Source organism: Thermobia domestica, chromosome 18, assembly GCF_964235325.1.
Source record: "Thermobia domestica chromosome 18, izTheDome1.hap1.1, whole genome shotgun sequence".
NCBI lineage: Eukaryota > Metazoa > Arthropoda > Insecta > Zygentoma > Lepismatidae > Thermobia > Thermobia domestica.
This window is the reverse complement of record NC_137471.1, coordinates 125,149,016-125,437,373: the sequence shown is the minus strand read 5'-3', so window position 1 is coordinate 125,437,373 and position 288,358 is coordinate 125,149,016. Positions and strand designations below refer to the sequence as shown.

Below are 288,358 nucleotides of genomic sequence, written 5' to 3'. Positions count from 1 at the left end.
TTGCCAGATTCAAAATAAGCATCAAAGATCGGTAACCAATTTCTATCAATATTGCCAGTATCCAGATTTAAAGTAGGTTTATATTTATGAATAAAGAATGATTCTTTAATCTCCTGTTGTTTCTTTCTTTTTGCTGAACCTATTATATTGACCTGTTTTAATATTATGTGCATGTTTTTTTTAAATAAATATACGTTGCTTTAAGTGAATATAAAATATGTTGTGAAAAGCGGTCTTGACGATAAACAACAGTTATCATCATTTGTAAGTGCTAATGCCATTTCACTTGCATCCACAGACGTTGTTGATATGTATCCGTCCATACCACTGGAACTCACTATCAATAGTACACGATCTTGGTTATTACAAAACGGTGTATCTGCCTATGAAATTCATTTTTTATTACAATTACTTGAGATCTGTTTAACAACCAATGTATTCCAATTTGAAAATCATTACTTTTCTCAAAATGATGGCTTAGCCATGGGTAACACACTATCCCCGATATTCTTTAATACTGTTTTAAAGCAGATTAAAACTTCTATTTTACAGCAGGATAAATTTAAGTACATTAGATATTACCGTTATGCCGATGACATTTTACTACTTCGTGACGAAAATACACTTTTTCAAATATTTGAACAAGCTAACAATCAGGATCCTAGGCTGACGTTCACCCTCGAACGTGAATATTGATAACTCTTTCATTTTTAGACTTACTGAATACCCGATCACACAATAAATTTGTAAAAAAGTATATCGAAAACCTAATGCAGGTACTACTTACATACATCAAAAGTCAGCTCATCCGCCAGTGTACAAGGCCAATATTTGGAATAATTTCTTTCGCAGGGCATTATTAATTTGTGATCGTCCACAAAATACATTGTTATACAAAATAGGAACCCCCCCCCAAAAAAAACTTAGAATTTGCGTACTTTATGAAAGTGGTTTAACCAAACAAGTAGATCGGTGCAAATTCCTAAAAGGGTTGTTCTCAAAGAAACAAAAAACATGGATAGGGATGCCTTACTTTCCACAATTATCGACAAAAATTGAACGTATTCTTGCAAAGCATAACATCTCTGCTTCTGTATCCCCCCGAAAAGTCTACAAAAACATCTCACAGGATTTTAAAATTGTTTTGTTGATCCACTCATTTACATTTACCGCGCTCAATGCTAATGTGACTCCTCATATATAGGCCAAACGATACGCAATATTAATATTCGTATTAAACAACATATTAGACAATCAAAAAAGGCACAAGAAGAGGGGATATCGGGATTAGCGCTTCATTTAAAACAACATATACATAATATAAAACAGGTTAATGTAATAGGTCCGGCAAAAACAAAGAAACAACGGGAGATTAAAGAATCTTTATTTCTAAATATAAACCTCCTTTAAATCTAGATACTGGCAACATTGATAGAATTTGGTTACCTACCTTTGATGCATATTTTGAATCTGGCAATAGTGACATAACATAGACACCATGCTTCCTTCAATTAAGTTCACTCTTTTTGTACTTTGCTCTGCTCGTGACATTCTTTATGTTATATTTATTTAGTGGTATGTATTCCTTATTTTACACCTTTTATCTCCTGCCCGTTATTATCCATGTTATCTTGCCACTGAAGACGGAACCAGCTTAACGTTCCGAAACGTATGAAAAATATTTAGGGTTTCCAAGGGAAGAAGCATTGGTAAGTAGCCAATTTTTTTGTTAAATATATAAACTGTTTAATAAATAATAAATATAATAAATATATATTCATAAAGGACCTGATCCGTAATATCTGCTCATTACTGTACAAAGCATAGCGGTCTATGTTCATAGATAACCTAACTGTAGAAATATATATTTTAAGATGATACAAATATATCGAGCATTTGTATACAAAGATAGAAGTATGATTTCTGTGTACTTACATATTCAGTTTCTGCTACATAACGTAATAATACCTCGTTAAGAAAAAAAAATATTACAAAGTTTATAAAGATAGATATATACATTTGATTTGATTTGAGTTCAGCCTATAATATATGTTTGGTAGACAATCTAGACACAGACTGAATGAGGTAATTGTAGGAAAGCGATGATTTTCAACGCAAAATTCTCATTTTTGCGGAAGCTCTATACCCGTTTTCAACAGCTACGAGATGCTTTAGGTCAAATTTCAAAGATATAATGAAAACTTTTTACAAATTCTTTTTTTTATTGGAGGACATGAAAATTCTATTAGGAAATTCCAATGACCATTTCCATTTTTTTTTTTTTTTTTTTTTATAAAGAAATCTTCAACTGTCCCAGGTACGTAGCAGGCGTTGCGCGGGGAGAATAGGTTTATATTTCAAAGTAATATTTGAGATTCGTTTTTACTATAATGTTTATTTTATTACTAAATGTTTTATATGATACTCTCGTCCTTTTCTCCGCGCCCCAGTGTTGCCAATGATTTTTTCGTAAATATATATATATATATATACAGAGTGAGTCAAAAGTCCTTGGACACCTGCATAAGTTTGAAAATCGACGGGAAAAGTAAAAAGTGATGATGGGAACAGAGGTTTGATGAGGGGCCGCAACTTTTGGAATGTATGTCATTCTGGCCGCCATCTTGAAATCCGTCATTTTGGATTCGTCAATTTTTTTTAAATGGGAAGGGGTGTATGACACATCACGTAACACTAGCTTGGTGTATTTTTTTTTTTTTTTTTACCTTGTATAGTTTACAAGTTATTAATGTTCAAAGGTGGAAAATTACCTTGATACTGACCCAGTTCTCTCTTTGTTCCAGGTGATCTAAAATGGGTCTGACACGTGAACAGAAGATCGAAATCATCCTTATATCAGGGGAACGCAGCTACCGAACAATAGCAGCTGACTGCAACAGAGGCACCCAGACAGAGAACCGGTATCGCACAGCATGGTGGCTCACGTGATCGCCAAATTCCGGGAGATGGGCTCTGTTCAAGATAGGGTACGTAGTGGGCGAACAAAGACTGCCACCAATGACGAAACTGCAACGGCGGTTGTTACGTCGTTTGTGAAAAGTCCTAAACGAAGTACCCGTCGTGTGTCCCTAGCATATGCAATAAGCCGTTGTCCGGATATTGCACGCCAATCAGTGGCATCCTTACAAGCTGCACATGCAACATAAACTGAACGTGAATGACCCTGATCGCCGGTTGAAGTTCTGCATGTGGGATACTGAACAACACGAACTGAATCCTGCGTTTGCCAAAGGCATACTGTTCAGCGACAAGACGTATTTCACTTTGAACGAGGAAGTTAATCGACATAATTGTTGATACTGGTGTGACGCAAATCCGAACTGGGTTGACCCGAGTCGAGAACATAGGCCAGCGAAGGTGATGATGTGGTGTGGCATATGGGACACCCGCATCATTGGGTCATTTTTCATTTGCAACACCTTAACTGCACCAAAGTATCTGATGCTGCTGCAGGACCTTGTGTTCCCTGCCACACTGAACGCTGACGGTATTTTCCCATCTTATTTTCAGCACGATGGAGCCCCTCCACACTATGGACTTTGTGTCCGTGAATGGTTGAATGAACAACTGCCAGGGAAGTGGATTGGTAGCCGTGGTCCCGTGGAGTGGCCGCCCAGATCCCCTGACTTAACGTCCCTTGATTTTTATCTATTGGGACATCTTAAACAGATAGTGTATGCTGAGACAATCCGTGATTTGAGACACCTGGAGGAACGCATCCAACAAGCCTATGACCAAATTTCAGGAGACATTCTCCTCCGTGTGCTGTCAGAGTGGTTGCGGCGTCTACAGTTGTGCATTACACGGGATGGACAACACGTAGAACATGTGTTGTAGTATTCAGTATTAAGGTAATTTTCCACCTTTGAACATTAATAAATTCTAAACTGTACAAGATAGAAAAAACAAATTACACCACTAAATTCCTGAGCTCAAGCTAGTGTTATTTGATGTGTCATACACCCCTTTCCCATTTAAAAAAATTGACTTGAATCCAAAATGGCGGGTTTCAAGATGGCGGCCATGAATGACATACACTCCAAAAGTTGCGGCCCCTCATCAAACCTCTGTTCCCATCGTCAGGTGTCCAAGGACTTTTGACTCACCCTGTATGTATATATATATATATAAATATTGCACATTCTTGTTTTATAAATATCTGGATTTTTGTTCTATTGATTCGGTGTATTATTTGATGCTTATACATGAAACAAAAAGCCACACAATCATTTGTAAACACATCTTGTTTCAGTTAACTATTTTCTATGAGCGATTACACTGTGATATATATATATATATATATATATTGTGTACAGAAACGAAGTATATGTACACCGTGTGAATACAGAATATTTTACTGGAATATGTATTCTGATGTGAAGTTCTTTAAAGAAATCACATATGATCATGTAAATTTTGTTGTTATCAACTACCAGTTTGTAAAATAGAAATAATGGAATGTAAGTTACCTATCAAAAATATATGCAAAATTTATAAATTCTGTTTGAGTTTTATTTATTTGCTTTATGTATTAACACCACTAACCCGGACATGTCCTTTTTTCGGGCTTTAAAAATGTCCCGGCAAGTTCTAGAAAAAAGAGCAATGTTCTCTTTTGGGGATTACAGACAACCGCTTGAACCTAAAAGCCATCTCAGTTTAATAAAGCAGAAGAATATGATTGATTGACTGATTTCATTTTGTATTTTAATAGGGTTGAGGGGACTTACTTTCTTAATAATATTGAACTTGGACAACTTTATTTACAAATTTACACATAAAAATAACAGAAAATATTCTAATTTGACCCTAATATGAAGTCGTTTGCCTATGCTATAGTTTAAAAATAAAAAATTATGACAAAGATGATAATACACAACGCAAAAAGTTAGTGTGTTTAAATGAAACGTGATGGAATATTACAAATCTAAATTGTAAGTGAAAGGTATATAATAGACGTTGACCTGAAACATTATATTAATATTTCCGTAATCGGTATTGTAAAAGTTTTTTTTTTTTTTTGTATTTTTTATTCCATTAAGACGCTCCTCGAGTAATAAATAAGTATATATTTGTGAAATCTAATTTAAAAAAATGTCTTCTTTTTTACCGGACAAGTAGTGACACGAGTTCCAAAAACCGCACAGTGCGAATGAGGGGGAAGTGACTTGCGAAAATAAGAATTCCGCTATATGAAAGAGAAATTACACATTAGCAAAGATATTGTCTCATTGACGTTAAAGTATTCATTAGCATTATTTAATTAACAGTTGAATTGAACAAATCGTTAATAGCCTTATTTATTCGATTAACTAGCAATACTTAAGAAGGGAGGCAAGCATATTTCAATTTTATTCATTTTACTCTGCTATGTCTCACGGCCAGGGCCGGCTCTACCATATGTGCAACACATGCATTTGCACGGGGCGGTAAGTTTCGAGGGGCGGCAAAATCTGTTATAACCAGGGCCCGGATTTTGTTGACAAGTCAACTTTTTTCTGTTACGCATAAAACAAGGCAAATTGTAATAAAAACGTTATCCATCCACTCTAGGTTCTAAAAATATATATTTTTAGGGTCAACTTTTGGTCACTTTTTGCCGTTTTGAAATTCCAGGTCATTTTTTAATATTTTAAGGTAACTTTTAGGTCACTTATTGTCCTTTTATTTTTTCTTCTACATAAGGAAATCTTTAAATGAACATGGTTTGGAGTTGTGGAAAAGACGAAGTTGAATAATCTCTTTTCTTGCTTCGTGACTATTGGGGGTGAAAAAACTGCATTCTTAACAAGCTAATGAAAACTAAACTGTAACTGGTTAACGAAAGGTGGGGGTTGATAGGTGTTCAAACAGATAGTTTTGGGTTGTTGACCACAAAGGATGTGATCACATGAATAACTAAAACTGAATTAGAAGGCGTACAAAGATTTTAAACAGAGTTTTTATCTATTATTCTCATGTAGTCTACACTTGCGAACTTTTATTATTTAAGAGTGCTTCCTAGTTTCAACTCGGGAGTGAATTGATGCATTCAATACTTACAATGCCGTACAATGGACTGATCAACGGACATAAATGATCAATAGACTGCAACTAACTGAAACAATACTTTTTGAATATGAGTGACAAACGTTAATTAAAATCCAATGGATATGTAAAAATGTCAATGTTTTACGAAATAAACATTTAAGAAAACGCAAGTTTTAGGTCATTTTTGTGAATTTTAGGGGCATTTTACAGGAACTTTAGTGTCATTTTATAGGTCACTTTCTAGAAAATTTTAGGTCAACAAGATCCGGGCCCTGGTTGTAACTATATTATTTAAAACAAATAAATATTTCTTGTTGGAAACAGACTTCATGATGATGGTAGTTAAATTTATTAAGCTGACCTTATGTTTGAATATGACATTCATAAATCATGTTTAGGTCGAATTAGTTTAAGGTCACATAATCAAACAAATCCTTTCATGAAATACTTGATTGCTGTCAAATACAAGAACTCTATTTTCGAACAATAGCGAGCATTTATTCCATTTAGTTAGTTATCACAGTTTTGATATGAAAACTAGTCTTGTCATTGTCACAAACAAGTTTCTTGTCATTGAAAGTGGAAACTTAAAAAAAAAAAAAAAAAAAAAAAAAAAAAAAAAAAACAGATGTAGAAGGAAAATCAAGAAATAAAGATAAAACAGCTAGTTGGAATGGAATTTCGAACTGACGTATTGGGATTGAAGCTCGATATTGAATTCTATAAAAACATGGTTACCATCTTTCCTCTGCAGGTGTGTTTGCTTTATCTTTCATTAACATAATAGATTATTATTTCAAGAAATAGAACAGACTCAACGAGGTTGCATTTGCAGTGTTTACGCCTTTCTGAGTGCTAGTACTTTTTCTCTTCCCTTCGTTGCTCATGATGGGGTTGGATACTTAAAATCATGTCTATTAAGATTTATTCTTCTAGAGGACGGGGGCAGAAAATGATACCATTGCACGGGCCTGAAAATTGCCTAGAGACGGCTTTGCTTATGGCTCAATATTTATTATTTGTCTTTATGCTCATGTATGGATCTATCACGTATTAAATGTTTTTTTTACGCGAATCGAAAATCTAGGCATAGGGATTCAATTTTTATTCTTTTGATTTTGGGTACCCGGAGGAGTCATTTCTTAACGATTTTTTAAAAATATTAAACATTAACGTGTCTGATAAAGGCAATAACACATTGCCGAATCTGTAATGCTAGTAATTATTAAAAGTGAGTTAAGGTAAACATTAAATACATACTCACCATATTCTTGTTAATTGCTAGATAACAATTAATAACAATGAATCATTTTTTTTCATCTTTATGCATTCATAAAGTATTATATCTACAATACATATATAAATAGATGATTAGATAGTAATGTATGAAAGCGTAGGCGGCTCTTTCCATACACATAGGACACATTAAAAATATCTATATTTTAGAATAATAACAGAAGTCATAAAGGCATCTATTTGTTAATTTTATTTTATTGATTAATTTATTTATTTATTTTTCAGACGACAAGTTCACATCTAGAATTAATCTCTCTCTCTCTTTCTCTGTAGTCAAGTTTCATCAATTCTCGTCAATATTAAAAAAAAAAAAAAAAAAAAGTGTGAGCTAATATAACATATATTCTGTGACTGCATTTGTGTTTACTTACGTAAGTGAGTGGAGGCGCACGTGACCTAAGAATAGAACCGCGCTTGTACTTTAACATTTATTGTAGCACCCTAAATTCTTTATAGTCGTTACATACTTTCCTAACACAAGAAATTACTCACATTTTTTAAAATTCAAAGTGGAAATGAGAATCAAGTGGTGTGGTTTTATCCAGTTGGAGATTTTCCATGATTTTTCTTTAGACCAATGAGATAAATGCCGTCTCATTATAATGTTTACAGTTTAAAATAGCTCTGGTTACATCAGTTTATTTGGAAGCTTGCCAAGAGACTAATATTCATGCTTTATTTTTCTGTGAAAATTTCATAATATCAAATGTTGTTTTAATAAAATATTTAGTTAAGAAAAGGAACAAAGTTTGTCTTTTTTTTCTCGACAGAAATCAATTACTTCATAACATAGAACGTTAAATATTTATTTATGACATATGAACAGAATCGTTTTAACTGTGTTTGAGAAAATTGTCCAAAAGCTCACTCCCATTTTAGTACTTACAACATATTGATTGCCTCTGTATTTTGTGTGTGTGTGTTATATAAAAGTGCTTATACTATAGGATTAATTAACAAACTATATATTTCAGTATTGGTTCGTGGTCACCAGAAGCAGTGGTTACAGTATCAAAGGTATGTGCTTACGCGCGAGTGTTCCCCTTCCCCAGCGTTCGTGAGTCTTACCCAAATATAGACGGGAACTCATGCAGATATCTGACACTTGTAAATTTTTAGGGTTAAAATTAGACTGTAAGCTAACATGGGACGATCACGTGAATGATTTGTTGAGGAAACTAAGCGCGAAAATATATCTTATACGTAAAGTTAGTAAGATTCTAACTACAGAAACATTGAAAACAATTTATTTCGGATTGATTCAGTCAATTCTATCGTATGGAATCATTTTCTGGGGTAATACCTGTTATGCGAAGAAAGTATTTACAATGCAGAAGAAAATGTTACGAATAATGTTATCAGTTCCGTTTCATACACCAAGTAGAACACTGTTTCAGAAACTTAAAATATTACCATTGCCGTGTATATACATTCTCGAAACAACATCATTCATACATATGAATAAAAGAAACTTTCAACTCAATTCGGACCTACACCAATACAACACAAGAACAACCAATCATATTCATATACAAAATTTCCGTCTAACAAGAACTCAAAATTCGTTACACCACATAGGAATAAAACTTTATAATAAATTACCAGATCGTATCAAACGAATGCCAAGCTTGCAGTTTAAAAGACACCTCAAGTTACTGTTACTTAAACATCTTTTCTATGGTTTAGATGAATATCTTCAGTGTGATCTTTCTTTGTAATATAAATATTACGATTTATTTGAATTTTGAAATATATAAAATAAGGTACAATTTATATTTTCTCTAAAAATACACTTTTAGTTTTATTGTTAAGTATATATTTTGTATTATTATTATATATATTGTATTATTATATATTATATTTTTAAATAACTGTATTATTAATTGTAGCGTTTCTCTTGTAATTATTATTATTATTAATTGTAATAGTAACTGTATCTCTTGACGAAGCCATGAACGCTAAGTTCTTACGGCGGAAAATGAAATAAATAAATAAATAAATAAATAAATAAATAAATAATATTCAGAAAATGTGAAAAGGAAAGACTTCGAGCTCTATTTATATATTCATTGATTTAAGTACATTCTCTAATATTAATTTAATATATACAGTGTGTCTATAAAGTTGCGAAACTCAAAGTTAGATTACGTATATCTTTTGAATGAAGAAAGGTAAAGACATGAGACTTGAAACAAATGTAAGTGTGTTCTATGTAGATATTTTCGAGATCATGACCAATGTTGGAGTTTGTAACTTTTTTATGTAGTGATGAAAGGAAGTACCGAAATAGTAAAAAAAAAAAATTACAAAATGAACAAAATCAATATTCAATTGCAGAAAACTGATTTTCTGTGGATGAATCCCTGTGTATATGTGCAGTATGCATCAATATTTATTCATTGGTGCGAAAATGTGACAAAGTTGATGCAGTATTGCCATGCAAAGATAATCAATGTCCGTAAAATGTGTGTTTTTGGCAGAAACGCAACCCCTGGCAACACTGTTGTCATAAAAATACTGCAACTGGTGTGTTTTATGTTGATTAGTGATAAGCAATGAGAATTTGCACATAATTGATAACTTAAGTTTTTATTCAAAAATTTGCGATAAAGGAAAATATTCACCTGGCAGTTGGCATAAAAACTCAGGTTATCAATTATGTGTAAATTCTCATTGCTTATTACTAATTAACATAAAATACACCTGTTGTAGTAATTTTATGACAACAGTGTTGCCAGGGGTTGAGTTTCTGCCAAAAAACACACATTTTACAGACTTGCATTAAATAGTCTTTTTGCATGGCAACACTGCATCAACTTTGTCTCATTTACGTACCGATGAATAAATGTTGATGTATACAGCACATATACACAGGGATTTACCCACAGGAAATCATTTTGTTGCAATTGAATATCGATTTTCTTCATATTGTACATTTTCCTATTTTACACTTTCGGTACTTTCTTTCGTTACTACATAAAAACGTTACAAACTCCAACATTGGTCATGATCTCGAAAATATCTACATAGAATACTCTTACATTTGTTTCAAGTCTCATGTCTTTACCTTTCTTGATTCAAAAGATATACGCAATCAAACTTTGGATTGCGCAACTTTACGGCCACACTGTATATAGACTATTTTCTTTTTTATCAAACAAAATCAATAACTACTGTCATTGTGCATTTATACACTGTTTATGTACTAAACTTCTATACCAATGTTATTGAACAAGAAATAAATAGAATATATATAGCATGTACTGTAAGGCATGGATAATGGTGTTACGAAAAAAAATACATATACTCATATACGCAGTTAAACAAAATTATTTAAATAAATAAACCACATACAGAGTCCGCCAGAAAAATGCATACACTGTTTAAGAAAAAGACCTATATATCATATTTCTTAATTACATTTAATTATTATTCAATGCTGCAGCTACAGCAGTTAATGTATCAATGGAGACCGATACATATGCGTCTGTAATCTTCTAGCGAAGGTTCTCGAGAGTGCGCGGCTTACTTCGATACACTTCATCTTTCAGAGTTAGCCACAAGAAGAAATCCACTGGCGCTGCACTTCGATGGCATTCCCAAACCTTTGAAAAAAAAAAAAAAACTTTAAAATTTACTTACCTTGTTTGAACATCAATAGTGTTCCTGGCATTTTTTTTATCTCACTAAGCGTGCTGACAGTACTGACATCTGTTAAGCGAAGCACTGTACTACAAAATTAACTGAAAACAATTGACAATGCTGACATCTGTTGGGCGAAAAACCATACTACAACATACTTAAATTTCGGAACAATTATCAATGCCAGTATCCTGATACAGAATGACAAAAAGCATATGTTTTTTTTCTGGCGGAATCTCTATTATTTACAATGAAAGTTCATTCTTAATTCTCTTCTAGTTGCAAATTTTTCTATTACGTTCTGCTTGAAAAATCTTGAATGCTGCCCACCAAAGTCTCTCTACTTTCTTTAAGGTAGAGAAACATCTCTCTCTTCCAACAATCGGCATTTTGTTAGCATTTTTTATATGAATATAAGGAACAGAAGTCCAATTTCCAGTAACCATGTACTCTACTGTAAAAAAAATATGAAATCTTAAGATTTTTACCTTCGAAAATCAAAAATAAACTAGGAATGCAATGGATATACCCGATTGCAATGAAATGAGCTGAGCGAGCTTAAACTACGTAATCAGGAAGCGTTTTTCGGTGATTATTCCTCGATGGTACATCGGATTTTTGATTTCGACCTATGTTGTCACTCAGCACGACATACTCTATCAGCGTGCTAAGTTTGGTTGAGATCGGCCAAACGGTCTAGGAGTAAGCGTTTTTCGGTGATTATTCCTCGATGGTACATCGGATTTTTTATTTCGACCTATGTTGTCACTCAGCACGACATACTCTATCAGCGTGCTAAGTTTGGTTGAGATTGGCCAAACGGTCTAGGAGGAAGCGTTTTTCGGTGATTATTCCTCGATGGTACATCGGATTTTTGATTTCGACCTATGTTGTCACTCAGCACGACATACTCTATCAGCGTGCTAAGTTTGGTTGAGATTGGCCAAACGGTCTAGGAGTAAGCGTTTTTCGGTGATTATTCCTCGATGGTACATCGGATTTTTGATTTCGACCTATGTTGTCACTCAGCACGACATACTCTATCAGCGTGCTAAGTTTGGTTGAGATCGGCCAAACGGTCTAGGAGGAGTTCGCGGACAACCAAACGGCTAACCCGAGTATAAGAGCTTCGCTTCGCTCAGCTCAATTAACTGAAGGCAACGTTTGCGTTCGTGCTGTTCTTTTAACCATTTATGAATGTCCTGACAAATGTATTTTCATCAGAAGTAACAACACTATGTAGGATTCATTTATGGTTTTCACCACACACAAAGAATTGCACACCAATACAAGATGATCTTGAGCATGTATGGGCATCTCACGTGACATATATGATTCAAACTTTTTTCACATTCACGATTGGTGAATGGTGGTGCTATAAGGAACGTTTCAATTCTTTATGATTGTTAGAATGGTTATGGTTGTTTTTAGTTTAAGGCTAAAGGAGATAGATAATTATTGGAAATGGATGATTGTGAGATTATTTTTTGTGGTCTCTCACCGGAAATCGAAGGAGGGACCAGTGGCACACGCGCTAGCCATTAGACTAGCAGTAGAACTTTTTCTCTGTCGCGACATCATTTAATGAATATTAATATTTAGAATGATTTGTCGGTTTTCAATGAAGGGGGAATCGCCGTGAATTGGAAAACTATTGACTTTGATGCTGAAAGTACACTGAATATAGGATTTTTTTTGTGAGTGGTAGGAGTATATTTCGTGATGGGGAAAAAGAACGAACCGCGATTGCAAGCACCATATATTTCTGCTACTATCAACGTTCATTTTATTTGATTTGATTTATTATGCATTTTGTACATTTTATTGCATGTATGTTTGAGTCTTCCTGATTTCACTTTTTAACTATAACGATATTTTAAATCGGAGAATCTGCTGAAAATAAGATTAAGGAATTGATTGAGCACTAAAAATGAAATGAAATGAAATCTTTAAGTTTTACTTCCCACGGTTATGCCCGCTAGGCTAAAGATGATGATGATGATGACAAATGAATGAAATAGTGGAATGATGAAAGTGGCAGGAAATGGGAAAACTCCGAGAAAACCCACGCACACGTTCTTTGTCTATCACAAAGCTCACTTGGCGCGAGCTGGGATCGAACCAAGGACCCCATGGACCAGAGGTGAACGCTCTACCATTGAGTCACCGCAAAATGTAGACTTCTGTACATAGTAAAATTATTATTCTTTCACTGTCACAAATTATTTCCGAGATTATAAGTTACTTGGAATCCCTGGTTCGATTCCAGCTCGCGTCAAGTGGGCTTTTGTGATGGACACACACTGTGTATATGAGTTTTCTCGGGGTTCCTGTTTCCTCTCACTTTCTTCATTCCACAATTTCATTCATTCTCAGCATCTTCTTTATCATACATGGTATAACCATGGTATGTAAAACTGAAAAATTTATTGAAATGCCAATCTTCCGTTTCTTCAATGCATTATGAATTTACCATTTAATAAAATTCTTCATATGGACACATTTAAACTAGCTATCAGCTCAAACAATCTGTAGAATGACATTTTATTAGTACCTCATTGCTTTTTCTTCATTTTATCATTATTTCTCTCTGCTTTACTTTTTATTATCGTAAAGCAGTAAAATAAATAAATAAATAAATAAATAATAGATTATGATTATTATTTGTCTTTTCTGCCGAAAGTGTGATCCAAAATTTATCAAATGCCAAGCAAATTTAAATTTGTTTAGCTGTTTGGAGCGCAAAAAACAAAAAATATGAAAAGAGCTGATATATATATTTTTTAATACTAAAGATATTTTTAAGCATTAAAGTAGTGTATCAGTAAAAAATAAACCTTTGCTCTTGAGCGCAAGACAGTATTGGTGCATTTCTAAAAAAAAAAAAAAAAAAAAAAAAAAAAAAAAAAAAAAAAAAAAAAAAACTGAAAGAGAGAGAGAGATCTACATTTCCAGTTGCAGCGAACGTTGCCACTGGAACCAGTAAAATTGAGCGTATGGCAGCGAGCTCCTATCTCTTAATATGAGGACGTGGATTTATTCTTGCATCGCTGCTATCCTCCCGTATTGCCCTCTTCCAGTTGCTCCTTCGTCCGCAACTGTAGTAGTTACGAATTTCTCCGCTTGGCAGCGCTTGACACATTTAACAGAGTGAGATATAGACGCTTGGAAGAGAGAAGTTATTCACAAAACAGAAACTCGCAAAGCACAAATACATGCCTGGTGGTAGCAGGGGTGGATCCAGGCTGAATGTTTAGGGGATGGCGGTCGTTCGAAGTCAATAGATTTTATTTTACATTTATAATACAAAGATGAAAATTCTTGTTTTTTTAAAAAATAAAAAATATACTGTTCTTGGGGGGGGGGGGCATCAAGTCTCAAAGAAGAAAATGTCTTACCACTGGTCTAATTTCTAGCTCTGCGCCTTTCGTGCGCATAATCCCGTGTTCGATTTCTGGCGGAGAACATAAAAAATTAATCTCAAATCACTCACTTTCAATACTCATCTGTCTTCTTTAGAGTAAATTGCTGGAATGTTAAACTATTATTATTATTATTTTCATTTTCGAAGGTAAAAAAATCTGAGATTCCACGTTTGTTTATAGTAGAACAGCAGACAAAAATACCTAGTTACTGAAAGGGACTTTTTGTCCCTTATATTCATACAAAGAGATCTCGTTAAAAGCCTGCAGTGACTTGGATTTAGAAGTAAATGCAGAGAAAACTAAATACAAAGAAGTGTGTCGGGACTGTAATACCACAAATAATGGGTGCGTTAAAATATTAAATAATACTTTTGATAAAGTCAATAGTTTCAAATATCTGGGATCAATATTAACAGACGAAAATCATATTCACGAAAAAATTAAATGTCGATTAAAAACAGGGAATTCGTGTTATATTCAGTTCAAAATCTCTTGTCGTCGCGAATTCTGTTGAGGAATTTGAAGCTTAAAATATATAAAACGATAATCATGCCTGTTGTTCTGTATGGTTGTGAAACATGGTCGCTTACTCTGAGACTGAAAGTATTTGAGAACAAGATCCTAAGGCAAATATTCGGAGGACCCAAGAGGAACGGAAATGGGGAATGGCGAAAACTTCATAACGAGGAACTACATAATTTATACGGTTTACCAAACATTGTTAGGGTCATCAAGTCTAGGATGCTTAAAGGGACAGGTCATGTAGAAACAGTTTGAAAGTCTTGACTGAAAAACCAAACGGAAGATGACCATTAGGAAGACCTAGGCGCAGATGGGAGGACAATATTAAGATGGATCTCACAGAGATAGGAATACAAAGTAGAAACTGAACCCAGTTGGGTAAGGGTAGAAGTCAATGGATGGCTTTTGTGAACGCGGATTGAACCTCCGGGTTCCATAGGCCATAGAGTTAGTTAGTTAGTAATATTCATACAAAGAAATGCTTAAAAGGACTTCCCTTTTCATATTTCCTGAATAATTTTTGAATAAGACTCAAGAATGCTGGGGGAGTGGAACACTTGCTCGTAACTACATACCTTTGATATTGCAACATTGCAACCGGTGCTTCTACAGACCACGAACCGCTACTACTGATATATATATATATATATATATATATATATATATATATATATATATATATATATATATATATAATCCCCAGACACTTCCCTGAAATTAAAATGATAATTGTGAATACCTTCTTCAAGAAAAAGGATTTAGGATTTAGATTTCTGGGCTTTCGGCGTCTAATGCCATTTAGCCCTTCACGTTTTGAGGGATGACGTTCCTCGGCGAGCACACAATCCGGGGAAAAGAAAGGAAGAATGGATTGGGGGAGGAGGGAAACGGCCTGGGACCTATAAGTTAGGTACCACCACGGCATTTGAATTTGCCTGGTGTGAATGAGGAAAACCCAGGAAAACCTCATTCAGGGTGGTTGGCCTGAAAAAAGCTTTTACACGTTTTCGACCGAGTGCACCCACCATTCTTCAAGAAAGTCCCACAGAAAATGGACATAGAGATACTTAAGTGAAAGAAAGAACCGAAATTGATTATTATGTCAAACGAGATATGTACGATCATCCTGCAATGTTCTGAACAGAATCAATACAGGAAGTGGCCAAAAATGGTAAGGCGTAGACTGCAACTGAAGATTGAACTGGAAAAAGGAATCATGTAGGACATGTAAAAAGGAAGGCTACCTCCTCCTAGGTACGAAAGTACGACTTATGATACCTCTTTATACAAGGTAGTGTGACGAAATCGAGTAATACTGGTGTGATGGATTAAAGTATTGTCCAAAATAAATGGTCGTTGATATATAAACTGATAAAGAAGTGAAAAAGTATTCCGAATATTTTCCCTGCTTTAAAGAAAAGCATTTTAGTGTTATTATATTAACTTAGTAATATTAACAGAGCACTCGCACTTTAGCAGCTTCTTGATTCGACTGGCTGCTGTCAATGTTGCATCAAAGTTTGGTCGAATACTGAATGAATTATCTAATGTATGTCACACCTTTAGTTCTGAAACTGCCTACTCATAAGAAAGTGTCTTAAGAGATATTCAGTCAGGAAATAGTCTGGTTAAAAAAAAAAAAAAAAGAAAGAAAGAAAGAAAGAAAGAAAGAAAGAAAGAGCACATTACGCTCCGCTTTGTGTATTTAATTATTGTGTAGTAGCATCAATTACCCGCTTCGCTGGGTTAATTAAGAGAAAATAGTAATATGCTTCGTTAGTCAGTCACTTTTTACTATTACTAACGCGCTCCTTGATATTGGTCATTCTCGATGATTTTTATATATCCCCCCTCCTCCCCATGTTAAGGGCCACGGCATCGGAAGCGTCATTGTTCATCTCAGCGGCCCCGAGACGTATGAATTCGACCCTGATATTGGTCATTTTGATGTTATATCCCTCCCCTCCCACAATTCTTGCGGGGTTGAATTTGGATTTAAATGCCATCAGAAGTGTCATTGTTCCTCTCAACGACCTCAAAAACTATAGATTCGACACTAATATCAGTCATTTCCGATCATTTGTAAATGTCTTTCCCCTCCTTTAAGTTACATCGTCAAAGTGATATGACAAAAATCATCTCATGTTCGAACTTCATATAGGTTAAAAATTTGATCGAGATTGGTTCGGTGGTTCAAGAGTGAAGTCGCATAGACAGTCACTTTCATTTATATATATATACAGTGCGTTCCACGAATAACACTAAGGTCCACCTCCTGAAGAAACCAAGGCAGATAGAAACATGAAACCTTTTGGAACCTTCAAGGGACATAAAAGGCAACATTATGCTGGGAAGGTGAATCCCCCACAAGGGGGGCTAAAGGGAGTTACTGGGGGTAACTCAAAAATTTTAAATAGCAACCCCCATCGTGTGGTACCTCGTTTGAAAGGTAATCACGAGTAAAGACCACTTTGAAAATTGCAAGTCGCTAGCATGTCCGTAGCCAACATGGCGGCCATCCGTAAAGGACGGTCGAAGTGCGTTCAACGAATAACACTAAAGCTCGTCTCCAGAAGAAACGAAGGCAGATAGAAACATGAAACCTTTTGGAACCTTCAAGGAACTTAAAAGGCAACATTATGCTGAGAAGGAGAATCCCCCAGAAGGGGGGCTAAAGGGGGTTACTTGGGGTAACTCAAAAATTTTAAATAGCAACCCCCATCGTGTGGTACCTCGTTTGAAAGGTATCACGTGTATTGACCTGTTCTGGAAAGTGCATGTTGATTGCATGTCCGTAGCCAACATGGCTGCCATCCGTAAACTATGATCGAAGAAACATTGCAAACCTGTAAGCAGAGAGTAACATAGTATGATTTGGAACATATCTCATTAATGCAGGAGATGCTCGAAGTGTGCACCGCCCACTTCCTGGCAGTAATGTAAACGTTGGACGAACTCCTCTCGAACACGGGTAAAAGTCATTACCGGTATAGAATGACAGGCATCAACTATGCGTTGGCGCAACTCCGCAATGCTGTTCGGCTGCGTGCGGAACACTATAGTCTTCAAATAACCCCAGAGGAAAAAGTCGGATGGAGCAAGGTCTGGCGAACGGGCCGCGACTACCAATCCATCGTCGCGGAAACTCAGTATCTAAATAGTCGCGTACAAGGCGGTGAAAATGGGCAGGACAGCCGTCATGCTGAAAAACGGGCGGAATCTCTCCAAATTCTTGCGGATTCTCTTCCATTGCCTCGACAATCAACGGTGCAATAAAGTCTTGCAGCAGCGCCAGGTACTTCTCACCCGTTAATATTTCATCGATGAAGAGGGGCCCGATTCTTTATGTGATTACCTAAGATACCCGCCCAGACATTCAGCGACTCTGGGTGTTGAGTGTTGCCTTCACGAAATACATGAGGGTTTGTGTCACACCAATATCGGCAGTTATGCCTGTTGACCTTGCCATTCAAGTAGAACGTACTCTCATCTCTGAAACACACGTTTGTCAGCACAATGGTCCCACGTGCCAATGCCTCACACATCTGCTCACAAAACTCGATACGCATATCGGGATCAAGTTCACTTAACTCCTGGACCATATGTAGTTTGTATGGATGGAAGGTATATTTTTTTAAGATTCTGTATGTCGTTGTGCGTGACACACCACACGTTTGAGCCACAGTTGTTATGGACTGTTGAGGATGCACATTCAGCTTCGCCAACACTTGTATCTGCGTTTCTTCCGTAGCAACACAAGGGTTTCGAGGCTTTGGGACAATAGTCACACTGCCTGTCGTGAAGAATTTGATTAATAAATGGCGTACAGAAGAAACACTAATTGGGTTGTGCACATTTTGTTCATTGAACAACCGTGCTGTTGCACTGTACGAACGATTCGTAGCACCAAAGAGTAACACAATTTCAATTCTCTGTTCAAGAGACCACATTATGTATGCAATGTAGGATGGTCAAACGCACCAACGCAAACACACGTCTACGTCCTTCAGACCTACTGTTCCGGGTTGTAATGTAGTGCACTGTTGGTCGGAAAAGCACATCTGATAGTGGTGCACGAGTAAACAGAGTAGCTTTGCTAAAGTACGTGCGTCCAACACCAAAGCGCCACCACGGGCAACTCGTCGTCATGAACTACATCTCCTCGTCCGTAAGAGTAGCAGTTCAACAGTAGCGCAATGGTAAAGTGTTGGTTCAGTACACGTGCGGTCCGGGGTTCGAGCCTCGGAGAGTTCAGATTTTTCAATAATATTATGGTACTCTCTTTTCTATCGGTTTCAGTTCAATTTGCATGTTTTGTATTTGCAATACTGTTATAGTGTTAGTTGTGTGGTATGTGTATTGTGCATTCGTTCCGAACTAGACCTACGTTAGACTTTAGAGTTTGTTGTGGACACAGTCTGGTCTCTATACGCGATTACTTTTCCAGCGAGGTACCACACGATGGGGGTTGCTATTCAAAATTTTTGAGTTACCCCCAGTAACCCCCTTTAGCCCCCCTTCTGGGGGATTCTCCTTCTCAGCATAATGTTGCCTTTTAAGTTCCTTGAAGGTTCCAAAAGGTTTCGTGTTTCTATCTGCCTTCGTTTCTTCTGGAGACGAGCTTTAGTGTTATTCGTTGAACGCACTTCGACCGTCCTTTACGGATGGCCGCCATGTTGGCTACGGACATGCTAGCGACTTGCAATTTTCAAAGTGGTCTTTACTCGTGATTACCTTTCAAACGAGGTACCACACGATGGGGGTTGCTATTTAAAATTTTTGAGTTACCCCCAGTAACTCCCTTTAGCCCCCCTTGTGGGGGATTCACCTTCCCAGCATAATGTTGCCTTTTATGTCCCTTGAAGGTTCCAAAAGGTTTCATGTTTCTATCTGCCTTGGTTTCTTCAGGAGGTGGACCTTAGTGTTATTCGTGGAACGCACTGTATATATATATATATATATATCCGCCTCCCTCTCTCCCTCCCCTACGTTGCACCGTCAAAGTTAAATGATAAAAATTATCCTAAGCCCGAACGTCATCTATGTTGAAAATTTGATCGAGATCGGTTAGGTGGTTCAAGAGTTTTTAAGTTTTATTTATTTTTATATATCTGTCCCCTTCCCTCCCCCTCCTCTAAGGTCTACCGTCAAAGTGATACGATAAAAACCACCCCAGGTCCGAACTTCATCCATATTGAAAATTTGATTAAGATTGGTCCTGTGGTTAAAACATGATGAAGTCACAAAGACAGTCACTTTTATTTTTATTCTGTTGTATATATCTCTCCCCTCCCCTTCGTTGCACTGTAAAAGTGAAATCAAGAAAACATCCCAGGCCTGAACCTTATCTATGTTGAAAGTTTGATCGAGATTGGTCGGGTGGTTCAAGAGATATTAAGTTTTATTTATTTTATAATTTCTCCCCTCCCCTAAGTTCTACAGTTAAAGTGATATGAATAATACTGTACTTGCATTAATATTCACTGCATAAGCTGCTGTACTTTTCATTTCACTATGAATTTTGAATCTACAGTTGCTATCCTGTTATATCTTCCTGTGTCGAAGTCCTGGAAAATTGGTAATTTGTCCTGGAAACGTACTTTTTTTTTTTTTTTTTTTTTTGAAAGACAGTGGGAATTTTGAGAGTCACATACACCACTGTCTGGTATCCCTGTGCTCAAGGTCACTTCGAGTATTTCAATGGGAAATCATGGTTTCAGATACACTGTTGAGGAACGGTTAATAGTATATGTGAGGATGCACGAACGACCACACATGAGGCACAAAAATTGACAGGTAATGACTGCGTTTAGCGATCGCTTTAAAAAGGACCTATTTCGTAAAGCAACCCTGCTTGATTGAAAGAAACTGGGAAAGCCTTTCGAAAGATGATTGACTATATGTCAAAGAGAGCATGAAGACACATCCATGTGTACAGCACGATGAAGTGCATAAAGATGCACTGAAAACATAGTTCGTGTACGCAAGTACTCACTAAATAAATAAACTAAACTACGTATGTACTAAATAAAAAAATAAACTAAAATTTTACAGACATTGTTATCTGTAATAGGGATGGCTAGAACCGGTTCCTGGTGGAACCGGTTTTCGGGTCTGAACGGATCCGGTTCTAGAAGATCCGGTTCCGGAACCGGTTCTTCGGATCCATCTGGAACCGGTTCTTCGGGTCCAGGTCTAGAACCGGTTCTTCGGATCCAGGTCTAGAACCGGTTCTTCGGATCCAGGTCTGGAACCGGTTCTTCGGATCCAGGTCTGAAACCGGTTCTGAAAACAGAACCTGTTCCTCGTGGAACCGGTTCCGCCGGAACTAAAACTTTGTGACCATCCCTGCGCTAAACCCGAGCTGCTGGCAAGCTGTGAACAGTATGCTAGATAAAATGGTGGAAGCGACAGGCAGGCGACCAGGCGGCGGCAGCTTGTCTCATTTGGCTAAATAAACTGGGTAACTGGCAAACTCATTGGCTAAACAGGCAAACTGGCCAACTCATTTGGCTAAACACCCACTGGTAGACCAATTTTTTTTTTTCTGGGGGCACAAGCGGGTCTGGGCGGGGAAGGCACAAGCGTATGGTCCTCTTTGCATTATTTTTGAAGGTGAACTTAGTGCCTCCTTTACGGGTCTTTGGGGGCTTTCGGATCCAGGTCTGGAACCAGTTCCTAAGATCCGGTTCTGGAACCGGGTTTTGAGATCCAGATCTGGAACCGGTTCCTAAGATCCGGTTCTGGAACTGGGTTTTCAGATCCAGATCTGGAACCGGGTTTTCGGATCCAGATCTGGAACCGGTTCCTGAGATCCGGTTCTGGAACCGGGTTTTCGGATCCAGGTCCGGAACCGGTTCCAGAACCGGTTCTGAAAACCGGATATCCGAGAACCGGTTCCTCGCGGAACCGGTTCCGCCGGAACCGGAACTTTGTGGCCATCCCTAATCTGTAATACTCAAACCTAAGGATACGGCAACTTCTCGGTTATCCTATTCTTCTATTATTTTATTTATTTATTAAAACTGTATACTGTTTTCAAAATGTGTAGGTGTTCTTTCGGAAATTGCTTAGATCAGAACTATTCTATTTTGTTTTTATTTCAACATAAGTTCCCATGGTTACTACATCTTACTCGTGATTACTTTACTCATTTGCTTTAAGTATCTTTTTTTATGGCTTTGTTTAAATCTAGTCTCTCCGGAGAGCATCTAACTTTGTTTGCATAGGAAAACACTTTCTTTTATTATTTTTATTTTTTATTTTATTTTATTTATTTATTTATTTTTGCCTTCACTCTTTCCATCGAACATTCGGTCTAAAACTTTATGAATAAAAAATGGAGCAGATATCTTAAAAATAATCAGTTTCACTAAAGTGGTCTGGAAGAATGAAGTATTTAATTACTGTGCTATGTATCTAACCATTCATTGTTATTAGGATATACTTTACAAATAGGCAATAACATAGCCGACTTGAAAGGTGTGCTAGGAATGGAATTTCTGCTTGTTAACGCTCCGGTCTTTTCGCGTGGATCGGATCAAACAAACAGGATTATTGAGACTCGAATTACCGACACTTTGTTGTATTTATCAATTAATCACATTTACTGTATTTATATAAATGAACCCCAATATTATTTTTTCTTGAATTTACTTTGATTCCCTCAAACATAAGAATTACAAAAGAATTTGAGAATAATAATACCTCAGGAGGTTCATAAAATCCGTAAGTTTTGAACAAACATAGAAACTATACAATGTTGTTCAAAATGTTATTTTGTTATAACAACAATAAGAATGTTATTGGTTGCATGCAAAACATATAACAAGTATCGAGAGACCGCAGTGGCTCAGTGGTAGAGCGCTTACCTCTGACGAGTGGAGTCCGTGGTTCTCCAAGTGAGCTTTGTGGTGGACAAACAGTGTGTGCGTGTATTTTTCTGGCGTTCTCCCGTTTCTTCCCATATTCGTCATTCCACCGTTATCATGCATCTCATCATCATCACCTTCCTTACACAGTGCTTAATTGTGAGACGTTAAACAAAAAAAAAAAAAAAAAAGAATTTCCATCAGATTTATGAATACTCCACAAAAACGAATCTGTTTGTTCGATGAGGCCGTCTTTCATACACTCGGAAAATTTAACGAACACTGTACGAACCTAAGATTCCGAGAATTCCCAAGAATCACGTAAAGTACTAAGGTAAATGATTTTGGTTGAATGGATTATTATATTTTAACACCCCGTTTAAGCACTGAGGCTGTATGAAGTGGGATCTACTACTTGTTCAGAGCTATTACTCGGGCTACTCCACTAGAACGAACCCGGGACTAAATATGTGATCTGGTATCGTGCATCATCATGTTACAGATAGTTACTAAAATAATGGAAACTCCATAACTAAATACATAACAAAATCTGGTATTCCGGATTCCAGAAAGAAAATTTCCGGAATTGGCCATCCCTGGTCAAGAGCATTCTGTTACTTTCGTTTCTTTTTGTTTGTTTACAAGTTCACTTCCATAAAATATTTATTTTTGTTCATTTATCTCAATGTTTTGACTAGAGAAATAGGCTTTCATACAAAGATACATAGGTAGTTTTACTTTTTATCCTCGGATCTTATCACACAACAAATCTGTGTAGGGTAATGAGAGAAAAAAACATGTATTTCTATGATAAAACTATCGATAAAGTAGAGTGATAGAAAACACTTAGGGAACATTTGTAGCCCCACATCTTGTGTACCAATCTCGCCCAACTGAACATCATGTGCACGAAAATCTGTCAAACGGAAATATGTTGTCGAAGGTTCGCTTATTTCAACTTACATTACATATAAAGGAACCAGCTTTTATGCAAGGTATATGTTCTTTTAGCAGTGCAGTATATTTTAGATACAGAAGCAAACAAACACAAAAGTGAAAACTTAATTTTGTTCATAGAAATTAAACAATTCCACACCAATAGAAACTAACATCGCCATCAGCCATCAATTGTGCCTTAAGACATTCCTTTGTCAGCAATATTACCAGCATTGAAACTGTCGTCTAGATACCTTTCTACCGTGGGAAAATATCAAAGCTATACTAATGTGCTCCGTGTACTAATGCTCCCATCTTCCCTAAAGGTAATGCAACGTTGTATTGTACTAATGAATGACATGTATCTTTTCGAACGCACTATATAACACCAACGTGTGTGGAATATTGCGAGCCAGAAGCAAAGCATTTAAAAGGTCATTGTTAACTTTTACTAACAATCAATTATACTATATGCATACAGACATAAATTGAATACCGGTTTGATGCACTGTGCACAGTTTCAAAATAATTATATCGGGTCCATACTTAAGTATGTAGCTACAGTAAAAATTATCTATAAAAATCCAAATAGTGCTGCAAACAGCGACAAACTATTTCAACGAACGATCGTAGTCTTCGTCAGTGTAGATTGAAAACGAAAACATAGCTGCTGAACATTTCACATTATGCAGTTGCTGCTAACTCAAATATGATGGAAAACTACATAAGACCAAATGCATGAGTTCTTGAATACTATATATAGATGAAATGGATGCATTTTGAATTCTTTGAACTGAAAAAAAAAGACCATGTAATCAAATTTACAATTGTTCAAAGAATAGTCACATAAGAAGGAAACAACAGTTACAAAATTGTTCTTCCTGTTTTTGTTCAATATTATCTATATGAAATGGTGATAAGTCAGACGTTTCTAATGATTTTTGTTTGAGTTGTAGCCAAGTTCATAATGTAAAGTGTTCAGTAGCTTAACGTTTTTTTTTTTTTTTAATTTACATTGCCAAAGAAAACAGCAACGCGTTGAAAATGTTTGACACTGTCTACAGTATTACAGGATGCTTATATGTGACGTGATTTTTTTTTCTTTAAAGCAAATAATACACATGTTGAGACTTGATGAATAATGATACACTTGTAATTAAATACATCAGTCATTTTCAATCAATCTGTCTTCAGTTATCGTAGAGGAAGAAAGAGAACCGATTACTGAAGAAGGTCTGAATAAAATGAGGTTATGTATTTCGTTAATTTTGTTTCTCTCAGGACCAGCCTAATTTTAGCTTCCAAATCTCTAATTTTAGATGATTCAACGAGTACAGCTCTTAAAATATCTGATCCCGGATTACCTATTATATACAGCCTGCCAAAAATACATAAGTTTCTATTAGGCTTATTATGTCGGGTCAACGTCATCTCTCTGTAAATTGGTTAAATGGCTTGTGAATGAGTTTAAGTGTTTTAATATTCCCCTTACTTATTGCGTAAAAAATAGTTTCGAGGTTAAACAACAAATATGTAATTTAATTAATGCAAATAACATTACAATGGTATCAATTGAAGTAATTGACATGTATCTGTCCATTCCTTTGCAATTAGTTTTTTAATCAGTTACTAACATCTTGTAAGGTAAAAACAGTATTCCAGAAGTGAATGAAATTCTTAATCTTCTTGAATGTTCCCTTAAATACAATATTTTCTTATTTAAAGGTAATGTATATTATTAAGTTAAAGATTTGGCTATGGGAAACCCCTTATCACCATTGTTAGCTAATCTAGTGCTCAGAGGCGTCATTTAGGGGGGCAGGTGGGGGCAATTGCCCCCCTAAGAGTTTGAGGAATACATATACTTTAATCGATTGTCTACTAATATACTAGTACAAAACGTCAAAGTCTTATGTCGATGGTGCTCTTGTCCCCTTCAAGCGAAGTCAGAAATGATGCCCCTGCTAGTGCTTCATATGGTTGAAAGTAGAATTTTGAGGAAATGAACACTTTGTACAGTTCGATATTATAGATATGTTGACGATGTGCTTTTCTTGTACAAGGACAATTCACAACTGGATTACCTATTAAAAGAATTAAATAATATTCATAGGAATTTGAGATTCACTGTTGAGAAAGAAAAGGACGGCAGTCTTATGTACCTAGACCTTAATATAAGAAGCCATAACAACTCATTACCAGTGTCCACCACAAACCAATAGCAGATACACAGTACGTTCGTTATAAATCTGCACATTCAGCAGGTACCAAAGCAAGCACTTGGAACAATTTGTTTTTACGTGCAATACGCCTTACTTCCTTAAAAACAGATTTACAGACAGAGATTGAATACTTAATATAAGTGAGTAATTTGAATGGGTACCCAGCTTCATTATTAAATAATTGATATAATCAGGTTAAAAGGAATTTAAGTTCCGATAAACCTGAAACCGACACAAAGGATACAAAATGGATTGAACTAAAACTTACCTATTTTTTCCAGATTGACAACTGCATTAAATAGAATCTGTACACAATACGGTTTCCGTACAGCCTTAAAACTCCGCAAAACTTTAGAAAAGAACATCACACAATTTAAGAGTTATTACGCGGATCCCAATAAAAAATCGGGTATTTACGACATAAAATTCAGTTGCCAAGAGAGTTATAGACGCAAAACGAAAGGAAATTTGAAAGTCTGAGTAAAGGAACACATTAGAGGTTCCAAAGTGAATAATCCGGTGTTTGGTTTATCAAAACATTTAAAAGAAACGCAACACGGGGTAGAAGATTCAAAAATTTTATTTGGAGCTAGAAATTAAGTAGAGAGACTAGTTTCTGAAAATTTATTTATTCATTTACAAACACCAAAAATAAATCTACATAAGGGATGATTGAGTGACGAATGGGAGGCGGTAATTACAAAATTTTCCACAGCATTGGCATGACAATAAAAATAACAACATGAATTGGTAACCTTCCAACAAGGAACAGGAAAGGCGCATAAATTGACTCCGCCATTTTTTTAGTTTACATCAACTAACCTCATCTGGAGATCGCTGACGCACTTGACAACGTGTTTTCGGACAACACAGCTCTGCCCTTGGTAAGTCCATTCCTTTTTATTCCTTGATGTTTCTATTCTTTATCTTCCTGTTTTTAACCTCTGTGACCAAGACTCCAGGAAAGAGTCGAAAGCTTGAAACTATAAAACTTCAGAAATTACAGAACTCTGTAAGTAGAATGATAGAATTCCTGAGCGTCGTTTTGTAATGTCTTTATATATACGTTTTCATTTTATGTTTTTTTTATTTACAAACTCATGTTTCAAAAGCGAGCTCTCCATTATTTTAATTCCTTTTATAGAATTTTTGTGAACTTCTTTTATTGTCTTTTGAATTATGTTAAAGGAACTGAAAATTAGAAACAAAACATTCAGAATGTAAATAACGATTTAAAAGCTCTACTGATTTTTTAATTCATTTGAAGACAGTGACAGGAATATGAATAGTTAGTGATTGTGATAATACCATCTGTAGGTGATAGAAATGAATATATTTGTCCAGTTTAGACGTTTAGATACAAATGTAAACAAACAACTGAGCAGAGCTGTGTCTGTGTCTGAGTGAAATTATCATGAACAAGTAACTTGAATAGTTATATGCTAGAAGTTGAATTTAGTAAATTGCTGAAATTTATTTTCCTTCACTAAATACTATTCCTGTGATTCAATCTTAGTTTTAGTACTGTATATAGCATATAGAAATTTTAAAAAATCAAGACTTTACTCAGATTACATGCAATTTGTTACACTAAGGACACAAGTAAAAACTAGTATTGAAATAGCTTTTCGTGATTATAATAACGCAATGGAAGAGCAAAGTGTAAGGGAGCCTAGGAAATTTTGCAACTATATTAATAAGAAAAAAAATTCAAACAAATCAATCTATACTTGAATATGACAAAGAAAAAATTGTTGACAATGAATTGAAATGCGAAGTTTTTGCTAAGCACTTTGAATCAGTATATAATTCTGAACCACCTAATATTAAACTATCGGATATTTTTCTGAATGATGTTTCTTCGATTGTAGATACAATGTTACTGGATAGGATCACTGAAACAGAAGTAATCGAAGCTATTAACAAAATGAAGGGTAAAAGGTCAATTAGTTATGATGGTATACCATCTTACATTTTTATAGGTTGTAAGTAATTTCTTGTTAAGCCATTGACCTATGTATTTAATCTGTCTATTACTCAGTTTATTTTCCTACAAAATTTAAAATATCAGCGGTAGCTCCAGTTCCCAAAATATTTCTTCTCCAGCTAAAATATTTGAAACAACAATTTGTAATCACCTGTTTAATCACATTCCACGATATCTCTCTGATTCACAATATGGTTTTAGACATAACAGATCAACAGTAACAAATTTGTTAATTTAAGTCAAGCAATTATTGAAGCTCTTAACGTAAGATCTCAAATTGATGTAGTGTATACAGATTTTAAGCAAGCCTTTGATTTGATTAATCATGAGATACTTCTTAAAAATATTAAAAGATTTGGTATTTCAAATGAATTAATCCGACTATTTAAGTCATATTTAAGCAACAGAACCCAAACATATAACAATTGTAAATCTAAACAATATTCTGTATATTCTGGAGTACTTCAAAGATCGAATTTAGATCCTTTACTGATTTTAATTATGGTAAACGATTTACCTGAAGAGTTCCAATATTCTTCATGTCCAATTTTTGCTGATGATACTAAGTAATACAAACAAATTTCTACAAGAAATGATTGTGAAAAATTACAGAGAGATCTGGTGAGGTTGAGTGAATGGTGTGAAAGAAATAAATTTGAACTCAATAATTCAAAATGCAATGTTGTAACGTTTTCGATAACCAAGAAACCTGTTATATTTAAATATATTATAGGAAATTAAGTACTGAAAAGGAAATAAATTGTCAGGAATCTGGAAGTATGGTTTGATGCAAATCTAAAGTTTACATGTCACATGACTATCAAAACAAATGAGGCGTTTAAAATGTTTGGATTTATTAAACGATCGTGTTGTCATTTTAAAAACATAAAAAAACAATATTAACATTACATAACTCTTCTGTTAGAACAAAGTTAAATTAGAGTATACTTCTATAATTTGGGAACCATTCTACCAAAAACCAAAGCAACAAATAGAAAAGGTACAAAAGAAAATGTTAAAATATATTAGTTATAAAATTGATAATATACCAACTCATTTTGCATCTTATAATATACTTCTCAGGAGGTTTCAGCTTTTGCTACTGGAGGATAGAAGGTTTATTCAATGTGTATTGTACTTGCAATGATAACCAAGAGGATAATATGTCTTTCGTAGGTAAATTATCATTCTATTGCTCTCGTCAAAATCTGAGATTCAGACAAATGATTTATATGCCTGATAACAAAACGAATTTAGCTAAAAACTCTCCGTTGTATAAGATATGTGATAGAGGTAATAAAATACATTCTATGGGTCTGGATATATTTCAATTGAAATTCTCAATATTTAAACAAAAATGCGTACAAATGTTACTTAATAAAGTGTAAAGATTGTTATTATTATATCTTGTAGAGATGAGTCGTTCGTGAATGATTCGATCCAAAAGATCGAATCTTTTAGGTGAACGAAATGAATGAATCTCAAAAAGGAACTGATTGATTTGGCTGAATCGTTCGGAGTTGAAAGTGTTGGACTCGGTAAGGAATGAAAAGATCGAGTTTTCACAAGCAATAGAATGGAATGAGAGCAACAGAAATTTTCGCGCATGCGTATAAAGCAGAAGAAAGCATAGGGAATGGTACTCATTTCCTGTGTGGTTTCCTCCGGTAAACCTTTGTCCAGTGTCCTTTTGCAAACTCCGTCCGGACATTTTTCTAGCTAATGGATGGGTCGAGGCTCCAGGGGTAGCGGATGTCGCAAAATATCACTACACTGATGTATCATGCCCGATGAATGAAACATTCCGCATTGTTCTGTTTTTAACACCTTTTGTTTCATTCACTTTCTCGAAAAAATACTTCCAAGATACGAGTAAAATGATCGGTCGTAATGACCAGTATTGTCTTGTCGCTTTTACATAAAAATAAACAGTAAGTTTAATTCTTCTCCTAATATTATATATATATACCGTAGTGGGAGTGGCATTTACTGCTCCGCTCTCAAACTCTTGTATGTTTCTGATCCGATCTTAAATAGTATATCTTGTGCTTAAACCTTGCTCCATTCGGATGAAAATCACAAATCAAATTTCAATTTGAAATCGACTTACATTCAATAGACTGTCTACAATTTGAGATCGACTTAGTTATCAATACACTCCCAAAAATTGATTCAATACAACCATACGAACTTTGAGTATGAGTGAATATTTAGTCAGTACAAGGTTGAGTTAGGACCATCGTTAGCTTCTTAATTCTAGGGATGTCGGATGGATTTTAAAAATATAATCACTAAAATACATATTTGCTTATTCCTTTCCCTTACGAAGATATTTTCAGACCTATTCCATGCACAATTTCTTGTGATCCAGTGTTAGCGTAATGCACGCGTCAAATTGAAGAGAGGCTGTGTTGAAGCAATAGCTTATTATAACATTTATTAAATATTCTTGTCTTAGTTTCCTTACATATTGTATATTTGTAAAAAAAAAATCACCCCGACGTCCTTGTTAACGACGCCCGTGGTTGGGTGAGTTGGATACAAGTCGCTGGGATTCTCCTCACCCCACAAAATTAATACCGAGATGGTCCTCCAAATATTGGCTGGGGCTGCCTCCTTTCATATTTTCTCTTGCTTCATAAAATTAAACAATCACAAGAGACGGCATTTCAGAGGCGTTATTTAGGGGGAGTAGGAGAGGGCAATTGACCCTCCCCCAAGAGTTTGAGGGATACATATACTTTAATCGATTGTCTACTAATATACTAGAAAAAAACGTGAAAGTTTTATGTCGGTGGTGCTCTTGCCCCCTTCAAGCTAAGCCTGAAATGACGCCGCTATTGCATTTACAGTATGATGTAATTAGTATGGTAAGAAAGAAACAAATATCAGCTAGGATTAATACGTATACCTTCTCTTCTATTGTTGTGAATACATTGTTTCCCAATTAGGCTAGTAGTTAGCGTTCTTGTTTTGTAATCAGGATGTCCTGGGTTCGAATCCGGAGGCCGGCCATCCTGACTGAGACTTTCCAGGGTTTTCCTCAGTTTCACCAAGCAAATGCCGGGATGGTACCTTAATCTACAGACCGTGGTCGTCTTCTTTCTGCTTCCTATCTCAATGTTGTTATCCCTGCTGATCGCTCGTGCAAAATGACCTGAGGCTATATCTGGTAGTTTTATAACCGCCACCAGGTTATAGAAGTATTTTTTGTGGACGCCCTGTATATTTCGTGAAGACAGTGATTATTATTTTCGATTTATACTTTATTCTGCAACGCATATAAGTTCTTTCTTTGGTGGGAATTGCTTCTTTCCCACACAATTGGACAAAGAAGTCTTTCATCGTTTTTTCATATATATATTTAAAACATTGCTTTTGCTGAGAACATTTCAGTTAGTGACTAACCATTTCAGTGTTTCTCCCTGACTCATTATATACACAGTATATATTCTATAGTTATTGGGAACTGAATTAAGTGCTTTCGTTAATCGTTTATGGAAACATTACAATAGATTAGAGAAATACGGGCTGACCAGATGTCCCAGTAGCCAAAGTGGCACCAGCCTCACAATTTTCGTAGCCTGTTATCTGTACTTTCTCACGCCAGTGTTATCGCCGTGTCTAGCGCATTATGGGCAGTTGACTAAAATTAACAGAAATTGTTTTCTATATTCTGTTTGTATGTGCATACAGGTGAGTAACTGAGTGATTTTTGAAATGAACTGCCAACACTTTTCTGTTGACCATTGCAACCCGTAGCTTGAGCTTGGATGCTCAGGGAGTTCGACTCCGGTGTTGTACGCAACCACCACGCCCGTTGCGTTGGTTAAGTTTTGTGAAGGGGCACAAGCTATTTAGCCGGTGAAGGACCGATTTCTTACGGCTAGCCCCAACTAGTGAAATCCCAGGTCCGCTGACCTTGTGCGTTTAAAAAGTTATATACGCGCCCACCAATATCAGTATTCCACTGTGGAGATCTTCTTTTCGTTACTTTACTGAAGATTCACCTTTACGCTGCAGGACTGTTCAGCGTAACAACTGGATTCATCGTGGGACGATCCAGACAACTTTTCCCCAGTGCTACCCCCCAAGTGTGTTAAGGGTGTGAGAGAAGAATTTGTAGTGATATCTCAATCGTAATCATATATATATATATAAAGGGCTATATTTCCCGAAAAGGGCAAAGCGTAATTTCAGCGGCAAAATTTATTAGTGTCCAGTGTTGTATCCATTCCTCTTCACTATTTCTTTTTCAAAATAGTGTTCTAATAAATAAGTATAGTGTCAATTAATCAAGTGTGTTTTCGTTGTTTGTATGAGTGATGTTTGTGTGCGTTATTTTCTGGATGACCGTCTGATCGTCCGTGAGGTTTCCGAGACGAGACATCCGAACCTCTCGGCGCCTAATGCTCATCTAATTATTGAGACCGACGAGCTTTTTGGGAAACAGTTTGTAACCTTTCTTGGAGAGGTCTTCGTCATCCTGTCCAGGTAAGTTAAAGTATCAGGAGTATACTTATTGGTAATGCCACGAGCCAAGGACAGCGAACAGAACTACAGGCGGTTACAAATAAATGGACGCCCGAACAGCGACTTGAAACCCTGCCGGTTACAAAAAAATGGCGCCCGAACAGGGACCCGAATCGAGACCGTTGGTGCTCGAATATACATATAAGATTAATATTTTAATATATCATTTCTCTTTCAGCTTAGTACCAGGAATTAAAAAAAAATCTTTTAGGATCCCTTCCCACTTTCGAAATTCTTAAATATGCTATTACATGTTATTTACAATTAATGTTTGATTTTCTTCTAGAAAAAAAAAGAAGAATGTATCCAGATGCGCAGGATCAGAAAATTTTAGTTGTTATTTATATATATAGTTATACGTTTATAATTAAAATTTAGTATGTAATCACATACGTAGGGAGATTGCATTTATCCAAAAGCAATTTGAACTAGTGGCGCAGTTCCGTATTCCTAGCCAGTGGGAAGATGATTTGGCGTTATAATATATATTTTTATTGTGTTCTAAAATTTAAAAAAAAATATTTTTAGAATCCCTTCCCACCTTCCAAATTTTTAAACATGTTATCATACGTATGACTCACAATTAGTTTGATTTCCTTTTAAGAAAAGTAGAATGTATAGATAAGAAAATTTTTAGTTGTTAATTATATATACTGTACACTTGTATATTTGTCATTGAAACTTAGTATGTAATCTCATGCGTAGAATATGGAATTTTACACTTATAATCAATGCTAAATTTCTTTTCAGTGTTAATCTTAGGTTTTCGTTTTCATTTTGAAGTGTTTACTGTAATTTTATTGAACCTCATTTACGTCATTTACCCGATTTTGACTTATTTGAATTTCCAGGATGTGACATGATATATTTCGTTCGAAGAGAAAAGTTTAGAACGGAAAGTAGGCTAAGCCTTAAACAAGTGATAACAGACATTTCCTTGTTGGTAATAGAATGTGCAGGAATGTCATGTGAATAGTATAATTCTCCGAACGAAAGCAGTAATCTTTTTATTTTAGAAGGAACTATATGAACAGATATTCTGATGGTGAACGGTCGTTTTTCCCATCATATTAATATATATGCGGAAATATGTTTAACTTCTATATTTTCTTGTAATTTCTAATTAACATTTTTTTCGTCTTCTCTAGACCACTGAACGACCGTAGGGAAACTTCTTCGGGTAGGATATTTTAGGGGGATAAATATTTTTTTAGGGAGGCAATATTTCCTGGAATTGCAGATCTGTTGCAAAAATGGATGTGGCTAATCCATTGGATATTCCATAGCTAACTGTATTTTCGCCATCAATCGCAAAATATAGTTTTCATTTCCCTTCTTCCTTTATGGTATCCGTAACTAAGTATGCGTATTCTTAGGTTAAATATTTTGAGTATATTTTATTGTCTAGTAATATTCTAGTGAATGTTTTAATGTTTATGAATCGTAACTATATTGTGTACTTGTATGCTAATACGTTGTAATATTTTTCATATTAATTTTCAAAAAGTTATATTTTAGTCACAGTATGTCCCAAAATTATTTGGATTTTTTTTAGTAAAAATGGTTTTTGGTATGGAGGATTTTTTAAATCAACATGGCCAAAGGTTTTGGAATATAAATCTTTAGGTTTCAGCCATAACAAACAGTATGGAGGATTTCCTTCAGAATTCAACATGGCCAAAGGTTTTGGAATACAAATCTTTAGGTTTCAGCCATACTGCCAATGACGGATGATTTTCATCAAAAATCGACATGGCCCATTATTTATGAGGTTTCAGTCGTCTTTGAAATATTGATATAGATCCCGAAAAATAAACTTATTTTCTTTCCAACAGCATGAAGCCAAAACGATTTTTTAAAATTATTTTGTTAATTATTTCATATGCTCTATGACTTTGAATTTTAATGTGTCAATAAGAACATTTTGAATATTTTGTAGCGAAGATGCCTAAGAAAGTTTAACTGTCGTGAAATTATATAACCGTTTTGTAGGGAATTTAATCTTGATGTTTTAGACTGACCAGAAAGTTGTAATGTCGTTGACTATATTCTTGTTTGTATCTCATGTTTTTCTTTTCACAGGTCTCATGTATTTTGTCTTTCAGAGACATATTTTACGATGCTACGAGAGCATTTGTATTTTGTGTGTTTACACATTTTTTCTAGGTGGAAGACGTATGTTATGTTCCAGGGAACATACGCGTATTTTACTGAATATAAATGTTTATATTTCAGTTATGTATAGAAACATTTTGTAAGTGCCTATGGTCGCAGGCCCTTCCTCGTTTCTAGTTTTGCCTCGCAGGTGTCGATGGCATATTGTGTGTATAAGTACGTGTAGTATTACACATTTTTCCCACCTATGCTTTTGGTCAATTCATGGTGTAATGACCATTTATTTTCAGGAATGTTTGGACTAGTGAGTCAACTTCCTTGATTCAGACCTTCGAAAAACTTGGATCAATATTGAATAGTTTTCAACACTTTATTAATAAATTTTTTGCAGATAATACCCATCTATTCTGGTAACCCTACAATGTTTACATTTATGGAAGTGAACAACCATTATTCTAGGCCTAAGCTAATAATAACTTTGTTACAGAACGAAACCATTTGTTGTAATGAGCATTATTGAATTAAACTCTCGATTTTCACGACGAGCAGATGGCATTTGATCTTATGGCGTGCCAAATTTTCTTCATACATGTCAACGAAATCACGATCTTTTCTTTGATATGCAGAATCATGCTTATTTCTTGGAATTACTATGAACGTCAATTTTGACACTTAAGTTTATTTTTTTTTTATTTTTGAAAAACGATTTTTCGTCCTTTTCTGCCAAACAACACGAGGCACAGTTAAAAAAAAGGGACATACAGGTGAAAATCTTATTTTGTTTACATATTGTCAGTTTAACATGTCTTTACATTTCCATTCATTTTACTTTTTCAATGATTTTCATATTTTTCAAATATATTAGAGTGATATCGAAACTTTAACAATAATTTTAATATTTTAGTACCTTTAACATGTTTTGCTATTTGCTTATTCATTCACATTTTGATATTTTAAATACAGATATCAGTATATTTACTAATTTTTATTGAGATATTTGATAATTCTTCAAGTCGATGTTTTCATGAATAGTTATCGTGTGTGTATATTTATTTCATATTACACAAAATAAAGTGATCGAAACGGAACACTTAAACATTTTATGAAAAGAATTTATTAGTGTTTAAAAAAAAGCATTTAAATAGCCCTATAACGTATTTACTTCATATTATATCAAATAAAGTGATCGAAACGGAACACTTAAACGTTTTACGAAAAGTATTTGTGTGTTTTTTTTTAAGTAAGAATTTTAATAGCCCTATAAACGCTTTCTGCGAACTTAAAAAAAAAATTATCATACAGGTGTTATAACCCTACTTCGTTTCTCACACCAGTGTTAAAAAAAAATCTCCCCTTCTCCCCTCATCAACTCATCGTTGGAGAATCATGGAGGATTGGAGGATACTCACACAGGAAGACAGCATGGTTTCAACATGTGAAGAAACGGAAGATAAGGAAACCCAACTGCACCAATTGTTCAAGAGGATCTTATTACTTCATGGAACACTGGGATTGGACATTGCTTATGCAGGAACCTCATCATGTTGTAGTGAGTGAACAAGTTCTTTAACTATTTTAAATAGCCCTTTTTTCAGGTGAAAAACCATTAAACGTTAATGCACGTAAGTCTCACACCATATGACAGTGTTGCCAACTAACTTATTTTAAATTTTCAGGTGAAAAACTTAATTTTATTCATACTTCGTCAAACGGCCAAGGGTTCTCAATCTGTCTACGTGTGCACTTAACAGGTCGTTCCCTTCCGGACCCCAAATCTATAACCGCCACCAGGTTATAGAAGTATTTTTTGTGGACGTCCTGTATATTTCGTGAAGACAGTGATTATTATTTTCGATTTATACTTTATTCTGCAACGCATATAAGTTCTTTCTTTGGTGGGAATTGCTTCTTTCCCACACAATTGGACAAAGAAGTCTTTCATCGTTTTTTCATATATATATTTAAAACATTGCTTTTGCTGAGAACATTTCAGTTAGTGACTAACCATTTCAGTGTTTCTCCCTGACTCATTATATACACAGTATATATTCTATAGTTATTGGGAACTGAATTAAGTGCTTTCGTTAATCGTTTATGGAAACATTACAATAGATTAGAGAAATACGGGCTGACCAGATGTCCCAGTAGCCAAAGTGGCACCAGCCTCACAATTTTCGTAGCCTGTTATCTGTACTTTCTCACGCCAGTGTTATCGCCGTGTCTAGTGCATTATGGGCAGTTGACTAAAATTAACAGAAATTGTTTTCTATATTCTGTTTGTATGTGCATACAGGTGAGTAACTGAGTGATTTTTGAAATGAACTGCCAACACTTTTCTGTTGACCATTGCAACCCGTAGCTTGAGCTTGGATGCTCAGGGAGTTCGACTCCGGTGTTGTACGCAACCACCACGCCCGTTGCGTTGGTTAAGTTTTGTGAAGGGGCACAAGCTATTTAGCCGGTGAAGGACCGATTTCTTACGGCTAGCCCCAACTAGTGAAATCCCAGGTCCGCTGACCTTGTGCGTTTAAAAAGTTATATACGCGCCCACCAATATCAGTATTCCACTGTGGAGATCTTCTTTTCGTTACTTTACTGAAGATTCACCTTTACGCTGCAGGACTGTTCAGCGTAACAACTGGATTCATCGTGGGACGATCCAGACAACTTTTCCCCAGTGCTACCCCCCAAGTGTGTTAAGGGTGTGAGAGAAGAATTTGTAGTGATATCTCAATCGTAATCATATATATATATAAAGGGCTATATTTCCCGAAAAGGGCAAAGCGTAATTTCAGCGGCAAAATTTATTAGTGTCCAGTGTTGTATCCATTCCTCTTCACTATTTCTTTTTCAAAATAGTGTTCTAATAAATAAGTATAGTGTCAATTAATCAAGTGTGTTTTCGTTGTTTGTATGAGTGATGTTTGTGTGCGTTATGGTCTGGATGACCGTCTGATCGTCCGTGAGGTTTCCGAGACGAGACATCCGAACCTCTCGGCGCCTAATGCTCATCTAATTATTGAGACCGACGAGCTTTTTGGGAAACAGTTTGTAACCTTTCTTGGAGAGGTCTTCGTCATCCTGTCCAGGTAAGTTAAAGTATCAGGAGTATACTTATTGGTAATGCCACGAGCCAAGGACAGCGAACAGAACTACAGGCGGTTACAAATAAATGGACGCCCGAACAGCGACTTGAAACCCTGCCGGTTACAGTTTAGTAATAAATAAGTAAAAATAAATAAATAAAATCCTGATAAAGACAAAATTTGTACCATTATCAGTGTGCAACTAGTAAAATTCGTGTAACTGAAAAAGTAGTTTTCTTTCTTTTCTTTTTCTTTATAAAAAAGAAGTTTAGGGCTAAATCCCGCTGCATTTGTTCCGAAAGAAAAAAAAATAGCACAGCAGTTTCTTTCTAAAATGACCTCAGAAAAGAACTGGATTGATTTGGTTGGATCGAGATTGGTTGTGTGGAAGGCGATACGCGAACCGATTCTCAGAAGGGGATCCTGATGGTGGAAAATGGTGAATGACAAAAAGAACTTTGTGCGTGTTTTCCGACTGAAAGAACGTGAAACATGAGTAGAGTATACAGTGTGACCCCCATTCAGCCCGAGATTGTCTCCTTCTCATCTCTCAAACATCAAGAACATATTTGTTTCTCATCGTTTCTTAGTTTCGCGCGAAGCCAAAATTAAGAAAGAATAGGGGGATGGGGATGTTAGGGGTTTGCGGACGAGAAATATAAACGTCTCTTTCTCCCCCTTTCACACACGCATAAACACATACAAAAACTATTGAAAACTATTTGTGTGTGTTTTATGGTTGAACAGCCCGAAGAAGCACGACTATTTCCGAGACAAACCGATGCGCGGAATGGAATTGCAATGAGAATGAGATTGAGATGGGTGAACGAAGGAAGCAAACTACAGAAGTCGATCAGGAATGAAATGATGGAAAAGATTCGTTCTTTTTAATCAATCTTTCAGATGAATGGAACGAAAGGAACTGAATCCGAGAAAAGAACGAAATTTCCCATCATTAATATCTTGTACTTATTAACTGTAAGTGAACAAAATATGAGTAATGGTTATTTGTTGGAATTACTTCACATGTAGCACATTCTGCACCATTATAAAATTAACAATTCGTACTTTGTAATTGCCTTCGGGTGTTAAGTACAAATAAATAAATATTATTATTATTATTATTATTATTATTATTATTATTATTATTATTATTATTATTATTATTATTATTATTAACGCTAAACATAAATGAATTAAATATATGCATGGTACGAGGGTGATTCAGAAAGTAATGCCTCCTTCATTTATGTTTGACAGCACCTATAGAGCCTATACAGCACATTATGTTTGACAGCAGCATTTATTTATTTATTTTTTACGAGAAGCGTCCAATAAGTCATCTACCTAGACAGGAAGGGGGAGGAAGAGCATAATGACGTCCAGATCACTATTGCGCAATTTGAGGTCAATCGGAGCAGTACAATGACCGGAAGTAGAGTGTTTGTGTTACGCCGCGTAGTGAATCTTCGTGTGGCATGGTTCAGGCTGCCATTGCTGACTCTGGTTTTCAAGTGTTGAATCATCCTCCTTACAGTCCGGATATGACCCCTAGTGACTATTTTCTCTTCTGATGTCCAACAGGCTGTTTCCTAGTGGTCTGGCAATGACAAAGATTTTTTCTCTCTCTCTCTCTGGGATTTCTTTGCTGCCCACGAACTGGCGACGATGCTTAGACCTCCATGAGGACTACAACTAAAAACAGTGATGACCAGGTGAGCCTATCTGCATTCCATCCTGTCTAGGCAGATAACTTATTAGACGCCCCTCGTAGTATACTAGCATATTATTTCTTTAAAAGCATGTGTTTCTCAAACTAAGAAGGAAGAAATCGCCTCCTGCCCTCCTCAAATGACGCCCTTGTTTCCAATCATACTTGATTCATCTTTATTATAATTGAAGATAAGAATTATTATAGTAGCCGTTAAGTATATAGCACATAATGAGCGTAAATTCTTATTGTTTACTGCTTAGCAATAAGCAGATTGAAGTACATATTAATCGTATGGTAACTCCCATGTATTATTACCCCAGTTATATGAGATGTAACAAAAGAATGATACGTTTCTTTAGCAAACGAAACTATGATGAGTTTCCTAAGCAATGAATCAAAAATGTGTACGTAAAATAGGGATTGTTGGCATAAGAGATAGATTGGTACTTTGATTTTATCCGTTAAACTAAATCTTATAAACAAAGAATGTGTAAATATGTGTTGGTGCGAAGTGTTAATAAAGGAAGGATCTAAGAAAGAAAAAATAACATATTTTATCATATAACTTCAATAGTAAATAAAATTAACAACTTAAATCTCCATCAGATTCTAAAGATCAAGACGAAACTTTTCAACACCAACAGCTAAGATTTCAATTAAAAGATATTGACGATATAGATGAATGATCTACGCCAAGGAAGAAGAAACCTCAAGAGAGACCGAAATGAATGAACAAACGATTTTATTTCTTCACATTGGGTGACAAGAGCGCTGGCAATCGAAGGACGTCCTAGAAAAGAGAACTTAACTATCAAGGAGATTCTGTGTATTCTGGGCTCCAAAAAGGAATGGTGAAGGATACGTTCTATTATTCTTTCTCGTAATTTCATAATTTCTTTTTGAAAATCATACTGAGTTAGCCTAAATTATTCATCAGGGTGTCTACTAAAGCTCCAAAATGAAATTTCGTGACTTTTAAGTGATCTTCTCTTCACAAAACAATAACATTTCGTAACATTCTTACGACCGAATTTGGGTGCGAATTAGGCCGAATTTTCATGCATGCGAGATAAGTGAGCTTTGCTTGCGATTTGATAGCATCTAAAGGCGACTATAGACATTTCTGATGGTGAATTTTGACGTTTTAAAGAACAAAATTCTTCAGTCTGTACTTATATTTGTACAATTTTTAAAAAAATCGTGACCCAAAAGCTAAATTTCGTGACTTTTCCTTGACTTTCATGATCGTTTTCTGATTTCGTGACATTCGTGACCGACAGACACCCTGTTCATGAGGTTTCAATCATCCCCCCCCCCACCACCAGGTCGCCAAATCTCACGCCATGTGATTTCTTCCTGTGAGGTTATGATAAGGGAAAAAAATATCTAGCCTCAATGCCAACAACACTGCATGAACTACAGGACTGCTGCTCTGACGAACACAGGCGGAAACATGTTAGTGAACGTATGAAGGAACTAGACTACCGTTTTGATGTGTGCCGGATGACCAAGGGCGCACATATTAAACAGTTTTAGAATGTACCAGAAACTTGATGAGTGTATGTATCATTTCATGAATAACCCGTCTTTGTACGTCGTATACTTGTAAACAAACAGTGGTTTGAAACCCGATGAAACATTTAGGCTAACCCTGTATTTAAAAAAAGAAAATGTAATGTAATGAAATCTTTTAGTTTAACGTTATAGGATTATGTCCATTAGGCTAAGGGAGATGGTGATTAAGGCAAGTGGATGATAATGGAATTGGTAGAATGAGAATGTAAGAGGAAACGAGAAAACTCACAGACACGATGTTGTCCACCACAAACTTATTTGGCTGGAGCTCGGACTAGGGACCCCCAGGGGCCTTTACCTCTGGAGCGCTCTACCACTGAGCAACTGTGCCTCCATAGAGAATAATGAGAATGAATATTTAAGTGTGCTTATAAAGTCATTGTCAATATATAAAAGTGAAATCGTCATTGTATTCCTTTTTTTTGCAACAAACGACTGTATCATTTGAAACCTGATACGTGAATTTTTGAACATAACATGTGGATCGACATGAAGTTTTGTAATTTCACTTTGACTGAAATACATATCCTAAGGAGAGAAATTGTTTGTCAAGAATATAGCATCGTACAAACCCCTCAGCTAGAGAGATGAAACTCGGTATATAAACTCGTCATTACAAGTAAGCGAACACGTGCTTCAGTGTTTTCGAAAATTCCTCTTCTAAACGATAAAAAGGAGAATTTCTATAATATTCTACGAGAGCTGGAAAGAAATAAGTGGCAACACTGTTTTATCCTCGCGCAGGAACTTTTGTTCGAGCTGCTGTTAGCAACACATGTAGATGGTGGGTGGAGCTATACAACTCGGGTGGCATGTGTTGAATGTAGGTTGTCAAATCACACCGCTCTAAAAGTGCTGTTTTTCCAACGTAGAACAACGTGAATGGATAAAGTTCAAAGTTGCTCGTAGATAAAACGCCAGGGAATGTCACTCTGTACTACGTACAGCATGTGGTAATTACACTGCCTCATCTCACTGTGGCGTGTTGCAGTGTTTCGCGGAGTACGTGATAATGTGGAGGTCGACAGCCGAGTCATTGAATCGATTCAATCTTTGTTGCATATGGGCAGGAGGTGGACTGCCAGGGAATTGGCTAACGAGGTAGGAACATCCCACACTACAATGTTGAATATGTTGCACAATGTCCTTGGTTGCCGAAAAATCGCATTCCGGTGGGTGCCGCACCACCTTACAGACGTTCTAAAATGGCACACATACGCCCTCACCGATGATAATTTGGCAAGTTACAGGCCGGAAGGTCGCGTGTTTCTGGACAGGATCATCATACTTGACGAAACATGGGCGTGCTCTTATGAGCCAGAACTGTATGCCATACCACCTGTGGTTTTTCTGTAATGAGGACATACCGTCTCTGGTTTTTCAGTGATCAAGACAATAACTAAATAGTCGGTATGTTGAATCAAAATCATAATAAAACATACCGCCTCTGCTATTTTTCCACTTCAAACACTGGCGCCACCCATCATTTTCCCGACCCAAGAAGCTGCATTAGGAACCGGGAAATATGAAGATGATGCTGATAGTGGCATATGATGTACGTGGTATCATATTACGGCATACAGTTCCTCCGAATCAACTGTAAATGCAAGGTACTACCGCAGGTATCTGGAAAATCATCTTCGTCCTGCACTACGCAGGAAATAGCCCAACTTGATAAGGGACCCACCCATTGTTTTGCATCACAACGCAGTTGCTGTGAGGAATCTCTTTGCACAATGGGGGATGTGAGGTTCTAGAGCACCACCCCAATTCACCGGACATGAGTTCATGTGACTTTCATCTGTTCCCTAAGATGAAAGAACCACTGCGAGGAATGCGTTTTCGCACCAGAGGGCGCTCTCTTGAAGACATCCACAAAGAGGGCACATGCTGCAAAGGATTACGTTGAGGTCCTGTAGAAGTCTGATGATTGTACGAGGGCAAGTCAAGAAAGACTTGGACTGATTTTTTTCCCGGCAGTTCTGTTAACGCTAGAGCTTCATAGTTTAGCATACAAGTAGGGTGGGTCTTGCTGTGCATATATATAAAATGTTGTTAAGGAATCATTGCATGTTTGGTAACCACGACTTTTTATTGCAGGTGATGTTCTGCGCCGCCTCTAGAAGTCGCCTGTAGAAGAAATGGAGTCATTACGAGATGAACAATTTGCAGCTATACGGTTCTGCTATCGCCTGGGGAAAAGTGCAACAGAAACTCTAGGAATGTTGAGAGCAGCCTACAAAGATGACGCTCTGCCACGAAGTACCATGTTCTGGTGGTTCAAAGAGTTTAAAGAGGGCCGAATGACAATCACGAAAGCTGGTGGACCAGGTGTATCAGCGTCAGCTGTTACTGAGGTGAACATTAACACGGCAGCAGTCATTGTTAGAGAAGATCGCCGCATCACTATCGACGATCTGGCAGCCGCACTACGCATATCTCATGGCAGTGCCTTCAAAATTTTGCATGACCACCTCCACATGAGCCGACTGTGTGCGCGATGGATTCCGCGACTCCTGACACCAGAGCAGAAGGCCGTTCGAGTGGAGACTTGCAGGGAGCTGTTGCAAAGGTTTGAGGATGGTGGAGACGCCTACCGCACCGTGCGACTTTTTTCTATTCCCTGCCCTAAAATCCAGACTGCGTGGACGCCGCTTCTCCGATAATTCCGAGGTTCTGAAGGCATCGGAGGCGGTTTTGAAGGACCTCTCAAAGAATGGCCTGCGACACGTGTTTGAGGACTGGAAGACTCGAATGAAAAAGTGCATTCAAATGGGCGGGGACTACTTTGAAAAGGATCATGTGCCTGTTGCTGAGTAATAATAAATTGCCTAGAAAAAAATCAATCCAAGTCTTTCTTGACTAGCCCTCGTACAATACAAGGTTCACGAAAGATTTCTATGTAGCCACTTTAAGGTGGTCCATAAATATAAATTTTCAGATCGGGCTAGTCTCACCCCCCTAAAATGGTTCCATATGGGCCTAAAATTAAGCCAGGAGAAAAATTAGCTTCATTGAATAATATTAAATGGTGCCCCAAGCGACCTAAAATTTTGAATCCGATTACAGTACATAGTACACTATATGGAAAATATCTGCAATAAACTCATATAGTTTAGAAACGGCTAAAGGTAATGCGAAGATACCCTGGATAATAGAAATAGAGGAAGAAACATACCTAATTTTGTATAGTACTGTAATCGGTATAGTACGATATAGAGGTCATCTTGAAGTCCGCCATCTTGAACTCAGGTCAAAATTTTTAAATAGAAAGAGGGCCATGTGACATATCGTTTTGAGGTATCGTTTTACCAGAAGCACAAATCTGGCACTATTTTAAAGATAGCTTTAATCTTGTCAGAATTATTACCTGTGAAAAGATTTCTCCTTTTCAGAGGTAATAATTCTTACACGAGAGTTTGGCGTGAAAAGAAAGAAAGGGATATACACGGCTTCAAAAGAAAGATGATTTGTTTGAACTTTATACACTAAAAGACATGGAGCAGTTCAAGTAATGCAGAGAAAAACCCAGTTGCGAATGTTAGAGAAAATGTAAATACGGATGCGTGTGTGCCCGGACTGTCCAAGAGATGTAAAAGGGGGAGAAACTAATTTTATTACTCAAAGATTGGTGTTGCTCTTAATCAATAAAAGGTCACTGATAGCGCAGCAATACATATTCTGACAGCGACGGCAGAAGCATTAGGCCATAATGTAGAGGAACTAGCAATAAATGGATCTTCCATTCACCGATGCTAAGAGAAAACCCATAGCGAAGTCGCACAGAACCACGAGAAACAATTTCAGAGTGCATCAAGTGCGTTAGTTGCACATTGAAACGGAAAACTACTGCCGAATTTGACTGCCATAGAGACTGCCGACAGGTTGTCAATAATTATTACAGGAGATGGTCATGAGAGGCTAATTGGTGTTCGTCATCAAGAGAAGAACATATTGCTTCTGCTATAGTACATTCGCTTGAAGAATGGAACTTGGTAAAGTTTGTACAGTCAGTTTATTGTGACACTACTCCCTGCAATATGGGTCATGTTAACGGTGCTTGCATTCTGCTAGAGCAGTAGCTCCAAAATAACCTTCTATACCTTCCTTGTAGACACCATATTTATGAATTAGTTTTAAAATGTGTATTTGATAAGTGTTGTGTTTTGTTTGCATTAGGACCGGACGTTCTTCTATTGAAGTGTTTTCAGAACGAATGGTCTAGAATAGATTGCACTAACTTTATTCCAGGAATTGATGATGATGTAAGGAACAATATTTCCAATGTAAGAAATGAAGTGTTGAATTTTGCTATCAAACTTGTAGAAGCAGAACACATGCAGAGAAGATTACAGGGAATTTTTAGAACTGACCATCATATTCTTGGGTGGCATACCTCCTTGAGGAGTTTTCTTTCGTTTGCCTGGAGCAATTCACCATGTAAGGTGGATGGGAAAAAGCAAGCTACTATTTAAAATATTTCTCTTTCGCCAACAATTTCGTTTAACGAAGCAAATAGAAACGGGTCTTCGGAGAGTATGCACTTTCTGATCTGACTATATGTTCACAGTTGGCTTAAATGTGATCAAACATGCCATTCACCATTACAAGATCTACAATTTTTGAAAGATTTGTACAGTTAAAGACAAATAGATGCTGAATTATCTGAAGTGGCTCTTTCTAAATTTTCACGCCAGCTCTGGTACTTGACGAAGGAACACGTAGCATAGTTTTTTTTTTTTATGATGGAGTTACCATAATGGAAAAACAAAAATTGATTGAAAGAATTAAAACTATAAGGGGAAACCGTGAAGCAGCAAAGAGGCTTGACGCAAGAGACGATACCATAAAAATTCTTGTGAAAAGAGAAATCAGTGCTTTTGTTACAACAAACACACAAATTTTCTTCGAGAGATTTAAAATTGTTGTTGTTGTTAGATATCCAGTATAAAATGGCATCTGAGCTGTATCTGGTGATTATTAAATAAATAAATAAATATAAAAATACCCAAAGGGTTTTTTGAATGTGATCCGACTTCATCACCAAATAACAATGACTATCTTCAAGGAAAGACAATAGTTAAATTCATCCACGTAACAAACGGTGCAGCAGAAAGGGGAGTGTAACTAATAGAAGATTACAACAACGTTCTTACGAAAAATGAGGAGCAGAAACAGTTTCTTTTGCAGATAGTGAAGACCCACAGACAATCTTTTCCTGTATGCGACAAAGTGAACTATGTAGCAAATAAGATTCATAACTTACCAGAAAGATACTACATAAATAAGAGATATTTCAATTTCTTCTAAGTTATAATTTTTCTTTTTCCTCATAATAGTCTATGAATCATCTTGATGGAAAAACTTATTTGTAGTTCAAAGCGAAACAAGGAATTTGTTTCAGTTTATGTAAAAGACTTTCAAAATTCTTACAAATCTGTGTTCCATAACTACAATAAAATAACATTACATGAAGCATTTTGTTTTTCACACGTAATAACTCTTGCATGAATATAGGTAACTTGAAAATAATACCAGATTTGTGCATCTGCTGAAATGCTACCTCAAAAAGATATGTCACATGACCCTCTTCCTATTTAAAAATTTTGACTTGAATTCAATATGGCGGACTTCAAGATGGCCGCCATGACAACGCTATACAAGATTAGGTTGTTCTCTTCCTCTAGTTCCATTATCCAAGATACAGTATCTTTCCATTCCCTTGGGCCGTTTCTAAATTACAAGTGTTTATTCCAGCTTTTCCCTATATACTATGTATTATAAACGCATTCAAAATTTTATGGGGCACCATTTTAAATTATTCAAAGGATCTAATTTTTCTCCTGGGTTAATTTGGTTCCATATGGAACTATTTTAAAGGGCGAGTCCAAAGATTCCTAAATTTACTTTTCCCCATATAAATTTGGACCACTCTAAGCCACTTATTCCTTTCCAGCCCTCGTAATTTCCTATCTTGAATTTATAAAAATCTTGCTTAACGATTTACGTGAATTGGGTAAATCCATCGGTTTGGATTGTGAGAAAACGATTAGACTCATTCTTGTTATAAAATGTTATTTTTGACAATTGTGTTGAAGGTTTACATAACTTCAGTGAAATCAAACTTGCTTTAACAAGTATCATAAAAACCAAGAAAAGTTTGTAGTTACCTTTCAAATATTTTCAATAAATCTTATTTTTCCAGTGTGATGAACGAACATTTCGCTAATTCACTGTAACATACAGTGCAGCCTACTTTTAACAAATTTCAAGGGATTAACACAATGAGTTCTTTATATCCGAACTTCGTTATAAACAAACTCATGTATTTTTCCGAATTATGGAAAACACAAAGGATTAGATAATAAGCAAATGCTTTTAAGGAAGCATATACAGCAGTATAACATTACATCTGAAGATAATTTAATTAATTGGGTTGTTATCTAGCCTATCGTATATATTGCAGTTCTTCCTACCTGTTCAAGCACGCTTAAAGAAGTCTGTAATTTTCTTCTGAACAGTGTCTGCTGCCGCTGTTCATAGCACCACCACTTCTTCTTCATCAAATGCCCGAAATGCATTGTCTGGCAACGTGTTTCTGTATTCGAAAAGATAGCGTTGCAAGTTTTCCAAACTTTGGATCTATTCTTTAGAACTCACTTGTTGTTGTTTCACATTTTCTACTTTTGCCTCATCATCGGAATCTGCTTCATCTTCCTTCGTAGCCTCCCTCACGCTTTCTACTATTGACTTATCAACATTGGGATCCTCAGTTACAAGCGACGTACTCGACAAACGTGATTCCCTGTGTCGCTGCTTCTTGAAATTAACTTCAAGATTCAGGATCAACAGCCTCTTCCACCGCATTTGTAGCAATGACATTAGGTTCATCACGAAGATTTGGGTGGCGCCAATTTGTAACGACCTGTGGCTTCAACTATGCCATGCCGCTGCGAGCATTTAGATTGCCACATGCAGAGAGATGCTAGTTTCCCTCTCAAGGTGGGTGTTAATTAACATCTTTTCAAGCACTCTCTTGTGGCAATGGTATCTCAAGGCATTTATGATGCCTTGGTCCAAAGGTGCATCTTTAAAATGCAAGGAGGAAGGAAAAGAAGGGTTGTAGAATTGAGAGTTGCAACCGTATTGTTGTGGTGCAATTGTCCAAAAGCAGCAGTACTTTCTTCCCGCATTTTCCAGCTTCCTATTGAAGTCCAGAAACCACTCAGCAAATATTTCCTTCGTCATCGACGCTTTCTTGTTGTCATTATACTTAACAGGAGGATAATTAACTCCCTTAACAAAGGGCGCATTTTTACATTTTTCTACAACAAGTAACTTTTGGAAGTCTGACCCGTCACTGTTACAGCACAACAACGCAGTAATGCGAATGCGAACTTTACTGTTTGTTCTGCCTTCACACTTGTCTCCTCTAACACTGTCTTTTACGGCAAAAGCTGGTGGAAAAAAAAAAACATTTCGACATTTCGTTCACATTATAAATGTCACAGATTTTCTTTGTGTTTAATTTTTCTGTGATGATCCTCCGAACAATTTTCCTGTTCAATTCAATCAGTTCAACTATTGCTTCGGTCATTTTTGACCACCCCACATATTCTGTTGATGTTTGTATCAGTAACTGAAGACCGTGATCTGTCTGAAAGATCATTGCCTTGAAAATTTTCCTTTCTTTCAGAGAAACGTTTACACCACTGAAAGACTTGTACTATGTACATATAAATGTCATCGCACGCTCCGATCAGCATTTGGAATATCTTACGTTAGTTGGCAACCTTTTAACTATCACAAAAAACTACATGTTAATCCTTTGTTTCATTTTCACACTAGCCATTTTCCGACACAGCATGGTTATACATGTTGACGGAGTGACACCCTGTTCGGAACTACCAAAGTCAGATGAGATACAGATGAAGGGAAATAATGGTGCTTTAATATAACATTAACCGATTTAGTGCATCTGCTTTCGATCATAAAATACAAATTTAGTACTATTGTGTATGTCACACTTAGTATAATGAATTACTTACTAGAAAATAGTGGAAACATGTTCCCAACACTGAAATCTACATTAGAGACTTTCGCTAACTTACTTCATCATATGGGGAAGAAGTTGGAAGGAAAGAAAGACATAAAGAACAGATAAATAGCTAAGAGGTATTCAGATGAACGCCATATTAAAATACAAGATCATGTGATAGTGTTACTGTGTAGGATGCAGTTTGGTGAAGGAAAATAATGGGACGAGTAGTGCAGGAGAGCAAAGGAATAATAAAAGATGATTAAAAAAATGCATGATAAAAGAAAAGGATTTAAAGTTGAAAATTATGGAAAACAATAAAGAAAGTTATGAAAATATAAAATGAAATATGAAAACGAAAGGTGATATCTTTTTATTTTTTGATTATTCTTATTCTTAATTAATGTTAGTTATCTATATATTAAAAAGTACGAGATATGATATACAACACTTCGCGTCATATTTACACTGCCACATTATAAAAATAATAGCTTGTTGGCAATCTAGAGGATCTGAGCTTTACAAATTTACATTTTATTTTTTATTTGCCAAAGATGAATGAGCATTACAATTCTTGATTCTATGACCGAAGAATATGTGCAAAGCTTGGAAAGTTATTGAATATTTCTCTTACACTTCTTCCTCGATCGTTGATGATGAGATTAAATTATGTCTATGCGGTGGGCAGATACAGCTAATTCCTTAATTTCTACACACCACTCATCATTGGAATTTTATTATATATATTACTAGTCTCAGAATATGGTTATGTCCAAATGCAATCATTCAAAATAACAAGAAACATTAAGTTGCGATTTTAAATGTAGTGGGATCTTTTGTATAAATTTCCAAAACACATTTCTTTTCAACTTAAGTCTATTAACTAATTCCATTTTCTAAAATTTTTGTCACTATTCTGAAACATTCACAACGAATAATAATGATCATTTTGTCTCTCCTTGACAATTTTTTTATTTTGATTACTTGGAGTACTGAACCCACAGTTTACTGTAAGATCAGAATCCTTTGAGCTTCCATTGGGAATCGAATCCGGATCTCTCACACCAAAGAAGAGATTGCTGTTAAGCTAAGCAAAAGTTTTAGTACTAATATTGTGTACAACCAACCTTCTAGTTTTGAAGCAGGCAATAGATGATCTGATTGTGAATGACTTATTACTGGGGGTATAGTGTAATTCTCAGGTAAATTGGTCGTCTGTGAGATTGTAAGATCATATTTAGCTAATAAGTCCAATATAGATATTATTGAAAGATTAAACAACCGATTATATTAAGACACCATATCCTCTATAGATGTGAATTCAATAACGGACAAAACGTGAAAAAATGACCGATTGAACAGCGACTCGAACCCAGGACCTCCGGCATACCGTGCCGATACGTTAACCACTACGCCACCCAGTGCACTTCCCAGAACACCCACTCACTCTCGAGATCTGTGCTCTCCACTCAGACCACATGGGTTATACCACAGCCCCCTGCTGATTGGACAATCTCTGTGTCCATATATTGAGCACCTATGAAATCACAACTGTCATAGGTTCGAGTCCCGGTCCAGTAAGTCACTTTTTCACTCTTTGTCCATTAATAAGTGCAACATAGACTAAAAATTTCTATTTCACGGGAAAGGAACAGTCTCAATAGAGACAATGGGTTTCAGTTCAGCCCCATCTGGTCGGCCCTTTTCAGGAACAAAAACTGACATTCAACAAAGCCTTTCTCGTAGCCACAACAACAGCCAAACAGGAGGAGCCAGCATCCCTCAGCCAATCACAAGCCCCCATTCATAGCTCTGCCCCTAAATAGTCATTATACGTATATAAATGTTCACGTCCCCGGTCTCTTCATTACAATCCCTGAAGACGAATGTGATGTCTGCATTCGAAACGTCGGATGTCAATATCTTCACTTGGATGATAGCCCGAGAAGAATTACTAAAATCACTGTTCTGACAGTTTACGATTGTTATAACACGCTCATTTTTCATCAATAGTAACAATACAATACAGAGAGTTGTTCCTTGTACTGAGTGAACTGCGCACCTCCAGACGGCGATCCTTGTTGGTTGGTATCAACTCACATGTTGTCCGTGAGTTCCACTTTTCAACTTCCCGATTCTGCCGAGACATCGAACGACAATGGTACGTCGTATGACTAATTCATCTGTAATTGCAAGATTATTCATCTGAGGGTCCACACCCTATCAGCCAATGGCCATGGGGCTCATTTCTCAAAGTTGTGTCACCGGCGCAAAATTTCACAAACCAATGGCATTAATTCACCACCCCTTGCTCAAATGCACTGTTGATGTTTCTTCAAGGTTTAAATGTTTAGAATGTCCAATTGGAACTTGTAAAGGAAAAGCACTCTTAATTATGTGTTTTCCATGGTGCACTTCCCTCATCAACAACACACTCCCTCCTGAGTGACTGGGTGCCTCAGCCTGTTTTCTGAACATGTACAAAATTTGGGATCTCGATTCATTTATTCAACGCGTTACATAAAGTGGTTTCCCACCAGCAGCAAAATCACACATTTTAGCCACACCAAATAACGTTTTATTTCATTTCGCTTGAAATTTGAAAGGACTTTTTAGTATGAGTATTCGAATCAGTAGCGTCTTCTCTGGGTGTGCAAGTCGTGTGTTAACGCCCAACGAAAAATGAAGAAAAGAGTATTTTAGTTTAAATAAACGGATCGTCAGAACTTGGGATTTTTTATTTTCAACAAGACAGAATCAACTGTTAAAGTGCAAAAGAACATGGAAGTGCTGTGCGGTCTCCGTCATGTTTTGAGGAGTCAACTCTGCGAGTAAGTCGTTGGCAACTCTTTGGCTGAATTTTCACTGTTTTAGAAAACTCCTATTGCGCATGCGCTTCGTGTTTCTTGCCTCGTCCTTGTGTGATAGAAGGCGTTGGTTAGGAAATCAACGTCTTGAATTTTCTGCCTCTCTCAAGCGTTGCCAAATCTGTAAATTTATTTGTGGATGTACAGATATTTTATAGCAATACGCAAAATATTTTTGGGGGAGAGGAGGTATGACCTACGCACTTTTTTTTATTGCTAAACATATCATTCAATTCGAAAGTTAATGGTGCAATCGAGTTCTTCCTAAAATACATGTAAGGAGTACTTTGAAAAGAAATTTTTTTTTTCTCGATCCAAGTTGTGTTCGAAGTGTCAGTTGATGCAAAGAAAAAAAAAAGCCTGGACGTTAAGCTACAGAACGGTTTTCCATTTTGCCTTTTTATTTCCCTAATTTTCATTTACTTTGTCGTTAGTGGGTCATCCACAAGACTTACGGTTTCGGGCTCCTATTATTGTTTCTAAAGCAGTAATCTAGAGTTTTCTACGCAAAGAAAGACAACTTGAGCTGAAATTCACGTAATTGTAAGTAAATAATTGCTTGTTTTTGATTTTCAGTTTCATATTTTGAGGATATATTTATTTATACTATAATTATTATAATTAAATGTATTTCTTACGTAATAACATCCTCCTTGCTTCCTTTTTATAATTTCCAGACTAAATTGTTAGAAGTAAATTGCTATTATAGGATGGCGTAACTAGGACATTATGCGGTGACGATCATGGTTCCTTACTTTCGAAAATTGCGAGAACTTCCAGGTACAGACTATATTCAGGAAATCGATGGGTGGGCAAAGTATAGTCATTATTAAATACTCGTATGCTTAATGCGAATGCCACTAAAATAGTTATGCGTAAATTGAAGTAAATTTATCACAATATTTTCGATCACTATAAAAATATGGGTGGGTTTATCTTTACTCCTGGGGAGAGGGGATTTTCCCCTTTAGTATCGCCTATGATTGTGAGGGTTAATATATTTTTCGTTTCTTGCCAACGTCCTAACATCCACGTCAGGAGACGCTACTGACTCGAATCACAAAATAAATCGTTTTTCTAACAACAGCTTCTTCTTTCAATCAGACCCAGATCTTGAATCCTGCGAACTACGCGTTCGCAGGAGGCGCCAGTTGAAGAGGGCGCCAAACTGGAAAAGGAAGTTTGTGTTTCAAATGTAATATTTATTAGAAAAAAATGTTGTGATGAAAAATTTTCCAAATATTTTCAAATAAATATTGTACAGACTGAGGTACAAATAAAATACATCAAAAGAACAATAAAGTATAATCTCTGTGTAATTGGTTGTAAAACACTCCTTTACAATTGAAATGGACTTGTACATCAACTGGCGCAAGTTATGCTAGTTTGAGGGAAATTTCCCACAGTCCAGATAGATTTAGGAAAGACTTTTTAAAGAGGAAAAAAAAGAGATTTTACGAATATGAGATAAAATGTAGGGAAATTTAGTTTTCAATAGATGTTATATTAAGCATTACGACAGTACGACTAAAGACAGCGACATTCTTTCCACAGTCCCACCTTATGCGCAAAATACAAATGTAGCAGACTCTTCATTCCTCTCCCAACAATCCTTCCACAACCTTGCTAGAGAATATGTCTTTGAAATGGGAATAGTTCAACAAACAAAAGGAAATCAATTGCACGTGTTGCTTATGGATTGGGTGGCATTATCACAGTAGAAGAAATGTCTTCAAGGATGGTCCGTCTTGCCATAAACAGTGTTTCCGCATAGTGCTTCAGTTCAATGACCACAGTTAAGGGTTGAAAAAGGTTAGCGTGAATGAAATGCACATTATCGAAATTCAGGCGATTAGACTTTTGTTGCCCTTCGTCCAAGAACGGGGGCGAATACTAAGAAAAGACGGGCAGTACAAATGGAACTTTTGATCATTTCTGAGGGAAATTTTAAGTTCCTAATATCACTGGCTCACAATCGCTGTCCACTGCTTAATGGTCACTTTCTTAACATCTATTAGTCCATTTATCATTCGTCAACATTTTCATTTCTCTTTTGAGTCTTCTTATTTACCTAAATGATGTGTGCTTTTACTTTTCAATAGTATTTTGTTTTTCATGTAATAATAATGGCCGACGATAACAAAAAGTGGAGCATTTAATCTACGCAACTTGAAAGAAGATAAGAGGCAAGCGAAGGCTCTAAAAAAGTTTCTTTCGACTTCTGAACAAAATTTCGAAGGTGATAATCATAGAAGTGTTGAGGTGGGGGAGTTGTCAATACCAGTTACTGTTAACGAAGCATCTACAAGTCGACACACTTTTGAAACTGTAAATGTATTTTGCTTGATTACAGTAATTTAATTGTTAAATTAAAATGGAATACGTACGGCCTCTTCCGTTTCGGCCTGAGTTAAATTTAATGTATTCAGTGGCGTACGAAAGGGGGGCCGTCTCCCCATAGGGTTCCGACAATGAACTTTGGTAATTTGATATCCGTAGTTTTTTTTTTTTTTTTTTGAAAGAAACAAAAATTGCCTTTCATGTATTCTATTTAAAAACAAAATGTGTCACTAAACAGTTCCTAGACAAGCTGTGTTCATCAAGGTCGTCTTTATTCTTTAAAAATGTTTGCATTTTGAGGAAAAAACGAGTGTTACAGGAATCCTTGCTGTTCAAAGAAAAGGAAGGAAAGAGATTCGCCTATATGCATATGGTGACCTTGAAGTTATTGTTCTACTGTTTGATATAGCAATGATCTAAGTTGTCACGTGTCTTATTTGACCCAAAACCTTTCCAGTCTGAGCCAGGCAATACTGAAAAGAGTCAGTTCTTTTCTGACCATAAAAACAAAATTTAAAAAAAAAAAAAAAAAACTTTACTTTAGTTGAAGGGTTAAGAGGGAATGGACATGCTTGAACCCAAGAAATCCTTGATGTCGATATAAATAAATAAATAAATAAAAACACGTGATCTGTAATCGTCTACTTTGAATCATTCACCACTGTTTCCGATAGGATTAACTATAACAAATACATACATACATACATATATATATATGTGGGTTTAATACCTTTCACTTCCAGTGAAAGCAGCGATCAATGGAAAGATAGAAAGTAGGGTTAAAAATAAAGATTATCCTTTGTTGTTTTCTTTTCATTCAGATGAAAAATATTTGAGGAAAAATTGTTAACAGGAGAGGGTGGAAAACAATAGTAAAGACTTGTAACGTGTGGTTATGTCACAACAACCTCTGATGTTTCAACAGTTATAGTATAAAGGTAAACAAGGAATTTCTGTCGCTTTTTGTGGAGGTTTGTGTTACATTGGCCCTCACACCGTCAGTTGAAGATAAGGAGAAGGTCAGTTGTTGGTGTGGGTATATCCAACATACTACCTGGTAGTCGCGGTTCAGTTACACCGTGAACGTGCGTAAGGACAGAGTGAACATGGAACCTCCACAGAGCGTCATATAGGCTTGTATACTGTACGAGTTCAAACTGAGGTCAAACGCCTCTTCAGCGGGGCGGAAGATATGTCAGGCCTTTGGTGTAGGGTGGAGCGTTTTGCACTTTTGTTGAAAGTTCGATGACGGCTAGTGCGTAAAAGGTACCATTAGTGGCACCGGCCTTACTGATTTTTATTTATTTATTTATTTATTTTTTTTTTGGACAAGCCCTTACCCTGTCCCAACGGACTTAAAGTTTTTTAAGTGCTTGGTTAGGCAACACGCACAACACTAATGACAAAAAAAGCTACTTGTGGTCGTTTTTAGAGTTACCTGATGGCTATAATACAATTATTTTATTAAAAGAAGCTTGTAACAATGCCAATAAATAATTTTAAAATGTTTATGAGTCAAAGTACAGCCATATTAGCTCAGTAGTTGGAATTAATGTCCAGATTTTGTTTGGAATGCCACGTTAACGATGATTATAGGCATAGCTCTTAATATAACACGATTTGTTTTTGGCAACTCTTCGCTTGTTATGTACATCGACAGTAAATGCCATCTAGCGGCAGGCTACACAACTTCATGGTTGTTTACCTTGGCCACGCTCTTCGAGCGTCATCGCAACGTCCGGCTCCGTCCAGAAGATTCGCACACCTCCCGCTCGCCTCGTTGGCTCCAGAACCTACGACCACGTTTCTAGAATATTCTCGCTCGAAGTTCGGCGGTGGTATAAATATTGCGTACTTCGGCCAACCAATCCAACAGGCCAGTTTATTGCAGCTTAATCTTTAACGGTTTTAGTTCGCTACTGTTTCTGTTAAGACAAAAGAGTTTGTGCATTGTACCTAAATTTACAGTCTTCTTAGTGCGATACGATTCAGAGACATTTTGTATAGTTTGGTTTCCAAGTTCGGAAGCAATGGAAAGCAAGATGAAGAAAAAGCCTCATAGCAGACAAACGCGGGAAAGTGTGAAACGAGGCTTATTTGGCACTCCAAGTGAAATGAGTGAAGTGCAGTTACCCACGTACGCTGACGTTATGCGATATTATCATTGGTTTCGAAGTGGTTTAAGTGGTGACGAAAGCGTAACTAAATTACCAGTGTCTGACATTTGTAAACTAGTTGGACAAAGAGTTGTACATATTTGGCGTAAAGCAAGCATTCCTGTGGTTTCAGAAAAGAGAGTTTTTGACATGCTGAAAACATTTTATAATAAGTGTCGCACCAAGGAAAAACATTTTATAATAAGTGTCGCACAAGGACAAGAAGCAACACTTCGTGCAGGTTTTGTTGCACACGCGGAAAAGTCTCTTTTTGATATTGCGTCTTGCAAATGTAAAACCGCCGAAGATTGCAACTGTGAGAGGACACGCAAGATTCCAAAACGAGAATTCAAGTTTCCTTTGGACCAGAGAACATCACGGAAAATGAGCATTGGTAACATTGACGTCCGAACAAGTAAATCTGTGTCAAAGATGTTTTTTCCGTAAAGTGAGCAGATTTAAGGGGCAGACAACCAAGAAAGACGCTGGAAGTGTTGAGGCAAGTCCATCAACTAGTGGGATTAGGTTAAGCACAGGTCAAAGATACTGGCGTCGTCAGGGAAATCCAGCGAAGCTGTTGAATCGGGAAGCACGTAGGGATCTGACTTCGAGGCGCGACCAAGAAGGAAACATAGCCTAACGCGTCTGTCTTCAAAATACAGCGGAGACAGCGTTTAGAACTGGAGCTTCAGACAGACAGGTTGCTTTGATCGCTTCTGCCGTACTTCAGGACGCGAGACTCATAACACCAGAGGACAAAAATCTTGTTGTTGACAGATCTAAGGTACGAAGAGGAAAAGATAAACTGGGCGAGAATATCCAGAAAGAAAAGGCTCACCTAGGCCGGGCGACTACGAGTATCTACCTCGACGGAAAAAATGATGCAACTCTTGTGCAAGAAAAAATTAACGGCAAACTACGAAGACGAGAGGTTACAGAAAAGCATATCACAGTTCTATCGGAGACCGGTTCAGAATACTTGGGTCATGCCACACCTAAGACAGGATATTGCCGACTCTATATTGAAGCTTTTAGAGAAGAACCAGTACGACGTGTCAAGTCTTGAGGCATCGGCAGTGATGATGAAGCCACGAACACAGGATGGGATAACGGCGTAATAAGTCAGATACAAAGATCCCTAGGAAAGGAACTGCAACATCTCATTTGCCTTCTTCATACCAACGAGTTGCCATTTCGACACCTGGTTACCGAATTGGATGGTGGGACGACCGGACCCAACGATTTTTCCGGCCCCATCGGAAAGAAATTAAAGGATTGTGAACGTTCATCGATCGTCTCCTTTACACCCATTCCCGTTGAATGGGTGTCTGAAATGGAAACACCAGATGGTTTAAGCAGCGACCAGAATTATCTCTTCGAAATTTGTAAGACTGTTGCTACAGGAATGTGTAGACCGATCTAGCAAACAGAAAACCAGGACCATTATCACATTCACGATGGCTTACATTGGCCTATAGGATGCTTCGCCACTACATCAGTACTGATAAACCTAATTCAAGTTTGTGTCAACTTTGACAGTACATTGTTAAAGTATACGCTCCCGTCTGGTTTACAACACGGCGAAATCCTTCGTGCGAAATGGGCGCCATGCATCTGTTTAGCATAGTTAAGCTATCATGTTTTCTGCCAGAAAATCTACAACACATAGTTCATTCTGTTCTACAAACAAACGGATACTATGCTCATCATGAAAACCTGCTGACAGCGATGACAGCAGATGAAAATCAGCATATTCGAACGTTAGGCTGGACAAGGATAAAAAAAGTGCCGCAGCCACAAGACTCCGAGATCATGCCGCCCACGTGACTTCATTGTTCCGAAATCAAACTTTACAGCTGAAAATTACTACGACATGATTAATTGACTTAATGTCTAACAGAGCCGCCAATCACACGAAACAACGGATCAGCAGCTTGAAAAAAACATCCGAACTTCAGCTACTCTAACAACAACATTCCCTTGCCATAGTCAAGCTGTGGAACGCACACTGAAGCTGGTGTCCGAGGCAGCGTCGAAAAAGTGCGGAAGAGATATCTACGTTAGAGCCAAACTGAAGTCTAGAACAAGACTGCCCCGCTTCGAGACCAAGAAGAACTATGTGACCAAAGGTCAAATTTCAACGTATGCCTACAGGGTGGGTGGGTGGTCAGAACTCGATGTGCAACCAACTCCCCGTGGTGAGTTCTGGGTTATTTTGCATACAGAGCAAAATAAGCGAAGAGTTGCATAAAGAAAATCGTGTTATATCAAGGGCTATGCCTATAATCATCGTTAACGTGGCATTCCAAACAAAATCTGGACATTAATTCCAACAACTGAGCTAATATGGCTGTACTTTGACTCATAAACATTTTAAAATTATTTACTGGCATTGCTACAAGCTTCTTTTAATAAAATAATAGTATCATAGCCATCAGGTAACTCTAAAAACGACCACAAGTAGCTTCTCTGTCATTTGTGTTGTGCGTGTTGCCTAACCAGACACTTAAAAAACTTTAAGTCCGTTGGGTTAGGGTAAGGGGTTGTCCAAAAAATAAAAAAAAAAAAAAAAAAAAATCAGTAAGGTCGGTGCCACTAATGGCTCCTTTTCCGCACTAGCCGTCATCGAATTTCCAACAAAAGTGCAAAACGCTCCACCCTACTTTGGTAAGGGTGTCGTGACTACGCGGACAGTGCAGCGGTGATTTAACAAGTTTAAGGACGGTGACGAAATACTCGAAGACGCACCACGTACTGGAAGACAAACACGTGTACAAAATGAAGATCTTCAGACAGCAACTGAGGTGAACAGTGACTAGACATGTGAGGAACTGGAACTACAATTCCATCTGAGTGGAGAAACCATTCGGTAGCACCTCCATCAACTTGGGAAGCAATACAAGTTGAATCGATGGATCCCACATGATTTGACTCCGGGCCAGAAGGCAATGCGTGCCGATATCTGTGTTTCTTTGCTATCTCCTCTAAGGAAGGAGCCTTTTCTGGACAGGGTGTTGGCATGCGATGAGAAGTGGGTCCTGTACGAAGATCCGCGACGCCGTCATCATTGGTAGCATTCCATGAACTGGTTCCAAAACAGCCAAAACCAGTACTGCACAAGAAGATCCTGTTGTGTGTTTGGTAATCTGCTCGCTGCCTCGTGCATCAGGACTTGCTACCAGCTGGTCAGACCATCAATGCAACTGTGTAGTGCCAGCAGTTGAGCCATGTTCAAGAAAAACTCAAAATCTGGAACCAGCACTTCTGAATCACAAAAGGACCCTACTGTTACAAGAAAACGCAAAACCCAACGTGGTTAGGATGATCCAGGACACTATTCTAATCCTGGACCGGAAACATTATTGTATCCACCATACTTCCCGGGCAATGCACCGTCCGATTATCACCTATTCCATTCCTTGGAAATCACCTTACAGAACGCCAGTTCAATTCCCTGGAAGAGGTGCAAAATGCACTTGATACCTTCTTCGCTTCACGACCCACCAAGTTCTACTGCGATGGAATCCATAGCCTTTCAGAACGTTGGCAGAAAAAAAAAAAGCGGAGGAAAATCTAAACGAGATATTAATTTAGAAAAAGACTCGAAAAACGTCTTAGAAAAGTGGCTAGGGACAAAAACAACAGTAATGGTGTTAATTTTGGCGAAGAAAATGTCCAAAAACAGCAATCAAGAAACAACGAACAAATATCTAAAGTAGCTGGCACTTCAGAGAAAGATTTATTATTATTATTATTATTATTATTATTATTATTATTATTATTATTATTATTATTATTATTAACTAAACTGGCTCAACAAACGCATTGTGTGTATATATATATATATATATATATATATATATATATGCACAAACACTAAGGCCCCCTAACAAAAATCCTAGCTACGCTACTGAATGTATTTCAAAATTTGTTCGAATACAGTTAATAAATATGGTTTTAATGAAGCATAAGAGCATATCTCTGCCAAAATCAAAACTATTAATGTTAGACTTGAAGCTCATGAATTTTATTCTCTTTCGACTTTTATGTTTCGATTGTACACCTACTTGTGAAAATACATCTTAGGTATACATCTTAGTTGTCTTATGCTTATTTAATTAAAAAAATGCTATTAATTTTTAAAATTGGACCTTTGTTTAGCATTCATCCACAATCAATTAGTTATAATTTCGCCATTTTTCGTTAATATTCACAGCGAGATTGCAGATATTGAAGAAATTTGCAATTGTAATTTGAAGAATTTTGGTCCATTATAACTTTCTACTCTTTTATAATTATTTATCTGAGGGCGCCGAAATATTGTTTGTTTACACTTAAGAAATATCAGGAACCGGCCCTGCTTTCAATAGGATGCATATTTACTATTCATTAAAAAGTACTTACCCGAAAAGCATGTAAAATTATTTAATTTTGTACATTTCGGGGAAAAACCTATTGCTTTCCTCTGTACAGATCTTTACTGTGAATTGTCTGATTTGTTATTCTGAAACAGAACGACTGCCAACTTTGTATCTTGAAACTATTTTATAAATTTAGTACTTTTATCTTCAAAGCGTTTCATACACACTGTCATATGGGCAAAATGCAACCAAAATTATCCAAACATCCGTATATTGTTCATCGAACTTTTTCTTTGTATGCCAAAGCCATAATTTTGATAATACAATGAAAAATATATATAAGTGTATAAATGGCTTGCATATAGTGTACTCTGTTGTTCTAAATGTATATTTTTATAAAATAAATATTAGATTATTCAAAATTTTCTAAATAGTTTATTACAAAAATACAAAAACATGATAGGAACCACCGTCCTGAAAGACAGACAAAATTACAACAAAGAGCCTCGACTGCAATGTGTTAACTGTATTGTTTCGGCGTACCATGATACCTTTCTCAGTAGATCTCTGCAACTCACGAACAATTTATCTGACTTGTTAGAATTTTACTTTGCAATATTTCGTGTGCACGAAAAAAAAATCAAATAAAAAAAATTAAAAAGTACAAAAAACTTGTTAATGTCATCGTGTAAATTTCTTGGACTAAAATCACCTTTCAAAAGTGTTGTTGCTGCGAAAAGCTTCTTTCAATTGTCTGTATTGCGAGGTTTCCTTGTTGATTATTGAAGTTTTGGGTAGTAACTAATTTTAACAGTTTTGATTTGTGTTACTAAACCTATTTGTGGATTCTGAGGAGTGTGTTTGGCCTACGAAGTGCCTAATATAGATAATTTTGTCTTTCACTTCACTACTTCATGTGAATATTAAACCTCATTTGAATAATAAACATTATTACTTTTATATTGAAACCACATTGAAAGTTTGCGTTGTCTATATTCGAACTTCAGTTCCTTATTCTGATGAAAAGTGATTCGTATACAATTCTTTTAATGTAAGATGACGATCTATGTAACACCTTTGAACTATCCATTATTGTGTCTAAATACGGACGTTTCGAGATATCTGTCACAGCAGTATCTTAATTTCATGCGTCTCTAATGAGTTCTTTAACTCAGTTTCTGTGTTTCTTTTGGTCATTCTAATATAGTATTCCGAACATTGACAATTTGCTTGATATACTCCTGAATGAGTCAATTTATTTAAAAAAAAAAAAAAAAAAAAAAAAAACTTTTCAAAAATTACCGAGAACTTTATGCAAAAATGTTGTTGCAGAATCGAGACTCATCACTGAACATGATCCTATCATTCATGAGGATTCCATGCTACTCGAGTGCGACATCACTCCATACACTGTCGTTTATGCACTGGTGTTATTGGAAAACTACGCAGGGAAGATAAGGTGTTCTACAGAGTTTATTATTTTCTTTGAATGGCAGGCGTGACAGGGTTACGTAATGCTCCACACACAATGCAACGATTCTCCCGTGTTGTGATCCATGGTGATCGACCAGAACCTTCAAGTCATGCTTGTTGCTTTCATGCATCCACTGGGTCCAACATCAAACCTAAGTGACATCAGAATGTTCCACATGTCTTTCAATCGCACGAAACGCCCAACCAGACTCGTGGCGGCGGCGCAATTCGAACGCTGTCAAATGCTGGTAATGCTGTCTAATGCGGCGACAAGGTATTATGTGTTTCTCGACCTTCTTGCCTCTCATGCTTCACAACTGACTGACACGACCAGGGCTGAATTCCTTACTGCTGCATTATTACCCTCTGGTGCTCATTCGTGTTGTCCCTGATCTTTGAATCTCCAATCATCTGCACATCCTCCATAGCGTTACACATCTACTGAATCACAGTTGAATTGGACGATTCCTTCCTGGTGATTTTTTTTCCTTCTAGTAGTAAGGCAAACCTCCAAAACTTTACAATTTCCCTTATTCCTAAATCGTTGAAATGGATTGATTTTGAGCCATTTTTGAGTGCATTCGATAGCAAGAGTGACCGGAGTGGAATTATACATGTTCACGACTACACACTAATACACTATACGCAAACCATTTATAGACTTATATATATTTTTCATTGTATTATCAAAATTATGGCTTTTGCATAGAAAGAAAAAGTTCGATGAACAATAAACGGATGTTTGGATGATTTTGGTTCCATTTAGCCCATATGACAGTGTGTGAAATGCTTTGAAGGTAAAAGTACTAAATTTATAAAATAATTTCAAGATACAAAGTTGTCAATCATTCCATTTCAGAATAACAAATCAGACAATTCACAGGAAAGATTTGTACTGAGGAAGGCAATAGCTTTTTTTTTTTTTTTTTCCGAAATGTACACAATTAAATAATTTTAGGTGCTTTCCGGGTAAGTACTTTTTAATGAATAGTAAATATGCATCCTATTGAAAGTAGAAGGTGTTGTTAGAAAAACGATTTACTTTGTGATTCGAATACTCATACTAAAAAGTCCTTCCAAATTTCAGGCACATTGCAACAAAACATTATTTGGTGTGACTAGAATATCTGATTTTCCGTCAAATGGGAAACCACTTTATGTAACGCGTTGAATAAATGAATTGAGATCCCATTTTCAACCACTGACATTGACTAATGAGCAAATTTCTGTTTTAACATCAATTGACTGCGTGTTTAAAAATATAATTAGATAACCACTTCACTTCTCTATAAATGGAAGATATAAAGTTCCTTTCAGAAACTATGAATCATAGAGGACACCTTCTTTCAGCCCCTTTCGGTAAACCAAAGATTAGTAGCAGAAACGGAGGATTCGTTTTTAGACTCTTCGCCAGTTTTTCATCTATGACGTACGATTCATCCAATAAGTTATTGACTTTCTGTGAAACTTCATTCAAAGAATTGGAACTAAAATGATGTAGTTGTTAATTTTAGTTCTTAACTTTTGTGTAATCCTATCTGTCTAAATTAGTAAACATAACTTCTTTATCTGATTTTATGTACCAGTATTCGCTTGTGTCCAACCAATCTCTTAAAATCTGAAATTTTAAGTTTCTTAATTTTGACTGATGATGTTGATGCTCTTTTTTTGTTGGGAAATTTCGTATAACCTGCCTACAATCTGTCGACTTACGAAATAGTGCAAAACAAAATTCTGAGAAATAAGTTGAATTACACGCGAGTTGGCTAGACTGCTGAGGAAGGTGCCAGGGAACACCGAAACAATAAAGTTGATAGTAAATTACTTTATTGTGATTTGTATTATTATTAACATGATTATTGCTTGGTTGATTGGAGTTGAATGACTTTTCAACATCGAGGCTGCGTGAGACATTTTTTGCTGTTTAAAGTAGGATTCGAACCACTGCTGAGTTTATATCCGAGGCAACTGACCCCAGAAGATATCACACCCACAATATACACGATTGTTATTTGAACATATGCTAGTCTTTGATCTGATTCCAATTCACTTTTCGCCCCAGAAAATGACTAATAAGGCAAGACATGAAAAACAACTTCTAAAAATTTATCTGGTTTGTTGGTAAAGACTACCCTTTAATACAGCTATTCTGAAGATTGTGCTTATACCGAAATGAATAGTCGTTTTGCGTGTGTCCTTTGAAAACAGACCATTTACTTGGCAGCACTTAGTTTTACAGGGAAAACATTTTTTGACCTCTAGAGGAAGCCCACATTATTTAATATATATCTACAAGAGATAGTGAAAGAGAGCCTACATAATGAAGACGGCATTTCAGTAGAAGGTAGAATGATTAGGTGTATACAGTTTGCAATGATATGGCGCTGGTTGCAGAATATGAAAAGGAACATCAATAAGGTGTTAGAAAACTTGAGGAAGGCTGTGAAGAATAAATATTAGAAAGACAAAAACCATGGTGATTGGAACAAAGGGGTCGGTATCAAATATAGAAGTAGGAGGGGAGAAAATAGAACAGGTGACTAGTTCTTGATACCTGGGTAGTATTATTAGTAATTATATGAAATGTGAACGTGAAATAAAAGCAAGGATAGGAATGGTGAAAGAGGCCTTTAGAAGGAAGAAAATACTATTTTGTGGGACCTTGAGTAAAGAGTTGAGAAAAAGACTCATAAAGTGGTAAGTGAGTTGTATTGTATTTTATTGTATGGGGCAGAAACATGAACATTACGCAAAAATGATGAAAAACGACTGGAAGCTTTCGAAATGCGGGTGTGAAGAAGAATGGAGCGAATTAGTGGGTTGAGCAGGAAACGAATGAGAGGGTGTTAGAATGATAGAGGAGAAAAGAACAATTTTAGATATTATTAAGAAGAGGAGAAGAAACTGGTTGGAACATTGGATAAGAAGGAACTGTATCATGAGGGACGTGCTAGAGGGTATGGTGACAGGAAAGAGAGGGAGGAATGAAGAAGACTATAATTAATGGACGATATCAAAAGAGGAAAAATTGTACGTTAAGAAGACGAGGTTAGCGGAAGACCGTGGAGCATGGAAGCTTCTCAGTTGCAACAAGTGACCTGATAATGGCAGAATACCCATGATGATGATGATGATGCGGAGGAGGAGGAAGAAAGCATTCATCTGCACACTTTATTTCTCCTATCAATTCATCTCACTATTTTTTATTAACAATTTAACAGCATCAATGTCCTAATATAAGTGTTCATAGCTCTTGAAGCATGTGCAGTAGCGGTTTCTAGCATAACGCGAAGGAGCAATGAATCCCGCGAAATTATTGAAATTGTTCCATCGTTCATTTTAATATTCACTGCATCTCACCAAGCACCTCAGAGATATGCCTTCCAGCTTACAATTCGTCTTGGAAACACATCATATCAAGCTGAGGAGTCCATTCGATAATGTATCTCTACTCTCATTCTAGTACCAGTTCACTCAATTTTCACTTTCTGAAAGAGAAAGAAGACTCGACATGGAGAAGTGGCAAGAGATGAAGCTATCTGTCTGCAGTATCAGAATGGTTTATATAGAAACAGCAGCGCAATATATATATATATTCATTTTTATTTCTGAAAGGTAAGAGAAGTAATTCTTTTACTGAAATGAGCGAATGTTTTATCTTAGTATGAGAGGTATGCTTATTAAATGTCAATCCTTTTCTCTTTTTGTAGTTTCTTCAGCTCATTTTTAATTTTTGTATTGTATCTGGTGCCTCATTTAATATTAGCTGAAAGCAAATGTTCCAGTATACCAGGTGGAATATAATAACAGTTACAAAAGTATACGTCTACCTTAAAACTCGAAATTCTATATTCACAACTATGTATATAACAGAATAACAGAATTCTTGTTATCTACAAGGTCTGTATGATAAGTAATGAGACTCGCCGCGCCGCGGCGCGCGTGTCGCTGGAGCGGGTTTGTCGGTGATGGAGGATGTAGGGGGGGGTCCGAGCAAAGCAACGCACCGCGCGTCAGTTGGCTCCGAGCCTTAGTGGAGCGCGGACAAGCCTTGGACAAAGCCCTTGTGAACATTCTTGTCACGGCGGAAAATCAACAAACATGGAGGGTTCCATCGAACAGCGTTATGCGATCAAATTTTGCGTTCGCCTGGGGAAAACGGCTACTCAGACGCTTTCTCTCATCACGGAGGCCTACAAAGAGGAAGCCCTATCCAAAGCCCAGGTGTTTCGTTGGCACAGTGCGTTCCGGAACGGCCGGGAAAGCGTTGAGGATCTGGAGAGGGCTGGACGCCCGACAACAGTGACTACGGACGAAACTGTGGCAAAAGTGAGGGATCTCCTGAACTCAGACCGTCGATTATCGTTGAGATTGATTGCTGATGAACTCGATATGAACCACACAACAGTGCACAAGATTGTGACGGAACAATTGGGAATGAGAAAAATCTGTGCGAAACTGGTGCCGCGAGTGTTGACTGACGAACAAAAGCAACGACGTGTTGATTGTTGTCAGGAACTGTTGAACCTCATGAACAGTGACCCTAACTTTGAAGATGACGTCATAATAGGTGACGAGTCGTGGGTGTTCCAGTACGACCCTGAAACGAAACGTCAAAGCGCGGAGTGGCACACTCCTGCGTCCCCGCGCCCCAAGAAGGCCAGAATGTCGAAGTCAAAGGTGAAAACAATGTTGATTGTTTTTTTTTGACAATGTGGGGGTGGTCCACAAGGAGTTTGTACCCCAAGGACAAGCCGTCAACGCCGCCTTCTACAAACAAGTCCTTGAGAGACTGCACAGGAGCGTCAAGCGGAAAAGACCGGCGATCGCTAGCCGGTGGAAGTTGCATCACGACAATGCCCCTGCCCACACCGCCTTCTTAGTGACCTCCTTTTTGACCCGGATTGGGGTGGAAGTCCTTCCACAACCACCCTACAGCCCAGATGTGAGCCCGGCCGACTTTTTCCTCTTCCCGAAGCTGAAGCCACGCTTGAAAGGAACCCGTTTTGCAGACGTCACAGCCATCCAAGCAGCCGTGACCACATTTCTAAAGGACATGCCGGCTGCTGACTTCCAGGGGGCGTTTGCAGCGTGGAAACATCGATTGCAGAAGTGCATCGACGCAAGAGGAGAGTACTTCGAAAGCTTTTAAGTCCCTGTACAGATCAGATCAATAAAACAATGTTTCCAGACCTGGTCTCATTACTTATCATACAAACCCTGTAGAGTTTCAAGTTTAGTCTACGCTTGACACTTATAAAAGAATCAATATTGTTACCTGTGTGGCGCGTCAAGGAGTATTATTTTTCTACAGTATTTCATTAATTCACTGTTTGCTTATTCATGTAGTCCTACTCTCTGAATTACATCTTGAACTGCTTCTTAGTTCATGTTTTTCTTATTGTATTCCGAAAAAACGATAACTTCAGCACTTAAGGTCAAAACTGAATAGATTAGTATGCCTTTTATAGCTTTTCTGAAAGTTGAAAAACTGAACACAGAACAATTTATGATGACTATATAGTGTTTATCATTTTTTTAAAAACAATAGTATTTCTATATCTATAAACATCGAACTAAATGGATGTTTCGTCAAGTGTAGTGATTCGAATGAAATGTCACTGCAAAAACAGTAGGTATAAGATTTTATTGTTTGCTATAATTCATCTAACTCCATTACTTAACTGACTTATTTAATGTACAGTCCGCAGCAAGAAACCTGCAACATGAGCATGTAAGTTTACTCTGAAACTATGCCTAACAGCCCTGGAAATCAACATAACGTCTAAGTGGCACGAATCACGCCAGGAGGAACCTCGGCGTCCTCCCCTACACACTTATTTTGGAGCAAAAGACTTCGTTGTTTCACAATAAACTTACATGCTCATGTTGCAGGTTTTTTGCTGCGGATTGTACATACTCCCTGACGCTACAGCCCGGTAGCCTAGTGTAGACACTGGTGTATTCATCGATATGCCTCTATTTTTTTCTATTGCTGATTCTTTCATTCCATCCTCTCACTTTCGTGATTTTCAAGTCTATTATATCATCCAACCAACTCAGTTTGCGTCTTCCTCTTTTCTTTCCATTATACAGAATCCCTTTATATATTCCTTTTGGCATTGGCGTCACCCAGTCATCCAATTCTCTGAATCTTTATATGCCTCACAATATCCTCTCTTTTTATTAATATATCAAACTCCTGATTCCATCTTATGCACCAGATTTCATCTTGCTTTACAGATCTATATATTTTCCTTAGCACGTTCCTCTAGAATGTTCTCAAGCTCATTTCGTCTTTCCTCGTCTCGGCCCCATAGGTCACCATAGGTCTCACGAGTCTTTTGTAAATCAGTACTTTTACTGTTTTAGAAACTAATTTACTTCTCCGGAGACTGAGACTTGCATAATAAGCTTTGCTTCCGACTTGTGTTCTATACTGCATATACAAGTATAAATATATCGAACCTATTGCTTTTAATTTATCCCATTTTTTGTCTACATCACCTTTATCTAAGTTTAATTAGAATCCTTGGTTACGATGAATTATTATTTTTTTTTCTATAAAGGTTTACGTCTTTTTATAAACAAAGAAATTTTGTGCAAAATGTTGGTTTGTTTTATAGAATGCTTAGTTTCATTTAGCCGTTTTGACAGTTCTAAAACCGCCTGAATCTTACTTTAGAGTTTTTAACAGGACGAATGGCTCAGGGGCTGAGCCAATAGTTTAAACCTCCATCGTTCCGCTACTAATTAACCTAGAGAGATGATTTAGGCGTCTATCTCTTCAGGAAGGATGAACTTTTCTACGGTGTGCATTTCGTTCACATTGGGGTCCAGCAGCGGAAGGGTCCACATACAATCTACTTACCAATATAGTTTGAATAATTTCAAAAAGAAAATTCTTAGCAATGAGAAACACAAATTATTTAGATACTTTTTGGTACCTAGGTTGATGGTGTTTTGATCATCTACAAAGATAAGGAAACCTCAGACCTAATCAAAGAATTCAAGAGCATTCACACACAGAAGAAAAGTCAGAAAACAGCATTAATTTTCTGAACATCCACATTTACAGGAAGCACAACAAATTCTGCACTTCCGTCTACGAAAAAAAAATCTCAGTTTTTTTATTTTAACTATTGGTACATTTGCACTCCATGAAAGCGAATACTTGAAAAAAATTCTTGTTAAGAGCCTTCAGGTATTCTACAGAAGAAACAGTACTCAATAAAAACATAGAAATACTGTTTGATCAAGCAAGAAAAATAAAAAAGTTCAGCATGTGAATATTATTATTATTATTATTATTATTATTATTATTATTATTATTATTATTAATAATAATAATAATAATAATAAAAACAGAAAAGTTGACAAAAAATGGGTTTCTTATATCCTTCTGGTCAGGCATTTCTGAAAGGTTAAAGAAAATAGGCAATACTTTTGGAATTAATTTCTCGTAAAATCTGGTACCACTTTTGAAAGTTTCTCATCAACATACAAAAATCATTTTACCGATGAATTGGCTTCAGAGATCTACAATATTTTGTGCGGATGTAATGCAGGGTTCCCACAAAAAGTGAAGATCGATTTCCCTGACATTCCCTGATACAAATTCTTGTATTCCCTGACATAAATTCTTGAATATAAATGGGAAGATATGAGGTAAGTTCTATCATACACTTTTCTAACGACCTCCTCCATCTCCATACCCGTCCAACACACTCCTTTAATTACAAATTCCATATTTGTTATGTTCAATATGAGTAATTGTTATTTACACAAAATTTACCATGTAAGTATACAAAGTGGCCCAAAAGCAGGTATACAGACTTGCATCGATCAAGTATGACGATTTAATTGATTAAGTTAATGAATTTTATTTGCTTCGATTTGCTTAAGCTATAAGTGAAAATAAATTAAGAAAAAATAATGAAGAAACTAAGTTAATCTGTATGCATGAAAATAAGTAAATAATATAAAATCCCATGATTCAATGACTACAGGACTGTATATCTACTTTTGGGCCACCCTGTGTAATAATATATGTATGTACAGTATCACATACCTTGACATTGTAAATTAAAACTTTTTTGCTTGAAAAAACAATAACAAGCAACATAACATGCAGTCAAGAATATATTGCCAACGCTCCCTGACAGTTATTACTATCAGTCCTAAAATGAAATGAAATGAAATCTTTTAAGTTTTACGTTCTACGGTTAAAGGAGACGGTGATGATGAGAAATGAATGAAATGGTGGAGTGAAGGGAGTGGCAATAAACGGGAGAACTTCCGAGAAAACCCACGCACACGGTGTTTGTCCACCACCAAGTGCTGGGATCGAACCAAAAGCCCCATGAACCAGAGATGAACGCTCTACCACTAAGCCCACTATCAGTCCTAATATTGACAACTCTGAGACATATTAATCCTCACATTTACACTTTTTAAACAGAATTTTGTTTTGCTTTCAGTTCTTGAATTTGTTCTACGAGAGCATCTTGTTCTTGTTTATAACATAATTTCATTTGTTTCTTCTTTGCTTCCAATTTCTTAACTTCGTCACTTAGTTTTTCTTTTTTCACCTTCGACTTTACTTTCCTCTGCACTTCTGATTCGTTTTCTGTTTAAGGTACTCATCATAAGCATCTCCGAGCTGAACGAATTGAGAGAAGCATTCTTCGATCAACACGAACAGATTCTACACCTCCATAGTACATAATTGCATCAGTTACCAGCCTCTATGCTACCAGAGAATCTTCGATTTGGTTTTCTATAGTAAGTGTCTTATTGACTAAGAACCCGTCCTCTACAGCGACAATGCCGTCGGATGAAATTAAACATTTTCACAGCATTCCACAAATCAGAATATTCTTGTTTCTTGGACATTACCTTTGCAAAGAAGTCATCTAACCTGATGCTGCTCACCTTCTCTTCGTATTCTCTGAAGTCACGAGACCTCTGAATTTCAGTACAGAAAGACATAAATTGACACTTTGAAATAAATTGACATATTTTTGTAAGCATAGAGAATTGACGTAAAATACACAATTATTAAGGGTAATCAAATATCAAAATTAGAGTCACTGAATACTTTGCACAATTAAAGAAAACAAGGTTTTCAATAGGAAATATAGGAGGGTGATTCAGCATGATTCATTTCTAGTGACAGTAGAGACTTATACATAATGTTCATCATACTTTAAACTAATATTCACAAAGTTTCAAGAATTTACAGGCTGATGATTAGTAAGAAGTGTAGTCACATTTGAAGAAATGGAAAAATCAGAGGTCCGAGCAATGATAAAGTATTCACTCAAGAAAAATCTAACACCGAAGGATATCCATGCAGATATGGTGGAAACTCTTGGAGACTCTACTCCTACAAATGACATAGTAAGACATGGTGCCGTGAATTTAAATGTAGTCCTCAGACCTGTAACGGTGCCCACACCAGAAATGATTACAATAGTGCATGACGTGATTTTAGCAGACCAGTGAGTGACTGTCCGCCATATAGCTGAGATGTGGCATCTCAACTTGCAGTGGGCATTCCATTCTACATAAACATTTGTTAATGAAAAAGATCTCTGCACGTTGTGTCCAGCGAATGCTGACGGCCGACGGAAAGAGGACATATTGTGTTCAAGTCAGAACCTGTTACGGACAATAAAGGCTGACAAGCCAAAGTTTCTGAAGAGATTTGTTACAATGGATGGAACGTGGGTTCACCACTTCGATCCCGAATGTAAACGCCAAAGTATTCAACGGAAACACCCCAATTCTCCACTACCAAAGAAATTCAAGGTTCGACCATCAAAGGGAAAAGTCATGGCATCTGTTTTCTGGGATGCAGCAGAAGGAATTCTTTTAATAGATTATCTTCACTAGGGAAAGATGATCACAGGTGTTCATTTTGCAAACTTAATTACATACTGCCATCGAAGAAAAACGCCACGGAATGTTGGCTCATGGTGTGTTGTTCCATTGCCACAACGCTCCTGCCCATACCTCTCAAGTTGCAGTGGCTGCAATTCATGCAGCAAGGTTTGAAATTGTCCCTCATGACCCTTATTCTCCAGATTTGGCCTCCTGTGACTTCCATCTGTTCCCGAACATGAAGAAACATTTTCATGGAAAATATTTTGCCAGTGATTCATAGGTTATGGATATTGTGAATAAATGGTTGCAGGACCAATCAAAAGATTTATTTTTTCCGCTGGAACTGGAGCACTGGAAAGTCGATTGGAAAAGTGTGTTTATGTTGCAGGGGACTATGTTGAAAAATAACTGTGGTTTAGTAATCCTACAGGGGTTCCTTGTCAGAGGCGGAGCATGTTGAACCAATCTAGTAAAAGTAAGGATCGGTTATACAATGATAAAAATGGTGCTGATAACGTTCCCTGAGAAAAAGAAAATATTCAATTAAAGTAATATACACAGAGGCACAAGGTGAGCCACTTTTCTTATCAAATAGATTACTTTGTTTTCCTTGCCTCAAGAGACAAACAGACGGAATAGTCTAGAACGTAACATCAAAATGACGATATTATTTTTTAATGGCTGAATTAAACTGTAATTTTAGCTTAAGGAGCTAAAATTCAAAACTCTACAGGGTTCCTACTGATCTGGAGAAATCTATTTCCGCGACCTTTGACAGGAAGTTCCCTGACTTTCATGACAGTTTCATGACAGTTGTCGGATAACGTTGACATATAAATAAGGAATAAATAACGGTGAATATTTATATATGAGAATATTTATTCTATAGAGACAAATAATAATCAATTGCTCACATGTACATTCCACTTACCACGCATAAAAATCAGAGCAACGTCCCATACTGTGATCATTAGTATCTACCCATAAACGTCTGACAATCAAGTACTCTGAAGATACGATACTTCTCATACATTCATAATTTCCCTGACTTTCCCTGATTTCCAATCTTTTCCCCTGACTTCCCTGACCACTAGGAACTCTGGTCTAATTCTTTAGTAAGTTTTACATATAAATCTATCTACCTATCTATCATAAGTATAAGTTGATTTCACAGATTACAATGTCCTGGGTTCGAATTTCGACTGGAGCATTCATATTTTTAATATAAGTTACAATAGTGGAAAGCCCCGCGAAACATGAGGTAATCTGTAGGTAAAAGCTACTTAAGACGAGCATACCTTTAATAATATTAAACATTAACATTGTCATTTATCTTGAATGCATAGTTTTCTTTATATGCAACTTACTATCCGTTATCACACTATTTTGTAGGCATCGTCATGCTAGTATAAGGACGAAACATGGCTGAGTATTTAAAATAACTACGCAGTCAACGTAAATAACAATTTTATTATGCATATTTTAATTTTTTATACCTTTACTGATTTTAGATTAAACTTACACAGTCTCAGTCCTCTTCGTAAAATTTGACTCCAGGTGCCGTTGAATCTTCCTCCAGGTGAAGTTGGCCGTACATTTTCCCTCCTGCTTTTGCAACCGGGCTGGGGACCGGCTTAGGCGAGTTAAAAATGTACTGCAGCCACCTCTGCAGTTTTCCTTAAAAATAAAACATACATTAACTAAACACTAAATAAAATAGAAGTCACAAAAGAATATTATATATATTTCATTTATATGTATTTTTTATTCATAGTTTATGTGTTTGTTTGTTTGTGTTTCGACTCTTAAGTTGTTTTCGGTGCATGTAGTTTCATGTTCGATTTCCAGTTGAAATGTATTCTCTATTCTGTAGCACATAACTAGACTAAATCTTGCAAAATGAATTCAGATTAAAGGACATTAACTATTCATTCCTGTTAACGAATTGGTTTCATTGATTAATACTAAAAAAGTGAAACATTAATAGGATACAAGATCGGAAACCTTAATAATAATTCATTAATTCATGCTCTCAATGCTAGTACCGTACAACCGATCATATTCTTTTGTAACATCTATTTACCTTATAGACATAATGTATTACATACTACGTATTATGTAATAATAATAATAATAATAATAATAATAATAATAATAATAATAATAATAATAATAATAATAATAAGAAGAAGAAGAAGAAGAAGAAGAAGAAGAAGAGGAAGAAATAAGAACTGAACTGAAAACTCTAAGACGACAACCGCGGAGATTTTTTAGATTTAAAATTATGAAATATAACAGAGGTTTTCAATATATACACAGAGATCGACGTATATTTTTAAGATTCTTTTCCTTACTTGGGAAATTCAACTTCAAATAAAGGTAAAAAAAATATCGTATCCTTGCTTACATTTATTGTGTCTAATTATTTGAAAGCAAGAGGCAAGCGTATGGCTAGATGGAGAGAAAATCGAAGACGTTAAGACGTTCTCCTATTTAGGAAGTATATAATCCTCAAATGGAAGAAATGAAAAAGAGGTAAATTCCAGAAAAGCGCGGGCTAAACAAACATTCAATATAAAAAGAGGACTGCTAACATCAAGAAATATGTCGTTCAACGTTCGAAAACGATTTATTGAGACTCTGGTATGGAGCGTGACGCTTTTACGAACCAGAGACGTGAACATTGGAAAAAATCGAAATATCCAAGTTGGAAGCATTTAAAATGTGATGTTGGCGCAGAATGCTGCGAATATCACGGACCGAAAGGAAAAGGAATTAAGGCATACTAAAGGAAGCTAATGAAGGACGACAGATCTTGAAGATAATAGGAATAAAAATAAACAAAATGCTTGGCCATCTTATTCGGCACTCCGATTGGATCACTGTGTTGATAACGGGAAAGGCAGAAGGAAAACCAGGAAGAGGAAGAGCAGGGATAGACTAAGATGCTCTTACGAAGAAGGCACTTTATCAAAGTATAAAACAGCTCTCCCAGGGAGAGAAAGGCTTTAAAATTTGCATGTTGCCCAATTATCTATGACTGAGGACAGAAAGAAGAATTATTTGAAGCACATATTGGAACCAATCACCAATCCTCAATCGTTTATTAGACATCTTCACTGGCTAGTGGCTAGAGCGCACGCCTTTGGTACACGTGATCTCGGGTTCGATTCTCCGTGGAAGAGCTTTGAAATTTGAGCGTTTTACGGAAATTTGTATTGCACCTTTAACTACAGGTCTACATCACATATAGCCCTGGTGGTGAAAATGGATGCTGAACCAAGAAATCAACTGTTTATTAACTCGGAAATTACTAGAAAATGTGAGTTATAGTTTTGCCTCGGATCACAAAGAACCTAGATAATAGCTATTTATTATTATAATTATTATTAAATTTAATCTATTACCAGATTAAACATTTCTCTTCTTTTTCCTATACACTAAATAAATGCTATGATAATAACTTCCTTCTTCTTCGGTCCTGGAAAAGCCACAAAACACAAACATGAAATAAGAATAACAAAAAGATCCAAGCAAAATAACGCTTAAGAAAACGTTTGGTAAGAATTTTGGCTAAACTACTAGTTTTAAATATAGTTTTAATCCAGTCTTTTAACTATAGTACCTTAATAACTATTTCATAAGTAGTGAGCTGTTGCACAAGTAATGCAGGATTTGGGGTACCTCAATTTAAAACATGACTGTCATCCTAGTGATGTTATCTATATATACCGTGTTATAAATCATTCAACAGCTTGTGTGTTACTTATTTTAGATATACACCTCGTAGAAAGTATGGATTGTGTTTCCGTTTTGTGTATTGAAACCATTTCTGTCGACGAATTTAAACTTCACTGTAGCGTGCATAAATAACTGAGCAGCATGTCAGCTCTGTCATTAGTATTTCAGGCTGAAGCTAAAGTAAGTCCCGAACATCGATTTATTGCTGATTACAAATTAAAGGACATCCAGACACGGGGAGAAATTGTACGAGATTTCCGTCGCACGGCATTGGAGAAATTATGAAATGTGTGAAAGATGGACACATTCGTAGCACAAGAATGTACAAAGAATTGAACAAATTGGTACTTTTAATTAAGAAAAAAAAGGAAGATTGGAGGCTTTCTAAATATAGCTGTGAAGAAGAGTAGAGAAATTTACCTAGGTTGAATGGGAAACGAATAAGAAAGTATTAGAAATAGTGGACGAGAAAAGTACAATTTAGAGGAAGAGAAACTGCTTTGAGCATTAGCTGAGAAGGCATTATATCATGAAGGACATGATAGGAGCTAAGGTGAAGTGGAAAAAGGAGAGCGAAAGAGCCTACAGCTGATGGACGGTATTAAAAAAGAAAATTAATATATAAAGACTAAGAGATTAGCTGAACAACGTGATGCATGGAAGCTTCTTTGTTGCAGCAAACTACCTGCAATAATATCAGAATATCTTTGATTATGAAATAAAATGAATGAAATGATATCTTTTAGTTTTACGTCCCACGGATATGCCGGTGAGGCTAAAGGAGACTGTGATGAGAGAAATGAATGGAATGGTGGAATGAAGAGTGGGAGGAAATGGGAGAATTGCACACGGGTTTGTCCACCATAAAGTTCACTTGGCGTGAGCTAGGATCGAACCAGGGACCCCTTGCACCAGAGGTGAACGCTCTACCACTGAATCTATAATAACGATGGTAAACGCTACCCCTGCACAATAAAACAGATTCGGTTTTAGAACGCGTTGAAGATCTTGTATGACATTTCGCGCGAAAGCTAAATTTCGCTTCTGCTTCTAAACACTTTCTAATATAACAATTATACCCGAAGATCATGGCAATTCTGCTCCTAAACACTTTCTAATACAACAGTTATACCCGAAGATCATGACAACTATGTAGTGATCTTTAGATGGAGAGAACCCCTCAATCCGCGCAAATCCATCACGATTGAAAATTATCAGGAAATTGACCAAATGCATCAAGTGTTCAACGCCTATGGCCAGCACTGTTGAACATAAAAGGCTCAATCATGTTAGAAACAATAGTGCCGAACACTTATTAGGATACGAAACTCAACATATCGTCCAACATATTCGTCAGACCTCTCGCCCACTATCACCTTTTTCTACACTTGGACTGCTTGCACGAACACGTCTTCAATAACCAAATCAAGAATGCGTTATGAGATTTTACCAGTTCTACAACCACAGATATTGGCAGAACTATATTGATGATGTTAGTTTTTGCTTCAATAAATTTCGTTCAGTTTCATGTAAGTTATGGCCATTTGAACCTGTGAACCAAGATCCTGCATTACTGTGCACCAATCTAGTAGGAAATTAAAGATCAGAATACTTACGATATCAGTCATCAATAAATATACCTTTTAAATAGCTTCTTCCTATGAAGAACTCCAGAACAAACTGAAAAATTAGTCTCAGCGAAAAAAGATTAATTATTTAAATAGCCAAGGAGTAAAGCAAGATTATTTGAAGACAGAAACGGAACAAAATGAGACCTATAATACACAATATGTCAACTGAAAATTTTACCCAACAAATACACAGAATATTTAATGACGAACATAGACGGACTCTCAACATGCGGCGACAAACACCTTATAAAAACTGGGCAAACCCCAAAAGACTAGACTGAAGATACACAAAACACATTTGAACTTACACACCACCAATCAAAGATACAAGGCAGAGAATAGGTTTCCATTTGACAGCATAAGAGTATTGTATAAAATCAATACAATGGATTAAGAAGTGACAAAATTTACTAACTAAATTCTTTTAAAAGTAGCATATAGGGACATTACTTTTATGGTATTATTTAGATAATTTAAGCACTATGAATAGAACGAGATTATTACTTATGATGTTGAAAACTTTCTACGTAAAAAATTACTTTTATTACAACCTTATATATATATACCCATAATGACCTCATTGGACACTAACGAAATATAAACATAATTTAAAAAGGAAAATTTTTCGTTGTAATGAAAAACTTGTAAAATTTATCTTTCATAAAAACAACACATGTAACCTCATTTATTGATATGCAATAGATATGGAATTTAAATAACAAAATTACCTCTAAATTACCAGTCTGCTAAAATGAAATTAAAATTTAGTTAAACAAGCTTATTATATTATTCTTCAATAGAAAGAGAGAGAGAGAATATAATTTTTCGTAGAAAGAGATGAAGTAGCTACTTATTTACCATTTAATCTTACTTAAAACACACATACACTAACTTGTTAGTATTCTTAAGTAAACCACCACGTCATATACAATTTAACCTACTTAACATTAAAAAAAAAAAAAAAAAAAAAACACTCTTTTACAACACGAAATGAAAAACAGCATATACCTGGAAATAATTGCGATTTGTTCTAATTCTACAACCCTATGAATGCAAAAAGGAAAATCCAGTTCATTCATTCACAAGACTACTTTTTTAATACTAATTTTAAAAGTGCGCCAAACAGCAATATACCAAATAACTCAATTTTACATTAACATATTTTTATATCTGCTCTAATGTTACTGGATACTTTTTCATTTACAAGCATTATGTGCCTCTATAATTTCAACATTATGTCCTATTTTAGTCCAAGTAACCGATTCTTATAATGACCTCTACATCTATCTACCTACCTACCTCTACACTATATCCTATTTTAGCCCGAGTGAACGACTGCCTCTATATCTACCTACCTACCAACACACTTACACACTATATGTACGGTATATCTTATTTTGACCCTAATGAACTATTCTTATATCTATAAATGTCTATTTTTTCAACCTCTAGGTTAATAGTTTTGGACTATCAAACGTAGAGACATCAAGTGTAATCGTAGAGCTCACAAAGTGTGATGTAATGCTGTAAATCGCTTTCTCTAGGCTTCAGCCACAATTTGTCATCGAATGAATGATCTCTACAGCGAGAACTTTATGAGTGATAGTTATGTGTACGAGAGCACACAAAGTTTTAAAACGGACGTACCAAGGTGAATGGCAATGGTAGTCACGGGCGGAAATCTATGACGATGTGGTTGATTAAAGACGTAGATTTTCGTCTTCTGAAATGTCTGCTGTCTTCCCTGAAATTTCAAGATCAGTTCTCTATGGCACTTTGACTATAATGCTTGAGCACAAGAAACTTGGTCCACTGTGAGTTACAAAATTGACTACTGATCACCACAAGTCTCAGCAAATAGACTCGGCCTTGAAGTTTTTGGAACGCTACGACGCGAAAGGAGAGATGAGACATGTGAGCGGTTCAAAATTATAGAGATGAAAATGCATCCCAAAGCTAACAAAGGCTTATGGTGGCCCTAGCTAAGTGACCAGAAAGAAATCTACTTCGGTATAAGAAAACCCTTACCAAGGTATGATAAATACTTTAATCACAATGGCAGCTATGTAGAAATAACATGTGACATATCAGAGTGCGGTATCTTGAGTTAGCAGAATTAGAACAATGTTTAGCAAGTGAAAAATAGAGTTGTTCGAAGGTTTATAATTTTGTTAAGTGTAATATTTAAATTTGGAGCACAGATATGTATCTTGGTCGGCATTGCCACAATTTTTAGTTGAGGCAGGGTCCCATTGAACTGAGAAGAAATTTGGATTTCAGGTAAAGTGGACAAACAAAACAGATTTAAGAGGTAAACCACCCGTGAATCAACACGATTCAGTAAGAAATCCATACCAGTTCCCATCACGTAAAGCGGTATTAACAAGATAGCATTGTGTAGATATATAATTCACAGGCATATTTTACCTAACAAGGTAATTTAAAGGCAGTAATTCAAAATTTATTAACATTATTTCTACAGCAGATGAGAAAATGTAGTTCCACAAGCAGTGTGATGTTATTAAGAAACAAGTACTGAGAATGACAAAATTTGGTCGTTGAAACGTTTACGCCAAGTTGTTATATGAGTACTTTGATGACTAGATTTATTCTGATGAATTTATGTATTCATGTTCTTATTTCTACTTTACTAGAGATTGAGAAAATAGCCCTTCTGTGTGCATATATAGCAACAACGCTACACTAACAAGTTACAAATCAAAGTACAATATCTTCTTAAGATATTGTTTACATCTTTATAAGTACAATAAATATTTTGTATTTACCTTTAACATAAAGTGTTTGTTTTCCTTTCCAACAGAAAGTTTATCATAGACTATCCTGCTTTGCCAGCTTAATTTACTTACTTTACAAAATTCACTGTTAATATACATTCAATATTTAAAAGGAAAAGAAAACATTTGAGCTAAGTACAAAACTATATTGGTAATAATTATTAAAGCTAACAAACAAGTTAGTGACAAAAACATTGATATATAGTATATACAAAATGAAAATGTAAAATGAAAACATGAACAAACAAAACAACACATTTAAATATATAATTACGCAGTAGCATAATCATATGAACATTTCATAATTATCTACTCATAAAATATACAACATTACATATATATATATTAAAATATTTACAATAAAATTACAAACATAATTGAAAACATGACATATAATTATTATTTTCTCGTTTTTATGAATATTTCAAAAATATTACTCTCTTACGCTTTCATTAAAAAATTAAAAAATACACTATATTAAACTTGTTCAATGCTTATGAACTAAACTTAGTTAAAAATATACTAATTATAACTATATTAATTACCTCTTACCTCTAGTGGGCCCTTCGCCCCAGGGATAGCTTCATCATATGAAGAGGAGCTATTCCTGGACACCCCCTTCGCCACGAGACACTGCACAACTATTATTAAGCAACAGCCAACAGATAGTAATAGAATTTCTAATTTCTAATAAGCAACAGCCAAAAGATAGTAGTAGAATTCACTAATTTATTTTTTTTACGAAATAATATCTATCAGACTACTTTTTGATGTTATGCTTTGAATATGAAACGCATAAATGCAAACTGAAGAACAAATTCTTTTTTATTGTCCAAAGGAAACCACTATCTGGTTACTGGTTTTCTTTATTTACTTCTAAATAACTGCACAAACTGCCTCGCTGCAACAGATTTCTACTGAACACAATTCAGTAGATATCATTTTGCACGTGTAGGCGTCCCACAGGAAGGGGATTTTATTTATTTAAAAAATATATAATAAATATGTACATTTATATGCCACTGCTTGACAAAATTACTGTGTTAATTGAATGGAGTGAAATTATGTTGGTTTTTTTTTTTTTCATTCATGATATTATTTACCTATGTAATGTTGACTTTCTCATTAACTGTTTATTTTGGATTTGTGAAGATTAAGATACGTAATGCATCATTGGTGCTATAATAGTTAAGATGCAAATCGAAAAATCAAGAGACACTTTATGTATGAATATGAGTTAATAGGACGTATAAGAACTTATGCAACCATTTGAAGACAAAGAAATATCTGAAAGAAGACGTGTAAACATAACCGAAGCTATTGGAAGAAGGAAGAAAGAGATACGAAGATTATAATATGTTCTAGAGATTTTTTTAGAAGAAAGAATCACATAAGTACCAGAGAATGAATGAATGTATAATTTATCACTCAAGGTTGTAATGGAAGAGAATTGTACACTCAAATTTCACCAAAATTTGATACATATTTCAGAACATGACTGTTTACAGAAAGAACCAAGACTACTCTATTTAAGGCTAGGGTCAGACACGCCTCTGTTTTCTCCATGGAAGCAGAGGTCAAACTATGACGACACATGGCGACAACTAAAGGGACGAACACACACACATACACAAATGCAAATTAATGGGAAACATGTGTGGCTGAAAACAAGAATTTGAGAAGCGTTTCTGTTAGAAATTAGTTTGTTTTGTGATTGTGTTATGGGTTGTGTTTTGTTGTGTATATTTTTTCATTATTCTCATATATTCATGTGTCAATGCTAAGTGAGTGAGTGCATGTCTAATATCTAAAGAAAATGCCGTCTGAGTGTGCTGTTTCAACTTTACTGATTTTATTTTCTCTATTTTGTTTTCTACATAATGTTTAAGTAGAGTCAGAAGATTTATGAAGTTAGGGAACTATTTCGCCTATTGTGCATAAATGTTTGATCTCTTATGTTTTAGTTATTAATTTTATGTTTCTTTTTTATTTATTTTATTTTATTACTTATTATTATTATTTACAAATAAGTATTTTAGTGGAAAACCACGTGAAGAAACATAGCCATTTCGCCTATTGTGCATAAATCTTTTCTTTTGATGGTGATTCCGAAACAATTATTGCAAGAAAGCTTGCAATAGTTATTGGGAAACATCAGTTTCTCTGAAAGAATCTAGGAAATTTAACAAATAATAAAAACACTTTTTACTGTTATCAGAAACTATTCGTAAATGGCCTTTTTTAGAAAATTCTAGCTGTCACATGCTTCTTGTAGCTTTAGTAAAAATTGTATGTACATTGGTTTTTATTGTTATTATTATTATAAAGAAAAGTGTGTGCTGTCATGTTAGAGATTATTGAAAAAGCGACTAATTTACAGCTCAGAACTAACAGTTCAATTTATTAAATGTAAACCAGACACATAACACAGAACAATCGGTTACTCTTTATTGGATAAAAAATCATGGATCTTGGGAAGTGTTTGTAATGTTAGAGTGATAGAAATTCAAGTTCTTAGCAATATTAGACTTCGGAGACACGTTCTGAATATTTGAAATTAACAGACCTGTTATTAACAAGTCTGTTAAATTAACAGACACTAGAATATTTACGACAAATTGAAAAATCATGGCCTAAAGTTGAAACAAACCCAACGAAAACTAAAATGAACATTGAAAATTGGAAAGTAAAGCATAGTGGATAAGTTGAGGTATTAACCCATTATAAAAAGTTAGTTCAAAGGGGGTACATGAGACATTGTATACATAGCTATCATCCCAGACTTTCAAACTTGAAAGATTAACTGGAAAAACATGCAAAATGAAGATAAATAAGAAGAAAACCAAAGCGATAAAGTACACAAGAGCAGCAGAGGAAGGGGCAAACGTATGGCTAGATGGAGAAAAAAATCGAAGGGTTACCTTATTTAGGAAGTCTAATATTCTCGGACGGAAGTGAAAAAGATGTAAGTTCCAGAATAGCACAGGCTAAACATGCATTCAATAGAAAAAGAGGACTGCTAACATCAAGAAATGTGTCGTTGGATGTTCGTAAATGATTTATTATGACTTGGTATGGAGCGTGGCGCTTTACGGATCAGAAACGTGGACACTGAAGAAAGCTGAAATATCCAAGCTCGAAGCATTTAAAATGTGGAACACGGAAGGCAGTCTCAGCTTGTTTAATTTATTACAACAGTGTTTATTATGGTCTTTAATCAAGTCTAAGTAATGGAATATACACATGAAAATCAAAACAAAAGAAGTTCAACAAAAATATGTCAATTAATTTTAGTAAGCATTTTTTAAAGTTTGTCAAGCAGTGTAGAATTTAAAAATTGTCAAGATTTACGAAATATGTGGTTCATTTCTATTCCAAGCGTAATGACTTCCATTTTTCAACTAATCTAATATTCATTTAATTACAACAAATACTTTAATTTTTTTATTCTTTAATTAAATGATATTCATTTGAAATCTACACTATACTATATTTCTACAATCTAATTCTAATGTTTTTTGGAATTAACCCTAGAGTACAATGATCATGACAAAAGATGTTTTCATCTAATGTGCCCTAATCATTCAAAGAACGCCATAGAACACGTGAACATTCTCATGAAATCTCTTTGCATAGCATAATTTGTCGATGCGCACGAAACAGGAATTTCAATAAAAGAAAATAGCTTTTAGGATGACCTACAAATACACTATAGTGAAGAAGCATCTGCAACTTCAAGCATGACAGGAAGACATAATATCATGCGAAATACCGATTGATATGGTCAATTATATTTACAAGAGAATTACAGCGACATGACATTCAGGATTATTTTGAGAAGTCGATTTGGAAGATATACTACATATATTGATAACAAAATCGATGTTTGAGAAAGAGGCGAAAAAGAAAAAGAAATGTGCCAAGAGAAGGTTTATCAGTTTTCATAAAATATTACTGTCACATAGTAAAGTGTGTTCAATATAAATATATACAAACTTCTAGAGGACAGCACCTGTCTCACGTAGTACATGAACAGGCGGTAGACCTGTCAGGATGATGAGCCAGTAGTGCACCAACAGATACAGGAACAAATGGTGTTATCGTGATCCTGTTTGACGGCGAGGATAACCTAATGTGTGTACATGTTCTACGGCACACAACAAAGCACGGGTAAAATGTGCACAGTAAAACATTTTACAGCGGAAGGAGTACCGCGTAGAACAACCTACGACATCATTAAAAGATGTAAGAATGGAATTGAGTGACCATCCCGAAGCGCACAGAGCAACAAAAAAGCATGATTAAACTCAAGTGTGGCCACTTGTTGCAAAAATTCGATGCTCGTGATTTCATCTTGGATGATGAAGCCTATGTTACATTGTCCCATGCCTCTATCAATGGAAATGACGGTTTCTATACATCTTAAATCTCTACAGTCCCATCTAGTGTTAAATTTTCCAAAAAGAAGAAATTTGAAGAGAAAGTGCTTGTTTGGATTGCTATGGGTCCTAAAAGTGTTAGCCAACCGTTGTTGTGTCGATTTGGATTTGCTATTAATGTCCAGATGTACCTGGTACAGTGCATTAGGAATAGACTAACACCGTACATACGTGTCAAAAATCCAGTCGAAATCCGTTGTGGAAAAGGAGCAAAATACATGTTGTGACGCTTAGCAAGAGATTCATTTTCTCCTGATTTGTTGTACTTAGGGTTAATCTTTTTTTCTTTTTTTCTACTTCGCTTGGAATCTATTTTACTTTTGTTTCCTTTTTGTTTTTCAGATTTCTGCATTACTCAATATATTTTCTATTTCTATATTATATATCTGTTCTATACTACACTACATTCTACTTCCTACACAACTGTTCTACTTAACACTACTTTCTACCTACTTTATATTTTTAACTATTTTTTTATTTTTTTTATTTTTTTTTACTTTTTTATATTTTTTTAATTTTTTTTACTTTTTTATATTTTTTTTATTTTTTTATTTTAATATTATTATTATTATTTTTACTGATTTCTATATTGAGTCTATAACAGTGCATATGTATTGTGTAAAGAAACAGTTGGAATATTGGTATTCTCAACTTTCGATCACTAAGTCTGAAGTTTGATATTTGTAACCACCTTTAACTTTTAAAATAAATCAAACCCATTCGGAAGTGTAGCACCATCATGTGTGAATACATTGACCTGACTTTTTAACACTATGTACTAGATAATTTCATAGTTCTCTCTTGTATTTAAAATCTACAGTCGCTGAAATATTTACTTAATGTGACTGACAGTCAGTATGTTTCTCAAAAGTCACCACAAACATTCAGGCACTTGTTCAATTACGATACTGTTTAAATCCCTCCACACAGAATTCGGGAAGGTGGTCTTTGAACCACTGTTGTAAGGTGGCCTTCATTTCATCATATGTGAAATGTCATCTCATCAAAACCTGTCATTTTAGCGGCTTCGTCAGCAGACCGAAGATGTGAAGGCCCCAGCGAGACAGGCCAATGATATAGGAAGGATGACTCAACATTTTTCACTTGAATGTTGGAACAAGTCCTGTACTACTGGTTCTATATGAAACTTATATGAAACAATTTGAAACATTCTTTGATCTTTTGAGGTTAAGTAATGATGATTTTTGTTTTCTTGAAGAATAAAAGTGTAACAATAATCATTAAATACTGTTATAAACTCAATACAATATAAACTTCATGCAGAAATCTTCCTACTACAGTGATACCTTTGAATAACGGGCATTGATAGGACATAGCTATCTGTCTGTAAATAAAAATTTTAGTTACAGAGAGAACATGTTCAAATTGTTGGGGGAGTAAAATAGGAATTCGGTTTGTAAACAAATAAAAGTATTATTGAAGAGATGTGTTTATGTGGGGTTGCAGGGGAAGATGCAACTACCAAGGGAAACAGAAGTAGTGACATTTTTAGGGAAGAAAAGAAACCTCGCGTAGAATTCTTGGCCTTATAATTGGTTCTCCACCATAGAAAGTGTTGAAGGAGTAATGCCAGGAAGCAATTTAGTTTGGATAGATGTACAGGAAAATGAAGAATGTTATGTGTAGTGGTTCACCAATTTATTGAGATTGAATTTGAAAGATGTTTTGTAGAGAAGAGAATTTCTGTTTACTTAGCGTGACCACGTTTTATTTTTTAATTGAAGGAAGCATTTTTTGTACTGAATATGTATAAATTGAGAACAAAGAGCTTACTAAAGCATTAGGGGAAAAGAAGACTGCTGAGGCTCCTATCCTATTATAATACAAACAGTTTTAACGGGATTAAAAAAAAAAATCTGTCCGTATTGTGGAGGTGTCCGTTATTGTGAGGTTTCACTGTATTAGATTCTACAAAACGACTTGTTACTGAGAATTAGCAAAAGCTTACTATTAAATTTTGAATAACTACAATTACTACATAAATTATATACACATATATATACACATCATCCTTTGGTCTTATGGATGTAATTTTAGTTCGTGAGGAACTGGAATATTCTGAGGCAAAAAGATAGGTAATAAAGATGTATTTAATCTTAACATAATACTTAACCCTTCTGCAAAATGACAACCTAAAGGATTGAAAAAGATGAAATATTTCTCAAAAGTCGCCGAGTTGAGAGTCCGTCAAATTACCCGAAATCATAACTGCAGACAAGTAATACAGAAAGTCCGAGACACAGACGTCAAAGAGAAATAGCGAAGACTTACAAATACATAATACAGATAAGGACATTAAAGCGAATTGATAAAACGAAAGATATATTATGTTTAGATATTCTTATCTTTTTACCTCAATACCTCTTTAGATGAAGCACTCTCACTCACTGTCGTCGCACCAAGGAATGAAGCAGCAGCAGCAGCAGTACATATACTCCTTGCAGCAACATTCAGTATTATGGGGGAGATGAAGTAAGTTGGGAGGAAGATCCCTGTTTCCATGCTGTCTTTCCCACTCTCTTCTTCTTTCCTCTCGTAGATCTAAAATGAACAAAAATATAAAAATAATGAGGATTTGAATTATTATATTTTATACAATTAAAATAGCATTATTTCTAATTTCAGTTTTTGTACTTGGGTTCATCTGGGAACTATTAGTACTCATGGGAACTAATGGTATTTAGAGGGACGTTACACGTTGAATACAGTATTATATAAGGCTTTTTGCGTACAAAATGGAGCTAGTTTCTCAAGTCTCTGGATATATAAGTCGCAGCGTGTCCGGCATAAGGTCATTTCACAGTTGATAATTGAAGCTAGTAGATGTATAAGTTATGGGATTCTTACAATTAGAAGTAAGTGGATACTTTTAAATATCTAGGATCAATATTAATAGATGGAAACCATATTCACGAAAAAATTAAATGTCGACTAAAACAAGGGAATTTGTACTTATTCAGTTCAAAATCTATATTTATTTATTATTCAGTTCAAAATCTCTTGTCGTCGCGAATTCTGTCCAGGAATTTGAAACTTAAAATATATAAAATGATAATCATGCCTGTTGTGCTGTATGGTTGCGAAAGATGTTCGCTTACTCTGAGGGAAGAACGTAGATTGAAAGTATTTGAGAACAAGACCCTAAGAAGAATATTCGGACACAAGAGGAACGGAAAAGGGGAATGGCGGAAACTTCATAACGAGGAAGTACATAATTTATGCGGTTTACCAAACATTGTTAGGGTCATCAAATCTAAGAGGGTCAGGTGGACAGGTCATGTAGCCAGGCTGGAAGAAAGCAGGAACGCTTTCAAAGTCTTGACTGGAAGATCAATCGGAAAACGACCATTAGAAAGACTTAGGCGCAGATAGGAGGGCAATATTAAAATGGATCTCGCAGAAATAGGAATACAAAGTAGAAACTGAATTCAGTTGGCTAAGGATAGAAGTCAGTGCAAAGCTTCTGTGAACGCGGCATTGAACCTCCGGGTTCAATAGGCCATAAAGTAAGTAGTTAGACGTAAGGTACTGCACCATTAAGATAAGTGAACTTCCCGCAAAACTGCGCTACATTTTACAATTTTATTTCAGTAAAGGCGTAAATATTGCACATACCTTTTAAGAAATTTGTGCTATTTATGGGTAAGATAAGATAACAATCACTTTCTTGGTGGAAATTTTTATATCCAAGATGCTCCTCACAGTAAGCATCCAATCACACAAAAAATGGGTGATATTCGGGCAAAAGTCGAGTAAGATCGACATATAAGTAGTCATGGCTTCGCTAATGACCTAAACATTTATAATCAAACTACCGTGTTCACTTGCGTAATAGTAGCACTTTTTGTACCGTTTTTTAAATGCGAAAATTCAACTGCGACTATTAAACGAGGAAAACTGCCATTTACTTATCTCTATGATCAAGACAATTTAGAATTTTGATACATACAACATTGTGTCAACAAACAATGGAGGGTGGAAGAAGTAGGTTGCTTGATCTCTGTTGACAGATGGGTCACGATGTTACGTGTCTGTAAACACGAAAAGTTCTTTTGCAATTTCGAAGGAAGTCTCGTTCACAAAGAGAAAACTTAAATGAAATATATATAATTTGAACAATATATATATAATTTGAGATAAATAAATATAGACAACTAGACTTGTTTGCCGCAAAAAGTTGCAATGTACTGGACTAGGTATGAATTAGTTGCATTTCAGTTCAACGGATAGCATCAGTAATCAGTGCTATAAGATGGTTTCACCGTGTAACCAAGTAAACATTTTATACTGGTACATAAAAGATTAACTCATAAAGATTAATGATCATAACTCTTATGGTGATAACACTAATTTGTACAGATTAAAATATCAAAATAACTTACACCAATTGTTGCATGGGTCCGCTTCTAAGCACAAAAAAGCCGAAAACGGGGCGACAACTAAGCTAGCTGCACAACTAAGCACACACAGAATTCTGCTTCGCCAAGATAAAGGATACGGCGGCTCCTGTAATAAAAATATGTTCTGTGAATAAATCTATAAACATTTTATAATTGTATCAATCTTACAAATATACAAATAATGTATATATAAACAATATATATATATATATATATATATATATATATATATATATATATATATATATATATATATATATATATATATATGAGTCACAATTTACCTGAACTGGGTGTTCACTCAGGCTATCATCATCGGCTTCACGCTGGTGCTCTCGCGGTGACCTCTCGGTGACCTCTTGTCTCTGCTTTCTCCGTCTTGTTGGTTCTTCTCGCCGTTCGCGCTATAATAAAACAATATAAATTTAATAACAATAGTGAATCATTTTTTATTATTCTTGAAATTTCATATAGAAAACTATATATAATGATAATTCTAAGCTACTTACGTTTCGTAAAAAGAAAAGAAAAATCAGTATCAGTGATGTTATTCAGCTAGTTCGCACAGATTCGCCCGAACTGGTTGTTAAAATCGCCTCTCCACCTCTAGAGCTAATAGAGAAGCACTTATGAAAAAGAAAGAAAAAATTAGTATTGTTCTTGAGAATCTAATATATTTATTTTCCTTTCCTTTCCAGCTTTCAAAGAGATGATTAACACCACATTAAAAAATTTTCAAGTGTTTGTAGATAGTCAAGGTTTTCCTAAAGCAGAAATTCATCAAATCATCAAGGAGGCAAGAAAAATAATTAAAGTTATTGCTGAGAGTTCCGCAAAGCCAGAAGGCATTCAATTTAATAAACAACGTAACTACAGATAAAAGAAACTCCCTCCTTGCTGAAACTCGTATCTCACCTCTGAGAATAACTTCTTGTAGGAAAGCATTTAGAAGAATGGGATGCAACGCACTGGTAAAAACGTGGTTACACCAAGGGTATTATACACGTGCCGATTGTTGGGTTAAAAAGAAAGCAACATCCGAGTATTCTAAACATCGACTTTAATTCTAGGCTTATCTCAACACCGGCGAGTTTTGCAAAGTAAATATTAAAATAACCATTTGCATGACTTCAATCTAATACTGTTATTAGTATCATTGAAATCAATCAATCAATAAATAAATAATAAATCAGCTTACCTCCTTGATCTCCTCCACGAAAACTTCTTTGACCATCGTCTCACGCTCCATCTGCGAGGTCCCAGGAGGAGAGATGGGATGACTTCGTTCCTCAGTTGGTGGTGGAGTGATCCGTCTTCGTGTTGCTTCCTCCTACGAAATATAAATCAAGTTATTTTAGTTCCAGTTCAAATCCGTTTCATCAATGACTCATCTTATTTGTAACAATACCCCTGTACTTTTATTTTCTACATAATATCTCTAGTCTCATATAAACATCATTAACAGCTGGGAATTCAATAGTATATAGATAAAGAGTGTTTGTGTCAACAATAAGTACAATCTCCTACTTCAAGTGAATTTTGCCACATGTGTAGTATGATTTCTTCCAGCATATTAAAAACAGTCATTTATTATTTGTAAAGAACGACATTATTTCGTTCATTTCCGTGGATCTATCGATTTGTCTTCTCCATCGGTGCAAATCTGTCTTCAACATTGGGGGGAACGAGTAAGACAGTTCATTTTTTAAAGCGATGTTCAAAATAGTTATGAAGTAGGAAAACAATGCTGTGAAGGATCAGGGGAGCACAGGTGTCTTCAACATTGAGAGGCCGGCAGATTTGAGGCTTATTCTGGAAGGGGGGAGGGGAGATGAGACTCATATTACGGTAGATGAATAATTTTCGAGGTGAACCTGTTGTGTATTATACAGCAAGGGACATCAATTTCATCTCACTTTTCTTTGTAGTAGACACAAATAGTATCACATTCCCCCCCCCCCAAAAAAAAAACATTTCAAATCGGATTATTGGGGAGACATTCCCCCCAGCTCCAAGATTGAGAGGAATTTGTGCCAATGGTCTTATCTTTGGACAATATTTTAGTTAAATAAAAATAAAAATTTAAGAGTTCATGATAATTTAGGACTATATCTCATTAACAATCTATGTCATAAAAAAAAGCTTAATGGAGGGTCACTTTAACATGTTTTATCTCATGTACGTGTAAGTTCTCGTACAGGATACATTTTTAAGTTTATAAATTAATTATTTTTCCCTCCATTTTCTCAAAAACTACGCATGATCTTGTAAAGTCACACATATCATTTTGTTCTATCGATTGGTATATTTCTCATCTGTGAACATTTTGTTCATTAAACGCTAAGAGTATTCTAGAATTGGGATAAGGTACGATTGATTAGTGGATTTCGCTTTATTTCTGTAATAGAAGATCGAAATTATAAGTATGGATGACAGTTTCACTTCTTCCTTTTCAGAGAGGTAGCAGCGAAGGAAAAAAACTGAGTTAAATTATACCCTAACGAGCTATTAAATTAAACTCCGGAATGCATCTAAATATTTGTCAATACCGAAATTTTCAATGGGAACCTCCATCTTCTTCAGAAGGTTATTTATTTACAAAAACACATTGCTCGTTTTAATCACATTTTATGTTTCCATCACATAATTAAAAAAAGTATTTCAGGTATGGTTAAGCTTACATCTAACATTGGATAGTTTGTAGCAAATATGGTAATTTATAACACATTAATGTTTCTGTTTCAATTAATTATTGGGGTTTCATCTGTGTTGTGAGAATTTTTTTTCTTTTTATCTGTGTAGTTATGCTTCCTGGTAATATGGTGAAAAATAAAAATAAAATCAATTAGTTCGAAAATAGTTTGTATTAACTAATAAAGCTCAGCTGATAATATCACTTTCCCTGATAGCTCGGAATAGTAGATATGATTTGCTTCAAACTTTTCAATCTGCAAAGAATATTTGGGTCGTGATTTTCTTGATGCAATGATCCATTACACGCTGAAGAAGATGGTGACTTGCATTGAATATTTCGGCATTAACGCATAGTTACACGCATTCCTGAATTTAAATTAAGAATTGTGAGCGTCAATTTAGTTTCTTCGGAAGTTCTATCTTAATATCTTCACATAAACAATTTAAACCTTTTGTCACAACTTTTACGCTTAGAGTTAGTACAAAGACAAAAAATAAACTTATAAATTTCATAATTATAAATAAATAAAAATAACAAACTTCCTATTGATTAAAAATTAATTTCTATTTTATCGTCTTACCCTTTCTCCTTGTCTCCGTCTGAAAATAAACCTTCTTATCCTGGTCAACCTAGAACTAAGATAAAAAAGAAATTAGAATTCGTGTGAACATAAATACAATTTTAGTGCATTAACAAATAATAAAATAAAATTTGTAATTTCGATTAAGTTTTAGTCTTGTTATCATTATCAATATAATTCTCAGGTCTTTAACAAGCTGGGCCTGAGAAATACTACGGTCGCTAAAAGTGCATAACCCACAACCATTTTCAGAAGAATATATATACGAATAAATAAGACTTTGAAGTATTACCTGGAACGGGGAGGCGGTCGAACAACTGGACCGTACACACGCTTAGTTCTTCTGTCTTCCATGACGGTCGATATTCCAGTTGCTGCTTCTTCTTCCTCCCTGTGGCTGCCAACTTCCTCCTCGGTGCGTGAGTGCAGTCCATCCTCCATTTGAGATGCAACCTCAGCTACACCTGATTCCACCAAATCTTCTCTAGGTGTAATGGCCTGTGTTGCCCGTCTCTTCAACTGGAGTAAGCGCCACAGGTAACATATACTTCTGAAGAAAATGGTTAGTGGCGATTCTTCAGGAGGAATACCACTGAAATCGTGTTCTGGTAAGTCCACGATGTTCCATGGCATCCCCACCTGAATCGTCTGCCAAGTAACCAGGCGGGGTGTAGGTACTCCTATTGCAGTTGCTATTATCAGCAGGCTTCTGATACGTTCGGCTTCAGAAACGCTAACAATAGCCAAAAATGATACAGGTGTATAACCAAGAATCATTCTCAGCCACGATACAGACATGGACTGAGGATGTGACGGTAACACTGAGGTTGTCTCAAAAGGAAAAAGATAACTCTCAACACTACTCTCTGCTGTTAGATCCTAATTCAAAGAAAGAGAAAACAGAGGTAAGTCACATTAACTGGATAACCATCAATAATATATGTAAACACAATAGAATTCTTTTAAAAAAATCTAGTTGGACCAAAAGATAAATTAGAATACGAGTTATGAGTAATCACTTCAGCTCACGAGCTGCTGCCAGCCTGTGCATCTTCTTCCGATGTGATTTTATCGGAGGTTGAACCTTGTAACTCAAATAACTCTCCGAGTGTCTACACCTGTACTCCCATTTGTAATGGAAACCAGGGCTACGCCTATCGAAGACATACATAGCAAAGCCGGAAAGAAGTGACAACTGAAAAACAAATATTCTTAAAGAATTTTTGAAAGAAATTAGAAGTACAGTGGCGTATGTAAGGAAAAGTTCCAGAATGGATGACTCACTCGTTTTTTTCCATCACGTAGTGGACATTCTCTTTACAGGTGATAGTGTTGTCTGCTAGGTTGGTAGTCTGTTAATTGTTTATAGTGGGTAACACATAAGTGTCTAGAGATTGTATTGTTCGTACCGAAGGCGTGCTGTTCTTTTTCTACTCTCGTTGAAGGGCAATAATAGTGACTATGCTTGGGAAAAGAATTTCATAGGAAATACACGCACAAATAAAGATTCTGAGTGAAGAAGGCTACAGTACTCGCCAAATTTCTGCCAGATTGGGTTGGTACAAAAAACAGTTGCCAGAGCAATAAGTAAAAGTAAGTTTCAAACCACTGGAAATTATGGAAAAAGCTGGAAAAAGCCAAAAGGACATCAAAAGTGCACAACTAAGCGTATGGATGATGCCATACTTTTGGCAGGAAAGAAGTCACCCAGAAGATCAGCCAAAGCAATCCAGGCTGGTTTGCTAAAAGATAGGAATCTACCTAACCGAAGGACAATCCGCAGGAGGTTATTATGTGCCAATTTCAAATCTTATAAGATTGCCAAAAAGCCGAAATTGCCGACCAAGAACATTGCCGATTCATTGACATTTTGTAAAAAGTACCAGGGATGAGCTGCTGAACAATAGAGAAGAGTTATGCTTTCGGCAGAGACCCAAGTATTGCAATTTTATACCTTTTGTAGACACATACGATGCCTTCCAATACAAGGGATTTTCAACGCTACATCATTCCCACCGTAAAGAATTCTAAAATCATGGTCTGAGTGCCATTTCTCCTAAAGAGTTGTGGTTCATGCCTGAAGGGATATTAATGAATGGAACTGTCTTTCTCGATATGCTTAACGAGTAGTTACCTATGGAGATCAACCAGTGCACCCACTTCCAACATGATGGAGTTGTTGGGTAATTTTAAAGCGGAAAGTGGCTGAACGAAACTTCAGTTCAGTTTCTCAATTAAGAAAAGCTATAAAACACGTCTAGGTTACAGAAATTTCACCAGAATACTGTAAAAAATTGTATCTGTCCATGCATTCTCGTATCTAAGCTGCGTTAAAAAAAATAAAGGTTTGCACACCAAATATTGAACTCGCTTTCAAGCGTGTATACTTCACTGTGTTTCTATCACTGAAATGTATCCTTTGTATGTGTTTTTAACCTGAAATGTATCTTTATATCAATGTACATCCGTATTTAAATGAGAATATTCTTGTGTATTCATAAGCATGATACTTATTTGTGGTGAGTTATCCATTCTGGCCAATATATCGTGTTTCATAACAACAAGTACAACGTTTGAAAGGTGATTCCTAACACAGTTAATAAAGAACATTCATATGGACCTATGGAGAAAGTTGCTTAGTTGAGCTAGAACTGCCTCAAAGTGAAAAAGCTACAATGCAACAAGAGAAACCGTGGAGTGGTGCTACATATGAGTGTAAAGGAAGCCATATGCCATTCAAAAATGCATTATTTCAGTAATGTGCGAGGTGTACGCAAGGGATTCCCTCACAACATAAATTTCAGACATGCTACAAACAGAATTTTTAGATATACTGTGACTTAAAAGGTGCATCTAAGTAGGCAAAATGTAAGCTTTGACAACAGTAAATACGGAATACGTAAGCGGGACGTCTGAAGTATTAGGGAACCCCAGCTCCTCGGTTCCTCGTGTTGGGAATAACGTATGCTAAGGTGAGATGTGTCACAGTATATTTCACGTATTTTTTTTTAATACATATAAGCGTCAAATGATATATCACCTTCTGAGCGTTGACGGTATTGTTTTGAGCACCCTATATATATGAAAATCACACTTGTCCTGAAAGTATATGAAATAGAGTCCTTGAATCCCCCCCCCCTAATTATATTCTGCGTATGCCACTGGAAAAATGTATTTAACAACTACAGAATATAATAAATAAAATGTTTGAATAAGAATTACATATTCATATTAAATACAGTGAACCCTCGGGTCCCTAATTTAATCCGTTTCGTAAGCTGTTTTTGAATAGTTAATTTGAACCTTTTTCAGTTGGAACAAATAGTTAAGGGAGGAAATAGAACCTATTCTTGGGACGCTGAAGTGATTAAAAACTAAAATTATTTTCTTTTATTGAAATTAATGTAAATATACACAACAATTGATCTATTCTGGCCGCAGAAACATGCTATGTATTTTTTTTAACTTTTTACCTTTTTAAATATTTTTTGTGATGAAGAATATAAATGAAAATACTCTTAAATTATCCTAAACTAGATATAATGAAAACTAAAATACAAAAAAGTGTAAAGAAATTTTTGAACACCACACAAAGACAAATAATGTTTATGACAAATGTTTGAAAACACTACTGATAGCGTGCATACAAGTGTGTGTTCATAGCCCGAAATATCGTTCGTGAACCGATTTTTGCACGAATAGAGGGATTCGTGAAATGTGGTCCATTGTATTAAATAAACGAAATATTATTAAACAAACAAGTTTCGTGTGAAACTACTGTAGATTCCAAATTATATAAATTTAATATTTAAACTTGAAGTAGTACCTCTATAACTACTGATTCCAACAGAGGAATAAGATCAAAGATAAGACCTGTTCCTCCATCCATATCAAAAAGCCATTATTTGCTATCTCTTACTGCTTTTGTTCTATGGAGAGTCCTATTAAAACCGGAAGTACTTGTAAATTTCAACCACTATCGGTTTTCGTAGTGTTGTTGGTAGTGATAGCACATTCCCTTGAGACGATGAATCGATTGCAAAAAAAAAACCCTTTGTCGCTATCTATTACTGTTTTGGTTCTATGGTGATCAGCGTTGAAACCGGAAATATTAGACTTTTACCACTTCTGATTTGAACAGAGAATTAACAGAGGTGATGAAACTTATTCTTGCACACTGAAGCGATTGAAAAAAAAAAAAAAAAACTCTTCTCGACGTTTTTTATCGTTTTTGCTTTATTGAAGACAATATTAAAACCGGAAGTATTAGTAATTTCAACCACTTGTGGTTTTGGTAGAGTGTTGTGGGTTGTGACGGTATATTTTCTTAAGACGATGATCGATTACAGAAAACCGCTTGTTGCTGTCTATTACCATTTTTGTTCTATGGCAACCAACGTTGAAACAGGAAATGGTTAATTTGAACCTCTTCCGGTTTGAACAAAGAGTTAAGGGAGGAGATAGAACCTATTCTTGGGACGCTAAAATGATTGAGAAAAGTTGCTTCTTGATATCTCTTACCGTTTTTGTTCTGATATCTCTCGACAGACGGACGGACATAACTGTTGTATAAGACTCCGACATTTATGCACAGCATAGTATGGAAGTCTGATAATTCGTTCATATAAAGCTACATTTATTTTCGTAAATGTTAAGATAAAAATTACAAGGTACTAAAGCAGTAGAAACTTCGATGCAGACATACCTCAGACGCAGTACTCCAGCTACTACTGTCTTCAGTGATACCTTCGTCACTTTCTTCTGTCAAATCCGGGTTCTTCTTTTCTAACGTCATATCCGTGTAATCGATGGAGTAGAAGCTTTCTGATGAATCAGAACTATTCTCCTAAAATAATAATAATAATAATAATAATAATAATAATAATAATAATAATAATAATAATAATAATAATAATAATAATAATAATAATAATAATGTAGAAAATTATATACATTTAAAATTCTACAGCGTTAACGTCTATTCAAAGTCTATACTCATTTTCTTAAAGTTAATCTGTATTTATATAAGTTTTAAGTACAAGGTATCCCTATAAACTTTTAAAGTACAGCTGCCTCCCTTTAAAATATTACCATGATATAACAACACTGGAAACACCTTTGTCCAAGCTTCTTGTTCGTGCCTATTTAAGCTGGTTTGATGCAGTCTGTATCTGGGTAAGCCTGCGACAAATGTATGTAATGTGAAGTCATCGTACGAAACACACACATCGAAATAGGGCAATATCCTAACACTAAGCTTTGTTACAAATTGGATAAAACTTGGATCGAAACGTTGCAGATATGGATGCAGAAGTGTTGACGATGATACAAGATCAGAACTCCATTGAACGTCAAGGAATGAGGCGAACATGGGAAAATATCGTTGAAATTTGATAAACATATAACTTCACAGCAAATGTCTCTGATTTTTTAACAGAACAGTAAAAAAGCCAATAAGAAAGAGTAATGTGAGTATTTGGTGGCTACTGCAGTACGGGACAACACCTTTCTAAAGTACATTGTGGCGGTCGATCAAACCTGACGTTCAAAAGTTTCGTACAACCATTTCACACTATATGCATTTGTCGAACGTTTATTCAAATACAAATTGCATAAAACTGATTTAAACAGGCATTAATAAAAAGCTTAGACAAAAGTATTTGCAATGTTATCATTTCACGTTTTTTTAAGTTCAATTGAGTTGATTTGAGTTTAACGTCCCTTCCAGCAGCGAGGCTATATCAGACGGGACCTACTGATTAACGTGGAATCCGAAACACAGAAGCTCCCGCCGGAAATCGAACCCGGGTCTCCCTTGCTTAAGTTCGAGTACTTCATAAACGCGTTACTTTGTAATATTGAACCTTAGCTGCACCAATCACTTACATCCGTAATAATGTACTTAGAAATTTTAAAAATGCGAGTAAGTATCTTAAAATAAATTTAAATATCTCTGACAATAAAATTTATCATCTAATTACCTCTGTACAAACATCTATAAATTTTATTTGATTAATATTTTTAGAATTATAAATAAATAAATAAATCTTTAAGGTTTGATCATTGATATACGTAGAGGAAAGAAATGTAAGTGGCAACATTGAAGAAATTTAACCATTTTGTTTTAAGAGAAACTACCTATGTTCAAATATATCAGAGAAAGATTTATCTATATTTGTACACTAATTGTTAAATATTTGAATAGTAACACCAGGATATGAGACCCAGGTTCGATCACAGATCATGTGAACGTACGGTATATAACATCGTATCCATAGTTTCACGTTTCCTACATTTTCATTCCACCAATTCTTACATAATCATTCAGTTTCATTTATCATCCGTCCTTTACTCTAAAGAGCATAATCATTGGGCGTAAAACTAAAATTCATTTCAGTTTTTAAAATGATAATAATAATAATAAACTTCCAGTCTAAATATTGCATAAACAAAAACATGTATTATTTAATAGTTGATTCATATGAAAGAAATCGTTTTAAAATATCAAAAGAAATTTCATTTATTTTCATAATCGTAAGGTCAAAATTTAGAAGCTAGCAAGGCAGTAGAAACATTGTGATAAGCAACAAAATCTCAGAGAAAGAGTATCGAAATTAATGGAGTCATGAATTAAGCTACGGTTATATGTATAATACGGATGTCAAAGAAATTTTAGGTCTTCAGTTTAACAATATACTGTATCGAGTTAAGCAGACGAGTTGAGTTCAGTTGATTTTGAGTTTAACACCCCTTTCAGCGGCGAGGCTATATGAGACGGGACCTACTGAATCCGAACATGAGCTCCCGCCGGGAACCGAACTCGGGTCTGCCACGCTAAAGACGCGTACGCTAACCACGAAGGAGCTCAAGCAGACAACTTGAATATTATAGTAAGACTATCCATGGCTTTGGATTGATTATTTTAACAAAAGAAACACTGACCAAAGCTTAAAACACACTTTATTTTAAATTATAATTTGTAACGGTTTCAGTTTTCTAACATCCTTTTTCAGAGAATATCGGAAAATTGAATAGTATGTATCATTTATTGAAAATAATAAAAAGTGTATCAAGAAAAATCTATTTGACGATTCTAATTGAGGTTTCAATTCTTCATTTATACGATAATTTTGGAGAGAAATTTTCAGGAAAGTCATTTGTTACTTCTCCTTTAAGTTATACTTTCGGAAAGACTATACACCTAACATGCAGTAGTACAATATGTAGCATCGCAGTATTTGCTACGACTACGTTGCATAGCTCTTAATATATCGTACACTTTTTCTTCGTTTCGTATGGATAGTCTACCATTTTCTTATAGTTCTTTATCGATCTAGTCTCCGTAAATTTCTCAATTATCACTCCATGGAGATTAGGAGCCTGTGTACCTACAAATCTAATGGGAAACTGGTCTTTCACTGTCACCATGCTCACGACGTAACATCATTCTGAACTCACTCGTTAAGACACGGTCTCAATCATTCAAAGGCGATGAGCAACAATGAACAGCAAAGAGATAGAGACATCTTTTCGTCTCAAGGTTACCAACCTGATAGCTCGCGGAAGCAATCTGCTCACAATAAAGGATTACCAATCTTTGCAGAAAGCATTACTCGCAGTACACAGAATACAGTCTCTGAACATATAGGTGAATACCTACTTTTCGAGCATATGTTTATATATGGTTTGTACGATCCATTTATCGTGGAGTTTATCACAATATTTAAATTTACATATGATTACCTACTGCAATAGTCGCCACACACACACAAAAAAAAAAAAGAACCATATAAACTAATTTTAAAGAAAGATAAAAATATCACTAACATTTTCGGTTAATACATTTCACCTTACTATTGTCATTAAATCACCTATCATACAGTCTTGAACAATCTAAGTGTACTGACCTCAACATCAGGTGTCACAAGATCCATTTGCAACTGCAAAATGGATGCGCTTATATCCAACCTTGTCCTGAAGGTGGTTTCTCTTAAACGCTCTTCCTCCTCTGTCAAGTCATCTACGAAGTTAATGCCTCTGGCAATGAACTCGTCAACCTGAAAGAGGAAATAAATAAACAATGTGTACAAAGCTTTTTGTTTATAAATTATAATATACAGGGGGTAACAAGAAGGTACTGCAAAATTTCAGCCGCCTAATGGTGTGAAACAGTCACATTCTGGTCGCTCCTTAATGTGACTCAATTTAAACTTCAATAACTCAGACTATAATTAAGCTACGAGGATAATTTTAGTAGCAATGTGTTCCTGAAGGATGAAGGTTTCCGTCTATATGTATTTTATGAGTGTACCCCCAAAGGGGAAGGAATGCCATCCCCAAATTTCTTATGCAAAAAATAAAAGTACACGTACTTGCCCTCTCCTGTCTGCCGTGGTATCCACCACATACTTAGAATACATATCGGCGGAAAGCCTCGTCCTTCAGAGATACATAGATACCAAAATTAAATTCCTAGCTTAATTAGGGTCTGAGTTATTGAGGTTTAAGTTGAGTCACATTAAAGAGCGACCAGAATGTAGCTATTTCACACCATTAGGCGGCTCAATTACCAATCTATATTTGTTATTTCCATATGACCTACAATTATGTCCTAGAATCTAGTTGTTATGGGAAAAATCATACAACTTTTTTCTTTCGGACAATTCTTTCCGGATTTGGTTCAATATTTGCTACATTTACTCTCACATAAAGCTAAGCATTCAGAAAATTTGTAAGTTGGTTTTCAAGAAAGAAAGCATGTAAAATGCTAATACATAAAAGTAAGTGCTACAGAACGGAACCAGATGTTTCAATGTCTTTCCACCTATAGGATTCCTACAGATTTTTGTAAACTGTTTTCCCTTACTTTTACTAACAAATGATTATCTATTTCTCTGACAAAAGTTTGTTTAATTTCTCCACTTTTTCGTATCCCCAGTAGTTTAATTAGATACCTAAACTCTCAGAACTGGAAAATTCTTTTTCTAGCTAAAATCAAATAATACGACATGCAAGCCAAAATTATGTGTCGTTTCGCGACAGTACAAAACAAATAACGGAGTATTAACCTAATTACATTGTTTGACTTTGGACTTCAAGGTATAACTACAAAATCTCAAGCTTCTATATTCGTTTTTCATATATTCGTCTGTGAAAGAAAGTTCTTTTTAATACTATCCTGAAATGATTGATTTCACCATAGAGGTATTTAATAAAGATTTTGTTTACATGTTGTGTATTCATCTCTAGTGGAAGGATGCTCCCTTTGCAGACTCTACTATATGGAAGTGGATTGGGTGTCAACTGAAAATATGTCAACTATCTGAGAAAACTGCTCTTTGAAGATGTCCGTAACCTTAGAAAAGTTTCACATTGTATCGTGGAAAAAACTTTGACAAATCACGTTAGACTCTTCGACAGCTGGATAAAGAGAAGATGGTCTCTCGGATGTGAAGAAGGCTTTTCACAAGGTAAGAATATGAAGGGGTTCCTTATCCACTCTGCTTCAGTGACTTCTGTCCGTTTTCGAAACTGAAAGGTACCGGTACGTTGCGACACAGATATTTTCAGTCCAGAAGTCCCCTCGGAACTGAAATTTTTCCAGTGTCTAAAACACACGCTAGAAAAATAGTTCTCAGACGCTTTTGATAGCGACATACAAAGATTGCAACGACGTCTAGAAGTGAACGGGAATTATCCTTTGAAAACTGACAGCAGCATATATATCTCTCTCGAAAATAAAAACTGCAAGAATTATGGGGAAATGGCGTGTAATTTTGGTACGCACCTCATATCGTAGAATTTTTATAATATGTACTCTTTTAGAGGAAGATAGACTTATGGTTTATATCTATAAATAAATGATTTAATTACTGTCAGAGAAAATTGTACATGAAACGAGAGAAATGACTGTCAGAGTTCAGGAAGAGGCCCTATGAAACCACAATCAGTCAATATATGACGTGACAAACGTAATTTGACTCTCTCAAGGATTAGTTTACGCTGTCTTAATGGAAGATTTTTAGATGCAAGGTGTATGAGTACGTTATTCCCAAGAAGTTAACCAATGAGTAACAGGAAGAGTGATTGCAGTGGTCAATGGAGAAATAATTAGCAGGTGAACGAGGATCAATATCTTTTGAACAAGGTGATTGATTAATTACTGGAAGTTTAATGGGAACGTCAGCAGCAACATTATTTGTTCCAATAAAGGTACGGCCAATGACTGACACTTTCTGTACATTAAAAATTCAAAATAAAACTCTAAAAACTGAAGTTTAAGTATAAAATGACAAAATAAGAGATTAAAAGAAACTATAAAAATTAAAACAGAGTCGGTGAAATGGCTAAAAGAATGAATGACAAAATTGTAAAATATATATTAAAAAATAAGTAAAAATAAGAATAACAATAACATGTAACAGGAAAAATTTAAAAACGGAATTATTCTACATAATCTGATTAACTCCTAAAGTTAACTGATGTCTGAGTATTGTGAACATTCTACTAGAACCTGTCAAATATTCCGTGGGACGATACGATATAGTCTACACAGTACGAAAGGTTAGCATCAGTCACTAAATAGAAATAAGTGAGATGAAACTGTCCAATACCCGAGCCTTCATCATGGTGTTTCCTGTACAATCCAAACGACAGTCGTTCCTCACCCTGAGTGTTGGAAGATTTCTTCAATAGAACAGTTACTCAAAGAATGGAGATTCACTTCAACTAACGAAATCAAGACTATGTGACACGTATTCTGAAGGAGATGACAAAGATTCCATCCGGAACCGTTGTGACAAGTGTCATGAACGTTGATAGAAGTACGTCACTGTCCAAGGTGGTGCTCTGCAAGAAGGTGTATAGTATGCGCAACTAACTGAATGTCCATTCTTTGCACGGCGAACTGTTTCCCTTGCTTCAGAAAACACAATTTTCAATGAAAATGTAATGATCAAATAAACATAAAATGCTCCATTTTTAGCATAAATTTTGAACCACTGACATGGGGAGTTATGCTGGAACATATATACACGCACATACATCCGTTTTTATATATAGCGAGATTACTCCCGTAACCCCTGTTATGTAGGCATTCATTACCATGTTTTAAGTTACGAAGTAATTTGTTAGGGGATGTTGTTAAATTTATGAAAGACGTAACTCCCTTCCTACCCCTTTAAATATGGTCCAGGTGTTCCAGAGTTAAGCTGATACATACACACACATATTTTTGTTTATATAGATAAAGGTCTTCTTTTAATTACTGGTACTATTTTGTAAATTAATTATAATGTGAATCAGCTAACCTGACTGTGAACATTGCTGGTGCCTGGCTCGTGTCTCTCAAGCACACGCCGAAGTCTTTCTCCTTCTGCCAGGACACTTTGGGTCGTCTCTTCCAGTCGTCTGCGAGCAGACGAAATCTCTTGAAGCACTCGATACATCTTATCCATTGCTATCCTATCTGTAAAGAAAGGTGATAACACGTTAGGAAAATTATGTTCATTTTGGAACAACTTAGGAACGCAAATTAGATTTATATCTTGTTAGAGTAAAAATCATGCAATCCAATGGATCGTTTAAAAAAAAAAAAAGACTATCGGAATCTTATTTGCGCTCCTGTGCAGAGTCTTATTTCTAGAGAAGTCTACCAGTATCTACAACATCCGTTACTGACCTTTCTTTTATTTTGTGTTATACCATTTGTTATAACAGTTACTTTTTGTACAATACAACTGCTTGACTGATGATTCAAATGTTAATTTCATGTTGTTCTTATGACTCACCTCAAAGGTACAGCACTATACTTTAGCGTGTCAGAAAATATCTGCTACTTGACTGCCCTTTTTATTTTAAGAAGTATTTATGAAAAGTTTAAATCTCTTGTTTTGAGATTACACACATTGTTTATTATTATTATTATTATTATTATTATTATTATTATTATTATTATTATTATTATTATTATTATTTAAATATAAAATAAAGGTATACTATTTCAGAAATAAATATAAAAATAAATAAATAAATAAATAAATAAATAAAGATAACCTGTCTTCACTTCTCTTTTAGGAATAACAGATTAAAATGTTATAGTCAAGTAACTGAAATGATGAACAATAAACTTATTTCATTTACAATTTAAACTTTTATGGATACTAGCAAATTGGAGAGCATAATAGATGAATTGTTAACAGTTTCTGTAGGATAACATTTTTATTTATTTAGCAGTTGTTATTAGTTGATAATCGATAACGTTTCATTGATTTAGAACTGTTATTATAATTAGATCAACTTGATCAGTAACGGAATGTTTACTACATCTACTTTCTTTATCATTTTGGTTTATTGGGCTACATTCATAATCAACTATTCACTACTCACAATCTACGTTCGTATCTAATGAATGTATGCCCTCTAGAACCTGCATTATCTACAGTACCATGAACTACTTTACTTGTCAATTTATTTTAATGCAGGCTTTGCAACGTTATCTACTTCACTCACAATGTTACAACGAATTCAAGTCAAGAAACAATGTTAGAAAACTGTCTTTATAGGTATTAATTGATTGTTCCGAAGCTATATGTTCAATTTTACTTGTAAGGATATATATAGCTTGTGTGGGGTCCCAAAAACATGCACTAGTGTACAAGAAAACGACGTTGGGTCTTCCAACTAAAAGCGAAAACGCTAATTATTTTATCATGAAGCACTTTTAATAGATTGCGGTTGCTCAGTGGTAGAGAACTCACCTCTAATGCATGAAATTCCTGGTTTGATCCCAGCTCGCGCCAATTAGGCTTATTGGTATGGTGGACAAACACCGTGTCATGGACGTTTCAGGGGTTTTCCCGTTTCCTCCTACTTTTTTCATTCCACCATCTCGTATATTATTATGATCACCGTCTAACTTAGTCTTGGAACATAATCGTGGGACATTAAATTACAAAAAAAAAAGTAATAACGAAGTACCTCTAATGTCTTTCCTCAAGAATTACATTAGAATACATTTCCAGTAGAAGCTACATAAAATACTTCAGTTTTCATATTGGAAACATAATTCTTTGTTTTTAATTTTGTTTCCAAAGGAAGAAAATGCACCTAAAAAAATCTTCAGTGAAAACAAATTAACAACTACATAAAAAAAAGTTTTGGTAATTTTTACAGAGTTACATGTAAAGTGCATAAATCGGCTTTTGACAAATTTAACGCATATATTTTATTCAATTAATTATGTATTTTGGAAATTAAGTTTTAAGAGTTAACATTTATCGAAGAAATAAGGATAAAATATCCAAAAACTATCTATATTTCGATAGTATTTTTTTAAATATTTTATATTTATTACCACTTTATTATATTTATTATTTTATTATTATATTAATTATTTATTATTTTATACTATTTTATAAAAACAAGATGTTTGACTTGAATTAACTGCACAGGTAAGTCTACTGAATTCTAACTACTCTACTTGGCCAAAATGAAATATGTGGAAAGTCTGGAGAACATACAGCAGATGACACAGTGCTAAGATGGACCAGCACGACAGAACTTAACATAGTGATGGAAATCTGAGAACTGGAACAGCTTATTTCACTGAAAGCATTGATGGCTTGATTCGAAGATATCAGCGTGGCTTGTACAGAGACATTGGCTATCGAAGGCGATGAACTGGAACAATCAGAGGTAGTAGTTTTCAACGTTTGTAATAAATACCCCCCTCCCAGCTTTCGACGATCTTGAAATGTAGTACCCTTCCGAACTTTCGACGATCGCGACAATTACCCCCCTCCCATCGTTATATTTAATTTAGATAATTAATTAGAATTAAACTTATTAACTAGAATTAAGCATAGTAACTTATCAGACCTTAAAAACAGTAAACAATGAAATACAATATAAAAATCAAATTATAAATATAAACTGTATACAAAATTTAAAGTATCTAAAAATAAACGCTATATATAATAAACAATATGTAAATTGTAAAATATCAAAAAGTGTGAACAAAATTATTATAAAGAATAAATACTCAAAAATATATAATACAGAATTCATTAAAACATCCTTCCAAACATAGGTAAATACACACAAAAAATAATCACAAATATATAAAAAAATGAATAAAAATTATGTATAAGATGAAAAAAAATAAGTATCGTAAAACTATCATAAATAAGTATCAAAATTGGAAACATATATAATAAAAAAAGCTGCTAAAAAACATGGAGATTTCATTATTATACACACAATTATCAACGAAAGAAAATATCATGTTTCATAGGAAAATTGTATATACACATAAAAACACATCCAAATATTTTAAAACACACAAACAAACAGAGTAATACGTACGTACAGAAAGTATAAAATTTAAAATGTGAAAGATGTCTGAAAAAAGATTGTAAAAAAAAGGAACTATTGTAAAACAAAATTTAAAAGAATAATAGTTAAGAATATGATATAAATTTTTTTAAAAAAAACTAAAAATCAAGATTATACAAATATATAAGAATATTATAATTAAAAATATATAAAATTTAATTATAAAAATGTTATAAAAAAGTAAAAAGAACCAAAATAATGTCAATAAACATAAAAAATAATGAAAAAAGATTGAAATGTAAATATATATATAAATGTAAAAGAAATTATAAAAATAAAACAATAACTGAAAAGAAACAGAGAAAGGTATGTATTACACATAAAAATACACAACTTGAGAGAAATAATAAAAAGATTCAAGGTTATATTACTACAGTTACTTGCATACAAACACACAAACACTAAAATAATAAAACTGAAAAGAAAAGCGAGAAAGTTATACATTGGATTCAACTGAAGAAAGTATATGACTTCATAGGCACTAGAATTGTTACATTAAGAGAAAAGTTCTACGTTATACACAAAATGATTTTAAAAAAAGCACAAAAATACACAAAATTGTTATTAATGTTTGTACATACATACAATGTGGTAATTGAAGGGCAAAAAGGGGGGAAATCGCCAGGCACATCTGAACACTTCCCTGGAACCTCGTTCCTTTTGTGTTTTCTACGAAGGGGGGGGGGGAGACTTGGTAATGACATCAAACTTTCATGTTGAATTACAAAATTTAAATTTATAAACAAATAAGAAATCAGCAGTTTCTTAACTTACTACTAAAGAATCTGTATTGAAATAAAATCTTACTCCCAGAAGACAGAGTACAAAGTTTTAGTAAAGTGAGTTATCCGAAACGTTGAAAAGAAATATCTCCTGAGCAGTGAGCTACTTCTAATAAATATTCATAATAAATACAGTTATGCATTTTTATAACTTAAATTTAACGTGGTGTTTTAGTGATTAAAGAATATACAAATAAGATAGAAATATAATGCAAATACAATAACAAGAAATGGAAATAAAGAAAAAATTACTGTAAATGACTTAACGCAGAAAAATGAACAGTTCGAAAAATTTCTACCAGACAACATTAAAATCAATTTGGAAAAAAGATATTAAAAAGGTGGATATTCATGCCATGTTCTAAGTATTCATAGGCATGAAGTGAACGGAGGACATTATTCATATAATGCCCTTCAATGGGGTCGGAAATTTACTGTTTATATAATGTAAACAAAAATGATGTTTACATTATGCATAGTCAAGAACAAAAGAAAATAGCATATCTTATATACAGGCTGTATGTAAACTATTATATTTTCTTTTGTTTGAAGCTAGAAAATACAGAACTTAGATCACAGACGTTAGCCTGAAATCAAGAGGAAGAGAGAGACAAATTGTATTGTACAATTTAGACTATATATATATAATATAATAAATAAATATATAAAACAATGGAATAAAACAAAAATCACATGACACATAAAAACAATATAAAAAATTAATATCTAAAAGTGACGTTATATAATAAGCAAAACAAAAATTTTAATATACCTAAAAGCATTTTTTAAAATATTATTTTTGAAGATGTTATTAGTTCTAGATTATTTCATTGCCAACATATTTTTATTGGATACTACAGCTCGAAGATAAACCCTATTTTCATATTCTTAACTTTGTACCAAAGGAAGATCTTTTTCCGTCATATCACGACATCGTGTCGTATCTAACTTTCCTTCAGCCCTTTTATAATTCTTCCTACTATCATTAGAAGCAGCAGCAGATATAAAAGAAAGATGAGTTTCTTAAAAACACATCACGGTCAGGATATGGCGGAACTCATGAAGGTGCCACGATATTCTACGACGGGAAAAAAAAGTAAAGGGACACTTGCAGTTTCTCGCACTAGGGTTTGGTATGACTGCTAGTATCTAGCGCTGAATTAGTGTCGTCTGCAACACTTCTATGCAACATGTCACTTTTATTCCCGCGTTAGCCGTTAGAGTGTAGCAGACCGCTAAACATGGTAGCTCCATTGTCGATATGCACAAAGAAAGAAATGAGGGCAGTGATTCGCTTTTTGTTTGCGGAAGGTGTTAAACCTGCGGAAATTATTCGTTGAATGCAAGCACAGAATAGTGACAACTGTTAATCGCGAAGCAAGATCTACGAATGGGTAGCGCATTTCAAACAGGGAAGAACTTGTCTATGTGACGAGGAAATATCAAGCAGGCCATCGACGTCAACGACTGGCGATGAATCGACAGGCTAAAGTTTCCGAAAGCGTGTACAAGGTGGGCCCCGAAAGAATTGTCAGCGCAGCATAAGGCACAAATATTGGAGATCTCTCGTAAACATAAATCAATCGAATCATTGTCTGTATCGAGGGCCCCTACGATCCTTCAGATTAACATTTTAGCATCAGAAACAAACCAAAGTTGCTAGAACATTGGAATACAAGAAAATAGGTTAGGATGTGCTTAGACCATTATCATATTCCGTTCTATTTTCTATATAATCTCATTTAAAATCCTACATAACTTAAGTTCACAAGAATTATGGAGGAAATGAAGAACAATTATTATACAATAATGCGAGAAAGTGAAATGTTCACGTTGTGTTTCTTAGAATTAATTTTGACTATTTCGTTTGTTAAGGTATCAGAAATTTTAATGTCTATCGTCAACGAATTCTTCTAAGATATAAATAGTTCACAACGTGTGTTATGCAATACACGAGACATCTAACTTCCAATGAACTTGAATGATTTAAAAATATTAGGACTCTAAACTGGATTTCATCAATGATTAATACGAAAAATGTTACTCGGGGAAATCTCATAAGCGTATGCTATTTAGTTTTTATATTTGAAAACAAAATCGAAAGTTTTCTTGTAATGGAAGATATATTATTCAACACTAATGCTCGAAATAATTCCTTCTAAAATATTAACAGGAGTAAACCTAAAATACGAAAATTTCACTTTTTTGTTTTTAAATTATTAAATTTTATTATTCATGAGTACAAGTGTGTATTTTTTCTATAGATAAAAAATTATTAAACCAACTTTATTGTTTCTGAAATAGTTCAAATAAATGGCTTTTACCTCTCTCTTCAATTTTCTAACTTCAGAAACGTGAATACGCGTTTTGATTCACATTACATGCAGATCGAACACTATGCCTTGATTTCTGAGATACTAAAATTAAGGAAATTTATGATTTTGATATGAGCTAACAAGCTTGATCGAAAATAAATAATAATCCCTAGATACTGTCTTATTAATTTGGTTGATATTTCAGGTAAAATTTCTACCTTTTTCAGCAACCAAGATACTACGGCTGGGCTGTATAAAATGGAATGTATTAAACGAGATTACAATTTAAGACTACATAATATTGGAGAATTAAAATATATCAAACAATAACAAGTATAAAAAATTTGAAACTAAACTAAAAATATATTACACAATATCTTTAAGATATAAAAAGGAAAAAGAATGAAAAAGAAAAACAAATGAAATTACAGGCCATATTCTAACAGTAATTATCACCCTGTGAATAAAATACTCTAAAATAAAAATAAATAAATAAATAACTTATTAGAGAAAATAAAATCAAAACAATCTATATAAATTATATAAATTGGAAATCGAAAATTTTAAGTTACAAGTCACATCCAATCTGTTAATTAGTGTTTACACTTAAAGGAACAAACCAGGGCGCAAAATTTCAAAATCAGATGCATTGAGAATCCAAAAATGATGGTCGCTAGTATCTCTCACATACACATAATGAGAGGTCCCCTCCACCCCTACCCAACGGCCTTTGGTTTAACAAATAAATAAATTACATCAGGGCATAAAATTTCAAAACCACACATTGTGTAACGCTCTCTCTCTGCACTGAAGTACCAGTTGTCGATTGCAATGATAATGGTATCTCACGCAAATATCTAGTTCTTACGAATATTTTATATATTTATTTATTTTGCTATTTATTTATCACTGACATCGTGACGTGATTGGTTGATGTATCTAGGTACTGGGCTGTCCTCGCAGCTGTTCTAGCTTCAAACAGTGGAGAAAACTATCTCTCGCGTTGACGTACCAGGAGGCAAACGTTCGATTGAGGGTGGGAAAGGAGGGGCAAACTACAACGTTGTGAAGACTTCACTTTGCATGTCCATTGTGAACACTTCATATTTCCTGTTTTCTCTCACTCAATGACAATTATTTTCGTGCGACACTGAAACTGCGCAGCCCTGCGAGTTTAGGCAGAAACAATTCCTATTGAATGCTGATCGCCAGCTCTAAATTCCTAGTCGCCAATGGCGATCTGGGGGCAGGAAATTTTGCGCCCTGAACAAAGTTAGTATATCACGGAGAGGAATGTGCGTACGGTTTCCTGAATTCTTTAAAAATTGCGATATTTACCATTATTTAACGTACAGATACTAAAGCAGTAGAGCCCTTACGGAATCACAGGGCTGTGGGAAACATATTTTGAGAGTTGACTCCTATGAACAGACTTGAGAAGTAGTTGCAAATTCGAAAAACACCTATATACTTGTGCATAAGTTCAGTATGAGCCCAGGTTGTTTGTTATAAAGGGAAAAATCTATTATATTTTGTTTTATGTAACAGCGGTTAAATGTTGGTAGAGTCATCAAACGTATTTCAAAGGACAGTAGCTTCCAAGTAGTACAGAAGTACGTATGCTACTACCTTTGTGGATAATCGTTATTTCGAGCGTTTGCAAGTATAATAATACTAATAGGGTTGAAAATGAAGTAGACTTGGTACGAGGGGCCTCGAATAAGTTGCTACCGTCGGAGGCGTTGTCTGCTACAGTCTATCTCGAAACTGATTCTAATTGGCTCATTACATTCTAAAACTTCATGACACACGCTATGGGAGTGCGCGACAGACCGGTTGGGAACTACTGCACTATACAATGAGTTGGATAACGTTAAGATTACCTACTGTATTACTTTCCATCTTATCCACCGGATACGTATGCACATAATGTGTATACATATACATAATAAACAGATATAACACTTTTACTCGCTCCTAGAATCATTGTAAAATCGAAGTTGTACATTATTAGCACATCAATCATTTAATATTTCATTGGAGAAGTACACCCTGTTTACCATGCACCAAACACACAAGAAAGTCAATTAAGTACAGGAACGCATAGTCGCTATACAATCAAATACGATCGCTTGGGACCTATTACAAAATCTACATCGTTCCGATTTTTCTTGGTGAAGTTTTAAAATGATTATCCTTCATCCGCTATTTAACTGAAACGCCACTCGCAACTTCTGATGTTACCTAATTAATTCTACTATCACCCTACATTTATAAAAACTGGAATACGTGACACCAACAATACTGATATATGTACACTACACGGAAAGGGGCCGCGATGGCTCAGAGGTAGAGCGTTCACCTCTGGTGCATGAGGTCCTTGGTTCGATCCCAGCTCGCGTCAAGTGAATTTTGAGGTGTACAAAAAACCTGATGCGTGGGTTTTCTCGGGATTCTTCCGTTTCATACCACCATTTCATTCATTTCTCATCATCACCGTCTCCTTCAGCCTAGCCGCCATAACTGTGGGACGTAAAACTTACGGATTTCATTTCCATTTTTCACTTGTTGGGGAAGCAATAAAGTATACCCTTTGCTTTTGATATGAGCTTTCAAATCTGCAATTGAGGAGGGGAAGAAGAAATAGTAGTGATATCGTTTCACGTCACACACTTTAATACTCACAAATCGCGAGGCGTACATTTTCCGTCAGTACTGCTTTTGTATTTTTACGAAAATCAAGCATGAATATTGATTTATTTAGCGTAATTATGAAAAGGAGGAAAACGATTGAAGAGTAAACTAACACCATCGACAATGCAACCTTCCCTTAAATTTAACATTACGTTCTCTCTGCAAGGATCATTCCGTCTGGAAATCACTGGAAACTTCCCAGTGTTTCGGAGACAGTTTTCACCTTGTCCACCGAGAACAAAAAATCAAAAACATAAACAAGAGAAATAATTATTTTATAACTAATCATTAAGATCACTAACCTTTTGTTTGGTCTACAGAATTACTTTATGGAAACAAACACAAAACTAATTGAACTATCAACATACTGGCTACTTAACAGTTGTCTATCCAACAGCAAAAGAACTACAGACATCTACAACTTCAATAATTCTAATTTATACACCTAATGTATTTATAAATTCAAGCTTGTAACATACACCGATGAGTTTGAGTTTCCGGCAATGACGGTGCTAGTTTTAATTTCTTGGGGCGGCAAACGGCGGTCAGAGAAAAGTTTTGGACGGCAGCTATTTCTTTTGTATACTGAAAAGGGTAGTTTCATATTACGTAACCTACATTACAATACAACATATCCGGGAGCCAGTAGGGGCGGATGTAGTCACCAGGGCAGCACCCGACTCCCTTGCCCTCCTCTGCATTACCACTAGTTCTGGACTTTTCGAAAGAAAAATCGGATTCTCCCATAATCAACAATATAAAATATTTAATTCTTGGAATTCAACATGATCTTTTTTTTTTCCATCTACAATTTAACAAATCGTAAGTTTCTTCATTAAAAAAAAAAAAAAAAAATACTCAAACATGAACGCGGTTAAAAGGGAGCTACCGTGGCCTCGTATTTTTCAACATTTTTGGGTTTAAAATGTAGATTTCGATGAAGCTGTGTCTAATGGCACCACTTTTGATTTCTGGAACCGACCGCTTCAACGTCAAGCTAAGAGTCAAAAATAAAAAGTGGGACCATTTGGGCAATGCGAACCAGTAATCGATTGGGAGGAAATGGGTGTCACTTGATTCGATTCACACGTATATGAATAATCGATATGCTGTTTTTCCGAAAATTCAATTTTGATCCGGAAAATTAACGAAAATCCCAGATCCAAAATTCCAGATTTTCGTTAATTTTCGGGGTCAAAATAACATTTTCGGGAAAATGGAATATCAGTTATTCATGTACATGTAAATACTAATCGAATGACACCCATTTCGTTCCAATCCGTCACTGGTTCGCATTGCCCAAATGGTCCCACTTTTTATTTTTGACCCTAATTTGACCTTGAAGTGGTCGGTTCCAGAAATCAAAAGTGGTGCCATTGGACATAGCTAATCGAAATCTACATTTTAAACCCAAAAATGTTGAAAAATACGAGGCCACGATAATTCCCTTTTAACCGAACTTGGGTCTTCTACGCCAAAGACGTGGATCCTAATCGCTTCGCTACGAGAGAGCTCACTGTTTTGTACGAATGCAAGAGTACTAAGCAATTCAGCCTTTTCTATACCTCAAAAACTTTAGATCTCAACAGTTATGGCTATAATTACAATGGTCAGCATTTTTTAATTACCCTCCCTCACCTTCTATTGTATCTAGTAGCCGGCGTCCCTACCTGTATAAGTAACTAGGCCTATCTTCCTTTTTCTAAATTTATTCTTAATTTTTATAAAAGAACCTAATTTTTATTTTTCACCTTCCATATTGATTTCCTACGCGCGTTTTGCAATCCTAACGTTGAAGAAATCTTGATTTAACCTATTCTATGAAGTTTTCACCTATTCAATGTAAATTACCACCTAAACGAAATATGAAAGAACCACCTCATCACACTAAAAGCCACAAATTAGGCCTAAATCTACAAATTAACATATAAAGACCACTAAAATATACGCAACGCATTTTCTACTGAGTTATAGTTGTAAGCCTACAGCTAAGTTTTAAATCTACAAGGCTACTGAATCGATTATTAGCTGATTAAATAAAGCTTTACTAGCAGAAAAGTTGGGCTTGAGATATTGCACTAATGTACAAGATGTTCATCATCTATATTTTTAGGCCTAAACTACCATGTAAGCCTAAGTTCAACAGATATAATCTATAAATTTCTTTACTACTCAGCTAGCTCAACCTGACTTTTTTCAATTAACTTGAATTTCTTTTCTTACCTTAATCTGAAGTCCAATTCATTTAAAAAATATATATATATACAAAAAAATAAGTAACTTTACTCACTGCCCAGCACTTCACTCACTGTCCAGCACTGCCACTTTCGCAGCTACTAAAAACCAGGATCGCGAATGTTGGTTTCTATAGCATTTTAGATAAAAGAACAACGATATCCGATATATCTATTGTCGAGCAACAATGGAAAGCATTTTTCAAATAAAAACAGTTAAAAGCAATTGTAGACTATCAAAGTATATAAATACAGGTTTTATTTCTTTTGCTGAAGGTTGCTTATGGTAGAAAGAATATAATCACAGTTTCTGTTCACGTATGAAAAACTTATTTAAACCGATAAATCGGGTGTATCAAAAGTTCGGGGCCATAAACCAACTTCGGTATGAGTAAAGACAGTGGTCGAAGTGAAACGGTATGCAGCTGTATGCCATACCGCCTCTGGTTTTTCAGTGACCAAGACAATATTTAAATAGCCGGTATGTTGAGTCAAAATCATTACCGCATCTGCTTTTTTTTTTCCACTTCGAACACTGAGTAAAGATATGAAAAAATGAAAGAAAGGAAAGTTGTTGGAAATAGGAGGTTTACAATGCAAAATGGTGGGATTTTTCCAATTGTAGTCGTTTCGGCGTAACGTGAAGTTTTGAAATGGGAAGGCTGAAATACTTCTCGGAAACAGTGTTGCCACACTTGGTACAATTGTACAAATTCAGCCCTTTTTATCATTCATCGGTCCGTTTGTGCCACGCTGGCATTTTCAGCCCCTTTTTTGAAAAATTTGGTACAATTCTACCCAATTCAGCACCATTTAACAAATACTTGTTACATTTTCTAAAATGTCAGTAAGATTTTGCTACATCTCACGTTACTTATACTGTGTGTTGGACTCTTAAAAAATGCTGTTGAACTTGCATTCTGTGGCGTTACACCGCTTAACACTAGGGACTTTGTGTGGGAAATTCGTAATCGAACTATACTGGGATAGAAATGACGCTAGATGGGCGCATCCGCACCGCGCATGAAGGAGACCAGAAGGAAACAGTGTGGTGGAAATATTATTTTCAAATCCTTTAAAAAAAAAAACACACACACACACACACAAACACGTTGAATCAAGTATTCTGAAGAAGACCAGCGTGTGCTGAAGTAAGTCTATAATTTGTCATTGCAAAGATTCTACACCAAAAAATAATAGCACGAAAAATACATTAACATATATGCTGGCTTAGCGGGCTAAGTTGTTTACTAGTGACGCCATATTGACGAAAGATACCCAAACATTTCTGCATTTTATAGATCTATATCGACAAGTTGATTTGTACTCTTGGAAGAGGCGGGGGGGGGGGAGTTGTTCTAGAACATTACCTCTTTCAGTTTCATGTTATAGAGCCGTGTATTACCCTGGTATAAAATTCAGCCCTTTTGTTTCAATTTGGTACTATTTTTCAGCCCACTTCAGAGCTAGGACTGTGGCAACACTGCTCGGAAAGTGCATATTCACACAATATAGGTAGGCCTATTATTTTTCAGTTCACTGTTCAACACAAAGAAAAATATAACAATACCTCTGTTTCACATGGAGTATTATCAGTGGTGTTATTCAGCCGGTCCGCAAGAACCGGTTGTGAAAATATTTTGAGTTCGTAGAACCGTTTCTTATACCCAGATATAAACACACACACACTAGAGACCTGCACGGGCCGGGCTTGGGCGGGCCGACACTGTTATTTCTTCGGGCCGGGCCGGGTTTGGGCTGGCCGACACTGATTTCTCTTCAGGTCGGGCCGGGCTGGGGCCGATCAATTGCAATTCTTTAATAATTATTGACTTTCGTTAAACGATAATTGGAATAAAGCAAAACGTTGAAGAAGTGTGTCCGTGAAAAATGTTACAAAGAATGCAATAGCTATTTACAGTTTGTGTTGCTTAGCGGCTCCACTTTCACTATAGAGGATTGCAGGCATTATGCGGTAAATTGAGCTCTGATCTTGACCTTCACTAAACCCAAATATGACAAGAGGAGGTGGGAATGTTTTGCCTGTCGTTAAACAATATTGCCATCTTCACTTTATGCTAAAAATCAATTAAGTTAGATTTTTCCTACAGGGAAGGGAGTTTTTGTTCTCTCGATGACAGGCAAAGTTCTAGCAGGTAATGGTACCATTTGGAAGGCAAGCGTCAGGTTGTGAACCAAAGTTTAGAAAATGTTTCTGAGGGTTAGGTCAAATTTAGTACTAAATTTTGAGAAAGATTCGGGCTCGAGCTAATTTTTTTTTAAAAAAATATCGGGCCGGGGTCGGGCCAAAAACTTTTAAAATTTATCGGGCCCGGGCCGGGCTTGGACCAAGAATTTTGAAAAACTTATCGGGCCGGGCCGGGCTCGGGCCGAAAATCTCCAAAACTTTTCGGGCGCGGGCTGGGCCGGGCCTAGGTACGTTCGGGCTGGATAGGGCTCGGGCCGAAAAATTCGGCCCGTGCAGGTCTCTAACACACACACACACACACACGCATGAGATATCAAGAATGATGCTCAGATATTAAGAATGAGAACTGGGATCATATGAGTGAAATGGTGAGAGCAGGCCCGTGCTGGGATACTAAAGAGGGCGGTGGACAAGTCTACCAAAAGGGCGCCCATAGAAAGGTCATTATATATATATATATATATATATATATATATATATATATATATATATATATATATATATATATATAGACAGAGAGAGAGAGTAACAAGTTAATTAATATACGAAACGTCGGGAGGTGATTCCTGGTACCGAGATAAAACAAAAATTATAGATCAACGGGTGTAGAAATGCCTCTGAGCTATGTCCACCCGAAAATTTTCGAGAAAATGCAACAGCTGTCATACTCGAGAACAAAATGTCGGATCGAAATTTTGCAAAAGGGAATGTCCATTATTTTTGGTCGTAGATTCCATCAGTGTACAATTAGATGTAGTGCAGTTGCGGTGCAAGGGTGACTCCCAAAGAAACTGGAGTATTCCTTCGAGTATTTTATCAAACATTGAATGAGGGAAACGAACAACAATCAAGTACAAGATTTAAATAATTTGGGCAAAAGTATGCTGCATTAAAAGGTTTCCTCCTCGTAATGCGTAATTCCGTGGAAGATTATAATTTCGAGCACAGAAGCAAACTCGACGAAATACAAGCTGTTGCGCATGTTGCACAATGATACAAAGAAATACAGAACTATCGATTTATTGTTTTGTACAAAGTAGGATAACTGTGAAAAACTCAGAAGTATCTTGTACAGTATTTGTGCAATGCAGTATGTGTACACGAGACAGATGTGAAGAATAACAGTTCACTCTCTGATATTGTTAACCGTTGACCGCATTGCAAAGATGATATCGGCGAAGGAACTTTTTCCGCGTGCGGTCAAACACACCTGAAATTTCGGAGATGATTGGCGCAGTTATATTAACTCGAGCAACAAGTTCTTCGGCTGTCGTGACTGGTGTTGCATACAAAAGGCGTTTCATAACTCCCCAAATAAGAAATCAAGGGGCGTGAGGTAGGTTGAACGAGGTGATCATAACACAGGTCAATATCTCTAAATCCAACTGTCTGGGAGTGTTTCATGTAGTTAGGTCTGCATATTCCTGTCAAAATGTGCAGGTGCACTGTCATGCTGGGATCACATCTGCTGTTTTAAGTTCAAGGGCACATGTTCTAACCATTTTGGGAGAGCATTACTTAAAAATAAAAGATACGTACTCTTAAACAGGCAGGCCGGTAATAAATAGGGTCCTACAACAAAATTATCCACCATACCGCATAGCGCACTCACACTAAATCCCTCTGCTGATAGTTCACTAGAATTGCATGTGGATGTTTACTCCCTACACATGGCTACTGCTAGTTTCACAACGGTCTCTGATCATTCCCAGTACCCTGTCTTCAAATTCAACTGTCCTCATAGTGCGATTTCCTCCGATTTCAAGTAGGGGAAATTGAAAGAGACCCTATCTCCCGAAGGCGAATATGAAGAAATAGGACAGTTACTCTCTTTTGAGGGCGACAGTCACCATATAAACGCCTCGCTTCTGGGTTATTTCCCCCTGCATCTCCATAAATGAGGTGTATATCTGTCTGCTCGTGGACAGGGTCAACTACCATTGCGCAGTCACGTACAGATTAATACAATCAATTTTACTTAAACACCAACGTCTAGAGTTTTACACGACCGTGAATATATGGACACAACACTCTACCGTTGTAAGCAACACTTTGTATCCTGTATACAGCATTTCCACACGTAATAACAAAGCATCGGACTATGTATATCACTCACAAGTTGCGTCAGATGCCCACTACAGCACGCCACGCTAATTTATGCCTTCCACATCAAAACTGCTATACAACCTTCTGCGAGGCACTCGCAAGTGGCACACAAGGGACGATAATTCCGTAATTGCTGCTACGTCTAAGCAAAAGTGACACACTTTTTTTCTTCCGCGTAGGTATTTCATCCAGCTCCAAATTTCATAGAAAAATTCGAAAAAGATTTCCCACCATTTGTTGCATGTATTTTCTTCTAGAAAATGTTTCCAGTAGTGAAAAAATCAAAATATAAGTAGGCTACACTACGACACTATTTTGGTATATTCACAATAGGAATGCAGTTTTTCGTAGCTCAGGATTAAGGGGCGGTTTGCCAACTCCAAGAAAAGGGAAAAGCCCCTCGAAAGTATCCCTGATAGAAGATTTACCTAACGGATAAATTAAGTATACTGTCCCAGCGCATTTCTTTGTATCGTTATGCAACGTATACAACATCTCGTGTTTCGTTCATTTTTTGTAGCTTCTGGGCACAGAAGTATCATTTTCCACGGAATAGCATATCACGAGGAGGAAGCATTTTAATTCAGCTTACTTTTGCCCAATATGTATTCACGCAATATATGGGAATCCCTGTGTCGTATGGAGAATCTCTTGTACACTCGTTCATCATATATGATCTTTGCATTTTTCGACACTACATGTTGTTTTTTACATGCCGCCTGACTGTCTAATACACAGTCGTTTTAAACCTAATTTGGGTCAAAGTTATTGTTTCCATTTTCACATACTTGTAACTTGGATACAAAGCCGTTCATTTGACGTCCATTACCATTAGCCTAGAAGATACACCTGTGATACGTTAAAGAATTCATTTAAATTCTTCTCCCGAGAGTTTATTCTGTGCTGGGACAAAATAGATCAATCACACATGTGTATCTTTCTTTCAAATTCGAAGTAGGTCTATTCTTCTAACTTGAACGATGTACTCTTATTTTTGAATGTTGAAATCTTGTACTTGATTGTTGTTCGTTTTCCTGATTCAATGCTTGATAAAATAACTAACTAACTAACTCTATGGCTTATGGAACCCGGAGGCTCAATGCCGCGTTCACCAAAGCTCTCCACTGACTTCTATCCTTAGCCAACTGGATCCAGTTTCTACTTTGTATTCCTATCTCTGCGAGATCCATCTTAACATTGTCCTCCCATCTGCGCCTAGGTCTTCCTAATGGTCGTTTTCCGATCGGTCTTCCAGTCAAGACTTTGAAAGCGTTTCTACTTTCTTCCATCCTAGCTACATGGCCTGCCCACCTAAGCCTCCTAGACTTGACGACCCTAACAATGTTGGGTAAACCGTATAAATTATGTAGTTCCTCGTTATGAAGTTTCCGCCATTCCCCATTCCCGTTCCTCTTGGGTCCGAATATTCGTCTCAGGATCTTGTTCTTAAATACTTTCAGTCTATATTCTTCCTTCAGAGTAAGCGACCATGTTCCGCAACCATACAGAACAACAGGCATGATTATAGTTTTATATATTTTAAGCTTCAAATTTCTCGACAGAAGTCGCGACAAGAGATTTTGAACTGAATAATAACACAAATTCCCTGTTTTCAATCGACATTTAATTTCTTCGTGAATACGAGTTTGATCTGTTAATATTGATCCTATATATTTGAAAGTATCCACGTTATCAAAAGTACTATTTAATATTTTAACACATCTATAATTTGCCGTATTACGATCCCGGCACACTTCCATGTATTTATTTTTATCTGCATTTACTTCTAAACCCATGTCCCTGCATGCGTTTAATAAGATCCACGTTTGATAAAATAGTCGAAGGAATACTCCAGTTTCTTTGGAAGTCACCCTTGCGTCGCCACTGCGCTATATCCGATTGTACACTAATGGGATCTACGACTAAATGTAATTGGCATTCTCTCTTACCCGACTTCGATCCGATGTTCTGTTCTTGAGTTATGGCTGTTTTTACTTTCTTTCTGACAAATTTTCGTGTGATCAAGGCGCCGAAAGGAGGTATTTTTTCACTCAGGTTGGTGTATACATTTCGTTTTGTATCGTATCAGGAGTCACCTCCTGAAGTTTGGTATCTTAATTAAGTTACACCCTTTATATATATATATATATATTTATATATATATATATATATATATATATATATATATATATATATATATATATATATATATATATATATATATATATATATATATATATATACGGGCGCCATTTTATGTATTAAAATCAAGGTTTGTTAATAACGTCAATAGCTAAACTGTAAAAATTTCTTTGCTAGAGAAACAATTTTAGTTCTTATAAGAATTTTGTGTCTAACAAAATTAAGCTAAATATATACTAATAAATCAATATAGCTATATTTTAGAAATACAATAGGAAAGGATTATTCGAATACTGCTCTAAAACATACAGGAACAATCACAGGACAAGGGCGCACTGTACCCTTCACGGGTTCTTTACCAACAGTTACAGTATGTATTCATTGTACAGGACTATGCCATACAGAAGAATAAATTAAACTGTTTATCTTTGATGTGGTTTCGCAAGGGCGTCTTGTGTAAAGATCGCACTGTACTTATCATGGGTTATTTACCAATAACAACTGTAAGAATTTATTATATAAAAATGTACCTTTATATATAATGTGATGTTTCGGAGGGCTCACCGGGACATGTCCCGGTGGGCCAGCACGGGCCTGGGCGAGAGTCATTTATATATATTTGAAACACCATTATTTATACTTAAAACATCATTATCAATAATTGTAGATCCATTGCTGAATGAAGGTCTAATACTTTTTGACAACATTATATCTTGGACAACTCGTTTCCAAGATATTCGCAATGCTACATAATTTCGTCACACTACCTTGGATAAGGATTCTGTGTAGGTCGCCACTACTCACTTGTGGTATCCATTAAGAAAACGACTTTTTCTACTTTGTCTGGTTTGTTTCCCAAGAGAATTATATCTATATCTATCTATCTATCTACCTATACCTCTCTCTTTCTCTCATATATATATATATATATATATATATATATATATATATATATATATATATATATATATATATATATATATATATATATATATTATGCAGTTGTAAATTCGTTGTTAATTTGTATTTTTTGCAAGCTATGATTTATCATTGGTCATTGGAAATTTGATGTCACAACGAGTTTTAATCAAACAGCAAAGCACAGGATTTCCAGAAACATTAACTTTCTAGAGAATATTTTATAATTATTATTGTATTGTCATATAGTAGCTGAAACACTAAACGAATAATAGCCAATAACTTTTTACTGTGGAATGAACAGGACAGCTTACTGAAAATTGAGACACTAAACAACTAATAATAATTTTGACTGTGGAATATAAAAGTTAAGATTGTTTTCAGTTCAGATGATGAATTGCAGAGTTCCTCAATAATTTCGTCCACGGACGCTAAATTTAACATGTCTCTTTCCATACTCATTAGTAAAAGTGTATCTAAAATATCTTCAGACAAACTAGCTCTGAGATTTGTTTTCACCAACTTTAACTTTGAGAAGCACCTTTGATATGTCACTTGTGTGCATGGTAAAGACAACACATATTTGTATACATACACATATTTGTATACATAGTATGAAAAATTACTAAAACAACTAGACTGACATAGAAATTGGTACAAAATTTTCCCTGCACATGACATACAATTTTTACACAAGGTGTTTGCAGCATCATTATCACGCTTGCCGTGAATCCCGTCCAAGCATGTTCCATCCTCGCAAAGCAGGCTCAGATGCATAATCATCATCATCTTCTACGGATTCTGGGGCATCATTCTCTTCAGGATCATCAAAAAGCAGAACGTTTTCTGACAGTGTCATACATAACAAAGAACTGCTGGAGCTCTTTGCATATTTCCTCCTGTTTTATATTTAGTTTTTTCGCAAAAATTCTAAAAGCTCCTACAGGCACACCAGGGGCGGATCCAGGGGGCGCGCGCACCCTCAGAAGAGGAAACTTTCTTATTTTATGTATATAAATAAAACCCATCCCAAAGTTTGGAGCCTTTAAAAGTAGCAGTATGACAACCCACGGCCCCCCTTCCCAGAAGTCGGTCCTGGATCCGCCCCTGAGGCACAGCATTCTTCTTGATTTCCGAAAACTGCTTGGGATCTAGCATCTGAAGTTCAGACAGTAAGTCTTTTAGCTGCTGAAATCTATGACTGACACATGTAGCAGCTGTATTCAGAATTTCGTTTAAGTTTTTTTTTATTCTGAATTTATCCTATTCACTTTCATTTAAGTTCTTTCCCAGTTCATCTGCGGTAAGCTCTCCTGGTATTTTCTTCTTCTTTGAGATTGTTCTGGGCTGAAAGTCTTCCTTCATTTCTGTCTCTACACCAGATTGAGCAAGCTGTTGGTTCATCTCCTCACAATTTTTTTGTATTTTTGTAGCAAGTTTTATGTTCTAAATGAACTTGATATTTGGACTACGCAAAAGTATATACATTTTTAAGAATGCGCGTTTTGCCATTTTTGAGTTATCAAATGTAGACCTACAAGATATGTTAACATTAATAAAGGACCAGTCAGCCTGTGGTTAAATATGGGCCCAGATATAGTCTTCAACGATGATCCTAGTCTTCAATTATGAAAGGACACCAACTGCCAAATATAATGAAAGACTGTTGGACCTAATGAAAAAGGGTCCAGGGCCCCAACTGCCCGACATAATGAAAAAACCTCCCACCCAACTGCTCAATATAATGAAAGAATTGCGCCAAAACTGTCCAATATAATGAAAGACTGCTGAACATAATGAAAAAGGGCCCCAACTGCTCAATGTACTGAAAGAAGGGCCCAAGGCTCTAGGCACAAACTAAATCACAGTTTCCAATAATAAAAGACCTTAGTGAAAGATGAGCCTTGCTAAAAATCCAGTAACAAAAGGGCCCTATTGAAAAAGTTAACTTACTGATGGAAGGATGGAAGAGGGGTGTGTTGGCAGTATAATAACCAATGATCTACCGAATTATTTAGCTTTTTTCTATTTTAGCTTTTCTCTTTCTTTTTTTTATTGTTTTCATTAATTGTTTCTTGAGAGGGCCTAGGCCGCGATGGCAGTCTAGCGACCCTGGTCAGTCCGCCCGTATATATATATATATATATATATATATATATATATATATATATATATATATATATATATATATATATATATATAGAGAGAGAGAGAGAGAGAGAGAGAGAGAGAGAACCGGTTGTTAAAAATTAGAATAGCACCACTGAGTATTACTGGTTCAAACAAACAAGTAAAAAAGAACTTATTTTGTATTAACTGTTCATCATTCAAACACAAACTCAAGTTATCCACTTCACTCATAACAAGAACTATCAAAACGCTACTGTGAAACTTACTATTGCAGAATAGCGCACAGCACATTGTACTATTACGAGCACAAGTCTACGTTCTGCTCACGTGAAGAACAGTGGCGCAAATCTGTCTTCAATATTGGGGGGGGGGTGGACCGGTAAGACCTTTTTTGTTGTTGTTGTTGTTTAGCGTTGTTCAAAATATTTATGAAGTTTAAAAGTAGTGCTGTGGAGGATCAGGGAGCAGAGTTGTCTTCAATATTGGGACGCGGGAAAATTTAAGGCTTATTCTGGGGGACATCAATTTCATCTCACTTTCTTTTGTGGCACACAAATCATCACATTTCTCATCAAAAAAACACATTTCAAATCGGATTATTAGGGAGAACAGTCCCCTTCAGTTCCAAGATTGGAGGGGACATGTCCCCCCATCCCCCTCGGGATTTGCGCCAGTGGTGAAGAATAAAGTTTAATGAATATTACAGAAATTTCCCTTGAGAAGCGAAATTGTCAAGCACGATGAAACACTTCATCCCTTATTTCTAATGAAAGGTTTAAATAGCGATTCCAAAGAAACGGAAATTTTAATATTATAAAAAAGCCGATCTTTTCTGTTTAGACAATGAAGCCATATACAGGGTGTTTCAAAACAACACCTACAACGTTTGGGAAGTAACTTTTGACACCAAGATAAGAAAAAGTATACACCACCTTGGGTGCACAAATGCTTCCTTTCGGAGTTACAGCCTGCCGAAAACATGAAAAAATGAACTTTAAAGGTCCATAGCTCCAAAACTATAGGACCTACTGTAGTTAAATCAAGATTTCACTTAGAAACTAGTACGTGCCCTATCCAAATATCCAAGTTTCAGAATCCTGTAGTTCTTCCACAACAATTTTTATGGAGGTAGTTGGAGAAATTCAAATTATATGTCCGTAGCCAAACTCCCTCTATAAAAATTGCTTCGTGAGTACCTTAGGATTCTGTAACATGCATTTTGGGATAGCGCACATATTTGTTTCGAAGTGAAGTCTTGATATACTACGGTAGGTCCCATAGTTTTGGAGCTATGGACCTTTAAAGTTAATTTTTTCATGTTTTTGCAGCCTATCTATATAACTCCGAAAGGAAGCATTTGTGCACTCCCAAACATTGTCGGTGGTATTTTTGTATTTCCTGTATTTCCACATTGTTCTCTTCAGTGTTACCAAAAAAAAAAAAAAAAAAAAAAAGAAAGAAAGAAAAAAGAAAGAGTTGACGCAAAATATCGCTAAATGTGAGATGAGAAATGACTCCAATTTTGAGTAAAAGGTCAGTAAAAAATTATTCATGAAATTCCGTAGTTTTCACAAAGTCCTGTATCAGTTTGAAGTTGGCACCTGGGCCCCCTTCACGGAGTTTCCTGAGGGTCACCACAACAATACCACTTGATATGCTTTATCATCGTTTCTATCTCAGTTTTTGTTTCAACTCTCTATTCTCAGCCATTTCTGATTTAGGCCTATAAGCACTGGACGTCTTATCTGATACAGGACCCACTTTTTGCGGCCATTTTGAAAACGGTGCCCCAAATCGAAAATTGTTTCCTACAAAACTTGTTTCGTTTTTCAAGTACTATTGAATGAGGTATGATTCAATACGTGTTCCCATTTGAAAATTTGAAGTTGGCCCCTGGGTCCCCTTGAAGGAGGGCCCTAGGGGTCTCCACAACAACACCATGTGATGTGCCCTATGACATTTTCCTACCTCAGTTTTTGTTTAATCTTTTTATTCTCAGTCATTTCGGATTTATAAGCACTGGACGTTTTATCTGATATAGGACCCACTTTTTGCGGTCATTTAAAAACGGTGCCCCAAATCGAAAATTGTTTTCTACAAAACTTGTTTCGTTTTTCAAGTACTATTGAATGAGGTATGATTCAATACGTGTTCGGTGTTCCCATTTGAAAATTTGAAGTTGGCCCCTGGGCCCCCTTGAAGGAGGGCCCTAGGGGTCTCCACAACAACACCATGTGATGTGCCCTATGACATTTTCCTACCTCAGTTTTTGTTTAATCTTTTTATTCTCAGTCATTTCGGATTTATAAGCACTGGACGTTTTATCTGATATAGGACCCACTTTTTGCGGTCATTTAAAAACGGTGCCCCAAATCGAAAATTGTTTCCTACAAAACTTGTTTCGTTTTTCAAGTACTATTGAATGAGGTATGATTCAATACGTGTTCGGTGTTCCCATTTGAAAATTTGAAGTTGGCCCCTGGCCCCCTTGAAGGAGGGCCCTAGGGGTCTCCACAACAACACCATGTGATGTGCCCTATGACATTTTCCTACCTCAGTTTTTGTTTAATCTTTTTATTCTCAGTCATTTCGGATTTATAAGCACTGGACGTTGTATCTGAAACACCCTGATAGATAGATAGATAGATAGATAGATAGATAGATAGATAGATAGATAGATAGATAGATAGATAGATAGATAGATAGATAGATAGATAGATAGATAGATCCAAGAGCTATAGCCCCACCCCCTTGACGCTCAAGTATGCACTGAATAAAATGGGCTTCAATCTTACTTTACACTGGATAAAGTGGTAAACTATCATTTAGCCCCTCCCTTGATCATATTCTGGATCCGCCAGTGTATATAATATATATATATATATATATATATATATATATATATATATATATATATATATATATATATATATATATATATATATATGTGTGTGTGTGTGTGTGTGTGTGTGTCTGTGTGTCTGTGTGTGTGATCAGTTCGAATCATAGTCCTATCTATGCTACGAAAACGTATAACGAAAAGCGTAATTGAATAAATCTTATATAACTAACAGTGATGTCATTTATATTTCAGTACTTTAACAATTTCGTTTTTCGTACAAAGCATATTTTTACGTTATCATCAATTTCACTTCAACGAAATCAAAATTAAGTTTAGAAAAACGTATAGAATAACTTGGGTAAAGATGCCCCACTTTTTCATTATTACCCATTTTCCACTCCTGCAATTGAGATGAGGTTGTTGAATTTATGATCAATTAGAAGACTGATGTCTTGTTTGTAATATCTCTAAAGACAATTTTATTTCAGTAAATTTAAGAACTTAAAATGTACAATTTACAACACCTTCAAAAACCTTCGGCACGATGTTGAGGGAAGATGCCCCAGTTTCACAATTTTTCAAAATGTGTTAATAAACATCATAGAAACAGGCAATTATGCTTTTGTATCACTATTATTACTAACTTTTAATTTCTACTAACTATAATTAGCAACAAAATGACAAATATTCTCCATGTAGCCTATATTTTCTAAATTCGTTTGTAAACAATGGATAAAAATAAAAGAGAAAAAAATTGAGAACTTTATATATTTTTAACATTTGTTTATTTGTTTCAAATTAGAATTCTTGCGACCACAATTAATGCAATGACATGCAGTAAATCTACAGTTTAAGTCCAAAGTTTGGACTTAGTCCAAACCACCGTAATCATTCAAATTTTCCAAGGCGTTGACACCGGAAATTGAACCCAGGACTTCGTGTACTAGCCACTAGAGCAGAGGAGAGGACGGCTTTCTTTTAAAATGCAAAAACCTGCTCCCTGAAAAAGTGATACCTCCCCTTATAACGACTTGCTAGCTACAACACTGGTACATCTATGATGATATCTGATTGGTTAGTAGAAATGCTCTTCAGTTTACAATGAAGGGATAATTGATTCGCTCAGAGATTTACCTTTTCAAAATAATTCAATCAGATAAAGGAAGTTGTAACAAATCAAGTGTGTCACAGGACCCCTTCTTCAAGGATACTTTTTTTTTTAGTATTTTAACAACCTTCATATTTAGCTCAGACAAATGGCCTAAAACTCAATCCATGCACATTCTTTTGATTCAGCTTGCTAGGCAACTAGTGTCATATACATTATGTCAAATTCATTCAACCCAACATTGATCATGTAAGGAGCGAAAAGAAAAAAGTTTATAAATAGAATATTAACATCATTGAAAGAAACAACTCGTAAGGTTGCCAGACATCCCGGTTTCCCGGGACAGTACCAGTTTTCAATGAAAGAATTAACTGTCCCGAAAAAGGCTTTCGGGACGTTTGTTTGTCCCGGTTTTCGTTCTTCAGATTGAAATATCAACCTGAAAGAACTAGTACGGTATGTCTTACCTAAAAACGGAAGGTTTTCGGAAGATTTGAGTAGCTAATTAATTTTACTAAACAAACAACAAGTAGTTTGAAAATCACAGCAACTTTTATGACCTATGGGTCGTTTAGCTTACAGAGGGGGAAGGGAAGGATTTAAAAAATATTCAAAGGGGGACAAATGTTATGGCAATAATTTCTTGAGTATTACTTCCAATGGATAATATATATATATATTTTTTTCGATGACAGGTTTTAACTATTAGTTATTCTATACGTCAATTGGCAACGCAGAACTGCTTCATTGTTGGAATTTTAACACTACAATGCATGATTATTTATGTTGTGAAAAAATACTTTTGCGAAAGGAAACAAAATTAGTAACGGAAGTACCGGTACGCTTAGTAGTGCTATCTATGCGGAAACTGTGGTATTACAACTATCTTCGAACGTTCCCAATCTGCTTCAACATGCATTAGAAACTACACACCGTTATATAGGAAAAAATAGATTATTTACTACTATGTCCCATATCTTTCCCACTATGCATTGTAAACAGTGGCGGCGATTGGACATTAAAAGTGTGTGTGGGGGAGGGGATCAAGACATGATTATTTGTGTATCAATGTTAGTTTCTCTGGTGGTTTCTAACACTTTGACGAAAGGTTGTATAACTAATAGGATACTATCTTTTTCAGTTATAATACCGTATGTCATCTGATGAATCCAATATGTTCTGATAGTTGGCGACACTGTCACACATTTATTATTTTTATAAATAAACGTTGCTTTGCTCAGCGATTTATTATTTTAGTGTAAACGTATATCGTCTTTCATATTTTATTAAGTAAATTGACAACAGCAACGTAAGTAGGTACTAATCCTTTGTACTCCTAAACAACGAACGTGTAAGAAGAGATTTGCTTCCTTGCTCATCAACATCTTAACATTCTCTTTGGAAAATTGTGTGATCAGATTATTTAATAACAAATTTGCAAAACAAATAGAAAGGTTAATACTGTGGTTAGTGCTCTCAAACGGTCGGGTTGGGTCAGTCAGGTCAGCTCGGGTCGGGTTGTCGGGTCAGGCTACTCGGGTCGTTTTGTCGGGTCGGGTCAATCGGGTCAGCTCGGGTCGGGTCAATCAGGTCAGCTCGGGTCGGGTTGTCGGGTCAGTTCACTTTGGTCTACTGAGTTTACATTGAGCTTAAACTCGGCTGGAGTCGAAAGCTGCTGTTTTTCACTAGCTGCCTAATAGACTGGAATAGTGATGTCGTCATTTCCTTCCCGTTGCCATGGGGATCGTCTTGTTTTTCTCTATACAAGTGCGTGAATCTAATGGAGCTAAAGAGTTATTTCTAAAACTCCACATCCCTAAGTAATAAGGTAGAAATCGAATAGTTAATATAAGCACAATTATCATGCAATACACCATAAGAAGCAATTATACGCAATATAAACTCCCTAACGTGTAGATTGACAAACTGTCGGCACAGAGAAAGCTCTAAAAATATATGATTTTTAAAAAAGAAAGAAGTCTTTTAGAATAATGTTAATTCTATTGGGGCATTTACACTTATATCTACTGTTTATAATGGGAGTGCACAATATTATTTCTAAGTATATATTACAAAAGAAAGAAAAGGCTAGCCTTTAGAAATATTCAATAAAGACCATCAGTGAATATAGGTAACATCTTTTCTTATATTCTCTATCAACTTTTTTTTTAAAAAGCATTTAGAAAACGTACAATAATTACACATCCAATTATGAATGGTTCAGTATATATTTGAAACAACTGTTAAACAATGATCCTCTTCAAATTTGCAATAGTATATCATACTCATATTACTGAATCAAGAATTTTCCGGAATTATTTAAAGGTAATATCTGATTATGAACAGGGTGAGTACACTTTAGGCCTACGGTTTAATTTAATCTGAGAATATGGAAATTCTCAAAATATACGTAAGAGGGAAAAATTCACAAGACATGTGAATTCACTAATTTCAGTGTCAATGATTGTCTTGCACATAACATCATTTAACATATTTCTCTTCTAATTACCTTTTCTAACATTTTTTTTTTTTAGTTTCAATCATTGAAATATTTAAAAAGAAACATAAAGTACGGGACAAGAATAAACGGCTAAAAATGCCATTAAAAGTAATGTAGTTTTTGGTTGTTTATTCTTGTCCCGTACTTTAAGTATTTGTTCCACTCTAATGTTTGCAGTCCCGAAATATCTCATCACTGTTTTGTTTTGCACATAGGTTCTTTAGATATTTAGGGTACTTGTTGTTTAGAAAATAAAATGGCGATCACCATGGCAACGAGAAGGATGTATTTCAGTCTATAGACGACAAACTTTACCAGCTCGAAGGTCAAAGGTTTAAGTTTACTCCAGATAACACACACCTATAGAATCAGAATAGTGTCTGATTTCCCGTTAAGTAATCTTCATTGTTTAAAAACGCAGGAATGCATTGTAATCCAGCACCAATGACACATTTCTTTGTGTGCAACAAGCTTTCATTAGAATGACACCTGTGTGGCTTGAAAACGAGTAATAGCTACAGGAAATGCGAACAACAGGTTCACAAAACGACATACTGTAGCTATATGCTACAAGAACAGATCGACTCACACGGATTTCATAAACTACTGGAAACACATTCACTCCAGCGGCATTTTTATTGAAGCCAAGAACTTCAAGTGAAAGATGTAATGATTTTTCCCCTTTTTACATTCTATAAAAGAATTCAAGTAGTACCGGTACTTGTGCAAGACTCTTGCGCAAGAATCTTGGTCTTGCAGGTATGGTCTTGGTCTTGGTCTTCGTCTTGCACCCCTTGGTCTTGGTCTTGCATCGGGATTCCTGGTCTTGGTCTTGGTCTTGATCTTGGTCTTGCATGCAAGACTTGCAAAAACTGCAAGACCAAGACTCTTGCGCTCGTCACTACCAGGCCCGTGCTGGCCCACCGGGACATCTCCCGGTGCGCCTCCGAAACATCACATTATAAATAAAGGTACAAGTTTTTTTTTTTTTTTTTTTTTTTTTTAATATTAAATTCTTACACTTGTCATTGGTAAAGGAGCTGTGATTAAGTACAGTGCGTTCATTACATAAGGTACCCTTGATAAACCACATCAGAGATAAATGGTTTTATTTATTCTTCTGTATGACACAGTTCTGTAAAATGAATACATAGTTAATGTTGATAAAGAACCCGTTACTGGTACAGTGCGCCCTGCGAAACATCACATTATAGATACTGTAAGTGGTTTTAGTTGTTCCTCTGTATGCTAATTCTGTGTAGTAAATTCTTATAATAGCTGTTGGTAAAGAATATGTGGAGGTTACAGTGCACCCTTATAAAGGCGGCCTGCGAAATATCACATTATAATTTTTAAAAAATCGAATGTATACCAGTTTTGTATATACATGCATACAACTGCTTTGACAGAGAACAAGTAAAGAGTACAATCACTTTTCAAACAATATGTAGAAAGCCAGTAAAGCAATTAACATGTAGGCCTATGTCTATTTGGTAAAATAGTATAGGAGTTTTTCATGCTGCTACTCATTTATTGCCGAAAAACTTTCAGAAGCTAAGCGCAATCGATATAGCGCAGCTTAAACAACTCAACAAGCTCTTTATTTACAAATTATTTTAGCTCTTTATTTAGCGCGGCTGTGTTGTAGTACACATCTACGCAGCTTGTGAGTGATATCCATAGTCCGATACTCTGGTGTTACGTGTGGAATTGCTGTATAAGAGGGTAGAAATTGTTGAATTCAACGGTAGAGTGTTCTGTTCAGGTATTCACGGCCGTGTAAAAGTGTAGAGGTTGGTGTTTAAGTAAAATTGATTGTGTTAATCTGTACGTGCCTGCGCAATGGCAGATTACCCTGCTCACGAACTGGCAGATATGCACCTCATTTATGGAGAGGCAAGGGGTAATACGAGGGCAGGGTGAAAAGTTCTCAGCCTGACCCAGAGATGGCACTCCAATGTTATTGTTCTTGCCTGGGTGCGCTCTTCAGTTGTCTGTATAAGACATGTCAACTTGTTCTCTCAAGTAGTTTGTGTGCAGGCATTGTTGCAGTTAGGTGTCTTGCGTGTTAATTGTGGAAATGGATAAACTTGAGTAACGTGCGGTAATCAAATTTTTCGTTTTGGATGGACTAACACCTACGGAAATCCATCCGAAGTTGACAAAAGTTTACGAGGACTCTGCTCCTTCCATGTCAACTGTTAAAAAGTGGGCAGCTGAATTTAAACGTGGTCGCACATCCCTCCAAGATGACCCACGTGAAGGAAGGCCGAAAACCACAACCACACCGGAAACCCCAATAGAAAAAGTGCGTGATATCATGTTGGACGTCAGGCGAGTGAAGGTGAGTGAGATAGCTGAGAATGTGGGGATATCGGAGGAACGGGTGCGAAACATCTTGCAGAAAGAACTAGAAATGTGGAAGCTCTGCGCAAGATGGGTGCCGCATTTGCTGAGTGCCGATCAAAAGTATTTGCGAAAACGATTTTCGCAACAATCTTTGGACCGATTCAAAAGAGATCTGACCGATTTTGAGCAGCGATTTGTGACAATGGATGAGACATGGGCTCACCACTACATTCCAGAAATGAAACAGCAGTCCAAGCAGTGGAAGCTTCTGGCGGTGGTGCAGCGGCGAAGAAAGCGAAGACGATTGTATCGGCCGGAAAGATCATGGCCAGTGTGTTGGGATGCGAAAGGGATCCTGTTAATTGATTACCTTGCAAAAAGGAGAATAATTACAGGCGAATATTACTCCAACGTTCTTGACCAGCTGAATACCAAAATTCGCGAGAAGAGGTCTGGCTTGAAGAAGAAAATCATCTTTCACCAGGACAATTCATCTGTGCACAATGGTACGTTGGCAATGGGAAAAACTGCGGGATTTGGGGTACGATTTGCTCGTCCACCCCCCAGATTCTCCTGATTTGGCATCATCGGACTTCTATCTGTTCCCAAACTTGAAGAAATTTCTTGCTGGGAAGCGCATCGAATGAAGAAGTTGAGAGGGTCGTGGATGACTATTTTTACAACCGTCCAGACTCTCACTTCTGGGAAAGAATACTGATGTTGGAGAAACTCTGGACCAAGAGTATTGAAGTTAGGGAGATTATGTCAAAAAATAAAATCATTTTTGAACTGCAATTCGCAGTCTTTCATTATCAGGCAGAGAACTTTTCACCCCGCCCTCGTAGGCCAGAAGCGAGGCGTTTATATCGTGACCGTGACCCTCAAAAGAGATTAACTCTTCCTATATTTTTCCACGCCTCCATATTCACCTTCGAGAAATCAATGATGAATTGAATCAGTTTTTTTTGTTTTCACGAATATTATAAAAACTAAATGGTATATTAAGTTGTGTTAATGCAACGTACCATTCTTCATCACTTAAGTGAATAATAGGTTGTGCAAGATTTACTATAAATGAAGAAGTTGTATCATTATTAAAAATTTCACTACTAGCATTTGAAGGTAGAGTAACAGAAATCATGTTTTATCGTTGAACTCATTTTGAGGACAAAACAGAATTTGATTTAATCCAGGAATTCATATTTGACGGCAACCTAACTCTTTTACATACCCCTGTACATCATACCTTTCTTTTGTTTTAATATTTTTTCAATTAAAAAGTTTTTGAATGAAGATTTAGTTTTTGAATTCTTGTGTATAAAATATTCCTTTAATTATTTTTTCATACCAATCTTTTAGTTTATAAGTAATTGGGTTTGATGGAATACATTTATAAATAATAAAAATTTCTTGTGACCATGTTGGTAAATATCCTTTTTTAATTTATGTTTATGTTTACTAACACGTACATAATCAACCGGATGAAATTTACATGTTAATTTCATTTTATTTGTTTTATCACCGTACAACGTACTCCAAACTTGATCAATATTAGAATCATTTTCATCTGCCGGTGTCATTTAAGTACTACTATGATAAGTATGATCATATTTTTTTTTTACAAAATTGATCTAAAACATCAATATACAGATATGTATTTTAGCAGTAAAATAACGATACAGTTTTTCTTTTAATGCTCTTATATATCTTTCTGCTAATGCACACCAGTTAATTTCGAATTGGATGTTTTGTTTTCTTATATTTCAAAATAGGTAACATAAGACTTAAAGTATCTATTTACCTGCAAGCAACATTGTGAGTTATATCTTGAGGTAAATAATATAGACTTGCCATTTACATTTAGGCTTGTCAATGATATTTTTACCTTTTCTTATTATTATTTAGTAATTGCCGTTGATATGATAAAAGTATTGTAATTTGTTGTTTTAGTATGTTTCTCTTGTGCAGATGATATTATAAGTATTTGTTAACACCTTATCACAAGACATTTGAATTTTAGAGTTCAGGCCACGAACTTTGTGATAGTACAGGGATACTTTAGGCCTTATCTACACGATTCATAATACAAAGAGACGTACTTCTCGTATGTTCTGTTAATCTCAGTTGTCCGTTGCTTGACATTGCCTTTCTGTACTATTTTATCTTCGGTTAGAACTCCACAGAATTTGGTAAAGGAAACAGGGCAATTTTTCTAAGTTATTGACATTTACTGCTAAGTAAAATCAAGAATAACTGTTATATTTAATTTTCAGTTTTTCATATCTGATTATATTTATTTTTATTTCTTCCTTCTCAAAAGAGGTCAAATCTCGCAAGTGAAACTTGGATGGAAACTTGAAGTGAACATTACTTGGGTCTTCAACTGTTTCGAAATCTCTATTTTTGCAGCAATTTTCGTTTCGCTCTTCAAGTAAGGCCGGAAAAATGTAAAATTCGGATGAATTATTTCTCGTTCTGGTACTTATTCTAATAAATAACAGTTTCCACGTCTGCAGTTTTCTCTAGCTTCCATGTTCTGTGTTTGACGCGAGGCACTAACAGTTTCTGAAGTGAGTGTACAGTTTTTCAAGTTCGTTTACTATTTGGATGCCAATTGGATCTTCTAACATTTCTTGTATTGTTTGGACAAATTTTTCAACCCGGTATAAGTCGCGTTCAAAAAGTCATTTAGTCGCGAATTTAGTCGCGGACGGAATTTTGTTCTGCAGAGTAGAAATGAAGTAAAACAGTGTAATAACTACTATTATTTTTATTTAAATTTCATAATAGATTAAATTATTAGCTAATAACAGTGTGTATATATTTACAGAATATTTCCTGAAATAATACATTACATACATTGAGATAATATAAAGAGTTAAATATACCCTTCGCTATGTCGCAGTGTTGATTCGAGCGTGCTGTTTATTGTAGAGTTCGATTCGAGATATCCTCTCTCAAGATGGCTTATTCCCAAAGGCGCAAATCTGTCTTCAACATTGGGGGGGACGGGTAAGATGGTCCCGTATATATATATATATACAGTCTGTTACAAAATAACTGCACCACCTAAGAAAAATCAATACATTTTGCGAATTGCTATATATATTATGACAGATATTCATTGCAATAGTTTCAAATTACTTCTCATACATCGTTTGGTGTTTCATCTACTACATATATAGAGACAAAAGATTCAAATACAATATATTACAGAATAATAAGCTACAAATAGCCATTATTACAAAAAATGTGAACATTTTTGTTTTCATGCACTTTGTATGAACACATGTTACCATGCCATTAATGAACAAGAAATGGATGCGAATGTTCTTGGACAGTACTGTTAAGTATATAAAAGCCATAACTGTGTATATAATCCATTCAGTGCTTAGTATGTTTTCCATGTGACGCTTCCAGTGCTGCCAAACTACTTGGCATGCTGTGTACGAGAGACTGGCACAAAGATTCGTCCAACTCATGGAACCAAACTTGCACCATACCTTCAATAAGCTCCTTCCTTGTTTGGAAGTACTTTTCTGAAAGCTTGCGGGACATGATATGCCATAAATTTTCAATAGGATTCATGTCTGGAGCGCTAGATGGCCACAACAACCTTTGGATATGCATGTCTGAAAACCACTTCTTAACCACAGCAGCTCTGTGACACGGCGCATTATCATCTTGAAATATGAAGTAATCTAAGTTTTTGCCTGAGAAAGGATCCCTTGCTGTTCTGGAAGCTTACGATTTAAAATGTCCATGTAATACTGTGCATTAACTGATCTGTTGCAAATTTCTAGTCTTCCGACACCTTTCGACGTGAAACAGACCCACACCATTACACTATCACCAAACTTCTCTGTCGGTGATATACAGTCGCTATTAAGTTCTTCACCCTTTATCATCCATAGGCAGACGCCACTGCCATTTCCAAGTACCCTAAACTTTTTTTCATCGGAGAAAATCACATGTTCCCATTTTTCAACACCCCACGCTTCGTACATGGTAAGAAAGTGTTTCCTGGCTCGTACGTGATTTGTGTTAACTATCAGCTTCTTTTTAGGTGTTTTCTTCCGAATTCCTTGTTACTTTAGCCATCTAACAACTGTTACGTAGCTTACACTAATACCAGTATCATCGGACACAGTTTGAGCAATTTGTCGTGAAGATGCTGCTCTGCTAGTCAGAGCTAGAGCCTTAATTTTTCTGTCTATCCGAGGGCTTGTTTTTCGCCTTCGGCCACATTTGTCTCTCAAAGAAGACTTATTATACATTATTTGCTTTTTAATAACTTGACCAACACTTGTATGATGCAGTTCAAGTTGTTTTGCAATTTGATGTTGCGAAATGCCAGATAGTACAAGACCAGTAAATTCCCTTGTTTACGAGGGGATGTGTCGTTCAGTATTTTACCCATTTCTGGTACGTAATCACATTAACTATTGAGGATCAATCACAAAGCACTAAATATCATATACAGATCATAACCAACAACTCACAAGCACAAAAGGTCACATATAAAACAAAATTTCATCAACAACGATCAGCGGATCACCATTCACTTGTGCATACTTGAGGCAGCCATTTGCATAGTGAATGCGCTGCCACCTGTTGAGCAAAGATCACACAAAATCTATGAGTAGCAATGAACAAATACATATCAAAATGCAATGGCGAACCATTGTATGACACGTTAAGCCCCTTTAGAGATAAAATTAATTTACAATTTTCAAAGGGAAATTAAAACCTTGAAATTTTAGCAAGTGGTGCAGTTATTTTGTAACAGACTGTATATATATATATATATATATATATATATATATATATATATATATATATATATATATATATATATATATATATATATATATATATATATATATATATATATATATATATATATATATATAAGCGATGTTCAAAATATTTATGAAGTTGAAAAACAATGTTGTGAAGGATCAGGGGAGCAGAATTGTCTTCAGTGACGAATTTAGGAGGCTATCGGGCTCATTCTCCCTTCGAAATAATTTGTTAGTTTTACGCATTCCACGTACAACAATAATCCTTCTTACCATTTCTAAGAATGTCATTGACTTTCCATTTTCTTATGCTTTTTGTTTAGAAATAATACTGTATTTGTCAAATTTCATTCCATGTAAGAACCGCGTCCTTAATTGTTCTTTCTGTCATCCTTTCTATTTTTCTGTTTCTTTTTCTTGACGTTACTACTTTCATTTCGCCTATCATACTTTATCGACCGTTGTCAGTTGTGATTCAAGTTGGCCGTCATCAGTAACACCAAAACTAAGAGGAGTTGATAAGCGAAACTAGTGTTCCACACCAACATGCGCGGATATCAACATGACAAGACTTTAGTTATTATAACAAAGGAACAATTATATCGTTTAGTTATTTTTAAAAGAAGGAAATGTTTGAATTAAAGAAAATCAAAACGGGGAAATAATTAGCCCGGGAAATTAGGACGGCCAAGAGGATGCTTTCTTTTTCTTGTATGAATAGAATAAAGGGTTAGATTCACTTTTAAATTTTTGTGTCATATCATATAGGATTTATCGATCTGTAATTCTTGTCATTATAACTTCAATTTATGCATAAATTAAAATATATTTAATTCTCAAACTCAGGTGGGCAATTGCCCACTTCCTTCCTTGTATTGGGCATAGCCCTCAAAAGAAAATCCTAAATACGCCATTGGTTGTCTTCAACATTGGAAGGTGGGCAGATTTGAGGCTTATTCTAGATAAGGGAGATGAAACTCATATTACGGTAGATGAATCTGATCAACTGTTGTAGAGTAGATTATATATTAGGTGATGTAGATGAAGTAGTAGTACATATCAGTATTACAAATCACTGCCGTGAAAACATTCTGAAATCTGAATACATGCACATTTATAATTGGTATGTTTCTAATTAGGCATCCACAAAGATCCACGTTAAAATTGTTTTATAGTAATATAATAATATAAATGACGACTTCCCCAAAACTATGAAGAAAGAATATCAATTGTGTGACGCAACAATACTCTTTGAGCAAAATGATTATAATCTCAATAACATTACAGGAATCGTTTCAGAAATCTGACGCATGTCATACTCTTTACTTAACAGATGTAACCTTAAGATTAGAGAGAAAAATATTCCAGCAATTGAATTCTTTTCTTTGCTTACGAAACATCCTCTCTCAAAAGAAAAATTGGGACACGCGGAAATAATATGTAGGAACAAACCATGGTTCGAACTAGCAGAGAAGAGAAAACAGGCAAAATTACGTTGGCTACAAAATCCAAATGAAGTAACTACACAAAATTTCGTAGACATCAGGCGAGGAACTTCCAAAACTTTTAGAACAAAAAAACGCGATATTTTGAAAGCTAAAATTTAGGAACTTGAAGATAGTAAAAATAAAAACATTCGGGACATGTATAAAGGGGTCAACGAATTTAAGAAAGGCTATCAACCTCGTTCTTATATATGAAAGAAAGCTGATGGAACAGTTCTCACTGATACAGATAGCATTTTAAATAGATGGAAAGATTTCTTTGACGATTTGCTTAACACGCAGCCAAAAACTAATGTGCGGGGAGAAAGGAAGATACACACCGCAGAACCATATATTCCAGAACCCAATCGAATAGAAGTAAAAATCGCTATAAAGAAATTAAAGAAACATAAATCTCGGGTGTAAACGAAATCCCGGCTGAGTTAATTTTAGTTGGAGGCAAAAAAAAATTGTGGAACAAGATACACAAACTCATTCTCCTTATCTACAACAAGGAAGAATTGCCACAAGAGTGGGAAGAATCAATCATTGTTCCAATTCACAAGAAAGGCGACAAAACTGACTGTAATAATTATCGAGGCATCTCTCTTCTGTTAACATCCTATAAAATCCTTTCAAACATTCTATTAGCAAGAATGAGCCCATACGCAGATGAAATGTTTGGAGATTATCAGTGTGGATTTAGACGAAATCGATCAACTATCGACCAAATATTTACCATTCGCCAAATACTCGAAAATAAGCGGGAATACAGTAGTCCCGTACATCAACTATTTATTGATTTTAGAAAGGCTTATAACTCGGTTAGGAGAGAAACATTGTACAACGTTCTTACAGAATTTGGAATACCGAAAAAGCTAATTAGATTAATTAAGGCATGTTTAAATGAATCCCAAAGTAAAGTCCGGGTAGGAAAAGTTTTGGCCACGAGCTTTCACGTTAAGAATGGCCTGAAACAAGAAGATGCGTTGTCGTCATTATTATTCAACTTTGTCCTGGAATACGCTATAAGGTAGATGAAGGATAGCAACCAGGGCCTAGAGCTGAACGGTGTTCACCAGGTTATGCGTACGCTGATTATGTAAGTTTAGTAGGGGTTGATATGAGAAAAATAGAAAGAAATGCAGAGGTCTTATTAGACACGCTTGCATGGACATGAGTTTAGAAGTAAATGCAGAGAAAACTAAATACATGGAAGTGCGTCGGGACCGTAATACGGCAAATTATGTATGTGTTAAAATATTAAATAATACTTTTGATAAAGTGGATACTTTCAAACATCTAGGATCAATATTAACAGACGAAAATCATATTCACGAAGAAATTAAATGTCGACTAAAAACAGGGAATTCGTGTTATTATTCAGTTCAAAACCTCTTGTCGTCGCGAATTCTGTCGAGGGATTTGAAGCTTAAAATGTATAAAACGATAATCATACGCTTACTGAGTACAGAGCATAGGCTGAAAGTATTTGAGAACAAGATCCCGAGAGAAATATTCGGACCAAGAGGAACGGGAATGGGGAATGGTGGAAACTTCATAACGACGAACTACGTAAATTATATGGCTTACCAAACATTGTTAAGGTCATCAAGTCTAGGAGGCTTAGGTGGGCAGGACATGTAGCCAGGATGGAAGAAAGTAGGAACGCTTTCAAAGTGTTAGCGGTAAGACCAATCGGAAAACGACTATTAAGAAGACCTAGGCGCAGATGGGAAGACAATATTAAGATGAATCTCGCAGAGATAGGAATACAAAGTAGAAACTGGATCCAGTTGGCTAAGAATAGAAGTCAGTGGAGAGCTTTTGTGAACGCGGCATTGAACCTCCGAGTTCCATAGGCTATAGAGTTTGTTAGCTTACGAAGCATGAGTAGATGCCTAGGCTGATACTACAAATAGATTAAATGCGCATTTACTGAAAAGATGGGTTCTACTGACATTGGATAGTCTATATACTCTTCGTGTGCTAGGGCCTAGGGGAGAGGAGGAGATAAGATTTCATATGAGGTTACGTCACGCACAGTCGCACGCCTTCATTTTCATTATAAATGGAAAAGCCAAGAGAAACAAATTTCATCTAACTTTCCTTTGTGGCAGTCGGACACAACTCATCACAGTTATCTGCAAAAAGCAGTTTTCAAATCGGATTATTGCGAGAGCCTCCAGTTCCAATGTTGGGGGGGACATGTCTCCCCATTTCCCCGGAATTTGTGCCCGTACCTACAGCTGAGACAACTTTCCAGCATGAGGAGAGGGGCATATCCTCCTCTGGCATTTATTGCAATTTGTGCCCAAATAGCGGAAGTGGAATTAATACATATTGATGAGACTACTAAACTCACTACAGCACGAAGTTCAGTTTGAAATACTATAGAATACGATTCTTAAAAAAAAAAAAAAAAAAAAAATGGAAAAGCCAAGAGAAATCAATTTCATCTTACATTCCTTTGGGGCACTCGGACGCAAATCCGAAAAAGCGCTTTTTAAATCAGATTATTGGGGGGGACAGTCCCCCCCAGGTCCAACATTGGGGGGGGACATGTCCCCCTCGTCCCCCCCGGGATTTGCGCCAGTGCTTATTCCGTAAGTTTCAATCAGCGTATAAATAATGGTGGGAATCATACATATAAGTAATAGTGGGGACCCCGCAGTTGGGAGGTCTGTAATTTGTAATACTTAACCATAGGAAACGCTGTATGTGAGAAGTGCATAAACTTCACAATAACCCTGCGAAACTTGCCAATTAGTAACATTTTGGACCTTGTAATTTTTAGAAAATACTACTTACTAATGGTGCACATATGGTGGGCTAGTTATCAACACCTCTGGCATAATATTGTATTACTTGTCATGTTTTACAGCGCTCTGTTGTTGTGGCATTTAACTAAGGTTAATTCCTCCAATGGTGCAAATGTAAGCGAAGTGGAAGTTAAGAAAATCTGCGCAAGGCAAACTTGGAACAATTGCATAAAAATTACAGTAGATTTTGAACACCAAATGCTACAACCCTTTACTTTACCCGCTCTATGGTTTACGACACTAAATCGGAAATTATTATTTTTAAAGGTAAATAGCAGCGCCTGTGATTGTTAACTAATAAATTCCACCAAAACAAAAATAATTATATACTATATACGAAGTATAAATGTTCAATTTGGTAGAACCGTCAACTAAAATGAACGTGAACCCATTTACAAATATACTTTATGTACAAAATATTGGTAAATAACGTGGAACTTTATAACAGAAAGGCCTATTGTTCCTTTTGACAGTGAGTGAGGATTAATTAATGCAGTAATTGACATCGTTAGCAATTTTCAACGTAATCAAAGTAGGCCTACTCCTTCCACAACCAAGCAGTTGCCTTGCTAAGGTGTCACAGGATACTTGTACGTTATATAATTTTGGCAAAATTTCCAACAACTCATAAACATATAGTTCAATAAATACGCACACTTAATAATAGTTTGAGAATTTTCTAGGTAGTAGTAGTCTTTGCTAGCCTTTTGGCAGTATAAGTACAATGCATATGCCTATTCATCCAATGTTATTACTAGTATACAACTACATTGTATTGTTGACTGTTACAGGGTAAAAGAAGAAAGAAAATAACTTATCTTTGACATATGAAATTAAAAGGAACGTTGATGTTTTTTGTCGAACAATTTTTCTTAGGAGCACAGATAATCAACAATAAAAAAGACATAAATTACTATGGAGCCTTACTTGACAAACACCTCTTTATCCTCTTCCAATATGGTGGATCGATTTGATATATAGGAGTTCGATACCATCAAAGATCTCGCATCGGGGCATTTCTAGGTCTTTATATTATCTCAATGGTCACATATAACTCAAATAACGAAGAACTTGTTCACCTGCCATATCGGGCATTGGTATCAGTTTTAATAAAAAATTACTAGCCTCCCTCCATTGAAAACGAATACATATTACACAAGTAATTCTAGATACAAATACGTGAAACATAATGGGAAATATAACATGTTTATCAAACTATAATTTTTTATGTAGCACAAATTTTCGAGTTTCGTGGTCATGAGATATATTATGAAGAAGCAAATGTAATTTATTATTTTAAGTATCCAGAAAGCTGTACATTCTTGACTAGAACTATTATTATCATGTTGTTATAGGTAATTTGAATCTTTCTTAATACAAATCTGATTATATTTTGTAATTCTTTTATCCAAAGCAGAAATGAGCAAACTTTTTGCCGTGAAATATTAGCTCCATTGTTTCCGGAAAGGATAAACTTAAAGACTGAACCAAGTAATGAAGTTTTAAAAAATAGATTACTTCCATATCAATTTTATGACCCATATCAATTTTATGACCCATATCAATTTTATATATTTCTGCGAAAATATTTGAACAGACACTATATAAACGGATTATTGATCATGTTAAACCAGATATTTCAAGCTATCAACATGCCTTTGTTACTCGCAAATAAAAAACAACTAACCTAGCAATAATCAATAAGTATATAGCTAACTCGTGAGATGAAGAATGCCAAGTTGGCGTAATATATATTGACTTAATATATATTTCAACTGAGTAAGTCATAAAATAATGTTAAACAAATCAAATCATTATAATTTTTCTTCAGCCCTCACCAATTTTTTCATCATATCTAAGCGAACGTAAGCATAAAGTTATCCACAAATAATTTAATTCAAACGAATATTTCGCGTTATCAGGAGTTCCACACGGCTGCAGGCTAGGCTCTTTAACGTTTCTATTATTTATCAACGATCTTCCAGATCATATACCCAACAGTGAAAAATTATTGTTTGCTAATGATCTCAAATATACGCCAAGATAAAATCTGCATAATTTTCTTGATTTACAACAAGACTTAGAAATGATTGCGAACTGCTGTTCAGTAAATGAGCTTCAAGTAAACATACTCAAATGTAATGTACCTCAGCAGAAGCAAAAGTACCCTTAAATATGATTATAAGCTTAGTAATATTTCTATAAGTAGACCTAATACAGTTAAAGATGTAGATGTCAAATTTGACCCTAAGTTAAGGTTCATTAACACATCATGATGCGTTTAAATTATTAGGATTTATAATTAGAAGTGGTACGAACTTCAAAAGTATTGCAACACCCTTCAAAATGTATTATTCATATGTACGCACCAAGTTAGAATATGCTGTTGGGATTTGGAACCCCTCTCAACAAAAGTATCGTCAACAAATTGAAAAAGTTCAATAAAAATTTCTTCGGTATTTGATATACAAAGTAACTGGAATTTATCTGTCAGTTGAAAACCATAGTACAGCTCAGAGATGACGAGAAGAACCCTAGTAGAAGTAGTGTAACGTAGGTATGGGCTCGCCCACTTTTCGCACGGGGGTTTCAAATGACCCCGCGGAAAAGCACACAGATAACTACCCGGAGTAACAGACGACATGTAAGTATAGACCACACCTCAAAAACAGAAAATGGATTTGACCGTGTCGTTGACCTTTCCCCGCACCCCTGTTTTAGGGTTCTTCTCGTCATCTGTGAGCTGTACACTGGTAGACAATTTTAATATTTGCTCATTAGAACAAAGGCGTAATATTGCCCATATCGTATTCCTCCAAAATATAGTTCAAAATGAATTTGATTGTTCAAGCTTTATACCTTCATTATACTTGCATGTTCCATCAGTTAGAACAAGAACTAATAATACAAGTCTTTTATTGCAAAAATGCTAGGACCAACATAATGCTGTAGTCACCATTCTGAATAATATGTTCTTTCAATAACAAATTATGTCAAAAACATGATGAAATTGATGTGTACAATGTTCTGTAAATCACTAAATATGTTGTAAAAATGGATTATAATATTTCAATACTTTAAATGGGCATATGCCTCTTGTGTTGATAAATAAATAAGTATAATAATGAATGTATAAATGAACCACTGATTGGAAAAAGGGAATAAGTACAATTTTTTGCGATTTTAACCTGAGATAGCAGAAGTGTTCCTTTGAGATAGTTACATCGTTGAGTAGAAAATAGGAATGTTTGGGCAACTCTATATGACCAATGTAGAAGACAAAATATCTCGCTGATTAGAAAAAGGGAATAACTACGTTTCTTATTTCCTTCTTCCAATCACTATAGGATACCACCACAACTGTGAGACTGTGTGCATGTAGACAACCATTAGAGCCCTCTGCTGACGTTACGATACTTCGCCTTGTCTTCGCATTGCACAATATATAGAGAAATATTTGCCCCAATCAGTTACAGATTTACGTGTTTTCAGTGATACAAGTGGTGATCATACAATACCAAAACTGCAATCATACAATGACATTAATGCTTTTCAGTCTGATCGTGTCATAACGCTTTACCACTGTACAGCAATATTTGGCTATCAGAGGTCACAGATTTTACCAAGTGACCGAAATTTTGTTATAATCAAACGAGAACTCAAACGACACAATCGCATTTATTTACCAGCACAGTATAACCACATGGTTACAAATGCAAGAAATACTGATACTCCATTTCAGGTTTACGAAGTTGTCAATGAAGAAATATTAGATTTTAAACATTGGTGGTAACCGTTTTACAAGAAATCTTCAGGTAGCATTGTGGACAAAACAGTGAAACTCCAAGTACGTAAATAAAGATACTGTTTATAAAGCAGATTCTCTAGGTTATGTAGGCAAGCTCATAAGTTTATCAATGAACTAAGAACTGATATTTTTCGATTACTCAAAAGTAATGTCACAAACGTTCCACTGCCAACGTCAAAGGCATACGATTGGCAGGTCTCGATCAATCAGAAAAAGATAAACGATTCTTCACAAATCATCAAATGCATATCTGAACAATACAAAAAGTTTTATAGGATGATTTGTTCATGGAAAACCACTGACCAAGAAACTGTAGAAGACGAAGATGCAGACGGATAGGACCCTATGTAAAGTCATTTTATTTTGACAACGTATTTTGCTACGTATTTTTTTCAGCTGTCTATTGTATTACTTTTCTTGCTGTACAAATAACATTTGCTTTACAAAAAAAAAAAAAAAACGAACAGTGACATAACAGTGTTAGAAGCCTAACATGCGTGATAGTTCGGATACATTTATCCAAGATTAACATACAACATTGTATTCAGCATGTATATTTTCATAGCTTTCTATCATAAACTGCACATTACATACCCTACAGACAATTACAATTGCGTCCAACTCTAATTGATTGGAAAAAGGGAATATTTTTTTTTTTATTTTTAAGCTTATCTAACCAATTGGAGTGCTGCAATACAAGATTCTTCTTCTTGTCTTAGTGTTTGTTAGTTCTTTGGCTACAAGTAATCAATTATACACTTTTTGCAACAAACACAAACAAACAACGCCTCGGGAAGGTTTCTTTAGCGTTTTTGAAAACTTAGGTCTGATGCACTTATTCCCTTTTTCCAATCAGTGATTCAAATGAAAGCTAGACAAAAATTTTTAAGAATTCCGCTAAAACTTAAAGAAATTATTCATGAAAGTATATTAATGCGGAATAAGGCTTCGCGCGACTAATGCCGCGTTAATAACATTCCTAGATTTTTTGTGTGCATGTTTTTAGTCCATCAGACCTAAGAACTATACCCATTGACATTTTGTACCAATTCATGAGTCTATTCATATTTGTGTGTTCAGAAGAGAGACTTTATAATCTTTGTGCAACTATGTTTATCTGACTGCTATCACGGTGATCATATGTACTTAAGAATAACTCTTACTACAGATGGTAGATTATAGTACATGGTAGTCTATCAGTATCAGGATCATTTGATCTTCATCTGATGTATCTTAAAGTAGTGTAGTCTTATTTTAAATATCGTATTTTCCAGGTGCTTTACATATTTACATACCAATGTAAAGATTCTACTTTTTCGTAGATATTTTATTGTCATCTTGATTCAGTTTCAACAGTTCTTCACGTAGAATCTAATTTTACGTGTGCAATTAATAATACTTTCTTACTGTAAATGTCTTTAGAACGCATAGCACACAGCTGCGTACCTGATGCCATCTTGAAAGATAATACTGTACTCATATATTTCTATTGCATTAAACAATAATGTAGTCATGTATGATATAAACCAGAGATTTCTATATAATATTTTGTACGTTAAACTAAAAACACATTATGAGTTTCAGTGATCTCATTTAAGACTAACTTCTAAATATTAAATTAGAAGCAAAGAGACGAAACACACTTAAACGAAACGCCTTTTAAATACACAAAAACAGGCATACGAAATACTTATTTTCAGGTTTCTTCGTTTTGCATTACATATGTATATATAATAGACAATATTAAATATGTAGGGGAGGGGTGGATAAAATGATCCCCTTAAGACAAGTTGGCCTCCAAATCTTAGCTCTAATGGTCTATATTGTAATAATTGTGTCGGTAGGATAAATTGCTATCTGAGGCTTCTAACGTGCAATTTTAAACATTGTCAATAAACATCTTCGATATTATTTTGGCAGAAATTAGAACCTATTACGAAAGGATCATTTTGCCTTAGGACGATGGGTAAAATGATCCTTCCATTGCAAATAATAGAAAAATCTTGTGAACTTATAAAAATGATCATATTTTTTCAAGAAAAAATGGAGTACAGGGTGTAGTAGTACTGTGTTAAAGTATGTTAGTAATAATAGTATTATAGTTTGGTAAAGTAGGCTAATACATTGTTCAACTTGGACACTTAGTTCTGTTATGCTTTTTGGGGGTCAACTTCTTTGTAGCTTAAGTGGCAGAACACTTGTCACACATAAAGAAATCTTCATCTTCACCAACACTAGCACCTGATCGTGGGCCTATTTTTGGAACTGCTGACCCATTATCCAATCCTTACCTCCGGCAGACTTCCAATGTAAGTCATGAGAATAGATACACTCGGTATCTGTCATGGATTTGTCGTCAAAAGCAGATGATACTTGATATTCTTTCGTGCGCCTTTCAACTTCTTCGTTTTAAAAATCATTGCTTTCTTTTTATATTCTTTTCTTTTGGAGCAGCAGCTTTCAGAACAGTAGGCCTAGAATGGTTCAATGAACTTTGCTGGACACCACTTAAAATAGGCCTATCTCCAAGGATTTCATTATCATGCTCATCTAGATTACTTTTAGTCAAATAAACAAAAACGGCAAAATGATCCCTAAGAAAATGGAATAATCCTAAGATAAAGTGATTCCGGGATCGTTAACCTTTTCATATGGCTTCCATTAAATACATTCCACCAGTTGCCGCTCTAGGGGTAGGGGATCATTTTATTTGCAGGGAACATTTTACCCACCTCTCCTCTATATAATATTGTCGTCTAGTTTATTTATATACGAGAAGCATTTTACTAAACCTCTCTACCTATTACAATTATACACCACCTTTATATTGCATGGTATAATTCACTTCCATATATTTGTTTTCATATAAACCTTATGTACAGTATGATTTAATATTATTAAAGCGTACAAGACGAATTTCAACAACAGTATTTTTCTCAGTTTCTTGTCGAACGATATGTATCTCTCTAGCGTTACAGCATATAAAATCATGTGCCCATTTTGACGGCTATTTATAGTTGATATGTGGTCATCCCATTACAAGTTCATCTAGATATATAGACCAGGGTTTCATATCTCTAAGTTCAAAGAACTGCCAACTGCGTCATTACACAAGGTTAACACAAACAATTGCATTGGCAGGAATCGAACCAAAGATACGTAAAAATTCTGCTATGAAAAAGTACGGTCAATTCACACATGTTGAAAAATACGATCTCATCTGATTTTTCTTCGAAACAAAATTCTTGTTTCGGTTATTGATGTTTCAATTCCTTAATCAGTAGCACTTTCATACAGGTCTGCAATAAATTAAAGCGAAATCTTTCTGCCATAAACATTAAGAGGCTGAAGCTGAGACCGAACAAAAGAAAGTAGAAAGTTGCCTCCAAGTGACGAACAGATAATGGTTCGTTCTCCTTCCTAATTAGCAAGCCTTTAGTACTCTTACCGTCAGTTATTGAGGCAATTCTCCATTTGCTTGTAAAACCTGCTTCTATTTGCCTATTCATCAATATATTCATTCTTGGAAGATAAGGGGATCCCTTAGTAAGGGGGTATGACGAAAGAACCATCCCGAGACTATCAGTAGACACATGAAATATGGGAGTTCCATCACTTGATCTGTTATTGTTAGCCATGTTAAGGGCAAGACCTCTTTGATCAATCACTATTCTATCCTGCTTAGCAGCAAGGATCTTCATTGAAGTTATTCCATCGGTCGTTTTCCTCGTTCTGGTTGCGATCTGCCTCAAAGCAACGTCCGAAGCATCGGCAAGTATTCCAAAATAGAAGCCGTAGATGTCCACCGGAAATTCTGAATTCGCTATTTCCTCTCTTGTGTTTAAAGGTGGATAGCTGTGAGGATTAACCATTACACTCAATACCGCACTAAGATATAACGAACAAATTACCAAGAACCCTGTTACATATATTAAGAATAATGTTCTGAAGAAATTTCGTTCTGGCTGTGGTACAGATATCTGTAATGCAATGGACAAAACATATAATATAATATCCGAAACACCTTTGCGTTTCTTCTGCCGTAAAAGAATGCGTTGAGTGAATAATTCTAGGCATACAATGAAGATACACAATAACAATATTATGATCCACAAATAATCGCTAAAAGGAAGAAAGAAACGCATCAGATGAGAAACGGATATTGCTTGTGGCGTAATGAATGTCAAATGGTTAAACACAGGAGGTACAATGTAATCCACGTCTTTACACCTCTCCATTCGGATACTTATTGGGCTTGAAGAAATGTCTGCTTCTGAGGAACGAATCAGAGATAGGAGACCCCTGACATCATATTTTTCTGGTTCATCTTCAGTGAGTTTTCCTATAAAAGTGGGTGTGAAATTCATCTGAACTATTATGGTCCACATAAGATCGTCATCCGGGAATAGTGTTCCATCTTTTGCCTTTCTAAACGAAACCATGCCTGCATCAAATCTTGCTATTAACAAGGGATAGCCAAAAACGTTGCTCGTTTTGTCCTGAAATAAAAGAGAAGCATCTGACGGTGTTCTCTCGATTAATTGAAGAGTTGAGTCAAGTTCTCCACCCATCTTTGGCGACAAACTTCTGTTGAATGGGTTGTACGAGAAGAATATTTTACAATTACTTATGTCTATGTTATTGTCTTTTAGGCAGCCATTTTGTTTCACTAGAGCTACAGTTTCAACACTTAATATTTTTCTTGTCCAAAAGAATTGAAATGTAGTGCGTACTTCTCGCAAGTCCACAGGTAACATAGTAAACACTACGATAAACTTGTCTATGTTATTCCAAAATGGGAGTTCTTTGGCCTGATTAATTATTCTAAAAACAGATTCAGTACTTTCTACGTAAATGAGAAAACACTCGTGCCCAGTATTAAAACGCTCATTATATTTAGAAGTAACTGTCAGGTTTTGATTACTCAATGAATATATGGAATAAGATGTGCGACAGTTCAGAAAAAGCGTTTGCACATGAAGTTGTAATGAATACGGCTGTTTAAAAGAAAACATGATGTTGAGCTGATTAGTTCTTCTGCAATGAATTGAACAAATCTTCGAAACTGACTGCGACAAGTACAGTTGTTGTGTTTCTTGAGTAAGTTGAAGACTGCTTAGCAGATGTTGATGGTTCGAGACATTGCCTGTTACTAGTCTGATAACTACGACTATTACAAGAGCTAGAAGTAGTTTCTCCATGCACAAAACTTAGTTGTTCCTTTCCTTTAAAACATGATCTGAAATTAAAAAAGTAAATATTTTTGTTATTAAATATTCAGGTATACAGTTTGTACAAACAACAATACCACCAACTTCAAAATATAATTCCTTACACAAAATGGAGCACTTGTAATCAGACTAAGGCAACTAATGTACTACCTCAGCTCTGTTACTCAACTAACTCTTGGGGACACGGTGTATTAGTGGTAGAGCGCTTACTTCTGGTGCGTTGGGCCTCTGGTTCGACCTCTGGCCAAGTAAGTTCGTGGTGGACCAACATCGTGCTCGTGGGTTTTCTCGGAGTACTCCCATTCCTTCCCATTCTCTCATTCCATCAATTCTTCCATCATCATTCACTTGTTTTAATCATCGCCTCTCTTAGCCTAACACGCATAAACATGGAACGTACAACTCAATTCAACTTACTCTTTTAGAATCCGCTGTGAATGGGCATTCAGACAAATACTTATTTAAATAGAACTAATTTACCGAATTGTTTCAGGTTTCAAACTAGAAACTTATTCCTTTCTTTTTCATTTCTCGGGGGCGCGGTGGCTCAGTGGTAGAGCGTTCACCTCCGGTGCTTGGGGTCCCTGGTTCGATCCCAGCTCGCGCCGTGTGGACTTTGTGGTGGACAAACACCGTGCTCGTGGGTTTTCTCGGGGTTCTCCCGTTTCCTCCCACTTTCTTCATTCCACCATTTCATTCATTTCTCATAATCACCGTCTCCTTTAGCCTAACCGGCATAACCGTGGGACGTAAAACTCAAAGATTTCATTTCATTTCATTTTCTTTTTCATTTCTCTCTCTATATAAATAATGTTGCTAACTACATGTTACCACGCTTATGAGAGGAGGTGATTCTACAAGTATTGATTTGACTTAATTTTTAGTTTAGCGTCCCTTTTAGTAGCGAAGCTATATGAGATGTAGACCTACAGCTTGGAGACAAGGACAAGTGTCATGTGAAAACATATCGAAAGCGACACGATTTGCGAGTGAAGGCATCCAAAAGTCACCACAGGCTATTTAAAGCACAATAACGCAAGATGAAATAAAGATAGCAATGTCGGATTAAAAAAAAGCAAAGGAAGTCTTATACAATGAATACTATGGTGCAGCAATCGAGGCCCAATTAAAAGTGCGCAAAGGGACTCTCAAAGAAAGTAGAGAATACCCTTATGGAAATCCAAAAATGAAATGAAATGAAATCTTTAAGTTTAACGTCCCACGATTATGCCGGTTAGGCTAAAGGAGACGGTGATAATGAGAAATGAGTGAAATTGTGGAATGAAGAAAGTGGGATGAAACGGGAGAATCCCGAGAAAACCCACGAGTACGGTGTCTGTCCACCACAAAGTCCACACGGCACGAGCTGGGATCGAACCAGGGACCCCAAGCACCGAAGGTGAACGCTCTACCCCTGAGTAACCGCGCCCCCCCTTATGGAGATCCAGAAAACTGAAAACTATGTTTCACGTAATGCTGACATGTGAATGTGGCTAGTAAAAAACTGACGACAAATATCTACATATCCCACTAGTGCTGGGATACCGTCACGCACTCGAAAATTAGAAAGATAAAACTGAAAAATTTGCTATTGCTCACAGGTCACGTTGTGCTATAAAAAGTAAAAGTAACACAATTTATTGTATGTTCAACTACTCCTAACGATGACATTCCAAATAGAAAACATAAAATGGGAAAACCAGGAAAAATGGTACAAGTTTGAAGGAATGCACCCGACAATGATGCTATACCCTCAGAATGTGCTCCAATTTATTTCAGGTAAGTGATAGGGAAGGCTACGCTAGAGGCGCTGGGACGTCTCAGCATAGCTGGATTCCACGTAGAGAGTGTACTTGGCCATTGATTGTCCTGTCTGTTGTTTATGTCGCAGTTTGAAGTTTAGTCTGGCGTTCGTGTATGGTTGAATTGTTCCAAGAAGTATAGGATTGCCATTCGTCCCGGAAAATCCGGGACCGTCACGGAATCAAGATCTGCGTCCCGGCGTCGCGAAAATATTTCTCTGGACGCTTAAATGCCCGGAATTTCAGCGAAGAAGAAAAGAAGGGAATATTATAGTTTGCTTTTAACACAGGATTAGTATATTTTTATTCTCTTCATCTTCTGAGTATGGCAATTCAAAAGTTGAAAAAAAAAACTTGAATACACGAGTCAGACTCGATCACACCCTGATAACTCGGTAACACCCTGGCAGGGCGAAAAAACGCGCACAGACCCGTTCAAGTATTTTTCTGAGGTCTGTCTTATCATGTAAATTATTGTATAGTGTGTATTTATTAATTTTCATTTTCATGTATAGTAAAGGATCTATGCCTTCATAGAGTACATACTTTTCCTTTTTTTAAGGGTAATTGAGCCGTTTATTCTCTGTTGAATTCTCACAAGTAAACCTTACGTTTGGGTGAATCGAGTTGCTGACTGAGACACATATGAGAAAGTAGTACTAAATGTGGTCAGTATTTCAGTGAAGTTGTAGGTGCGAAGCTCCAGGGGTTTAGGAGATACAGTTACCAGAACATCACATGGAAGTACAGAATATTCTTCATACAGTTGGAGGTAAAAGCCCTGTAAGACCTCTTGTAACGACAAAAGGTGAATAACAAGTATATGGGTACATATTAGGACTAGGGAAAAGTCATATAGTAAGGGTATACCTGACGGCGGCCATCTTGAAATCCGCCATTTTGAATTAAGGTTAAGTTTTTAAAATAGGAATACTATCATATGATACATGATTTAAGGCGCAAATTTAATCAGAAGAACAATGGTGACGTTAATTTTGATTTACGCACAATTGGTTAAAAGTTACAGGGAAATTAAATATTGTTGCAGCATATGTATTAGTCCTTTACTCCACCTTGTAAATGTTGTGTTAATGATAATAATTAAATAAAAAGAAGGTGGATAAATATTAGGTCTATGGTAAGAGTTGCCTTGATGGCGGCCATGTTCAAATCCGCCATTTTGAATCAGACAAAAGTTTTAAAGAAAACGCATAACAGTGACACCTTATTAATAGCAAATATTACCATAAATCCAACGGTATAACGCCACCATTGTATTTCTGATTAACTTCTAGCCCGAAGTCATCTATTGCATTACTCTATTCCCATTTAATTTTGTGCTGGTTAATGATAAAGCAAAAATGGTTATACCGTTGGATTTATCTTCAACAATTATTTATCTACAACTTCACTGAAATACTGACCACATTTATTACTACTTTCTCATATGGGTCTCAGTCAGCAACTCGATTCACCCAAACGTAAGGTTTACTTGTCAGGCAACCAATACATTGAAGTACAGTACCGTATTTTCTGAGGAAACATTCGTATTTATTCTTTCTTTTAACCCCATTTCCGATCACCCGGCATTTTCAAAAACTCGGCCACCCTTCGGTTCACATTAGGCCGAGTTTTCGGGACTCTACATAGTTTACGATGTTTACGATGTTTACGTTTGCTTAACTAGGGAGCAGAAAATCTATTAAAATGTCTAAAACACGTTATTACGTAATATTTGAATAACTATATCTAATGGAAGAAAGTAAACTAGTATATAACCCTTCTTTTCATTTTAAACATTTCAAAGAATCTCTTAATTTAGTAGCGTCCTGGATTTTCGTTTTTGAAGTATGGCAACCCTAAAGGAGCATTGTATGTAGATTACGTAGTCCAGATGTGTGATGTTATGTAAGTATTAATCAAAATAGTGGTAATTTGTGACTTACACATAACCGCGCCCAATTGTTTGTCAGTTCTTGAACAGAATAATGGTGGTGTACTCTATCCACGAGCTGGTTAATATACACTATCTACCAAAAAGTCACCAGTCACTCCACAACTTTCGGAATGAAGCAAATCATCACGTTCTCATGCCCTGAAGAAAGGGAAGAGCCTCATTTGGCCTGGATCACAGCATGTATCCTTCGAAGAAGGCTTTCCACCAGTTACTGATAGGTATCAGGTGAGATGGCAGCCCACTCCTCCTGCAAGGCGATTCCAAGTGTGGAAGGTGAATTTGGACGAGTTGGTCTGAACCTAAAATGTCGCTTCATTTCATCCCACAGATGTTCCACGGGATTCATGTCAGGTGATTCAGCAAACCACTGGAGTCGTTGCACAATGTCACACAACGATGTAACATTGGCAGCTTTATGACAAGGAGTATTATCATCCTGATGGTAAAATAGGTACTTTCCAAAGAATTTCCACAATGTGGGAAACTGAATTGTCCAAAATGTCCAGATAATTTGCATTCGTCATGTTACCAGGCACAACAACAAGCGGGCCTGGGCCAAACTAACGAAATGCTCCCCACACCATTGCACCACCACCACCAGATCTCACTGTTAGCACATTGCAGTCTGGTAAAAAGCGTTCCGCTGGTTTTCGCCACACTCACACCCGATCATCTGACATGAAACACGTGTAGCTGATTCATCACTCCATAACACATGTTTCCATTGGTGTAGGGTCCAATTTCGATTAGGCTTACACCATGCAAACCTCCTGGCTTTGTTCATTGGAGTGATGTGTGGCTTGTGGGCAGCTGCTTTACCATCGAAACCAAGTGCATGCAGTTCTGTCTTGACAGTGTTTAGTGAAACTAATGTGCCCGATAAAGTATAGAACTCATGCTGGACGGCAGATGCAGCTGACGGCGATTGCTGGATACCACTCGTTTCGTACTCTCTGGTCCTGTCCGTGAAGTTCTTGGGTCGTCTGGGCCATTTAGAGACACTGGTGACACAGTTACATTTCCATTTCAGAATTACATCACCCACCGTTGGTTTTGGGTGGCCAAATTGGGCACTAATAGCACGATTCGACAAACCCGCAATATGACAGCCGATGATGACTACCCTATCGAACTCACTAAGTTCTTGTCTGCGCCATCCTCAGTCAAACTGACTCCTCGCCTGACGCACGATCACTGATAATGCCTTCTGCACCGAAACAAATGACTGGCGTCTTGCAGGTTGCTCTGGATTCCTTACGGCGACGTCCTAGCAAATAGACCGGTGAGTTTTTTGGTAGATAGTGTACATCTCGTTTATGGAAAGGCACACCGAAACAGCCATGAAGTAGACGATTGTATCAAGAACGTTTTCCCAACAGGCGGCTAACAGCACATACACTGATGTTTGGCAACATAATTTTGGGTGGATGGACCTTGTAGTCCAGCTTCCTCGTGGTAAGCTCTGGGTAATTTCCAAAGCATAATAAACTATGAAAATAAGAGGAGCACTGGACAGTAATTGAGGAACTGTTAGAAATTAGAAAGCAAAATCTCTTATTTAGTGTTTTATATCGGAAAAATTTCGAATAAAACTCAAACGCAAAATCAATTGGAGAACATCAATAGAAAAAAAAAAGCATTTTTAGCCTAAAATTGACACTTTTCGGCCAAAAACAAAGGGAACTAATCCTGAGTGGCACGAATTTAGCATATTTGTCATAAACAAAACAATAAATGACCATAATACAGAAAAAAGTACATAAAATATCCAAATGATGACATTTTTGTGAAATTGTTGTGCGTGTTGCATACCCAAATCACTATCGAAACTTCAAGGTCGATACGCTCCACCTAAACAATCTCCAGAAAATCTAACAAAATTAGGCATCTTTTTGGTCACAAATGGTCACTTTTCCGCCCTACCCACCTTAACATTTCGGAAAAAAAGTTCAATGGAAACTAGATCCAAAAATACAAAGATGAACAAGTTACAAGTGATTCTCCATATGACAACAGGGACTCCCACAAATTGGGATGGGGACGATTCTATCTGCTTTCTGGATCTCATCTTCCGAATATTTATGATTACACCACTCTTCCAAGTATAATTGTAAGATAAAACGCCCTGATGTTCAACGGGAAATTTTCACGAATTCTAAACAAAGATGCAGTACTTATGAATCCATCAGTAATTAATCATCAGTGATATCACGTGATTATATACAAGTATATGTCATATCACGCGATTTCTATTTCACTTCGCAAAATTTACTTTTACACTGAGACCTGTGCGTGATCGTCTGAATTTCGTCTGCTTTAGTTTTACAAACTTTCCCTTATATCATGTTGTACGTATTTAACAGCTACTGTACAAAGCTTTGAATGATATACATTTCCTAAATCGTGCCTCACAGAAATTTTATTTCTACAAAATTAAAGTGTTTTTTATATATACATATATTTTCAATGATACAGAAAATAGCAAACTATCTATTTAAAATTTTGAGTGAACCCCAGTGCCCCATAATAAGGAGTCTTATAGATAAAACAGTAATCTCTATTCAATGCGCCCTATGACATTTCCTTATCTATTTTTGTTTCATCCTTTTATCTTCAGCAGTTTATAATTTATACGCAGTACCCGATTGTGCCACAAACTTACATTTAAATAGTGGCGATTTCCTAAGAAGTGCTCCACAGAAAGAAATCCTACAGAAATGTATTTGTTTTTACATGTCTTTTCAATAACATAAATTACATACCTTTCCTTTTAAAATCTTCCAGTAAACGGCCAAGGTCCCATGACGGGTGGCTTTGTGGGAAAAGCAACACTATTTTGCATCATTTGACATTTCCATATCCCACTTCTTGCTTTGTGTTCACACTTTACGCAGTTAACGATTTATACACACGGGACAACTACCTGAAACACAGATCACTTCATTAATTTTGATGAGTTTTGGTACATGAGTGAACCATAGCTAAGCTTTAGGTTTTTACAATATTAGTTTCTCCTCCAAGAGTGCTCCTTAAAGGAAAAAAAAGCGCTCATAGTAACTGTATTCCAATGCTAAATGTGAGGTAAGGTTTAACATGGGCTTATTTTGCTTATTTAAATTGCATAGCAACATTTCTGATATTAACTACTTAAAACGCAATCTTATGATTAAACTGAAGAGTACTGACTTTTGCTCCTCTAATTCTTTACAAAATTCACCGGAATAAAGTATAGTGCTTTAGTAAGAATATTAGTCTGGAAATTAAATGTTTATTCTTTAAAATTTTGAAAGTGACACCGACCTCACCAACCGTTGAAGAAAAAAAGATTTCATATAGCCTATCTGAAGTCTGTGGAGGAACGAGACATTTTTATTTTCCAGCATAAACATTTAATTTCCATACTCCTATCCCTGTCCAAATTTCTTCTTTACGTTAGTTTTGATAATGCTAAAAGTCGTCAGCGAAAATTCGACAATATTTTTTTCTTAATTTCTTTAAAAAATTAGTGGGAACAAAAGTGATTTTTTTTTAGTTTATTACATAGTAACCAGTTTTTCTTCTCTTTTAAAATACATTTAAACTTAATTTTTTTAGCATTAAAATATCAGAAAGATGGTATTTTAAGATAAGAATTTCTTTTTACCGAATTTTTATTGTTGTTGAGAATTGTTTGTGATCGTATCACGGAAAAACAGCTGTAAATATATTCCCTAAACCTATTCTTCCCATGCGAATAACTCCCATTTAAGCTAGCATATACTACAGTGATCGCCAAACTGTCGATCGCGGCGGGTACATTTTCGGTAGATCACGTTAACGCTCAGGTTGGCTAACCTTGATTCCTCCATTGAGCTGACACTAACGACAGGGAGTTAAGGTAATAATTCCAAATGAGACAATGACGCCCTCTCACCTGTCCCAAATTCACCTCCGACGAGGAACCGAAAGGTATGAGGATACGTTCCAAACGTCAATTATAAACAGAATAACATAGTTAAACTGAGGGATGGGGAAAGCAGGGGAGAAGAATGAGTATATTAGGGTAGCTGTGAGTACATTACACTTCCATTGAAGTGCGTATCCTAAAGGGTAAATACTAAAATTTCCATTGAAATCAATTTTAGTCAAAATTGAAATTGTTTCCATAAACTTAGTCTCCCCAATAGTAATAACAATACTTTAAAATTGATTGGTACTAAGACAGTTCTTAAACTTCTCTTAAGTTTCCTCCGTTTCTTTTTCTAATATTATAAAACGTCAGATTTCTAACACCCAGCTTAATGAATATTGAGATTTTGTTTACCACCGAGGTTATAAAGGACAGGCCCTACTTCTGACGACCGGGATTTGAACGTGGTATAGTTGGGAGTACATAGACTTTCATACGAGATCAATTCTCACAGTACAAGCCGCTACCCATCACAATATTTAACTACCAAGAGAGACGAATTACAGGACCAACCCACCAGCCTCGAATGAGATCTTGATATGGTTAATATGCCTCTGAGGACGATATTGACGAAATAGTGAAACAATCGTTGAGTGGGAACATTTCATTGCAATCATTATGAAAATTCCCGTTTCTATTTTTATTAGAATCAATTTTTTAAGGAGTTTGTTTGAATGTCGGTTCGTGTGTTCGTCCGTCTGTGGACGACAAAAATCTGAAGAACTATTTAAAGGATCAACATCAATTTTAGTCAAGATGTACGAGTAGACGATCAAAAATTAAGAACCAAGATCGTTAATGGAGATGACTCATCTACCAAAAAAAAAATGTAGGAATTAGCCATTTCCGGTTTTAACATTGATCACTGTAGAACAAAAGCGGTAATAGATAGCGAGAAGCAGTTTCCTAGAATCGATAAACTGTCTCAAGAATACACTTTCTACAAATCTTTTATATTTTACTAAGAGTGGCCCAAAAGTAGGTATACACCCCTACATTGATCAAGTATAACATCCTAGTTTATGGGTTTATTTGTTTTGGCTTTTCCTAGCTTAAAATGTAAGTAAAAACACATTAAAAACAAATTATAAACTATGTCTGCCTGATGGATAACAATAGGAAATGATATAAAATGCAGTATGGTACTGTATACCTACTTTTGGGCCACCCTGTATAAATCTAATACAAGCTCCACTTTCAATATTTATCTTTATGGAGCTAAAACGAAAAACTGTTTTTCTTTTTAAATCGAATACCGTTCTAATAATGGATACCATTTTCTCTCTTAACCCTGTATTCAACCCGAAAGTGACAGAAACCAACCTATTCATGCATCAAAGTTGATCGCTATACAGTATAAACGGTAGTAGATAGCGAGAGGCTGTTTCCTCCAATCGATTAAGTGTCCCAAGAAAATATTGAAGCTCCACTCTGATATCTGTTTCAAAACTTATCCACTCTAATTTCTCTAGAAATATATTTCCACTTCCGGTTTGAATATTAATTGAGCCAAGATCCTTCACGTGATGTGTACGTGACACTGTTATTTTTAAGCACAGGTAGAGGTAATTTTACAGTAATTATGTGATATCTTCAAATAGATAAAGATAATCGAAATGTGAAACAAGAGCGCCCTATACAATATTATTTTACATGAGAAACCGTTATCACGACTCACTTACCTGCTTTCGATTTCGAGCCATTTTGAAAATCGGCATTTATTTTCGCGTTTCTAAACAGATGAAAACGGAAAGCCACTAGGTGACTTGTGATAACGGTACCTCACGCAAAATAATATTGTCTAGGGCGCTCTTGTTCCATATTTCAATTATCTTTTATCTATTTGAAGATATCACATAATTACTGTAAAATTAGCGGTATTTTAATTTCGCCGGGATGAAGACTCTTAACAAACATTTACTTTCCCAAATGGAAATCATTGGTAATTTTCTTTAGTTCTAGCTTTTAAAAGAAAGAAAATGTTACATTGGACAATGTGAAGCTATTAGTAATGCTTTTCTTGAAAAACGTTTTAAAAGATTCGAAATTTATTAACTTACCTTAAATCAGGTCAATAATAGGTTACTTTCTTTTGCATGCTTTGTGCTCTGTCTTTCATATGATTTATCTTGAGTGACTGCAATACGATTTCTTACGCACAATAGACTAATACAATTAATTTATGGGGTAGTTTCTGCATAGTAATGTATCAGAAGAAGATATGCTGATCGATCGGAAAAGATAAAAGAATCCAACATTCCACCACACAAATGTCACTTCTGTCAGTCTCCATTGGCTAAAATAAAATATAACTAACGTTTAAAATTGGGAAATTAACTATACTATACGCATACACCAATAAAATCGAAAAAAAAGTTTTCATAGAAGCAAATATTTAACACTTCCCACTTTATAAATCTATTCTGTTTACTGTGAAGAACAGGTATCTTTTTACCTTTAACAAAAATGTTCATAGCCATAATACAAGACAAGACAGTGACATATTTTTGATCCATTACAAATATGCTAATATAAGCAAAATCGTGTAGTATATGAATTGTGTCAGGTTATATAATAAACTTCCTATGTACTCAGGCCCGTATCCAGGCGAGGTCTAGGGGGGCCGGACTCCCCCTAAATTTTTACTTGCCCCCTGTAAAATTTTCACGGTAAACTTGTAAATGAACTATAATATGGGATGAACTAATATTTTTGGATCGGGTCCCCTTAACTTCCACCGGGCCTCCCTACATTTTCGGGCTGGCTACGGGCCTGTATGTACTGTACTTGAAGAATATGACTAATGTTTCTGTCTTTCGTAATAAGTTATTTAACATACTCGCAATAAAATGCTATTATATTATTCAGGAATATTTAAACGATTCATTAAATGAAGAATTGGTAACAGATACTTATTCGTGAATACATGCCTGGTGTGGTACAAACGGTTACCTAATTTCGTTGTAAATGATAATGTTTATATACTTGATATATCTTATTTCATCGTTTTGTATTTTTGAAAGATGCACAGGTACAATATGTATGATGAAAACCTTTGCTACTTGACAATATTGTATGATATTTTTCTTTGACAACTGTAATGTTTATATGAGAATTTCTCGGTTTTGTAAGTTAATGAAACAGGCAAATAAATGAAATGAAATAACGTTTCAAAGTCAACAAAGAATACCTGAAAATGCCAGGCTTCCTTCTTGCATAGCTACAATTAACACAGGTTCAGTTCATGTTAGGAATATCAGTGGCGTATTTAGGATTTTGTTTCGGGGGGCTATACACAACACGTGAATAACCTCTTATATATTTCCCTTTGGGTGCCGACAAATTTTAATGAAGTTGTGCACACAACAAATTTATTTCGAGGCTGTTTAAGCCCGAGAACGACCCCTTTAATACGCCACTGGAAATATTGCACTCGAAACAAGAGGAACTCGAATATTAGTTTAAGTCTATTTTATCATGCTAATAGCAGCTGCAGTTCCTCAAGCTAAATTACAACTGAATTGAAAATGTTTAACTTTTTGCCATGAACATTATATCGGCGTGAACAATTAATAATAATTTAAGCCTTCGTCGAATCACTGCTCCGCAAAGTCAACTAAAAACCTGTTCGATTTGAGAATTATATTTGCAATGTTCTTATTTCGGGGAAATGACTCTTACTGGTGAATATATGCCTTGTCGCAGGTCTCATATTTTCTGTACTCTACATAAACCATCTATCAAGCAGTGTTCTTAATGGATATCCATTTAAATGTCATGCTTGTCCATTGTCACCTGTAAGAATAATTTCTATTCATTTCCTTTGAAACGGTTAACAAAGCTACTCAAAAATATGCAATTCCCACTACTTAATGTCACCTTGGTCTTCGCAAACAATGAAACACTGATTTTCATTACAAAAGGCATATTACATATATTATTCCCAATATCGATCTTTTATAAATGATCTGAGATTCGATTGCTTATCATATACCCATTAAACAAACTACACTAATCACAGCTTTGCTTGATCAAAAATATTACTTTCTTTCTTTCCAGAAAACGAATTTGATCAATTACTATTGGAAGAAACAGTATAACAAAAGCACACATACACATTTCGGAGAAAAGAAGTGTAAAAGCCTTCATTCTCTGAAACTAATGATTTATTGAAAGATTCTAGCACTTGATGTGGAAATATGTGGAAAGAAACCTAACACTTCTTGCAAGAGCCTATTATCCCAGATAGTATTATTTTTTTTTCTTTTATATATATATATATATATATATATATATATATATATATATATATATATATATATATATATATATATATATATATATATATATATATATATATATATTGTTCATTTTAACAGCGGCGCAAATTTGTCTTCAACATTGAGGGGGACAGGTATGACCAGTGGCGTATTTAGGGGGTGGCTTCCGGGCTTAAGCCCCCCCGAAATCTTACTTAGTATAGTAAAGTAAATGAAATATCTTGCAGAATTTTCACATTTCCAGGCAAAGCCCCCCCCCCCGAAAGTTAACAAAGCCCCTCCCGAAACAAAATCGTAAATACGCCACTGGGTATGACCGTTCCCACATTTTTTAGTGATGTTTAAAATATTTATGGATTTAAAAAGCAATGCTGTGGAGGATTAGGGGAACAGAGTCGTCTTCAACATTGGGAAGCGGGCAGATTTGAGGCTTATTCTGGAGGAACATCAATTTCATCTCACTTTCCTTTGTGGCAATCGGACACAAATCATCACATTTCTCCCCAAGAAACACATTTCAAATCAGATTATTGGAGGGACAGTCTCCCAGTTCAAAGATTGGAGGGGACATGTCCCCCTCATCCCCACTGGATTTGCACCAGTACATTTTAATAATTGAACATAGCCAAGATTTTTGAAGAACTTACATTGATATGTGAAATAACAGCCGACATGTATATACAGGACGCTTCCACATACACGATCATTAGTGCAGTTTTGCAATCTTAATATTATAATAGGTCAACTACAAATATTGTCTACTATTCATTATATTGAAGGTATTCTTTTGCAGCTTCTAAGTTACATAACAAACTAAACCATAAAATGTTTAGCTTATATTTAATCACAAGCTAGTTGCTTAAAAAATCATCCGAATAAAATTTAAAACAAATTTTACTTTTCTTCTTGTATATTTTACATAGTATTGATTATCACTGTTCAACATTTTTTCACTTTTTATTTTTTACAGGAACGAAAGTAGCCGTTCTTATTGACTTTTGGCCATAGAACGCGAAAATCGCACTTAAAATTCTCTCCTGGCTCAGGTTTCTGAGTAATTTAGCGTTTTATATTTTGCATATAATGCTATGGGACATTATAAGTGCATGATTTGAAATTATTGTCTTACACTGTACAAAGTGTCGTTCTTGACAAGTATTTGCTGCATATTCGACTTGGCAACGTTGTACGTTATCAACAGCTAGTGCGAGCGTCTCATGAGTCACGTGAGACAATGATTGCAATTTGGAACTAGCTCCAGTTAACGTCTCTAATCGTATTCGTGTCGTGTTTCAAGCAGTAGTTTGGCAGACTGTTTGTGTTACTGATGAACCAGCAGTTTGAAAGTAGTGAGTGAAGACATTGTCGCTATTCTACATATCGTTTTCATTGCGAAGTGTCAGTGATTCAAGGAAAGTGCCCCACGTTTGTAAAAATTCGGTGGACAGTGTGTGCTACAATGTGTGGACGTGATGTGTGGTTCCAGGAAGCGGCCATTGACTGCTGCAGTGCGAAGAGCTTATTTACTATACTTTGGGTGTCGTGTTGGAGACCAAGATAAATCATGGAGACCAGGCTCTTCACGTTTGTTGTACGAGCTGTTCATCTATTCCCAATGCCTGCATGGGAAGAACGTTTCCATGCGCTTTGCTGTGCCCGCCATTTGGCGTGAACCAACAAACCATAGTGGAAACATCTACTTTTGCATGCTACCCTCTAGAAAAAAGGTATAAATACGAAGAAGAAGAGGAATATCGAATACCCAGTGATACCAACTGTCATTCGTTCAGTGGCCCATGGAGAAGGATTGCCTCTTCCCGATCCCCCGGCTACCATTCCGATGGAAAGTGATACTGAGAATGAATGTGAAGGGAACCTGCTCCACATACCAATTACATTGATCTTTCATTTAAGCCGAAAACCAAATATCCTGAACCACACCGACTCACACAAGCGGAGCTTCATGACCTGATTAGAGATTTGGAACTGCCAAAGACTAAAGCTGCGTTCTTAGCATCTAGGTTACAGCAGTGCATCCTTCTGGAGGATACAGCTAGGGTATCAACTCTACGCGATCGTCAAAAAGATCTTGCAAAATATTTCTGCTGCACCGATGAGTTAGTATTTTGTAATGATATTCCAGTTTTGATGCAGAAACTGAAGATTTCGTACAAAGTAGAAGATTGCAGACTGTTTATAGACGCCTCCAAAACAAGTCTTAAGGCTGTGCTCCTGTACAACAGTAAGGAGATATCAGCATCAATCCCTGTTGCTTATGCACCCCTAGGTAAAGAAAGTTATCCCATGTTGGAACGCGTTCTGGATCTTATAAAATATTGTGAACACAAGTGGTTAGTTTGTGGTGATTTTAAGGTTATCGCAATTTTGCTTGGTCTACAGGGTGACTATACAAAGTACAATTGTTACATATGTGAGGGGGATAGTTGTGCAAAGAATGTCCATTATACTCAAAAGGAATTGCCGCGACGAACAACTTTGTTGCCAGGCGAAAAGAACAGTTCAAATGTACCTCTCGTGAACCCACAAAGCTTTGTGCTACCGCCATTGCACATCAAACTTGGACTCATAAAGGCATTTGTGAAGACCCTCAACAGGAATGAACGAGCATAGGCATACTTGTGTCAAACGTTTCCGCGTCTAAGTACAGTAAAGATTAAGCAGGGAGTCTTTATCGGTCCGCAAATACGCAAGCTATTGCAAGACGAGGTGTTTGAATCTATTCTGAGTGCTGATGAGCTCCATGCATGGCATTGTTTCTGCAATGTTTGTACCAGATTCGTGGGCAACAACCAAGCCAAAAATTACGAAGAATTAGTAGAAGAATTGGTATTTGTGTACGAGAAACTTGGGTGCAATATGTCACTCAAAATGCACTTCCTCCATTCCCAACTTGATGTCTTTCCAATGAATTGTGGATCTTTCAGTGACGAGCAAGGAGAGCGATATCACCACATTCCCGCGATGGAACAACATTACAAAGGAAAGTGGTCAGTTTCAATGTTAGCGGATTTCTGCTGGATGATTCCAAGAGATGCTCCAGATGTTCCTCACAAGAAACAAGCAAAGAGGCGACGTGTTTAAAACAGATACTTTAGGTAACTTTTACCAATACAGTTCTTGTCCTGTAGTGCTATATGCAAAGTGTTAAGAGTACTATTCACCGATAGTGTGCAGGAGGACATTATATTTTTATATTCATATTCAGTGTCCAAACATTTATAAGAGACAAATATTTTTATTTCTGCAATTATGGGATATGCGATATTTTTATTTCCGCAATTATTGGTTTAAGAGGGTGCCAAAACCCCTTAGGAGCGACGCACCGTTTACTCATTTACAACACTTCTCCTTTCTTGTTGTCATTTGCGCCCCTTGCTATCAGCGCCTGGGGACCCGGCTGCCCCCCCGCGCCCACCTAGCTACGGCTCTGATACTAACACGCAACACTTCCCAAGTTTAACACTCCGATTTTCATAAAATTTGGCAGCTAGATACTACACATGAAATAAACGAATACGTGTTTTTCATTTTCTGCGAAGAAACGGTTTTAGGTGGCAAAAGCCCCCACCCAAAATTTTGAAAGTTGACGCCCGAAAGGCAAGAAGAAGCAGACCGAAGTGATCGAAATTGAACACACATATTATAGATGCAAAATGAAGGATTACGTGTTTCGTATTTTCCTGGATAAACCGGTTGGATGCGGCACAAACACCTCCAAACCTTTAATCAAGAAATATCAAAAGTGCTAATAACAGTATGTCAGAAGTGCCTAAAGGACATGAAGAATTGCAACGAAACGTTGTGAAGTGATAATATGAAAAAAAAAACGAACACAGCTTTTTTATTTTCTGCGGAAAAACGGTTTTAGCCGGCAAAAGACCCCACCCATAATTTTGAAAGTTAACGCCAGAAAGGCAAGAAGAAGTGGACCGAAGTGAACGAAATTGTGCACGGACATTGTAGACGTAAAATGAGGAAATATGTGTTTCGTATTTTCCTGAAAGAAAAAATACCGTTGGGTGGGACACGGACCTTCGAAACCCTGTTGATTGCGAAATAACAAAAGTGCAAATACGTATACGTCAGAAGTTCCAAAAGGATATGAAGAATTGCAAGGAAACTTTGTACAGAGACAATTCTCAAAAAAAAAAAAAATAAAATAAAATAAAATAAAATAAATAAATAAATAAATAAAATGTAAAGGAACACGTGTCGTTAATTATGCGGAAAAACAGTGTTGGGGCCACAACATTCTATACACAATTTCACTCGCTTTTGTCTACTCTTTCCGCCACCCAAGCTTCTTTTCCCCTCATCTTACGTCTACAATATATGTGCACAATTTCATTCCCTTCGGTCCACTTGTTCTTGCCTTTCGAACGTTAACTTTCAAAATTTTGCTAGGGGACTTTTTCCCCCTAAAACCGTTTTTCCGCAGAAAACAAAAAACTCGTATTCGTTTATTTTCTTATGTATTGTCCCTACAAAAAATTTCGTTCCAATTCTTCATATTTAGGCACTTCTGACATACTGTTATTAGCACTTTTGATATTTCGTGATCAAAGATTTGGAGGGATCTGTGCCTCACCCATGGGCGGCGATTAGGGGGCAAAGGGGGCAGTTGCCCCCCACTTTTTTGAAGTAGCCCATTAAGGTATATAGTTTCATTTGGAAATGTAAAATTTTTGTATGTATTACTGGTCTATAGAAAAAAATGATGGCATATAATATTTGCCGTTGCGTGAGTACGTATTGGTTGTCTTCCCGTGTAGTTAAAAAAGCTACAGGAATTGGGTTTCAATGGCCACCGAAAATAACCCAAAAATTAACCTATTGGATCACAATTCCAATATACTTTCACTACTTCTTACAAGGGCTCGATGTATTAGCCGCTTTGAAACTAATTGAGAGAACATTTCGAAAAAAAAAAAAAAAAAAAAAAGCTTTTCACAAGTTGTTCTTTAATTGCACAAAAATGGACAGTCCCTAAAATGCCTTGTCTTCTTTCTAATAGTATAAAAAGGGAGTAATATGAAACAACTTCTACCTTTTCCATTGTTTTGCAGTGTAATATACAACTGAAGTGGTGTGTTCTGTTTGTACGAGTGTGTATTCAATTAAATTTAGTGAATTCAACATAATTCTAGGTTTTAGGATTATTTTGTATAACTGAAGTGTGGAGTGATTCTAAGTATTCTATTTTGATGTGGTCAAAAAAAAAAAAAAAAATGAAAACCACCTAATGGCAACAAACATGTTTCGGGAAGCTGCAAAAGTAAATATTTCTTTAAATGTAGCATATGTTTGTAGTATTCACTGTCTTTCATTTTCTAAGAGTAATAACATACACTTAATAGAATGTGTGGAATTAAAAATTAAGTTGTTCATTAATCCCCAGTTTCAATGTAACTTCTACAAATCAAGCCTCATTATTCATTACTATGATTAATATTATTCTTTCTATTTATTTGTTTTGCAAATTTGTTATTAAATAATCTGATCACACAATTTTCCATACAATTTTAAGATGTTCATGAGCAAGGAATCAACTTTCTTCTTACACCTTCGTTGTTCAAGAGTACAAAGAGCTAGTACCTACTTCTGTTGCTCATGTCAATTTACTTAATAAAATATGATAGAGTACTTTAACTAGAGATGCAAGAGCTCGGAAAAAACCGGCTTTTTTGAAAAAAAAAACTCGGTTTTTTCTGCTTTGCTTTTTTGCTTGGGAAATTTTGGGCTTTTTTTCAAAATACTGCTTTAAATTGATAAAACAGACTTTGTATCGCTTCTCTATAACACAAAAAATCATTTAATTAGTGGTTGATGCTGATAATAATATAAAACATCGAAAATAAACTATGAATTTCGAAAAAATATTTCAAACAATTTTTCTTCAACATATTTAAATTATGAATTCCACAGGATTAACCAATGTATATAATAAGAATTTTTTAACCTCCTATATACAAAAGTAAGCAGAGTTGGAAAGAACCGTGGTTGTTTTTGAAAATGCCGAAAACCCTTTTTGGGGGTATGTTTTAAACCAGGCTTTTTTGGTTTAAACCAGGCTTTTTTGACTTAGATTTTTTGCTTTATGTATTTATATTACATATTCACAGAAATAAGTTTGTTTCGCCTTGATGTTATTATGCAACAGCGGGGTTATGCCGGAAGAACTCCCATAAGCTTAAAGAAGTGCGGTCAGTAAATTTCTTAAGTTGAGAACCTCCCGCCCTAGCCATTGGGAAAATCCCGTCATTACTTGAAATGTAAGACAATAACGGGAAAATCCTGTTATTGCTTTGCATGTAAAATTTAAAGGTCAACGTACCATAATCAGTAAGCTAAAACTGAGGTATTAAATTACAAATTTAGTACCGGTACGTAGATATCATTGAAAGTCCAATCCAAGCTAATGTTGGAAGCTACGTAGGCAATCGATAAATTTTGCCAATTTCTATCAATATATTTAAGCAATATTGGCTTCTTTATAAAACAACAGGCATTTATGCATGCTGAAATATACAATTTGGTTTGTTTCGTATATTTAGGCTTAACATTCTTACGAAATACCGAGGTTATTAAGGAGAAGACTTTCGCTTAAACTGACATCCGAACCGCTACTTGGGTTACGCATGAAAGAAGCGTTGTGGTTCGACCGAGAATTGAACATGGGACACCTTGATTAAAAGGTGAAAGGGAAATAAAACTATTGCAGGTGGTTTGATATCTGGAAACGTCACCATGAAGTTCACACGATTCGCATTTTTCATTATTTTTATTTTTTTTGTGGTTTAAACCAGTTATTAAAAAAAAAAGTTGGTGTTAACCAGCCAACCCTAAAAGTAAACACTTCTTTTTAAAGAATACACAAATAACTAGCAAAATAGTATGTAGTATTTTTACTTCAAAATATTCCATACCCTCTTTTTGAAACAAAATAAAATTAAAATAAACATAAGAGAAATACTTAGATTTATATGATACACTTAAAGGCTGAACATCTAGAGCTTTTGGTTCTGTATATTCTTGAAATTCTACAGTTAAGTTTTATAGAACCACCATCACAGTTTACCCAATCCTCAAGTTTTCTGAATTTTTAACAAGAGGGATTCAACATATCATTACGGAACTCCCCCCCCCCCCAAAAAAAAAAAGACTACGGAATATATTTAAGTTAAGCTAAATACAACTGCACAACAAACATGACTGTGTGATTAGCTTTTGAGCTTCTATCGGGAAGTCCGGGATTCAACCAGCATTCGACCATTCTGACAAAGCTTTTCTTCATTCCATCTGTGAATGTAGAAATAGTGCGTGTACTGTGAGTTGGGCGACTTCCTTCTTTATTGTTTTTAAATCGTTATCATTACTAATTACCAGCAGTGACGGTTTTGCGAAGGTTAGGGGGGCGGTCTTTCGGACTGAAGCCCGTTCCCCAAAGTTACGGAATGTCTGCAACAAACGAAATATCTATTATTTATGCCTTTACTCATAAACTTTAAGCTCCCGTCAAATAAAAATTACGAATGTTTAAAAAAACTAAACATTAGTAAGAAACCCTTCCCAAAATACTTTTCTAAATCCGCCACTGATTCTCAGTATAAAATGATTTTTAAAGTTGTATCCGGAAGATTATTGCTAAACATATAAACGAAGCGAAATATTAGTTATGCCTGTACTCATAAACTTCAAGCACTTCCCAAATAAAATTAGGACTTTTTAGGAAACGAAACAATCAGAAAAACCCCTCCTAAAGTACTTTTCTAAATCCGCTACTGATTATTAGTATAAATTGGTATTCAAGGTTGTGTCCGGAAAATTAATGCTAAATCACTTCACAGCTACAGTATAACAGAAATGTGGAAGTACGGTTTGACGGATATATTGAAAAACGTACGCTTTGACGGATAAATAGAAAAACGGGCAAGTTTAACTTTTGCGCTAGAAGCTAGAGTACTAAAAGCTCTTAGAAATGAAACACGGATGACAAACTAGAGAAGAAAAAAGATGTCGATAACTCAAAAGTTAAAATAAAGTTAAATAGCCTCTAAAATTACCCTCAAATACTACATTCTTCATGTTTGCTTTAATTCGTAAAACATGTGCTCCATCCATCTTGATGGTGAATTTCAGAGCGAAATATGACATTCAGGTCGTGGAATTCTTATCTAACTATAGAATATACTATAAGAAAGCTATTTAGATAGAAAAATCATGAAGTTGAAAAAAGTCAAAATTTCCAAAATTCTCGTTTTTTTCCCAAAAAAGCCGGCTTTTTATGTGAAAAAAACCATCGATTCAAAAAAGCCGGCTTTTTTGCATCTCTAACTTTAACTATGATTCAGTTACAGTACTTTAACTGAAAAAGATAGTATCCTATTAGTTATACAATCTTTCGGCAAACAAAGTGTTAGAAACAACCAGGGAAACTAACATTAATACACAAATATTCAGATCATGTCTTGCCCCCCCTCACTTTTAACGTCCAATTCGCCGGCACTGGCCTCACCCAACCGTTTTTCACAGGAAAATACGAAACACGTGTTCTCTCCTTTTACGTCTACAATATCTGTGCACAATTTCGTTCACTTCGGTCCACTTCTTCTTGCCTTTCGGGCGTCAACTTTCAAACTTTTGGGTAGAGGCTTTCCCCCCTAAAACCGTTTTTCAGAAGAAAACAAAAAAAAAGTATTCATTTCTTTTTTTGTGTATTGTCCCTACACAAAGTTTCATTCCAATACTGTGCCGTGGGGAGGCGAGAGGAGAGACGGTCCCGGTCGCTGAAGTAAGGGGCGCAAAATTAGAGAGGAAAAAGGAAATATACATATAAAATGAAAGGAAAAAGTAATAAAAAGTGTTCAAAATCAAGGAAAAGCTGGGTTTATTTTTGAAAATTTTCTTACGCTTCGTGTTAAGCATGGTGGCGCTTCGGGGCTGCTCTATCGACCTCACTCATATGTACTGGGGAGCCCCGTCGTATACTCTCACCCCAGGCGCTCATTTTCCACGGCACGGCACTGTTTCTTTTCAGTTCTTCATGTCCTTTAGGCACTTCTGACATACTGTTACTAGCACTTTTGATATTTCGTGATTAAAGGTTTAAAGGGGTCCGTGACCCACACAACCGTTTTATCCAGAAAAATACGAAACACGAATTCCCTCATTTTACGTCTACAATATCTGTGCACAATTTCGTTCACTTAGGTCTACTTCTTCTTGCCTTTCAGGCGTCAACTTTCAAAATTTTGGGGTGAGGGCTTTTTCCCTTAAAACAATTTTTCCGCAGAAAATAGAAAAACCTGTTCTAGTTTATTTTTGCGTATTGTCCCTATACAAAGTTTCGTTGCAATTCTTCATGTCTTTTACGCACTTCTAACATACTATTACTAGCACTTTTGATATTTCATGATCAAAGGTTTGGAGGGGTCCGTGTCCCACCTAACCGTTTTATCCAGAAAATTACGAAACACGTATTTCCTCATTTTACGTCTACAATATCTGTGCACAATTTCGTTCACTTCGGTCTACTTCTTCTTGCCTTTCGGGCGTGAACTTTCAAAATTTTGGGAGGGGGGCTTTTGCTCCCTAAAACCGTTTTTCCGCAGAAAATATAAAATACGTATTTGTTTATTTCATGTGTAGTATTTACCTGCCAAGTTTTATCAAAATCGGAGTGTGGCACTTAAGACACTATTTGATAATGGACGTGCCCTGCACAAGAGTGACATGTATCGCAATTTTATCTTAGCTCTGGAAAGCCGGTTAAACAACGCCGGAGGGGACAGGTTGTTCTCTGGAAGTATGTCTGGAAGAAAAACTGCTGCCTATAACACTCGATTAGAGGCTGTATTGCTGTAGCCTCTGAAGCTATATTTGGCCGGTTTTCCAATCTATGCCGATATCAGTTCTTGTTCTTTGTCCTTAGAGGCGAAGAACTCATGCACTGCAACTTTTACCTCCTCTTGGTTGATGGTGCATTGCCAGAGCAGGAAAAACCTGCGAGTTCGAACTATACTCTGGGTGCGATATCAATCCAAATAACTCAAATTTCTGGAATTTGTTCCGACGGTGGTATCTGAACCCCATAAAGCGTTCAAATTTGAAGGCTCTCAGAACGGAAATCGAACCCGGGACCGCATGCCCTAAACGCGTACGCTAAGATTCAGATTAAACCATTAACCCTTTCAGACTCAGGTCTTTTTTTTTTCGTTTTACTTCATTTTCAGTTAGTGATTTATTGCTCAAAATCTATTTACCCGATTGATATGGTTAAGGCCTTGTTTTTAGAAGAGGAATGTGGCTATTTTTTGTGTAAGTTACATTGCAGTGTTACCAACGAGAGGGAAACTGTTTGAAATGAGGGTTGGTCATCGACAAGTTAGCGTAAAAGACAGTAACTTCATTCACTTATATTGTGGGTCCAGATGAATGACAAAGTTGCATTTCCATTTAACATCGGGCGCATAAAGATTTACAACCAAACGGTTCATCCAATTTTTTAAAAAAATAACTTTAGATTGAAAATATCATATTTGAAAACGGTTTCCGCTCTTACATTTTGTTGTGGTAATAAGAGAGTTACCTTATGTCAGGGGAGTTACCTTATATATATAGTTTTAATCCTTAAATTCCCCATTCTTTGATCTATTACTTTAGAACTTATTTAACGCAGACGTAACTTCCCCTGCTTTCTTCCTTAACTTTCCCTGTATAACTTTCTTATTTACGTTGTCTCTCTTCTCTCAGCTGTTATATAAGCCTCAGCAAGTTGAGATGGCATTATACTTCGAGTACGATATCTTAACATTTTAAACGTCACATTTATTTCCTTTTGCTTCGTTTTTTATTTATATTTCACCAGTGTCAATTACCTGTTTAGTGGGTTAAAATAAGAAAAGTTATAAATATGTACCGTTAGTCTGTAACTTTTTACTATTTCTGAAGCACTCTTTGATACAACATGTTTCTAGACTTAAAAATTAAATATTACTATTGTGGACTGATATTGGACTTAAACAGCATCAGAAGTATCACTGTTCATCTCAGTGATCCCAGAAACTGGATTCGACAATAGTATCGGTCATTTTCAAATATCTCCCCCTCCTCTTCTCTATGTTGCACCGTCCACCGAACATAACTCCACCTCCACTCTAATCTAATAAAACCCGAAGTGGTACAAATATATTATCACTTCCGGTTTCAATATTAATGGTGAAAACATTACGCCATACAAAGCAATCTCCTTCACGTTGAGTTGAGTTGATTTTGAGTTTATCGTCCCGTTCAGCAGTGAGGCTATATGAGACGTGGACCTACTGATTAACGTGGAATCCGAACCACATGTGCTCCCGCCGGGAATCGAACCCGGGTTTCCCGCGCCAAAAGCGCGTACGCTAACCGCTTAGCCACGGAGGAGCTCCTCTCCTTCACGTAGTGTGAAAGGGATGCTGCTACTTGGTAGGTTTACGAGGAAATTCGTTCTTCTCCATTTTATCAAAAACTACTCATGAAGATTTACACTGACACACACCATTTTGTTCAGCCCAATGCAAGCTATCGATTGTGTCGTCAGGCCCGTATCCACGGGGGGGCCGTCTCCCCCTAAACTTTGGCTAGCCCCCATAAAATTTCACGGTAGGCTTGCAAATGAACTATAATATGGTGATGAAGTATAATATGATTGGGTCGGGGTCCCCCTAACCTCTACCGCCCCCCCCCCTAAATTTTTGGGCTGGCTACGGGCCTGTGTGTAATAAAATAGAACATTAACTTACGTTAAATGCTAATGAGAATATTGTATTATATATCAAACAAGTAAATGCAGAGTTTTCGCAGGATAGTGTCGTCTGCCTGTTGCTGCTACCGATGATAAGGAAATAAAATGCAACACATTACCCCATATCACTTTACCTGTAGATTCCTGTTTTCTGATCAGTTAAAGCAGTATTCCTGGATGCCGTACCAAAAAAAAAAAAAAAAATGTATTTGTTTTTCATGTATTGTACGAAAAACACAAGAGAACAGAATAAAAAGGTAAGAGATTCGATGTAAAGTGCTATGCCCTTCTCTAATAAATCACTCAATGCAGTGCATTTTTTAAGAAATCGCTACTGGGTATCCAAACACAAAAAAGCTATTGACACACATAGCAAAATTCAAACGCACAGAGATTTTTTTAAAAGTGCATGTTTTTATAATGTACACTTTTGAAATAATGACATACAAAATTACGTATTTGTTAGACTTCTGCTAATAGTTTCATTTCTGATTACACGCATCACCATCAATACAGGAGTGGACATTTTCTTTTTTACATTTTGGCTCAGATCCGTCTTTAGGCCGGTACTTAAAACCGTACTGTGCTATCATAATCGGATATTTTTCTTCATTTATTTATTTATTTTATATCAATATTTTAAAGTTGGACATAGATAGGAGAAGGACAAAGAAACGTGACTGATACAGATGGAGAGAATACAAAACACACAATACAAGACACAAACTACTCAACTAGGAAAGAACAATACGTCAACTTGACTAAACATTTCCCTAAATAAATCATTTTATCTGTATACGTATGTATTCAATACTAAATATTACTACCAATACTTTTTTTAAGAAACGGTGTAATCAAAAATTTATCTTTATGGTTTAAATCTTTTCAATGGTTTAAATCATAGAATGTAAGCCTTTTTTGTTAGTGGTTCCACTTCTGCAACAATTCTTACGCTTTAAATCTCAATCTGTTTCACGCTTTTTGGTTTCTGTCCTTTTTCAAAGCGTGTTATTCCACTTGTAACTGTTAATTTTCTAGTATTATTTTCACACTTCAGTTTTTAACCTTTACCATATTATTTGGTTTCTTACCTGTATTAAAGCATTTAGGCTATTTGATAATGGTTATACTCTTGCTATTATTTTCCCACTTTAAAGCTGAACCTGTTTCACAGTTTGGTTTCTCACGCGCTTTAAAGCGTGTTATCGTAGTTATTATTAGTTACACTCCTGCTATTATTTTAACATTCTACATCTGAATGTGTTCTGCATTGTTTGGTTTCTTACATGCTTATAATACAATTGAGTGAGTTTCTCATCTAGCTACCATAGATATGAAGAAGCCGTTAATATCACTAGCTTCTTAACACCTATATTACTGTCACGGCAATTGATACACGATCTACTATCACCGAATAAAGGGCACTAACTGATAACACATTGCAACAGAGGCCTATGTGACATAAATATGTTGATTTTGAATATAACAGATTATTCAATTCTGAAAAACTAGTTTACAACTCCCTCCTTTTATAGATATCACTATCAAGCCTACTCTCCTGTCTGTTCTTTTGCTTCAAGAACTCCGCTACAGCCGGTCTTGGGTCATAGTTTGCAGTACCCGTTCCGTTTAGCGATATCATAAGTCGATCATTAGTCTTGTTTTCACCCATTGACAAACGATGAATACTTCGAAGTTGGTTACAGTGTGAAACACCTCGTTCAACGGACATGCTGGGAGGCAAGAAGTTTCTGCAGCATTCCTGAGGAGTCTGGTAATAGTCTCCTCAGTCTTACAGAATATTTCATTCTTAATCTGCACTATCCACTAGTAATGGTATTAATACCTCAATCCACTAGTAATGGTCAGGTGTCGCATACATTTGAGGCAAAAGTCTGTACTTGTTTTCCAAATATTGCTTCTACTAGTGGATGAGCATCCTTTATCATCGAATGTGCTGAAGATGCGGACAAAATAGTTTGAATGGAGTTGAAAATGCTGTCACAGCTTCCTAGTTTCTCTTTCGAGGAGTCACATGCATATTATGAGTTATACGGCACTGTCGCCTCTGTTCATCGTGATCCACGTTGTTGATAACTACGCAGTCCTCCTTTCCACCGGGAAAGGGATTCTCCAACATTAATTTCAGAATCCTTAATGCTGCATCCCTTGCTGTAAGAACATCAGGCAGTAGAGGATAAGACCATTGAAGAATTTTCTGCATCTGCTGGAAGATACTGGTGATGTCAAACATGAGAACTGTTAGTTTAAACTGCATGCAATTTTCGGCCCACGCGTCTAACATTCCTTGAGCAGTAGCTCGATTCTTCTTCTCCCCTTCCCTGACAATTGCCTCCCAAACTATCTCTTGGATCCAAGTAAGTTATAGAGTACGGCGGCAATCAATGTATGCAAATGCTCAGCAAATCGTACCTCGAAGTAGACAAGAAAACTATGCAAATTAGCCATTGTTATGTGCAGCACAGTGTAATAAACCTTGTGCATCGCAGCTCGACAACAGATAATTTTCTCTCCAATTCCATACGTATCCACAGTATACAAGCTAATGCATATAGTCACAAAACCAAAGTATATTGAAGTAATTTTAAATTTACAGTAATTCAAGTAATTTATTGTAAGAATATCTCTAGTAATTTAAAGATTTATGAAGTGCACTGGGTATCCAAACTGCTGGGTCTGGGTATCCACGTGCTGGGCCTGGGTATCCATTTGGATACAGAAAGGTAGCTTAAAAAATGCCCTGACTCAATGTGTAGTTGCCGTCGTAAGCAACGTCTATGTGGTATAATAGATAATAATGTCGATTGAAGTTCGTGTAGTCCTCAGATCGATTGTTGCTGTTGCCATATGGTATTCCGTATTATTTTCTTTACCACAATAGGTCTTTTTTTAAAATTATTCAGTCACATGACAAAAGCAATCATGTAGGAACACAACATTCCACTTTGGCAGGAATAATAGCACGAAGAAATATTTTTATTGCTTACAGTGCAAACCGTGGACAATGAGCTAGTTAACAAGCTTTTTATCGGTCTTTACATAAACAATGTCCACTGTATTGTCATCGGCAATGCTGTACATTATAGAAGTTAAAGTCACAAGATCAATTTCCGACGAAAACAATCTCTGTTATTTTCAGAACGACAAAAGAAGGAAAGAAAGAGTCACATAACCAAAGCTACTGATATGAATGGTAGAGACATACAGTATGTCAGATGTAAGTTTAAACATAAGCATAATAATATTATCACGTTTATGGGTAACTATCAATAGGAATGCGCACGAGACGAGTCGAGACAGGAATTTCTTAACAAAATTCGAGTCGAGACACGGCTCTTCCAATAGAGAAATATACATTTTTCGAGTCGAGACATCACTTTTACAGTACATTTTCGAGACGAGACAGCCACAAATCTTGTCTCGTGCGCATCCCTAACTATCAATTTATGACAAGAAATGCAGAATAACTATTTGTTAGTTGATAGCAGTAATGAATTTTGTTTCACATTCTTTTAAGGTACGCAAATGAAGTGACGTAATATTTCTAGTGACTACGACGATAAGGGATGGAAGTTCGATCACTATTTGTGATTTGTGTCGTTGCTTTAATGTTTTATGTACTATGTCTCAAGCGTTAAATTTAATAATAATTTATTGACGAAATTATGAGTAAAATTCTATGACTAAGTCACTTGCGTAAATTCTCACATAGCACAGATAGAGGTCGAACCAACGAGGCTGTAGTAATATAGTGAGTCTTTCGTAAGATATCACTCTGTTTTCCGCTTCTAACTACCGTCGTTCGTGAAGTATTGGATAGCAAGGTAGTATGAAGATCTTGTAATCCGGAGATAGATTCCCACTGAAGCCGTAACCTTTCTATTTCCTGAGCACAAGTAGAAAGGTAAGATAAAACTTTCGAGTCACATGAAATTTGGGGCTATGGCTGAACCAAAGTAAATTGAAGACTTTGGGACAAAAACCCGGTAAGTGCAAAAAGTCTTTGGGTAACCTTTGTGAAACAATCTCCTTTACACTTTCACTTTTTGCACTTAACGGGTTTTTGCCCCAAAGTCTTCAATTATCATTATGTGATTTGTTTAAAGAATCAATAAGTAGTGAAAGAATGTGTTATCTCTGTCTAGGAATGCAAGTATAAATGGAAGAAGGAACTAAAATAACTATGTTCTGTTAGCAAAGAACGAGGCTACGTTTACTCTTAATAAAGAGAGGAATAAAATAATTGGCAATACATTAACTTCTATGAAATGTACCATGGGAGGTAATTTCCTCTTGCATTTAGAAACATCAACAGAAACTAATGAAATAAGCTTAAAACAGTTATCTGTGAGTCATTTATGTTTATAGTTCCTTAAAATATCATAAAAACATACGAATGGGGAATAGGAAAATAAGTTTTCTATGTATATATATATATATATATATATATATATATATATATATATATATATATATATATATATATATATATATAACTTCACTCTGACTAAAATTTCAAATGGAATTTGTAGTGTCAAGCATAACAAAGAATTTTAATTGCCTTAGAACAGTGAAAGAAACTATGTTTGGATAAAGAAGAAAAATTGAGCGAAATAAAATTTTTACTTACGGCTACAATAGCTAAGAAAATGAAATGAAAACTAATTTTAAGCTCTCCGTAGTTGTACCGGCTAGGAAAAAAGAGGCGATGAAGGATGATGAAAATAAGTGATGAAAGAATTGGTGGAATATAGAATGTGGGAGGAAATGGTAGAACTCCGAGAAAATCCACGAACAGCATGTTGTCCACAATAAATTCGCATCACAGGATTGTTGTACCCAGACGTGAGCACTCTAGCAGTGAACCACCATGCCTCCCATACTTCTTTTCCTTTTTTGGGATAGTCGTAGAAGTCACGTCGTATTACGTAGGGAGACATTAATACTTGGTGTAATCATCATTTGCTGCAATAACATAGACAGACGTTTCTGAATGGTTGGCTACCAGATTGGAGGAACACACTGCTGAATGCAATTGGAAATGACCTCAGATTTGATTATGAGAGCTTAAAGAATTTCTTTGTTCTGGTCGTGTGGAAGTATTTCCCATTCTTAAATTACGTAAACCCAGGGGTATTCTATGGGGTTAAGATCAGGAAATTTAGGAGGCCAATCTAGGCACATCAGTTCATGATGATAATCGAACCATTCTATCGTCTGTCTTGATGCATGAATAGCTCTATTGTGTTTCGAAACGAATTCATCCTGTTCCAGAAAACGTGTTTGAAAGGATGGCAGTTGCTTGATCTCTACTAATTGAATATATATACTTTTCACTGGTTATTCTTCCAGGATCTTATACGAGCTCACTCCAACAGTTGTAATAATTATAACCTCAGAATTCAGCCGAGATTCTTCCAGAGTGTTACGTTGTATTGTGGCTAGAATCGTGTGGTTGGTATAATAGTATAAACTTCAGTTTGTTTGCTGCTGGTAACAGTGTCAATTGCATTTGATTTATTTGTTGTCTATTACATAACTGTCGTCATACATACTTCTACAGCTACATACTTAGTATATCATGTGCGTCATTTTTTGTTTGTTGGCAAGAATTTTTCTCGTTCTCTTAAGAGGCCTCATCCCGGCGAAATTAAAATACCACTAATTTTACAGTAATTATGTGATATCTTCAAATAGATAAAAGATAATCGAAATGTGGAAGAAGAGCGCCCTAGATAATATCGTTTCACATGAGATACCTTATCACGACTCACTTATCTGCTTTTGATTTCGATCCATTTTGAAAATCGGCATTTATTTTCGCGTTTCTGAAAGCGGAAAGCCACTAGGTGACTTGTGATAACGGTACCTCACGCAAAATAATATTGTCTAAGGCGCTCTTGTTTCACATTTCAATTATCTTCTATCTATTTGAAGATATCACATTATTACTGTAAAATTAGCGGTATTTTAATTTCGCCGGGATGAGGCCTCTTAAAGGTTCACTGAAATTCGACTGAGATGTCGTGTATCTCAAAATTAAAGCGTTCTTGCGAAACTTATTTTTGGGTATTTTGCACTTTCTTGAAATGAGGAATCTTTTCCCGAAGGTTGACACACATTCTTTTACACCCTATATAAGAGCTATCGAAAAACAAAATAAAGAAGTAGATTTTGCATACTACCGTACTTGCTTTGTATTATTGATTTTTATGATTATGGTTGCAGGGATTTGAACTCACGGTATCTTATACCTATGCTCACTTATAATTCAACTTCTCAAAGTGACACATTCGCGTTTAATTGCAGTTAAGTTAATTTAAAATGCTGAATCCTACTTCTGAATTAACACTTGTTCTACTTCTGAATTGTTTGATCGATGCTTTGGTATTGTCTGATGACATGTTATATTACAAGAAAATGTTTTCATATGTGGGTGGTTCAATTGTGTTCAAATTTGGTAAGAGGAAATTCTGTTGTAGACATCATGCAAATTAATAGACGTACTTACAAAAAATGACAGTAAGTGGAAGTACACGGCAAAGTTGTGTCAGATATGCATTGATCGCCAACAAGTAGAGGTAGCTCATACTTTTAAAGCATGAACCTAGAGAACCCGTGTTGAGATCTCAACGAGATGTCCTCTTTTTAAAAGTGTCGAAGTGGTCGCGTTTCAATTGTTATGTACAGTGTTTTCATTTCTGCGCATAGCATGTTTAACTTCAGGGTTAATACCTCTTGACACATCTTTTGCTTACAGAATTACATTTATTTTATTCATATTCACTTAATACAGTAATAATGACCTCTAGCTGATGCTGACTTTTATTGACATCTTCATAAAACATGTAAATTTCTGGAATGTTGTGAGAAGAGCACGAATATATCAGGAATTCTTTGCATTAGTTAGAGCTGGTTTTAATTATATTAAATGAACATTAACAAAAAGTGTCAGTTTGTAAGCAGAATGGTTGAAAGGGTATATGTCAAGAGGTATTAATACAAAAATTGACCATTACGAGCAAAAGTGAAAATATACGTGGCAACTCCCCGGCACTGGCTCCCTAGGTAGCAATCCATGATTTTACCGTATAAGCTAAGGCTTGTCTTCCTACCGTATGTTAATGTATTTCTTGTGCCACTTTTCCGTACTTTAACTCATGTCCTTTTTATTCATGTACTGTAACTCCTATCCTACTCGACGAACAACCCAATATTGAGCATGGTGTGACTAAACCCCATTTCTTCCTGACGAAACTTCATCCAAATTGAACCACTCACGTATGAAAGCATTTCCTTGTTAGCTACAGTAAGCATAATACACCTTTCTATCATGTATTCGTGCAGTTTGTGCGAGTTTTAGCTTCACTTAAATGTGTTAGGTTGTCTTTCACCAGTAAGACAATCTCCCTCGAATGTCACTTCAATATTGCGATTTCTGCGTTTTGGACTTATGGATACACTTCTACCGGTAAGCATAAGAGTAAAGCATAAGTATAGGAATAAGTGTATCTGCCTTAATATAGTTTTGAATGTCAAGTGACAGTGTTGGATAAGAGTTGTGAATAAGTTATGCCATGAAATCCTGATACTTGTTCCCTTTTGACGGACATAATATCATTCAATGTCACTTATTTCTGGGGTTATTGAGAGTCAAAGTGGATACTACAGACAGAATACGATACTCTGGAGAGGTACCTAAGTAGCTTTGGTGGAATAAAACAAACATTAGGCAGTAGGTCATTTATGTTTCCCATTTCCATGACTGGAAACAAACAATTAACCAAATGTTAAGTAAAAAAAGACAGCGAAGTTTGCTTTTGCTAAGCTAAACAAACATTTTATCCAGTGATGAAGATAAACTTAATAGCATACATATATGCGATAAAGATAAAAAATAAAATATATTTACTTCGTATTATTTATTATTTATTCATTTCGAACAACATTTCTGTCAGATTCAATGTGCAAAAAGGTTCTGTGGCGTACTCACAGCAAGGCATTCAAAAACATGTCACGAAATCGGGCTCTGTAGAACTAAGAGCTGCTCAGCAGAGTGAAATTATCGCTTGCGCAGCAAATGGTTAGGCATTGTCGGATATTGATCGAACAATTTGTAAGTGATTGAATCATTATGCAGGGCAAGAAGATATGGATAGGGTAAAGTCAAGAGGTCGAAGTGGCCGGTCGCGAGCAACGTCTGTGCAACAGGATGCAGATCTTATTATCGAGGTGCGATATCAGCCCTTGCGTCATCGATCCAATTTCAGGGATAGAGCAATAGAATAAGAATATTTGCATGAAACAATTAGACAAAGAATCAAGTCTGCCGGAGTCAATCATGCATATCCCGCAAAGAAAACTGTTCTAACAGAATAGCACAAGACAAGGCATCTTGAATGGGCTGATTTGCACGTGAGAACTCCCCACGCATATTGAGACCTAGTCATCTGGTTGACGAGAAGGTATTCTATTCCGACCAACACGGAAGAGTAATATTATACCTACCACGTGGAACACGATATCAGCCAGAGCAAATATTAGAATTTCACACTCTGGCCGGGTCTCAGCTCAATTTTGAGGTTATATAACAGCTGCGGGTCCTGGTGATCCCGTCTCGGTTTCTGGAAGGATGACCAATGAAGCCTATATTCAAATACTAGAGAAGACGCTACTGCTATAACTGAAAAAAGACATTTCCCAGAGTAGATGAATTCATTTTTATGTATGACATTAGTGCTGTTCATGCATCAAGACAGACGACGGAATTGTTTGATGATCACCCTGAACTGATTTACCTAGACTGGCCTCCAAAATCTCCTTATCATAACTCCGTAGAACATCTTTGGGCTTCCACGGTTCAAGAAATACGTCCACAGACAATGAACAGGAACTTCTTCAGGTTCACATTGTGAAAATCTGGTAACATCTCCGGATGCATCCGGCAGGGTTTTCGAACCTGTAGCCAACATGAGAGACTGTCTGTCTGATACATTGCTGAAAATGGTGATTACACCAAGATTTAATGTCCCCATGGGTAGCACGAGGTGACTTCTATGCTTCTCTTAACTTCTTGGGATAATCATAGTGGGCACGGTTACCCAGTGGTAGAGCGCTCACATCTGGCCCTAACGGTCCCGTCATGTAAGCTTCTGGTGGACTACATCGCATTCGTGGGTTTCCTCAGAGTTCTCCCATTTCCTTCCACATTCCGTATTCCACCAATTCTTTCATAACTTATTTTCATCATCCTTCAGCGCCTGCTTTTTCTGCCTGGTACTACTATGAAGAACTTAAAGTTTACTTTCATATTATTTCTTTGCTATTGTAGAAGCAAATAAAAATTTTATTTCGTTCAATATTTCTTTTTTTATCCAAACACCGTGTCTTTCACGGTCCTCAGGCAACTGAAATTCTTTACTAAGTTTATTATTAGAAATTCCACTAGAAATTCTGGTCAGAATGAAGTTATATATTTTTTACATAGAAAAACTTTTTACGTATTTCCCATTCATGTGTATTATGATATTTTAGTACTTAAGTACCTATTACATAATTGACTCAAAGATAAATGTTTTTGTTTATTTTATTATTATCTGTTGATGTTTCTAAACGTGAGAGAGAAATAACCTCCCATCCTTACACAAATTCATAGAAGTTAATGTATTGTCATTATATTTTATTCCTCTCTTTATTAAGAGTGAGCGCAATCTTCTTTTTTCAACAGAACATAAGAATTCTGCTTTCTTCTTTCATTTATATTTGCATTCCTAGATAAAGATAAGCATTCTCCCACTATTTGATTGTTTCTTTAAATAAGTCATATAATGACAATTTTCTTTGGTTCAGGCAGAGCTCTTGATTTCATGTGACCCGAAAGCTTTACCGTTCCTACTTGTGCTCAAGAAATAATAAGGTTACGGCGTCACTGGGAATCGATCTGCGGACTACAAGACCTTCAGACTAGTTTGCTATACAATACTCCACGAAGCATGGTAGTTAGAAGAAGAAAACTGAGTGATATGTTATGAGAGACATTGCGGCCTCGTTGGTTCGATCCCTACCTGTGCTATGTGAGAATTTACGCAGGTGATTCTGTCATAGAATTTTACTTGTAATTTCGTCAAGACATAGTTCATAAAGGATTAAAGCAACGACACAAATCACAAATAATGATCGAACTTCCAATCCACAGACAAAGGATATCCTTTGTCTGTGTTCCAATCCTTATCGTTGTAGTCACAAGAACTATTTTATTCAAGACGTACGTGAATTTTCGCACCTTCAACAAGGTCGAAACAAAATTCCTTTCTGCTATCACCTAATAAACATTTATATTCTATTGCTTGTTTTCATAAAGTAATAGTTCTATTCGTAAACCCACAAATGTTATATAATATTATTACATCCATGTGTAAACCTAAGAAGTAGCTGATATATATCTCTTCTATTCATATCAATAGCTTCGGTTATGTGACTTCGTATTTCCTTCTTCTGTGGTTCTAAAAATAAAAAAGGACTATTTTCGTCGGAAATTGAGATTGTCACTTTAAGATCTATAATGTAGAGCGTTCCGAAGACAACACACTGGACATTGTTTATTAAAAAAAAAAAAAAAAATGATAAACACTATTCACTAGCTCGTTGTCCATGATTTAGACTTCAGGAAATAAAAATATTTCTTCGCACTATTGTGCCTGCCGAAGTAGAGTGTTGTATTCCTGCACACTTACCCTTCTCAAGTGACTCCATAGTTAAAAGAATCTTCTATTGTGGTAAAGAAAAGAGAACCATGTGCCATCAGGAACAATCGATCTGAGGACCCACGAATTTCAATCTACGTTGTTATCTATTATAAAACGGAGACGCTGCTTACAACAGGAACGATGCATTGAGTGATTTGTAGGAGAAGGACAAAGCATTTTACATCGAATCTTTTCCTTTTTATTGTTCCTCTTTGTGTTTTTCGTACAATGCATGAAATCAAATACATTTTTCGAAAGAGTGTACGGAAATACTGTTTTAACTTATCATAAAACAGGAATCTACAGTTGAAGTGATACGGAGTAATATGTTGCATTTTATTTTCATACCTTCGATAGCAGCAAGAAGCAGACGATACTATTCCACTAAAAACACGTATTTACTTCTTTGAAATATAATACAATTCATAAAAAAAACTGTGTAGGATTCTTCTTTGGCCAATTGAATTGTCTTCAAGTAAATTGTACACTTGTGAGAATATATTCTTTAAAATATCGGTTATAATCTCTATTTATTTTTTTCTAAAATTACTCCTCCTATTCCAAAAACTATGATGTTCATAAACACAATACCAATCAAAAAGTATCATTTATGTAAACACTCAGACAGCAAGTATATCAAAAAGCTGTTACATATATCAATAAATACATCATTTTGCAGACTGTTGTTTGTGAACATTGCAACACCAAGAAGGAGAGTCCTGACTGCGTAGAGCTCACAGGCATCTACGGTGACTTATCTGCAATTGGGTCAACTAATTTCTTCAAATTCAAGAAAATGTCGCCCCAGAAATTAGTGCTCGATTCCCGAAATCAGTGCTGATTTTGTCAAGAGTTAAAGCACAGCAAAATGACTGGGATCATTTCACATTTATCTAACATCTTCGAATCGAAAAATGTTATCAACAGGACATAATGCCGAAAACCTGCTAATTACTGCCCAATTCTTAGAATTCGTGCTGTTTTTTTTTTCTTTTTTTTTTCTTTTTTTTTAATTTTATTACAAGTTCTAGCATATCGAAAATGGAAGGGCCCACCCCACTTCACACTCATCCAACCACATTCTCTGAATCCAAAAATTTTCACGACAGTAATTAAAGCGAATCGGTGTTAATTATTGCCGATTTCCAGAATTATTGCTGTTCTTACTGAGAAGTTGTGGCACATCAAAAGTGACTGGGGCAACTTCATACTGGTCCAACCACTTTCTCCGTATCCATTTTTTTCGTGTCAGGAATTATTGCCGAATTAATCCTAATTAGTGCCCAATTGGCAGTGGGCGCGGTGGCACAGTAGTAGAGCGTTCACCTCCGGTACCGGTACTTGGGGTCCCTGGTTCGATCCCATCTCGCGCCGTGTGGACTTTGTGGTGGGCAAACACAGTGCTTGTGAGTTTTCTCGGGGTTCTCACGTTTCCTCCCACTTTCTTAATTCCACCATTTCTCTCATTTCTCATAATCACCGTCTCTTTTAGCCTAACCGGCATAACCGTGGGACGTAAAACTGAAAGATTTCATTTCATTTTTTTCATATGTACCAGAGTAATTTTAGGCAACGCCAGCAGAATTTCAACACATCCGTTTATGACGCGTGAAATCATACATGTATATAAGTGTTGTTCGAAATAGTATCCATCATAACGTCATCATAGCTACTTGTTCAGTTAACACAAGTGATGTGCTAAAATCATTTACCAAAATTTCTATTTTACACCAAAATGTACTTTATAAAATCTTATCTAGCAAAGTTATTGTAGCTAAGTTATTTCTATCAGGTTTTTATTGATATTGCTGATGATTTTTCAAGATGATAAAAAATGTAATATTACCTTCAAGATACCTACCCATGGAATTGAAATGTAATAAGATGGACCGTTTATAAACCAATAGTCCACCCTGTATATAATCAGATCAAATTGAGAATCTTATAATTATTTTAAAGTCGATTAAAAATGACATTAGTTATTCAATATGTCGAAAAACATTGAGATATTCCTCAAAGAAGTTTAACATCAAGTGCCATTGAACTTACCACGCTAATGACTATTAAAAGTTTGAAGGAGAGGAGAGATCCTAGGCTGCTGCAGAAATAGAAAAATAAGAATGTTAACAAATGTAACTAACAACTTTATTATTATTATTATTATTATTATTATTATTATTATTATTATTATTATTATTATTATTATTATTATTATTATAGTATATGATAACTATTGTTCCTAAAATTCGCCTGATAGTTTAAGGATAGACAGTAACAACGTGATACGTTACACAATTTTCAAATTTACTTTCAATGTATAGAATTGTGTTTCTCAAAAGGTAATTCGTGGGCCATCAGTGATACACAGCGTGGTTTCAGGTGCCATACAAAACATGATAATTTTCCAGTCACATCCAGAAGATGTATAAAATATAGGCGTTAGTAATTTTATATTGTTTTGCTTGAAATAGCCCCATTAAAAACGCCCCTTTCGGTACTACATTTACAACAGTGACAGGGCTGCTCGAATGTTTCAGAGGTGAAAGTGAGGGAGAACGTGAGGGGAGGCCATCCCCTACTTCCAGAAAATATCTATGGCGTCACCTCACTTTCTAAAAATATTACAATGGGCACAGATAAGCAGGGGGACGGCATGACGTAATGCGTCCCCCTACCTTTTCATATCCACTTTTACCCCTGGAACGTGTAAGCAGATTCGGATCAGTCTCATATTTGGGCTGTTGTCGCTGGAGCTTCTCGATTTCGTATTCGGACTAAGCCGATATAGTGCAATTAGCCTTTCCTGACCAGGAGATGGAATTATGACAGTGAATCACAACTGGTTTGTCGAATTGTTCCTAAAATTTCGGTTGGCCATGTTTACTTTGCGTTTGTCAATTGTTATTTGTAAGCTATGCCTTCGTGCATATTATATGTTATTCGTGGCATTAAAGTTTGTGTAAGTTGGTTCTGTGGAGTGTAGATGTACACTCATGTCCAAAATTATTGTCGCATGTCTATAAATATGTTGTTGTAGAAATATAATTTGATAACGAATTCGCCCGGTATTTCTTATAATGTTAGTATGTGTATAATCGGCAAACACATGTATGTGGCAAATTTCATGTTAAAAGAGCAGTAAATAAGAACAATAAAACGAAAATAAAATTTTCTTGTCCATTTAGCAACATTTTGTTTTACTCATTCTAATTTTCGTATTTATAATTCTTTTCCTATGAAATTTACCTCAAATATACATTTCCCGACTCTACATATAGTGTCAGTATTAAAAGTACCCTGCAAAATCATTATGAAATTATATTCTTAGGAGACAGTTATAGATATGCGATAATAATTTTGGACATGAGTGTACATTTAGAGGTCGTTCGGACCCGGCAGGGAGAATGTTTCTTTATAGTTGAGGTGATAGGGGGAAAATGTTGAAACGAATTTTGGTAAAATGGTCCGGACGTAATCTACAACCATATAAAAGTTTCATTGATTTTTGATCCGGGAAGAAACTTGGAATATTTTTACTTTTTATATCCATAAATAAACGCGCAGAGCAACTTTCCACGTAAAATGTGGAAATAGCCAAACGGATAAAGGCAGTGTGTTACTGATAATGAGGTCGATGTTTCGAACCTACTCTTGTTTTTAATATACTAGGGGCTGCTCAAAAATTCATAGCCCAATCTAGAAGAAGTGCAGGTAGAATGATGAAATTGTACAATTTTAAAGTAAATATACCTAGGTATACCTTATATTTTCATATTAATAATGAAATTCTTATTGTATTTTTCAGGCACATGAAGTGATCAAATGGGCCCAAACATCGAATTTCACGAACATCGAGATCAGACCTGTCATCAAATTTATGTGACTTCAACAGTAGGTCTATTTCTCCCAACTAAATATACTCCAAGATTTGTGAAAAGTACTGGAAATCACTGTAAAAGAACAAATGTCAAAATTTCTTATGACACCATTTTCTAAACTGTCTTCAATCTGGATTCTGTTGAAATTATAGTAGAACTCAGCATTGATAAAAGTAACGGATAAGAGATAAAATGGATAAGTAAAAAGTTATTATTTTGGTGTTGTTCGACATTAGCAAAGCATGTCTAACATCACATTAGCATTTCAAACAATGATATCTTGTTACAAAAATTAAAATGGCACTATATATTTTTAGAAGCATCAATTTGATAGATAAAATCATACTTATTGAGAAGGAGACAGTGTATTGTCCCTCTAAACAAGCGATCTGATTGGTTAAAAGTAACAAATGGTGTACCGCAAGGAAGCGTTTTGGGACTATCCTTTTTTTCTCATTGTATACTAATGACGTTACAAATTAAATAAAAGTTGCAAAGTACCATTTATATACTGATGATCTACAATGATATCTTACATCTTCGCTGAAATTAGTAGAATTAATTTGAAATGTTAAACGATGATTCAAATAACATCCTACACTCGTGCAGAAAAAATAACTAGAAAAGAAATTCAAACAAGAGGCGAAATCTATTAGTATGGGTTCGAGATCAATAATAAGTAGCCTTGGCAAGCATTATTACCACTTTAGTCTTAAATGGTACCGTAGTTCTATTCCGAGAGACGTTTTGTAATCTGGAAATCGTTATTAACGAAAACCTTACCTGGTCATGTCATATAAGAAAAATAAGCAGAAAAGCTTACTCAGCCTTACATTCGTTACAGAGACTTAAAACATTGCTTTCTCAAGACATAAAAATTACACTAGTCCACTCACTAGTATTATCTCCCTTGTACCATTGCAACATTGATATCAGAGTTTAACTCAATAACTTTTTTCTCGGTTACAGAGAATACAACAGATTTATATTTAAGAGTCTTCATCCCGACGAAATTAAAATACCGCTAATTTTACATTATGCGATATCTTCAAATAGATAAAAGATAATCAAAATATGGAACAAGAGCGCCCTAGACAATATCATTTTACATGAGATACCGTTATCACGACTCACTTATCTGCTTTCGATTTCGAGCAATTTTGAAAATCGGCATTTATTTCCGCGTTTCTAAACGGCTGAAAATGGAAAGCCACTAGGTGACTTATGATAACGATACCTCATGCAAAATAATATTGTATAGGGCGCTCTTGCTTCACATTTCAATTATCTTTTATCTATTTGAAGATATCACACAATTACTGTAAAATTAGCGGTATTTTAATTTTGCCGGGATGAAGACTCTTAACCTCAAACTTTATGATTATGTGAATCTTCACAGGATGCAACTACAATAGCTTAATCTGAAAAATTTTCGTTTATGTATCAAACTTCAATTGCATTATTCAAAGTTCTGAAGCTTGGTCAACCTGAGTACCTGTATCATCAATTCCAGTTCTCAGAAACTCTCATTCAACAGATACGCTCCACTGAGTCTTTAACTTCGAAAATTCCACCGCATGAAGGAAATTTTTACTCAAAATCATTTACAGTAGACACTATTTGTTTATGGAATTCAGTCTCTGATACAATTAAAAACTCACTAAATGCTTCTCTGTTTAAAAAGAAATTAAAACATTATCTTGTGGCAGACTACCAGTAATCACTGACAGAGAAGTTATACCCTTACGTATTTTCTTCTATATTTTTAAGATTCGTCTCTTTTTATTTTTTTCTCTAGTTATAATGTTATTCTATGTAATGTGTATATTCTTTGCTATTCCCTAACGATTGTAATATTTTGCTAAGTTTAAGACAAGACAAAGTATCTTAATTTTCCCATTCAAAATAAAATAAAAAACTGATTTCCTATTCACTTCCTATCGTTTATATAACTCTCAAACCTTCTTATGAAAATCACGATAAGAGATGTGTACCCTTGAAATGCGTTTTCCCCGAAAGGTAACCAAGAAAGTTCTGTCTTTTTTCACAAACCATCTTCGAACATCGATATGTTAACTAAGACGTACCTGGAAGATCAAAAGTATTCCCCATCAGCATCGACGATGCTCTGCCAACGTTCTGGAAGGCCACAGATTCCATCACGATTGAATTTGGTGCGCTGTGATGGGAAGAAGGTATCAAGTGGAATTTGCACCTCTACTAGGGACTTGAACGGCGTCCTTTAAGGTGATTGTGCAAGGAATGGAGCAGGTGATAATCAGACGGTACAATGTCCAGGGAGTATACCGGATGCAAGGGTGTTTCCCATCCAAGGCGTAGAATGGTGTCTAGGGTCATCCTAACTAAGTGGGGCTTAGTGTTGTTCTGTAACAGGAGGACCCCTTTGCAACTGAAAAGTGCTGGCTCCAGAGTTTTCCGTTTTTCTTGAGCACGGCTCTACTGCTGGCAGTACACAGTTGCATTGATGCTCTGACCAGTTGGTAACAGTTCCCGATACACGATGCTGCGAGCAGTCCACCAAACACACAAGATGGCTTTCTTCTGGTGCAGTGCTGGTTTGGAACCGGTTCATGGGATGCTAACCAATGATGACAGCAACGTGGAGCTTCGTACAGGACCCACTTCTCATTACATGTCAACACCCTGTCTAGACATGGCCTTCTTCCTCAGACGAGACAGCAAAGAAACACTGGTGTCTGGTCACGTTGACTTCTGGGCCCGAAGTCAAATCATGTGAGACCCATCGACCCAACTTGTATGCTTCTCAAGTTGAAGGAGCTGCTGCGGAATGGTTTCTCTACTCACACTGAACTGTAGTGCCAGTTCCTCACATGTCTGGCCACTATTTGACTCAATTGCTGCTTGAAGATCTTCCGGCACATGGTGCATCTTCGTGTGTTCGTCACCGTCCTTAAACTTGTTAAACCACTGCTGCACTATCCACTTAGTCACAAAACCCTCACCAAAAGCCTGGCATATCTTCGCCCCGTTGCAGCTGCATTTGAATCCAGTTTGAACTCGTACAGTATACACGCATTTGTGACGATCTGTTGAAGTCCAATGTTCACTCTGTCCTTACGCAAGTTCACGGCGTAACTGAACTGCCACAATCAGGTACTACGTTGAATATACCCACACCGACAACTGGCCTTCACCTTATCTCCATTCGCATTCAATTCACGGTGTGAGGGCCAATTGAACACAGATCTCCACAAAAAGCGACAGAACTTCCTTGGTTACCTTTATATTTCTTTGGCTTAATCTTTGAAGGTTCCAAGTTTAATACACACAATCACCTTCTGAAACATAGGATATCTTTTGTTTTGTGATATCTTTTGTTATTTGATTGTGTTGCTTGGTAACTGCTTGTTTATTCTTTCCAGAGGATTCCGCGTTTTGTTTTTCTTCGGTTTTTTTTTCAGTTTCCGATTATAAATAGTGTTGTCCTTGTGTTAATTGTGGATAATGAAGTTGACACACAGAATTGATTTGTTGTGACAAATAAATTCACGTTTAGAAACAGACAATAGACTATCGCAGAAGGACTGATACGTGAAAAGGTGTAAGCATAATACGTATAATGAACTAAATAAAGAAATTAAGTCTTTAATATAAAGTTTAACAGATTTTTGATTAAAATTTTATTTTCATAACGGAATTAACATAATGGTCATTACCTACGATAAGAACAGTCAATATGTGTGTTACAAATCCAACATTTGTTTTCACGGAACTTTTATTTGATACCCAAGGAAATTCTATTTTACTTTGGTTAACCTTAACCGAGTCTGAAATTTAATGTAGCTTTCTGTTGAATTATAATACTTCACGCATTCAAGTGCGGTTACTTACTTTTGTGTTTCTTTGTTCTCATGTCGAAAATTAAAATACTAGAGGCTTTCTCAGATATTAAATCTTCTTCGTCATAATTGTTTATTTCATACTATAATATTTAAAATTTAATATTTCGTAGTTCAAGCACGATGTTTATGATGGAAACAATGCTTCTAGCTATTAATAATGATATTGAATGAAGAAAGATAGCTTTTGTTTCAACTTTGAGATTTTTACATATACAGAAGAGTAAATTCACTTACTCAATCATCATCAGATTTTCGAAACGGTTAGGTGCACAGTAGAAACTAGAAATTTTGTAGAAATATTCTCCTTGCAACCTAGTTTACAAATAAGATAGAATTTTGCGTGATGTGATCACTAAAGAAGTAAAAAAAAAAAAAAAGGGTTCTTGAATGCTTTTTCACCGTTCTTCGGATCTAGAAATCTACTAGGAGAAGAACATTAAGATTTCCTTGAAACAATAAAATGGTATCCTAAGCTGCAGATAAGACAGGATTATGACAGATGTAACCCCTTAAGGATCAAAGAGTCTTGAAAGTTTTGTTATCGACCTTCAGATCTGCGGAACTGGATAAATACGGGTAGAACTTCCAAATTTTGTATAAATATTTCCTATCTACCAAAGGTTGACGATATGATGAAGTTTTACGAAATGTGACATCTAAGGGAGAAAAATGGAGGAGAGCGTTGAGTAGCTCCAGTGAAATCAAACTTTCACTACTGAGCGGCGTATTCAAGGATGTTCGAAGTTTAACTCCTTGTTGTTCAGCAAGATACGAGGATTATGCCAAAAGTAAGATCTCCTACTTTTTTAGAAACACAAAGAAACATTAATTTTAATAATGCTTACAAAATTTTAATGCTTGTATACAGAATGTTTCAAAACAACACCGACAACGTTTGGAAGGTGATTCCTGAAACCAAGATAAGACAAAAGTATAGACCAACCTGGGTGCACAAATGCTTCCTTTCAGAATTACAGGCTGCCGTAAACATGAAAAATGAACTCTAAAGGTCCATAGCTTCAATACTATGGGACCTACCGCAGTCGAGTCAAAATTTTATTTAGGAATCAGCATGTGCCATATCCTCATATCCATGATTCTGAAACACATTTTTGGATAGCATACATATTACTTCCTAAGTAAAGTCTTGACCCGATTACGGTGGGTCCCATAATTTTGGAGCTATGGACCTTTAAAGTTCATGTTTTCATCTTTTGGGCAGCTTATAACTCCGAAAGGAAGCATTTGTGCACCCAGGTTGATCTATACTTTTTGTCTTATCTTGGTGTCAGGAATCACCTCCCAAACGTTGCCGGTGTTGTTTTGAAACACACTGTATTTATTTGTTTTGCTAAGTAATCACAACTTCGGTCGATGCATTTTGTAGGCGCTGTGACAGTTTTTGTATGGCCAACTCGGTATCATGTGTATGGGGAAGTTTGAACCTCGTCTTTCACCTTATCGTCCTTGCTTAAGAACATTTCGGCCAAATGTTGTTTCAAACCAGGGGACAGACGCTAGTCGTTACGTTAGTTTGCTCAATTTTCGTAATTGTCTTGTCGGAAAATTAACAATCTTCCGGTCCTTTCTTCGTTGTGAATTTAAGTACATTCAGCTGCAAACTTTCTACATCACTTGCAAACATTTTTGACATACATGCACAAATCGCCATGCACTTCCATCAATCGGCAATGAATTTTAATCGGCTTAACCCTTTTCGGGTTTAAAAAATGTGATAACTACGTCAACTTTGAAGGTTAGAGTGACTTCGCCATTCAGCTCAGAAGGCGTGTATCACTTTCCATCTATTGCCTTTGATTGATTGGGTTTCACGTCTTTTCAGTACGGAGGCAAAATGAGACCTGATTTTATGTTTAACGTGGAGTTCGAATCGATAGTCAAGTTTTTATTTGAGGCGAGTATTCCTACCAGAAAACGAACCAGAGACCACGCAAAAAAATAAGCCCACGGATTAGCCACTCTGCCGTGAAAGAACACTGTTTACTCTTAGCTGTGCTCCGATTATTGCTGTGATTCCTTTACAAATTACAAAACAACTAATGACTATAAACAGTGAAAGCTTGTGGAGTACTTTATTATTAGATTTCAGATCTATGTTATGCAAAAGTGTTGGAAATCTTATGGAAGGACCGTGTCCGTTAGTCGTTTGTCTGCCTACAGATATCTTAACAAAATTGGTAAGAGATATTGCAAAGCTGTTGCCGGGATCGATTCAGCATCCCAAGAATAAGGTTCATCTCCTACATCAATCCTATACTAAAATCGGAAGTAGTCATTTCCGGTATCGAAAATTATCGCCACAGAACAAAAACGACCATAGGTAGCATCAAGGAAAAATATTATCTCCACATTATAACTACTAAAACCGGAAGTAGTAAAATTTACTTCCAGTCTCAACTTAGACCACCATTCAACAAAACGGTAACAGGTAACGACAAGCATTTTTTGGGAATCGATTCAGGGACGCAAGGAGACACGCTATTAGCCATAACACTGTACTAAAAGCGGAAGTGGTGGAACTTCTTTGTACTTCCACTTTCAAGATTGATCTTCATAGAGCAAAAAACGGTAAGAGATATCGAACAAGCGTTTTTTAATAGATTCACCTTCGCAAGGATAGATCCCATCTCCTCCGTTGATCCTCTATTGAAACGGAAAACGATAAATTCAACTGTTTCCGCTATCAACGTTTATTGTCATAGAACGGAAACTGCAATAGATAGCGACAAGAGGTTCACTGAAATTAATTCGTTGTGTGAAGAAAATACACGATCTCTATCCACAATACTCTATTGAAATTGGAAATGATATAAATGTATTTGTACTCCCGGTATTGACATTGTCCTCCATTGAGAAAAAACAGTAATAGATGTCGAGAAGTGGTTTAACAGAATAGATCCAAGGAATAGTTCAGCGTTTAACCTCCTCCGTTAACCCAAACAGCAACGAAAAGTTTTCAAAACATTTTTAAAACGTAACATCATTTTCCTTCAGAAAATGTATCTTATTTTCCTTAAGGAAAGATATTCCATATGTTATTCAAACCATTTTCTAAATAATTCTACAAATGTTTTTGGAATGATAATCAAAATATTGTGGGTACGTTTTATAGTCCATTAGAAAAGATTCCCCTCCCCCCAAAATGTTCTTAGTTTGATTTCCAAACATCACTGAAAACGTATTTAGAACATTTTGTATAATTTTAACGGAACTGTTTCTAAAATGTTTTGCAGCAATATTTTAAAATTATTTGTAAATATGTCACAAAATAATTTGTCAAGGATGTTGTCGTTCAGATGGTAAACGACCTGATGGCATGACATTAGTTTCTTGGTTGAAAGGCAAATCACTAGTGTGGGACTTTACGTGTTCAGATACCTTTGCCCATTCAAGTCTTCCTTTAGCTGTTATGAATGCTGGAGCTGTTGCTAGTCGTAGAGAAGTAGAAAAGCAAAGGGAATATAACAACCTCCTTGATAAATTTATTTTTGCTCCAATTGTCATCGAGACTAGTGGTGCTTGGGGATCTGCAAGTCTTGATTTTATTAGAAAATTAGGCAGACGCATTTCGATCGTTACTGGAGATATTCGTTCAACATCTTTCCTAATTCAACGCATATCTATTGTTATCCAACGTGACAACGTGTCGTCGGTTCTTGGCACCTTACCACATGAAAAAGAACTAGATGAAGTATTTTTTCTCTAACACAGAGGACAACACTGAACATTTATACAACTGGACGACATACTATACAAATAAGGTGTAATATCATTGGATGGCGTAGAAAAGCAGACAGTAACACTAGATATGATGCCGTTGATAGGTGGTTTTCTACCCCTTCCTTTGGTTCGACTATCGAAATATATTTCCTGTTGACTTAATTATTTTTTCTTAATTGTTTCGTAAATTTATTTAATGCAATTGTTACAATTTTATTCAAATTATTATATTTTTCTGTTATTCTGTTAGCGATTATTGTTCCATTCCTCATTTATGCCTGTTGTTATTTTAGTTGAATGTCGAATAATTTTGAATTGTAATAAATTTGTCAAGAATAAAGATTTTTTTGCTAAACACTATTACAATGTATTATGTGCATTAATGAAAATTATATCTGAACATTTCTAATTGATCTTCAATGTTATTTCATGTTCTCTGAAACGTAGAGAATAAAAGAATAAAAGGTAGTACGTATCAAAAACATATTCAAACGTGTTTTCCAGAAGTTTTATAATACAGTAGAAAATGTTTGGAGAATATATTAAACTAATTTCAAATATGAATTCAAAATATTTTAGATTCATTTATGATTCTAATTACAAAATATTTATTTTTTAAAACAGTACTGATATGCTTTTGATTTGTTATTGTAAATTGGTTCAAAACGTACATAAAATATCTCCTAACAACTTTTTGTTTACGCAGGGAATGTTTTAAATACACTGCGTGTTAATTCTTTTATAAATGATTTTTCAGCACCACAATAACATATTAACATGATTTCAAAGCTGAATAAGATACATACTGAAAAACTTTCCAACATATGAGTTATTAAGATACTTTGATTTTATTTCACGATTTCGCAATTCAGTTGATGGGATGGTAGAAGCTTGTGTATGTGATGCAGGAACATCGATGTAGAGCATACAGAAATTTCTAGTATTACATAAATTTGTGAAAATGAAATCAAGATATTGTAACTCATATGGTAGAAAATGTTTTCAGTATGCATCTACTTTAGTTTTGCAGAAACAAACGAATATGAAATGATGTAAGGATGTTATCGTGATGATGGAAAAAATTAAGAAAGGAATTATATTATACAGACGGATATATTTTAATTCATGAATTTCGAAAAAGTGATCTGTTGACCTACGATAACTTTCGTACGAAAAATATATGTAGGTTTGATTTTTATAATTACTTTGAATATATTTTTAGCTTTCGCAAATATCTTCACGGTTTGGGTTTAAAATCAGTTGTAAATTCCCTTCCTATTCCAGATTTTGGAAACATTTTCCACTATAGTTTTCGTAAAAATTATTCGATTTTAATACAATATAGTGTAGATGTTATATGAAGCTTTCCCAAAATCATTGCTGCTTGGGACTGAAGTCACTCAACTATGTGTGATTGAATTCAACACATACACGTCATTTTGATCTTACAAATACACCCCATGATAATTTTCTAAAAATGTGTCCGAGGTCGATGCAATATTTTAAAATGAAATAGCGCCATATATTTTCTCTAAGGTTCCCTAATCATCTCTACTGGTTGATGTTGAAATCGAATTCAGCCCGTGCTCATTTGTAGAAACATATTCCACGCAAGTTTCATTAAATTTATCGTTTTTCTCTCCTTTTTTTAATATTGTGTGTATTTTATTCGGCACTCGACTTATTCTGATTATTTCGGGTTTAAATTAGAGGAAAGAGGATGAAATGTGCCTTATTTTATGAAAATATTTACGATAATTTCCTTAAAAAGTAACTTATTTTCGTGGAACATTGTGTGTACTTTCTTACAAACTTCCGAACCGAGTTTCTTGATTTTGATTAGGACCTAATCATTAGTACGTTTCTTTTTCACACTACATTGAGACGGTTTTATCAGCACATGTGGAACAGTTCGTTGAATTAGTGGAGAGGAAAGTTAGGCTTGGTTTTAATATAGAGACAACCTGTCATATTGTAACTGTAGCTATGAAAGTTTTGGTGACCGTTTTTGAGGACAATAATTTCAAGGGATTGTGGCCTCAAAGATCTCCTTATATTACGCCAACATATTTTTTTCTATAGGAACATTCAAAGGAACAGGTCTTTCGTCATAAACCAAGAAATGTGGAGCACTTGAAGAGAAGCATTGTGTCCTCCGTTGCTGAAGTCACTCCTGTCATGCAATGGAAAGCGTTTTCTAACCAGTGCTGGGCATCGAAATCGGTTTTTCGGTTTTCTTGGAAAACCGAAATCAGCAGGTTCAGTCTTAAACTGGTTTTTGTTTATAAAACTGGTTACGCTTTTTAACTATTTTCTATCAATTCGGATTCGGTTTTAAAATCGATTCAATCTTCTATGAAATCAACTTCGGTTTTAAAACCCGTTTGGTTTTCTTTCAAACCAGTTCCGTTTTTATTATCAAACGGTTTTGGTTTTAAAACTTGTTCAGTTTTCTATAAAAACTTTTTTGCTTCTTCGTAAATTCTTTGGAAATGACTCTTACAGAAATCACTTACACCGAACGTCCGATGCTGCAAAACGGTTTTTGTACTAGTCTCGTTTCCATTTAATGGATGTAGCGAAATAGAAGAATAATGTTATCTCCAATTGTAGTAAAAAGTGTTCTTGTGGTTTCTGCAATCTCCTGTTCTGCAACCTCCTGTTTGATTGTTCGTAGAACAGTCATATCAGTAACAAACTTTTCTTCCTAAATTTTCTTCCACATCAGATGAAAATAACAGCATAATTTCCTTTAGGAAATTCTTTCTAGGGAAGTGATTATTTGTATATTCGCAGAAAGACTGATTTGTGTTACATATACTAGTTATTTCTGGCATTTTAGAATTATCTGGAGGTAGATCTGAACACCTTTGAAGGTCATACCCGGGTTATCCTCTGAGAGAAACACTGAATACCAGGCCAGTTTCTAAATACAGACCAGTTTACTTCTCACCTTAGTTTTCAGGTTACATCTTCATGTTACGAGTCAAGTGACGCATAATAGAACAAACAGAGTAATAATAAAATTAATTAAGATACAGGCTACGACCAAACGTTTGTTTTACTATTTAACAAAAAAATTAATAGTTGTGTAAAATTTATTTTTCTTTATCTTATACTCTCTCTCTCTTACGCTTGCTCAGTCGCTTTCTTCTACTTTGCGTAATAGCTTTTCTATTATTTTTCCATATACATTAACTGCAAATAATACATGATCAGTGACATCGAACAAAAGAAAGCGCACATCACAATGACTCACGCACTGCGAAACTGTCGTATTTACTTACTATTTTATTTGTATACATTCGAAGTGCTCAGGAGGAAAACGTGGTAAGTGACAAATGAAAGTTTAAAGACACTGAAAGTTGTATGTTTGAATGTGTGAAAAACAAACTCTTAATTTAACATTTTTTTTTAAAAAAAATAGCAAATGTAATTTATATAGATGCTTATTATTATTTTTTAAAAAATTACATTCTATGCGATATATTTTTTCTGGCAGTGCCGCAAACTATCCAACTCAAAAATAGTAAAACTGTCACTTACCATGTATTCCGCCCAGGTACTCGTTTATTACATTGATATTTCTTCACCTTTTATGAATTATTACTCATGTGATGTCATCTCTTAATGTACATGCTCTTAAATAAACGCAAAGAAGTTGCGAGATAAATGGTAAAACTACTTAGAAGCTTCAAAATCAATTTTATATAGCATGTTTTGTAAATTGAGGAGAGTTTCGTGTTGAAAGAGTCAAAATCTGTATTATTTTATTTTACTGTTGAATACACTTTAAAACTCTAAATACGAGGAAGGTAAATATGTAACAGATATATACTTGAAAATTCAGTCTTTCCACAACTAAAGTTATATAAACCCTACGTAGATAGGCCTATATAAAAAGTTAAGATACAAGAACATGCTTGCACAATGATGAAATTTGCAAAAACGAAACACAATTTGTAGTACACACAAATTACAAACAAATTAATAGGATAGTCTGATTTCGTTTTGTCGATAAACTCACCAAATTTTATCTATAGTAGTTGAATGATCGCAACAGTAATAATCTGTACGTATTTTGTGTTTGTTTGCACAAAATGGTGTTGCTTATAATCCGTCAGAAAGTTGTGCGAAGTTTTCAGTTTGCTAAATCGAAATATCCTCTAAACATATCGAGAGGAGCCGACAAAAAACAACACCGACAAAAAACACCAAGCAGTCATTCTACTGTTTGGTCGCATAAACAATTATTGGAAAGGAAAGACCCTGTTTATTTTTGATTTTGTAGTCTAGCATACCTTTTCTAAGCTACAGTAGTTCCCCAGTAAAAATGTAATCCAATAATACTTCAGTAACCATCGAACGTTCTCGGGTCTCCTAGCCTCATCCTTCCTCCGCCTGCAACGCAGGGTCTGTGGGAGTATAAGGTACGCCACTGATCGGGCTCTTTTCCTTTGAAGTGAATACAGTTATAGGAGAAATGTATTCACAAATGTTGTAACATTTTGCTGCTTCTCGTATAGGCCTATCATATGGATACACTTTCAAATATGACATCCGATACTCATTCCCATCCGCATTGTGCATCGGAGGTCACAAAATTCCTCTAAAACATTTTTTCCTCATAATTGTATTGGAAAGGGAGGCTCTGTTCATTAACTCCCGAGCTAACCTGATTTGTTGGAGATACAACACTATTCCGTGTGTACCGAATAGAAAATAGTGCAAGCCTTAGGCGATCTTCGACAAAGAATCATATCTTTCTGTGTATCTATGACGCCTCAAACATTACAGACCACTGGGATGTTGTGTACCGTCTTGATTGTTGTCGAACAAAGGAGCGCACATGGAGATATGTTAAATACACTGAATGTTTTCTATTGATAATAAAACCGAAGATTCTATCACCATTGGTTGCTAAGTTATTTTAATTTCTTACTGGTACATATTTATCCGGACATCCTCTATTTACTCCTCTAGCAAGTTAAATAGTATGGGGGGAGTCAGAATTCAATATTTTCCTACGAAGCATATCAAAATATTTTTTGGAAGGGCCAAGAAAAACTTAGGAAGGTTGACCTTCCTAGCACAGTCAAAATGCGGACCTTTCTTTACAAGTATAACAGATAAACAGTTTTTATTCATATTACAATTTCTTCTAATTATTGCACAAGACCATGCAACTCTATGATAAAGCACAGAAAAATATTTCATTCCTGATTCCTCCATTTAACTTGAACATTCATGACTAAACTTCTAATCAAAACTTTATTCTATATTCTAAAACTCTTACATCATTAAGAAAGATCTGGTTGGATTGAAAAAAACTAGAGGTTTACAGAAAATCGAAAATTGAGTCAAAGGTAAAACATAATTATCGAAAAAAGAGCCGAAATTAAGTAGTATATCAACTAAAATCCTATCCAGGTATTGATAAAAACAGAAACTGGATTTTAATAAGAAACTCGAAAGCAATTTTTGTTACAAAGCCGAAGACAGTTTTGTTATGAACACTAAGTGGGATTAAAGACCTTATACATGAGTAAGGTTTCAATACAAGGAACTCCAAACGAGACCGATATACTTAAAAACTTATACTTACTTCGATGAAAATTGTACTAGTTTCAGACCGAAACTGATTTGGACAAAACGGAAACCGGTTTCTTTTCCAAGAATGCCAAATCTGGTTTCGACAAGAAACCAAACCGTGTTTAAAGAGAACTGTGCTGTTACGGTGAAAACCGAACAATATTTTGGAGGAAACCAAACCAATTTTGGTAAAAACTGGTCCGGTTTTCGGGGAAAACCAAACTAGTTTCTCTAAATTAAAAAAAATGAACCGATTTTTGAAGAAAACCAATTTCGGAGAAAAACGAAATGTTGTAAAAACCGGTTTGGCACATTCCTGTTTCTAACCTAAACACGCGTATTTGCCTTTGTGAGAGACAGTAATGAACTCATTTGTTGCATTTTCTATGAGCTATTGTACTATGTAATAATTCTGCTAATAAATATGTCTGAATATGGTATATACCAAGTTATGTACAACAAGTATCAAATATTCTATTACTTTTTAATGATTACTCGATTTTAAGAGCACTACGCCGCACTCCTTTCGAAATGTGCGTGCAGAGAAGAATGGAAAAAATAAGATGTCTCGAAGTAAAACCAAATGGGTAAGTGTTGGAAATAGTAGGGTTGGAAAAAGGAAGAGAGACCGATTAAGACATTGTATCAGAAGGAACTGTATCATAAGCGACATGCTGAAAGATACGATGGAAAGAAAAAGAAGGAAGAACGAAAAAGGTTCAATAATTGATCTTTTAAAAACAGAAAATTCCCACGTGGAGACAAAGAGGTTAACTGAAGACAATGATGTATTGAAGTTTCTCAGTTTGCAGCAAATTACCTGCCAATAACGGTAGAATATCTATAATGACGCTATACTTCCGTGACTTCGGCGTACATGGGAAGCAGATGTAACCAGAACAAGTACACATTAGACACATTAGTACACAAGTACACACTCTTCGGTTTTCCCCAAGTACACATTTACACATTAGACAGAGGCTGGTGATCTCTAAGGCAAGTTGGAACGAAGGTACAAACAGAAAATATTTCCAGACGCTGCCAAAAATCGAACCCGGCTCCCTAATTGACAAGTAGACACCTTACCTATTAAGCCACCATGGCAGCGAACATTACAAAAAAAATCTGTATAATATGGGCACGATCTCGGACGGACGTGCATAGATACAGTGTGCAGGTTGCCTGAAACGTGCCCTCCATAGATAAAATGATAATAAATTATTTAATAGTTCTTTTATTGGAGTGAATAATGCTCTCTCGGGACGAACATGTGGAAACAGTGTTGATGTGGGAAATGAGTTTAATCGAGCCATCCCGAACCAGTATTTCACACTACTGTGGGGCAAATTGGTGAATATGTTTAAAGAAATGAAGGACGTATGAGGAAGCAATTGAACTATATTATGTCCCCGCTGTGATCAACAATTTCTTGAGTTGATTTTGAGTTTAACGTTCCTCCCAGCAGCGAGGCTATATGAGACGGGATCTAGTGTTTAACGTGGAACTGAACCACATGAGCTCTGCCGGGAATCGAACCCGGGTCTCCCACACCACGCGTACGCTAATGGCTGAGCTGCGAAGGAGCTCTCAACAATTTGTGATTTCGCCTACAAGCATGTGGGAAACTCAACAGAGAGCACACTGAAAATTATTGTGATTTTGTCTATAGTGAGGGAGTTTACGTACACCCTGTATATTGGATTTCCATAGGAAGCAACGAAAAATAATTAATATTTTATTTCGTTCCCCTGCACATAGAAGAAATCTAAGGAACAGGGATCCCGCATAACGCGCAGTTGGAAAACACTAAAATATATATTCGCAGTTAGTTTAAATCAATTCAAAAGGAAATGAATCAAAGGAACAGTGATATTGAGATGAAGGGGAAATCCAGTGGCCACATTTCCTGTTTATTCTTGCATTAAAATTAACACACTTCCTTATTAAATTGTCGGCTTCGACTTTGCTAAATCGCTTCCTTTTGGGTTTCTGTGGTATTCTAAACATAAGTCGCGGAAATTCAGCTGCATTTCTGACAATGGTGCCAGGAAGAAACATTCAGAAAGAGACAGACTCTTAAGCTGATAGCGAAAGACAATCAGAAACGTGCTTATTTCTTCTCAATCACAGGTAAATTCACTATAATTTTGATATTATTATTATTATTATTATTATTATTATTATTATTATTATTATTATTATTATTATTATTATTATTATTATTATTATTATTATTATTATTGTACCTCAGTTATTCCATGAAGGTTAATGCAAGCAAAATTGTAAGCAAGACTCATGTTCCTGGTTAGGCTCAACTTCAATAATTCTGCGACCACGATTAGGCAGGATCCCTCATAAACGGAGAGAAAGCCGAAGTTCAAGTCAAAGCTGGCGCTAGCCACACTGAGGATGGCAAACCCTTTGCTCAGTGAGGATAGTGATCACAAGATCGAAAGAACACGTGTCTTAACTAAGGTAGACAGACCGAGCTCAAGTAAGTGCGAACCTGAGCAAGCAAGAGACCTCATTGAGGTTAGTGAGCACAAGCCTCTCATCTGTGCGAGCCAGAATGATAGCTAGTTCCAAAAATCGCTGTCTCTGATTTTTTTTTCACATGAGCACTAGAAACACGACCCGCTCGGGATAGTAATGATCCCAGAAGTATGCATACATTTTTTCACGCGCTACTCTAGCCAGCTGTTTCACGCGCTATCCTAGCCAGTTGTTTTAAGTTGGTCACAAAATTTATATCATGAAGTACAAGGGGAACAAAACGAGCCCTATATCATGGAGTACAAGGGGAACAAAACGAGCCCTGCGGGGCTTCTAACCCGTTCCTACTACTACTACTACTTATCTGCACAAAAGTAAGTAAATCACTTTTTTGAGTATTATTTTCATATTATTTTAATTTAAAAAGTGTTATAAAAATGTAAAATAAATGTAAAAGAATTATCCTCGGGCCGGGTTTGAACTCACGCCACTAGCCCACTCGGCCACGAAGACCAACAAGAACAACAACAACAACAACAATCGTTTGATTTCTGCTATTTGAATGCAACGTGGCAAGAAATGGAGAACGCCAACCAATCAGAACTGTTTTTCGTTCCTACTTCCGGGAGCATTACTCTCCTGAGCTGGTCCTCTAGAAACGTTCCTATTTAGTTTCGAATGGGGTGCGAAGATGAGAGAACAAAGCGAATTTCCTTCGTTTTCTGCATACCTTCAGTGGGCCCTACATTGTCATTAGTTGTCGAATTTATTTATTTATTATGTAAGTACTTGTTTAGCAAGTTTCGTAGCCGATGAATACCAATGTCTACTGCACTTTACTAAGTAAAATTAAAAGTGACTTTTTTTTTTTAAAAAAATCACATTTTAATGTGAATTAAACCCCTGCCCAGAACAAAAATGAAAATGAAATGAAATCTTCATGTTTAACGTCTCATTGTTATAGGCCTACCCTTTAGACTAACGGAGACGATGATTAAGGCAAGTGAATGATGATGGAAGAAATGGTGGAAGGAGAAAGTGGAAGGAAACGGGAGTACCTCGAGGAAAACCCCGGACACGATGTTGTCCACCACAAACTTACTTGGCCTTGGATCAAACCAGGGACCCGACACACCAGAGATCTCAATTGTGAATTTCTTTATAAGTAAGGGCCGCGGTGGCTCAGTGTTAGAGCTTTCACCTCTATTGCACGAGGTCATTGGTTCGATCCCAGCTTCCGCCAAGTGAGCTTTATGGTGGACAAACACCGTGTGCGTTGGTTTTCTCGGAGTTCTCCCATTTCCTCCGACTTTATTCATTTCACCATTTCATTCATGTCTCATCATCACCGTTTCCTTTAGCCTAGCCGGCATAAGTGGGACGTAAAACTTACTGATTTCATTTCATTTCCTTCATAAAGAAATAGGGCACGTAAGTTCTAGCTCTGCAAAAAGAAAGTAGATTTATATATGTTACTATTAACAATAAACGGGTTCAAACATTCCATCTCTACAGAGAATAATTTCTCTTCGTTGAAACAATTATAAGGGTAACCAAGAAAGTTCTGACGCTTTTTCACCCACCACCTTCCAACATCAATATCTCATCTAAGAAGTACCTCGAAGATCAAAAATAGTCAACATCAGCATCGACGACAACGTCCTGGAAGGCCATGGATTTCATCGCGGTAGAAATTGGTGGGCCGTGAACCGAAGAAGGTATCAAGTGCATTTTGCCCCTCTACTAGGGATTTGAACTGGCGTCCTCTGATTGTCCAAGGAATGGAACAGGTAATAATCGGATGGTGCAATGTCCGGACAGTATAGCAGATACAATAGTGTTTCCCATCCAAGGCGTAGAATGGTGTCCTGGGTCATCCAACGTAGGGCTTAGCGTTGTCCTATAACAGGAGGAATCTTTGCGATTCAGAAGTGCTGGGTTCAAAGTTTTGACTTTTCTTGAACACGATGCGACTGCTGGTAGTACACAGTTGCATTGATGCTCTGCCCACCTGGTAGCAGTTTTCGATGCACGATACCGCAAGCAGTACACCAAACACACAGGAGGACCGTCTGGTGCAGTGATGATTTCGGCTGTTTTCGAACCGATCATGGGATGCTAACTAATGGTTACGGCGCCGTGAAGCTTCGTACAGGACCCACTTCTCATCACATGTCAACATACTATTCAAAAATGGCTCCTTCCTCAGACGACACAGCAAAGAAACACAGATGTCTGCTCGCGTTGCCTTCTGGCTCGGAGTCAAATCATGTGGGAACCATCGACACAACTTGTACTGCTTCCCAAGTTGATGTAGGTGCTGCCGAATGGTTTCTCCACTCACACTGAATTATAGACCCAGTTCCTCACATGTCTGGACACTGTTCGTCTCAATTATTGCCTGAAGATCTTCATTTTGTACATATGTCGGTCTTCCGGCACGTGGTGCATCTTCTAGTGTTTCGCCACCGTGCTTAAACTTGTTAAACCATCGCTGCACTATTTGCGTAATCACGACACCCTCACCAAAGGCCAGGTACATCTTCCGTCCCGCTGCAGCGGCGTTTGACCCCAGTTTGAACTCGTAGAGAATACATGCCCTTACGACGCTCTGTGGAGGTCCCATGTTCACTCTGTCCTTACGTAAGTTCACATTGGAACTCAACTTCCACAACCAGGTAGTATCTTCGAAAGTGCAGTATGGTAGTGAAACTAGTGCTAACGAGAAGGAGTCGGCAACAATGCAAGGTAATCTTCCCTCTGTTTGGGCTCCAGTCGGACAAACAACAGCAGCGGCAAGGGTGAATGAAAAGGAATATCCTGTCCTTCGACAAACAAAAAGAAGAGGAGGAGCACGACCTCAGGGGACTTTTCGAAATTGACAGGAAACGTTCAATGACCCTCAAGGTAAGACTTTGAAAACTGAATGCTCTAATGTGTTTGAAAGTGGTAAAAAAAAATAGAACATTTACGTATGTGCTATATGAATGTGCGATCTCTTAGAAAGAAGGCGACTGAGTTTTATCCTAATATTTTATCAAATGACTATGACATAGTAGCATTAACAGAAACTTGGTTAAATAACAGTTTTTTTGATCATGAGTTTTTTGATATTCGATATTCTGTTTATCGGAAAGATAGAGATAGTGCATGCAATAAAACACGTGGGGGAGATGTGCTACTGGCATTTAAGAACATAGAAGTGATTCAGGTTACCTATACCGATCTGAACATGGATGGTATTCTTGTGAAAGTAAAAATTAATTCAAAGGCTGTTTACATTTGCGTTGTGTATATTGAACCGGACTCCAGTATCTCTCAATATGATTACTTCTTTCAATTTATTAAAGGCAATTGTGAAGTAGGCAGCACTATTCTCATAGTGGGGGATATGAACTGTTCTCAAATAAATGGAACGCAATTTTCTTTTCTTAACTTGACAGGCAAATATCAGCATTTATATAATTTCCTATTGTATTATGACCTAACATACCTTAATAATGTGTGCAACAGCTTAGGACGAACGTTGGACCTCGTGCTCTCTAACCTTGAGAATGTTACTGTAGAAAGAGAGCTTCATCCTCTCGTAAAAGAGGACATGCACCATCCGTGCCTTCTCATAAATATATTGTGTAAAAGGGCAATAAAATCGAAATCCCATAAAAATGTTTTAGGTTTCAACTTTCGAAAGGGAAATTTTTTGCGACTTTACAAAGATCTACATGAAATTAACTGGTTAAGTCTGGGAACTTACCGGGATGTAAATAGAATGGTGGACCAATTCTACGAAATAATTTATGACGCTTTTCGCAAAAGTATTCCCTTGAGAAAAAAGTCCACAAAAATTTTTCCATGTTGGTTTACAAGTAGTATAATAGAAAAAATAAAAAAGAAATCGTACCACCGTGCTTTTTGGCTGAGGGGAAAGGGGAATTGTCAATATCATTACAATGAATTTTGTAAATTGCGGAAGGAAGTGAAACAGGAAATAGCAAGAGAGTATAAATTATTTATTTTAGAAACGGAAATTAACACACAGGAAGACCCAAAACAATTTTGGAACTATATTAAGAGTAAAACGCGACATCTCTCTTCTGGACCATTGTTGTACCAGGGACGTAGCAAGCCTGAACTAAAATGATGAGATTACAAATGCTTTCGCACACCATTTTCAGTCTATATATAGACTAGCGTCGTCAACTGACGATACCGGTAGTAGTCATTCATTTGGTGATAACATTGATAATAATACTATGTTAGGCTCTTTTTTTATATCGGAGATAACCATAGAAGAGATTGAAACGACAATCAGAAAATTAAAATTTAATAAATCAATGGGAAATGACAACATTCCTCCATATATTGTTAAAGCATGTATTGATATTTTCAAATATCCTCTAAGTATAATATTTAATTTTGCAATAAAAAACAATGTTTTTCCTGACAAATGGAAGCACTCAATAGTTTGCCCAATTCCAAAATCAGTAAAGAAAAACAATATTGAAAACTTTCGGCCTGTTGCAATTTTACCCGTATTTGCCAAGATATTTGAAAGTATCCTATATGTTCGAATACTAAATCACGTGCGCCCTGTAATCTCGGTATATCAACATGGATTCTTGCAAAGTAGATCGACAGTTACAAATTTAGGTATTATTACAGACGTTATAGCTTCTTCTTTGGACAACAATGGTCAAGTAGATGTTATATATACTGATTTCAGTAAGGCTTTTGACACCGTACAACATGATGTTTTACTACATAAATTAGCTTTATTTAACTTTAGTCCAGCGATGGTCAATTTCTTTTCCTCTTATTTACATAACCGTAAACAGTCTGTTATCTATAAAGAATTTCTTTCTAAAGAAATCGACATGATTTCAGGAGTTCCGCAGGGATCGAACTTGGGACCTCTTCTCTTTTTACTTTTTATCAATGATCTTCCGAGTTGCATTACAAATTCAGAAAAACTACTGTTTGCAGACGATCTCAAAATATATGCCAAAATCAAAACAAAAGAAGACTGTTATTTATTACAACAAGACCTAAATAAGGTAATGAATTGGTGTAAGGTAAACAAACTTCAGATGAATGTAGCTAAATGTGTGTCTGTGACGTTCAGTAGAAAAGAGTTTCCTTGCGAATATTCGTATTTCATTGGTGGGACAAATTTAAATAAATCGAACTCAGTGAAAGATTTGGGAGTAATATTTGATCATAGGTTAACATTCAACCAACATGTAGATAAAATAACTAATGAAGCCTACAGGAACCTCGAATTCGTAATTCGAATGAGTAATGAACTTAGGAATGAGATGACGTTGAAGACTCTTTACTTTTCGTATGTTAGGGCTAAATTAGAATATGCATCAGTTATCTGGAGTCCATACTTAAAATCTGAATGCCAGAAAGTTGAGCAAGTACAAAGTAAATTCTTGAGATATTTTACCTACAAAAAGACCGGTCTTTATCCAAAATTTGAACACTATTGACAATTTTAAATTCAGGACGTTAGAACAAAGAAGAACACTAACTGACTTAATATTTTTCTTTCGACTTCTGCATAATAAAATTGACTGTCCAGCGCTGTTACAAAATCTATTTATTCAAGCCCCGTCCCTTAAAACGCGTGCAAAAAATAATAACATATTCTTTTGACGGAAAGCACGGACAAATATACTGTATATGTCACCTACTTGGAGAATTAGTGCTGCTTACAATGCAATAAGTAAAGAGAATGTGTTTTTGGATATATTCAGTAACAAAGAGCGTCACTTCAGGAACCTAGTTTTGGAAATCCTATGATTCATGGCTTATTTTTACACTTAATGTATTTCATTTGTCTTGTCTTGTTATTATGTATTTGTTTATGTATGTATTTAAACTTATGTATCATCATTACTCTTACTGGTTAACTGGACATAAACACTAATGTTAACCTTCTGTAACTGGAGTTTTATACTCTGTTGGGGGTACAAATAAATAAATAAATCTTGGATATACCGACACCAACAACTGACCTTCGCCTTATCTCCATTCGCATTCAACTCACGGTGTGAGGACCAATGGAACACGGACCTATACAGAAAGCGACAGGACTTGCTTGGTTATCTTTATACAGATGTTAATGTACCGAGTCAGAAAAAGGTAACTCATCAGATTCTAGTAAATTAAAACAGCTTTTTGTTATTACACAACAAAACTTTCAAGAATTAACACGTTTTATTGTTTGATTACTGAATATTTAATCGTGTTCATTAGCAACGGCAAATAAGACATTTGAGCATTATTATTTTGCAATCATTTTACGTAGCAGTTCAGTACTAGTACGAGGACCACTATTTATATTTTTAGCCTCATTGAAAATTGGTTTATTGTTTTTCGAAAAAATTCTCCTTTATGATCAATACACTTCTGCATTGTTCGAACCATTTGTCAATGCATTTTTGCAATCTTCTTGAGACACCTCCATAATATGGTTTTGGAACGCATCAATGGCTTCTTCCGCCGACGAAAATCGTTGTCCACGTAATTTATTCTTGATTTTCGGAAACAAGAAGTCATTAGGTGCAAAATCAGGACTGTACGGCAGATGACCTATCAATTCTATTTTTTGAGTGTTAGACGAGATGTGTGGGAGCAACGAGATTCATTGTATTGATGAAGAATGATCCCACGACCCTAGTTTGTTTTCCGTATTTGACCGAAGACCTGCGGCAAACAAATTGTTGTGTACCATTCAGAGTTGACCGTTCTATGTTCCTCTAAAGGCACAGTTGTCACATGACCAGTTTTCCCGAAAATAACAAGCGATTATTTGTTTCAATGTGCTTCGAGCGCGAACTACTTTTGTTGGATTTGGTTCATCTCGAAACACCCATACAGTCGACTGCTGTTTACGTTCCGACTGTATGCATATATCCATGATTCGTCATCTGTTACAATCTTATATACGTCTTTTTTAGCACCGCCATTTTATTTATTGAGCATTTGTGTGCACCAATCTACGCGAGCTTCTTTTTGAGTTTTTGTCAAATTATGTGGGATCCATTACATTTCTCACAGCTAAATGATCATGTAATATTTTATATATATGCTGGTGAAACTAATGCCTAGGGTTGCCTCAATTTCACAGTATGTCACATGACGATCTTGCAATATTAGGTTTTGCACAGCACCAATATTTTCGTAAATAACAACTGATTTTGGACGACCTTCGCGAATTTCGTCAGTGAACGAATAGCGACCACGAGTAAAATCGTTATACCAGCGTTTTACAGTGGCAAAGGATGTGGCTTCATCGCCAAATGTTGTAGTAATTTGATCGATGCACTGTTGTCTTGATAATCCACGTTGAAAATCGTAATAAATCATCGCATTAAAATTTTCACGAGTTAATTCCATTTTTCTATTGTCACGCAATCTTCAGGTCAACGTAAACAACACAATAAGGTTATTGACAAAACATTTGAAGCACGTTATGGTCAGCAATGTCAAAAGTTTTTACGCAAACAAAAAAATAGCGCCTAACTACAGTTAGTGTTGTCAAGGCTCAAAATATAAATAGTGGCTCTCGTAATGTATAGAAAAGTCAAAGAGTTGTTACTAGTATACACAGAATTTCATCAGCTGGCGGGGAAAGGGGGAAGCGTATCGTAAGGTATCGTTCCATGTGTTTATATACATACCTCAATATCGTAAATGCTTACTTATGTGTAATATATTCTTATGCTCCTTTACGTGCGCCACTGTACGGTACAAAGCACAACTAAAAAATGTCAACAAATCCATGTTCATGACTGGCCAAAAATTAAAAATACAAACAAATTCTTCTGACCACATTGAACACATAATTTGATTAATTTCCCCGTTATGAGATCTTCTTATCTAAAATATAAAATGCATAGCTTTTTATATTATGGAGAGTGTTTTCTTTCGGTTTAAGATTAGGCAAAAAAATAATTTCAAAAACTTGTTTCTGGTTTATTCATATGTTTTGCCATTGTACTCCAATCCAGATAGAACCAAGGAGTTCTATATACATTTAGACTCTGACTTTCTGGAGTAGAAAAACATTAGGAGGAAAAGCCGCAAGAGGGAAATGCCATGAGGTGCAAAAGAAAGGAAATGGTTTCCATATTTAGTATTGTTAACTTCCTGTTGATATTATTAATCTAGTTCCCGGTTTCGCTGCGTTGTATTGTGGCCTGAATATTCCCCCGTAGGTAAATACAAAATTCAGAGTAGGTCACAATTAAACAACGTATGGCACGTGCATAGATGTTCCATATTTTTGGTTAATAGTTCCACCTAAGTCTTTGGCTTTCTATTCATTAGACGTTAAAATGGTGGTTTATTAAACGCTCTAATTATTTACAATTAATAAATTTATTCTTAATTGATTTATTTTCTGATTCCTCAACCACCCACTCCAAACTTTATATCATATTTATTCAATAATTCAATGATTTCTTTATACACAACAACATGTATACACAACAAAGGGGTTCCAACTTGGAATCGAAACTCGAATCCTGTCAATTGGAACTGAATAGAAAGGTGTGCTTAACATGCAAGAGGACTTTGTGTCTTCTTTTGATGTCACGAATTACCTCCGGAAGTATGTGCACATCTTTCTGTTTTGTTACAATTGTCACGATTCGATTTTCGATTCAAATTGGCACCCCTGTTACCTCTTACACGACGCGGAATTCGACAACAAGCAAGAGGACTTTTTGTCTTGATTTGATGTCACGAATCAGATCCCGGAGTTTGTGCATGTTTTTCAGGTTCACCCTGTATATTATACTTGTTTAAGTGGGACGGAAAACAGTAATGCAGTCAGTCTGTTTCCCTAAGATTTTTCTGAGTATTGACATTAGTTAAATCCATTCTACAGCTGTCAGCAAGGAGTATTGTTACAGCTTGTCTGGTTTCGACCGGGACAGTCCCGGTTTGTCCTGACGCCCCGCTGATTTACATGTACAGATTTTCAGTCGTGAAAACAATTCAAACCCAAGTGCCACGTTGCCCTGGTTACTCAGAATAGCTCTTTCTTGACCACAATGAATGACTGAGATTTTCCATTATAACGTATCTTTCAGACGAGGACCTTACTTGCATCTTTCAATTAGCAACTGTGAAATGTGTAAATTTCAAAATCTGCCGATAAACTAGTTTTATCTCTGTGCAAGTGATTCGGATTGATTCTGGATCTGGCAGCCTATTAGAACGTCAGCTTTGCCTCTGAGCAAGGGCGCCGATTTCTCTGTAAATTTGTGGGGCCCATTCAGATGCAGAAGGTATATATATGAGAATTTGAAGACAAATTGCATTCAAATTATGTCAAATATTGTATCTTCATAAATACAATAGGGGCACACATGAGCTTTGGGGGGGTCGGACCCCCGGACCCCCAGGATCGGCGCCCTTGCCTCTGAGTCATTCATCTCATGTCTCTATCTTATTTCATTATGCTCTCGTTCTCTTCACCTACTAAAACGTGAACAAAACACGAGTTGTGTGCCCTTTATCGTTTGGAATAAAAATCAAGAGGCATAACAATACTTTCACATTACATGGAAAAAATGAAATGAAATCTTTAAGTTTTACGTCCCACGATTATGCCGGTTAGGCTAAAGGAGACGGTGATGATGAGAGATGAGTGACGTGGTGGAATGAAGAAAGTGGGAGGAAACGGGAGAACCCCGAGAAAACCCACGAGCACGATGTTTGTCCACCACAAAGTCCACACGGCGCGAGCTGGGATCGAACCAGGGAACCCAAGCACCGGAGGTGAACGTCACATTACATGGCTATACATGTAAGCTTAATTTATGCTATGGTTGACTATTGGTAGAACGCGCCACATCATAACATCCAGTTCATATATAGGATTTTCCGTCAATAAACCGACAAACTTCACATACATGTTCAAGACCTCAATAAATAAATAAATAAATAAATAAATAAACTGCGACTTTGGTCAGACACACCTTATTACGGAGACGGGAGATGGGGCCAATTTTCCCTTAGGACCAATTCCACTAATTACATTAAAAGTTACCCTAGAAAGTACAGTATATTTTTTCAATCTTACTAATAGTCTACTATGAAAATCTACCAAATCTTTTACAAAAATATTGGATTGGTGATTGAAATGTCCGACTGGGGATAGTTATTTTCAGAGACAAAAAAAAAAAAAAAAAAGATAACTATAATATCTGGTTAGTCAAAGCACTTTCTGCTCGATACACACATTTTTCACTGCTTAGCCAGCGACTGGATTCCATCAGTAGTAATTTCAGGGGCGTATTCCAGGGAGATTCCAGGGATGTTCAACCTGAGTTACCAGTATTTTTGCAGTACTTTAACTCCCGTTTATACAAACTACCCCCTTGAGAAACCTTCTGAATTATTGGATTCAATTTCGAAAGAAGGCTGGACTGTGTGATGCGAAGATGTCCTCAACCACACTTTGCACCCAACTCCGGTGCTTGTGGTCCCTGGTTCGATCCCAGCTCTCGCCGTGTGGACTTTGTGGTGGACAAACACCGTACTCGTGGGTTTTCTCGGGGTTCTCCCGTTTCCTCCCACTTTCTTTATTCCACCATTTCACTCATTTCTCATTATCAGCGTCTCCTTTAGCTTAACTGGCATAAGCGTGGGACGTTAAACTTAAAGATTTCATTTCATTTTTTTTTTTCACACTTTGCACTACCTGATTAACGGGGCAGTTCTTCCAAGAAAAGAAGGGATAAAGATGTCGGAAGAAGTGGTAGTCGGTGAAAGAGACATCAGGAGAATACGCAGAATAAGAAAGGGTTTCATACTACTGCATATGGAAAGTCTGGACTATACCTTTTATTGATGTGTGAGCGTGCATTATTTTGCAACATATGGACTCAATATCTGTTGAATCTATTCAATGCTTGCGGACAAGTTTGCGATTCATATCACGGAGTTTGAGGACTGTACGTAGGTATCCGCAGTGATAGTTTCACCCCAACCGAGAAAGACATTATGAATACCACCATATTTAACTCCCTAATCAGCATCAACATCTGTGGTTTAAGAGATGGGTTTGGAAACAGCCCTGGGCGCTGATTAGATCTGTTTTTAATCAGAAGCACAATCCGATGCAAGAGAACTGTACAGCCCCAAGTCAATTAGTTTTATAATTGTTTTTTGTTTTAAGAATTACGATTTATTTATTTTATTGGCATCTTCAGTTAACATTAACATTTAAACTTAACATCAACATTCAAAATATGTGTATCTTCTTACAATGTCTTTGAAATGAAATATTTCATGGAGAATGTGGCTAGTTGGAAGGAAATAAGTTCTAGAAATTCGTGATTCGTGATGGCCGGCGCGAGGTTCCAACGACCTCCATTGTGAGTAAGGACTACTCCTGTTTGAGTACCTATTCACATAAACTTGACAGGTAAGGTATAGAATATTGAATAGAATAGAGTGAACCTAATTTAGCAAGAAAATATTCTTGTTCACTCTTCACTGCTATTGTATAGCTATCATGACAGGGACGTAAGCAAGAGGGCTATCTTGGGAATCCGAAAATGGCCCCGCGAAATTCCGACTTTTCTGTAAATTTAGTGTAATCTTAGGGATGGTTTAACAGGTTGACTGCCATGAGCATCATATGTGGTGCTCACCTTATTTTTCTCTGGGGCCATGAGCACCATATATGATGCTCATGCTCGATATCACAAATTACTACTCTATTAAGGTTCTTGAGCATCATATATGATGCTCATTGTCACAAATTACTGTGAGACCATGAGCATGATATATGGTGCTCGGCTCCCATTAGTACATTTTCGGGAGAAGCAAAATATCGCGACAAAAATGTGACATGCCTATTCATAATTGAGCCAAAGATAAGAAGAAATTTATGGCCTCCTGGGAGCAGTACCCTCAAATCACCTTGGCAGTCAACCTGTTAATATAATTTATCTTCATATTCAATTTGGACAAATCAAAAGCTTTTGATCCCTACCGTCATAAATCGTTGCGTATGTCCATGGATCATGGCCAACTTTCATCAGAAATTCTTTCCTACTTTTAGCCTTTCTTTTTTACCAAAAAAAAAGTGTGAAATGATTTGTTGATCAATAACTGTAACTCAGTTTAAAAGAAACTTATATCTAAAAACTAATATAATTTTCTAAGGTTTGTAATGCTCACCGTCTTGCTTAAAAATCTCTACAGATTATATGTGTGGTACTTCTATTCTTGTAAAACATGAATATATCAATAAAACCATAATCTATTGGAAATATGTGTTATAATACGTTATGCGAATTGATTTTTAAATGGAACGATTAAGAGTGTGATAAAACATAATGGATAGAATTGGGAAACATATGTAATATAGTTTTGTATTGAAGCACACAAACTTTAGTTGATAATGCTCTACTAAAAGGACAAGCGTACTTCAAGTCCATTAAAGTGTGGCCGATGACCACACCGATGGCCATTAAGATTCCAATGACCAGTACCTTTTATTGTGAGGACAAAATTTCGTAATCCTACTTATAGAACTATGTTAATCTTAATGGACATTCACATAACATTAAACAAATATTGGCTCGATAGATCCATTGATATATTTCCTTTTGTATTGTACTAGCTTTACTTCGCTTCAAACTCAATATTTGACGGTATAGAAAATCATCACACATACACAAAAGAAAAAAAAAAACTTTGGGACATAAACATAAAAATGAACCATACATAACTGCAACCCATTAGTGCCCAGAATTCCCCACTGGTATTTTGAAAAGTTTTTTTTTTCGCCTATTTGGTCCTAATAGTACTCTAAAATAGATATTAGAATATTTTTGAAAAATATTTATTTTTCTTGTATTTTAGCTCGGCAACTTAAGTTGCCAACAGATACAGGCATATTCAAAATACGAAACGTTTTGAAAGTTACAATTTTGAGGAAGAAAATACACTGCAAAAACATAACTATTAAAATCAAATCAATCCTTCCTTTACAGACCTTCAATCCTTCCTTCGGGAGTTTTTCAAATCAATCCAGTTGAGTCTTTCGCCTCAAAACACATTGTACCCCAAAAAACATGGCTAACCACACGTCAATATCTCATTCAAAGAAAATGCAATAATGCTATGACGAAACAGATTCTAAAGTTACTTCACAGTTAGAACCACCAATGCCAAGGGCGCCCATCAGGAAGGGGAAGGTGAGGCGCTTGCCCCCCAAGAGGAAATTGTACTTGGGAATATCGAAAACCCAATAGAATTTTTACATTAGTTACAGCAAAATTTGAAACTATATTTGAAACGTCGCTTGTACTTGCTCCCCTTGGAAACCACAACATGGGCGCCCTTGACCAATGCCAATCCATGAGTTTCTGCACTATGACGAAAAATTGCTGTGGAAACTTAAGTTGCCAAGGAGACGCAATGCATTAACAATTCTGCTAAACTTAATCAATTGCTTTATTGTCTAAATTTAAAAGTAGTAGTTTGTAATTGTTAGCAGTACCTGTGTCATTGGACTATGAGTATCACCATTAGAAATCTAATAAAAATACATACAATCTGCTTTTGTAGTTAGCAGTGTATGTTTTACATTTATAGGACATAAATAAATTAAACAATATTAAATATTATTTTGTAGCAGAACAATACAAATTTTGTAGCAGAAAAAAAGCTTCCAGTTAATGTTGGTAACTTCGGGAATAAGAAGAAGTCATTGGGTGCCAAATCAGGACTGTACGGCGGATGACTCATCAATTCTATTTTTTGTGTTCAAATAGTCGGTTGTTAGACGACATGTGGGAGACGGCATTCTTCGCATTGTCTTGATGAAGAATGATCCGACAGCGCTTGTTTGTTTTCCATATTTGACCGAAGACCTCCGGCATACAAATTGTTGTGTACCATTGACAATTGACCGTTCTACGTTCCTCTAAAGGCACATTTGCCACATGACCAGTTTTCCCGAAAATCAGGCGACCATTTGTTTCGATGTGCTTCTAGCGCGAACAACTTTTGTTGGATTTGGTTCATCTTGGAACATCCATACAGCCGACTGCTGTTTACGTTCCGGCTCATATACATATATCCATGCATATATTGTCACCTGTTACAATCTTATATACATCTTTTGAAGCACCGCCATTGCATTTATTGAGCATTTGTGTGCACCAATTGACGCGAGCTACTTTTTGAGTTTTTGTCAAATTATGTGGGATCCATTACATTTTTCACAGCTAAATGATCATGTAATACTTTATATATGCTGGTATGACTAATGCCTAGTGTTGCCTCAATCTCACAGTATGTCATATGACGATCTTGCAGTATTAGGTTTTGCACAGCATCAATGATTTCTTAAATAACAACTGATTTTGGACGACCTTCGCTAATTTCGTCAGTTAGCGAATGGTGGCCAAGAGTGAAATCGTTATACCAGCGTTTCACAGTGGCAAAGAATGGGGTTTCATCGCCAAATGTGGAAGTAAGTTGATCGATGCATTCTTGTCTAGATAATCCACATCGAAAATCGTAATAAACCATAGCAAGAAAATTTTCACGAGTTAATTCCATTTTTCTGTTGTCACGCAATCTTCAAGTTAACGAAAACAACACAAAGAAATCTATTGACAAAACATTTGAAGTGCGTTATAGTCAACAATGTCAAACATTTCTATGCAAACCAAAAATAGCGCCTAACTACAATCAGTGTTACCAAGGCTCAAAATATAAATAGTGGCCCTCGTATCTGTACTGCTCATGTATTCGAATCTTCATCACCATAGAGAACAATGCTAATTATTATTTAAACTTGACGCATGTTTATCTTGCACTTTTGTGATTTTATAATAATTTTAATTTCATAACTGACTTTTTTTAAGAATTATCTTTTTTTAACTTATTGACTTCGTCAGTTAACATTTACACTTAAATTTAACATCAAGATTCGAAACCTCTGTATCTTCTTACAATGACTTTGAAGTGAAATGCTGACAAGAAATATCACCGAAATGTCCGCCTCCGATTTCAATGATTTTTTTCTGATGGGGTGCACGTATGCATTATTTGCGATGACAGAAATTTTAGCCATGGTGCATGTTTTGTATTTTTTTAAAATAATTTTTAAGAGTTGTGATGTGGTTACTAGAGATTACTGGAGAAGTCCCTTACTACCCTTTGTAAACGGAGTGTTATTGAAAAAAAGTGAAGAACAACCATGTGGATACATACAAGACCTAGAGGGAAGTCGTATGGTAGGTATGACCTTGACGGCAGCCATCTTGAAGTCCGCCATTTTGAATTAATTTCAAATTTTTTAAACGGGAATAGGGTAATATGATATATAATTTCGAGCTAGAATTTAATCAGGAAAACAATGGTGAATTAGTATTGTGATACGCATATTTGGGGTAAAGTTACAGGCACAATAATTGTTTATATTTACTATGTGCGTAAGTCAATTATCTCTGCTTCTAACCAGCGTATTAATGATAATAAGTGGATAAAAGCTTCGGTAAAAGATACTAGTCCTAGAGGGAAGTGGTACGTTAGGGGTGATCTTGACGGCAGCCATCTTGAAATCCGCCATTTTGAATTAAAGTGAAGTTTTGAAAAATGAAAACCATAGCATGTGACACCTCATTTTAATAGTAAATTTTCCCAAGTAGCCAATGGTATGCTTATTGTTGTTCTATAGTTAACCAGTATGAATTTAGTAGCCTACTGCTTCTATGCAACAAAGGTTCATTATTCTTTCAAATTGGCTGTTCCCAACACGTTGTTTGTACCATGACCATAATATGAAAACAGGTAACTTGTTTATAAAGTGGTGTAACTTGATCGAGTTCCCTATCAAAAATGATTATAAATCCTACACATGTGAACCTTCGACAACAATCGCTAGAAAACGAATGAGATTTTTATCTGACTAGCTAAAGATTGCCATAGAAAATAAAAATAAGCATAGCATTGTGTTTTTGGGAAAATTTGCTATTAGAATGAGGTGTCTCATGCTATGGTTTTCATTTTTCTAAACTTCACCTTAATTCAAAATGGTGGATTTCAAGATGGTTGCCGTCAAAATCATACCTACCATACGACTTCCCCTAAGCCTTATGTGTATCCACATGATCGTTCTTCACTTTTTGCATTAAGACTCCATTTACAAAAGGTAGTAAGGGACTTCTGCAGTAATCTCTAATAACCAAATCACAACTCTTAAAAATTATAAGAAAAAAAATAGAAAATATGCACCATGGCTAAAATTTCTGTCATCACAAATAATGCATGCATACCCTCTTTCAGCAAGAGAAAAATCATTGAAATCGGAGCCGGACATTTGGGTGATGTCCCATGTGAAATTAAAGATATCGCTGAGTGTGGAAATCCTTTAAAATTGTGGTTTTGGTTGGCCGACGCGAGAGTCCAGCGACCTCCATTGTGAGTAAGGACAATAAAATACTGAATAGAATGGAGTGGGGCAAATTTAACGAGAAACTACCGTACTCTTGTTTACTCTTGAATGTGATTGAAGAACATGGCAAGGATCTACGCAGAGAGTTGGTACTGACCTCCCTCGGACCTCCGCAGAAAATCACAACTTTTCTATCAATTTTGTCTAAATCTTGGAGTGATTTTACAAACTTTAATGTAATTTGTTCTCATATTGAATTTAGATCCACCAATAGTTCTTGACTCCTCCCGAAATAAATTACTGCGCACGCGTTTGGATCATGATCAAGTTACTTACAGAAATTCTTTCCCATTTTAGCTTTTTTTTTTTTTTTTTTTTTTTTTAAGCTTGAAATGATCTGTTGACCTATAACCAGGGGTAAAAGTGAGGGGGAACGCGGGGGACGCCGTCACCCACCTCTAAAAATATGTACGTCGTCCCCTCAGTTTCTAAAAAAAATTACAATGGGCAAAGATAGGCAGGGGACGGCGTGACGTCATGTCGCTACCTACAGTCCCCCCACCTTTTCAGATCCACTTTTAGCAATGCTTATAACTGAAACTTAGTTTTAAGAAACTGATATCTAAAAATTGAATAATATGTTTTTTTAAGGTTTGTAATGCTTACCGTCTTGCTTCTACGTACGTCTCTACTAATGGTATGTACTTCTATTCTTGTGAAAGAAGAATACATTAACAAAAGCATGAAGTAGTTCTGGAAATATGTACTATAATACCTAATGGATATTGATTATTAAACGGAACGATTAAGAGCATGATAAGACATACTGGTTAGAATTGGGAAACATATATAATACTATGTTTTGTACTGAATCACACAAATCTTAGTTGATAATGCTCTAACTAAAAGGATCAGCATACTTGATGTATAGTCCATTAAAGGAGGTCGACACGAGATGACAACGACAAGTATATCCATTGTAAGGACAAAATCCCGTAAGCCTACATATACTTATTACTATTTCAACATTAATGGACTATTCACATGACATCAAATATTGGAAAGGTGAATTGATAGATTTGCTATTCTATCGTACTAACCTTACTTCATATGAAACGTAACATTTCACAACATAGGAAATCAGAAAAAACTTGGAAACATAAAAGATAAAAATGAACCGTATCATAAGTGAAATAAATGACATATTTGAGAATTTTGCTAAATTCAATCAAGAGACATAGCCTATTATTCCAGGCAAGTATCCACGGGGGGCATGGGGGCCGCACCCGTAAATTTTTTATTGGTTTCCCTAAAATTTTCGCGGTAGGCTTGCAAATGAACTATAAGGTCATGTATGCATTATAAAATAAATCCTAGGAAATATCTTGCGATTTTCCCTAGAGTCAAAATCTCAACGTGTATGGCATCAGATCGCATGTCATTTCCTGTGTTCTGAACGATCCTATGAGATTTCTCTGTTTAGAGCACACTCTATTTCAGAAAGAAAATTCTTTAAGATTTCGATTTAAGCGACATCAGGTGAGAGAAAGTGAAAACAAATTTGTTTTCTCCCTGCCAGCAAAGATTCTATTTGCGCACTTATTATTGCAGAGCATACATTTTTATATAATACGAAGTCAATACTCTACTGCAACAGACATGCAAGGCAGTAGGCACTGCAAAACATTGCTGAAAGTGTATACGTTGTGAGACCTGGCACTTTTTCGAAGGATGTGAAACAGGAAAAATCTTCACATGTATGGCATAAAAGGGTAGGAGTTCCTATGAGATATGTCGTAACATTTGTTGTAACGTAAATTCTAACATATTTCCTAGGATTTATCTCATTGTGTATAGCAGACCTAATATGGTGATGAACTATAATATGGTTGGATCGGCCTCCCAACCAACTTCTACCGGGCCCCCTACATTTTTGGACTGGCTACGGGCCTGATTATTGCTTTATTAATTAAATTTAAAAGTAGCAGTGCGTAACTGTTATGAGTACGTGCGTCATTGTTAGGAGAATTCAAAAAACAATGGATTCAACCTTATTTTGTAGTTGTATATGTTTTACTTTCGCAGTACATAAATAAATAAATAAATAAATAAGCAATATTTCTTAGCAGAATAGAAACTCCCAAATTGCCAGCGAACGACATACTTTTTAGCCGCATGAAAATTCGTTGTATTCTCTATTTCTTCTCGAAAACTACACATAGCAGCAAGCATGTCATTTCTTTTAGCTTGTTGTGGTTTATCGACTAATGTATGCAGTGATGTCATTCAACCTGTTCGCGACGTTTTATCTGAACAAGTTGTTAAAATTGTCTCTTCACTTCCAGATAAAGTATTTACGAAAATTATAATTCTCTAGTGATATTTTTTAAAAATCAATATTCAAAATATAAAGATGCTGTAAGACTGAATTTTACTCTCTACTACTAGCGTCATTGGAATAAATAATAATAATAATAATAATAATAATAATAATAATAATAATAATAATAATAATAATAATAATAATAATAATAATAATAATAATAATAATAATAATAATCCCCTACCGATTACAGGAAAGGTTGTTAAGTGGTTTAAATGACACCAAAATGATTGTCGCATATCTATAACTGTCTTCTTGTAATAATATAATTTGATAATGATTTTGCGGGGTACTTTTAATACTGATGCTATGTGTACAGGCCGGTAGCCAGCCCCAAAATGTAGGGGGACCCGGCTGAAGTTAGAGGGCCCGATCCAACCATCACCATATTATAGTTCATTTGCAAGCCTATCGTGAAACTTTTTGGGGGAGCGGCCCCCTAGACCCCCCTGGATACGGGTCTGTATATGTATAATCGGGAAATGTATATTTGTGGTAAATTTCATAGGGAAAGAATTATAAATACGAAAACTAGAATGAGTAAAACAAAATGTTGCTAAATGAACAAGAAAGTTTTATTTTCGTTTTATTGTTCTTATTTACTGCTCTTTTGACATGAAATTTTCCACATACATGTCTTTGCCGATTATACATATACTAACATTATAAGAAATACCGGGAGAATTCGTTATCAACTTATATTCCTACAACAACATATTTATAGACATGCGACAATAATTTTGGACATGAGTGTACATGTATTAACTTTGAGCAATATTTTAGTTAATCAGGGGAACTATAGTTCAAGGTAAAATAGTCATGTTGGGCTTTATCTCATTCATCATACAACGTACTGCCGTCTTACAATTTCTTGATTTCTCGAAAACCACCCTCATTAGCTTTTATACCTATCTATATCATTTTATTCATCTCTATCCGATCTATCGATTCGGACAAACCTCATGTAATGATATTCTTGTCTCGTTAAACGCTAATGGTATTGTAACATTGTTAATGAAATACAATACTTGTCTATGGAATTAACAAAAGATAAACTGAAAAATTTTTTAGAAAATAATAATAAAAAAAAAATCTCACCTCCGCGAATAAACTATGCAACTTGTGGACTTTTTCATGCAAAATATTTTAAACTCTGTTGTCGGATTTTTATTGAATTATTTATTTATGAAATGTAAACAAATTTGTTTGAGTTATTTTTCAGAAAATTATCTGAAACTAAGAGTTTCAACGATATTATACCGTATTTTTGTGAATAAATACATACAATCTGCAGTTCAATAGTGTTTTTTTTCTGCTGTTGATCCGGATATTTGTCAATGCTAATGAGTGGAATACAGATAATTGAAGCATTTCCCCTTAAAAAAAAAAAAAAAAAAAAGCTGAATGACGCATTTCAATGTAACCGAGAGACAGGAAGGAAACTGCACTATGAAACGAGGAACTACACAATTTATACCATTTACCAAGCATTGTTACGGTCATTAGGTCTACGAGGCTCAGGTGGGGAGCCCATATAGCCAGAGTAGAGATGCTCACCCTCGCGAGGATGTGTTAGGGTGAGGAAAAGTTTTCAGCACGTGGGCGAGGGAAAGCGAAAGGGATGAACAACTCCCTTCGAGAGGACGAGGGTCAACTTTCAGTGCTAGGGCGAAGGTTCGAGAGGGCGAGGACAAGTTTCCAGCACGAGTTTGAGACCCAACTGCCACTGCCAGGGCGAGGCTGAGTGAGGTCGGAGTAAAATAAACATCTATGAGCCAGAATGGAAGAAAGTAGAAACGCTTTCAAAGTTTTAACTGGACGTCCAATCGGAAAACGACCATTAGGGAGACCTAGACGCAGACGAAAGGATAATATTAAGATGGATCTCGCAGAAATAAGAATACAAAGTAGAAAGGATCCAGTTGACTAAGGATATAAATCAATGGAAAGCTTTTGTGAAAGTGGTATTGAACTTACGGGTTCAACAGGCCATAGACTTAATTAATTAGTTAGTTAAACAGTATTATGTTTCTTCATACAGTAATGGTCCGCTTAGAGTTTCCGAGCCTATTAGTACCATATCCTGGGTAATGCAGACACGAACTTTTCAGTGTATGTTAGTCATATTTTCAGTATAGTATGATTCTACTGGTAACTCAATAAATTCCAAAATATGTCATATAGTGTTATTCGAATGAATACTGCAATTGGAGTTAATGCTGTACTTCATTTTGAAATATATAAATTAGTCTTTGAAAACAATGTGTTATCGTTAGATTGAATATTGTCCCTAGGAACAATAATCTATATAGTTATACCAAAGGCAGGGCCGTCGCGTGGGTTACCAGCAGGAATCCCCAGGCGCTTCCCAGTGTGTTATGAAAAAGAACCAGAGTTTATTCTGTACTTTTAGATATAACTATGGAATGTAAGATTATAATTTAAGACAAAAAAAAGTTGGTATTATGTCAATTTTTAAAAGTGAATGGCTATTGTTAATGGTAGTTAAAACATTAAAGTTAATGAAAGCATTGTTTTGAATTATTGTAATCGAGTGTTATTCTTGTTTATTTTGAACTTGATACACATCAACACAGTAATAGCATAGAATATAAAAATATAGCAAAACAGATGACGTGATGTCTGAACTCCAATTTCAGTGGTGGCGTTAGGAGCAACTAGGCGGTCAGAACACTTTCCGTTCCATTATTATATAGCTCGCGACAAAACATAACCAATTTTTTCCTCGAAGGTCAAGATCTAAGTACTAGGCTAGTCGAGCGAGCGTTACCCCCCAGAGCGAACGCGGCCTAGGTGGCTAAACGGTAATTTTAGTTTCACCAGAGTTGTAAATCATACTATGAGCCAGTCAGGGTTTCCAGGTCTTTTCTTTTCACTTCCCGCGCCAGAAGTGTAGAATGAGACTGAACTGCTTCAGTTGGTTTCTTGTGACAAGATATGAAGGTTATCGAAGAAGTATTGGTGTTAGCTGCAGTTTCTTTTTATGTAAAGAAAAAAAAGACGCAGAGGAAACTAAGTGCAGACAAAGTAAACGACCAAAACAGCTTACTTTATCTTAATCAAACTTGGAAAACAATTCAGTTGGGGTTAGATTGTTGCTTTTTCAATTTATTCCTACATCCATATTAATCTGTATATCTGTATAAAAAGGATGTGTATGTATGTTAGGAATGGTATAGAGACGATTTTGGCTCTCCCTTCTATATTTCTTTCTCTTTCTTTCTTTCTCTCTCTCTCTCTCTCTCTCTCTCTCTCTCTCTCTGTATCTCTCACAAAAAAGGCAAATTTACACTTTTTCGTTTTAAAACCTATTGAAAAGGTTGTGGAATTAATTAAATAACAAGTAACTATCAGCAACTAACAAAAAAACAAATTTTGAAAACATTATCTCTTCCAAGCGACAGAAAAGTTTTAAAATATCAATGTTGCCCACCAACCTATGGTTGAGGTGAACAAGAAGACTGAAAATATATGAAACACTCATCAATATGTCAACAACAAAATCTGTCACTGGCAGAATTTATAACGAACTACTCTCAACTTCCAACTCCCTTTATTTTCTTTTTCTTACTTTTAAACATTATTTCACTTAGAACTAGTTTTCTTTTTACTTTCAGTTTTATTGTTCTATACTTTGTTCCCCTTTCGTAAATGACAGTATATTATATCTTAGTTAAATCACGGAAAAACTGTACTGTTCTGATGACAGCGCCTCAGTCTTCCACCCCCCAAAACAGAGAGTAAAAACAGTTTGTTTTTCATAAGACTTTCAGCCCGTTGCACTGTCATCTGCGCAGTGGGAGTCTTGAGGGGGAGGCCTAGGAGGGAAAACAGTGCAACCACCACATCCAATATCGTAAACGTCGTAATGACGTTGCTCAGTAATTAGACATATTCCAATATAATTACATAGCTTAGAAAATAATAATATAAATTAGGAAATTTTAGATTGGAAAGTTTTTTGTACCCAGTGTACGTAAATACGGGACATTTTGGCGTCCCGGGAAAATTTTTCGGGACACCGGGAATGGTAGTGAACGGATGGTTACCCTAGGTTAGGGTCCCACGTTGAGCTGTAGTTCACGTCCGATGTAGCCTCGCTGATATAGTCGAAAGAGACGGAGCAAGAGGCATTTTTTTCTAAGATATCCTCTGTATCGAAAACAAATATTAGACCCCAATCAATAAATTCCAACATTTACACTACTTTATACTTTACTAGCTATGCACGTGCCTTTGGAGAATGGGGTTCCGGATTCGAATCCTGTGGGAGATCATTGAAAAGTTTCAGCGCATAAAGGTTGTTTAGATTCCACCTTAAACTGTAGGTTCACATCTTGTATAGCTTCGGTACTGAAAGAACCGCTAAATTCCAAGCCACCAACTATAAAATTTACATCATGATATTTTTAACCAATTCTCTGGTTTAATCTTTTAATTTTTTTCTTCTCATGATTTAGGCTAATTCTGAAATTCCTACTCTCTACCAATTTTAGCACCTTATATTCAGTTTCAGAACAAAGTTGATAAAACACGAGCAGTTGCAGTTAAAATAAATAAATAAAATAAAATTACATATCTTTCCCAGGAATATTTCTAAGCTGCATGGAAAGAAATGTCTGGAAACTGAAACATTATGTGTTCGTTTTACAAAACTAAATTTCGAAATAATTTGGCAACGTAGTTTTTCGGTCATTTCAAAGACTGGAAAGAGAATAAGGTGTATTGAATCCCAATTTAAAATTATGGTCTTTGCTGTTTAAAACATTTTCGATATACCTAAGTACCAAACTATTAGAGGTGGCATTTTCCGCCTTTCTCTTGTGAACACATCTATGGCTTAGACCATCTAAGGGCAATTGTTCCATCATCTAACATATCCACCCCATAAAATGCCGCATACCCGGCCCTGACCCTTTCGAGCTGTTGCGCCTTAAGGTTTGGTATATATTAGGTATATTGGAAGTTGGCACAATTGTAACAAAGTATTTATTATTATTATTATTATTATTATTATTATTATTATTATTATTATTATTATTATTATTATTATTATTATTATTATTATTATTATTATTATTATTATTCATAGTGAACATACAATTTAGCTCGATGTAGCTCTACTTAACGTATTAAATGAAATCATAAAATAAGAATATTCTTCCTTCTTCATCCTGAGAATTCTGTTCCATTCCCTCCTAGTCTGGAACAAATATCGCAGCTACTTCTCTCAACATTTTTATTTTTAAGTCACGATTCATGTAGTTCGGATCTGTTAAATTATATAGGCATGGCCTATTTTGTATTTCGATTATAAACGCCTCTGTGTTAAACACACTAATCATGATTGGAGATGTACACAGGACACATTTTCAAACACAACTGAAAATTTCTCTTTGTGATTACACTTGTGGTTATCTGTTTGGGGATGGAGTTCGAGCTTCGGCGATAGGGGCTCAAATTCAAGTTATTTCGTTGTTTCATGTTTTGCCTAAAGCCAAATATTTTGCTTATAGATTACCATGGCACCAGCTAACTGTCAATCAAGTGTATCACGAGAAATCACCGTGTTACATAGATTTTTCGTGATTAGCTATTTTTCGGAATTTCCTTCTATTTTTGTGAATTTTCTTTTGTTATACACACACATACTTTATAATAGCAGAGTTCCATTCTCTGCACAAAGCGTCTTCCAAGCAGCTGTTTCTTGCTACAATCCCCCTTGCCTGGCAACACGTCTTTCCTTTCTGTCCTTCCTATTGAAATCTTTTAAACAGCAGGCGGTCTATTGTTCCGACCTGCACCAAATACGCTCAAGCCGACGTTTTCTCAGCGATTTTATTGCTTTCGCGTTCATGTTTAGCCGCTCAGATTTAAATACATGGTCAGCGTATTTCAAGCTTACGCATGAGCAATAAATGCGCTTTGCGATCGCTTCAAATAGCCACCTCCAAGGATTTACTTGTCCCTACCATAAATCCTTCATTGTAACTAGATTCCGGCGTTGCCGCTCCAACTCAGGTAGAACTGTATAAAGCTCTGAGTATGGCTAACCCCATTGCGGTTATCATAGTAACCCGAGCCCGTGCAGAGCTCTAAACACATTACCCCACAGAAATGAGTGCCGTAATTCCAGGCTTTCTAAAGGCTGTTGCGCCAGGAATTTAGTTATCATTATTATTATTGCTAATAATAATATGTAATATTAGTAATAGGCTTAGTAAAGATTCTCCCTGTTTATCTGCTCTGCTTGTAAGTATATTATTTCTAACTTTAAGATATAGTTATACAGGTCAATATATAATTGATCAGTTTCTTTCTAATGTGATTCGTCACGTATATAAAAACTGGACAAACTACAAATTAGGATACTATACACAGGAAATTAATAATGATAGCTTTATTACTCAGATATTAACCTGCATACATTAATACATATGATGATTTAGATACTTAATAGAATGCTATTTAATAATTTCTTTTTTTTTTAAAAAAAAAAGAAAGTTTTAAATTGTCATTATAGACAGATGGCCTGTCGAATAATAATAATAATAATAATAATAATAATAATAATAATAATAATAATAATAATAATAATAATAATAATAATAATAATAATAATAATAATAACATTTATAAAAGACTAATAATAATAATAATAATAATAACATTTATAAAAGACTAACATTAGTGCATCACGCTAACTCCTAATAGTAAATCACGTTGATGCTCATTGCAATAATATAATGCAATAATTTAGATTTGAGCATTTATATTTATGTATCCGCAAGTTCGTTGATCGGCTACCTAAAAAAAAAAAAAAAAAAAAGAAAAAAAAGAAACAAGAAAAAAGTGAATGCAAACAATTAGAGCTCTTAAGCATTGACATTAACCTATAATTAGTGCTTGAACTTTTCGGGTAAACTGTACCCGCCCGATACCCATTGCGTTTGGTTTACTCGATCCTTAGACCTGATAAACCCGTTTGACCCATGTTTGCCCTGTTTGGACCGTTTGAACCGATAGACTTGTTTTGAGTTCGTACATGATAATTAGAACAATTTGTGTTATGATAATAAAGTGAAACAACACATCATTTACAATAATGACAGACTAAGCTTGTTTACATAAAAACGGGATTATCAGGTCATCCCTATTCATACGGTTCAATCGGGCAAACCCGATTCATACGGGTAAAAATACAATATCGGTCCAACGTGCGGTCCAGTTTCTATTCTATTTTCCGAGCATCACTGAAGTTTCCGAAATGGCTCGGACGTAAAAACTATCATATTATTATTATTATTATTATTATTATTATTATTATTATTATTATTATTATTATTATTATTATTATTATTATTATTATTATTGCCGCTAACAACCATATGAGAGTTTTACTGCTGATAAGAAAACCTGGTTTAGCTTACGTAAATTCTCTTGCACTTCGTTAAAACGGAAGATAAAACACTACGAAAGACTATATAATGATGCAATAGACTAGGCTTCCTCAAGGGTGCCGATCCTAGAGGGCCCGGGCCCTTCGAAAACTCATGTGGCCCCCTATCGTATTTGTGAATATTCAATATTTGGCATAATTTGAATGCAAATTGTCTTAAAATCCTCATATATATACCTTCTGCATCTGAATGGGCCCCCAAATTTACAGAGAAATCGGCGCCCTTGGGCTTCCTCAATCTATTTATTTTATATCACGACTCCCTTCTATCACGCCTTCTTGCCTGCGAACCTCACAAGTAATTTCCTGTTTATAAGTTTTTTTTTTATTATTATTATTGCTATTCACCGCTTACAATGTAAGTTCTATTTGTATTTTTCTTGTATTTAAATCTGCAAATTTTAACAAGTTTCATTCCTCTTTTATTCCAATTGGTTTTAAAACGATTCTCGTAATTCCTCAATATGCTTTTTTGTATTTGGAAACAAGAGTACAAATAAAAATATGTCTATCAAAAGAAGTTCAAAATATTTTTAAAAAATATTTTTGTGCTACTAGACCCTAATTACATTTATCATTTACATCTCCTTTCGCACCCTCATATCGGGCCGTGGTGGCTCAGTGGTAAGCCGATGGCAATAGCCGAGCGTTCGGCTTCGGATCATGAATCGCAATCCATTGAGGGTTCGAATCCCTCAGACGAGCATGGTCGGCTTTTTAAGAGTCCTGGACCTTTTTGTGTTCGCGTCCCAGTCGTGTTTGAATTAAGCAGAAATTACACGAACTGTCTATGGCGAACAGTATTCCGGTTGGGAAGATCTTTTAAAATGAAAAAGATGGTAGAGTGTTCACCTATGATGAATTGGGTCCTTGGTTCGATCCCAGCTCGGGTCAAGTGAGCTTTGTGGTGGACAAACATTGTGTGCATGTGGGGTTCTCCCATTTCCTCCTACTTCATTTCACCATTTAATTGTTTTCTCATCATCACCGTTTCCCGGTATGATCATATAGGACGTAAACTTAAGATGTCATTTTTTCAACCCTCATATTCTAGCGAGTCCAAAGTTGAGAAACCTCGCAATAAACAAAGTGGACAATTTATTATGAAAAAAATGTCCCACGACTGGGTCCTTTAGGCTAAATGAAACGGATGATCGATAAAAGTGAATTGCAAAATTACATGTACTTTTGTGCTTTCCCTGGATATTGAACCCGGGATTATGTGCAGCAAAGCCACACCCGGTACCTACTAGACCAGAGGGAAGGGCTATTTTAATATCAAATAACGAATATTGTGTTCTGTACATCAAGTAACTCGCCATGGTTATTTTTCTTTATTTACTAATAATTGTATTTTAATTACGTGTTCATTTGTATCTTACCGACACATTCACATAACCATAGTAATATATTTATATTCATATTCTTTGCAATAACTTTCTTATATTTACGGAGTTCCTTTCTTTCCCCTCTCTTTCTTTGTTGAGGACAAAATGAATCGTACACGTTTGAGGCAAACGTGTCATCTGAGCGCCACGGACTTCGAAAAGAAACTGAGAAACACCACGCAAATGGTTTGTTTTTCCTTCGACAGCCGTCTCGTGTAGGGTACCTTAATGTCAAATGTGGCAACTCATCTCTGTTGATAGTCGTGTTGGGGGTGGGTAGTGTGTTTGCAACTCCTATTGGTTGACAACTTCTTGTAGTCTGAAAAATAGTGTTGCAAAGTTGAGAAAATTTCTCTACGTTGACGGAGTGATAAGGATATATATTACAATATTATAAAGCAAGTTTACTCTGAACTTCAGAAAACATTTGGATCATTGCGTGTCTTTTAAGAAAACATAGCATTTACAAATAATCTTTAAGAATCGAAAAAAAAAAAAAACTAGATTATTTTCAACAACTATTTTAATTTCATACAAATTTACTACACACAGTATGAGGCATTTCAATAGTAAGGACAAACTCAACATCTGGCCAACTTTTTTTATTTACCCAAAGTATAATAATCATAACAGAAATTTCAACAATAATGATAACAACTAATTGAAAGAAGAACGTTTTGTAGAGTTCTTCATTGTGAAGAAAGTTTAAAATGCGTCTTTCCGAAAGTAAGCCTATATTTTTGACTGTTTTTTTTTTTTTTTTTTTTTTTTTTTTAAATTTGATGTTTAGCGTCTCTTTCAGCAGCGAGACAATATGGGACGTGGAGATACAGATTAATGAGGAATCCGAACTATAACCGCTTAGGCACGAGGTAGCTACTGCCTCTATAAGTTTTATATATATATATATATATATATATATATATATATATATATATATATATATATATATATATATATATATATATATATATGTAATTATTTTAATGAAAAATCATATTTTCAGTATTTTCATTGTGAGTGCAGATTGTGAGTAATCCTTTATCATGTAAGACATTCTGTCATTTTATCTTAAGGTGGATCACCACCCGGAAGTCAGTACATATTTTAGCTCATTGCTTTAACTAATGAAACGTTACATATTATAAATATTGTACTATAAGATAGAGTAATGTTTCAGTTACAGCACAAGACACTGATTAATTTGGTTGTGTCTCCTGATACCGAAAAATGTAACAAATAAAAGAAAATATTTGATTCGTTTTACAATGAGCACTCGAAATGGCACTTGCTGTTAGATCTTACTAGAAGCGCTCCGCTTCATAAAATGTTTATTTGTATGTGTAAAGTATTTTAAAGTAACCATCTTATCACGAAATAGATATATTGTTTGACCGTTTTTCGTGTTACGTTTCATATTTTATTTAAATATTAATTTACATTTAAGGAAATAGATTTTAACACGAAACTTGCGCAGAACGCTACAATACGTTGTTGCCAAATTTGTACGTTTACTGTGGTAGCCACAATAAGAAAATTTCTGGACTCTAGCGTTGCAGTTCGAGAAGAGGAATGGCACTAAGGATCGAAAAATAATTTCTCCGGTAAGTATCTAAGCAGAACTCCATGATTACTCCTTTTATTGTCTGGCATCAGTAAATACTCGACACGATTTGGCAATGCCGCAGTATTCAAGCAGCTTTTAGCATAGCATCGAGAACACCTAGTGAACTACCTTTAATAAAAACAATAAAACACAGAGTGGAAGATAGGTAGCTACACAGAAACACGAAATTCAAATCAACTTATATCTTAAATTACTACTGTATAAACACGGCGTCTTTATTTTGACATAACAAAATCCTATTGTTCGCAGAATCATTCAATTGTTGTGTAATATCATTCACTTACTTAAATAACTATTCCAGAGAAGCAATATACTCCATCGTGGCTAAATGATTGTCTTTTCACATTTTCACATTCTAGGTAATGGGTTGACTCCTTGTGGGAGCTTATGTTTTCAATCCTAAGTTAAGCTGCCTGATAATACTCGCTTGCCTTCCCTTGCTGTAAGGCACGCTCTGTTCCTTCTCTAATTAGAAAACAGATCATGTTGAAGCATACTAAGTGAAAATAAAAAGTTACTTATAAATTAAGAGAGTTAAAAAAGTTTAGGAATCAGTTTTATTCATAACTCACTGTAGAACACCCTCGTGTCTATGTGGATAGTGTACGCGCCTGTGGCGCGGGAGACCCTGGTTCGAATCCCGGCAGGATCTCATGTGGTTCGGATCCCAAGTTAAGCTGTAGGCCCACGTCCCACATACTCTTGCTGCTGAAACGGACGCTAAACTCAAATAACAAAAATCATATCATAACCAATTGTATTTATATTCATTATATATAGATCTCATTGTTCAGCCGATAAAGAAAAGGATATATTTCTCGAGTACGACTCGACAATGAAAGGGAAAGGGATAACATGAACACAAGAAAATTAAACATTTTTTATTTCTGCATTAATAGCACAATATAATTCTTATAACAACAGTAACTACTAGAGTTCATAAATTTGCAACACTGTTTTTAGTTCGCATATTTTCCGTCTATCTTGGCATGTGTGGCACACTATATTAAATTCTATGATTTAAAAAAAAACTCTTCTCAAAGAAGACTGGAGGGAGTTCCAGTTGAATAACCCTAGACGATGTTTTATGTTACCGGTAATTTTCAAATTCAATATTCTATCGGGAGTCCCTCAAGGATCTAATCTAGGTCTCCTGTTGTTTCTTCCTGTTATTAATATATTGTTCTGTATATTAAAACTTCTCAAGTTCTTTTTGCCGACGATCTCAAATTATAGTCCAAAGTAAGTTCAATTGAAGACTGCGTGAAACTTCAACAGGACTAAAGAGAGTTCAAATATGATGTGATAAGAATAAATTAGTCCTGAATGTGTCCAAATGTAAATCAGTATCTTTTAAGAGGAAAGAAAATCCAATTAACTTCACCTATACAATAAGTTGCACTTCCTTGTCTACCCCAAATACTATCAAAGATCTAGGAGTTATACTGTATTTTATAGCAAATTAATCTTTGTTCAACACGTTGATACAACAACGAATAGGGCATATAGAAACCTAGGTTTAATTTATAGGATAGGACAGCATTTCTACAAAGAATCAACATTTATAAGGTTATATTTTTCTTATATGAGGACAAAATTAGGATAATGTTCTACTGTTTGGACACCAAATGTTACTAAATACTCTAATGCAATAGAAAACATACAGTTTATTAAAAAAATGGTTGCATACAAGAAAACTGGTTTTTACCCAAAGTGTGTGCCCTATGAAGACTTAGTAACGAATTTTAGTTTTCAAACATTAGAGGAAAGGAAACGGGGATTTGATCTGTTGTTCTTACATAAACTATTAAACACTAAAATTGACTGTACAGAATTAGTTTCAGAAGTGTTATTACGTGTCCCAACAGATAAGACTAGAACAGCAAACACTGAGACATTCTATTGTAGAAAAGCAAGAACCTGACATATTACATAAGTCTCCTCTGTGGGGAATGTGCATTTCATATAACAAAATGATTAGATTTCATGTAGTAGATGTATTTAGTGATGCCCGAAAACCAGCTCAAAACAATTGTCAGTCAATAACTTCTGCATAATTTAATGACGTATATTTGTGTGTTTCTTTATTAGTGTATGTTTGATAAGTATGTACACGACTTTATAACTGGGCATTAGGCCTGTTGTGTTGTCATTATGAAATAAATGAGTTTTACTTAGTCATGACCTGATAATTATTAAAATATCTGAATTAACATTATGTTTTTTTTTTTTTTTAAAAAAAATCACTTACCAACATAATCTGAGTTCCTTAAATTTTGCTGATTTGTTATCCTGGCGCCCTTCCTAGTCGCGGCGCCCGGGGCGCTTGTGCTGGTAGCCTCTAACACGCGACAGCCCTGACCAAAGGGACAAAATTACTTCCTCGATAAAACTTACTCTTCAGTTCTTTCAATTGGAGCAAAACTATTGTAACTTTTACATTATGAAGCTTAAGTATCTAGTTGTTAGGAATATATTTTTCTTTAATCTTGCATAAATATACCTATGTCTGTAAATTAAAATTTAAAAACTATCTCTTAGTAGAGCAACTTTCTCTACTCCCAGGATTACAGTAAAAGTGCTCTTTTATGTCTCAAAACTCCGACCTTACATACTGTAGGTGGGATTGACCTGAGTGACCTATTATGACTTTGAACATGACCTATGATAACTATTGAAGGCATTGAATCATGTAACATCTGACAACCTTGACATTGATTTATTTCAACATCGTTTAGCCTTGAGTATTATCTTAATTAAATGTTGTATGACTTAATCTAGGATACTTTGACCATAGAACGTGAAAATGAATGCAAGATACTTCTAAGTGTTTATTATAGTACCTACCTATTTTTTTTTTTATTGTCATCCCACAAGTGTACGGTACGGACGTCAACAAGATTAGGATCCATACGGAAAGGCTTCCAAGTCATAAAGCCAGAACATCTTTATGCTTTTTTCAGGAAATGGAACGGATATTAGGAAATGCATATTATTCCGTTTCAAGACATTGCTATGAAGAGTTCTGATGTCAGTCCAATGGAGTTTGCAGCTTTGTCGGTTAAAAAGACATCTTCAACATCGACGTTCGCGCACAGTCGCTGGACTCTGGGAAGCTTACATGAAGGAATGCATAGGATTGAATTCCCTTTCCCATGCTTCACCGAAGATTGCTCTAGTGGAAATCTCGATGTCAGCCGAGAACGCCATCAGTGATGGTGGCGAGGTTTCTCGTAAGATGAATACCCTCCAAAATAGGTCGGATATAAACAGAAGAACCTTGTAACAGGGTGGGTTGCTTCCCATATTTAAAAATACTTTCCACGACAAATTTCACTGAAAAATATTCCATTTTCATTAAACAAAGCGTGTATTTTATTTCAGACTTCAGAATTACACCTACTATTACAAGTTAAAATGATTTGGGACCAAGAGATTAAATTGAAAATTCGCAATATCTGTTAAAGACAAGCGGGCTAATATATTAAGCTCAAGTTAAAGAAAATGATTGAGGGTAATATCGAAAAGATATGTCCGATTTGCAAGAAACGATAGTGCCTAATTGGCAGAGGATGAAGTTAAAATTTCCCTTTGACAGTACTACATCCTATTTGTAATGAATGAAAATTACCCCAGGGAGTATGTGCATGTACGGATGCATATCCAAGAGAAATTACTTATGTTTTCTCTTAATTTGCACGCTTCGTTTTAAATTAAACATGTTGCTTAAACTCAAAATCAGTCAAGTATAACGGAAGAATTCTCTTAACTTCTAAGAAAACATGTATTTACTTTTAAAAGGTAGAAATTAGTAAATTCTTCTATCCAGACTGTGAAATAATAATAATAATAATAATAATAATAATAATAATAATAATAATAATAATAATAATAATAATAATAATAATAATAATAATAATATGTGTTTTCAGTTTAATATGTTTGTTGCCGTCCGAGAAGAAGCCAATGCTTTCTCCTAGACTTCAGGAAAATCCTGTTAAAATATACGAAACTCGGGATTTTTCCTTATTAAAAGCGAGAACTTTCCTGGGTATTGAGGAAGGAACTGACGTCGTATATGCAAGAGAACATATGGGAAACACAATCGTTAACTTTTCAGGGGTTTGTATTTCCCGCCTCTACTTTAAGAAGTTACAATAGTATGGTAAACAATAACTGTGGAAATTGTTAGTGATTACACACAAAAAAACAACCTTAAAACCCAGATAATTAACCCTTCCCCTGCACCAGTTGCCTAACATGGAGGACACAAGGTACATAATTAAATTTGATCTTTATTAAAACACTAACTTTTTTATTATTATTAACCATTCTTATTCTGAAATGTTTAAGGAAAGCATTAGCAAGAATGTACATGTTAACGACATAATGAATTAAATACGTCGGTCCAAGAGGATGTTTTAGCAGCATTTTTTGAGTATTAATTGACAAAACGAATTTCTGTAGATATTTTTGTAGCAGAAAATACATATATTTCCTTGGTGACTAACTAGGGATAACTCTAAAGTTGAACCTTGAATCTGGGTATAACCTATATATTTCCTGAAAGACTTCTATATATTTCTAACCTTGAACTGGTGGAGTCACTTCTGGGCAAGGAATTGAAACTTGTTTTGGAACTTACTCGATAAATTATTTCAGGAAAGATATAAGTTATCCGCAGATTCAAGGTTCAATTTTGGAGTTATCCCTGGTAAGACATTGAGTGAGAATTCATGCAATTCACAAGGCTTAATGAACAAATGTAGCTAGGTCCGTATTTAGATATTTAACGCCCCTAGGACCAAGGAAAATTTTCGTCTTTCCCTCTGAGTCAAGAAAACTTTGTGCTTCCCTTATTTGTTTATATTCAGTAATAGATGTAAACAATACGCCAGTGTCTGATCACTTTGACCCACCAGCAACTGGGTAGGGCGTACAGAACCGAATGAATGGACTATGGATTGCACTGGTAGCCTATAAGCAATAATGGCAGCTACCTTCTTGCGCCTGTAGCGTCGCAACTCGGTACAACATGATTTTGAGTATAGATGTTCCTTAAACTTTTCTCTCATGGACGTGGTCTTCTTTCCTCATAGTGTACTTCAATCTCGTTTTTCTATATATACCGTCCCTGGAAAGTTGTCTCCTTGCCCTTGTAAATAGTGTTTATGTCCGCTTTCTCATTTCTTTTATTCAGAAGCGATGTCAACATTGACTTCTATTTCGTGTTGTTAAGAAAGACATGGGATAAAAAAGTTTAGTTTATCTTTGTTGATTAATGGTTTTCTTCATGACAGGTGACATGTAGTGTCTCCTGAACAAAAGCAGATATTGTAACTGACCAATGACGACGCCAGCCTTAATTTTGTTAGAGGAACAAGTGGAGGAGAGATAATTTTCGGGACGGGGGAGGTATTTTTTGTACGCCAAAGATAATAATATTAGGCATTAGTGCTGTATCGCCGGACCAATTTGAAAATTGAAAAAAAGTTACCAAACTGTACTACATTCGGTTATATTTGGTTGGATTAGATTAAGTTACATTAGATTGCGTTACATTAGGCATGCAGTTTACTAATACAGATCCATAGTACAAGTAGTAGTAGTAGTAGTAGGAGTAGGAACGGGTTAGAAGCCCCGCAAGGGTTGGTTGGGTTCTGTTCTCGACATGAAATGGGCAAATTAAAGACTTGCCCAAATTTTTCTGTACATTTTACAATCTATGTCACAGCCTTGACATACACGAGCCGTTTTGACACTGCCTTTTGGTGCCACTATATCATAACAAGTGTACTTCTCCGCGAAATAGTCCATCCGCCTCCACATACAATGCCACTTACAACATCAGAAACAACCAAAAAATGCAACCACTTTCTTAACTTTTACTATTGCCCTTACCTGATTTTCACTCATTCTTCCTTACAAACTTAAATAAATTTTCCAATTTCCTAAAATTTGTCCGGCGATACAGCACTTAACCCTAATACTATAATACTCGACGTACCTTATAATAGAATATGCCTGGGGACAATCGGGGAACAAACGATGCCAATGGGAGGGGGGCATCTAGTGTCGTCACTGTTATTGGCCCTGGCAGCATACTTGGTAGGCTAGGTAGCTTAATCATCGTAATGGCTAGGAGTTAGGAATTGGGAAAGTAAGGTTGATTATACGTTTGCCCAACGTAACAACTATGCAACTATTTCTCCAACAAGTTCCAACCACCTACGTCCTCCAAATTACAGTTGTAATTGTTTCATTGGTAATTGAGTTTATTGACAAATATTCGTTAAAGCTGCCAATTGCAATATAGGACTAATGTTGTAAACCCAGCACTCTACTATTGTTGAGACTACTACTGAGGGACATGAGTTATTGCACACCTGTCCGACTATATTTTTGTACTTTTTTTCTCGACATTTTGTCCAAGGGGTAAATTCTGTAGAGTTTCCAGAATTTAGTAAAGAAAAGAAAAGAAAAAGAAAAAGAAAAAAAGAAATATTGCAATATTTGCCCATTATTTCCTACGGAAATATCATGTTTGCCATTTGAAAAAACATTTCATTATGAATAAAACGAGATATAAACCGTTATACTTAAACTAAGAGATTACTTTTCGTCTCCCTTAGCCTAAAGGACATAATCGTGAGACGTTAAACTAAAAGATTTTATTTCTAAGAGATTCCAAAATAAAAAGAAAAGCAAAAATGAAGTTAAAAGGATTAAGCCAATGAAATAATTGTTTGTTTGGAGGAAACCAATGCAGAAGTGTAAATTAAGGCTTTTCGTCATGAAAAACCAGTACACTTTCAGCATATAGAAATCTTAAGGATTTAGTAATTTGAAAATACAGTAGACTCTGGACTATCCGGCCTCAAGTGCCGGAAGGGTAGGGCGGATAAGAAAAAAGCAAGTTTCATTCTCTAAGTGAGAAATTTCTTTCCCCACATTCGAAGCTTTCTACCTCCACCTCTGTCAACTTCCGGATTATACAGTACAGGGTGTCCGAGAAGTCCTTCCCTGATTACAGAAATTGATAACTCAGGCTAGAAATAAGATAGAAATATGAAACTGGTGTTGAATTGTTTACAAACTATAAAAGATATTGTCTGTGTTAGGTTTGTTCTGTTTTACCAAGTCTCATTTTTTTTTTTGTTTTAGGTTTGTAGTACGTAAGTAAGAAGCCCAAGAAGCCATGCCAACCAACCAGGAGAAGGCACAGTGTGTCCTGTGGTACCATGAGACACGATCACCAACCACGGTGCAGAGACAGTTCCAGACAACATTTGGGAGGACTCCACCTGATGTCAAGAGCATTAAAGCCTGGTATGAGAAGTTCAAGAACACAGGGTCGGTTGCTGACCTTCCGAGGTCTGGTCGACCAAGAACCTCAGCAGACACGGTGGAGGCTGTGCGGCAGCCTTTTCTGAGAAGTCCTAAGAAATCGGTGCGCAGGGCCTCACGTGAATTACAGATGCCAAAAAGCTCTATCCATGACATTTTACACAAACGTTTATTGTTTCGTGCTTACAAAGTGCAACTCGTTCAGGCCTTGTTGCCCGACGACGGTACACGTCGATATGACTTTGCGGTCGAAATGCTATCACGTATTGCGGACGATAATGGTTATCTCAGGCGAATTGCCTTTTCCGACGAAGCGATATTCTTTGTCAGTGGAGTAGTGAATCGCCATAATGTACGCATTTGGGGTTCAGAACCCCCCAGGGAGGTCAGCGAATAACCGCAGTCGTTGCATCGATCCCTCCAGTGATGTTGGCTAATGTGTGGATGGAAATTGAATATCGCCTAGATGTGCTACGTGCTACCAATGGTGCTCATGTGGAAGTGTACTGATGTGACCAAAACTTTTATAGTTTGTAAACAATTCAACACCAGTTTCATATTTCTATCTTATTTCTAGCCTGAGTTATCAATTTCTGTAATCAGGGAAGGACTTCTCGGACACCCTGTATATCATATAAACTTCTTTCTTCTTTTGGCGTCAGGAATTTGTGGTTTCATTTTTATCATTACTTTTGGGACACCCTGTACAACCAAAATAACATAATCCGTTGTCAACAAATATATAAGTAATTTGATTCTAACTAACATTGAAAACTTTTCTTAAAGAAAACTTGCTTGCAAATGGAGGATGGATTCTACTATAATCTTATGCAATTTTGCAAATAATAATTGATCGAATTTTACTAATGAGATAGTAGATGAAAAGAAGGTTTAGTAAGAACATGGAAGAATCTACTGCCATAAAAGTGAATATCATCATTTCATACAATTAAACATTTTTATAGTTAAAATGGATTGGCCTATATTTACTACTTTAATATGACACCTCACATGCGTTAAATGAAATGGAAACTTTATATGTAACAAAAGAAGTTATAGCTATGTCAAGTAAAAACGATGTACTTGCACTACCTAAATATTGGAGACAAACTAAAAGTAATTCTGATTGCATATGTCATCAATATTGGCAGGTCACTTGCTGCAACTGAGAAACTTCCATACTCCACGGTAATACCATGATTACATATGTAGTAGTCAAATTTGGGGCAATAAATTGGAATGTTTGTAACAAATTGTGTATTGTGATTTGTTTTGCCTTGCTTTTTATTTATTTAATAATAATTTCACTTTTTTAATATTATTTTTCAGGAAACCCACAAATTTTCCAGCTTTTAATATGCTGGTGTAAAGCACAATCGTTGGGCAGAAAAAGTGAAGAACCTACGTAGTTTTTGTTGGTTGCTGATGAGAATGGTGGACTTCTTGACAGGAGAGGATTTATAACTGTGAAACAATACTTCCCATTCCTAATCTACGAATCATTGCTATACGTTTGACTTCTGACATTGAAGGGTGGAGTGCAAAACCTTTCTTCAAATAATCTAAAGTTTGTGCTGAGTGAACAAAGAGAATTTGTATACTCAAAGTTTATTCTAAACAGATTTTAAATTTCAACGATAACCAGCACTCGAAGAGATATTTCAAAACGCTGTAATACTTATATCCCCAGATATATTTAGCGACTGAATCTTTTATGCTTTTTATGGAAAGTTGGTGAAACATAGTGGTGTTCTTTTTTATATAAATACTTTCAAAGAGTAATAGTATTTCTTTGTGGTAACATTAATTACGAACTTACAGTTCAAAATGAATTCAACAAACAAAACAAATGAATTGCTGTGCGGCGAGTCCTTTCGACAATTAGTTTTAACACATAGAGACGTTCGAGCCAAGATAGAACTAAGCATTTTAGTCATTGGAGCAACAGCAAATATCATCAACATCATTGTTCTTACCCGAAGAAACATGAAGACATCCACAAACTACCTGTTGACAGCATTGGCCATAGCAGACTTTCTTCTTCTAGCCAACGAGATACCTTTGTACTCTTATTTCGTGTATGACCAAGAGAGCAAGTACTACCCATATGGTTGGGTTGCTTATTTAGCTTTTGAGACCATTTCAAAGTTCATTTTCAATACGGCTTCTACATGGATGACTGTGCTGATAGGTATCTGGCGGAATATGGTCATTTATAACAAGAAACGTGGTTTGTGTACTGCCAAAGGAGCTGCCATGGCAATTGGAATCGTGTATGTAGCGGCCCTCATATTGAATATACCGATTATGTTAATCACTGTCGTGGATAGAATTCCTATGAATGACAGCAATTTGACGGATCATTATCACGTTAACTTCTATGGCTGCAATACAATACGTACATTTCAAGTGATAATAGTCTTCAATAGAACTGTTCCAGTGATAGCTGTTACAGTGCTCTGTGCGTTCCTCATTAAGGCAATCAGGAAAGCCAATGTCAAGAGAATCACAATGGCCCAGAAGACATTCAATCCAACAGCTTTTAAAAATGACGACGAAAAATCAAATCAAGTCACAATCACTCTATTATCTGTCATTATTGTATTCTTTATCACTCACGTTGTCATTGCTTTAATTTTTGTCACTGATTTTTTCTATCCGCTTGCTCAGTTCATACCAGTGACAAACCTGTTCATGTTTATCAATAGCTCAGTTAATATATTTCTTTATTGCCTGACCAGCGAAGAGTATAGGAGGACATTTGCAAGAGTCTTTGGGTTTAAAAAAATGACTGAAATAGCAAGTTATGTTTTGTCTTCTAAAAGTACAACATCCACTGGTCCGGAGTCTCCTGTGTAAAGTCGTTTTTATATCAAATCCTAAAGTTCCATTAGTCAGTATGCGTAGTTCCTACAGAATTATCCTCGAACAATTAACGTACAAGTTGTAATCAAATAAAATCCGTTTGGCATCCTTGGTAGGAACAGTTCATGACATAGGAACAGTTGATATACTAGCATGTATACTTGTAGGATTAGTGTAGTAATCAATATGAAACGTTTTCTGTCTGTAGAAATAAGGTTCGAATAATGGCATTCATAATCCAAAATGAACAGTCATTCAGTTTCTGGGTGTAGAGGGATGTCAACAGGCTGAGATGTTCAGTCGGATGAAGGAAGTGTACGTATGGAGATACACGTGTATCGAAGACGTCGGTTGTGAATTGGGCACGGCTGTTTTGTACAGGTCGAACAATAACAAGTGATCTTTCCCGTCTCGGCCGGGTGTATGTTGTTGCCACAGAACATAACCGTATTTCGTTGGATGAGTGTGTTCATAACAGTAGATTTGTGGGTATTCGAGCGAAAGCTACGAATCAAAATATGAGCTATGGAATATCAAAAATAGTAGTTATGGACCTAGAGTAGCACAAAGTGCCCTCCCGGAGGAGACTAAAATAATGCATCTATAACATAATAAATAGAGTAGTACCAGCAGTGTGAGCACCCAGAATACTAAGTGTGCCCCCCACAACATTTTTTCTGAAACACTGGTGTGCACAGTGGACAAATACTAGATAATCCGACTTGGACCAGTTAGGGATGGTGAATGTCATGGTTCAACCCTTTTTCCTACAAAGACAAAAACACGTTTCCAATTATTACTACACTAACCACTATATTCCACTGTAACAATACAGTCCTATGTCATCAACTGATCCTACTAAGGGGTTTCATTTGATCCCTTATACTTAGTCTCATTATCTAACTTAAACAAACTCAGAAACAAAGGAATATAAATAGAAGTTCCTGATTGCAGTATATCGAGTTTGAAATACAAGGACCCAAAATTTTACTGAGTTAAATCAGTTTAGAAATGTGCCACTCTTTATATTTGAGTTGACATTTTATAATTTTACTAGAAATTTTACAGCATTAACTAACATAGAATTCTGCACTTAGACAGAGAATCTTCCTTGTTAAGCTCTGTTGCATGAATAACTAAGAAAGACATGTTTAGAGGAAATTTGATTTGAGTTTAGCTCATCTTTCAGAAGCGAGGTTATATGAGACGCTGATCTACGGCTTAACGTAGAATCCTAACCAAGTGAGCTCCTGCCGGGAATCGGAATTATTAAATTAAATTGGATGATAATACTGTCTCCACGAATTTCCGTGAATAATTTTCCTTCCAAAGTCACTTTAATTTTGTCATTCGTAATAAAGTCAAAAACGGTAAACAATCCATTGAGAATATTACACATGGTCATAGGCAGTTCTTTCATTAGATGACTTCTTGAGATATATATCTGTATATATATATATATATATATATATATATATATATATATATATATATATATATATATATATATATATATATATATATATATATATATGTGTGTGTGTGTGTGTGTGTGTGTGTGTGTGAGCGTATGTAGGGAAAACTTCTAACCGAAAACTTCTTACACTTCATATACCTTTCTGTGTAAAAATGTCTGATTTTATTACTTGTAAACAATAAGTCACTCTCAGAAATATTATGTCGATAGGTAATTTTAAATCCTCTGGACAAGCTTTATATTTTGCGAAATAGAGTAATGTAATACAGTTTGATAATGTAATACATATGTAATTTACTAATTACATTACTTACATATGTATAAATACATGCTTATGGTGTAAAAACTGACAAAATAAAGACAAGTAGAAACAAATATGATTTTATAGATCTTATTGTAAAGAAATGAAGCTGTTATCCCTCTACTTAACTGCTGTTTCTATGTCAGTTCCGGAAAGTCTTTAAGAAATGGATTTCAGTATCTGCATTAGAAGGAAATAAACAGAACATTTAAAAAATATAAAAATGTGCAAAATTTTCAAACTGAAAAAAATATTAAAGAAACATTTTCAAATAAAAACAAATAAAACAGCAATCGAAATATTTTAAACGAAAATTTTCACAAATTTTTGAAAATACTCAGCCAATCAAAATGCACCAAGGATAGCTTTCCACTAATAACTTTAGATTATGATTTGTGACTAATGTTCAAAGTGTGAAATTGTTGTTGTTACAATTCAAAAGATTTTAATAATTCTATCAGGCTTCAAGTCCTATTTTTTTCACCAGTGACCTTACTTAGACTATAAGTCATAACTAAGTCAATCCATTCTAAGTGATCAAGCATGTGCCGCTCGACCATCACCAAAAAATCTATTTTTTTCGTGAATGTTTATCCTATATCAGGGTGCTTCAAAACCACAATTAATTATTTTTTACAACATCACATGACGACGCAGCGATTGCCGACGTTTTGCGTTTTTATTGATTTGTTTGGAGTTTACGTTGTTTAGAATATCTCAGCACGTATTTGTCCTACCAAATTGAAAATTGGTGGACGTCTCCAACTCGTCCAGAGCTAAAACTTTGATCTCTTAACATTTTTGCACAAACAATTTGAAAGCTGTGAAATCAGGCCTACAGTAGCAACATTTTTGGACATCGAAGACATGTTTGGGAAGAGGAAACAACTGACGTAGAGGTCTGAATTTGTGTGAGCATGTAGTCCGGGATCATAAGTTAATATAGTACATAAAAATTTACAGACCTGTAGCTGCTCTCAAAGACCTGAGGAAACTCGTAAAGTTGGGGAATCACGCCGATTTGGTATGTTTCACTGTCCAATACCTCTAATGGGCCTAGATAAAAAAAAAAGTCTGAAATTTTGGGATTAGTTAGTCCTTTAGTATACCAAACCCCACAACAAAGCGCGATTTGTGTTTTTCAGCAGAGGGGGTCAAAGTATTAAGTAATGACATCATACTCTAGGAGGTGTTTTGTTCAGAATTTTAACTGCAAATTCGTTGATGTGAAGTAAAATAAAGTAGGACGAATGGTTAGTCCAGTCAAGACTCTTAAGCTCGTTTCTTTCCTCTAGTTGTAACACTGTCTTATCACACCCACAGCAGCACTGGTAAAGAATGCCGCTATCAGCAGAAGGCGAGGAAGGCCAAAATGCACATTTGGCAATAAAAAGCCTGTAAGTACTCCTTTCTCTTGCTGCTTGCTATATCAATGATATTCAATTCTGTTTATTCTTGTTTTAACTGTCAACTTATGCAGGAGACTGTTGTCCTTATGTTGGATCTTCATTCTGCAGTCAGTGTTTACAGCGAGTAAGTGTTCACTGACTTGTGAATGTAGATCCAACGAAAGGACAATAGTCTCCTGCATAAGTTGACAGTTAAAACAAGAATAAACAGAATTGAATATCATTGATATAGCAAGCAGCTAGAGCAATGAATGGACTTTCTGTCAAAGTATGAGATGGTAGTTGTTGCACGTCAATTGATTTTAATAATTAACTGTCAGGTTTTAAGTTTTTTTTTTTTTTTTTTTTTTTTTTTTTACAACAATGCCATTAGATTATAAGTCGTAACTATTTCTAAGGTCCCTCAGTGATAAGATTTGAAAGTGATAAGCCAACCAGATTGCACCAAGAATAACCTTCCACCAATGGTCTTGGACTATGAGCTATAACCAAAGTTCAAAGTGAAAAATTATTATTATCAATCGGTTAGTTTTAATAATATCTATAAACACAGCCATACAATCAATATACAAGTTCTGTGCACCACTCCAAGATATAGATTCGATGTATTTTGTTAACACAGAATTCAAATTTCGAAACCGCAGGACGATTGGCCGTGTCAGTTTTGTTTTATGAACGAAAAAAGTGTCCGCTGTATCCAAAATCGCTCAAATTTTTCGCTCATAACAAAAAAATTGACACGTCCGATCGTTCTGGGGTTTCGAAATTTGGATTCTGTGTAGCAAAATATATCGAATCCACATCCTCGGATCCGGTGCATTGATCATCTATTGTGTGTGTATATATGTGTGTGGCTATGTACTATTTCAAATCCTAAAATTTTCTACCAGTGATCTTATATTGTAAGTCATAACTATGTTACTAAGGTTACAATAATTACGTATGTATTTCAAGCCCAACGTTTGAAGTTAGAGATAGGCATCAATAAAATCAAATTTCATTAAAGACAACTTTCAACTAATGATTCTAAGCTTTTTCTTGAACTCCTCCATATGATCACATGATATATTAAAGCCTCTTTTCTTAGATGCGGTCAAAATTTCTCAAATTTTGGCAATGTTTTAATCATGCAAGGGATCAACATGATCACCCATATTTACGAAAGTACATCTGCAAGACCTAGAGAGCAGTTACCAATTTCCATTTTTGACAATTTCTAAATTTGAAGGTGCGCCCTTAAGATTTTGACAATATATCTGATAATTTTGTACCCATACAAGGGGACAAGCAGTAGCAACCAAATTTACGCGTATACATTCAGGTCATAAAGAATATTTACCAAGATGTATTTTGACAATCTCCAAATTTAAGAGTCCTATACATCCATCCCAAAGAGGAATGTATATACAGGATGGACATAAAGTCTCTTCCTGATAACAAACATTAATAATAAGAAAACTAAGAATAATGAATGATAGAAGCATGCGGTTGGTCACAAATAATGTGGCGGTTTGTGGAAGACTCAAAAAGTTTTTACCTGATTTCGAGAATTTCCACACGTGCTTGATTATTTGCCCATGCGATGTCACATGCGAAACTTGCGCGTCGGGGACGGTCTTCATGTATTAACGCATGAACAATCTCCACCTTATGAACTATATGCGTCAAACTTCAAGCGTTTGTGTAAAAGTTTTTTTTAACACAGTTGACTTCGGGAAGTCCAGATCATGTGATGCGCAACGCAAAGATTTCCGTGCGCTTCCGGTTAAAGCAACACAAACAGCGTCCATACGTTCCTCACTAACACTCGATCTGCCGCTTCCATCATGATCTAAAACACTTCCTGTTGCAATAAACTTTCTATACAATTCCTTTATGCTCTTGACATCTGATGGCTGCTGTCTATACTCTCTCCTGAATGTTCGTTGAACTGTGACGGGATCTTGTTTTATAATACCACAAGACACACTTCGCTTTCTGCTGCGCTGACGCCATTTTTAAACAAATGATCGTTGCGCTGCAGTCAGCTGCAGTAGATGCCAGCACAGGCTATGGCAAAATCTTGAAGTATCATACAAGCGATGTTTTCAGACCACATGCTCCTATCATTCTTTGTTTTCTTGTTATTAATGTTTGTTATCAGGGAGAGACTTTACGTTCACCCTGTATATGCTCGAGTTCTAGAGATCATTTACCAAGTTTTATTTTAACAATTTCAAAATTTGGTAGTCCTATATACAACTCAAAGGGAGGATTCATGGTGCCTGTGTCTTACGTAAGATAATGGTCCCTGTACTCAATTATATGACCACATAACGTGATAAAGCTTCATTAAAGGAGATAAAATAGGTCGAAAAACAGTCCGAATTTGAGTTATTGAAAATTTTTTACATATGCAAGAGAGCGAAAAGTACTTACAAATGCTGTTATAGCTGCCAATATTCTTGTTGCACAGTCAGCATTTGTCATTATGAGGATAGCAATTTCAACTCCTAATTACTAGAACTGTCTTATATTGACAAATACGTCTTTCTAATCTCAAGAATGCCATCTGAGAGGTTGGATGCCGTCGTGGATAGGGAATACTATATAATTGGGTCGCATCCTTCTTAAGTTCTTCGGCATTCTCCCAGTATCAATCATATGTCAAAGGGTGTCAGAATACAGCATGAGAAACACAATAGACAATACTAAATCCGGAAACATATATCAATTAGTTACTTTCTATCGATAAAGCACTAAACTAGAAATGAATCATAAAAGTAGTCAATAGTGAGCACAGTAATATCTCTTGAAACACTTTGCACCGCATAACTACAATAATAAGGAAATTCATAACACATTGTCTAATGATAAATAATGTGTCCCTTAAATGGGAATTCATCGATTTTACATTCGTCTACTGCGGTAGTGCTTTAGTACGTACAACATGCTATCAGCCACAATCGAGCAACATAAGAACGTCTTTAAAACATATTATCCTAATACTGTTATTGTAAGTGAAATGCTATTCGTAAGACTAGTTGGTTGATAGTGCCCGATAGGTATTATTTCCGGACTAAAACTTTTACAAACGTCCTAACCACAAATATTATTTACTGTCAAACTCTTGCTCTACAATCGTACATCACCATACTTCAGTACATCATCTAATTATCTTCCATATCACAATGTTAGGTCAGCCGCATATTGACCAAAAGCAGGAGAGCCACCAGGCCGAAGCAGAAGGAAGTAGAGGCGGTTGTGGAGAGACAAATGTAAGAGCGCAGAGACTGTGTGTCTTAGCCACAAAGTTGAAGAGCTATTTGTCTAGCACCTGTTATACATTATGAGGCTTTGTTACGTTGCTTACAATACTGTACTTTGACTCACCTCTCCTTTCCTATGGTCTATGTTCACCCGGCCTTATTGACTCCCTTTCTCTTAAATTCATAACAAATTCGTACTTTATCAACAATCTTACATACTGTTTAGTAACTAAAGATCAACTTAAAGTAAAGAACCTTTTCTCTTTCTCTAACTAATGAAGAGTACTAATGAGTATCTAGTAAGTTCTTCTTTTCTGTAAGGTTCTTGGTTTATAATTTGAAATGTAGACATATATTAGTATGTATTTTAGTGATGAGCGCAAGAGTCTTGGTCTTGCAGTTTGTGCTAGAGTCTTGCATGCAAGACCAAGACCAAGACCAAGACCAGGAATCCCGATGCAAGACCAAGACCAAGACCAAGACCAGACCAAGACTCTTGCGCAAGGGTCTCGTACAAGTACCGGTACTACTTGAATTATTTTATAGAATGTAAAAAAGGGTGAAAATCATTTCATCTTTCACTTGAATTTCTTGGCTTCAGTAAAAATGCCGCTGGAGTGAATGTGTTCCTAGTAGTTTATGCAATCCTGTGAGTAGATCTGCCCCTGTAACATAGCTACAATATGTTGTTCTCTGAATCGGTTGTTCGCATTTTCTGTAGTTATTTCAAGCTATACAGGTGTCATTGTAATCAAAGCTAGTTGCACACAAAGAAATGTTTCATTGGTGCTCAGTGTTGCCATACTTTGTACATCGTACCAAATTCAGCCCTTTTTGTCATTCATCGGCCCGTTGGTACCACGCTGGTATTTTCAGCCCCTTTTGTAAAAAAAAGTTGGTACAATTCTACCCAATTTAGCCCCATTTAACAAATATCTGTCACATTTTCAAAAGTGTTAGTAACACTTTTCCTACATATCATGTTACTCATACTATGTGTTGCACTTCTAAAAATGCTATTGAACATTCATTCTGTGACGTTGCACCGCATAACGCTATGTACTTTGTGTGGAAAATTCGTAATTCGAATACCGGGAAACAAATGACAAATACTAGATGGGTGCATTCGCGTCGCGCATTGAGACAAGAAAGAAACAGTCTGGTGGAAATTTTAGCTTGAAATCATAAGAAAAAGCAGACACACGTTGAATGAAGTGTTGGATATTCTAAAGAAGACCAGCGTATCATCAAGTAAGTTTATACTTCGTACGTGCGAGAAAAATTACATCTACTTCCGTGGTTATTCGGAGACCTCTTATTTGGATGTTTTTAAAAAGTACTTTTTTTAAAAAAAAGAGGATTTTCTTGATTTGTACTCTTGGAAGAGGGGGGGGGGAGTGTTCTAGAATTTAGCTCTTTTAGTTTCGTGTTATAGAGCATGTATTACACTGGTATAAAATAATGAATTCAGCCCTTTTTGTTTCAATTTGGTACTATTTTTCAGCCCACTCTAGAGCTAGGCCTGTGGCAACACTGTTGGTGCTGGATTATGATGCATTCCTGCGTTTTTAAACAATGAGGATTGCTTGTCAGGAAACAGTAGCGTAACGCAAAAATGTCGGGCTCCCCGCAGGACTACTTTTGGGCCACCCTTCCCATGCCCATTAACTTCCCACTATATTATGTCCCTGTAGAAAACTAAGTCATAATTAACTTAGTAACCGTAGAATATAATTAAAATTAATGCTCATTCAAAAAAAGGCAAAAAGCAAACGAACTGCTGAATGTCGAAGTTCATTTGAAGCGGTGTGATCTTCCATCCAGGGTTGAATTCAGGAGGTAGCCCGGGGGGAATCTCCCCCCGATGGAACTTCATTCCCCCCCGGAGAAACAAAAAATTTCAGTCACAAAATGTAGAAATTACTTCAAATTATTTGCTTTCTTTCCGTGCACGTGCACACGAAATCCGATCTCTCAATATAGCCTACATATAAATGACGCAGACCTATTCTATATAGAATGTAACATCTATGATAGAATACCAAATAGTCAATAAAACTTGTATTTCTTAACGCTATGACCGAGTTTGGCAAAACATGAAATTGTCAACTGTTGAAGAAAGGTTTGTATTTTAGTAGATACTATACTCTCGCCCTATATTATATATTAGTAGGTAGCACTAGCACAGGTTGAGATAGGAAAGGAAAGGTAGGGAAGATCTTTCGATCATACTATGTGATCTCTGATGTCAACAGACTTCAGTTCTTGAAAATGTACAGTTCTTGCATTATTTGAAATAGGGCGCCTAAATCCCATTTCTCGTATCGGAAGTAACAGACGTAAATGTGTTTTACGATTGTTAAAGTAAACACACCTTTCTTTAATTAAAAATAATTCAGTTAAAAGGTGAGATTCAGAGGGCGTCATTTAGAGGGATCAGGGAGGAACAGTTATCCCTCCTGGAATAATATAGAATTTATCAATATGATACTAGTATATAAGTGAAAGATTGCTATTGAAGGTGATGAAGATCCGTGCCTGCTCAGTGCCGTACCATGGGGGAGGGGCAAGCGGGGCGACGGCCTCGGGCGCCGAAGTAAGGGGTAAAAAATTCGGGAGTGAAAAATAAAAGAGAAGAAAAACAGAGGAATGAAACACATGTGCACATATATAAAATGAAAGGAAAAAAGTAATGAAAAGTGCTCAAAATCTATGAAAAGCAGGATTTACTTTTTAAAATTTTCTCACCTTTCGCGGCTGGTGAGACCTCACTCATATATACGGGGGTGCCGTCGTATACTCTCGCGCCAAGCGCTGATTTTCCACGACACGACACTAATCCTACTGAAGATTTCGTAAACTAAACTATTGATGTGTATGCAGTGAAGAAACCAAGGCTAATATGCTTGATTTAGAATCAGAAGTGTGAGAAAGAATGATAACTTTTTTGTTAAGATATTCCTATGTATGTTTGTTTTAGGACAAAAAATATTTGAGTTAATTTAAATATTTTTAAAAACTTCTACATTAGTAACAAACAGTAACTACTGAATATAGGAAATAATAACAAAAATAGCTACTGTAAATAGCAGTTAAAGTTTAGTGTAAAATATTTTTGTCAGTCTTTATTTAATGTTTTAGATGAAATCAAACGATTTTTTTAAAATTATAATCTCATATTGAATATTTATCAGCAATTAGTCTCAATATTAGGTAAGATGTGTATGTGAATGGAATTGTTAAATATATTGCTTTCTTGCAAAAATACAGAAAAAAAATCCTCCCCCCGAGGAGTTTACATTCCCCCCCTGGGGGAAAATGTCTGAATTCAACACTGCTTCTATCATATTTTTTGCAAATATTTCTATTATATTACTTACGACTATTACTCTTCTTCTCACATCCAACACTTAAAATACTTAGACTGGTCAACCGTTCTTGAGACATGGAACTGCGTAAATAGTTCTTTATCAGTTTTAATTTTTAAAAAGATCTCTCCGTTGCAGAAACACTTATTGGTAAGGTCAAAAATTAACAGAAAAGCTCTGCATACACCGGGAACGCTAGAAGCCAAAATATACAGGGTGTCCAATATACAATGCAATCCGGAGTTTGGAATAGTAGAACTTTTGAACCGGAAGCGGTACATAAATAATGGTTATACCAAAATGAAGTCTTGTTCATGTATACATTTTTTAAACTAAGAAGCAACGATTGAAGTACACTAGGAACCACACAGTGTTGCCAGATGTAACCGAAGGTGTAAATCAAGTTTTTTAGAAGTCACGTAAATTGACTCATAACTCATATGTATGGATGTTCTGTAGTTAATTTTCAGTTTGTATAGTTGGAGTAGCTTGGAAATTATGGAATGGGAAAAAGATTTTATTATTTCCACTGATAACTAATCGGATAATGCCTCTGTAAGAGGTTTCTAGGAAAAACGTGGTTTTCATAAATTAACATTCTGAATTGGCAACAGTGCTGATGTTTCAGTGCATCAAAAGATGTGTTAGGGATCTGTCTACATTATGCAATTCCTGAAAACAATGAAAAAGAAACTTTGAAATTATCGTAATAAAACTTTTACTTACATGCACCCGGCAACACTGCTATTCATTGAATCAAAACGGGAGCACTTCCAGAATCTGCCGTAGAACTGCCAATTGAGTTCGTGATTATGAATAAAAGACGTAGACAGGTGAGTCGTTTTCAGTTTTCACTTAAACTATTCTAAAATATTAAGGAGTTTGATTATAATCATTACTGTTTTCTTTTTTTTCTTTTTGGCCAATATTGGTAAACATATCATCATCATTATCATCATCATAGCTATTCTGTCATTATGGCAGGTCACTTGCTGCAACTGAGAAGCTTAGATGTACGGTGGTTTTCAGCTAGTCTCTTCGTCTTGACTAGCAATTTTGTTTTAATACCTTCCTTCAACTACAGTCTCCTTCGCCCCTCCCTCTCTTTCCTTCTACCATACTCTCTAGCACTTCCCTCATAATACAGTTCCTTCTCAGCCAATATTCCTACCAGCTCCTCTTCCTCCTCTTAATTACATCTAAATTCTTCTTTTCTTCCCTACTGCTACTATTTCTAACACCTTCTCATTCATTTTCCCTTCAATCCAGATAATTCTCTCCCTTTTCCTCCATGACCATGTTTCGAAAGCCTCCAATTTTTTAAATCGCTTTTGCATAACGTTCATGTTTCTCGAGTACGTATTGGAATCAGTAAAGCAAAATCTCAATATTTAATTGGGAGTTTGTTGAATACAAAGATTAGCTAATCGTGGTAGAAAAGAAAAAATCTGACGCCATTACAATAATTTTGCAATTAATGGTTTTTCAGTAATCTGTGCCGTCTTGATTTTCTTTCATGCGTCTCAGGATAGCTTCCCTAGTTAGTGCTGTGGGCTTCTAGTAGCTTCCATATATATAGGGATGCATTCGAGTCGAGTCGAGTCGAGATTTAAGCCTGTCTCGACTCGACTCGAGAAAATGTTGTCTCGACTCGTGTCTCGACTCGAAAATATGTTGCTGTCTCGACTCGTGTCTCGACTCGACAGTCTCTGTCTCGACTCGACTCGAATTCGAGTCGAGACGTCTCGAAATTCGAGTCGAGACAAAATACACGAGTTAAAATATACACACACATCACCCAGACCATTATGACAACCTACCTAATTGTTATTATGTCCACCTTTTGGCACGAATAACAACGGCAACGCGTCTTGGCATGGTCGCAATGTTCCTCGGTGGGTCGCTGGAGAGAGTTGGCACCACATATGCACACACAGGTCATCTAATTCCCGTAAATTCCGGGGAGGGGTTGATGCGCCCACAGGTCACGTTCAATCACATCCCAGATGTGATCGATTGGGTTCAGATCCGGAGAGTTTGGGGGCCAACCCATCACTTGGAACTCGCTCCTGTGTTCGGCGAACCACTCCATCACACTCCTGGCCTTGTGACATGGTGCATTATCTTGTCGAAAAATGCCACTACCGATGAGAAACATGGCCGTCATGAAGGGGTATACGTAGTCTGCAAGCAGCATGCGACGCCTCGGCCGTCATGCTGCCTTGCTCGAGCTCCAATAGACACATGGATGCTCACCTGAATGTTCCCCAGATAATAATTAAGCCGCAGCCAGTTTGTCTCCGCCCCTCAGTACAGAAGTCAAGGAGCTGCTCCCTTGGAACACGACGGATTCGCACCCTCACATCGTCATGATGAAGATGATATCGGGATTCATCAGATAATGCGACGCTCTGCCATTGTGCCAAGCTCTATTGGCGATGGTAACGTGTTCATTTCAGTTGTAGTTGCTGATGTCGTGGTGTTAACATTCGCCATCGTTAGGAGTGTTCGGTGCACTGTGTGTTCAGACTAGTGTTGTGAAGGTCTGTGAAAAAAACAGAAATTTTGGGTAAAAAACCCAGTTTTTTACGGTTTTCCCGAACTGGGGAAAAAACGGAAAATTTGGGTATTATCAGAATCATCATTTTTGTTAATCACAGAATCATTTTTGTTAATATGTTAAATCAAACATATTTCATAGAGATATCTTCATTGTTCTATGTAAAATTCCGGAAATTTTGAAACCATTAGAAAAAAATCATTTATTCGGAAATATTGGCAAAAACAGGAAAATATAGTTTAAAAACTATTTGTTGGCCTGATGCTAGTAATCTTACTTGCTGTAACATGCCTGCAACATATACAATGGGAAGTCGAAAATTCGAACTAATTGGGACCACAGGTAGTTCGGATTTTCAAATTGTTCGGATTTTCGAAAATGATCAAAAAAGCCATTTAGGCTTACATATACTGTACGGTACTATCGATACAGTGGTTATTCAGTACATACAGTAATTACAATACCGTACGTAAGGCTACTTACATTTAATGTTTCTGAAGAACCTGCTTGTACTCTAAATAACACTGTTCTTGTAAGTCACGCTTAAAACTTATAGGCCTAAGAAAAAAATAAAAATAAAAATACATGACGAACAATTACATATAAATGAACTTTTGTAAAAACACTGACTTCACATAACGTCGATGGACACGCTATTGTTTATTTATTGCTAGCGTTAAGACAAAATGTAAAAAGCTTCTAGGGACCGCGTTCGGATTTTTGACGTTAGGATTATCGACGTCCTACTATATATACAATGTATTTCGCTAACGGAAAAATACTTAAAGCAACAGGTTTTAATTCTACTTTCCACACATATACCGCACAAGTGAGTAAATTTGAGCAGCGAGAAATATGTTAAGTGAAACTTCCGTTAGTTATTATTACAGACTAACAGAATATCCGTTCTTCGCACGGGTAGAATACGTTTCATTTTGGACACAAAGGGCACCAAAACTGTCACCAATGAAGTTGTGGAGCCCCAAAATTATGAATTTGACATTAATATCGATAATTTTCAATTATCTTTACATGTCACCATCCCCCTTAGAGTACTAATGGGGCTGAATTTGTGGATTTAAACGGCATCTTCTGCTCAGCGAGTATGGATTCGAGGCCATTTTCGATCATGTATATATCTATATCTACTTATATATATATATATATATATATATATATATATATATATATATATATATATATATATATAGGTAGGTAGGTAGATATATATACATATATACACACAGAGGTGGATCCAAGGGGGTTATCGCCCCTCCTTCCTTCACACTCAAGTATACACTGCATAAAATGGGCTTCAATCCTGCTTTACACTGGATAAAACTGCAAACTATGGTTTAGCCCCTCCCTTGATCATATCCTGGATCCGCCACTATACTGTATATAATGCTCAAAATAATTAGGGGTTCAGCTGAAACATCACACAAGACCTTAAGATAGTGTATGAATAAGCTTGTTTGACTCATATATATCATACAAGAAGGAATGCTTTAAGATACACTAGAAAAATGGGGCACATACTGGTGTTGGGGCACGGAAAACCTTGTTCACATGGCTCATGACACAAGACGGTTATGTGTGTACCTCTCGAACTGCTCACAAACAGGCAAGGCAACAACACTGATTGTTCCTTAATATGTCATATGATCACTTCGAATAGCCAACAGAGCCTCGCACCTGCGTGGCATGGATTCAATCAGATTATCGATGAGTTCTTGGGGAATGTTGTGCCACTCATCCAGAAGAGCGACTTCCAGCTCTGGAATGGTTAATGGATTTACTGGCCTAGCGGCAATTCGTCTGCCATGCATATCTCAGACATGCTCAATTGGAATGAGATCCGGAGAGCATGGTGGCCACTTCTTCCGAGCGATACCCTCAGCATCCAGTATCTCATCCTCTAACCGAGCTCTGTGAGGACGAGTATTGTCATCCATGAAAAGGAACGAATCACCAATGGCAACAGCATAAGGAAGAACAAGAGTTTTCATGATCTCATCTCTATATCTGAGAGTCGTCAAAGAGCCATTTCGGATGATGTGGAGCTCAGTACGCTCACCAATGCTGATTCCTGCCCACACCATCCGTCCACCACCATGATACTGGGATCTTTCTCGCACAAACATGGGATTGTGTCGTGTTCCACAATCTCTCCAGATGAAAACACGTCGATTATCAGGCTCCACACTGAATCGAGACTCGTCAGAGAACAAAACATTGCCCCATTCATTGCGTCCCAGCCCACGATGTTCCTCCGCCTACGCTCTTCGATCAACACGGTGTCATGCAGTTAATGGGACACACACCATAGGCCTACGCGCGTAGAGACCACCTTCTCGAAGGCGATTGCGGACCGTTTGAGTGGATATTGTGCGTCCTGTTGTTGTTCGGAAGGCTTGCGGGAGCAGAGTTGTATTCTGACGCCGGTTTCGACGGGCTGTTAACAAGAGATAACGATCGTCTCTGGCTTTGGTTGCTAGTGGACGGCTCTGTCCTTGTCTTCTTTGAACACTTCAAGTTGTTTGAAATCGATTCCACAATCGGGAAATCACACTTTGTGCCACTCCTATGGCATGTGACACCTCCCGCTTTAACTGACCAGCTTCCAACCTGCCGACAGCCCGCCATACCAACGATTATGGAAAATCACGTTGTTGTGCAATTTCACTACGTAGATTTGTGACGCACTAAACATAATAAGAACAAAGGTATCCTGGAGCTGGAATGTGTTGGCAGCGCCACACTACAAAATGATATCTGTTAGCGCCACGTCACTGATCACGTGCACAAATGTTTCAAACGGTTCGTTTGCACGTTGGGCCTTCATGATTTTAATCTGAACTGGACAAGATACAGTGTTCTCACATTATTCGTAAGAAGTTTTACATGTATTTTTATCTGATTCCCTAATTTTTGATCAGTATATATATATATATATATATATATATATATATATATATATATATATATATATATATATATATTAGCTAAACATACCCATTCTTCGCATGGAAGTCAAGGCCTGTGGAAGTATTACCCTCATTTCCGCGAACGCGAAAACTATGGATCTGAGACTAAATCGATCATTTTGGATTACTTTTACATGTCTCGGTATATCCTCCCTCCCTCCCCGCTGATTCTCGGTCCGCATACAATGGTAGCTGAATTTGCAAATCATCGCTGATGGAAGTGTCACCATTGTTCTCAGCGATCACGAAAACTACGGATTTGACACTAATATCGGTCATTTTGTATTACTTTTACATCTCTCGGTATATCCTCCCCCCCCCCCCCCGCTGACTCCCGGCCCGCATACAATGGTAGCTGAATTTGCAAGTGATCACTAATGAAAGTGTCACCATTCATCTCAGCGACCGCGAAAACTATGGATTTGACACTAATATCGGTCATTTTGGATTACTTTTACTTGTCTCGATATTCCCCTCCCCCCACTGACTTACGGCCAACATGCGATTGTAGCTGAATTTGCAAATCATCGCTAATGGATGTGTCACTATTGATCTCAGCGATCAGCGATGGATTTGACACTAATATCAGTCATTGTGGATTACTTTTATATGTCTCGATATCTCAACTCCCCCTTCCCGGTGACCCCCGGCCCGGTGCCGCATAGCATGAATTTGGAAGTTAATGCGATCGGAGTTCCACCATTGATTTCAGTTACCGCGAAAACTATGAATTCAGCATTAATATCTGTTATTTTCTACTACTTTTACATGTCCCGGTAAACAACCCCTGATACCCCCATGGTTCGAATTTTGACAAAATCGTTTAACTCTGGTCTGGAGCCTGGACCAAGGTATTCGTGACTAAAATTTGGTAACTCTCGGTCAATTTGTCTGATTCCCAAGCCGGTTCCGGTAAACGCCTCCTCCTCAGACTTCCCTGGTTCGAAATTTGAAAACAACTTTTCGTCTTGATCTCGGGCCTAGGCCAAGGTACCCCTGACCAAAATTTGGTAACTCTCGGTCCACTCGTCTGGTCCCCAGGCCGCATACAGACAGACAAACACACAAACAAATTATTTATTTTATTTATATTAGACTAGATAGATTCTTGCAAACTATGCCAGATTTTCATATTATCTTTCTGAACTAACTGTAAAGATCCGCTCCTACTTATCTTTATATGTATACAGTATATCTATATTTATATCTATATATGTATATAACAAACACAGGAATTACCCGATAAATAACGCTCCTGGAGGACCCCTTTCTCAAAAAATTTGCTGGGGAAACACTTGTACAAACTTCAGTTTTCGTACTGGACGATTACCGAGACCTGGTGAAAAAAAAACTCCTTTAGCGATCGAATTAAAAAAATAGTTCTCCTCAGGTTAGTATTCGCTGATAATGTTTTTATAAAATTTAAATTTGATGGGTAAATCAGTGGACTTTGAATACATCCACATCGTATCCACTGAGTTGCGAAATTGTGCACCTCCAGACATGGACGGTCGAAGAAAATTTTCTAGGAGGGCATCTTCAATGTTTGCTATATTAGTCTGGCATTTAATGTGCATGGTTTGTTATATTACATATACATTTTCGTGAGCCAGGGAGGTTCATTCTTATCAAACACGGAGATTATGAAGGAGCAGATCTACTGTACAAAATATAATAAAAACATCTCTTTCGGATTTCTATCATCCCGCAGTCCAACCCCGAGACGGAAACATAAGAGATAGGCTTTTTGTTTTTAAACAAGATAACGTGTCTAGCGAATGCTTTACATTGTGAAGATTATATTAGTGAAAATTAAACGAATATAATTTTACAACTTAATATACATATTACTAAATGTTTAGCTCCCCGTTGCTATGTTGTTAGCGATGCGCCTTTCTCGAACGAGGTTTGATTCATGGTAGGAGCTCATGTGTTTCAAATCCGACGTTAAACTGTACGTTCACGTCTTGTAGAGCTTTGCTCCTAAAAACGACGCTAAACTAAAATCTAATTTAATATTACTAAACATTAAAAAATGACTTACCAATGTGACGTCAATTTGGTAGTCATCAAATCTATTTTATACTTTCACTTAATCCAGTGGATATTAATATAGCAATTACAAGACACACGCGCATATAAATACTCAGAAACAAGCACATACACACGTACACATACACAAATATGAACACTTCAAATCTATTTACATGTGATGGACTGCACTGCATCAAGCACTGTTATCTTCATCATCTTCTCATGTATCTGCATTTTTTGATTCATCCACAGATTTGTTATTTGTACGCATCAATCATTTTAGCATTTTCGGGAAGGTTCAGGGTTCGTTCTTCATTTAAAGAGTCGGTTCTCTGTATTGGAAACAGAATCAGGGGAGGAAGGGGGAATTTATACTTTATGAATGGATAACATTTTAAGAAATATATACAAAACATGCCGCTTCCGACGCAACACTAAAGCATTTCTTTTAGCGGTGTACTACTAGTGGTACCCTGATGATAATACCCCCTCCCCTCTCAAGTTGTAAAGTGAGAAGGGACAGAAACATCCCAGACATTCAGGGTTCAGTTGACAATAATAAAACTATGGGTAAGTAAACATCTTGTGCAGAGTCACGTTTTGCTTATTTTTGAACATTTCTGTGAAATCAACAATACAACAGCGGAAATACTAACTGGTTTTATTACTCCAACCATCGCTTCAACTAAGGGATAATTTCCAACGGTCAGTGAGCCATCTAAATTTTCGTTCTTTTTCTGTTTCTTTTTCTGTTTTCGTTCTCTTTCTCTTTTTCTGTCCTCATTCTTTTTCTCCACATCTTTAAAGAAGTAGGGGGCGCCCAACCCCTCGACATTTGGACGTCTTTTCCCCTTAGTTTCGCCACTTGTTGAAGACAATCACCACAGCACTCCTCGAACACCTGACAAGTCCTGCAGTTTCCGAAATTCTCGTGCCGAGTGTTTCTGAGCAAGTATTTTCTTCAAAATAATATTAAAAATTATAGAAAGATTTTCGAGACATTCGAGTCGAGTCGAGATTTTTACCAGCTGTCTCGACTCGACTCGAAAATTCGAGTCGAGAAATACGTTTGTCTCGACTCGTCTCGAATTTTACAAAGAGTGTCTCGACTCGAATCTCGACTCGAATTCGAGTCGAGTCGAGTCGAGATTCGAGACATGTCTCGACTCGTGCGCATCCCTACATATATACAAAACTTTGTGCTGTGGACACCCATTAAAAAAAAAGTAAAGGTCATCGCCTATGTTGTACACTATCATCATACTTACACGAAGGAAAACTATATTACATTTAGAAACATATATTGTATTTCTGTTACTATTGGCGTATTGTAGAATTTATTATCCCTTATATCTAGAGTAAAATTTACCTATGAAAAGCATAAGATGCCTTAAAAGCAATACCAAGGCCAAGACCAAGACCAAGACTGGGTGTGAAAGACCAAGACCGAGGGTTCGAAAGCAAGACCAAGACCAAGACCGGGTGTGCAAGACCAAGACCAAGACCAAGGCTACCCGGGTCTTGGTCTTGGTCTTACATTTGCTCATCACTAATGCATTTAGTATTCTGAATTGTTATCTTTAACTAGAACGTAACATTTTATTCACTTGCTCATAATCAATTTAGATTTTCACTTTTAAAAAAATCTACAAAATGTTTACATTAGGTTTAACTGCAAAATAACAGTTTCAAGTGCAAGGCAAGCATTGAAATGTATAATCACTGCATGGTTATTCAGTCAATTTTTAAAAAATGTATAAAATATTTATTATGCCTGGACAAAAACCCAAATGTGTTTCATTTCAAAATCTAAACTTCAATTTCAAATATATAACTTTATGACGTTTTGTGATTATACATTTTCGAGCTGGCAATATTACTATTTCTTGTTGGTAATATCACTTACCGACCCCACCGTAATTAATAACAGAAAGTAGAAAGTAATGATCCTAATTTTAAACTTGAATTTCCATATCATTTTGATTATTGAAACTTAACTCAGTATAATATATTACATTGACAAGAGTGTAGTAATTTCATTTTGTTCGACGCTACTTGAGCAACATTAATATCGTGCGCCTCGCCGGTTTGGCAGAATGACTTTCCCGCAATCAAAGTCTTTGAAGTAAGAACTCTTTGGACGTCGTTCCCATTCTTGTAAACCTATTAATACGTATATCATTTTAAAGCTAATAAAACAAGCTAAAGGTTTATTTGAAACATTTTGCTGTAGCGTTATTAGGTTTTTAGTAATAACAACAAAAATCTTGAACATGATATTGAAAAATCTACTTTTTCAGCAATTTATTTCAATAGCGCCATATATAGTTACTTTAGCTAAAAATACACAAGGACATAATTTAAAGAACGTAATGTTAGGAAGCTAACTGCAAAAAATCACATTGATGCGAGGTGCCGTAATGGACTTATTAGTATTGCAATGTAGATATGCAAATTGCATGTTTAGGTCCGTGGGGGGAAAGCAAGAGGGGGAGGGTTGGGGACTTTTAAAGAAATACTCCCATTATGATGTAATAATTGGCTAAATTTCAGCTTGTTTCTAATTAGTCCCGACAAAAGCCTATTTCTTTTCCTTTATTGACTGAACTAATCATTAGCGACTCCAGTGAGGTGTTGGTTCCTAGGTGCTTCCATGCGAAACACTACAGACATGACCCAGTGCGTTCAGTGTTGATGAAGAATGAGCTAGACGAGACGGGAGAAAATTCCAAGGATGTTATAAAATAGAGGATCTGCCCATAAAACAAAATCATGAATCCATACGTCATAGTTTCGCCACGCCTACTCTGCCCGCTCCGCGCCACTAAGATCGCAATGTTTCGAGCCAACAATCATGGCGGAAACGAGAGTAGCCAATCAGACGTATCGCTTCAGACGATGCTCGATTGTTTCTTGGCTTCACTGAGTTCATAGGATGAAGATACGTATAGGCAGATCCCCTATTTTATAACATCCTTGGAAAATTCCTACTTTTGTTGTTATTTGGAACTTGTGGAAAATAAAGAGGTAAGCCTACATTTTGCAACTTATGACATTAAGGTAGGTATAGTGCGAAAGGAAGTTCCTAACTGTAAAACATACTATAATGAGGTTGCCCTGTTGCTCAATGTCCCATTGCACAGTGGTCCAGACACCTTCCAAACCTGGCCAAAACCTCAAAATTCGAAATTATCACAAATATGAAAAATCTTACAGGTTTAATAAGGAAAGGTGTAAGGTTTGCAGATATAGGTAGGGTTTCATGCAGCTCCTAAGGGTTGGACCTACAGTTAGTACCTATGTGAAAGATTAAAGTCGGTGGAGGAAAGCCACATATTCACTCCGATAGCGGACGCAAAGTTCATGATGCGAAAACACAATAATGTTTCGTTGTTAGGCGTTAGTAATGATTGTGCATAACATTGTTGTACATTCGTCGTTCGTGGCACATACGTAGAATTCTAATATGCTTTCATGTTCTAGTCAATATGTGGATAAATAAAATTAGATCGAAAAACAAAATTGGTATAGGGCTACTTGATATTGAATTTCATGTAGAGTTTTATTTTGAGTCCAGCCGAGTCCAGTTTTATTGTGTCCTGGATGTGATAGTAGGGGATATTATCTGTTAGAGAAAAAAACCAAGTGTTGCCCGTTTTTGCCCAAGCTTGTTTGAAAGGCATATTTGTATGTGAATAAGGTAATATTTTTGCGTGTAGAATTTAGGCTAATGATTTTTTTTTAGCGTTACCCTTGTTTCCCACTGATCACCAATTATCAAAATGTCACGTAATAACAAGGTAAAGTTCGTCAGATTACCATTTGCATTATATAGTAAATTACATAAGATTATAGTTTATCGTGTCAGCCCAGTTACAAGCAAGATCTTTTTACATTTTTCAATGTTGATAATAATTACATTAATTATATACAACTTATTAATTAATTATATACAAATCACCAATTACTAATAAGTTGTATATATATATATATATATATATATATATATATATATATATATATATATATATATATATATATATATATATATATATATATATATATATACGAGGTGCTATCCAGAATTTTAGGAACTGGTGCTGTCAACTTGAAAGTAGTAGTAGTAGAGCTTTGCACCGATAGGTGGCAAGACGAGCATATCTGATGAGTGAGAGTGCACTGCTTCATGCAGCTGGGTTGATGTGTTGAGTTTCCACAGTGCTTTCCATGAAACTCTGTGTGTGGTGTGTGGCGATTTTACGATGGATCCGAGAATAGAACAGCGCGTGTGTATCAAATTATGTATGTTGAAGTTTGACAACAATGTCTGGCGTTGTGCGGCTAACGGGCCTTCCAGTGTGGGCATCGTCTTCGATGTCTGTACGGCCGGCCCTGAACCGAGCATGCCACTCAAACACACGCGTACGGCTCATGTTGTGTTCCCCAAACACTTGTTAAATCATTGCAAAGGTCTCCGTAGCACTTTTCCCGAGATTCGCGTAAATTTGATGCACACGCGCTGTTCTATTCTCGGATCCATCGTAAAATCGGCACACACCACACACAGAGTTTCATGGAAAACACTGTGGAAACTCAACACATCAACTCAGCTGCATGAAACTGTGTACTCTCACTCATCAGATATGCTAGTCTTGCCACCTATCGGTGCAAAGCTCTACTACTACTACTTTCTAGTTGGCAGCACCAGTCCCGAAAATTCTGGATAATATCTCGTATATATATAACTTATTAGTAATTGGTGATTTGTTTTCGTGTTATAGTAGTAGTAAGTATTTAGTTTTAATGTTTACTAATTAGTAAAATCTTCATAATCCTTGTTCTCGTTTGTAAAACTTGTCTTTTAGTCTCTTACAAGCGTCCCCTTTTGGGGGTTCTAGACGTAGATGTTACCTTGATTTAACTTATTCACAATTATAAATATATTTTTCACTACTGTATTGAAAATCATTGGTTAAGTGCTGTATCGCTGGACTAATTTTAGGAAATTTATCAGGTCAGTTGGAGAATTTATTAAGGTTTGTGAGGAAGAATGAGTGAAAGTCAGGAAAGGGGAATAGTAAAAGTTAAGAAAGTGGTTGTATTTGTTGGTTGTTTTTGATGATGTAAAACATCACTGTATGTGAAGGCAGATGGACTATTTCGCGGAGAGGTACACTTATTTTACTACACGGATCGTAGATTGTAAAATGTACAGAAAAATTTGGACAAGTCTTTAATTTGTCCATTTCATGTCGAGAACAGAACCCAATCAACCCCTGCGGGGCTTCTAAACTCGTTTCTACTACTACTACTTATACTATGGATCCGTGTAGTAATACTACATGCCTAATGTAACGTAATCTAACTTAACTTAATGTAAGGGGGCGCGGTGGCTCAGTGGTAGAGCGTTCACCTCTGGTGTTTGGGGTCCGGGTTCGATCCCAGCTCCCGCCAAGTGAACTTTGTGGTGGACAAACACCGCGCTCGTGGGTTTTCTCGGGGTTCTCCCGTTTCCTCCCACTTTCTTCATTCCACCATTTCACTCATCTCTCATCATTACCGTCTCCTTTAGCCTAACCGGCATAAACGTGGGACGTTAAACTTCAGGATTTCATTTCATTTAACTTAATGTAATCCAACCAAATATAACCGAATGCACTACATTTTTGTACTTCTTTTCGATTTTCAAATTGGTCCGGCGATACAGCACTAATGCCAAAATCATATGTGATACGATGAATTATTATGAAATTGAATGAATAAATATTTAAAAAATGAAAGATATAAAATTACTCTTGAATAAATATTTAAAAAATGAAATATGTAAAATTACTCTTACGTAAAATTAAAAATGGCGTAAATCATACACTGCCTTTTACGCCATCTTGTAGCCTCGAACCCCTTCATAAACTCTATTATTATTTCACTAAATCGCAACCTAACAACAGACATATATATCAACATATCAAGGTTCAGTCAGTCATATTTTCTAGATACATATAGTGGCGGATCTAGGCCAGAGCCGGGGGAGTCTAGGCCCCCTAGTTTTTTCAGTGACAAAACAATTTAAGCTATTGTTTATTTATTTTTGAACGTTTATATATACCTATCATAGTCTGGGTACTGGCTGGCCCCCACAGTTTTTACCTTCTAAATCTGCCACTGGATACATAACACAAATTACTCTGGTGTTAGTAATCAAAATAACCAAACATGAATATTATCCTAACACAGGTATACCACTAATATTTTGGGGTCAAACAGATAGCTGTTTGCAAATGTCCAGTATCTCACGATCGATTAGGATTTACTCAAAGAACGGCAGAACAACTAATCAACAATGTATGTCGTATCCACTTCCATCGTTGCTTCTGCTATTGATTTCTTTGCGGTATTCCACTATATAATACACATAATACATTTCAATTCATACAACAAATATTCACAAACACTGCTACAAGCTGGTGCGATATTTTGATCGAAGCGTCTTTTGGAAGTAGCGTTAACTGGAATTCTTAAGTCTCAGTTAAGCTGTTTGGGCTGTACACTTGATGAAGATCATGCCTTGGAGATCAAGTTCATTCCAAAATGGTTATGTTCGTCTAAAATATTTACCTTTCATTAACCAATTTGGAAAGAGATGTATTTCAGTTAAGAAAACAATTACCCCTAACACGCATCCCGACAAGAGAAGCAGAAAGCATATATACAGTTGATTTATGCTTAAAACTGTGTTCTCAGATTCTGAACAATCCGCACAAGATCCTTCTTGTGTATCAATTATGTCGTTCATCCATTTGTAAATTAGGCCAGATTCTAAAGCACGACTAATTATAGAATTAACTCTATCTATGAAGGGAAACTCTTTTGAAAAGCAAAGTGACCCCATAGAGGATCCCAAACTTTCTTCTAAAATATGAAATTGATCACACTCGCGACAGAATGAAAGAGTTTTCAAATGGAAAAGGAGGTCAAACTTAATTCCGACTACTGCTACAGATTTGTTTGCTTTGAGTGCAATCAGCCCTTCCCTATAACTCGATACTGCTTCAGCAGTTTGATGCAGTTTTTTCAGATATGCGTTAGCACTGTGTTCCATCACTGCAATTTGAGACTTTATTCCGAGAACCATTATACCTGAACCTACAGCGTCCTCAAAACTGTTCATCTGTGGAAAATATCTCGGTACCGTTAGAAACGATAAAATTGATCCCTGATACAGTGAACTGACAATGAGCGAAAAGTAAACCCATAGGTAAAAGAAATACCTATCTCTAAATGTTTGTGGTTGCTCAACTGATACTTGTAACAAGATTGCATGCAAACCAAGAAATATTTCAACAAAACTAAAAGTCTTCCTATTTGCAAGTTGGAACAATGCCATCATGGCCCCTGTTAGGATTAATGTTATAAGGATTAAAATCCATGCCTCTAGCAAATACGGAAGATACACGGACATCCAAGAAGGTAGGGGTTTGGCTTTCTGCACAACAGCTACTAAATTGCTCATGTGAAAAGGAAGAGCGTACTGAAAAGATACGAATCTATCATACGTGAACAGAATTGGAGATAAAACAAAATCCACTTCTTGTCGATCCAGTTCGCCCATAAAGTGAGTCCAAGAACCATTTGGGAGTTTTATTCCAGCGTTGGGGACAGTTCGCACCCTGGTAATGACCGGTGTAAAATTCATCTTCTGCACAAGGCATTCAAATACTTCACCAAATAAGCCTTCGAATTTGTAGTCACGAATGTGATTTGGAACTAGTTTCAAAAGAGGTAAAAAGTTCTCTAGAACAGATACTGTCAGAGGATAACCATGTAAGTTTGTACAACATGATGATATATCAGAATGTTGAAGTGACTCTCTATGTAACAAATTAACCATTTTCTTCTTGGTGAATGGATTATAGAGATACCTAGAATAACATAGTGAATCCTGAACAACTGATTCAGACAATTGTTGTGAACAGTTTTCTTGCAAAATAAGCTCTACATCTACAATTTTTACAGACCAAGTTGTGTAAAAAATTACCCGAGAAACTTCTTCAACGTCATCTGTTCTAGACATGACAATTATAATGTACTTTGACTTGACTGACCAACAAGATGTATTTTTCATCTTATGTATCACTTCTTCTAGATATTCAGGTTTAGCTATGAAAATAATTATCACCTCACTTGGACCGAGTTGGCTTACCATCGTGAATTTTTGTATCGAGCTTCTGTTTTCACTGCTTGTCAGATCACGTATTACAACTGAAACCTCCACATGGATGCTCTGTAGAATATTTCGATCCAATGTAACGTTTGTCCCTATAATTAGCGTTACTTGTTTCGTTCTTACTAAGTTATAGTTAAGCACATGAAACAAATATTCTAGTATCGCTGATTCATTCGTCGTCCCACTTGAATTTGGAATAATTTCATTCTCAGTTAAACAGAATCCTTTTCCTATAACTGATGCTGCTGTTGCCAAAAGGATAATTGGAATCAATTTATGTCTTCTCATGTCGTTTATGCTGTGAAAGATAAGAGCATGTATCAGTCATCGTATCTAACATTTATATTATTACTTGCAATAGAAAGCAAGGAAACTGAACTCCCTACTGTTACAGCTTCTGGTAGTCTATAACAATTGTTCTCGACATGGAGGTTAACGCCACCCAGAGAGTGGTCTCGTTTGCAATGGGGACACTAGGACAGAAAAAAGGACGATATACTATACAGGAGTGTTTGCTATTGTATGACCTGTTGGACTTCTACTTGCTATTGGACGAAAGCCATTATGCATTTTACAAATTATCGAAAGTTTAGACTTTTTTTTTTACAAATTATAATTATTATCCAATCAGCAGCTAAAGATTTAATGGTTCTAAGGATCAGCCACTTAATAAAAAAAATTTTCTATTACATTTAAATCCTAAAAATATCAATTTTGTACTGATGAAAAATGCCCAAGCGAGATTAAGGTTATTACAGCTCGTGGTTATCCCGTTTGTTTGACAAGTGAGGAGGGCAACAGTATGTTTAAAAATGGAAAAAATTGAACTTTCTATGGGGAAGGTGAATATAAGGGAAAGAATGACAAATGTAAGACAGATTATTGAAACAAAATTACCTCAACAAGAGTGCAAATGATCATTACAGCAAAATGATTTTTCTACTACTGTATTTTACATAATTAACTCATACATTATATATATTAAATGTTAATATATATTCAATAGTAAACTTGGGCATGGATATATATTAACTTAATTATCATTAAAACGATTTGATGCAAGTAATTTTTCAGGTGAAGAAAAAAAAAGAAACCATTGGAGCCAAAGTCGGAAGATTCAATAGTTTCCATCGAAATCTTTGAATTGTCTCAACAGTACGAGCAGCTGTGTGTGGGCAGGCGTTTTCATGGATCATAATAATTCAGAGTGTAGCATTCCTCCCTCTAATTTTAGATGAAGCATCGTGGATTATTCAGTGCAATATATATCTGCTGCAGTTGTTAGTCCTGGTTTCAAGAATTCCACAAGAATCATACCCTTTCGGTTAAAAACACGAATGCCATGCTTTTGTGAACTGATTGTGCTCGTTTGTCTTTCTTCGTTTTAGAAGAACCAGAGTGCCGCCATTCCATTGACTGCTGCTTTGACCTCCCAGTGACATACGATATAAAGGTTTTATCACCCGTTACTATGTGAGAAGAGAGATCATCTCCTAATGGATCGATAATCATGTGTAGCATCATTCTTTGCTCTTAGTGAAAGTCTGTCAGCATTTTTGGCATCTTCCTCGCACACCGTTTGTGATAACTAAGCTTGTCAGTTACCATTCGATAAGCGGTTTTCCAAACATTTCTCTGGAAATTCTTTGCCGAGTTCAGTTATTGTTAACTGACGATTGGATCGCGCTTGCTTGATAACGTGTTCCATCAGATTGCGCGTCTAAACACTAGGCCTTTCGCTATACTCATCATCATGAAAATTTGAACGCTCTTCCCTAAACTCTCTGCACCAATGTCTGACCTCCCCTTTACTCATTAGTATCGGCTCGCAAATTGCACACAATTGCCGATAATGTTGATTACATGCTCTTCTTTGGCACGGTAAGAAATAGTGTGAAAGATCTCATTTTACATTTGACGGGGTTTTGTATTACTGCAGCCATTTCACCTCATTGTTCTTCGCACGTACACAATTCCACTCGGACAATTCTATATCTGTTGCAGGCACAGAACACTAGGCCGTGTTCCTGCTCATGTTCAACTTCATCAGTATTACCAACCCAGCATTAAATGTTATTAGCCCCATCTCTTGGATCTTGTGGTTGGTACTTCTTAGGAGTGAAAATAAACATCCCAGTGCCCACTACTCTGTCCTACTTTGGAAGAAATACTGCCCACAAGAGTCTCACGTTTCACAGTGACAGGAACATGATAACCCTAACTAAAAAAGGCAGTTTGCGCAGCTATCAAAGTTAAGATATTACGGTAAAAGTAAAAGGTCCTGATGCTAAGGCAGTCTATCGAGGTAACGAGATGATGCTTCAAGAGCAACGACTGAAAATTTAAATTTTCTGCTAAACTGGATAAGACATTTACTGAGAGATTTAACATACTGTCTCAACTGTATCGGAAAGAAGCAATGTTGTGGTCCCAAGTTCACAAGTAGCTATTCACAAGTGCATGAATTTTCACTGAAGAAAATCAACTCCAAGAAGACCCATATATAAAGGTAACCAAGAGAGTTCTGTCGCTTTTTGTGAAGATATGTGTTCCATTGGCCCTCACAGTGTGAGTTGAATGCGAATGGAGATAAAATGAAGGTCAGCTGTTGTTGGGGGTATATCCCACATACTACTTGGTGGGGCAGTTCAGTTACACCGTGAACTTGCGTAAGGACAGAATGAACATTGGACTTCCACAGAACGTCACAAGTGCGTGTATGCTGTTAGTTATTAAAATACTCACCTATCCTCATTTTATTGTCCTAACAAATCAATAAACGTTGCCGGTAAAATAGTTTAGATTGATCGAGCTCCTGGTGTGATAACAACAATGTTTTATATCATCGTCCACCTAACCCATTACGAAATCCTGTCGAAACGAACCAATATGCAGATGGTGATCAGAAAAATAGAAACACCTGAACGAAATTGCAACTTACCAGATTAATATGGTGTCGGGCCACCTTTCGCCTTCAGAACAGCTTTGATGCGACGTGGGATGAAGGCATAGAGGTCGTGAATGGTAGCAAGTGGAATTTTACACCATTCCTCGTGCAGGGCATCGCCAGTTCTGTGAGAGATAATGGAGGTGGAAATCGTCGCCGGAGTCGTGTTTCCAAGACGGACCACAGATGTTCAATTATGTTGAGATCTGGGGATTGGGCGGGCCAGGGGAGGTGTTGAACTTCATCCCGATGTTCCTCAAACCACGCTACAACAACGCCAGCTGTGTGAATGGGTGCATTATCATCCTGGAAGATGGCGTCATTGTCCGGGAACAACATCCAGACCATAGGATGCAAGTGGTCTCCTAAAATTGCTACATAATCGTTGGCAGTGATTCGTCCGCTAAGTGTGACCACATGATCCAATGAAAACCATGATATGGCGGCCCACAGCATCACTGAGCCGCCGCCATGTTTCACAGTTGGGCGGAGACACTGCAGATCAGCAGGGTGGTGGCGGTGCTGATTGAGTTCCTCCGTCACTTGCTCTGCAGTGGCACGACGGTTCTGCGTGACAAGGCGCTTTAATACTTGGCGTGACCTGTCACCCATGATTTTCTTCCGCCCACTGTTCCGCTTCCCCGATGAGGTTTTCCCGTGTGTTATGTAGGCCGTCATCACCTTCGACACTGTCCCACGCGACACACCTAACAGATTAGCCACTGCCATCACACTCACTCCACATAACCGCGCACCAACAATTTGCCCTCTTTGAAAATCTGAGAGGTCTCCCATTTTACACTACCTCCGTCTGCTGCAACCACTTGACACTGCTGTTCCACTGCGCCTGACGTAGTATGGAGACCGACCTAACACACCACCACCAGCGGTCCGGCGCTGCGGGTGCCACGATACCACTGCCAACCCATACATCTGACGTGTTGCCAACTACAGGTGTTTCCATTTTTCTGATCACCATCTGTATGTTGCCAGTAAAATAGTTTAGAATGATCGAGCTTCTGGTGTGATGACCCAGTGTTTCATGTCACGGACCGCCCCCTTTACGAAATCCTGGCTACGAGCCTGCTATAGCACAAAAGAAATAGAGTCCTTCAATTGAAACCAGACTTCTAAGCTTTCATGCATTTGGATAAGCAATGTTAGCCATGTAAATAACTGAAGAGTGGTGATAATTACAGAAAAACAGACAAAACAATATTCCTTCTCCGGAGGTACTGTATTTAATAATTTGGCACGTTTCAATCTCATTCATGGAGCTCTTTTTCAATCTGTCATCAACTTTACAATAAATAACAGATGACAATGTCCGTTTTTCAACTTCTAAACTATGCTATGGGTATCTGTTGGAAGTCTAGAGCGGCCCCCGTCTTCCGACAGGTATCAAAGAAAAGCAGTTCGAGGTATCGAAAAACGGTTTTCTACAATCGATTCAGCGTTCCTAGAATATATTTAATGTATTCTGTTAACACTCTATTCAAACCGGAAGTGATTCAAATTATCCAGAAGTAAAACGGTAGTAGATAACGACCAGCTGTTTTCCACAATCGATTTGGCATCTCAAGACAACGTATCGTCACAACCCACAAAATTTTACTGAAACCGGAAGGAGTTGAAATTTATTAGTTCTTCCGATTTCGGTGTTGATTTCCATAGAGAAAGGCGGTGAGGGATATCGTGAAGGGGTTTTATGCATTCACCGTTCTAAGAATATGTTCCATCTTCTCCGTTAATCCTCTGTACCTATACAAACCAGTAGTAATAAAAATTAACCTTTTCCGGTTTCAACGTAGAACAACACAGAACAAAAACGTTTTAAAAAAAACAAGAAGTGGTTTTTAGCAATCGATTCTGCGTCTCAAGGGAACATATTATTATCATTATTATCATTCGCACCACTCTACCATAACTATAGTACTCGCGCCGAGTCATGAAGCTTGACCTAGATCTACCGATTTCGCCACCCAATAGAACGCGAGGGTATGTTGCAGTCATCAACCGCCACCCATCAAATTTTGTCAGTGTCTTCTCTCGCGCTACACGGAAAACATCTCCCGAGAGTACAGTGTTGTCGGATTGGCGTCAAGTTCCGTTTTTGTTAATTCCTTTTCGTTGCGTTATATTTTCGTTGTTACTATTTGTGCTATTGTTTTCATTTTAGAATAGTTGTTACAGTAATTATTATTGTGCAGTGTTATTACTGGTAATTTTTAAATGCCTTTTTCATATACTCGTTTACTGTCTTCAAAGTTTGGCAACATAGTTGGTGAATTCAGCTGTTCGACGTTTCCCCAAGTGTGCGCTCGGGAAGTGGCTCCACGAATTTTACCGAAGTTTTCCGATGTGTTGGAGCTCAAGCAAAATATTTCTATGATTGGTTTAAAGCCCACGCTTCACGACTCAGCGCGAGTACTATAATAGTAGTTGAAATTTATTAGTAAATGCATTTTCAACACTTATTTCTATTGAGGGAAAACGGTTAGAGACACCGAAAATCGAATGTTTACACAAATTCAGCATCCCAGGATTAAGTTTTATCTCAATATATCTGTTCAAATCGAAAGTGATTAAAATTTACAATCCTTCGGTTACAACATTGATCACATAATAGATAAAATAAAAATAGATAGTGATAAGTAGTTTCTTGGTATGGATCCAGTTTGCAAAAGTGTGTTTCACTTTTGATTTTATTTCTCTGTTGCAACTGGAAGTGTCAGGCATCAATAGCACTTGTGGTTTCAATATTAATGTTGAATGAACAAAAACAATAATATATCAAGTAACGACTTTTTGAATTTCAAAAGTAAGCAAGAATAACGACTACAAAAGTAAACAAACCAACAAACCAATGTTATACCAGGACTTTGGTATAACATATCATACATTTATTTTGGATATGTTCAAAACACAATCTACAGAAAATCTTCCTTTCTGTGTTGGTACCATAAATTTCTCTTCGATTCTTAAATCCATTACACATTACTTTTTAAAAGTGAATAACTTTTCAAAAATAAACAAACGTAATGGATATAAATGCAAATACAGTACTGATGAAAGAACTGTTAAACATATGTAATGATATCAGGCCCGTATCCAGGTGGTCTAGGGGGAAGCTGGTTCCCCCTAAAATTTTCACGGTACGCTTGCAAATGAACTATAATATGGTTGGATCGCCCCCCCCCATAACTTCAGCCGCCCCCCCTACAGTTTTGGGCTGGGTACGGGCCTGAATGGCATACATGTTTATCTCCATGTGAATTGCAAACATAAATCACTAATATTTGACAAATACATTTTAAGGAAAATTATTTATCGCAATTTGGAAAAGATTCAAACAACCTCGTTCTCCAATGAAGAATAATTGTAGACTGAATATAAAAATCCGTGCTAAGTGTCAAAACGAAAATATTGAGTAAACAGCCGAGATTTTACTTCAGAACTGATGGGACATATAGGCACAACCATTCTTCTGGGGATTATTTGAACTACTTCCACAGTGAATACCAGATAGCCAGTTTTAGACTGGGTAGTGTTAGGCACATAGGCCACATTTTTATTAAGGTTAGTGTCAAGGGACAAGTTTTGCCGATAGATGTCCCTACAGTCTAAATATCTCTCCCATGTATTTTTTACATTTCACGAAAATTTACAATTTCTTTTACAAATTTCAACCTACAGACTTCAAATTTTTAGAGAAGGAACTTCGTAACCTATTAAAGGGAACAATCCGTGTCGATTTTTTATTTAGAATTTTCTTCATTGTTGAAACAATTCGATTGTTATAGGTTTGAATATCCATTTCAACAATCAAGTCAGTTCAACAATGAAGAAAATTCTAAACAAAATATTGGCACGGATTATTGCCTTCGATAGATTATGAAGTTCCTTTTCTAAAAATTTGAAGTCTGTAGGTTGAAATTTGTAAGAGAAATCGTGAATTTTCTTGAAAGATAAAAAATACATGGGAGCGATACGAAGACTGTAGTGCCATCTATCGGCAAAACTTGTCCCTTTAAACCAACCTTAAACCGAACTTTTCTATTTTGACACTTAGCACGGATTTTATATTCAGTCTACAATTGGAGACGAAACGTTTCGCTTTCTTATTTAGATGGCTCATATCTTCTGGTTGATGCATACAGTATGTTATCAGGAATGATGTTACTGTAAGTGTTCGTCCACCATTAGGGGTTAATTGTTCTTTGCAAAGGTGCATATACTGTACCTGGAAATTTCTCCGTTATATCCCCGAGTTTCATATGCTCTTCTCATAGGCATACTCTACCATTACCATACATTTTCCTCTACATGAAGCCATGATAACTCAAACTTCTATTTAACATTGAAGGAGTTAATTATATTCATACTTATTTCCATTAATATTGAGTACAAGAAATAAGTAAAAAGTATAACTTTTACCTTGAATTTTAGAGTGCTTCACCTTATACGTATCATTACATTCAAATCGTACTGTAGTAGATAAATCTACATTCTTCTATGGTGAAAAGCAATATAATCGTAATGCAGTTAGATAATATCAGAATATTACTGAATAACAAAGGAATATAGAACTCTAATTTTGGAATTCCAATTCTTAAGTTGTATGTTGCGTGCTTATCTCAAGAACGCTTTCCCAGCAATAATGATAATTGATTTCATTTTTCGTTTGCAAAGAAGTGAATTGGTTTCTGTTCAAATGGATATTTGAACAACAAAAGTAGCCAGACACTAATCCATATTAAATAAAATATTCATGATAATTCATTATAGTTTAGCTAGCTGGTATATAGGTCAGCTTATTTATTTTCAAGAACTCTATAATCACGCTCTTTTGTTTCCTCTATTGATACCGAACTCGAACTATTCATGTACCAGCTGAACACACCACTTCCTCGAACAGGGAAAATAGGATTATGGAACGTATTTAAACGCCTTCTCCCTTAGGAAATGAAATAAAATCTTTATGATTTACGTCCCACGGTTATACCGGCTATTCTAAAGGAGACCGACTTTTTCCCTTAGCATAAGCATTACAATAGAAGTGTAATGAAAAATATCCGTAATGTTACTCCTTTCCACCCCCTCAACCCCAAGGTCGACGGGGGGAAAATTTGGATTTGAACGATATTAGTAGTGTCACAATTTATCTCAGAGACCCTGAAAACTATGAATCACATGTTGATATTGGTAGTTCTCGATTATTGTTACATGACACTCCTTTCTACCCCATCCCTCATCTTCATTGCAACGTGGTATACTGTCAAGTCGCTAGATGTTAAATATATTGCTCTGTTGATTGATACGATGCAGGGAATGAGATGTTAAGTTCTAAGGAAATATAAGTCTTCCGCAAAAAAATTTACTTACTCCAGAATATACTGCATCACTTTCATTTTTTTTTCAGTTGATTAACTTATTTAGAAAATCAAGCACATGATATATTCTATAAGCAGCAAGAGGAGAGTAAGTCTTCGAAAGGACAAATTCATGAAACTGCGTATACAGGTCAATATGATGGTGTTAATCCAACTCAAATTTAACACAGGCCAGTGGCCCCAGCATGACTTTAGTCTGTTATTTCAGTACCCAGAGTCCGGTGTTGCGGTAAACACAGGCTCGGTTTCACTGGTTTGACCAGTGGCGTAACTAGTTTTACTGCGCCCTGGATCGATATATATTATATATATATATATATATATATATATATATATATATATATATATATATATATATATATATATATATATATATATATATATATATATCAGGGGTGCCCACAGAGGGGGGCTATGACGCAAATTGCGTCATTGAAATATTGGGGGGTAAAAATCTATATAAATATGTTTGACGGGGTGTAAAAATTAATCGAAAATAAGATTTTTTCATGGAAGAACACCTACGGGTAGACAATTGGGGGGTGGGTGCGTCATGGACATAAACGGGGTGAGCACCACTGTAATATATATATATATCGTGTCTCAAAACAACACAGACAACGTTTGGGAGGTGATTCCTCAGACCGAAATAAGACAAAAAGTATAGACCAACCTGGGTGCTCAAATACATTCTTTCGGACTTATAGGCTACCGAAAACTAAAAAAATGAAATTTAAACGTCCAATGCTCTAAAACTATGGGACCTACCGCAGTCGGGTCAAGACTTAACTTAGGAACTAATATGTGCGCTATACAAAAATACATGTTTCAGAATTCTAAGGTACTCAAGCAACAATTTTTACAGTGGGAGTGGCTACGAGCATTTAATTCGAAGTGTTCACCATCTCCCTCTATAAAACGTGTTGCAGAAGTACTACAGGATTCTGAAACACGGATATTTGGATAGGGTACATACTAGTTCGTATCTGAAGTCTTGATCCGACTACGGTAGGTCACATAGTTTTTCAGTTGTGGACCTGTAAATTTCATTTTTTCATGTTTTCGGCAGCCTATAACTCCGAAAGGAAGCATTTGTGGGCCCAGGTTTGTCTATACTTTGCCGGCGTAAGAGGCACAGGGCATAGCAGAATCACTCATCATACGGTGATGGGGATCTCACTCTATCAGTCAGTGTGGTGCTTGTGAGTAAAATGACCGGTGATATAGAACTTGATAGGAGCCAGGATAAGGGAGGGGGCCCAAATTTCGTCCCCTAGTCATGTTTTCGTACCTTGAGGCTGCAGGATATAGGTTGGGAGAGCCAAACTTGCACATTATCTATAGTGACTATTCCTTTATTGGGTAGCCAAGATGAGTTGCCTGTATCAGCATTTAGTTTTATTTTTACAATATGATTTCAAAAGTATTGCAATCTATCCAAAAACAAAAACGTGGTCCTAATTCCGTCCCCCATTAAAATTTCAAAAGAAAGTACAACATTAAGTTTTCTTTCGTAATAAGCAGTTTTGTTTAACTAGTTACAAAAAAATAGGCAGAAAAGTGAACATGTCTAACTGACTATGATTATGTACTTTTAACTTTTACGTGTAACGAAGCAAACTACAAACAAATGAACTAAGGAAAATACAAGTAAAACAAGTGCAAATAGAATTATAGAAAAACTGGTTATCAGGATAAGATGAGGATTTAACCATTTAAACAATCCCGGCAAATGAATGTAGCAAGGCGTTCAGCACCACAACAAGCTTCATGAAGCCATGTAAGGCATTGCGAGCAGCGTATCCACGTTTCAACATGTCTATCTGTAGAATATTTCCCCCCACAAATTGTACATTGAGCATTAGCATCATCCTCACTAAAGCTGTCAGACGACTCGGCATATGGAATGTCAAAGCTGGAGTCACTGTCGCTTGTCGTGTCTTCTTTGGCTTTGCGGAACGATGGTTTCCCGCACTTTTGTTTGGCACTAGTAGGTTGAACACGTGTCTTCGAATGTCTCGAGCGATTTTTTGCCATAGCTTCTTCAATCTTTCTCTTATGGGCGAGCTGGTGATTACAGTTGCTGTACCTCGTCTCGTAGATGTTGATGGTTGGATCACTGGAACGTTCCTAATGTTTTGAGGAGTAACTGCTGGCTGCTGGTTTTGAAACTGCTTGCTGGTGGATGCTTGGTCAAAAGGACGGATCATATCATCGGGATTATTAGTTCCATCCTGATGTTTGGTGTCAGACTGTGGATGGCCAAGAAAATTCGCTTCACTAAAAATATTCGGATTGTATGGAATAATGCCCGTTTTGCGAAATCCGTTGACAGCTGTTTGTATGAATGCAGCCCGCTCATATGCTTCACGGAACAAACCAGCTACCTGAAGATTGCCAACTGTGCGACCAGGATGGTTACTCAACCAACTTTCAATGGCTTGACCATAATAAGTCTTAAAGGGAAACATGAAAGCAATATCAAGCGGTTGCAGTTTCGATGTAGAATGAGGAGGCAAGCAAACTATTGACACTTCATGTTCGCGAGCAGCATCTATTACATTGATGTTACGCGTGTGCGAATAATGTCCATCTACAATTAACACAACGGTGTCTTGTTTTGAAGGTTTTGTGATCAACAAGAAATGTTGAAACCACTTCTCAAACAGATCGGCCGTTATCCATCCAGACGGGTGAACCGCTCCGATACTTCCTGGTGGTGCCCCACCCATCAGTTCACTTTTCATTAGTTGTCTTGGGAAAATCATCATGGGGGGCACAAATTGCCCAGCAGCAGACATGCACATCACCACAGTGATTAACGAACCGCGCTCAGCAGAGGACAGTTTATGCACCTCGCGTTTTCCTTTCTTGGCCACAATTCGCGCAGCTTTGTGTTGCACGATCGAAATGCCCGTCTCATCAACGTTGAAAACTTTGACCGGGTTAATTTGCACTTTTTCCAGTTCTGGCTTTAACAGAGCAAAAAACTGTTCAACACTTTGAGGGGTGAATCCTTGAATCCGAGCAAGTGACAGAGATTGAGGTTTTCGAATTGAGATTTCGGGATGTCTTTTGAAGAATAGACGCATCCACTTACGTCCAGCTGTTTTATTTTCTAGTGAAAACGGGTGTAGAATATTGTTCCGAATAGCAAGTTGATAGGCCATGCGTCGTAAATCTTTCAGTGTTACACCGTAAAAGTGCTTCTCCATGACCATGCAGTATTCAACAAGTTGTCTCTCCAAGTCGGGCGTCAGCACTGGTTTCCTGCCAATTGTCTTCGCTACCAACTCTTCTCCACTTAAATGTCCACCTTTCTTCACATAGTCTTTCAATGTCGCCCTAGGAACATTATACATCTTACTGGCTGCTTTGTATCCCAACTCTTTCTTCCGCACTGCAGCAATCGCAGTCCTCATAGCATCTTTATTCCATTGTTTCCGGGGACCCATCTAAAACAAATGGAATACATATGTGAGTTCCTAATTTCGTCCCCTGGGAATAAGGGGACGAAATTCGGAACATACAGGGGGACGAAATTAGGAACAACTTTCACGCTCACATGGCTCCTCCTACCTTCCTAACAAAAATACCTTGTGACACTTAAACACATACAAATATTGCTATTGTCATCTACTTACACCACTGACATGTGGACAGTACCAAACCAATACTTCCAACAAATACAATAGAATAATATGAACAACACTGCAAGAGTTCACCTTCGCAAAAATCACACGTTTCCTCGTCAAACAACAGCACACGCGTCCTTGACCGCCACACTCTCACAACTGCCCCCGCTCGCCTTCCCTTGCACAAATGTTGCTGCACCGACAGCGCTCCTACCATCAACAACGTGAAACTGAAGGGGACGAAATTAGGCACGTGGACGAAATTTGGGCCCCCTACCTTATAATAGTCAGTTGGTAATAAGAATCTCGGAAAGAACGTGACTCTTTGGGTATTCGCGAGCTGTCGAGGTTAGTGTCTTCCAAAGGTGGGAAAAGAACGATGAACCCAACACTAAACTACAAGACATGAGGAAGTCACACTTCATGTAAACTGTGGCATAGTTACCAGCAGACTTTAACAGATTTTAACACTGAACAAATCACGTATACATCTGAGTACACAGTTCGTATACTGTTAGATGTGAGCCTCCGCAGCCAACGTCCAACATGTGGTCACTTCACGAATGTTCATATGGTGGATATCAGTAACAGGTAGACAAATGCATACTCAACACGGTATGCATCTCAATCAAGTGGGGAAGGATATATGAAGTATGATACAAAGATCTGCGAAATTATTGATAAGAACGTAGTTATCAAATCTGAAAGTAAAAGGCAATAACGTTGCCATAGTCTGTACAGGAAAACCTAATCCACCCGGCTTCATGAATGAATATAAAATTCTATGCGGCCGGGTGAAAACTTCAAACGTAACGAAGTCTCCTAAAATTAATGACATAAGTAGAAATGAAAATGTTCATAAACAATCAAATGTTCAACGTGATGGGAGTAAGGGAGTAGAATTGGTTTTGTCAACTTAGTACATCCATCTAATAAACCTAATGATACACGCTCAGTAACCAGTAGGGTACTAAAATTATACTTTCTTAATGTGCAAGGGTTAGATGAAAAATCCGTCATTATTTCAGATTTTGCTTACGGAAATATGAATATTTTCTGCATGAATGAACATTGGAATGCAAACATTGAACTCCAATAAAATAATATAGATGGTTTTTCAATGTAAAATAATTATAGTAGAAGTAAATATATAAATGTTGGTGTTGCTATCTATGTTAATAGTCACGTACAATAGCGTGAATTAGATATAACTTCTCTTAATACTGCACGTAAATTTGAGTCAACTGCAATTTTTCTAGATCAGTACAAGATAATAATTGTATATGTTTATTGAATACCTGACAGTAATCCATTTTTTTTTTTTTTTTTTTTTTTTTTTTAGAAAAATTGGAGCAGATATTAACACTTCGGAACAACTGACATAGTTATCAGGTAGTAATAAGGGGTAATGTAAACGCAGATTTTAATGTGACTACGGGGAAACGAACTGCTCATGAGTTACACAATTTACTCAGACAACATAATCTTCAAGTGGTTAACTGTAAACAGACTAAAAGCACTGTGTGCTTAGTTAATGTACTTACTAATGTTAAAAAAAAAAAAAACCGGAATATCTAGCCAGCGATGTAAGTAAATTTCACTTTTCAGATCATGATGCCATGCTAGCCAACCTATGGTAAATATTTCAAAATTAGAATCCTACAATTTTATTTTCCCCACCACCAAATATATCGCAACTAAGTCTATCACAGAAAACAACTTACAAAGTTTTATTCAATTATGGTCGTGTACAAATTAGAATGTAAACATTAAGTATGATCATTTTTATGCCAGTGATACATTTTATCTTTTTAAACTTCGTTTCTAAATATGTTTGAAATGTGTGTGTGTGAAAGTGTGTGAAAGGGATGATCTGATACAATTCATCGAAGAAAACCAAGTTAAGTAGTAGGAAATAAATTCAAGAACTCTGCTATGAAAGATAAAGTAATTCACTATATATAATTCACTATATGTCGCCGTTGAAGCGACAAGCTATCTTAACTTGCACCAATCTATGTATGAATAACATTACACCTGAGTACGTAAGATTTAGTACAAACAACTATTGGTGCACTGTACGTAGTCACAGTAACTGCTTTGAGTGACGACCACCAACCTCGATGCACGTAGTACAACGACTATCAAAATTTTGCCTCACTCTATCAAATATTCCCGGTGTCTCTTGCACAATCAAGCAGGAAGCTAGGACTCTTGTAAGCAAGTCTTCCTGTCCTGAAAAGAGAAAAGCCAGAGAGTTGAGATCCGGGGAACGTGCTGGCCACCGCATTAAAACTCTCTCTCCTTTTTCTTTCGATGACACATCGATCCGAGGAAGACTTTCTTGCAACAGTCCTAGCTGCCTACTTGATTGTGCAAGAGACACCGGGAATATTTGAGAGAGTGAGGCAAAATTTCGTTAGGCGTTATGCTACGTGCATCGAGGTTGGTGGTCGTCACTTTGAGCAGTTACTGTGAGTACTTGGTACGTACAATGCAGCCGTAGTTTGTTTGTACTAAATCTTACGTACTCAGATGTAGTGTTGTGCACAATAAAGCAGGTGACATCGACTTGATAAACACATTTTTATTAATACATCGAACTTGTTCCCATAGATTGGTGCAACTTCAAGATGGCTTGTCGCTTGAGCTAGCCGTTTTCGACCTTTCGTTTTCTATCTCAAAATACTTATATTGAATCCCTCTATCACTTGTATAAATTTGATCCGAAAGGTTATGGACATTCTGTATAAGAACAAAATGACTAGGGAATCAAGTGATATTTATGTCTCAAATTAGTAAATACAAATTTTCAAGAAAGGTAGCGAAAGCAAAATACAATGAAAATTGCGCTGAAACATCGTCAAACAAATGTAAAACTGCATGGAAGATAATCAGCAATGTAAGTAATAATAATAATAATAATAATAATAATAATAATAATAATAATAATAATAATAATAATAATAATAATAATAATAATAATACTCTGTCGCTTAATACACTTAATACATATTTTGTTACGTCTGTAGAGGAAATCAAGAAAAGCAATGCGGATTCTAATGTTAATATGTATCAGTATTTAAGTCAACACAATCCATTTGATAGTTCTTTTGTTATTAACCACATTAGCCCTGATGACGTCACAGAAGTAGCAAAAAATAAAAACTTCTGGCAGTAAGGATATATTTGACATATCGTATAACCTTATGAAAGCTATCATTAATCACCTTGAGAAACCCCTTGCAATATGCTTCAATAAATATTTCACTCAAGTTATTTTTCCTAAAGCACTTAAAATAGCTAAAGTTATTCCTATATACAAAACGGGAGATCGTTGGTATTTGTCTAATTATCGCCCAATATCTTTCATTCAGGTTTTTTTCTTAAATTATGGAAACTATTTTTAAAAATCAGCTATATAAATATATGGCTGAGCTAAACATAATTCTGGAAGCTCAATTTGGATTCAGATCTGGGAAATCCACAACTAATGCAGTAGAAACACTAACGAAAAAATATATGAAGTTTTTGAAATAAGGGTTATGCTCTAGCGACATTCTCCGATAAGTAAAGCATTTGATTGTGTAGATCATTAAATCTGTGGCGGGCCGGCGGTATACGTTTGCGTAGACCGGCACCCACACAAGAGAGTTTAGTAATTAACCAAAATACTCCTAATTGGTCGACAAAGTTTCTGCAAATTACCAATTATAACTCGAGCGGCAAAGTTATACTGGAACAGGAACTCAGCTAACAACCAATCTGAAGATCTTAGCTCTTACAAGGTAGCGATGGACTCGGCCAAGACTTAACTTCTAACTAGAGAACGGTGGAGTCGTTATCTCGACGAAAACTTTATAGTTACCAACCCCTGGGATATCACTGAAAACAAAACTCAGAAATAAAGTTCCTTGCAGTAAGCCTGCAGTTTATTGTTCCTAATGTTATTACAAGTCCACGAGCTTGGGGCGTTAAGTGTAACTTATATGTGTGGTAAATAGTGTAGTTTAACTTACGTGACGAGTTCCAATCGATAATCACTGTACAGAGAAGCACAAAATAAAATAAAACTTCACTAGACTGGTAGGGCACGAGTCAGTCCTAGTAGAAGGTTAGGTGCAAGGGTGTAACTATTTGATTTTTCGTATGTTTAGATCAGCTAGGCAATGAACCTAGAGTCTGTCAAAACACACATCAAATAGGGGAGCGACAGAACTTCGACCGTCAACTTCCTAAGCTCGCCAGCAGTTTCTGGGCGAACAGGTCCCGGCTGGAGCTAGCTTTCAGAAGTAGATTGCCAAGTTCAAAGGAGGTAACTTTGACCGTCAGTTTCCTAAGCCGACCAGCAATTATGGGCAGACCCCTGGCTGTCGTCAAGCTTTCAGAAACAGAGTGCCAAGTTAGCCACTAGGATAAGGTATGGATGGAACCAAGAGTGTAGGTTGGCCTCAGGAGAAGCCGAGAGAGTAAGAGGCAGAATGACGGCTTGGACAACTAGGAACTTACTCGGAAATCCTGGGCTAGATCGTGCCTAAGACATTGCGGACTCCGTCTAGATAGCACGACCTTGAGGGGCCTCAGGAAAGGGACGCTGTCCGACGATCGAGCCAAAAACATGAGTTTTTAAGGGGCTCGGTCGGCTGTGCACACGGCACCAATTTACGTCTCGTGTGCATGATTATAACGCGTGCAGACATTGTACTCGGCGTGAGGTCAGAGGTTGGACATGCGTGGTAGTCCGAAAGTTCCCTGGGGAGGAACCCAAGAGTAGCCAGCAGCCCGAAAAGAAAGCTGATTGGTGTGCACACGACACTAAGGGCAAAGTCAGCTGAGAAAAGTGCTTCTCCGAGGGGCGGAGAGAAAAGCAATTGGAACACGTCATGATCCTAACACCAAAATTGGTTTACAATAGGATGCCTGGGCGGCGCTAAATGAAAAGAAAAGATTATGTTGGTGCGCATGCGTGTATATGTACTCCGTGTTCTTGTACGTGTTATCCCCAAACTCTGGCAGAATGGTATACATCGAAATATACAAAATTCATATATTGAATCACTTAAAATATAAAACATCAATGGTTTTAAATACAAAAGAACAAAGATTTTATATATGTTTGAACCAAGGATCATCTTACTCTACTTTATCTGTAGACCCTTCTAAGATAACATATATAAACATCTGCAGTTTGAGGACAGAAAAGTAATCTTCTTTTTAGAAGCAAAAGTGAAAAGATTTTTAAACATACAGATTATATGGACTTCGTTAAAAGTCTTCTACCACTAATAATAATAATAATAATAATAATAATAATAATAATAATAATAATAATAATAATAATAATAATAATAATAATAATAATAATATAACCAATACAAGACTACATATATGTCAGACACAGAGCCAGACATCTCTCTGTTACAGAGGGAATGTTGTTATCTACCAGATGGTTGACCCGGAGGTCAAGAAGGGGAACTCGGTTTCTCAGAACACGAAGACAAAAAGTCTTTCGTTCTAACTAAGAAAAAAAAAGAACACTCAACACGAATTTGTATTTTAAAAGAAGTAAATGAAATACGAATTCTGTTGTAGTCTTAAAAATGAAAAAAAAAAAAAAAAAAAAAAATCGCAAAAAGGAATTTACGAATCTGCATACACTACAAATCTTATGTGATAATTAGCGTATTACGGATTCCATAGCAGCAGTTTAAATTTTGTAAAATCCTATTTAAATGAACATGAACAGATAGTTAGTGTTTTAACAATATGCATTCAGACTAGTGCTCTCAACGGGTCAGGTCGGGTCGGGTTGAAGACCGACCCGACCCG

The 288,358-nt window shown here is 36.1% G+C and overlaps 3 protein-coding genes across 7 annotated transcripts; 1 reads left to right on the top strand and 2 right to left on the bottom strand.

Annotated features, from left to right (window-relative positions):
* Positions 1–86,978: 86,978 nt before the first annotated feature.
* LOC145675233 (uncharacterized) lies at positions 86,979–123,598 on the bottom strand. The gene is made up of 10 exons (XM_081745615.1): positions 123,466–123,598; positions 103,710–103,867; positions 100,308–100,457; positions 97,106–97,246; positions 92,693–93,279; positions 92,401–92,455; positions 90,324–90,455; positions 89,410–89,529; positions 89,108–89,231; positions 86,979–87,266 (listed from the first exon to the last, which is right to left on the bottom strand). Exons 1-10 carry the CDS (start codon positions 123,596–123,598, stop codon positions 87,106–87,108), a joined length of 1,761 nt encoding a protein of 586 aa, XP_081601741.1. The 3' UTR covers positions 86,979–87,105.
* Positions 123,599–145,165: 21,567 nt separating this feature from the next.
* Positions 145,166–287,137, bottom strand: LOC145674785 (uncharacterized). 5 transcript variants are annotated; one of them, XM_081744994.1, is made up of 5 exons: positions 286,549–287,137; positions 187,877–187,925; positions 161,039–161,274; positions 157,792–157,952; positions 145,166–151,278 (listed from the first exon to the last, which is right to left on the bottom strand). In XM_081744994.1, the coding sequence occupies exon 5, from the start codon at positions 151,238–151,240 to the stop codon at positions 149,294–149,296; it is 1,947 nt and encodes a 648-aa protein (XP_081601120.1). In that variant the 5' UTR covers positions 151,241–151,278; positions 157,792–157,952; positions 161,039–161,274; positions 187,877–187,925; positions 286,549–287,137; the 3' UTR covers positions 145,166–149,293. The 5 variants fall into 5 exon arrangements, with proteins under 5 accessions (XP_081601120.1, XP_081601119.1, XP_081601118.1 ...); XM_081744993.1 differs by lacking the exons at positions 187,877–187,925; positions 286,549–287,137 and adding an exon at positions 162,858–162,988; XM_081744992.1 differs by lacking the exons at positions 187,877–187,925; positions 286,549–287,137 and adding an exon at positions 162,660–162,979.
* On the top strand, positions 243,411–246,362 carry LOC145676167 (FMRFamide receptor-like). Its single transcript, XM_081747071.1, has one exon. The coding sequence runs from the start codon at positions 243,909–243,911 to the stop codon at positions 244,938–244,940; it is 1,032 nt and encodes a 343-aa protein (XP_081603197.1). The 5' UTR covers positions 243,411–243,908; the 3' UTR covers positions 244,941–246,362.
* Positions 287,138–288,358: the final 1,221 nt, after the last annotated feature.

Excerpts from the sequence above, each read along its gene's own strand:
- LOC145676167 (XM_081747071.1), top strand. The coding sequence starts at position 243,909 with ATGAATTCAACAAACAAAACAAATGAATTGCTGTGCGGCGAGTCCTTT.
- LOC145674785 (XM_081744994.1), bottom strand. The coding sequence starts at position 151,240 with ATGGAGAAACTACTTCTAGCTCTTGTAATAGTCGTAGTTATCAGACTA.
- LOC145675233 (XM_081745615.1), bottom strand. The coding sequence starts at position 123,598 with ATGAACCAACAGCTTGCTCAATCTGGTGTAGAGACAGAAATGAAGGAA. Across the intron at positions 93,280-97,105 it reads GCTGGAGTACTGCGTCTGAG|GATCTAACAGCAGAGAGTAG; the intron begins GTATGTCTGCAT and ends TCTTTGAATTAG. Across the intron at positions 89,530-90,323 it reads TCGTGGAGGAGATCAAGGAG|CGCGAACGGCGAGAAGAACC; the intron begins GTAAGCTGATTT and ends GTTTTATTATAG.